The following is a 244,114-nucleotide window of genomic DNA, read 5'->3' on the forward strand; positions in this document are numbered from 1 at the left end:
ATTTATAGTTTTTCTTTGTACTAAATGATGTAAAGGGGTTGCTTGCTGGAAGAGCAAGAAAACTGGTCCCACTGACAATCAATACTGTGTTGTTGGCTCTTAGTAACTTAAAGGGAGGAAGGAAATCAGAGGTTACTGCATATTGCAACTTATAATCCATATAAGAAATCACATCAGTATTTATTGGCAGAAAAGACTGGGTGGAGAGGATAGGGAGATACTAACTGCATTTATGTGAAAAACAGAGACGGCAACATAGTCTGTGAAATGGTAGGCAAAATACTTGCTCTTAAAAGGAAATATTTTCTTAAATATTGTAACAGCACCTTGAAAATCCATTCAGGAATTGGCTCATTGTTTCTCCTGACAATGCCGAGTGGTAGGACAGGTCACTGAGATGAAAAATTTACAGTCTAAATAATGGAGTCAGGTAAGGGACACATTGGTTCATCAGCATTTCTGTTAGTTATGGAAATATCTAAAATGGAAAATGTTATCCATAAATAAGTGCTTTCTGCTACAATTTTCTGCTGTCTTTGATACGCCTCATAACAATTATATGTAGCTATGTAGCACTGGCACTTTGGAGATCACCCAAAGGGCTGCAGAGTACCATTCTTACCAGTGTAAGAGGCACTACCCTTTATAAATATAAAATAATGTAGCTTATGGTACATCCCTTTCTTTTATGACTGTGTATAGGTGTATAACTGTTGTGATTATGAAACTAGGTCTAAGCTCACAGAATTTCCTTTTATTCCTATTTAATACTGTCTAGTAGAATGAGAATAAAATTAAAATGTTTCAATTTTTTTGTGTGTTTTACATTGTGATCTAGTTGGCAAAAACGGCCATCTGACTGAATTAGTGAAAGAATAGAAAAGAACAGGATCCAACATCTGGCAAGACATAACTTGGACTTTCTTCTTGATTGTGTCTGTTTCAAATGCCAGGTGTCTATCACCTGGGGTGTAGTCTTACTTTGGCAAAGTAAATCTATTACTAACTCTCTGAAGAATGCCGTCTCTGAATGATGCCGCTGCTAATGGAAGACTGATTTACTGCCACAACTGTAAAGAATCTTTTTTAACATTGTGTTACACTTCCCATCAATTTAGATCAACCAGACCTACCATATGTGAGAAGTTATCCGCATTTTTCTCCAATAAAACTGAAATGATGAAAGCTTTGCTTTCCCTGAGGTATGATCCACTATTGGTAGCCCCACTGTTTTTTCTTTAGCCCTCATCTTCTTTGTCAGGGCTGGAGCATATTATTCCTGCAAAGCTTGCCAGAATTCTATGGCTTATTTGTTGTTTGAGACTCACCATATGTGTCTTTGACCCCTGCCTAGTAGGCACCTTGGCTGCTTGCCAGTTTGGCACTTACGATTATCAGCAGTATGAATAGCTCCCTTGCTTCTGATTCTGTCCTTCTTGCTGTCATCAAATCACTCTTTAAACAACTTTCTTATTTTTTTTTAGATGCTTGTAAATGATCAATCTATTTTTACCATGCCTTTCTTGGCCAAGGTTTTGTGTCATAGTGCAGGAAATCCAACAGCTTGATGTTTCCACTCCTAATGATCTGACTGCCAACTACCTGTATAATTGCATGGGAACAATAAGCAGTACAGAAACATCTCTCATGGTAATATTTGAAGTTTCTCTGCATATTACACAAATTTGCCTGTTCTCCCCATCTGGTAGGCTTGGTGGCATGACTTTTATGAGAGATTACTTATTTTAGTGAAAAGCATTCCTTTTGATAAACGTTTTAAAACCTTTGACCAGAACACAGTGTAAGCCAATGACAATGATAGATTCAGAGGAGTATCAGAATGATAAATAGTTTTAAGAGACAGATGGAAAGCCAAAAGCTAGTCATGTGCAATCTCTATTCACTATCCTGATATAGCACTAAACATATCTGAGTCCTTCCATGTGTTCTAGTAAACTGAAGCTGTTCCAAAATGCCATTGTTGAACAAAAAATACACAGAATCAAAATAAGGAACAGCACAGGGCATACAACGGTCCAGACCACGAGAGGCCCATGTGCTGTTACAGATCGATCTGCCAGAAGTCTCTACTATTCTTTATATGATTTTGCAAACATTTAAATCAGTTAATATACTGGTACTATCACTGAAAGCAGACAAGGTTAAACAGCATATGGTACCACACCTACCTTCATGTTAACTGACAACGTGCGGTGGAGTAAGATTTTTAGCCCCTGCAAGCCAAGAACAGTACCAGCATGATTATGCCTGCCTAAGACACACTCTTCTTAGAGCTACTTTCACACTGCTGTCCCACATGACTCCTGTTTAGGAATAACGGTTTGGTTTAGCGCTAAAGCTTTTAACACACAGTGCTTTTTTGATAGATAACTTATCACGTCCTTCTCCCAAGAAACATGGGAGTTTCAGATGAATGCGTTTTATTTATATGCCTCTTGATTTTGAAGCAACTGCTTACATGGAATTAGAAGCACCAGTCGAAAAATTCAGGGCTAAATTGGCAAGGGTGAAAAACAAATTCTGATTTCAGGGAAAATGAAAGGTACAAGAGAAAAAACAATGAGAAACTGTTACATGAGAACCCTGTTTATTTGGGAGTACTTTATAATGGATCACTGATATATTTTCCTTCTCTGCCCAACAACACTGGGATTTCAGATAAAGATGCTCCTTTTCAGCATGTTTGGTGGCACACTAAGTCTTAAGGCAGATTTGTGTCGGAAAACGTTCACAGTGGACTTAGCTTGGAAGAGCACATTAAAGCTTTAAGCTCTACAAAAATGGCATTCAATTCTGGCGTTATGTTTTTATGGTTATGTTTATAACAACAGTGACAAAGAAACAATGCTATTAGGAGGGATTTAATGTGGAGAAGATAGCAGTTTGACAGCTAAGCTACCTGCAGAGGGTTATAATGAACCTAATTCCAGAGGCATTTGTAAAAAAGGTGATTAAAGGCAATATGAAGTTTGACTTCAGCATTGGAGTCATAGATAAACTGTCTCTCATTGGGAGACAAAAGAGAAAGGCTTGATTTTATGGCCAGTCTTTGTATATTTTATTGCTAGCTTTAGAGGTAACAAGACCAAAGCAAGTATCCAGAGTCAGCATTTAATGGAAGCTTCACAGAATTTTGAACTGTGAAAATGTAAGAATTCTGAATTAACAAGTATTTTACTGGAAGAATGCAGAAAAGATACTAATTGCCTCAGACCACAGTCAGTAGAGAAACCCCCTGGCACTTTTCTGTGGCCAGATTTGAAATTGCAGAGATGCCCGCCAGTGATATTTTAAAATAAATTTTAAAATCATATTTTAAATACTGTATTTGTTATCCTTGAAAACCAAAAATTTCCCAGCCAATCAATCTGCGTTCAGTTTTGGTTTGCAATGGCACTCAGAAACAGGGAGAGTTTGGGATGCACAGAACAGCAAGCTTGAAATGCAAAACAGCAAAAGAAAAAGCCGGTGCTTTGAGAGCATCGTGTTTATCCGTGAACGACTGAAACAGAGACATGGCCGTAAACCTGACAATCTTGTGCAGAAAATGACTGAAGGAAAGGTTGGTGAATTTAACAAAAAATCCCCGATACCCCAGAAAAGGAATGATCCAGAAACAGTTTCCAATGCATACGGTATTTTGCTTGAGAGTAGTTTGGAAAGTTGGCTGACGTGCTGAATGCTGAAGGAGATGACAAAATATAACCTGCTGCTTCTGAGAGAGCTGTTAAAACCTGGAAAGTATTCCATTTGCTATGTTCTAAGTTTCTGCTACCCAAATGAAAAGCACAAATGCAAGCGCGTGCATAATGCCTCTTGTCAAAGACCTGCTGCCACCTGAATGGCCGAGTGAGCGGGACCCGTTTTGTCCCGCATCGTTTGCGCAGCCCCAGGATCCCAACCAGGGCGAGCGGGCTCGGTGTCGAAGCAGCCCTGTCTCTTCTCCTTGCTCCGCTCTTTCCCTTCGAGCCTTCCGCCAAAAGCACTTAAAGCCCGGGCTGGGCCCCGTTTTCCCCGGGCGTGCGGAGTGTCAGGAGGGATGTGGGGCAGGACGGCTGGCTGTCCCCACGCTCGTGCCGCCCCCCGCCCCGAGCTCTGGGCCCCCCCGGGTCCCCGAGTCTCCTCAGAGGTTTCTCCCCCACCCCCGCCCCGCAGTGGCAGGCTGCTGTGGCGCTGGCCAAGCCCGCAGCAAACGCGGACAGCCACCGCCGGGGCTCTTCTGCCGGGCGCCCTCAGCGCCCGGGAAGGTGAGGAGGGGGAGGTGAGGAGAGGCGGCAGCCCTGCGGCCGTCTCCGGGCGGTTGGCGGCTCGGCGGGCTGAGGCGGCGGCTGCCGCAGCAGCCGCGGGAGGGGGCGCGGCGGGGATGCCGGCGCGGCGGGCTCCCGCGCTCCGCCAATCACAGGCGCTGCTCGGGGCCGGGCTGCAGCCAGTGGCTGCGGCGGGGGCTGCGGCGGGCACGGGGCCGGCGGGGCCCCCGCTGGCCCGGAGGCTGCGCCGACCTTGCGGCTGGCTGCCGGGCGGCCGGCGAGCGCCCCGCTGCCGCGTCATGGGCACGGTGCCGTCGGCGCTGAAGCACTGCCTCAGCTACCAGCACCTCCTCAAGGAGCAGCTGTGGATCGGGGAGCCGGCCGCGTCGCCGCCTGCGGCTCCGCACCCCGGGCAGGTACCGCCGGGCGGGGGTGAAGGGATGGGGTGGTGCCGGCCCCGCGAGGCGCGGCCGCCGCCAGGGGGAGGCCGGGGCCCGCCGGGCGCGAGGGGCCGCTGCGCCTCGCCCCCTGACGCACGTACCCTGCGTCCCTGCTGCCCCCTGCCTGCCGCCGGCGCCCGGCCCTCGCCCCCCTCCCTGCCCGCCCCGCCCGCCGGCCCTCCCGCCGGCCACCGCCGAGGGTAAGGGCGTGCACAGAGGAGTGGGGGCCTCTCCCTCATCCCCACACGCCGCTGGGCGTTTCCTGGTCAGTATTTCAGGAGACGGCTGGTTTTAAACCATCTGACTGGTAGTGCACACACAGGTGGGCTTCTCTAGCGGCGCTGGGGGCAGGGATGAGGCAGTGTTAAAGAAATCCCCTCATCTGTGTCCCCCTCACCTGTTAAAATCCGCTGTGTGAAAAGTCATAAAATGGCAAGGTGAGACATATTTTGGCGAGGCCACAGTATTGCCCTTGTTCCTTGGAGTTTGTATTTCTCAAACTGGAGTGTGGTGGGCCTATCTGCTGTCGGGTGGAAAGTCATTACAGCCGAAGGGTGCGGAGGCAGAGCCGCCAACTCCTCTTGAGCAGCTGTACCCTCCTTTTGGCCTGGGGTGCTCTGAGTACCGTTGGAGTTGTCATGGAGGGATGAGTGAAGGTAGTTGCTCATCCTCCTGTCTGTCAGCTACAGAGAGGTGTGGAGAGTGGCTGGAGATAGTGGGGAGTGGGAGAGGAAGGTAGATGAGGAGGTACGTGGGCAGGCGGTCAAGTGAAGACCATAGGCCGTGACTGTCCTAATCATGGCTTTGGAAGGAAAGAAATGAAGGAAAGGGAAAGCTACCAGTGGCTTTTAGGGAGAGGCTGCATAAATCTGGGACACTGGAGGAAGATCTCAATATGAAGCACTCCAAGAAGGAAATAATTCTGAGCACGATATCCATCGCCTTTAATATAACAAGGCACTTACTGTTGGGGCATATTGTGTCTGAACTGTCATTCATTCCAAGTCTAACTCCAGTAATCAGTTGGTGCTTCAAACATTAAAAAACATGAACCAAGCCTAGAACAAAACTGGTTTAAAAATCATGTCTTAAAAAAATGTACTTCTTGTTCATTGCATCTTTCTCCTGTTTTCTACACCTTTCAGATATACTGGGGGTACATCTTCCATTTTTCTCCACCATCTGGAAGTGAAATTTAATTATTAGGTAGCAATGTAACTTCAGAGATGGGGAGATCATGAAAAATACAATGTTCTGAGTACCATGAGCGCTAGTAGCATTGTAATTTTGCTTCCGATGACCTGAGCTTGGTATCTCAAAAGCTACGTATATGGAATACCCAAAGCAATACTGTTGTGAGCAGAGAGCTTTTTATAGGTAAGCTCCATACAACTTCCAGCTATCACAATTCCCTGAGAATAGTGTCCATCCAGCATTGAATTTTGGGGAAAAAAATCAAATATAATTCCTTCACTTGTTTTTGTAAAAGTGGAAAAATGTTTTCGTACTGTAAAAAGAAATAAAATAGAATGAAAGGACTTTTATGTATTAGGCATGAAGCAAAGCACGATAATCCCCTTCATGTGCCCTTGCTACATTTTGGTGTGTCATTTTCTTTCAAAAGATGGGAATGTTTTTTAAAAATGCCTTCAAAATACCTTGATATGCCACTTGATTGCATAAGTCTCTGCCTCCTATCAGACAAAGTATCTGAAAGGTTCAAGGGCTTTTGCAACAGAGAAGGTTTGAAGTCAAAGATAAGCAATAATATCTTCCCAGAAAATCATAGATTGTAATGGATGCCTGTAACTTTGGTTCATTTTTGCAGTGCTCTTCTTTCATTTTCATCACCATTTTTCTTCTTCCAAGGATACAGAAAGACGTCTTCCTCAGTAAAGAGCAAACAAGAGAATTTGCTGCTTGTCCTCACTGTGCACATTGATGTGATTTTAAGCTGCATAGTTTACTGAGCCCATCGACACTAATTAAGTCCTGAGTTGGTCACTGTTAATGTTTTAACATTTGCTTCTGCATTACCTAGCTGTGATTTTTATTAGATGATTTTAATAATTTTCTTTACATGAATCTGTTCAAATTTCCATTTTTCTCATGTGGATGCTTAAACAACCCATAATGGTTTTCGTTATGCTTGAGTGCATTCGGTACCAATCCTGTTCAAGAAAAAATGTGTTCCTCTTTATGTGATCTAGAAACCATACTAGCTCAAGTTATGGTTGTAAAAAGTGTTTTTTTCGTTTTGATCAGTGTATGCAGGACAGTTATAGGGGCACCACGGTAACCACATTTATGTGGGTACACCAAGAAATAAAATAGGGGAAGGGGTTTAAGGTGCAAGAACAGTTTCCCAGAAATAATTTAGTGCTTTCATGGCTGATGAAAATGAGTTGATTTTCTTGCTGAAATCTTTTCAGGGGTTTTTCAGAATTTTTCTTTAAACACAAAGTAGAATGTAGGTGTTATTAGAGTGTTGCTACCAGGGCTCTTGTAAAACTAAAATAATCCAATTTTGTCTAAAAAATCCCAAATACATAAAAATTTGGTTATATACTGTGCTGACTAATTTGTAAAGGTCCAGGTTTAACCACTTGGAGCTGTTATCAGAGGCCAAATAATAGGTCCTAGAGTGAGTAGTGGGATGTCTTAGTCTTTGTTTTCCCTGAATTTTCCTGTATCATTTAGCCAACAATTTTGGAGTATTTTTACAACTGTATTTGACTTTAAAACATAGGGTTGCTTGAGGAGCAAAGTTATTGAAAAGCAGAAGTGAAAAGCAAAAGATAATTGGGCTAATGGCTAGATAGACAGTAAATAGAATTTTCTACTATCTTTTAGTAGAATTTGCTAATATCTATATCACTCTTATTTAGACTGCTCTGTATTACGTAAAAAAGCTATTGAACACCTGACTAGTCAACGGGACACCTAATTCCTGTTGCAGTATCTTCATCTTACTCCATTTTCTTAATTTCTTAATCTTGTTTGCTTCAGAAATACTGTTTTATGTTTCATACAAGGGGATCCTAGTTCTGCTTCATTCCCTTAGCATTACCCCAATGTATACTGTTTTTATTAATAGGACTGATTAATTTAATATTAAAGGTCTGATTAATTTTACTAAATAGGAGCTATAGCTACATGAGAATTTGTTAAGGACATGGATTTGTATCAGAACTGTAAAATGTGCTAGGATCTACCTAGAAAGGAGGTGGCAGTAGAAGTTGCAGTATTAGGGAGATTTCCGCAGTGATCGAGGTTGCTACTGGTGGTGACTCATAGCACTTGACTGGAATTTGTAATGTACTTTGTATTCTGTTTTGTAAAATGCTCAGACTGGGCAGCAGGGAGGAAGGGTGGCTCTTCATCCGTTGTTGGTGGTTGTGCTGCTGATGGTTGTCATCTAGCTTATCAGGAACCTTCTGTCTGGAAGGAGAGATGGTCTGAGAGCAACTGACACTGGTCTCATCCTACAGATTTAATGTTGTGTTCATGTAGGTTAAAATGGAATTTTAATGCATTAGGAATATGCTAAGGATACAGCAGGGAAGAGCTGTATGGCTCAAGAAGTGGTGTAGAAGACTGGGATGAAATTCAAGGATACAGAATGATTAGGTACTCTGAGACTAATAACCCAAACTAGAAACTGTGACTTTATCAGGTAGAAGCAATTGAGAAGAACCTTGGAATACTCAGAAATCACAGAAGGACTATGAGCTGCCAATACAGTACAGCTGATTAAAAAATCTGATTAAGTTCTTGGATATATCAGATCAAGTATTTCCAGTCAAACAGGGAAATGTTGTGCCATTGCAAAAGGCTGTATCTGAGGCTTGTTCAATTTTGGTTAGTCATGTTCAAGAAATTGAATTCCAGCTGGTACAAGTTAGGTCTTGCACCACTGGAATGGTCAGGAAAATGGAGATGAAATGTAAAATGACTTTGGTTTGTTTGATATCTAGTGTTACGACCTGGAGGATGGGCAGGCAAGGAGGGAAGAAGAGGAAAGAGCTGCTTAAAATAAAGGAATATGTTGCCACACAGAAACAAACGCTTACAATCTGTCTATATAGTAAATACAGAGTAGAAATTTAAAAGCTAAGTGTCAAGTGGTGACATTCTTTAATAGCTTTCTAATCAAAATAATGAGGGTGAATAACCTATATAATTTAGTTTTAGAAAAAGGATTATATGATGTGGTTTCCGTAATAGTGAAAATGATTGGATTCTTAAGAGATTTTTAAGTATATATAATAAGGAATAGAGGACTAGATATTTAAATGATGTAAAATAGAGACAATTCCAAATCCAGTTTTTAATTACATTGCATGGCTTACAATACTTCGGAAAAAATGGAATCAGTTAAGGTCAGAGTGTCAACTTCAGTGTGACTATTCATCTTCTGCCACTTTAAATCAGTCCATCCTACTGTACTCTACAAGAGGGTAGTGGCTAAACATAGCTAGGTAATAAGCATCTTTCTTTTAGACCCTTGTGTTTTAATGTACCACTAGCTAGGTGTATTAAGAGGTATAGTATGTTAGGAGTATGTTAGGACTTCCATGGTTTGGTGAGGGCTGCCTACATCTACCACAAGCAAAGCAAAAATGAGTCAAATGAAACTGTAGTCACTTGCTCTGCTGGATGTGTCTGTGACTCTAGGAGGCGTAAATCTATCTAAATAATGCTAATGTGTGCTATGTTATCTTATAGGATTTAGGCTGCCATGTCAGAATTTTTAACTGTTGTTCAGTATATTATCGTTGGAAAGCACAGTGTACATTATTGTCAGTTTTATAACTGGAGAGGAACACAAATTCTACATGCTAAATACGTATAATAACGAACAAAAGCCTGGGTCCTCTAATTTCGGCAGCTAACTTCTGTTTCAGTGCCTAGGTTGCAATGACTTATGTGCTACATGCCTAAATATCCAGACCTAAACCACACAGCCTAAGATTCCCTCATCTCCTCACTGCATGACACCCTTGGATCAAGAGATCCACACAAGTGTCTTACTTCTGCAGTTTTAATTTGCTAGTTTAGATTTTGCAATATACTATCATGTTTTAAACATATGCTAGAAACCTCTCAAATTTATTTTTAAAGTAACTCAAGAATAACAATGAAAACCACAGTCCATATGATGATTATGTATATTTGTCTTAACCACTTCTTGTATTTCATGGTTGAGTCTTGATTTAAATTGCAGCATAAAAAAAGAGGCATATGGTATTATGCTACCTGGGTGTAGAAGGCATGTCTGTTTTATTTTTATCTTTTAGCTACACCTCAGAGCAACTGATTTGAGACATACTATATTTAGTGTTCTTTTTATCTCCACGTAATTATATATTCCAGGAACAAATTCACATTTGCAGGCTCTCCTTAAATAACTATTTACGTTATTCTCATTTTTTGTTTAATTTGTTTAGTTTAAGATGTACTATCAGAATTTGCGGTCAACAATATTGCAAATCTATTAATTTATTATGAAAATTACGATAAGCAAGAAATACATCATAATTTACATTGTTTTTTTACCTGCTGAAAATTGCATATAAAGTTGCATATAAAAGAAGCTAGAGGTCCTCAACTTTATATTGCAGAATTCTTGTTTCTTGACTTTTTAAAAGGGTGACGTTACTTAAAGATAGTTAATGAAATCAGTATAGAGAAAGTATATTAATTGCATGGGACAAAGATCTTCTATCCTTTTTTTTTCTCTCTCCTTTACTCACCATTCTTACCTCATTCTGTGTTTTCATCCTGAACTTCCAAGCTATTTAGATTTTATGTTGTCTTTCATGTAATTTAAGACTAAATAACTGATCACTAAGAGACTTTGAAATTCCTGATTTCCAGCCCTTCATATTCCTCTACATGTAGAGACCTTGTCAATACAGAACTCAGTAGATGGATCTTTTTCTTGACGAGTACATCACAAGAATGGGACTTTTTTTGTTTTGTTGCAAATTCCCAAGCAACATTTATTTTCTTAATGTTTATAAGATGTAAAGCATACAAAGTTATTAAAAAACTAAAATAAATAGAAGAATAAAGTAGAAAGGATTGCTATAACTATAATTTAGAATTAAATTATAAACTATTAAGTTCGTATCAGCATGCTTTATCTTTTCTTGATGACTTTGGAGATGATAAATGACATTTGATACATGCTGACACTGAAGGTAGTAAATAAAACACAGAGATGCACTCCCACTGAATTTAGCCAGAGTAGAGAGAGTTCGATGCTGAGCTCTTTCCATAATTTTCTTTGAAGTCAAGAGGTGTTTCCCCTTTAGAAGATCCAGTCAGTAGACTTATGCCAATTTTTTCAGCCAGGTATTCTTTATGCTGCAGAATAAGAGCTCAAGAACATTGGTGGATAAAATGTTGAAGAGAGAAAGTCTGAAAAGGCTAAGTAGTTTGTTTGCTAAAGGTGCCAAACAGGATGTTAGAAGTTAAGAGGCTGATAATAAAGTGTAAGTTTGACCTAAATGGAGTCACTGACTTTTAGTTCTTTTGTGCCATTGGATTGTAAATAGCGGAAAGATAACAGGAGCTTTTTAGTTGATACAGATTTATGCTATATTGAGATTATTATGTGGGTTTAGAACTTTATAATACAGCTGGAAATATTGTAAAGGATTTTACAGATCTTGCTCTGCAAATTTGGGAATTAAAAAAATGCACAGGAAATTTCTCCTCAGACCCAACATCTGTTTTTTTGGTGAGATCCCATTTTTGACTTGTCCCACCTCCACCTCCTTCAAAGACTACATATGGGCACAGTGATGTTCGTTTCCTCTCTTGCCAGCTCAAGAAAAAAGATTAATTTCAGACACCCCATGTGTCAAATCATAATTTTAAAATTCATACATCTTGAGATCATTCTTCTTAATTCATTTTCTCATTGCCTTGGCTAAGAGTAAAGATAAGTGACTTGCCTAAGATCAGCTAGATCCAAATTTAATTCCTACTGAAATAAATGTGAATATTATCTTTGTCTCAGGTTTCAATAAGGATTTTATTTACAATTTGTGTATCTTCTAGCTTCTAGTTTGGGTGAGGAAATCTTGCAAGTGCCTTATAAGACTACTGTAAGACTTACCAGTTGGTCAGAAATAGAAGTTTTCATAAAGCAAAACATGTACTGCTCCTAATTAATCAAATTTTGTATCTTTGAACTGTCTGACAATGTGACTAATAAACAGTAGTAACAGTTGTCTCTATAATGGCTTGGATCACTAGTTTGGTTTTTTTTTACTTAGATTTGGCTTAAAGGTGAAATGCTGGGTACCTAGAATGAAGTTACACTTATTTTCTCTCAGTTTTAATGATAGGACCTTTTTTTGGTGTTTCAGAGGAAAAAGGTAGCTCCAATTCTTGCAGCATCTGGGTTGGAAGATTCACTTGTTTATGAAAGTTTGAGTTTGAGTTTCAGTTTCTATGTGAATATAACGCAATGAGAAACTGGTGCAGTGTAGGTACAGTCCAGAGGTAAAGCTGAAATGAGTTCTTGTCACCCGCTGCCCTTTCACAACATAAATATCTGAGGTGTTTAACCAAGGTGATGATTCTCTGAAATTTTAGGAATTGAAGGTTATTGAGATCCTTTGATGTGTCAAACGTGGAAGGAGTTATGTTTAAAGAAACTGGGGGACTTCAGGAAAGTAGTTATTTAGTACTTCAGTCTGTGTTGAATTCTCTTCTATTGTTTAGCTCTCTCATTCATTTAACAAAGGTGAAATATTTTCTTTAGCATTCTTCTTTTCCCCCAAAAGTATATTTAAGAAGATAGATGAAGTATGAGGGAGAAATATGTATTAAAGATGGTGTGTGGTATTGTGAACTTGCTGGGGAATGTGTACCACCTTACAATGTGTGCCAATGCACATCATAATACATATGTGGACCTTGACATACAGTGTAATGAAGTACTATGCACTCAGTAAGACTCATCAATTAACTGAACCTCAGAAAATATTGGAACAGAAAAATACTAATTTTAAGAATGGGAGTAAAAAGCTATCAGGCACAAATTTATGGGAAAAGGTTCTCTCTGGCTATCTAATCCATCCATCTTCTGTCACACAGAAAAACTCATCAGGATATTGAAACTTTGAGAAGAGTTGCTTTATTGGCTGATCTGGAATTTCTGAGATAAGAGCATGTAATATGAGACCTGTAGCTCCATGATCAAAATCAGGCTTTCGTACTGTGCTAAATACCAGTAAAGCTAATTCAGCATTTTTGCTTTTCAGCAAAAGGGAAATATTTTATTACTGCTGTATTAATGCACACTTGCATGGCCCTTTTGGGGCAGAAATGTAAAAATGGTGCACACACTTTACGTAGTGCAGTGGAGATAAAAGTTTTTTCTATTTTGTAATGTGTTGCTATGACATAAATTGTAATGAATGATAGAGTTTATTAAATATGAGAATATGAATCAGATATAGACTTTATTTTTCTGACTATCTGGTCTTTTAGTCAATCTCTCACTCCAAAGGAATCAGAAAACTGATAAATGCATGATTTTCATTTCAGGAAAATTCTTTCAGGGATATTTTTAAGGGTTGCATTTCAATCTTAAGGTATTAGAGTTGGAAGTAATCAGCTAATGACTTTTCAGACTTTTACTGGGTTAGACATAATAATTGATGGCGAAGATTTGGATCATAGTTTGGGACAAAATTCTAATGTTGCAAAAGATGCAAAAGATGCTGCAGGTGATAAGAAGGAAATTATACTTACTGTCAGAATGTTGCTGTAGCTGATATTATTTCTAGATAATTCCCTTGTGAAATGGAGATTTATTTTATGGTTGAATGAAAGTTCAATTGTTATATTACATTTGAAAGTGTTATTTGGGTTAAATATACTTCTGAGAGTGATTCTCTTATGACAAAAACCCCAGATTTATTACATGCAAAAACTGCTAAAAGGTGCATTGGTAAAAAACTGCTGGGTAGACATTTCTTCTTTGTTTGGCTGTTTTTTTGTCCACAGATGTTAGCTGTTTTGTATGGGAATAAAGGTGTTAGTTTATGAGTTTCTTGGAAAAAAAAGTTTAAAGGCTTTGAATGCATGAGATGTGTGGACTGAAGCGCCAGAGGACATTGGTGGAATGTTAGGTGAAACCCATAGGGAAATAATTCAACAGCAGCATCTGGAAAGGAACTGTATGTGGCTTTAGGGTTTACTTTTAATGCAAGTAGTTAAGATGAGATTAAATATAGGTGTTAGTATGTGAGAAATGGGGGAGCAAGGTAAGTGATGAAGGTATATCACGTGGAACACTGGGATTAGAAAAAAGATTTAACAGAATCCACAGCTGATCACAGCTGAATTTTTAAAAGCCTGGAAACATAATTTGATTGGAACTATATGTTGGCTTCATATAAAGCAAAACAGCTTACATGAAAAATTTACTGGGGAAAGAGAAGAGAAAGGATAGGCAAGTTCCTTGGCCCTGCTGTGTCTCACTTGTGCCTGAATGGTGTGAAGAAGACAGAAAGTTAAGCTACTAAGCCAGCTGGCTGTTGGCTATACAGAAAGGAATCAACTGGTGATTGAGAACTGTCTCTTGTCTCCCTGCCATATTTTGTTATTTAGGACTTGATTCAATTGCCTAAGTATAGTTGTCTGGTGCTATGTGAGATGCCCTAGGGTAGCTGAGATGGCTTATAGGGTTGCCAGATATCAAACACTATTTATGTGAGACCTGTGCCCTCTGGTGTGGTATCTGGAAGTCAAGTGGGATGCATCTCAAATGCACTAGGTGCCTGTAATTAACCATCTGACTTGTGCCCTTACTACTCAGCTGAGTTGTTTGATACGCTTTTTCGCCATTGCTAACCGTGCTGAGAAATGGCTTGATTCAGTTGGCAACGCTTCATTGCTGATGCCATTTAAGATGCCCTGTAATATCCTACTTTTCCTCCAGCTGCTAAAAAAGGCACAGGTCCTGTGTCCTACATGCTGTGTTTAGGGAACGTTAAGACATTATATGTGAATATATAAATTGGCTGTACTGGGATACCTAGCACACCTGTAAACATAAGTTCAGGTGTCTTAAAGTCCAATTGAATCTTGCCATTAAGAGCATTTCAGAATGTTTTGAGCTTAGTGAGTGGTATGGCTGGATTGCCATTTAGTCCCTAAGTATTATTATCTATCATCAGAGTTTAGAACAATCCTTTGGTCAAGACTATGTGTCACAGTAAAATGAAAGTACAGCTAATGGTAATACTATTAGATTTTATTTACTTATTTCGTGCTTAGTTAACATTGACCCACTGGTCTTATTACCAGTTTTACAACAACGCACATTTTTTTCTCATCTGCTGTACAACTTACTATCCAGAATACGGAGGCTGAAAAAAATCTTCCTAAATTCGTAAAGTCTAGAAGTGGAAGCAATAAAAAATTAGGAAATCTCATGATTCATTTTCGATGACAACCCTTAATCTTCTCAAATAGTCTGAAGTGATATGATCCTATTTTGTTTTTGTCTTTGTCATAGTTTCTCCAATACCAGTCCATTTTCTTCTGTTTGTTCCACTCCACTGTTTTCAGGTTTGCATGATAAGAACTTGTTAAAAATCTTATTTTGTTACTATTTAATGTAATAAATTGGAAATTTAACCAGTTCAGCAGAAGCTGTGACATTTCATTATGAGTACTTTTTAATAAGCTCATAAAAACTGATAATTTTTTTTTAATACTTATTTTAAAAATAAGGCATTATATCTGATATTAGTCTTTTTTCTATATTTCATGTAAGGGAAATTTTCAGTAGCTTTAATTATTATCAGTTAAATGGGCAGAAAATTATATTCTTTAAATATGCTCACGTTTGACTGATTCCATTGTGAAAATGGAATGTTTTTATAACATCAAGAATGGTGTAGTGTTCAAGATACCATAATTTCCTTCCTACTATTGGGAAATTATTATGGTAACACTTTGCAGATGTTATTTTTCTAAAGAGCTTTATAAATTTTAAATTCTCCTGAAGGATGAGTTGCCAACAGTGGCTAAATAAATAACCGTGAAACTACTGTCATTTTTATCAGTGTCTTTTGGGAAGAGAGCTATGGAAAACATAGTGGTGGGCCAGCTGTACTTGAATTAAAGATTTCCTTGATCTTTTAGGCACTGCCTTTGGACACAGAAGGTGATTTTGATGACAATAATAATTGAGAATAGTTGATTTACTTCCAACTTCTTACTTGAGTTCTTAAAGATGTATGTATATCTCACTTTTATTGACAATGAGGTATTTAAAGAGACTTACCTGATAGGGTGGATGGGCTGGCTTGTCAATGTATGCGTTTTTTCCCCCCATTGATATCCCAAAGCATTATAAAGGGCAAATTACTTTCACATGTTGGTCTTGTAAGGATGATCATGCCTCTGCTTTTTCAATGTGTGTGGAAAAACACCACTCTTTCTGCCTCCTAGAATTCTGTCTTCAGTCTTGCCTGTAAAACACCATACACACTATAATACTATTACCATAAATAATAGTAAAGGAAAGTGTGGGAGGTTTTGCCTCCAATGTCATCAGTATGCTGTTGATCTCAGTACTCTGTATCCTTTTCATCCAGCCCAGATGGCAGAGTATAATTGCTTTTCCAGGCTTTGACCAAGATAGGGATATGGATGAAAGTGAGTTGGCTGCAAATCAACTTGGTTAATGGAGAAATGCTGCTTGTTAGCCAAGGGAAGCATTTAGGGAAATAGAAAAAGGTAATGTATACACCATGTCCTGAAAATACATTTTTAATTTTTGCTGAAGTGACTGCCTGTGTTGGCTTCTTACTAACAACAGAGGCCTGTAGTACCATTTATTATTAATGATTCCATTGTAACACAAGTCTAACTGTGGCTGTCTATGCCTCTGCTACCACCTGACTCTGGTAATACATTCCCTTCATCATTATTTTGCAAGTTATCCGAAATTATTTGTGACTACAGCACATCTGTCTGCTTTTAGGTTGCATAAACTATTAGCTGTAATTGACACTTGTATTCAAACCTCTGTGATACCACGTGCTCTACATTTGTTGAAAACAGCAACAAATGTTTTTTAGAAAATGGCAAGTCAAGTTGTCAGTGATAATTCAGAAAGTTCAGACTCATCCAGGAAACTGTTATTTGACAGATTTGGTCTATTTTTTTTGTTCTGTCAAGTTGTGAATGTTTTTGTGTAAAATACAGACATAAATATTAAAGAAGGAATTTCTTTGTTTTTAAAGATTGTGAACAGTCTTTGGGCTTGATTTTATCCATCTGAGTATTTGTCCTGTAATGCTACTACTTTTTTTCAGAGCACCCAATGTCATGGCAGAGAACGGGACACGGTTTGCAGTTGCTCTTAGAACTAGCTGCTCCTTCTGTTAGACATTCAGTCCCCAATTCCTGAGATTTCCGTTCTGAAGGGCTGTCAGAACAGCAGTTTTGGTAGCCTGCATCTGCCTGTGGAATTTTCTGATCCACTGGAACTCACATTTGGCAAATTTTAAGCCATGGCCACCAGAAATGTTTGCGTGACTCCCTACTGATGTGTAATAAGTTGTTGTCCTTGGCAGTATATGTTAGAATGTAGCATGGGCTGTCATGATTTTGATGATCACAATTCTGAATGAGTAACTTTATGCAATTCAAGTGTTCATGTTTCTTACCTTTGCTTACTAAAGGGAAAGGCTTCTAGGGGTCTGTAACTATCTTCATATCATAATGATTTTTATACATCTTTTCCAGTACACTTTCACTGGCTTTGTTTAAATTGAGATATCAAAATATTTGATGAACAATAAGATTCAAACCCAATAAAATATGTACATTAATAATAAATCTAGAATGTTGACATTTATATGCCTATATTTCCCCTAAATATTTATTTCTAATATTTGAAATAATACCAGTAATTGTTTTTTAAGTAATAATGATATTATGTATGTTTCTTCATGAATGTTTATATTTTGAAAAGGTGGTCTTAATAGATTTTGCTCTTTACCATTATGTAAGGTGGTGTTGTGGTTTAAGCCCAGCTGGCAACTAAGCACCACACAGCCGCTCACTCACTCCCCCCAGGTGGGATGGGGGAGAGAATCAGAAGAGTAAAAGTGAGAAAACTCGTGGGCTGAGATAAAGACAGTTTAATAGGTAGAGCAAAAAACACCGCGTGGAGAAGCAAAGCAAAAGAAGGAATTCATTCACCACTTCCCATCGGCAGGCAGGTGTTCAGCTATCTGCAGGGAAGCAGGGCTCCATCAAGCGTAGCGATTGCTCGGGAAGACAAATGCCATTACTCCAAATGTCCCCACCTTCCTTCTTCCTCCCCCAGCTTTATATACTGAGCATGATGTCATATGGTATGGAATATCCCTTTGGTCAGTTGGGGTCAGCTGTCCCGGCTGTGTCCCCTCCCAACTTCCCGTGCACCCCCAGCCCACTCACTGGTGGGGTGGTGTGAGGAGCAGAAAAGGCCTTGGTGCTGTGTGAGCCCTGCTCAGCAGTAACTAAAACATTCCTGCTTTATCAACATTGTTTCCAGCACAAATCCAAAACACAGCCCCATACAATCCAAAACACAGCCCCATACTAGCTGCTATGAAGAATGTTAACCCTATCCCAGCCAAAACCAGCACAGGTGGGAAATACAGCTTTTATTAATTTTCTATCCAGCATAGCCATTACTATGCACCTGAGATATAACCACTGGTTAAGTTGTGTTCTGTCATTTCACTGTAACTGTGCTTTGCTCAGTTTTGGGGGTTGAAAGCAATATGTGAAAAGTTACAAAGCAAGGACTTAAACAGAACCGAAGCTAAAGAATATAGGCTAGCAATTCATGGTTTTATATGCTGCTACTGGGAAAAACATGTGCCCAGTGTAGCTCTTCAGCCTTGGAAGAAATACTGTTACATTTTGTGTTCTCTTCAAACAATGGAGAGATCAAGAAGGAAATCTAGTTTATGAAGAAACTGAGAAGGTCATGAAGAAATATAGGATAATATTGTTGCAAGATCAGTATGGTAACCCATGTAATTTGTTTGACTAAGAGTAGTAGTTTTAGAAAGCATTCCAAACCCACGACACAAAAAAAAAAAACCAATGAAGACTGTTTAAGCCTGTTTATTACTTTTGAACTCCTCACTTCCTCATGAAAGGGGAAAATGAGGAGTAGTCTAAGAATGAACGTAAGTTTAGTCTTTGATGTGATATGAAAAGCACAACAAAACAACTTTCATCCTCTCATGTATTTAAAAATGTATTAATAAATTGTTAGAGCTTATTCTTATGCTTTTAAAATAAAAGTGAAAGTAGACACCTCCAAACAGTATTCAAATATATGACTACACTTTCAGTTAAAGAAAATGGAAAGAGCCAGGGTTTCAGTTTATGTGTATTAATAGTTCAAGCTGAGTTCACTTGAATTGGTTATATGAGGCAAATTATACGTTAGAGGCAGCTGCAGGTTTTGTTTGCATCTCTGAGTGGCTAAGCACATCCACTGTAAGCAAAAAAGGTAAACTGCAAATCATAGAAAACAATATTCAGCAGGTGTTTCACACACAGTGTGTGAGAGTTGACCTCTTCTGATCTAGTATAAAGGAAAATAGTCTGAGAAGTGAGGAATTCCTTCTCTTATTCCTTCTCTTAGTCTCCTACAGATAGAGATTATATTGATTTATTAACGCTGTAGCTCTTTTGGAAAATGTGCTATTTTGTGTTAGGCCTGAAAGAAATGTCCTTTCATATAGAAAGGAGTTGCTTATTTGATTTGCTACATCTTGTTACATTTCATGGAATCATAGAATCCTAGAGTCCTTTAGGTTGGAAAAGACCTTTAAGATCATCAAGTCCAACTGTTAACCTAACACTGCTAAGTCCACCACGAAACCATGTCCCTAAGCGCCTCATCCACACGTCTTTTAAATACCTCCAGGGATGGTGACTTCACCACCTCCCTGGGCAGCCTGTTCCAATGTCTGACAACCCTTTCAGTGAAGAAGTTTTTCCTAATACCCAATCTAAACCTCCCCTGGCACAACTTGAGGATGTTTCCTCTTGTCCTACCACTAGTCACTTGGGAGAAGAGACCAGCACCCACCTCTCTACAACCTCCTTTCAGGTAGTTGTAGGGAGCGATAAGGTCTCTCCTCAGCCTCCTCTTCCCCAGACTGAACAACCCCAGTTCCCTCAGCCGCTCCTCATAAGACTTGTGCTCCAGACCCCTCACCAGCTTTGTTGTCCTTCTCTGGACATGCTCCAGCACCTCAATGTCTTTCTTGTAGTGGGGGGCCCAAAACTGAACACAGGATTCGAGGTGTGGCCTTACCAATATCAAATACAAAGGTACAATCACTTTCCTACTCCTGCTGGCCACACTATTTCTGATAGAGGCCAGGATGCCATTGGCCTTCTTGGCCACCTGGGCACACTGCTGGCTCGTCTTCAGCCGGCTGTCAATCAACACCCCCAGGTCCTTTTCTGCAGGGCAGCCTTCCAGCCACTCTTCCCCAAGCCTGTAGCATTGCATGGGGTTGTTGTGACGCAAGTGCAGGACCCGGCACTTGGCCTTGTTGAACCTCATACAGTTGGCCTGGGCCCATTGATCCAGCCTGTCCAGATCCCTCTGCAGAGCCTTCCGACCCTCGAGCAGATCAACACTCCCTCCCAACTTGGTGTCATCTGCAAACTTACTGAGGGTGCACTCAATCCCCTCATCCAGATCATTGATAAAAATATCAAACAAGACCGGCCCCAATACTGAGCCCTGGGGAACACCACTTGTGACTGTCTGCCAACTGGATTTCACTCCATGCACCACAACCCTTTGGGCCCGGCCATCTAGGCAGTTTTTTTACCCAGTGAAGAGTGCACCTGTCCAAGCCATGAGCAGCCAGTTTCTTCAGGAGAATGCTGTGGGAAACGGTGTCAAAGACTTTACTAAAGTCCAGGTAAACAACATCCACAGCCTTTCCCCCATCTACTAAGCGGGCCACCTTGTCATAGAAGGAGATCAGGTTAGTCAAGCAGGACCTGCCTTTCATAAACCCATGCTGACTGGGCCTGATCACCTGGTTGTCCTGTATGTGCCACATGATGGCACTGAAGATGGTCAGCTCCATAACCTTCCCCAGCACCGAGGTCAGACTGACAGACCTGTAGTTCCCCGGATCCTCCTTCTGGCCCTTCTTGTAGATGGGCGTCACATTTGCTAACCTCAAGTCCATTGGGACCTCCCCAGTTAGCTAGGACTGCTGGTGGATGATGGAAAGTGGCTTGGTGAGCTCTTCTGCCAGCTCCCTCAGGACTGTTGGGTGGATCCCATCCAGCCCCATAGACTTATGGGTGTCTAAGTGGTGTAGCAGGTCGCTCACCATTTCCCTTTGGATTATGGGGGCTTCATTCTGCTCCCCATTGCCAACTACCATCACAGGGAGAACAACTGGTCTTACTATTAAAGACTGAGGCAAAGAAGGCATTAAGTACCTCAGCCTTTTCCTCATTCTTTGTCACTATGTTTCCCCCCACATCCAGTGAAGGATGGAGATTCTCCTTGGCCCTCCTTTTGTTGTTAATATATTTATAGAAACTTTTTTCATTGTCTTTTATGGCAGTCGCCAGGTTAAGTTCTAGTTGGGCTTTGGCCCTTCTAATTTTCTCCCTGCATAACCGCACAACATCCTCGTGGTCTTCCCGAGTGGTCTGCCCCTTCTTCCAAAGGTCATAAACTCTCCTTTTTTCCTCAGTTCCATCCAAAGCTCTCCGTTCAGCCAGGCCTGTCTTCTTCCCCGCTGGCTCGTCTTTTGGCACGTGGGGACGGCCTGCTCCTGTGCCTTTAAGATTTTCTTCTTGAAGAGTGTCCAGCCTTCCTGGACTCCTTTGCCCTTCAGGACTGCCTCCCAAGGGACTCTGTCCACCAGGCTCCTAAACAGGCCAAAGTCTGCCCTCCAGAAGTTCAAGGCAGCAGTTCTGCTGACCCCGCTCCTTACTTCTCTGAGAATCAAAAACTCATTGTCCCTAAGACCTGGGAGATACTGTTCTATGAAATTGGTTTGCACATGTAGTACCCCTCTGGTGATTCTCGGTGCAGTTAAGTGATTTAGCACAATTGCATATTATGCCTCAGTTTTCTTTTTTATGAGAGGAGTTGTATTTGTGTATGAGACAGAGCCCTTTTACTGTTAGTTGGATTTTGGTGTATTTTTTCATGTCAGACCCTTGTTTGCTGCTTGAACAAAACATTATCCTTTGGGATTACTCTCATAGCATCTGATAGCTGTAGCCTCCACTGGGTAAGGAGATGGTGCAGCAGGATGAGACAGAGTTAATGTACAAAGCACTAACTTTCAGACATAGCTTATGGCTGCTGCTGCTCTAATCTGGAGCAAGGGATATTACTGGACTCCATCAACAAAGCTTCTACTTACAGTGCTAGCTATTAACAACTACTGCACTTTCTTTTTAGGTACAACTGATAGAAAGGGGCAGAGGGAGGGAGAAATGGGCTGCGTTCTACTCCCAGCATGTATGACTTGGGGTAAAGAATGCTCAAGGAGTATATATCTGAACTGGATGTCAGGGAGCAAGGATCAGATATTGCAAGGGTCATTGTGAATGCTCTATTTACAGAGGAGTTATGGGACAACAAGGAGGCAAGAATTCAGTTGATCTGAATTGCTTCTAATGCATAGCTTGGGCAGAAGAATAGAAATCATGCCAGTTGCTCCAAAGAGATGCTCTGAAATGGGAATTAGAATCCTCTTCATTGGACTGATGCTGCTTAAATATCCATGTACTACACGTTGCCTTTCATATACCTGGAAAATTGTTGATGTGTAAGCTATCAGTTGCTGAGGGTATATTTTGGATTGAAATGATCTGCTACAAGGGATAATGTTACTTCCTCTCTCCTATGTATTTATTGGTATTCCAGTTTTTCAGTGAGGAAGAGCTTAGAGGCAAAGATGAAATGCAGCAGCAGGATAGATTGGGAATCATGTCAGCAAGGAAGGGTGAAAACTTAATTTAGAATGATGAAAAGAGTACATCGCCTACTGAGCTCTTGGAGGAACTCAAAAGAAGTTCCTCCGATTTCTCTTGATAACTCATATGATATATAGTTAATTTGAGGCGGATATCTACTTGGGATTAAGACATCTGAATTAAGACATAAGTAGGTGTCTATAGCAGCTGCAGTTCCAGTGATAGCCAGTGCAGACTGCAGACCTAGGACAGGACTCGGTTGCCTAAACGTAGGTGCCTAGTGCCATTTGAAACACCTAGGGTACATGAGACATCCTTATGGGGTAGGCATATCCTATACATTGTAAAATGCACAAGAGACCTATTTCCTTCTGGAGTGGCATTCAGTCCCGAAGCAGTTATACAGACACGGTGACTGAGATCATCAGCCACTAGGTGTGAACCTTGGGATGACCTGAATTATTCTTTATCTCCATCAGCCATATTAAATAAAGCTCCTTCAGCTGCAATGGGAATTTAGACATCTTGCATGCCTTCAGACACCTGCATGGGGGGAACCATTTAGAAGCTCAGTTCAGTTGCCTAACAGATGCGGCTCATGCCATTTAAGATGCCCTGCAGTGTATAGACATCTTGATAGATTTGAAATGAGACCTACAGTAAATGGGCAAAGTGGGACCCATGCCCTTCCTGAGCAGCCCTTGGAGGCCAGAACACTTAAGTCATCCAGAATGATTTCAGATACATATGTTTAGACAGCAGGAATGAGCTGAGGTTTCTTAACCTTGAGCCAAACACCACTCTTAAACCTCATCTTCTGTAGCTTTGGAAGACCTATTCTAAAGGATTTCCAAAAGTTATAGTAATAGATAGATGGTATTTCGCTTTTCCAAATTTATAACTGTATGGTCCATGAGTAGTGTAGTTAAGAGTGTAACATGAATTTTCTCGTTTTGTGTAAGAATATTATTCTTAACACGGCAACATTTTTTTACAATCTCTGGAGCATTCCCTATGAATGTAATTTGTTACCTTCTGAACTGTCAGTTCATCAGAATTCTGCTCACCGGATAGAATTATTTTTACGAAATACTAATTTCTAATTTTTAAATAAAAGTCATAGTTTTTTCTGTTTATTTGTTAGTTAATATTTGCACTTTGTGACCTTTGTTTTTACCATTAAAGTCCCCTTTGTAAACAGGATTAGATCAAACAACTGGCCACTCCAGCAGCATAAGCATTTACAGTTTAGTTGAATACCCCTGTGTTTAAAATCATATTTATGCTGTTTTCATATGAATGACTTGTATTTTATTGTAAACAGCCCTTCAGCAATTTAGTAAGTGTAGTAGCAGATTATATTAGAATTTAATAATTAATGGAAATGACAGTAGAAATGTTAGAGCTATTACTTTGCAATAGAAATCCGTACAGTGAATTCTCAGTCAGTTCAGATAATCTCCTGATACATGTAAATCCCTACTCTTTCATGAGCTCACACAAGCCCTCTAATAAAAGTTGTAGGGACATTCAAATTAAATTTGAAGAGGTGGACTAAAGTAATACCTGTAGGTTTAATCCCCAGTATAAGATGGCTGTAGACATAATGGATCAGATCCAGCAAAGGGCCATGAAGAAGATTAATGTATTGGAGCATCTGTCATATGAAGAGAGGCTGAGAGAGCTGAGAGTGTTTAGCCTGGAGAAAGGAAGGTTCAGGGCGATCTTATCAATTTGTACAAATACCTAGTGGGGTGAATAAAGACGACAAAGTCACTGACAGGACAAGAGGCAATGGGCACAAAATGAAGTACAATAAATTCCATTTAAAGATCAGAAAAGTCTTTTTTAATGTGAGGGTGGTCAGCACTGGAACAGGTTGCCCAGGAGTCTCCAACCTTGGACATACTCAAGACCCAGCTGAATGTGGTTCTGGGCAACCTGCTTTAGTTGACCCTGCTCTGAGCAGAGGTGGATGAACTAGATTATCTCCAGAGGTCCCTTCTGACCTCACGATTATTTGATTTATTCCAGATAAGTTAATTCTGCATTTAACTAATTTAATTCTGTTATGATTTACTTGCATTTTATATTTTGCTCTCCTATGGACGATCTCCAGTTGATTGAATTCTTTTCTGGAGTAGGAAGCCCAGAACTATACTGTTTTTATCTATGACATCCCTGTTTATATCCCAGCATTAGATCTGCCATTTCATTTTCTTTTTTTTTTTTCTTGAGAGCATGGTATTATTGACTCACATTCAGTTGTTATTCCAGTCCTTTTCTATAGAACTGTTTAGTCAGGTACTCTCTGCCTTCTATTTTAAAAAATCTCTTTTTGGGGGTCAAAATTATTAAAATGGAGAAACAAGCATGATAGAAATTGTAAAGGACAGCTTGCAAAAATTCTTTGAATTAGTCAGTGTCAGATACAATAAGGATAGTCCTAAGTGTTGAGTTATGTATTGCTTTTATTGAAATGCATCATATTTATTTCTCTAGTATGTCAAAGGAATTTTGAATTCCAGTCCTGTTGTCTAAAGCACTTGCAACTGTTTTGTGTGTGGTATTTCTATGTTATCATTCAGGTCATGAATATGCAACGATATCATAAGAAAAATTTACCTAATGAAAGCTTCTCAAGGGCTGATGAGTTTTTTTGCTAGTCATGGCCCATTCCTGACTACTTTTCTCCCAGAGGTCATGTCAGCAGCATACAGCAGAAGTTGTAGGACGAATACTCAGTTTATCTTTACTGAGGGATATTCACCAGGTATGTCCCACTGTTTTCTGAATATCTGTGTATATATTATTTATATCTCACAGGTGAATCTTCTCCATTTTCCTCCTAGTTAACATGGGAATGAATATGTTTTATATCTGCCTTCCAGTAGTGTGAACTATATAAACAAGTCTCTGCAATACCACTTCAATCATTATTTGCTTACATACTAAGATTTTAATTTCTTCCTGTTTATTTCCTCTATGTCTGGTAAAGTTTAGAGACATCTATGTGTTCAGAAGATTGACCACTGTTTTCTTTGTTCTCCTTCCAGCAATTGTGTTATTTATCTCAGAGCCTTCACTCAGTTTTTGGGCATTTGTCCATGTCACTGCCCATACACATAAGGAGCTACGATGCCACCTCCCTGCTGATCCTTGTTTAAAACTGCTCTCCTGAATAATTCTTCCTTGTACAAGGTGGACCTACCTTTGTTCAGTTGTCCTCTGTGCCAGCACTCCACCTTGTGGAAAAGGGAAGCAGAGCTTCATCTTTGCTTAGTTAGAAAGATTGAAAAGACCTGAACCTCCAGATTCTTCTCCCTTACTTTTGGGTCCTTTCAGTTACTTTTGAGCAGCTCTGGGTAATATTTGCCAGTGCCATTAGTGCCCATATGAATGATCTGCATGGAATAAAAACCAGAAGACTGAAGGAACCTCAGCACCTTTACTAGAAGTAGTGAAGCAGTGACAGAGCTTAAAAAAGTGTGTTTATTTAATTAGATTACCTTTATGGTTATGCTAAGAAGATTATACTGCTCTAATTAAGGGTTACTAGGTTTTTCTATAATAAACTTGAATTTTCAGCTATTTATAGCTCAGGGAAAATGTTTCCATACAGAAATTTGGCATTCGGTGTCTGACGCTGAATGGTATGGTTTTCCTTTTTCTAATTTTTTTTAAAAAGACTCTTTGGCTGCATTCGGTTTTGAGGGAGGCAATTTTTTGTGGTTTTATATGCTTTTTGTTCTCCCTTGGCAAGGCTTGATACATGGAAGAAACAAATTTTCCAGGCTCTTAGTCTTTTATGTCAACTATTTCCTTTTTGATATTTCAAACATTGTACTTCGGTAGTCATTACTTTTTAGCAGAGCCACTATATAAATCAATAAGCAGTCACCTCTAAGTATCTATGATAACCATTTTTTATACTTCAGTACATAAAAATACTTCGTATAATACAATTTAGTAAATTTTTTTTTCTGAAACAAAATGATTTACCTGATATGTTTAGTGTTTAATTTAAGTACTTGTTTATTTCTGTAAGGTTCACTTTTTTTGGATTCTCTTAAAATATAAAAACTATTTTTCATTTTTATCTTTATTTCTATTTATATTTTGTATTTATTATCTGTAGACCATTTAATGCCATACTTGAAGGTGTCGAAATTCTCTAAGTTTGCCTTATTGTTGGTTCTGAAAATCCTTCCTTTTACCCAAGGGGATGGTGTACATTTGGAATCCTCCAGTTAGAGTTCAGGGAACTCGATCCCTCAGTTCAGGAAGCCCGAGTTCTGGTTAAGGTCTAATGCCATTCAGATAGTAAACAGAGAAGTGTTTAAACTCTGCGTAAGTTCTTAAAGACTTCAGTCTTTTCGGTGGATTTGAAGCTTGCCTAGTGAATGCAGATGGCATTGAGCCTGGCACAGAATGTGACTGATGGCTCAGGTGACTTCTTCAGCTGTGTTTCAACTGATGTCCAAATATTCCGCAAGTGTGACATGGTGATCAGAAGACTTCCCAAGAAAGCAGGGAGTCTCTTTTTTCTTCTTGACAACATTGTCAAATACGTATCTCCACCGTCTTGGAAGAATGTCCTGACAGCTAGTTACTGAGTATTCATTCACAGGACAGGTGAGATGAAAGTGAAGAGGTACTCCTTTACTCCTCTGATTCAACTTGGGCCACAGAATGGAAAAATGCTAGAGTCATCTTAGCAGAAGATGGTACATGTACTCTTATAGTCTCTAATTTGTTTCTGAGTTTTATCCAGTGATTATGCACTGTAAAATGCATAAATAGTACACCGGGGCCTGAACCTAAGTATTCTGCCTTTCTTTGACTTGCTTGTTATCTGAGCTTCAGCAATGCAGCACGAGAGAAATTATTAGCTATATTGGGGAGAAGGATGATCAGAACAGAATTTGTGAGATAAGTAAGAAACTGGCTGAGGAGGAAATAAGAGATAATGTTGAAAGCAGATTTATTAGACCAAAGAGACATTGCTGGTGGAGTTCCTCAGGTTTTCTTTTAAAATGTGTTTCTTCTGTAGCACTAACCAAAATTTTTTGGCATAATATATGTTTGTGTTAAAATAAGGTAATCGTGTTAGTCCAAATGTTTTCGCCAGAAGCTATCAAGGTGGTAAGATCTGCTGGTGACAGAAAAACAGGAGACATTATCAGTACCACACTGTATGCCACACAGGAGGAACTGAGTGACCTTGAAGACAGGAGCAATCAATGTACTATAGATGAAACTAGATGAAATTCAATGCAAAGTGAGACTCTTCTGGACTCAGAGACAAGATGTTTACTTTAAACTGTTAGTTCATCAGCTCAAAGAGTGTAAGGATTTGCCTGTAGTACTGCCTTGAGTTTCCACTATGTGGCCCTTGTGAGAGTCATCCCGTACATGGTTCTCAGTGTCGTGTTCAAGAATAGTGAATTCAAGTTGGGACTGACTAGTGGACAGGAAGGCTATAGAGAAAAACAGGGGGTGAGAGACCTGGACTATGGCTCAAAGAGACTGTATACCTGTACTATCACAGATGGAGAATAAAAATCAATACTTGAATGTCTTTCTGCAATGTCCCTTCCAAACTTCTGTTTCCTACGAAATCCAAGGACTGCAGACATCCCCTGAACGACTCTGTGAATGGCTACTGCACGTGCTGTAGCTGTGTGAACTGTTCAGTAAAGACAGGTACAGCTCTTTGATTTCAGCAAAAGTTTTACCACAGTAGGAACTGAACAGGATTTACAGGATTTGGCCTAGAAATTGAACATTTTTGCCACCGAAGTTTTATGGACGTTTTTCATGCTCTACATTAAGCTTTGGTTCATGTAATCTATTTTAGCTCTTTTTTTTTTTTTCCAGTCACAACTTTACTCATAGCGCAGCTGCAGCATTTGTCTTGTAATGAGAAGGATCTGATAATCATGAAATAACCCAGATTTATGCCCGTAGTGCTGAAGCGGTGCCATATTTGTGAAAATAACTTAAAAAAAGAGAAACAATATGCAGCAGATGTGGAGGTTTTACCTTCACATTTAAGTAGGTTTATACTGTCAGCGAGTGTGGGCTTAGCACAGCCTGACAGAGTTTTAACTTACCAGATGTTTCACGTGATCAAATAGATACTATACAGCTGTTTCCCATTCATTTTACTGGGCTCAGATAAATGCACAGTAAATGCTCTGAAATATGTTTATCGTATTTTGGCTAGTGTTGCGGCTGTTGCTGCAGAGAACTTACTTTTATTCATGGGCACTGAGAATGCAGGGAGAAACCAAAGGTGCTAAAGGAATGCTCATTTTCCATTACCGTGAGGAGAAATTAGTGGCCGTTTGGTTGAATGATACTAGCTAGGGAGGGATGAAAAATGGGTTTTTCATCTGTTTGTGGATGATGTGAGATTAGTGGCTGTATTTACACACTGCAGAAGTGTCTTCTGGTCTCTGGGCGAGCTGTGACTCCCGCGGGTGGGAGCTGTCCCCCTGGGCTGGCAGTGTCATCCTTCCCATGGAGTTTAACTCTCAGGGGAGGTGGTGGGTGCAGCAGGAGCAGCCGTCCCGCAGGCAGCTCGCACTAATCCCAGCACAGGCTTTCAACACTGGAATGGAGACACTGGGCCGGATTTTGTATTCAGTGCAATACAGAAAACAGGGCGTCTCCAGAGCTCCTGGTGGGGCTGCCTGCATCCCTCCTGTCTGCTCATACAGGTGCTGGCAGTGTGCCCCAAGCTGGCCATTTGATTTGTCTTTTAAAGACACACAGCTTTTTGGGGGTCAGTCTGAGCAGCTACTCTGAACTGTTCCAGGACTTAAAGGCCCAGGTTATGTTAACTGCCACAACTGTCAACTTGATTCAATAATGGAGCAGCTAAATAATAAAAAAGGAAGTTTCATTTCCCTTCACCTGCTTTTCTGCTCGTTTCTCCTTCCTCCCCCTCCAACTCCCCATGCTCTCCTTAGTCCTTTGACCTTACTGCTGCCTTCCTTCCCTTCTTTCACGGTCAGCCTCCTGCCTTTCCAGATCTTCCCTTACACCTGGAAAATTCTTCTTCTTGTCTACCAGGGGCCTTCCTTGTTCTCCTTTAAATCCTTCTTTAAAACCTTCATCTTCAGGCAGAGGAATCACTTTCATCTTTCATTAATAATCTCTTCAGAATTTCTTGACTGCTCTGTTCTTTTCAGATTTATAGCCTGGTCTTGCAAACATTTACAGAGAAGTAACTGTTCAGTTAAATTGAGAACATTCAGTTAGAAGTTTGGAGGACTGGATCGTTCATTGGGAAGCTTTTTGAAATGGGAATATTTCTCACTCTGTAAAACACAATGTTCATTTATGGTTTTATGTACATTTTTATAATAAACATTTGTGGCCTCAGAGGAGCAGTGGAACATGCGTGCAGATAACTTCTGCTTTTAACTTTTATTCCCTAACTCAAGGTGTGGAACATGTTTTCAAAATTTTTAAAGGCCGTGAGCAAAGTTACTGTTGACAATATGACTTTATACCCAGAATCATATGAGAGGACAAGTACAAGGTGTACCTTTGATCTTAGTGACCTTCATTGTTTTGTGTTTCAGTACTGATTTTTATTTCAGGAATCTCAAGCATCTGGACTGCCTGAGTACATAAAGATTGTAGAAGTTGGGCCAAGAGATGGATTACAAAATGAAAAGGTAATTTTTCCCTTTTTTAGGGGTGTGTTTTGACATGGATATCAGCATTATTTTCATTCTGTAAAATACATATATCCTGCTAATTGTGTTTCTTCCATTTTGTACTATAAATATATTTATTGATTTTTGTGTCAATAACTGTCTTGTATATTAGAATAAAGGTATATTACTGTTCAGCCAGATGTTAAATCATATAATTTCTTGCTGTACCTGGTTAACTAGCCATTTTTCTCTCTGGTATTTGTCTTGTCAATCAATCACATGCTGTCATGATGTAACTGGTAAATGCCGTGGAACACTGACTGTCTTCATAATATGTGTTCGTGCTACATGTGCTGCTATAGTAGGAATAGAACAATAGGTTTTGTCACACTTCCTGCTGAACAGGCATGGAAAGAAAAAGAAATTACTCTTCCGATAATATTTGCCTGAAGAGTTGGTAGGGAAGCATGGAAGAAGATTGTAAGAGACTGAGTAAAATAGGGTACATGTATCAAAACAGTAATTTCTTTCCACAAACAGGAGGGTAAGCTTACATACATCGTTGTTACTCATATCAAAGGTGTTCATAGTATAAACAGAATAGGAGAATTAGTCTGCCTCAGCTGTGGAGCTTTTTTTTCTTTTTTCTCCGGTTGGACTATTCTGTGTTGCTATTTCCTTTGTCACTTCTTTGCTAGGTTGGTGTTTGATTACTAACAATTAGTGAAGCTAGATATATAACAAATTACATGGAAGTGCTTCCTCATTCTTTTGTGGTGGACAAAAAATGGAGTAGGATCATGTATACTGCCTAGTGCTTTCCTTATGCAGTAGCTTTCTACTGTCATAAAACAGTATAGTTATGGTATAATGTATGAGTATAATTCATTATTTTAAAAAAAAAGTATTGATTATGTGCTAAGAACATTTCACTTACAAAAGTTTCTTACCGCATGAAGTACTTTATTATAGCTTATTTCCATGTCCGTAGGTGATAGTCCCAACTGATATCAAAATTGAGTTAATCAACCGGCTTTCCAGAACAGGCCTGCCTGCAATAGAAGTGACCAGTTTCGTTTCATCCAAATGGGTGCCTCAGGTATGTAAAATCATCACCATTCAGAACTATTTCAATTTAAATGCCATTCCATGCAGTGGAGTTTTCCAGTAGTATAGCCTGTATAACTATACGAGAAAATGGAACAGAAATAATATGTTCTTTATTTGTAAAATCGGATGCTGTCGTCAGACACCATTTACGCGATTTTCAAGTTTCATGCCTTTATTCAGGTCAGCTGAAGCTGGGCTAATTATTAAAAAGTAGTCAGAATTGAAGAAAAGCCAGCAAGCTGTGCAGAAAGCTGGTTAAATCCCTAACTCTGTAGAGTTAGGGAGCAGGTTGGTCCAGATGTGAAGGGGAACTGGAAGCCACGGACGATAACAAGGGGAGCAGAGGTTGTAGCCTTGTTGACCAAAGGGCAGTCCAACAGTCCATGAGAGTAGAGCAAGTCTGGTGAGGGTAACCAGGGCAGCCAAGAGTACACAAACTCAGGTGAGTCCGCAGTGATGCAGCAGGTCCAGAGTCAAGCTGGGAAGCTGAGTCTGGGAGACATGGTTGGGATCCAGTCAGTAAGGTACATGGCCAAGCACGGGCTTGGCTGCTGCTGTGCAGCTGCACTGTTTCTCAGGCAGGGAGGAAGCATGAGAGTGTGTCAGCTTAAAAGTTTCTTCTGAGTGAAAAGGGAGGGTAGGCCATGTTAAGACTTCTTAACAGAGCTGTTTGGGGGAGCCTCTGCTGATCTGCTTTTCATCTTTTATTGATGAGCTCCAAGGCTGATGGAGGCTTCTCAAGTTGCTGTCTTCTTATCAATGAGCTGGCCTTGAGAGCAGGCAGCTAAACTCTAAGAATGGGAGCACTCCAGGCCCTGATCAACAGAAATGCTAGGAGTGCCATTTGCCATGGTTACTACATGGGGTGTGAGAAATCTTAAATATTGTCATCACTCTCCAAACATAAATAATTTAGCAGGTGATTCCCTATTTCCCCCTTGCAGCACGAGGGTAGGAATTTGTATGAGTGTGTATGTGCAAGGGACAGCAGTAAATAGGGAGTGAGAGAACTGAGTCACAGGATGCTGAGTGGGGATGAGACATGTGGGGACGATGTATCAACCCTCTGGGTAAAGGGCAGCTGCGATATAGGATGTTGAGTGTAGACATAGTGGTAAAGATGTGAGAATATGAAGCTGTCGGGATGCAGAGTACTGAGTTTGAGTATCCAGATAAGAGCAGTGAGGCTGATCTCTGGGGAACAGTCATGGTGGAGGGGACTTGCTGTGGAAGCAATGTCAGTTCAGAGACCTAGAATCAGAGAAGGAAAACCTAGGTGCACAGGACTTGCGCAAACTGGGGAAACTTCTCTGTAGAGCTCCCTAGCACCAAACCAAGGGAGTAGACTCCCCAGGCCTAGGGGTTGTGTAGGCTGTCATGAAAACTTGACTCTTTGCTGAAGCCAAACAGCACTTGATACATTTCCCTGCAGTCCTCCTTTTCCAAACACTAGCATTATAAACATAAACACACATACAAACACGCATACACTTACATGATAAGGATTCTAGTTAAGGAGAGATGTTACAAATTCTATCCTGATTTTGAATTTGCTCACAAAGGGGCAGTGACTTTCTGCAGTTAATAATATAGAGAAAATTCTTTACAATCAATGTTAACGTTGTACTGTGGAATGGAGACAAAGAAAGTACTTGTGCATTTTATTTTGCTCTTTATTTATGTAAATATTCAGTTGTAACTAAAGAATTGGGATGGTGACACATTATTAATATAATTTAATGTTATTCCTACCTGTTTTCTACTCTTCTGAGAACTAATAGTCAACGATGTAAAAAAGAAAGGTAGTGTACTTTTTTTTCTTTTCCCCTAAGCGAAATGTCATTTTCCACATTTGGAACTGCGGAAGATCTAAATTTGGGACTTTTTGTGTATGTAGTAGTAGTTAGGCACATTAGTTATTTTGCAGATCTAGCACTCTATCAACAGCCATGTGGAGTTTTGATGAATCGTAATAATTTGCTCATTATTTTTCCAAAATTAATTTTTACACTTGGTACAATTCAGCAGAAATCCCAGCCTTTCTGAAGTCAGCAGCAAAACTACATTGGCACTAGGAGTGCCAGGTTTTCATTTGAGATTTAACACTGCAAATTCAGGCTTAGTCCTGAAGTGTACTATGTAGCTCCTGTTTGTGCAAAATTAAGCATTCCCTGCAAGTAAGGAAATAAGTCAATACTTGTCTATATTATTCAAACTCATTTTCAAGAAATTACCCACTTATTTGCACAGAAGCATTTGAGTACTTATATGTTTAGTAAGGACCACATAAGTTATTTACAAAGTAAGACATGAAAGTAATTGATTTGGGAAAATACTTCAATTTTTAACATTGTTTGTTGCACATCGTTTATCAAAACGTATATAAAGTCTGTCCTTTTTAAACTGAGAATGCATCCTGGGTCTGGACTGTGTTCCAGGCTTTCCTCTGAGAAAAACATGGTATGATCATACTTTTTCTTATTCATGAGTTAGCAGAGCAAACTGTCTGTACAGCACTCTCTAAGGGACTCCTTTGATTTATTTCAGTGTTCCTGGAATCACCAGGGTAGGGCCTAAAGGAAGAATAATAGGAAAGGGGAAGAGAACAGTGACAATGCAGAATTTCTTTGGTGTCAATGCAGGGGCAATAAGTTTTCAGATTGTGTCTGTTAAAAGTGGCTAGGCTAAGTTTTTCCAAGTGCCATCAAACTTTGGCAGTTACAGCAACAGAGAATAATGTAGGTTTTTAAACATTAGAAGGAGAAGTCTAAAGCAAAGGTGGATTTCTTCCTTTCTTTATTTAATTATTTCCTTTTCCTGTGAGCCATTAGGAGTACCAAATTTAGCACAGGTTTGTCAGTTTTGGAAAAAATGAACAATCCCTTCTTATCTTAAATTAATGTCTGAATACTTTATTTTAATGGCTTAATTTGTGTTTAAATTTTTTTTATTTAAGAGATAAGATTGTGTTGCTTTGATAGGGAGTGCAGTCTTGACTTTGTCTTTTCTCCTTTCTTTTTTCTTTTCATAGGTCATGGGAATAGAATTCATGGTTATGTTTAGATCACTCATTCACTTACTTCTTTTTTTAGTATTTTAAAGTTTTTATGGTTTCCCATCCACTGTTTCTTTTGGCAGAGACTTTTTTACTGAAAAAAGCTAAAAGAAAAAGTTCCACAGTAGCGAGGTGCCATATAAAACAGGATCCCACACCTATAACCTAAATGGCCAAAAATTATAAATACCTACCATTAGAAAGCTTATTTTTAAAGAAATTTGGAAGAGAAATATTTTATTACAATTTAAAATCTTATAACATGCAGTATGTGTTAAAATGGGATTTTACTTACAGGAAAAATAGTAATGGGACAAATGTAATACATATAATATTATTTGGACCTAGCAGCTTTATACAGGTTGAAAAAGTGTCATTTTGGTTTTCTAGTATATTTTAAGTCAGGCTATAATTTTGAAGTGTGGAATTAGTTCCAGCATTTGCCATTTAATTAATCATTTGGTTTCAAACATTATACCTTACCCTGAGAAATGTAGATACTATTTATGTTAAAATAAGGAATGAAAAATTGTTCTTAAAAAATGAAGGCATTACCAAATGTTTTTTTGTGAGGTTATCAGACATACCATATATCCACTTCCTTATAGATACATGATGGGCTTACATTGGAGGAGCCATACATGCATTTTTCTGATATTTTTAATCCATTCATTTTCATAGTACGAAACCAGTGACAGGAAGATTCCAGGTTGCCAGTAGTATTGTCACTTAATAATCTGGTATAATTTAATATCACATGTTTAGAGTTCTGGTACTGCAAAACTTTCAATAAAGTATCCATTGAAAGTAAGGAGTAACGAAAGCTTTGTAGTTCATATATCTTTTCATACGGTACTCCTCAAATGACTTTTCATCTGTGTGGAACGAATCAGAAATCCAATTGAATATTGTTTGCTTGGAAGATTTGCTGTTATGAGAGCTGTTTTAAAAAGCATTTAAAATACACTATTCATTTTTTAAAACTCAAAATCTGTAACACCTGAAATATGAGGGATATGTTTTACTAACTGTATTGTTTTCAGGCATGCACACCGTTAAAAATGAACTCATTTTTCCTCCACTTCTTTCAAGAAAATGTGCTTGTATAAATAATCTACAGTTTATTGCATGAATAAGTCTTTGATTCATCTTCTTGATTAGTACATGGAGTATATTTAATTTTGAGTGAGAAAAGTGTAAGAATATCTTAAAAAGGCAGAGTTCCTTTTGTGAGAGGACACTAAGGAAAACAAACGCTTGAATAAAATAATGGTCTTTGACCTTTGCTATAATAAAGAAGTATTTTCTTCTTTTGAAAGAAAATTCTAAGTATATTAAAATGTTATGCTATGCAGAGAACTTGGTTTTGCTACATTTTTAAGGCTAGACTTGTGATTAGTCTTTTCAAATACGCTGATTACAGTGTTGAGTAATTCAGGTTCACTTATAGTTAAGATTGTGAAGTCACATTTATCAGAGTGCTGAAGTTTTCAAGATTTGAATGGTTTTAAAATGTCAGTTATTCTGTTAATTCCACCTATTGACTCCATTGAGGTAAGTTTAAAGTTGCAGTAACAGTTGATGATCAGCTTGATCGCAAGTCTATCAATTTATGATACAAGTTATGTTTTTACAGATACATACAAAAAGAAACACCGTAGAAATCTTAGCCCTAATTCTATATCCATATAGAACTGGAAAACTTGCAATTCAAATACTTGAAAGTTAAGAAATCCAAAAAAAGAGTGCTTGTACAACATCAATTTAACCCCGTTGTTGTTACATTTTTTGTATGCCTACCTTTTGTGTACCTAATGAAGGCAAAACCACAGTCTAAGCCAATTTCTGCTTAGCTATATAAAATCAGAAGATAACTGCTGATCAAGACAAATTATTTATGTATTTTAGATGGCAGATCACAAAGAAGTAATGAGGGGCATTGAGCGGCATCCTGGAGTCCAATATCCTGTTCTCACACCTAATCTTCAAGGTTTTCATTCTGCTGTAAGTGCCTTCGTAGGAGATGTCCACAATTACCTCTTTCATGTTTTGGACACTCTCAGTTCAGTACCATAAACTAGCTATTTAATGTCATATAACCTGTCCTGTTAGAACTAAGCTGTAGTTTTTTGAATTAAAAACTCTCAATTTTGGTTGTGAAAAATGGGCAAATTCACAGAGTGATGGTAAGCTCTATATATGTATATTTTAATGGAAGTATTGATCAAACAGTCTTTTGCAAGTTCCTATAAATGATGCTTAAAGAGAAAGACAGTTCTTTCTCCTTCTTTGACTTTTTGGCCCTAGAAAAGTTTCTAAAGAATGTCTTCTTACTGGAAAGTAGTGAAGAAGTATGAGGAAAGGGTCACTTAAATGAAAGTGCTTTATAGGAATGTATTGGATTTCTTAAATTCTGCATTCCATTTTGGTAGGGTTTGAAAGTTTAAATTGTTTCAGTTCATACAAAGTAGATATTCAAAATTATAGACTTGAAGTGTTTAGAATTGCGAAAATGGAGCAGTTCAGTCTTCTTAAAACATACACATTGATAGTCAAATCTTTACACGTTTTTTGTTTTCTGAAAATTTTTCATGCTTCTATGCTTTTGTTTTGATATAGGACAAGCTGTATTTGGAAAGCATACTGCTTGATGGACATTTGTGGTGTAGTCTGTCATTCAGTTTCTATTTTTTTTTCCTTCCCTCTGTTTGAAAGGATATTTGTTTCTGTAAGTGTTGCTGAAGCTTAGACATTATCCTGCAGAAGCAGAGAGAAAAGGGAAAAGCTCCATTCTTTTTCCTAGAACAAGAGTATTATTCTCACTGAAGAGCGAGAATTAATTAATTAGCTATTCTCCTAAGCTTAAATGTTTTCTTCTCCTACCATTTAGCTTTCAGCATTCTAGTTTGCCACATGTTAGGTGATTTACTGAGTACTGAGGTACTGAGTACAAGCTCAGGCTAATTGCCCCTCCAGTGAAGTCACCACATTTACGCATTTTCTAGACTGGTATTTGCTCTGAGACTTTTTCTCAGGAGACTCTCACGTACACATTTTCCATATTATCCGTATCAACTATGACACCAAGACCAATGGAGCCCTTGATCCTAGAGTTGGCTCTAACAAGGAAATCCCGGTTGGTTATTGTTGCTGCTTTAGGCACGTGCGGGCACAGAGCTTTCCTAAGCATGAGAATGACTTCCTTGCATTCATGAGGAACAGGCTTTGTACAGAGGACGGATATTTCAGAGTTGTTATATGATCTTTTCCTTTTCTGAAAAATTAATATAAGTATCAATCATTGTTATTTTCATAGTTGGTTCATATGATTTCCTACATCTTAATACCTTTTTCATTTATCACTTTAAAAATATGTTTACCTAATTGCTAAGAAGGGGAAGGAAATACGCCATAGTGAGCGAACTCAAAATTTGATTCAATCTGTTTTTATGCAATAAATTTAATAAAATTGGAATGTAACATATTTTAGATGTGGATGATACAATGTACTTTAAAATTCTAGAATGTCGTACAGAATTAAATGCTTAATCTAATCTTTACTATAGTGTTATGTTTCTGTTTTATTGAAATGTATTTTTCAGATTGCAGCAGGGGCTACAGAAGTCTCAGTATTTGGTGCAGCATCTGAATCTTTTAGCAAAATGAATATTAATTGTTCAATTGAAGAAAGCATAGAAAAATTTGAAGAAGTTGCTAAATCTGCAAGGAATATGAATATTCCAGTGCGTGGGTAAATATAAAAATTCTTAAGTAATACAGAGTTATTGGAGTTACTGTTAGAGGGTGCTTTTTACCAATACTACCAATTTTTTACATTTTAGGTGAACTGAAATAATAGTCTTTATTTTGATTTTTTTTAAAAGGTTGAATATATTTAGTAATGTTGATGTATGTTTAGTAACTGCTAATGGTAACTAGTGTTCTTTGGAAATTGAAAAAAAAATTAGCTGTGTGTATAAACATACCCATTTTATTATAAAAAATTTATTTTTATTGTCACAGATGACAGAATAAAATTTATTTTGTGCTGCTGAGAACTCATAACACTGTTGCCTGCACCTTAAAAAATACCCTGCATACTTTTATTTTATTATAGTATTGATAATATATCACTTCATACACTATAGAATCAAGGTATAAAAGTGATAAAACAAATTTACTCCTAAGAAAAAAAATATTCTGAAAACTCCAGGCATTGAAGTGTTTGGAGTCTCTAGTGCATGAAACACTAGAATTGTCCAATATTTATCTTCCTCTAGAGTACCTTCTTTTAAACTTGAAATAAACCTGAATGGTACTCACCCTTGAACAGTCTTTCTTTTTCATTTCCATTTTCTTTTGCATTATGCAGAACTACTTACCTAAGATTATTTGTGAAGGTCCTTGTGAATGCAAAAAAGGCTTACACAGGTTCAAGGACAAACTCAACAGTGAGATTCATTGAGGATTACTAGTCATACAAACTACATCATGCTCAGAAAATACCTGGACTTGAAAATAGGTAGAGGTAGATACCTCAGAGACTAATTGCTTGAAAACCTGTCTGGTAATAAATGCTGGGATCTCTCTTTCCTCCAGAAATATTGAGGAGGTAATGCTACTCACTTTTTGCACAGTAGTGTGGTAGTTTGAGCATTTGCCTTGAGAAAGGGAGATCTGATTTCTAGTTATACCTCAGGCTCAGAGAGGATCACAGAATAACAGAATGGTTTATGTTGAGAGGGACCTCTGGAGGTCATCTTGTCCAACCCAAGGATTTTAACACACACACACACACACACACACACCCCCCAACCAAGGATAGCTAGACTGGTTATAAGTTGCAGATGGAAAATCACTGAATAGAGAAGTAAGAACTTTCACTGTATTAAGAAACAATAACTTGTACCAGAGTTTAAATACACTCTGCCAGGTGGAGTCAGGGTTTGCCTTCCTGAGCAACTTGTCTTATAAGAGGTCTGTTAGTTTAAAAGGTCTCTACCACCACTGTTTGCCGCATTTTTCTGGAACTAATGTCTGAGCTGAGAACATAAATAGCAATCTGAGTTTTCCACAAGGATTAACCTCAGGGACGCTTGAATTTTAGATTCCAGGTAAGTGTGGGTGAGGGAATAGGCAGTCATTTTAGAAAACACAGCGTGTGTATGGCAACAAACCTTAGGCACTGGTAAACAGTTTTACACTAAACTTCTGTTCTCTGGTTTTCTCAGATGTCTAGGCATGTCACACAATATTTTCTGTTTCATATTCCTGTATTTCACTAACAAAATTCAACCGAATGGCACAACAGAGGCAACCAACCATCAAGGGAATCCTCAAAGCTTATGCATTGTATATATTTTTGGATAGCTATGGATGTCAACAAATGGACTTTGCAACTGGTCCAGAAGATGTAAACTGGAGGTGATGAAGAAGCCCCTGTGGTGTACTCTAGATAGATGCTGGAGCTTAAAATGTTAACTTATCTTATGTACACTAGTTTTCACATGCACAAGAAAGTGGCAACCTGCTGCTTTTTTTTCCACAGATTGTATGTCTAAGGCATTTGTAATACGCCAGTAGCAGTTATTCTGGCACTGATACAGCGATGTGATGAAAATGACTGTTGCCATGATAGGATTCTACAACATTCCCATCCATTTATTGTCTACTATATATCTGATGAACTGTGTGTGGCAGGTTTTTTTCTGCACACAGCACAAAAAAATGAGAAAGCAGCAGGATGGGAAAGCATGTACGGAGAGGAAGAAGTAAGAGGCAGAAAATGGTCAAACAGAAGCAGAGCACCAAAGGAAAAAAAAAAGAATATTATAATAATTAAGAATAAAAAGAAGGAAAACAAAGCAAGGAGATACAAAGAGGGGTATCAAGAACCAGGTAATTAGGCAAACAGAAAAAACAGCAGTACAGAGGTGAAGAGAAATGAGATAATTGAACTCAGAGAAAATACAATCAGGTTATGTTTTACAATGCTTACTCTGTGCATGCAGTACAAAGATCTGTAATTTCTCTTCAGTATGCAAACCTAGGCAAACTTCACACAGTAGATGAGTCTGTCGTGCCAGGTGCGGTATGTTACATAACGCTTCAACAGTGGACTGCTTAATATCAGATATGCTACAAAGTGAACAGATTCAAAGTCGTGAATGAAAATGATGTAAAGTTCACTCCAGCTATAGCTTTCTTCTTACGCTTACGGGTCTAAGGAAAGTGAATCATTCAGAAGTAGGAAGCCATTGACAGAATCATTCGATTTGTGGGATTATAACTGTGTAAAGAATCCAATTAGAGAGGCTAAGTATATTGAAGAGAAACTACATTTATGTTTATGTTACAGCTATCTTCATCACAGGATATTAGCTTGGGAACTAATTTATCCAGTGAAAATTAGAGGTTGAGGCATCAGGAGTTAAGATGCTGGACTAATGTTACACTTAAACAAATAGAAAATTTTAGGAGATGTAATAATTCTGACTATCTAAAACATGCATTGAACATGGATTTCAGGATATGAATATACTGAAAAGAAAGTTTTGAGTATGCTAATAAATTAGGAGATAAAAGAGAACTGGTTAACACAATCCATTTGGACTCCGAGTGCACTTTTAAAAAATCCCTCCCAGGGAGATTTTGAGGAGGCAAAATAGTAATTAATGAGAAATAAAATGTTGCTATGGATCACAGTCTAGACAAACATGTTTTCAAGAGAATAATTACCAAGTATTGTGATACATTGAGTCTTGTTCCTGCATGTTCATATTCATTCAGATGCACTCCGCATGGGTTGCAGAGTTACAGGAATCCGTAGGAAGCATTGAGGCAGAATGATTGCTCAGAAATAATTAAAAAGAGGGATTGTTTAGTGTACATCTACCTCAGTACTTTCTTTTAAGCTCCGGTGTACTGTCTTTTGTTGAGTAGAATTCTGAAGACCAGAAAAATAATAGCAGGAGCATGAACATAGAAATGCAGAATTCAGAAGGACTTTCTTTTAATGGTAGATCTCTTAGAAGTTGAACAAAGCTCTAGAAGGCGGACTTAAAACTTTTAATTAGTTAAAAAAGGGAAAAATACCCATAAAGAAGAAGCATCAGTTTTGAATGCCAAATCCAGGAAGTAAAGAAATCTTTTTACAACATTTCACCTGCTTGTGAGGGGGGTGATTATGGAAGCAAACCATCATTTCCAACTTAATTCTAGAAGACTAAACCGTAATTTTCTCTGGTACTAAGACCCAACAAAAGCCTGCACCACTACAGGGAATTCATTAGGCCTTGAGTGGAAGTAATTCATTAGTTCCCAAATATTGCAGTACATTTAGAAGACTTGTGGAATTTTACATTGTATTTAACGATATAAAACACAGGGCTTCTCTTCCTCAGTGAAAAAAGGTATGGAAAAGACAATCAGAATGTAAAACTTACACAGAGATTTCATAGAAATATTCAGTGCAATCAAGGTGACTTTTTCCTGGAGATAAAACACTCAAAAAAGAATTAGTTATCAAAGCCTGTGATTTATGATCTTGATTTATGATCCCATATTTATCTGCTACTAAAGAAGCTGCTTTTAGTGATAGATAAAATAAATGGCATTTTTGCACGCCAATTCCATACAAAATTCTCTAAATGCTGAGACAGTCAAGGCTTTGTGGCAAGTTGTTTTTTATGCCGTGTTCTTTACGTTTTGTATCCTGATCTGTACGTATCACATAGACAAGTCAAGCCAGGGCAGAAACTGACAGTTTCAGAAACTGAAATTTGGGAGTTTCTACTGACTGACCTCAAACCCAGCATTTTGGAAACAAAAGGATGGGATGTTACATAATTCATCAGTTGACCTTCAGTATTTAGAATTGGTGCTCACAGTTTCACTGGTTGTTATTTAATTTCAAGGAGAAGATTAGTTTCAGGTTCTATTTTGTTGTGTGGTTTCTATTTACTGAAAATAATTATGTATTGTTTACAACTATTGTTGCAACATGAGGCAAATCTGAGCATGACCACACAACAAGTCTGAGCTTGTCATCCTAAATCTGGTTGTAGTTGCTAGAGGGAAATAGGCAGCCTTCAGGTTATGATTTATTGTATGTGCTTTTTAAAGTACCTGCCTTAGGGTAAGATGAATCACTCTCCAGATGATCCATCCTTTTGGCTGCAAAGGAGCTTGGGTCCTATCCTATGTTAGTCATCCTATAGATGGCCTATGTAAGGCATAGGCTGTAGATGGTAATCTTTGATATCAGCAGTTAGAACAGATGAATCCCATCCTACCTGTGCATAGGCTAAGGATTAGCACCTTATAATTTATGTAAATTACAATAGATATAAGAAATGTATTAATAGGCTTTGTGCTGCAAGGTAACACAAAATGAAGCTGTGGACTATATGGACAAAGATTTGTACTCTGTGCACTGAGAAACAACGTTTTTTTTGTTTTTAATCACCCTTTTAGAGACTGGCTACTTTTAAAGAACCATGGCCAAAACCTGCAGCTTTGCTCAAGCAAGCTCCCAGGACTACACGTTTTGGCTTCTAATACAAATTTTGTAGGCTAAATATTTTGCTTGAATTACTTAGGTAATAAAAATATTAATATGCATAAATTGTATTTATATTAATTTCAATATAGAGGTTATTTCCTTTCTAAAGCACTATTATTGTTTAAAGTGTTATTTATTTGCAGGAAATGGATAATTTAGTGCCTTGCCCTAAATCCTTATTTGTGCAGATGAAAAATACTTCCAAAAATAATTTTAAGGGATTCAAATTTTATTTCCTATTTTTACTGGCAATTTAGAATTTATGTAGTGAGCATAAATCATTGGCAATCCCTGAATCTTACGAAAAATGCACTCAAACAGTTGAAACTAAACTTTAAGCTTTTGCATGTCTTACTGTTACTGCAGCTGCACTAACATTGACTCGATCATCATCCAGAAAATTTATGTTGTCAGCTGTCACATTTAAAATCTATAGCACAGTACACAGTTTTCTGAATGTTTACTGAATTAGTTCAAATATTTATGAAGAATTGAAATCTTGCGTATGGTCTTAGAAGTTAGACTATTTATTAGCGTCATAAAGGGGTATTTATTTTTATTTTTTTGTACATGCATAAAAACTTTACAGTAACATCTGGGACACATTCTGTGAAGACACTGAGCCAAATCAGTTATAAACTGTGTGGTCAGCTAATTACTACTATGCATATTTTGCATGTGAAATGACACAAAATACTGCTGGTTTTAGAATTGCATCTTTTAATGCATAATTCAGGTACTATTAAAAATATCACATCTTTTTCAGCGATTAAAAATGAAGCCTAACGGCCAGCATTGATGAAAAACTGTGGCAAATGGTAACTGCAGGTAGTCACTTGGATTGTGTTTTAATTTAATTGTATTTTTAATATACATATGAAGAAGTGTTAAGTAAATCCTGATTAAGCTAGATTCTTACATGTTTTAATGTATTTCAAAATTTAAAAAGACACAAAAATAAATTAAAATTAGTAGAATAGAACAGTAAGGAAGTAAGGATTTGTGTTTCCCCCTTTTCCACAAATGGTACTTCACGACAGTGAAATAAAGTCAAGACTATCTGCTTCTGAAACATTCAGTTCTGTATAGGACTGTCTTAGTCCTAATAAAAATTAACTGGGAATGTAAGAGCTGAAAGGTTGTAATATTTTTTCTCTACTAAAAAACACTTCTCCATGACCAGCAATTAAAAGCTGTAGTATGTCCCAGTCCTGAAAAATTTTCATGTGAATAGCCCTTTTGAGGCCATTTGGACTACTTGCATGTGCAAATGTGAATGTGTATGCAAATGTTTAGAGGTTCAGTGTTAGAAAAACAGATGCAAATGTTTTCTGTAAAATAACTCTAGAACCATTTCCTTACAAAGCTGCTGCTTCATAAATTAAAGCATATGTAATCACACATTAATTCTAAACTGGTGTGTGTAATTCCTTTTTTATAGTCCTATGTCTTTTAAGAATGAGCAGTATGGTGAAGTTCACCATACATAAAAGCATATTGAAATGTATCGATATTTGGTTTATGTCTGTGTTTTTAGAACATTCAAATACTGGTTGATATACTTGAAATATAGCAATATTTTTTGCTATGACAAATAGATACCAAACAGACGATTGTATGCAATATTATTATTATTATTACATTTTCTATTATGTTATAATAAAGGAAATAATCACTGTTTTACTTTGATGCTAATACACAAGGTAAGACACAAAATACTGGAAACTTAAAGAGAAAGAATTTATTTTAGTTATCTTTATCTTGTGCTAGTGATATTTGGATTTATTTTGAAAAAAAAACTAACAAGAGGAAGAACACATCAGTTTTATTTTAATATACTTTATAACGAGTAATTCCAGAAACTAATGATGAAGTCTGGTTTGTTTATAGAGGAACATCCTGATTATCTGAAACTGCTGATTATCAAGACAATCTGATCTTTATATTCAGTTCAATAATGCTCTTTTTATCTTTTATTACAATTCATCTTAAACACCTTAATTCAAGATGTTTGGATGGCCTTACAATACTGTATTTTATATACCTAATTAGAAGTACCATGAGATAAACTCCCAACAATTCAGTTTTCCACAAATCAATACAGTTTAAAGCTGCGTATGTTTTACGAATACAGACAGAAACTTTGAACTCATATATTCTGGTATTCTGGAATACTTAGGGCTGGAGTACACGTGTTTTTTCACATTGCTTTAAACCTAATAGGGTGATTTATACCATTATCACCTCTTTAGATAGTAAAATCAATTTAACACCTTCATGTCACTGTAAGTGAACCTATGTTTGAGATTATGGGGACCACAAAATGTAGATGAACATTTAATAGACTTGGAAGCAACACATTTTAGTATGCAAATGGTAAACAAATCTATGGGGTTACACAGTATTAAGCCAGCTGGTCACAGTCCCCTGGAGAAGTTTGAGAAGCCAGAGATTGCTGGGATGTGGGGACTTGGTGCATTTCTCTGAACTGGGGACAGGTTAAGACAAGGTTGTAGGAGCCATAGTACTAACTCTGTCATCCTGGATGACTGCACCATGTAAGAGGAGAGATTTTCCTTAGGAAAAACTTTATACCAACTTTTACCCATTTTTTTGTGCCTGCGGATAGAAAATATTAGTAGTAGGCCAGAAAAGCTGCTTTTTTTTTTTTTTTTTTTTAAAAAAAGAGGGATACCTGTGGGAAGTAAAAATGACCCCTGTTTGTTCTTAAAGGTAGCATAAAATCAGACTTGAAATGTTAGCATGAAATTATAAGGTAACAATACAATGTGTTTGCTAGTATGTTACTGTTTGCTCCATGGATAATTCGATATAGTTATTAAAAGTTAAGTGTAGAAGTGGCCCTTCATTATAGTAACAGTTTTGTTCTGTTTATAGAGAAGAAGTTATTTTCTAGAACATAGTTCACAATTTAACAGTGTTTTCTGGGCATTCTAAAAAGAATAACAAATATTATTACTATAGGATTCACTTTGAATAGCATACATATTACTCGCAACTGGGCACTAAATACATGGAGATGTTGATTCTTTATTTTTTTTAAATTAAACGTAGAAAAAAAATCCTGGCCTTATTTGCACATCTTGGGCTTGGCTTGGAGATTCTGTTTCTGGAAGAATCTCCTTTCCCTCTTATCTGCTTTGTATTTCCCCTCTCCTTATAGTAAAGATAGTCTCATTTTAACAAATGGCTTCCTTTGCAAAGAGACAGAATATATCAACCTTAATATTATGAATTCACCAAATGATAGGCATATACATTTTATCACAAACATCCAATAAAAATAAATACATCTGCAGTGAACATGGTAAATTATATGCGAACTTACACTATAATAATAAACAGGAAGCAGCAGCATCTGAGTCTGCAACTGGCTTCTCAGGAGGCTCTGAGCTTCCAGCTGTGGTAGCAGCTGTGGATCTGGCTCTGGAACTCTTGCTGAAACAAGCTGACAAAGGGCTGTTTACAACATGGAGTTCAGTTTCTGCTTGGATTCATTTTCCTTTTAACACGTTTTGGTTAGGAAAAGTTTGCTCATTTACCCTGTTCGTGGTTTTATATCCTGCACTTCACAGTCATTGAGCTGGTGTGGTGATTATCACCATTCCTAGTGACCTTGATCGTGGGGACCTTATACTGTCTATACCATTTGTGGAACATTGCAATTTGGTTTTGGCTTACTGGAAGAAATTGAAAACTCTCTTCCTCTTCCTTCTCCCTCCCCATCCCCAGAGGCTGTTGAGCATTTTTGTCCAAAATATTACACAGTAAATTTGTTGGGGTTTATTTTTTAATTATTTTTATATGCATAGAAAACAATTTAGGAGAAGACCAAATGATACTCACCTGCAGTGAAATCTGTAGAACAGACAAGAGACTGAGTAAACTCTGTCAGGTGAAACAAGTAGGCAACTTCTTTTTATCACTTTTTATTAAAGGGAGGAATTCTGATTTCACAGAACCTGAGTGAGCAAAACGGCGTACACCCACGTGTTCCTAAAGCGTCTGTATAGATACGTTCACTTATTGCAGGTCCTGCTTTCCACCTCTGGTTGCATGGGCTCTTTTCTTGATGGCATGCTAGAGATGTAGTTAAGCTACTAAAATGTCTGGCCTTGATTCAGCAAAGATTTAAGCACATACTTAGAATTAAACACTTCCATTGCAGAGCCTGCTTTGTGAACTCCCAGAAACTTGCTTCTGCTCTCATACCGTGGAGTGTCTCTGGTGAATATCCTGAGACCAAGACAGTGCTTTTCATTACAAAGTCTTTTTTTCTTTCAGTCCTGCCATCTTTTTAGAAAACAGCTGTATTCTCCAACTTAATTGAATCCCCAAATTAAATCCCAGTTGCCTCTGCAACTCATTGCTCAAACTCTTCCCTCTTTTTCCCTCTGCTGCTTTTCTTCACGTAGGATCTTGCTTTTTCTCCTAAGGAAAAACAGATACAGCATGCTCTTCCTTCTGTCACTCCCTTCTCCCTCCACTGTCAGAGCAGCAGGAGTTTCTTGTCTACTTCCCTTCTGTACCCCTTCCACTTGCCCCAGTGACCCTATGTTCTGTTCTTCCTCTTATTTCTCCCCTCCCTTATTCTCTTTCTTAACCTCTCATTGTCCTCTGGCTCTTTTCCACTGCAATATAAGTAAGCGTTTGCCTCTTAAAAATTGCACCTTTGACCCTACTTGGTTCTTCATATCATATCTCATCGTCTATCTCTTCTTCATTCCTTAGCTCATTGAAGGCGCTGTTTATAATTACTGTCTGGAGACCCTCTTCTGTGATTCCCTCCTAGAACTCCTACACTTTGGCTTCTGTTCCTTGCTTGCAACTGCAACAGCTCTCACCAAACTCCCTGATGACAAGATCTCAGAAACAGTAGTCTATCCTCATTCTTCTTGACTTGTCAGTAGTGTTTGCTGCAGTTGACCAGACTCTTCTTTAAACTTGTGCCTTTTGTTGCTTTCTGTGGCTCTGTCTCTGTCTTGTTAATTTTCTTCTTTCTAAGCAGTTCTTCAGCATGTTCTTCAAAGTTGCCTCCCATTTTGGAGGGGTGTGGGTGGAGGTCTTGGGGTTCTGCTTTGGCTGGATTCTCTTGTGCTCTTAATGCCTTATGGGTTATTTCATAGACAAAAAAAAAAAAAGTAACAGCCAAACGTATCTGTAGATAACAGATTCCCTATTGAAACCTATTTCCTCTCACTTAAGCTTATTAATTTGGAACGAAACAAATGCAATAACAAAGCATCCCACCCTGCGCTGCCTTAAGTCTAGATGTCTTGGCAAATGCTCAGACCAGACACACGATTATCTTCCCTCTTTCACATAGACATGCATATTTTCTCCTTTCATATGCTAGACTCTCTCTACCCCTGCTAGCTGTACTCAGCCCTTGCCTGCATCTGTTCCAGCTTGCATTACTTTTTCTACAGATGACTCAAATTGTGTCTCTTACTTCCAACAAGAATACAGCGAGACGTTGTCAAACGGAATTCATGTTTTATGTCCTCTATTAAAAATGTTTATCCCAATATATGTGTGGAGTGCATTTTACTCTTTTACAGCCTCATTTTAAGCATTTCACTTTCTTTGTCATTGCCATCAACTGAGTCCCATTTCTGTTGCTCCTGTCCTTTCTGCATGGAATCCCAGGGCTTTTTTTGGTATTGACAGTACCAAGAAATTTATTGTTATCACCACATCTCTACTTTTTATGCCAATTCATTAAATGAAAATATTAGATAAAATTCTGCCAAGCTCATCCTTTATGAACTCTACTGAAAGACAGTTCTTTCATTCTCCACGTGACTGTTCTCTCTCTGGTAGGAAGTTCTTTACCTGTCAAATTCTTCCAGTAATCCCTATTTTCTCCAGTTTAATATTGAATATCAGATGCCTGGATAGATTATATCTGTCATATTTTCCTTGTTTAAAATGTCAGTCTAGTCGTAATGGTGTAAGCATGCAGAGAGTTCATAATCTCAAACAGATTTGTACATTGTAGTAGGCAGATTCCTCAGGTCGCCACGTACTTTCATACCCCAGCAGGCCCAGCTGAATTATGTGAGCTCAGGCAAGTTTCTGCTCACTGGTGTGAACCACAGGGAGTATTCCCTTCTTCTCTAGATACCTTTTGGCCTGCTTTTACTTTTGTTTGCCCTACACCATTCCAGATGTTATTCATGCCACATTATCACTACCAAATGCACGTCATCTTGATCTAACATATGTAGCCATTAGGAACATGTTAAGATATATGTAATTAAAGGGAATGTGCACATATGTACCATATGTTTTGCATTTACTTTGTATTTAGTACTGTTCTTGCTCACTTCATAATAAGTGCTGTGGTTGGTGTTGCAAAGTAATTTCAGTAAAAGTGTGTATTCACTAGCTGTAGGCACTGTAGTATTATGTAAAAAGCAATCCTTTGGGTCTGAAATTTTTCATGCTTGGTTTCATTTGAAAAACTGTGTATGCGTTAAAAAAATGAAGGAAATTATCCTGAATTGTTTTTGAGTTATGTGTCACTGAAAAGCAGGGCAGTGTTTAACTGTTAACAGTAGCTATTTTTTTTATCCTTAATGTAGATAAGAAAATTCAGAATTTTGAAACTTGAACAGTGGTGTCTAAACTGGGGGTGATATTTAATGAAGTCTATGGCCAAGTTTCAAAAACCTGGTTTTCATAATGACATACAGATAATTGAAATCATGCCTAGTAGGCATCTGGACTAAAATTACGAGCAGGATGTAATGGACCCAACCACTTTTGTGGAAACAAAATTCATTTCCATTTCTTTGTCAGGGCTAATCAAGTTCTTTTTAGGTTCAAGGTTTGCTTCGTTCTTACTGCTACTTCCAGTGTGCCAACACCGTACCTTCATATAAGGGATGAAACATGTTCTACGCATTAAAATGTTGACTTTTTTTCACGATTTGTTTTTGCCTGTTACTTATCTTAATTTCACATTCTGTCAATCAGTTTCTCCTTCAACTGCAAAGAAACAATACATCCTTTACCCTACAGACCTTGACTACCTACAAACTGGCATCTGTTCAATCCCGTTTGCATTATACAGTGTATAATTTTACATTATATCCCTCAGTGTTGAGGGAAGGGGAATGATGGGGGATCGATGAAGGCTTGTTCTTCTATTAAACAGCTGAGCAACCTCCCACTGGGACTGGGGCTCTGCCTGCCTCTGAATCTGATGTAAATCCCTCTACACCCACACTTACTTTGATTTTGAATGGCTGTTTCTGGTTAGTTTAATCCTATTCCTAATCAATTTAAGATAAACAATTAGAAGTTTAACTGGAATTTCATGGCTCTTAACTGTCATTAAAAAAAATTTAAACCAAATTGTATGCTAACACAGCATTTAGACTGAACAATGGAGCCTTGGTTGTGGCTTTCAATTTTTGTGCTTTGTGGAGCCGATAGCTGCTGAGAGACACAGTCGGACTTCTCAGTTTCTTATTTTCCAAGGCATACCTAAACTAGAGCTTGCAATGGAGCTATAATTCTTCTGGGACATTGGGACAGTAATGCCAGTACAGAGATAGAAGTGAAAGCTACTCCATTCACCACAATTCTAATGACTTACAAGATGGTGTGGTTGTTACAAGTTGCTTGTGTCCATGTGTTGCTTTCTATGATCCAGGTCGCTGGCACAAGGAAGAAAATTATATCTTCCTCTGAATACCTTGTGTGAGCTAGGCAAGGCAAAACTTGAGCTGGCTTTTACAGCTTCAGAAGGAAATACCATGAAAAATTGAAATCTCCTGCAGCAGCATTAGCTTGGCTGCATTGCCAGTCCTTTACAACTTGTGACATACATTGAGCATAGATAAAGCTATAAATCTCTGTTCTATGATTTAAAAAGAAAATTGATAAATCTGCTATTTTCATCTGATGTAATTTTAACTTTTCATTCAAATATTTGTTCTACATTGACTGGCTTAAATATTCAAAATTATATTTAACTTTTTTTTTAATGTAACATGGATGGATACAAATATGCATATATAAAACAGAAGTATCTTTGTGTGTGCTTTTTATTGTAGGTATGTGTCATGTGCATTGGGATGCCCATATGAAGGAAACATCATACCAGCTAAAGTGGCAGAAGTAAGAGTGAACTTCTGGCTTGTCTTTTTAATTAATCAAAAATACGTTTTAAAATGTCTATAAGTAATGTTCTCTACCTAATCCTATAAAGATCTTTAATGGATAAAATTTAAGGAAAACAAACACAAAACATAGCTAATACTAAAACTGGGTTCATGACCTGACTCAACCATATACAGTCAAATCTAAGGAAAATAGTATGTTTTGATTGTTATCAGTCATGAGGAAAAAATATTATATGCCATTTCCTCCAAGAAGGTAAAGAAATGCTTACGGAAATACACTCAAGCACATATGTCAGTGGACGATGTTGTACGAGATGATTTCCAGCACAACCTCTTGCAAAGGGTATCTGCTTTTAAATCCACTTTATGTGGACATAAACATAGTGTGCTGTCAGCTGTTAGAGCCACTGCTACAACATTGTGCTTCTGGAGAGTGTCATGTGATTGACACATGAACCAAAACTCATCCCCAACATGATTTCCTATGACTTAACTTGCTCTGCTGCTATGTTGGAAGAAGCTGCACCTTCCCTCCCCGCCCCCTTTTCCCATTCAGGATAAAGGAGAAGAAAGTCCAGCTTAGTCCAGCCTTTTTTTCCAGCAGAGAAAGAGATGAGTGAAACATGAGTGTTAAATTTTGCAGGAAGGCAAAGAGGGCATGAAAGTTGAAATGGACAGTAGAGAAGAAAGTGGAGAGAATTCAAGAGTCACAAGGCAGAACACGCTGGCCTTCCTCCTACAGAAAGGCTTGTCTTCTCTGTTACCCTTAATCACCTTTTGGTGATCTAGCAAAATCTCCAAACCACTTTTTTTTTTCTTTGTAGCACTAGCAGCTAGTCAACATCTGTCTGATATATTGTGTGTATATTCTCTGTGTGTGGCTTTCAGGTTCTGTTCTCTTGCACCTTCTTCTAGTGTACATTCCAGATGGAACTTGTGATAATACTTTTCCCACAGCAGCCACATATACTCACACTCTGAAAAAAATAGCTAAATTGGAAGATACTCAGTATTTCTAAATTAATTGGGTTTAATATGAAGTGAAAGTTAGAAGTGACACAGCTTTAGTTAGAGCAGTGATGACAGATTCAGCTGTGCTGTTGGTAAATTGCTTACTGCAATGTCATGTTCCCCAACAGGCTTCTTTCCATGTGTTGCTTGTTTTTTAACTACTCTCCTTGCACAGAGTTCCTTTTCAGTTTGCCAGGGGGAGTGCTACTTAATGTTCCAAACCTGCAAACTTTTACTCACACAGATATTTTATTTTGCCTTCATCCTAGTAAGTGTCTTCTTGTGTACCTGTACACCATTGTGTATGTGTTTTAAGAATAAAAGCTGCCTCATTAAAGTTATTGAGGCCCTGATTCAGCAAGCACTGATGTTTATATAGAAGCATCTGATTAGCTGTTCATGGATTTTACATAAACACATACACTCATCCTTTGCTGAATCAAAATTACAAAAACTACTGGCTGTGTTGCTAAACCGTTTCAGAGAGCTGCCTCGCTGGCCATCATCTTTCTTGGGATAGGAGTGTGTGACTGTCGTCACTGTGCATTGCAATCAGCAGCTATGATTGAAAGGTTTAGACTGTTTCTTCTGCAGTCACTGACAGAGACTTTTTTTTTTTAAGCAAAAGATTTTTTAACTGAAGCAAAACCAATTAGGAGAGGTGGCTCATTAACCAGACTACATGCATTTCTGGCTTACTAGGTACATAACTGTTTTACACATAGTCATCTAGTGAGTGCAAACTTCAGATGCCTTCAGACTTCTAGAATCCATCTGGTACATCCATATGATTCTTTATTTAAAAAAAAAAAACATTTCTCATCTATTAAACTGCATAGTCCTTTTCTATCACTCTGTTTTTTCTTGAAATGGAGTCACTATTTAACTATTTATCAACCTGTGAATTTCAACCTTAGGCAAATAAGACTTGAAAGTTGTTGGAAGCACGGTATAACATCCTTGAAGCCAGTTGTGTTATCCATTGTCTTCCAGTCCTATACTTGGCTGTTTTTATCTTTCTGCCTGCTTCTTTCTCTCCTTAGCTTGCTTTTAACCTAGAGCAGTGAATTCATTTAAGTAGTATCCAGCATACAGGCTGATCAGGCTACAGAAAATGTGCCTACTCTTATTTGAATGCTGTTGGATTATTACAAAGTTTCCCTTACAGCACAAGGACTGCAGTGTGTTTTTATGTTGTTATTTGCTTAAAATCATCAGTAACTCCATTATGACCTTTATATTCAGCTTAAGAGTGTAGTTTTAGATATTATTTCCAGCAACAGGATAGTTCACATGCCTAAGGGGTTGCAGTGTTGGGTCACCAACTCCCATTTTGATCAACGCTTGGTGTCAGGTCAGTGCTCCCAAGGGGAGTAGCACAAAACTCACGCATAGTAAAACTGCTCAGTGGTGCAGAACACAGCCCTGTTCAATCAACAAAGCTGCAAGCTGGTAATCACGTTCTGAGTACACTGACAAAACAGTTTGTTCTCTTCTCCCCCACCCTCCTCCCAAAAATCCACATTGAAAACTTACAAAACTATAACTAATGGGCTGCCTCCTACTATGGTAGGGTAGAAAATCCAATATGAAAAACTCCCATTCAGCTTCCAAGCATGCGCATTCTTGTTAAAATTAAATGTAGATCTCTTTTTAAGGGTCAATTTAAGGTTAGATCATGACAAGTCAGTGATGATGCTCAGCTTGTTAGCAGTTTCCCCCTCTCTTCTTTCATCTTTCAGAACTTTATTTTCAGAAGCTGAAAGACCGAAGGACTGAGCCTGGGAAAGTGAATACACCGTGATTTCTAGCAGTTTATATGGTCTCTTTGTCATCACTAAAATGCTCATCTAGAAAAACTTTGAATCATGAATGAAAAAGAACATGAGAAAAAAATGCAGTCTGCTTCTTTTACCCTGATCTTAAAACAAAAACTGAAGTTTGGGGATTAACTAGAGATAATCTACCACTAACTGCAGATGATCTTTTTTTTTTTTCTTACAAAAGTAGTCCAGTTAAAACACCTGCCCTGTGTTGATGATTTAAAAATATGCTGCAAGATAGAATCTTTTTTGCATTCTGGTGAATGTCCCTTTCGTAAAGTGTATATTGAATTTATGTTGATGCGAACCAGGGCTCTTTGACTTTAAAGCACAAAGAGTTTTACTACCTTTGCAGTAGTCATAGCATTTCCAAGCTTTAAGCAGAATGATTCAGACTACTTGAAGTTCTTTTTCAGCTGTTCTTTGAATTAAGTGAACAGCAATATTAATCCAGCACTTCCGAGACTGCTGGTGCAGCACTTTGTCAGCTTCCTCAGACATATTCACAGCAATCCCACTGATGAAGTTCTGGAATTGCTTTAACAGCAGAGTGCAGTGCAACTGAAGATGTCTTGGAAAAAGGTCATATTTTTTCATTTCTAAACAGTTAATTTCCAGATTGGGATTCCATTCCTGTGGAGTGGCCTTTTGGGATTGCTAATACACAGTGGGGAATGCTAAAGGGGACAAACATACTCAGCAACTGAAAATAAGGTGAAACCCTTTCCAAATAAATTCAACAGAACTAAGATGGAAAGATTCTACATTCAATTTCTAAAGCAATATTTTTGGTGCAAACATAATTTTGTGCTTCTGAGCGTCTCTCTCCATACAGACATTACAAAGCCAGACCTCAAATCTCTTACTCATACAAAGAACTCCTCAGAGGTGTAATTCCAGAAACATTTAGGGCTCTACTTACATAAGAACTATTTGTATAGGGTTTTTTTGGTATTAAGAAAAAATTTAAAACTTAAAGACTAGAATGTTAATGAAGTTACAGTTTTGCTTTGTTAGTATTTTAATGTTTGATTTCATGAAAAGCAAGCAAAATTATTATTAACTACAACATGTTAAAACTTCAGTTTTCATTGATGGTTTCAGTGCCAAGAGAAAGCAAAATCAGGCTGCTTCTTAATTATTTATTGTCTTAGTTCAGCCATGTGCTTAGCTCCGTGTAATAAGCAAACAAAAGGGCAGGTCTTTACCCTGCACAACTTGTAAGCTGAAAAGTACATGAAGAAAACCAAACAGCTGGGAAATCCCCAGAGAGAGGAAAACGTTGGGAAAGGGCTTGACAGAAACTTAATTCATAGCGTGAAATCTTGCTTATTTGGATTCTGTGTCAAAAAGTCAAAAAGTCAAAAAGCAAGTTTCTGATGGATGTGGCTTGGTTGGTTATTCCATGTACAGAAGCAGAACTATCAATTTAAAATAAGAGGATCTATGGGATGTTCTTCTTGGGTGACAATTTTCAAGAATGAATAGAGGGTTTCTGATACATAGGTCCACCTCAGTGGGTCAAAACCTGAAACCTGTACAGAAGTGTTTCCTTTTTAATGTATGTTCTTGACCCTGTTTTATATTCTTACATCTTGACCTTTTCATGTTTCTCTGTTTCTAATCAGGTATCTAAGCGGCTGTACAGTATGGGCTGTTATGAAATCTCTCTGGGGGACACAATTGGTGTGGGGACTCCTGGAAGTATGAAAAGAATGTTGGAAGCTGTTATGAAAGAAATTCCTCTGAGTGCTCTTGCTGTTCACTGTCATGACACGTATGGCCAGGCGTTAGCCAATATCCTCACAGCCATACAGGTAACTCAGGTTCTCATATCATAGATAAGATAGTAATAGTCTTAGTTTAATTCAAATGCACAATTTTAAAAAATTCCATCCTTAAAGAAATTACTAGAAAAGGAAAGAGGCACTCACTAAACTTTCAGAAAGTTGGGTTGTCTACAGGTGTTACTGCTGCTGCTTTTGCAAGAAAATTTCAATTCTTATCTACTTATAGCCTTCAATTCCATACAAAATCACTAAAAACCAGTGGTGATTATTATATTCCATTGATTTTGGATGAATGAGGGAGATAAAATACAGCTTTTTTCTGACGTCTCAGATTCCACTTTTCTTAGGAACATCTGTATGTTCATTGTTCACTAAACTAAACTCTCTATTTTGCAGAGGTGTCTCAATATAAAATAGAATAATGCATAATTACATCTTGATTTCAGATGGATAAATCTAAATTATTGATAATTATGTACACAGGCAGAGTGGTATAGATAATTTTATCACTGTTAACATGGCTTCTGTATGCTTTTTTGCTTATCAATTATACCTTCCAAATAAGATCAGCAACAACTTTATATCCTGTTTAATCTTCTTTCAAATCTGTGGCTAATAATAAGAAATAGTTAATTTCCATAAGAGATATTTTCCCTTTGTGTTTATATATTTTTAAGAATAGGACAGAGTACAAGAAACAGACTACAAGTTCTAATGTAGTTTTTGTAAAGATACAATCTTGAAAAATATCTTAATGTGTACAGGCATTCCTAAGGAGACCTATTTTTACTAAATGTTACAGAATCAAAAGCTGTTTACAAATCATAGGCCTTTATTGTTGTATTTTATACTTAATGGCATCTTCTGCTTCCTTGCAATTCAGGCAGCCATTTTGAAGCTCGTCTTTCCTTTGTCCTGACTTGTTATTTTGGCAGAGCTCCTATTATGTTGTTTAGAAATAACAGCAGTGTGTTAACAGTATTAGTGATATAAGCAACAAGAAGGAAGAGGGAAATGGTTCAATATGGGAATCTCTGCAGGTATTTGATTAAATACTGAATGGCAAAATCTGGTAAAAAAGGTTCTAACTTTTACTCACAGTGTTCACTATTGACCCTTACTCGCTTTTACTGTTGCAAATGTGTGTGTATGTACCATGGGATAAATAAATTGCTAATTTCACAGTTAGCTTCAGTTGCAGATGTAATAGCTAAAAGCATGAAAACCCCTGAGCATGGGAGGAGTTCGCCATAAAAATACTTGAAGCATTGTTTTGCAAATCCTTCCTTAAAATAATTGCTGTCAGGGTGCCTACTAAACACTGAACGATGGCTATGCTTTGTTAACTCCAGTACTTGTTGTAAGTGATTCTTGTCTCAGGTCTACCTCCTGCTCCTCTATTTTTATTTACTTCTTACATCAACTGTCTAAGAGTTAAAGGGGGAAAAAAGCTTTTAGGTACTTCATGTGCAATTCAGGCTAATTAACAAGTAAATTCAAGAGAGCAACAGACCTAAAAAAAAGTCCCTATGCAGCCTTCTCAGATTTCTGGGAAGCCAGGGGTGCCTGAGACCCACCAGAAAACTTCCCTGTGTGCTCAAGTTCTGCTACAGTGCATGTCTAAAGGTGCGGTGTTTTTGGCTGAGCTGAACTTGTCATAGATTTTGCCAGAAGTCCTTGATGAAGCAGGCATTACACAGTCTCTCTGACTGGCTTTCTGCAAGCAGCTCCTTGGCTCGCTCTAAAGGTAGGTCCCCAGGCTCTTGGATCCTCAAATGGGGCCGATACGTCACAACATCCTCTCCTGCCTTTGGTCGAAGAAACGAGGCAGCTAGTGGTGCATTACAGCTAAGCAATACCACTTCTAAAACAAGGCAGCTTTTACAGGTCAGCCGGATGGTAAAGTGCCAAAGCCAGTGGACCATAGTGCCCAGCTCACTTCTAGCCCCTGCTGTCAGGCTTGCCTGTGCTTTCCTCTCTGCCAAAGAAACACGAATGGCAAAGTACTGGAGTGAAACCCCTTTCCTTCAGCTCAGCAGTTCGTTTCATAGACCAGACTCTCCACAGATGCAATTCCTTACCCTTCCTCCTTTATGGGTCTCTGCGACCGACACAATATTTCATCGGGAGTGAAAGGTGTTTGAGGGGTTATAGAAATAACAGGCTACGGTTATCGTTTGAAAACAATTTTAAAGAACATTCAGCAGGCAAATTGCACTCTTCCTAAGACAGTGCAAACTACAACCTCAGGCTGAGTACTATTGTATTGTATACTGTATTTCCTAAGAATTAATGAATGACAGCTGGAAAGCCACAAATCACTCTACACTAATTCAGGCATTGCTTCGATGGGAGATCTCCTAGGAGTGGAAAGTGGTGCTGGTGATTCAGTAAGTGATTTTTTATACAGATCGCATTGTTCCATGCAGGATTATACTACCCAGAGTATTTTCTTTTGTTTGGGGCTGATCCAAAGTCATCTAGAACTGACAGGCCGTATCTGTATAAGAAATTAGCAGGGAAGTAGTCTTGTATTTTTAGTATTCAGTTTTATGTGTGTTGTTTTAGCGAAAGGATAGGTAGTGAAAGATGGGAGAGAGATTAGCCAACTTTTAACGGATAAGTAATTTTTTAAGTTGTTGAAGTGAATAATATAGATAGAAAGCATTGCCTAGAGAAAGGAAATTCACTTTCTTTTATGAAGACAATCTGTATAAAAATGTGAGGAACATGAAGCGATGCTTCAGAACAAACCAGTAAACATTTAAAGTAGAAACATGACTGGCTTTTGCTTAAAAGGTTTAATATTAGAATATCAGAGTATACAATTTACCAAAAAGACAAATTCAGAAGGTGGAAGGTGATGTGGCAATCTAGTTAGAGGTTGTGGTGTTTTGAGTGAAATTACATATGTGGGTTAGCTAATGTGACAAACACAAAATGTAGCTAAAAGAAGTAGTAAAACATTTATAGGAAATTGTTACAGACCTCCAAGGAAGGGTAAAAAGATGGGTCAAGAAACTTCTGTGCTGGAGAGGCCCCAATAAGGGAGACCATTGATCTGGCGACATTTGAGTTACCTTGACAATTGACTCCTGTATCATGTACAGAATGGGTAAGAAAGGGAAAGTTTTTTAATGGAAGTGATACAGAGCTCTTTTCTTGCATAGCTTGTGTAGTTGCCAGAAATAGCTTTGTGTTTTCACAGCACATATCTGAACATGAGAAAGAATATGCAAAGAGGCAAAGAGGAGTTTTGGCCAACAGTGATACCTCAATGAATGAAACAATCAAATGGTAATCCCATAGAACTTTATAAAATTCAAATTGCTATCATAATTTATTAATATAAACTGATCCCTGTACCACTGGGATCAAATCCTAAATTAGAGAAAACAAGAATAATACTCTAATGACTTACAGGGAGCGAGGATTTTTACCACCTTGTGTAATAATTTCCACCTTATTGAACACAATGAGATGAATGAGATTGATGATTTGCCAAATGAAATTACTTTTTATTAGTGCTTCCTTTTTCCAGAAAACAGGATTTTTGAAAGAAAATCCACACTACAGTACCAGAAACAGAATTTAGCAAGCCTCTAATTAAATTTTTGAGGTTGAGACTGCAAAATCCAAATTTGTGAATACAGATTTTCATTACAAACATTATAATATATCCCCTTACAGAGAGTTTAAAGTATTTAATAATATTTCATTAATGTATTTAAGATCCTTGAATTTTAAAGATGAAATAAACTTTTTTTTTTTTAAAAAAGCCAAATAGAAATGGCTGGCTGCTGAACTCTTCCCGTCATCACTTAACTAAATAGATTATAGCCCCTTTGGTGCATGCTGGAGAGACTAACCAACTTGCATATTTTTGTGGCTCCAGTTTACTTCTGTAGTAAGGACTAGATTCACCAAAGGCAGTCACTGTTGATATGGCTAAGTTTTAAGTGCCAGAACCAGGAGAGGAATCTGAACATAGATGCTGAAGTTCATGGTTTATTATTTCACAAGGATCATTGTGTTACCGGAGTAGAGTTCACAACAGCCCCCAAGCTGAAATGCTAGAGCCTAAGTTAAGCAACTGAGAAAAGTTTGTGTTTAAAATTCCCCTTTTCCATGATTCTTACAAGCTTACATGTGAAACCTTAGGTGAGATGAATTTTCCACCCAAAACCATCTCCTAGATGTAAGTACCTGGCTTGTCCTTTTTTTTCCAAACACAGGATTTTCTGGTTTTGGCAGTTTAGCTTTCCTGCAGTAACAGGCTGTCAAGACCCCTTTCAGCTAGTGGTTAGAGACCAGCTAAGATGTCATGTCCATGAGTTGCTTGCTGCTAAGGAGCCTCAGTGGGGGATCCCCCTCCTTCACTTGGAAGTGGCTTTAAACCTGAAACTCTTGTGCTTGGCCCCTGCCTGAGCTACCCTGCAGCAGCACTGCAATTGCGCTTGCTCCCAGTCTTGTACCTCCCTGATTCTCATCCTCATCCTCACCTGCTGGCTTGACTTACTGGCTTAACCTCAGACCTGGCTCATCACTAGGGACTTGCTGGATGAGCACTGGACTGTGGCTGATCTTGTTACTGTCTTCAGACCTGATCTTGACTTTGAATTGCTGACTTGACTTTCTGGCTCCGTTTTGGTGAGGTTGCATCCGCTGCCTGCCTAGCTGTGACTCTTGGCTCCTCACTTGCCTTCCTTTATGCAGCAGTCTGCCTGAGACAGTCAAGTATTTAGAGGAGGGACTAGCAACCAATATCTTGAGCTTTAAGGATGGCTGTGAATGGCAGATAGTGGAGTTGGTGCTGAGCTGGCAGATACAGCAGCTGTGAGTTAGCAGGGGTAATGTGCTTTGATCTTGGAGCTCAGGGGGAGGCTTTGTCTTGCAGAGAGGCAAGATATTGCCACTCAGTTAAATTCAGAAAGCATTTACTGGTATCTGGGTGTACATAAAGCCCTAACAGTTCTGCACTGGGAACTTTGCTGGGGAAAAAAAGAGTCCAAAAAGTCAGCCTGAGGAATTGGTGTCTGTGTCTGAGGGGTATCATGAACTTCAACATCTCTTTTAGGTGCCAGGCTACTTTCTTTGCCATTCTCCTCTGAGGTTTTTAGACCTGTATTTCTGGGACTAACTGACCTAAAAGAATATACCCATAATGATGAATTTCCAAATAAATACAGAATCTGTAAGAATATTTCTGTACTAGAAAATTCACTTAGCATTTGTATCCTGCAGTCAGTTCTTTCATGTTTGGTTTGTCCAACTTACTTTAGTAGATGTCTACAAGGATGCAAGGCTCATGTTAGCTTATCCCAGTGAATGACTAGTATGTACAGCTAGAAGCCGTGCAAGTTAGAGTAGCTGAATAGAACAGAATAGTGTTAAAAAAGAATAATGGTAAAATGTCATGAAGGTACGGATAGCAATGGTGGGAGGTCAAATAGGAAGAAGGCAAATACATGTGTATACTAGTTACATATAAATTGTTCTAGGGTTTCTGGTGGTGATTTGTTACCTTTTTACTGAGTTATGCATATACACATGCATACAATCATAGTTCAATCTTTTGATTTAAAACAAAGCAACAGGATAATTTTTTGAAGTACAATTTTACAAAACTTAATGTTGTAAGCACATTTTCCTTTGGTTTAGTTTAAATGAGCTTTGTGTCCTGATTTCTTTTTTATATTTCATTTCCAAACAGATGCAAACTTAAAACCAGCAGTTTCTCCTGGATTTATCTTGAAATTCCCCCTCTTTCATAATTTTAATGCAAAGCCATGGCTGGGCTGTGATGTTTTGGATGGTTGCTTGGATAGGGTAACAAAATTAAGAGAGATTTTAAAACTAGATGAGCTTTGTTAGAGAGAGCAATGAGGACATGAGATAAGTAAAAATTACACAGTAAAACTAAAAATTCTTGGTACCCTGATTCTCTAAATATGAAACAGCAATCAAAAAAATCCACAGCATGCTGAGTAACAAAACAAAGACTTTAAAAGAGAACAAAGAAAGCAGGATTAAATTAAAGGGTCATTAATTCAGGTATGCACATTTATTTATGTGCTGATATAAATGGTCAATTTTGGAGGGTCAAAATTTAGGACTGCTTTTTATCTGCCTACAGTCTAGGTTTAACCAACATCTGAATTTCTTCACTTTCTCCCTGTAAAATAGAGAACAAAGTGTATGCACAAACCTTGAATAAAGATTTAAATTCTTCTGTCCTGTCTCCCAGCTTTATCTACCATTGACTCCTATGCATTATGTTCATCATTGGTGGTTCAACTTCTTCCTAATGACTATTGGCTACAGTCGTGGTGGGATTATAAATTTATTTATACATCTACATCTCTCAACTCCTATCTAACTCATTAGCAACCTAAAATTGGACATTCAAGACGGTGTCAAGAAAGAAGGAAAAAAAAAAAGACACCTAATGATTCTTTATTTGTAAGAAATGGTCTTTTTAATTCCCTGCAAAGCACAATGATTCAGAGCTGTAGTGTAGTAGAATAAATTGACACTTCTGTTATAGGGTAGGGAAGATAGATAAGCAGCCATGAAAAAGTGTGAAGCTTTGCATGTAGTCATTGTGCTAGACTTGAGCTACAAATTTCTCATGGAGCAGTGAATGTGAACTTCTTAGCTGAGGAAAGCAGTCTAGCCATATTTGTCTGTTGCTACACAAATAAAAAAATACTGGTTTGGGGGAGTTATATAGTAATTGAGGAAATGAACGTGTATTATTTACATCTAAACTGATTTTTAACAGAGCAAAAATAGTTATGATAGTTAAAATTCCAACACTGTACTAAAGACAGGTTTTTTTACGCCAGTAGGGAGGTATTGTATGGAATTAATGAGGTACAGGAGGCAGGAACAATAACATTTTGGCTTGTCTTTTCCTGTTTCAACATGTCATTGTGCACATTGATTTTCTTCAATTTTTATTTGTAAAACAGGAATAAGGCTCATCTCTTTTAGTTTGTGAAGTGCTAAACAAAATCTACAGAGGAAGAGCATTGGACAAGCACAAATTAATTTTATGAAGTCTAGATTTAAAATTTATTTTTGAAATTGAAGTTTAGAAACTGAAGAGATTTTAAGTTTGGTATGGAATGGAATTCTGAGATGAAAAAAGCTAAGGTGTATGAGTGGGCAAGTGACCAAAATACATACAAGCCCAATCAAATTATCTGAGTTCGGTGACACTCCATTTCCTTTCCCCTGCACAGCCTGGCACTCTGAAGAATTTATGGAGCACAATGCGAGGGCAGGAAAGACTTGTTGTATGAAACATGCATGTATTTTGGGATCTTGAAAAAAATGTTAATATTTTTGCATTCCTATTTTGAGAAACATGTAGGAATGGAAAGGTTTCAGCAGACCTCACAAGTTTACTTTCTCTGCTGTTCACAAAGATATGCTAGGAAGCTGCAGAATACTTAACAGAGATCTCCAGAAACTACTTTCAAGGTTCAAGATAGGGAAACATTAGAAAACACAGCTTGACTGAGAATAGCTGTACGGGATTCAGGAAGGGCTGGTCATGCTTCAATATTTTGCTGGAATTCCTTGAGGCAGTCACTGCCAAAGAAGACAAAGGATATACAGTGGCCATCATATGCTTTGATTTTTCAGAAAACAATTTACAGTGTTCTGCACTGGAAGTTAATATTAAGGCGTGGAGGCATGTAATAAGTGGAAAGTTGGCTAAATGACAGGAAACAAATGGAGTTATGAAACGGAATTTCTTCAGGCTGGAAAGCACCCATGAGCAGGGTTGTGGAAGTATTGGCCTGGGGAACCCAGGTTTTCCTGCTTAAATGAATAATTTGCAATACCATAATGCTCATGTTAAGGGCAATTGTTCTAACTTGTAGAAATTAAACTTTTCAAATTTTAGATTTCTGTTGTGAGAAACAGGATAGCTAGCACAATTTGTAAGTGTAAATCTGTGTAATATTCTAAAACATGCAAAAGAAGAAGTTTGGGATCAAAAGTAAGAGTATAGGAATACACATAAGTTTAGGTAAAGCAAGAGATTATTTACTACATCATGCTTGTCCTTTTAAATAAGGGTCTTCCTAGAGCTTTCTACTTTTGGATTTCTCTAGGAACTAATTAATCCTGGGCACTTACCAGGTATTTTCTGGGCTTGAAAGTGTAAACAATACTTTTGAATTATTTGTCAGCAAACTAAAAGAGCTGTTAGCAATAACACAAAATTCTTTAGAAAACATCAGTTTGCGTTTTTGTTTCTGTTTCCTTTTATTCCCTTTTCCTCATAGAAACAACATAGCACTTAGGTAAAGCTAACAATTAAAAAAATCAGATGTTTGATCTGAAGGAGTACGTGATATTAGGAAAGAAAAGAGTGAGCAGAATTCTTTAAGACTGAAAGCTAACAAGACAGAGGTGAAAAAGACTGTGTATTTGAAAGCAGATAAGTTAGGGGGAAAATGGCAGGTGAATTGTGAAAAGGTACCAGACTGCAAGGTTTCTGTGAAGCAAAGTTAAAAAGAGGGTGTGTGCTTTAGGAAAGCAGAAAAACACTTGCGTTTTATCAAATAATATTGCTACTATGAGCAGTCAGCTAGTTACTTTTGTAAGTGAAAAAACATACTGCGCAAATGAATAAATCAGACCTACATATGGAAAGAAAATGAAAACATAGGCATTCATACTGAAAATCGGAGAGACGTTTTCCAGTATTTTCTCTGTTCTTTCTTTTTTGTCTTTTTATAGGTACTGGTTTTACATTGTTGCCTGCAATTTCAGCAAAATAAGAAAGCAAGCAAATGAACAGGCAGTACCACTCCTGCTCTTTTCTCAGATCAGTACAAAAGTAGTAGCAACCCTGTTTTTATTGCTTTCTGCTGCTTTTTGCAGGATGTGCATAGTATGCAATTGCTGAGGAGCTGAAAGTTTTTGACCTTTCTCCCTGTGCTTCAGAAAAACTTGATAGCCTGATAGTTCACAAATAAATTCCTCATTGCTATTATTACAACTGTTACACTCTTACTAGGAAAAAAATTTAAACAGGAGACTTTGTGTAAAGATTTTTACTTTTTGAACTTTTTAGGATAGGAAAGGGAATATATTTGTTATTGTATACTGAAATCACAGCCAGAGTTCCTGAGGCAAAGATGTATTTACACGCATGTACCAATAGGTAGCCTGTATGTTTTTGTGGGTTTTGGTTTTTATTTTAGATGAAACTTAGTATATTGTAAATTATTAACAAATAATAGAAACTTACATTATTCTAGCTGCCTCTAATATGATGATTGAATTTCAGAAGCTTTCAACCCTAGTTACTGAACCAACAAACCTCAAGTCTAAGTCTGTTTCAGGATACTAATCAGACAAAGAGATCCTTCATCAGTTATAGATTATTCTCGTCTCCAAATTCCCTCACTAGAGCTGACTCGGAGCAGTAAACACAACTTCCCTTTGGCTTACAATCAAACCTCAACTGTCTTTTAAAACATTTTTAAACCTTGAATTTCTCATGCAAATCTACGCATCTCTTTTTATATCTCTGCAAGTTCATATAGATTTATCACCCTAGGTCTAAATGGAATATGAATGGAGAAATCACTGCAGCAACTAGAGAAATAAAATCTGAAGTGGTTTTAGTTTTCTGTCCTAAAGCCAAAGATAATTTCTGTACTAATAGCATTGAAGCTGTGGATTTATAGAAAGAATTAATTTGGCCCAAATATTCTATGTTCTTTTCTCTTTTTCTGTGCTTGCATCCTCCTTGCATACTTCTACTTTTTTCTTGAATGCCATTTTATTGTATCTTTCCTAATCACGTCTTAAATGCTTTCATTTCTGAGTTTCCCATCCTGTAAGTGGCGTTCAGTTGCACATTTGATTCTTCACTGTCAGTGGTACATTCCAATTTCAGCTTCATTGATCATTTTCTGATTCATTAAATCTAGAAGCAGTAAGGCCATGCTGATTTGGTTGACCAGTACCTAGAAGGTATTCTTGTATTGCTTTCATGACCGTGCATCTTTCTCCTCTTGTGAACGCACTTCTTCCCATGCAAAAATAAACAGATTTAGAAAATTTACTTTAAATGATTCTGCGGCCTTCATTAGATTCTGTTCAGCTGCATCATTCTTTAGTTGTCATATCTGGAACTATTGTTTGTAAAAGGACAAGGAATTAGTATTAATACAATATGAGAAGACAATTCTGTCATTTCTCCTTTTGCCAGTTAGTTAAGAGGCTTGCAAAGTTGTGCTTGCAAACAAGGCTCACACAAAATAGCATAGAATATAATTTAGATAAAAAAACCAGCAGATTATAGGCACATTTGAGGATAATACTCCATACAGATCGTTAGTGTCCACCTCCCCTCCCCTTTGTTCTCCTTTGTAATGCCTTTTTGCCATTCTTTGCCTCAGTCAGTGCTTAAACAGAGTAAATATCCTGCTGGCAGCTCACCGGCGAGGAGGAAGAATGATGTGAACAGATACCGTGCTCCTACATTCACCTAATCCTAATATTTTCCCTGGCACTTATGTTAATTTTTTCCTCTCTCTCACTATTTTCCTAGTCATTGTTTGATAGTTGTAAGTCCACATGGCCAGAGCAATAGTCTTTTTACAGACCTCCTTTTATCATCCCAACTGTGTCTTGTTTAACTTGACTATTTAAATGGCTAAGAGTCAGCATCATCCAGTTCTGAAGTGGACTGGGCAGTAATCCAGCTCTTTCTGTTAGAGACAGACATTCATTTTTTTGGACTAGAAACAAATTACTTCCAAATGCTGGAAATGTAAGAAGGCTTTTCAAAAAAGGTTTTCAGGTGTTTATAGAACAAATTTATATAAAATAGTTTTCAAAATGCTAAGCCCAATTTAAAATAAATATTTAGTACTTTTAGGAGTTGTGAAAATACAGCACTAGAAAACTGAAGTCACTGATCTGTAGCATGCATAAAAAATATGGTGAGGGCACGCTGGTGTCAGATTCCCCATGCATATTTCTATTGTGCCTCAACTGGATTGCATGCATAAAAAAGGTACTATTTGGGGTTTTTTTTTACATGAGACTACATGGCTGGCTGTAGGTTTGATGAGATGAGTGCCTGTAGCAGTCAGAAATTGAACTGATAACTGTTATTTTACAACAGTTTTTGATTCCATTACTGAAAATCAGAGTCTAGATTATCAAGATGACTGGAAAATGAAGTTTTCATTGGTCTGAAAGTTGCTTTTTGTGCCTCAGGCAGCATCACATAGGCACTCTCATTCACAGAAAGACAAGCTAGTTCTCCACAGCAGTTACCTGTCCCTTTTGGTTTTATGGTGTCTTGCTTGTCTCTCACACACCTTCCAACTTTCACAACAAATGAAATGGGATTTCCACAGATAAGTATCCTACACAACTGGCTCATCTCAGAACTGCTCCATCCTTGCAAGCCTGTCCCACTCTCCCTTCTCAGCACCTCTCCCACAGCATGCATTTCTTCATCAATTTCTATCTCATCAGCTGTCAAATCAATTTTAGATACAAGACTGCATGTCTGAATAGACCTTGCACTCCTGCAGTTGCTATATCACTCCTTGATATGAAAAGCTTGCATCCATAAAATCAAATTCTTACCCTCAAAAACAAGGTCAGCACTTCCAGATTGCCAACTATGAATGATCCCTAAATAGTGCTAGTTCCCAGACTGTGCCAGAAATCGTTCAGTGGAACACTACCTGGCACAGGCCAATGCTGCGCTGGGGACTGTGGCAAGAGTTACACAGAGTGGACGATTGAGTTCCAGTCCTGACACCATTTAGTTTACTGGTCATATATATATAGCCACAAAAGAGCACAAGTTCCTGTGTCTTAAGAGCACAAAAGAGAGATTTTTGCTGTCATTCCTAATGGCCGTTCGTGGATGTCTCAGAACTGAGATTTCAGAGGTTCTGGTCAGCTCTGAGTGTGCTCCAGGCTGCTGGCATCCTTGGGGATTTCACTGCAGAGCTGTTAGAGGTCCTCCTTAAACATCTGTACACTGCATCCATCTCTACGGCTAAGGTGCGACTCCTCACATTGCACGTCTTTGATTCAAGGCATGGGGGCATGAGAACTTGAGGAATCTATCACTGTTTACTAGCGTGACACTTCGGGTGTGCATATAAGTTGTTCTGAAAAGCTGAACTGTTTCGGCTAAGTTTTTCCAGAGCAGTGTAGTTCAGGGCAGGTATCTGCCCCACAGGATATCAGCTTGATTATTAAAGGATTGGTAAAGCTCTAAGCAGCTTACCATAGGATCTGAATATGGAAAATGTTGGCCATTCTTTGTAACTGACACGGCTAACGTGCCAATTTACATTAAATTTCTAATTTAAATACACCACAAAAATCAATGTCTATATTTTAAAAATAGCCATCCAAAACATGTCCTAGATTAAGACTAGGTTTATGTTCATTAGACCACCTATTCGTTCCTGTGATTAAGATGTACTTATGATAATGATTCTATGATATATAGTTTTAGATACTTTCTTATATAGAACATAGGAGTATGACAGTACTTGTGTATCTTGCTTTGTGTTTTCAGCTAGTCTCCTCAATTGACTGTGGTACAGTCTTATTTCTTTCTCTTTCTCTTTGTTTTGAGCTTACATGCTGCACACTAAAAAGGTATGTGGTGCAGTGATGGATATAACATACAGTATTTCAACATATTTTTAAAAACAATTGTGAAAGAAAAAATTTAAAAGTTTGGTGAGGATACAATTATTTTGAGTACCTTTAAATACAGGGGTTTATTCAGGATTTAATTCTTCATTCAATTTTCATGGTGTTTTGAAAAGAAATTATTTCTATAACAGTTGCTTAACTTGTTTTTAGAAATTCTCCCTAAAATCGTATTGCACTTTAATCAGGATGTGACTGTATACATCAGCTAGAAAAAGATAAATGGCTTTTAGACATGTGTATTTTTCTACTCAGTGGAAATTACTCCCCCTCCCTTTTCACCTTGAAGTATGTTCTCTTAAAGTTTAACAGCAAGTGTAAAATAAGGACAGACTCACTATAGTGCTTCCCACTTGGAAATTATTGTTTCTTTTCTTTGCCTTTCATTATTTGTGAGTGTGTTTATTCTAGTTTCTGCCTGAAAAAGAGGTTATTGCATGGAACCTGACTCTCAGATACAAGCAAGGGTCAGAGGAGTTTGCCATAGCAGGAACAGTCCTGGGAAATCACAAATCCCAGTGTTTCCAGTAGGGAAGCACAGTGTTTACAGGATGATGCTTCCTTCCTATTTGGGCAGCTCTACAGACAGCTGTGCTGAGGGGGTGGAACTAAACCTCTGACCATTCTTGCATATTTATGGCTCCTTGGAACCAATTTTGTTATCATCCAGCAAACAATGAAGGAGGGAAGAGTTACTTCCTATTGTTGAGATACATCAGGTGGCTTTAAACAAGCTCTCCTAAGGTAAATTAAACTGCAGAAAATCCAGAGATACTGTGATCAAACAGACTGAAGATCCTGAACTCACCCTAAATGAGTGTGTTGGGTGGATCTTTGTAGCTGTATGAGAACAAGTGACCATTTGTGTAAGTGGAATAAGTCAAAATGTCTCTTCAGTTAAGACAGAAACCAAAGCTACCAAAGCTGATGAAGTACTTAAAGTATGACAATCATCTTTTCTTTCTGTGCTGTGCAGAAGCAACACTGAACCAGTCTCCTGAGTCAATTAATTTGTCATTTATCTTTTTTTCTTTTGAAATATTACAGTACAAATTGAAACAGCCAGCCTTTCATAAATAAAAACTTTTTGATCATTTTTAAATATAAATGAGTGACATTTTTATACACTCCATAATTTTTGCCAGCTTGCATATTTTCCTGTTTATTTTTCTCCTTTGTTGCTTAGTGCAAGTGCTATATGGTGACAGATCATCAGAGGCAAATGATGTGATTTGCTTAGTACAGAGTCCTTTCAAATGCATAAAGTAAATAATTATAGAAAGAAAGATTTTTCTCTGTTCTATGTTTGTAACAGTAAGATTTTGCTTGCACGAAGAGTTGCAACAATAGGTAAGAATTTTTAATTTGATGTAGTATCTTTTCCTCTGAAGAATAAACTGAGCAAACAGAATAAAAGTAGACTTAGCAAGGCAATATAATGTGCATCTATAACAAAAGATAAGATGCTAAGTTGAATGCCTTTTTACACAAAAGAAGTGTTCTGGCTTTACTGTTGGCAGATATATTGGATGAGCAGTTTGCAACTGTCTCTTTTAAAAAAGGAACTTTATTCAGAATAAGGGAAAAAAATTTGCAAGACAGATTACATTTTGTGGCTCCCCATCTTAATGCTACCACTTAATTAATCAATGTATTGGAAGGGAAGATTCTTTTGGAGGTATTATAATGTGATAAGGTATTGTAATGTGATTAATACTACAAAATTGATCCAGTTACAATGGAATAGTAGAAGCTGAGAAACTGTCACACTTTTTTTTCAAGTTTCCTGCATTATGATGAAAATCATAGTGAAAACTTTATTTGAAATAGAGATTCACTCTGCCTATGGTGTCCAAAAAAATGCCCTATTTGATTGCATCTCCTTTGGTCACATTACTGAAATTATTAACTGTTTAATCCCATCCTGGAATTCTACTCAGGACATTATATTTTAGCACAAAATGGAAAGTTCTCCTTCCTTGCAATTATATAGATGAATGACTACAATATATATTCCAGAGCTCTTAAAGGGAGGTTGCTCCTTTGTTCTGAATCTTTGCAGTAGATGCTGTATTTTCCAACAAGACCTTAGTGGTCCCATTTGTTAAATACATTTGTCTGAGTCTTGAATCAAATTAAGCATGTGCATAACTGTTTGCAAGTTCAGGGGCTATTTAGTGAGAATAAATTTTTTTTAAAAAAGTACTCGTAAAAATAATATACTATTTTTTTGTTACAAAAGATGTAAAAGAGAATAATCAAATTGAAAGAAAACAGAAATATCTAATACTTTATTATACTGTAATGTCTACTGCAATATCCCCATAACTTTTGCCTCGCTAATTGGGAAACTAGTCTTTAGTTCCTGTAGAGAACGAGGTGTGCTAGAACGAATACATTTGTTTTTGTTGTTGGGTTTTGTTTCATGGTTTTTGAAGTGGTATGTTTTTCCCTTGCAATGATTTTCAGAACACAGATACCACTGAAGAAAAAAAGCAGTATAACTACTGTAAATATTTTATAAAATGTCCATCTGAAGCTCCTCAACCTCTGGTAATTAGAGGCCATACTGTGGAGATTGACAGGGTAAATTACCAGTTAATGTTTACACAACAAAACATATGCCCAGTACAATATCCTACACTGATGTTACTGAAACCAGAGTCCGGAAATGTACAGTGGAAACAAGACGTGGTACTTTTCTTGGGCCAACACAAACAGCAATTACAGCACAGTGTGAGAGAAGTCATAAGAAATACTACTGCATATCAGTAGTTCAACAAAGTCAGCACATTTGTGTAATTGCAGGGGAAAAGGGCTGAAAAACATTACAGATCTCAGCAAGAAACGGCCCTTTATACTTTTAAACTGATCCTTGATAAAACAATGCCGGGGTCATGAGAAGGCTACTCTGCCAATTTTGCTTCACTGTGGGATCCATTGACATCTGGCTGAGCTGCGGAAGCTGGAAAACTTCTTTAATATTCTCTTGACAGTAAAATGGACATGTGGAAAACATTCTAATCTGTTAATCTTTGGTGCTCCTGAAGAAAAAGGACATTTGGCTTTATACTTTGTGATGATAAATATGAAGTCTCCAGATCTAGCTGTAAATAAGTTAAAAGCATTTGAATGGAGAATGCAGTTCTTATTTTCCGAATATGGGAGAAGATGCATATGCACCTGTGTAATCCAGATGATGTAATAAATGCCAGGAGGTTTTTTCTAAGGGTAGTTTACCATACGTCTTGGCAATCCGCTTTTCTTTATGCTGAGTATGTTTTGTCAATGAATATTAGGGAGCAGAATCTCTGAGCTTCCTGACATCCTACATACTAAAATAGAATAAAGTGTTGTTTCACTCAGGGGATTATGAAAATAGAATTAAGAGAGATTCAAAATAGTAGTTATGCCTGAATAAAAAATGCAGGCTTTGTTTAACAGCATTAACTATACAAATTATTTTTGGCCTAGACTTTAAATCTATTATGTAGTGATAGTGAATGATGGAGATATACATCTATGCAGCTTGAGACAGGATGCACAGTTCTTCATTTCTGTCATGAGATATATCTCCAGAAATGTGAAGAGGAATCTCTCACATTAGAAAATAACTGCTATGAGCACATACTATGTATTGTAAGTATGAAGCATATATTGTGTATATTAATATAAAATGCAAAAGATACCATGGATTATGGAAAAACTAAACTATAATTCAAAATTCTGCACATCCTTGTAGTACATTTTGAATTAATCTGAACAACTAAAACAATGCATAAAGAGAACACTTTTATACACTTGATGAAAGTTGAAGTGATTTCCCAGTTCTAAGTAGCAAATTATATCAGTATAACACATGTACCCTGTTGGAAGTATGTGACTTCAGAAAACTTCAGGTATCTTCTTTTGCAAAATAGCCTCGGGAATTAACGGAGCTGTTACTTCCCACCGCCCCCCCCCCCCCCCCAAAAAAAAAAAAAAGATGAAAGCCGTAACAACAGTTAAAAAGACAAAACCAGACTTTTGTTCTCTGATACAGTCAGGTCCTTTTCTTTCGCCCCCCTTATTAATAATTTCTGCTATTTCATTGATTGTTATTGAGATCTGCAAGAGGAGTCAAATCTATGAACTCCAACTGCAGGTTAGAACAACTACTACTACTACTACTACTACTACTACTACTACTACTACTACTACTGATACAGTATTGAAGTCCATGCCATTGCTCAAGCAAGCTCCCAGTGAATAATGGTTTCAGTAAAGTAAGAATTAGTCCGATCCACTTTTATACAGTTGAGGATTTTCAGGAGATCTGGGTCTGTATAAAATACCAGACTTTTCTCAGAAGTTGAACTTTGCTGCTAGAGCTTTAAAACTTGGTGTTGCATAAGAAGCTTGAAAGTGAAGAAAAATCTGGTTGAAAAGTGGAGGGGCAAAGACGAAGTTAGGGAGGGGCTAGGTTTCTCAGGGACATGCACAGAACCCACCACCATCCTTTTAGATGTTGCCATGTGTTTGTGAAGCACAGGGCAATTTGGTTCTCAAATGAGAAAAAGACGTAGCCAGGAGTTTTGTGGTTCACTGCCTGGGTGTCCCAGATTACCCAATAGTTAGGACATTTATTTAGAAGGAAGGTGAAGAAAAAAACCTGAGCCCCAGGTAGGATAGTATCACTGCTAGAATATTGGATGTATTTGTGTTTGGATGTGTGTGGGGTTTTTTTCAGCTCCGCTGCTGAATCTGCTCTATTACTAAGTCAGCTAAATATTTCTGGGATGGTTATTGAGAGGGGGAAAAAAAAATTTACTCTAGCCTAGCTTGATTCCTTTTAAATAGGTGAAGTGGGAAGGAAGATGATGTAACAGTTACAACAGTAACCTGAGCAACTTTCTGGAAAGCATAGGTACTGACATCAGAGTAAAAGCCTTGGAAGCATGAGGTAAGAGTAATCATCTACTTTAAATTGTAATTTGCATCAGATCATTTAATGTGTTGTTACTGCCATCATGTTTGGCATAGCAGCCAAAACTTTCAACAGGCATTCTGGTATGTGGCAGAGACAAGAGAAACTTGGATTGAAGGATATTTACCAAATGCTCTCTTGCTTTGTATATCATCACATCCAGGAGAAACAAGTGTAGGTCTAGTTGTCAAGCTGTGAGTGGGAACAATACTAAAAGTCACTATGTCCGAAAAATTTTCACTCTAAATATGGAAGCGTGTTATGCAGTTGACATGGGAAGCACTGGGTGAAGCTGAATTAGTTGTGGAAGAAAATGTACTTGTACTAGAACTAACAGGCATCAATTTTAGTGTCCAACAACTTAAACTGGGATCTCATCTTTAATTTGCCTTAGCGTTCCTTGTAGAAAGCTACACAGAGGAAGACAGACATGAGGCTGACTGTAGCATACATTTTGAGACACCCAAAGAACCCATTGGAATTCCTGTTGTCATGCTGGAGTCCCTCCATCCATGTTGGTCATATAATCATAGAATTGTTTAGGTTGAAAAAGACCTTTAAGATCATCAAGTCCAACTGTTAACCTATCACTGACAAGTCCACCACTAAAACATGTCTCTAAGCGCCTCATCCACACGTCTTTTAAATAACCTCCAGGGATGGTGACTCAACCACCTCCCTGGGCAGCCTGTTCCAATGTCTGACAACCCTTTCAGTGAAGAAGTTTTTCCTAATATCCAATCTAAACCTCCCCTGGCACAACTTGAGGATGTTTCCTCTTGTCCTGTCACTAGTCACTTGGGAGAAGAGACCAGCACCCACCTCTCTACAACCCCCTTTCAGGTAATTGTAGGGAGCGATAAGGTCTCCCCTCAGCCTCCTCTTCTCCAGACTGAACAACCCCAGTTCCCTCAGCCACTCCTCATAAGACTTGTGCTCCAGACCCTTCAGCTTTGTTGCCCTTCTCTGGACACGCTTCAACAACTCAATGTCTTGTAGTGGGAGGCCCAAAACTGAACACAATATTCCAGGTACAGCCTCACCAGTACCGAGTACAAAGGTACAATCACTTCCCTACTCCTGCTGGCCATACTGTTTCTGATACAGGCCAGGATGCCATTGGCCTTCTTGGCCACCTGGGCACACTGCTGGCTTGCATTCAGCTGGCTGTCAACCAGAACCCCCAGGTCCTTTTCCACCAAGAAGCCTTCCAGCCACTCATCCCCAAGCCTGTAGCATTGCATGGGGTTGTTGTGACCCAAGTGCAGGACCCGGCACTTGGCCTTGTTGAACCTCATAGAATTGGCCTGGGCCCATCGATCCAGCCTGTCCAGATCCCTCTGCAGAGCCTTCCTACCCTCAAGCAGATCAACACACCCACCCAACTTGGTGTCGTCTACAAACTTGCTGAGGGAGCCCTCAATCCCCTCATTCAGATCATTGATAAAGATATTAAACAAGACCAGCCATTGAGCTTCCCCAGCTTCCATGCCAATGAGCCAGTGGTGCTTTTCAGGCTGTGAAGACCACACATGTTGTATGGGTGATCAGCCCCAGACAAGGAGCTGATACTTCTGTAGGACTGCACAGCACCATCTGGAGATGAGCCCTGTGGACATGCGGGAGGTCCCCATTTTTGCTGAGTGGCAGATGGGTGTGATTTCAGAGATAATACAGGGAATGAAAGTCAAAACAAAGTGGTTTTTGTGGGTGGGTGATGTTCCTGGATCTAGGGGAGTCAGGTGCTGCTGTGTGAGGGCTCTGGCTCAATTGAAGTCAGATGGGATTTTAAATGCTGTTACCATTTCGTTCTTTTAGATACCCTGATGCTGACATACTCTAATACTACTGGGGAATGAAAGTAGTTCTGCTCTGCTTTTCCAGTTTTCTTATAAATGCCATCATTACTACAAATTTATTTTATAAAAATAGATGTTTTCTGCCACCCACCTATTTTGTTTGCTCACATTGGTACAAGCTAGTGTCCTCTGCCACTTGGTGCATCATGCTGAAAGTGTTCTGTTTATACAAAGTGAGGGAAATTACACCTTCAGGAACAGCTTTGGCCACCCAGCTTAAGCCACGGAGTGAATCAACAGAAATTGGTCTTCCAGTAACTAGAAGGGTTGGGAGTTGGCAGAAGATAATCAGGACTGAAAGAATTTGTAGTTTCTTTCTAAGGTATAGTAACCAATAAAAGGGGTACCTAAGATAGATGAACTAGGTTATATGTTCCCTGAATGTAGGAAAAAGTAACCTTTTCAGAGACTGAGGTGCCCGGGTTAGATTTGCCATTTTCAGTGACGGATTCACATGTTCCACATTTGCCACGTGCACTTCAAATACTAGATCAGTGCCTTTCCCTGATTCTCCATAGTAGCACTCTGTCCTTTTTCAATATTGTAACTCACAGTGAAATGCACTCTCTGCACCCTGCATCTCAAACATTGATTTTTACCTGTGGTTCCATCCTTCATTGAACCCATTCTCAGCTCATCACAGGATCACAGAATCACAGAATCGCTAAGGTTGGAAAAGACCTGTAAGATCATCAAGTCCAACCATCAACCAACAAACACCACGATGCCCATTAAACCATGTCCCACAATGCCTCGTCCACACCTTCCTTGAACACCTCCAGGGATGGTGACTCCACCACTTCCCTGGGCAGCCTGTTCCAGTGTGTCACCACTCTCTCAGTAAAGAAATTTTTCCTAATATCCAGCCTGAACCTCCCCTGGTGCAACTTGAGGCCATTTCCTCTTGTTCTGTCACTCGTCACTTGGGAGAAGAGACCAGCACCCACCTCGCTACAAACTCCTTTCAGGTAATTGTAGAGAGAGGTAAGGTCTCCCCTCAGCCTCCTCTTCTCCAGACTAAACAACCCCAGTTCCCTCAGCCGCTCCTCATAAGACTTGTGCTCCAGACCCCTCACCAGCTTCATCGCCCTTCTCTGGACACGCTCCAGAACCTCAATGTCCTTCTTGTAGTGAGGGGCCCAAAACTGAACACAGGATTTGAGGTGCGGCCTCACCAGTGCCGAGTACAGAGGCACGATCACCTCCCTACTCCTGCTGGCCACACTATTTCTGACACAGGCCAGGATGCCGTTGGCCTTCTTGGCCACCTGGGCACACTGCTGGCTCATCTTCAGCTGGCTGTTGACCAACAACCCCAGGTCCTTTTCTGCAGGGCAGCTTTCCAGCCACTCGTCCCCAAGCCTGTAGCATTGCAGGAGGTTGTTGTGACCCAAATGCAGGACCCGGCACTTGGCATTGTTGAACCTCATAGAATTGGCCTGGGCCCATCGATCCAGCCTGTCCAGATCCCTCTGCAGAGCCTTCCTACCCTCAAGCAGATCAACACACCCGCCCAACTTGGTGTTGTCTGCAAACTTGCTGAGGGTGCACTTGATCCCCTCATCCAGATCATCGATAAAGATATTAAACAAGACCCATAATTCAGCCATTATGATAATCCAGCCATTTTATTTTGGTGGGTATGTCTCTACTCACCTTATCCTCTGTGAGCTATCCCTTGCAAAATGAGTGGATTTTGTTTCTTCATCAGACCTTCAGTGTCAGCAATTCCAAACATGCTTTCTCCAGTCCCAGCAAAATTTTCCTCTCCCAGAGCAACCCTCAGTAGCTTCACCATCAAGTAAAGTAACCTTTTTGTCTTCCCTGTCCATTCAAAGCCCTCAGTTTATTTTCGGGTTTATTTTTATGCATTTACACTGGCATGTAGCACGTGAAAAAAATCTGGTTGTCACCTGGCTGCATGTAGGGCACAGACAACCTGACGCAGTTGTTGCATCTCTGGACTAGACAGTTCTCTCCCTGCCTACCCCAAAGCTGCCCTTTGCCTTTCCTCTCTGGTTCCCCCTTTCCCTCCAGAACCCAAGATTATTATCTCCTCTGCTCTACCTATTTAACTGGTCTTCTGACTGTATCCAAACTTAAATCTATAAAATTAATATCCCACATTTTTAGGTCAGATTATTTCATAAGACGTAGCAAGCAGACAAACTGTTAAACCACCAGAGGTTTACTTGAGAGCAGCAACTTCTGCTGAAGAGCATCTGGGACAGTAACTACTTACTTCAAATCAGCAGCAGCTGGACTGGGAAATCTGGCAATGCCCTGGGCTGCTTGGGGAGGGAAGGAAGGGAGACTGGAAAGTCACTCAGTGCTCTGATGATTATCGCATCTTCCTGGATTTCTACAAGACCTTGAAATGTGTCTCCTGCTCCCCCTGCAGACTTGGTGATCCTTAGCAAGGGAGCAGCTCGAATTGTGTACAACCCCAAACTAGCAAACCCTAGTGTCCTGTAAATAAAAGAGTGCACATATTGAAAAAAGGAGAAAAATAGGCTTGCATAGGCAATGCTAATAGTCATTTGTGAACATCTGCTTCCCAATATTAATTTTGTTACGGCATAGGATTTTTACTAGGACTTTCTAAGCTTTTCAAAATCTCAAAACCAGTGTCATGTTTAATGGCATTGATTCTCCCTAAACATCCACGAACGTTCTCTGAAGAACTAGATCCACAACACAGATCTCAGCTGCTGGAGCCCACCGGTGAGAGTTTTTTTGCATAGGGGATGCACTGTCAGTCAGAGACACAGATTTTCCCACTCGGTTTCAGAGAAGTTGCTTCACAGTTCTTTGCTGAGGTTGAGGGAAGGAGCGTGGTCAGCTGCTGCTCTCTTGACCCTCAGGCATTTTAGCTACCAGACTGACCAGTTCCTGACAGTGAGGTGGGACTTCCCTAAGCTTAACTAAGTCCAGGCAGTGTGATCTCTTAAAATCAGTATTCCTCCTGTGCCAAATTTGAGAGTGCAAAGCTACAAGAACATCTCCAAGAAGCTCATGTTAGAATTATTGAATATTAGCTTAACAAAATGTTTTTCTTCCCCAAAACTTCTTCTCGGAAATGGCTAACCCCATTTTTCGCTAAAACTTTCCAAAACAATCCAGCCTGCGGCAGAGATGAGGCATGGAAAATATAAGCTCCAGCAGTTAAAGGCTGACAAAGTAATAAACAACTGAAAGTAGGGCCTTATGATGGAAAGTGTTAGGGAACTTTAACTCTAGATGTCATTGCCAGCTTTGCTTATAATAAATGTGTCAGTAGCAATATGAAAAGATGTGTGCAATAAGTCAAAGGAATGCTGTATTAACCTATTTTATGCAGCACGTCTGCCCACAAATTGCTTGCATCTCAATATGTTTCGGGAGAAAAGGATTTTTTTTTCAGTGAATGTATTAATTTTATAACTAAATGAACTGAGAAATTACAGATTTTAATGTAACAGTGACACCCTGTGGTCAGTAGTGATGGACTTAACTCTGAAAAGTGTTTTCTTTTGTGATGCATTAATCTTTAGCAAGAGCAGGGAGAAAAAGAAGCAGGAAGGAAATGCGGTTAACTTTCAGGGTTTTCCACAGAGAGATGTTGTCCCATTTTATTGCCTTATTTGTAGAAATTTATGCTTGTAATTGCTCAAATACTAAAAGAATATTTATTTACATACTTTTGTTTTATTGAAATAAAGGGGGATGGCAAGTCTCCATTTTAGACGACTTCATAATGTAACTCACAGAAGGGTCTCCATGGGCGCAGCCACCTTACAAAGTGTTGCTGGCATAGTTATTTGTATTTATATGGTTATCCCTATTTCACCAGGAGAAGGTGTTTTTCCTGATGGCATACCAAGTAGTGGTAGGTAGCAGACTGATGCCAGAGAGACACAGTAATGTGACAGTACCACAGACTGTGCCAAGAGTGCCATCTAGGCACTGACAGGGCTGCAGGATTAAATAGTATTAGTCTTATGCTGCCTTTTGTGTGGACAACGTTTGACCTAACAAGTCTAGGTCCTCCCGTTACCTCTTCCTCCCTTCCTTCTTCCTTCCTTGAACAAATGCTGAACTAATACACTGATTCTTTGTCAGATCTACGTGCACCTATCTTTAAGGCACTGTGGTACTGAACTTCACAATGCTGTGGCCCCTAAACTTTGTGGGACAACAAATCTTTTCCTGTTTAATGCATACCTGGGATCCTTGATATTATGGTTTCAAAATCTCATAGTTTAGAAAAAATCCTAATTTACGAGACACATGGTTTATAGCTTCTGATTTATACCTCATGCATCCCTGGGGTCACTGGCACTGACCTTGCCATTTTTAAGAGAGGGACAAAGTTAAACTTCTGTCAGATGGCGCTACGTTCAAAGATCAGTAAGGACGGAGACTGACTATCCCAACAAGAAGTTACGGGGAGGCAGTAAAGCAAACTGAGAAACATGAAGCATTTATTATTCACTGGCAATAACGGTTTCCTGTTAAAACTGGCTATTTGAGAAAGGTGATGAATTTCATTTCTTGCTCTCTCATTGGGGAATTCGGAAGATAGCATGGGACAGGAGCAAAAAGTCTTCTTCCTTCTCTAGAGACTAAGCTAAAGCTAGCCAAAGCTAAAGTTTGGAAGTTTGGAAGGTGTTCAGGAACCATTGTCAGGAATTTAGTGATTATCAAAACTCTAAAAGTGTCAAAAAAGATTGGAGCACTTCAGTTGTCCTGGAAGCCAAGCCATTGTTCAGCCACACACACGTCCATACATAAGCAGCTCAGTGAGTGCTCGTCTAGGACATATCCTACGAAATAGCTGTAGTGCAACTTCTCATGAATCTCAGCACAATTTAGTGCCTGTCAGGAAGTGACAACGAGACTGTGGGCTTTTTAAAGATCTCATATTGACAGTGAATGTTCTGCAAGCTCAGATTGCTGAAAGGCTTGAAACTCATTATCTCTTGTAAAAGCCTGACAAATATTGGACATGTGATGAAGGAAGAGGCCTTGTTTTACACATTATGTCAATTTTTAGCTTTTCTTTTAGAGCCCCTTATGCTTTTAATGACTGCAAAAGCAAAACAGCTTCATAGCTGCTCAAACTTCCAGAGAAGTTATTTATTAGGTGCTATTTCAGACTCTGTGCTTGGACAGGCTGGGCTGTAATATTAACCTCCAAATTAGTTAGTAGCCCTGCTGAAGGTTGTTTTCCAACATCTGTTTTTAGCACTGTTAGAATGGAGCTTGGAGTGTGGATTATTTAAGGACTTTTTGAATGGGGCCACACTGGAGAGGAACTGCAGTGATTCTGCACACGAATCAGAAAAACGTATTATATTCGCCCGTATCACATGCAAGAGCAGACAGATGCAGCTGAGCCTGCTACTGAAATAGCAGTATGTTGCAGTAGACATCTTATCAGAAGCATTGTGACGAGAACTTTAAAGGACAATATCTTAAAGGTAGAGACTCTCGCCCGTTGCATATTAAGAGCACTGATTTGAAGACATGTCAGATTTGGAGGTCAGTCAGAGCTACTGTATTATATACACCGTGTCAAGACCTTGTCTACAACTGGCTGAATGTTAAAATGGCAAATTCATCCCGATGCAGATACAATTATAGGGTCATAAATATGTTAATACACTACCTCTGGGAAGTAATGGTTTAAATGTCCTGTACTAGGATGAAAGCCGCCACACAGAGGATGTTACCAATATAAAGCTGTGACTAGACTTTCTCCTTTTTCTGTTTAGCCAGAATAGTTGATGGTTTAAAAGACAGAGTAATTATCACTGTCCGTCATCTGGAGGTTATTACTCCTACTGCTTACCCAGCAGAAGACATCATTTTTTATGCTCTTGCATGTATGTTAGGCTAAAATGACTGAGCTCACTCCAGTTTCCAGTGGAGGTAGTTTGAATTAACTCAGAGGAAGCTGCCTGAGAATACTAGGATGTGCTTAGACAAAGATGTGTATTTCTTGTTACCTTGATGTTGCTGTGGTATCCCATACCCCTCCATGTATTCACAAACACTTTCAACAAACAATAATAAGCAACATATACCCCATTGTTACGAGACTTGCACTGCAAATGCAGAATTATGGTGGCATCACAAGTGTTTGTACAAGCATATCAGGGAATTAGAATGTATGTGTATATATATCCAATGCCTTTAGAAGACACACCCTTTTAATGCTGGCAGTATATTGTTTCTTGTTTTCTCACACAGTGAGAGCCCTGTGAAGGACTGGAGCAGGCTACTGATAGTAATATAGGTGACACCCCACAGGAGGAGGTTGTCCCCAGCTTTGAACTGGCAAACTTCTCTGGCTGTTTTTAGATGCCACTTTAATTATCACCAATACAATTTAGTTGATATTTTTCCCATTTTTGCACAAGGACAAGTGTTTCATGAGATAATTCACTGGGGTTAGAAAGTGATTGCTTATATGCTCCTAAATGTGTTTCCGAGTCTGTTGATCTTCCTTGGGAGTTTAACAGCCGTGATGTACCTCAGCACATTATTTCCCTATAGCTTTTATCCCTATGTAAAAGTTACTGAAAATAAGTACATCTAGAAGAACGCTCTAGCAGTTACGACATAACCTGACAGCTGTCGGGAAACTCCATGAAGGACACTTCTGCCTTTGCATCCCTGAAACAGTAATTTCTGATGGAAATCTTAAAATCAGCCTGAAAGAGCAGGCATGGTAGTGGGATGCATGCTTGTATTATACCAGCACTTCAACATGTTAGTCTCCCTTTTCTCTTCCCCAGACCTTCACCGTACCCTGAGTCTTACCACTAAGAGTTCTTAGGTGTGTTTCTGCAGGGACACTTGCAAGCCCAACAGCTGCCACTGTGGAGCTTGAAGCAATGACTTCCAGAGTAAACGTATGAATCTTCGCAGCTAGTGCAAAAAGAGATAGAATTTCCAGTTGAAAGCTACCATAAACACATATCCTGTGTGTATTGGACACAGATGTGTTGTATAACACATTTTCTGACCGGTGGGTTACACAAACAAAGTGTGTGACAAGTGACTGAAATGTGAAACATGTACTTCGGTGATTCACTCCATAATTCACAGATTAGTGTACTTTAAAGTACAATATCCCTTCTTAGAGAGTCTCATTGTGTGAGCAATACTAAACAGTACTGTCTTGCCTGTCACAGTTATGTACCTCGGCTCCTTTGAGGTCTTTATTACAGGCTTCGAGCAGCTACCTAGCTCAAGATAATGTTCCCTGCCTGAAAATAGGACCTGGGACAATGCTTCATTGGATTACTCTTCATTATTGCCCTCCAGAAATGTTGGAAGTTCAGAGAGCCTGTAAGGTAAATGATAAAACTATAGAAAGCACTGTTAAAACTAGAAGCAAATACAACAAAATGTTAGGGACATCTATTTCAGAACTAAAAAAAAAAACCACTGATGGGTATATTCGGAAAGGGGACTTAGCAACTGCAACATGCAGGACATCATCTTTTGCCTACCTTGCCAGCTAGTTGCATTTGTGGCTGTGAAGGAGAAGCTCAGGCTCCCAGCCTAGCCTAGAGGGACAGGTCCCTCAGAAGGAGAGCAACAGAAATCAGCTCGTTGTGCAGTCAGGTCTCTAAGCTGATCTTACTGACTTGCAAATGTGAGTAACAGGCATGGTTTAACCTCTGAATCCCTCCGTACCCAAGTGAAAGTTGGAGTATTGAAAACTTACCTCTGCACAGGAACTCCTGTCCTGAATTTGAGCTGTGATTGCACCCTGATTCAGTCCGCCTAACTTCTAAACTTTTGGTGTATGTCTGTCTAAATTAACCCTGAGGGGAGGAGAACCCTCTAGTGTGCTTAAGGTAGAGAGGAGCTGGTGCCTTTGAAGATCTGATGACCTCTCTGCCTAATATCATTGCCTGCCTCTGTTTATTGTTAGAGCCTGAATGCCTCCAAAGGCATCTAATCTTCTTCAAGGGGAAGTCTGAAGAGCTTTCTCTCACAAGGGAGACCCAGTGTCCTGGATCACATACCTAACATATTAAAACAGAAGAAAATGCTTCCCAATTTCAGCTTTATTTTAAAATCTAATCACAGAAAGAAGAGGGTGCAAGAGCTCACTAAACACGTCAGTCGAAATCACAGGCTTGGTTCCTTTCCCTCGCTGAGCAATCTCCCAGGGAAGGCTTTATCCTATAGGAAATTTAGTATTACCTGTTGGGCAGAGTTGGTATCTGGTTTACTATTTATCACGAATATGCTGAGAGAGGATCAGGAGAGACAAGGAGCTTGGATGCAGTAGGAAGAAAATATTATGAATATATGACAGCTGGCTGTTTTTTCAAGTCTTAATTTAAATGAGAAAGCTTTACACTGTGCATCAAGTACTCCCTTAAAAAATATTCAAATATCAGAACCCGTATCTGTGGAGAACTTCCATGATATTCAAGCTATTAAGTTATTCCAAGCATCTTAAAAACTAGCCTTTTGAATGCTGCTCCAGAACTGTGCTAGGGTGAGAAATTTGCTATTTTGGGGGTTGTGTTTTCTTCTAGACTGGTGAATACGATAAACAATGGGTCAGACTCACGAGGATAAAGTTCTTTAAGCTTTTATTTCCAGTTGACTTAAACTCATGAACTCTTTAACAGATCTCCCAAAATTTAATTCTTCCTTACATTGTGGTGTTGGATGAAAATAACTTGTCGTCTTCCCCTAAAACAAGATCAAAAAATTATTTACATGGTGGTTTCATGATCTCTAATAAAGAGGAAAGAAAAGAAAATGAGAAGAGAGCAAATGCTAGGAGGGAAGTTCTTTGTGGAAGAATAGCCATTAATACAAAACACATTTTAGAGGGTAGATGTCCCAAAATCTTTTGGATGACACGTAAATCAGATGCTAATATTAAGACTTCCAACTTGCAAAGACTTACACATATGCTTAAAATTACACATTTGAATAAACACATTGATTGTATTTGGTTGCATGTAAGCCTTTGCAGGAATAGATGCAGGCTACTTAAAACCATGTAGAGAGATAAAGAGAGAAAAGACATAAAACTCTGTTTGGCTCTAAAACAGCAATCATCTTATCTGCCAAAATCACATGTAATGGACTGTTAGTTCTCTGTTCCACATCCTGTGTTTGAAGAGTCTTACCTTATAAAGATGTCAGGACTAACACCGTTATAAGCAATTTCCTCCAAGAAACACATCCATTTGTGGAGAAATGTGTATTTTATCCATGGTAACTAATATGCATAGCCTGCTATTTATGAATAATTATAAATAGTACTCTGTGCTGATGTTGCATTTTTGTGTTGTTATCTTCCAGATGGGAGTTGCTGTAGTGGATTCATCGGTTGCAGGACTGGGTGGTTGTCCCTATGCAAAAGGTGCTACTGGAAATGTAGCCACAGAGGATGTGATATACATGCTTAATGGTCTGGGGATCAATACAGTAAGATATTTTTACTTTCTACTTAAGACTTTAAGGAAAACAAAAATATTTTTCTAGAAAACACATGATACATTCCTGACAATTACTTGCACTTTACAATAAAATATTGGGAGCAAACAGTAGTTTTTGCAAACTCAGTGCTTTAACATGGCTAGACACATAACGTGAATTATGTTGTCTTTACTAGCAATTTAGAGTAGAACTGGTTTGCGTATTTGACAGGAATTTTAATAACCTCCCCTCTCCCTACCTGGAGCTATGAGGAGCTCAGTAGCAACTGCTTTGAGTCATTGCTCTGCCTCAGTAACCACAAAAAAATCACTACTGTAGACATTGCCCCAGAAGGCTGATCAGCTCTATAGAGGAAAGACTGAGCGGACCTCAGCTTTTTTCACAGAGCTTTGGATTTGGTTCATAGTCCTTATTAATTTGATGACAATTTTTCTGGCTTCAAAATAGAAAAAAATTGTGGTGATTGGACCCCCAGCACAGGACATTGCTATTTCTCAGGTATCCACTTAACATATTTCAAAATTGTACCGAATCTGTTGCTGGCTAGCAGGCTTCACAGTCGTTTGTATTTCCAGCCCTGTTCTTGGAGGAGAGGGCAAAGCAGCTTATCTGCACTGAACTGCACTTTAATGAACCTTACCAGTGAGCATCCACACTTCAAGAGCACACATTTAGTATCCCTGGCTTGGGTGGCATGTTAATTATTCTGTATTCCTGAGAACCAGGTAATGCTGCCTTCTCCAGCGAATGTGCTCTTTGGTCTTCCTGTTGGTCATCACTGTTCTGGAAATGTGGCTTAATGAGTTTGTACTAATTCAAGCAATACCATGACTTTACCTTTAAGTTAGACACAGACTTTGAGAGTCAAGCTCAAAGAAGGACATATAAAGAGCTGCCAAAACTGCAACATGTGTGGTTTGTATTTAAACTACTGCAGAAAGAAATTGATGTCTGAAAATACATGTCTGAAATACATGATCTTGAAATACGTCATGTCTGAAAAATGCTTGATGTCTGAAATACAATGATCTGAGTTATCTGGGAGCTTATTACTTATCTGTTGGTTGCAGTTCAGTGTGGCACACATGCCCATGGAGTTTCTTCACATAAAAGGATCATGGAACTTGCTTCTGAACTGTACATCCCCTGAGCACTGTTACATCATATTCAGTACCTTACAGAGTTCACTGTAATGTTTATCTGCTTTCATGTGCTTCTTAAGGAGTTCATGTCAGATACCTGTTTAGAAAAGGTTTAAACACAAGTGCCCATTGTACATGTGAACTCTGTTTTGAACTGTTCATATGTGCTTTGGGGTAACTTTTTCAAGAAGAAGGTGCTCATTCTTTGGAAACAACACAGTTCTTTGGAATAAGGAGGAGAAATCATGCATTTCACTTTACATTGCTGTGCACCTTAGACTTAGGCTTTCAGTATAGTCTGTCCTTGGGCAAAATACCCATTGACTTTTCCAACTGACTTGTAGCAAAAGGAATCAATTAAATAAAAATAGCCTGATTAAATGAAATATATCTTGTTCCAGGCTTCTTGTTAAGATTTTTTAATCTGTTAATGATCTGGTGTCCAAGCAGGAATCTAGCTTGTCCTAAAGGTTGATACCAAATCCCATGGAGATAGGAATCTCACCGTCAAACATTTAGTTCTCCTTTTTTTTTTTTTTTAATTTTAGATTATGCAATACCATAACACAAGGCTTTGCTTCTTGACCCTTTTCTGACCCATTAAGAAAAGAGTGGTTTACTGCATGAGAGACACAGAGCCTCAAAATTATTACCTTAATATATGAGCTTTGGTCTTTGCAGTGTTCGTTGGTTTTGGTACCATGGCCAATTCTGTAAAATCATTATTGCAAAAATCTATTAATATGTCCCTTTTTGTGTAATGGCACACAATGAAATTATAATTATTAATGCTGTCCATTTGCAAGGAGCGCTTTCTCATGTTCCCCTCAGCTATGCACTAAAGCTTTCATTTTGTTGACTCAAGTCACTTAAAGTGTCAACCAAAGGATGGACAGTTTTTAAGCATATGTTATTGAGTTCAGATTGACTAGCTACATCAAAATAATAATTAATGCTTGTTCTATACTGTTCTTCAGAACACGTAACCAAGAAGTGACGCGTGAAATGAATCTCTAGCAGGCTAAATGTGAAATAATTTTCTAGCAGAGCCCATCTACAAAGAGATTTATTGGTTGTACCATGGTAATGGATAGATAATTGTGTCATAGATCATTAATGCTTATGAAACTTTGTAGGGGGCATGTACTTTCTATAAAAACAGTTTCTATATGGTTCCTATGTAATTACAGTAATAGTACTTGTGCTTATGATGCCTTCAAAGTGCTTGGCAAACAATAAGCCTTTCTGAGAAGCAACTAAGTACTGTTAGCCTCACATTACTGACACCAAAACCAAGGTTCAGCGAGATAATAGACTTAGTATTTATGAACACTGAATGAGAACTGATTAATTGAAGTCAATGGGAGTTAAAGGACTTTGCCTTCTGACAGAAACTTTTCTGACTTAAGGCACTTATCCAAGTTCATAGAAACTATTGGACATACTTGTCTTTGTGTTTCATGGTTTCATTCCTTGGTGTCAAGGAATAATTCTGGATATATGGAGTGGTTACCAAGTACACTTAAGTACATTTCTGAGTATCTATCTGAAGACATACTATTATGACTCAACAACCTTACAAACACCTGTCACTACTCTTTTCCCATCCCCATCTGTGAGACATGCTCATGAATGCTGGGTTTTGTGCCCTCATGGTAATCCTCTTTGGTTCACAACACTTACCTAATAAAGACAATGTAAAAGGCAGAGATGCTTGTATTCCATTTAATGAATGTGAACTGTGAACGTATGTTTATTATTAACACATATCACATTGTGCAGTGTTACAGTGCTGAATATGTGAATTTTGTATAGTTCGGGGTTTTTGTTTTGCCATCTTCCATAATCTAACTGCCAAGTATGTCTATGCTGGTATGTTTCTCATTTCTTCCTAGTAAAAAAGCACAGATGCTCTAAGAATTTTTAAGATTTCATTATGTGCAATAGCACTCTACAAACTAAGCCTAAGTACCGACCAATAAAGGATAAACAGAATGAGCTGAAATCACCCTTGTTATAACTGTATTAAATGAGACAGCTATAAAACGATGTCTTTGAACAATATGTTTTAGATGGTGCTATATACTAGAGCTGATTGGAAACTGAAGCATTTTTTTTTCAAATTAAAAATGTTTTTTGATTACATTTCCGTGAAATAATTTCTATTCTCATTAACATTTTTAGCCAATTCCAAGAATTAAAAAGGCAAAGTTTACTGTAGAACATGGAGATAAGTGGTAGATCCGATTAAAGGATTAAGCACCTAAATCAGGTCTTGGTCTGAACTTTAGTGCATAAATATATAAGTATTACGAAAGTGTATTTCTGGTGCAATACATCTTGTACTCTAGTGTTGAGTGACACACTTCTCCCAGTTTTCTGTGACTGCTCAGTGTATTGGTAGTTCAAAGTCCTGTTTCGCATCCCTTCTACAGGAACTTCACTGGCTTCTAAATTCCGATCTTTGGAGCAAGTACTTTCATCACTTATACGATCTAACTCTAAAACTTTTACTATACATGAGTAGTCCAGGAGACTAATAATGCCATATTTTTTCCTCTTTGATCAGTGATCTGATTCCATTTTAGCAATCAAGCAGCACTGATATGTATCTTATGTTAGTTAAAAAGCAGTTGATTTCTCAAGGAACGTTGTTTTAGCATGGGCAGATCAAGCAGCTGCAATTTTTTACTCAGTTGTGCTAGCCATGTAAATTGTAATCTTACATTTAGAGGAACTTCTTCAAGAAGGAGATTATATTTATTCAAAAGAATGCAGGATCCCATTTCTCTCTGAACTCAATTCCCAATACAAGTGTGGTTCCTCCACTTTCCTGAGCTGCAAATGGGATGCTTATATGCATGAAGTTTCTTAGCTTCAGGTGATAAATAAGTACAACACATATGTAGACACTATATTTTTCTTCCAACTTCTTCAAGTTGTTATACCAGTTCTTTATCCCAGATTCTTTTGAGTTTGAAAGATATTACTAGAGTATTCGGTCCACTGCTGTTAGCATAAGAAATTACCCTCAAAGTGGTAGAACCTTCCACACAGCTGGAAGCTGTGACTGTTGTGTACATCACTGTAATGCTACTGATCTCCATTACCGACCTATGACATGAATCAGGCCCTTTGTTTGTGAAAATTAGACCCCGGAGTGAAAGAACTTGGAGTTTGAGCATTTTCAACATATGCATTTGTTACTCTTAACACTTTTCACCTTTTTTTTAGGGAGTAAATCTTTATACAGTGATGGAAGCTGGAAACTTCATCTGCACAGCTTTGAACAAGAAAACAAACTCAAAGGTTGCACAAGCTTCCTTCAATACTGGAACTATCAATTAAATGGATTTTTTTTTTGCAGCTTAACCACATTTGTCATCTACCTTGACCAAGGACATTTATATCAAGAAAACAAATACAAGAAAACCATTTCAGCAAAGAACCAAAATAGAACCCATATATAACTTTTTGTTATGGGAAGAGTTACTGTACTGTACTGTCTTGTCAAGAATTGTCTGACTTGTAAGTAAGAAATAAATGACTCTAGTACAGAACCCTGTGCTTGGTACTTATACAGATGAGAAAAACGTATAAACACCAGGACATTTTACCACGTTTTAAATTGAATTTTAGTTCTTTTCAGGAAAACTGAATAGAAGCAATGAATACATAGTTAATTTTTAATCAAGATGACTTTTAGGACAGTACAAATATTTCCAGCAGTTTATGAGATCCCACACTGTGTGTGGCCATTCTATTATGTGTTTTATTTATCTGAGTCTTTACTTTTCATTTGTCAAGTCAGTTGTGTTATGAACATGGAGCCAAATCTGAATTCACCGTAAGAATTTTTTAGCAATAGCACTTCTTTATTTTTGTTTTGTTTAACATCTGTTAAGGATATGGATGACTTTATCTTGTTCCAAGACTTTGTGGTGAATGGCAGTCTGCCAGATCCTCCAAATCTAATGCAAATTTCCTTATTTGTTACATATGTTAAATTTGTTGTAGTTGCTTTTTTCATCAACTGTATTAAAACCTAATTGTATGAAGCAATTAAAAATTGGCAAGGTTTTCAACCATCATTCAGGGTAACAGTAGTGTAGAAGGGTCTAAATTTTTGTCCAAAGTCTCATAGAACAATTTGATTTTTTTATTCTATAGTCTATGAATTTATATTCGCACTTATAATTCACAAATTTTTGAGGATAATAATATTCTGCTGGACTAGCTTACACGAAGGGAACCACTTACAATTTTTCTTTGTGCTGTACTGATAGTGATACTGTACTTTTCAATGTCTTAGTTCAGCAAGATGCCAGTGAACCGCATTGTCATTTTTAGATCAATAATGGACAAATTCAAAGAAGACCCTTATCCTGTCTATAAACTTTCAAATGCCCATGAAAACATTGTCATTTTTTTCAGTCTGAAGCATCAGTACTGTTATTGGTTGTTTGTGTAGGATCCTTCTGTAATTCTCTGTGTACTTAACCTTGATTTTTTCTTAAAATAGCCTGTTACCATGAAAGTCCAAAACCCGGGACTATGGTCTTTTTCCATATTCTCCATTTTCCTCCAAAGTATGAAAGGTTGGAAAAAGGTAAGATGAAAGAAAGTGAAAGATAACATGTAAAGAAGGAAAAGGCTGAATCATTTTTGTCTGGAACTCAACTCTGCCAAGTTACAGCTGAGTCTCAGCTTGCCTTCGAAATTCCAGAGTGAACCTTTTCTGAGATCTTTTAGCCAGTACTGTAGTTGGCACAGCTTAAGAAAGTCAAACTTTGCATGCCAGGTAACTCCAAGCTAGAAATTTGATATAAAACCTCTATCTTCTTTATGCTGTAATGATAGTCAAAACCAGTATAAACTATATTGTTTCACTCTTCTTATGGTAAGAGTCAAAGAATAAGCAAAGAAATGTGTTTAGGTGAGGCAGGAAATATCTTGCCTATTAATCCGAAATACTAAATTGCACTCCTTCCTGCGGTGTCTAGTGAGAAGACTTTCAAGTACTCTTAAAGACATGAACACCCTGATTTGCTTGGCCTGCTCTGGATGGGTGGTTGGATCACCACAGAAAATGTGCTGTCCTCATTTCCCCATGTTTTAGCTGGGGCTTTGTTATTTAGCAGCCACTCTGGCTCATATATCAAAACATGAACTTTAATAAAACCAGGTCTTGAACCATTCACAGATTTAAAAATTCTGTAATGGATTAGATCCAATGAAGAAGTGAGGAATCTGCAGCAGTACTTAGGTTGTACTTGGTCTAATAATTAGTAGTTAAGCCTAAATGAGGTGCCAGAATTGAATCAGAGAATCACAGAATCACTTAAGGTTGGAAAAGACCTGTAAGATCATCAAGTCCAACCATCAACCCAACACCACCATGCCCACTAAACCATGTCCCGCAATGCCACATCCACACGCTCCTTGAACACCTCCAGGGAGGGTGACTCCACCACTTCCCTGGGCAGTTTATTCCATTGTCTCACCACTCTCTCAGTAAAGAAACTTTTCCTAATATCCAGTCTAAACCTCCCCTGGCGCAACTTGAGGCCATTTCCTCTTGTCCTGTCACTTGTCACTTGGGAGAAGAGACCAACACCTACCTCTCTGCAACCCCCTTTCAGGTAATTGTGGAGAGCGGACATCCTAAAGGCTCCCTAATTGAGATACCATTTACCCCTGAAGGTGACTAACCCCATTATAATACTTTCCTGTTTAACAATAAAATTTCTCTTTAGTTTGCTTCTGTGCAGGCCCAGAATTAGCTCATTTTGGGCTGAAGTGTGCGGTTCTCACGTAGGGCCTGATGAGTGTTCTTCCATCCAGGATCCTGTGAGCATGTTTAACTGACATGAGCGAGATTGAGGTTCTCTCAGAATGAAAGTGAAGTCACCCCTTGAAAAAGAAGTAGCTGTGATGCAAACCACCTTTTAAATACTAGCCTGAATGTTGGGCTAAAAAATTGATCTGAGATTAGCTTGCTATTCAGCCTGAGGAGATTCAAATGCACATTTTTTGGTATCCTAATCAATGGATCTAACCACCAGGCTGTATGCAGAACTGAAAAATAACACACTTTCTCGTAAATCCATATGAAGTTGTGCCACTGGGTAGGACGGAATTCAAAAATCTCGAGACCGGAAAGATCACAAGAAAAAAACGTCTCTTCAACAGATAAGGGCTTTTTCCTTCAAGATGGTGGTGAGCGCTTCAACTATAGGCCGAGTTAGGAACTGAACTGATACTGTCCACTTTTTTGGTAAGTATACTAACTACAACATCTTGGATAAAAGTGAGTGGTTTCACTGCTACCACAACCTTTGCGTTAAATAAAGTACCTATGTAGAACATAGACTATAGAATAAAAGAGCTAGCTCTGCTCGGTTCTTTGAGAGTTCTAGATGTCTATGTTCCTAACTACCATGAAGGATTGCTAACTTTGGCACTAGGAGACCCTTACGCTCTGGAGGAGTTTTCAGCTGCGCCTCTGTGCGCATTGCATCCTAGGCTTCTTAGCATCTGGGCTGCCCAGTTTGCAGTTCTGAGGCTCTTAACAGTCCCTATGCACTGAAACAGGGTACCTATTAAATCACGGGGATGAACAACCTAAAATGCCTCAGTTCTTTATTGGGTCTGTTTTAGAAACTACTTGTGGAGAGCCTTAAATGCAGGTCTGTTATTCTGTAATGATGTGAGTATTGGAAAAGATGAGCCGTCACATCTGGAGCCCGTGCTTTACCCGCACATTCAGCTTCAACCACATAGTGAGTTACAGTAATCCAGGGTGGAGGTCACAGACAAATGGATTGTTTGTCAGGATCGTTACAAGGCAGGAAGAAACATAGAGCCAGATTAAAAAAACCCCAACACTTACGTGCCAGAAGTGCCACCTGGGATGAATTTAGGCTTGTGGGTCCAGGTGAGCAATCCCCACAAAATCCTTCTTTACTTGTAGTGTGACTAAGAATCCCGAGACAACTCATGTTCTCACTACTAAAATTTGTTAGGCACGTAAAGTGCTGCTGCTCTGCTTTCCTGGGCTGGCATCACTTTGACTGTGCGGAGCATTTTAACGCCTCATCTTTGGCTTCACAAAATAAGCATACGTTGCCCTTAAGACCACGGTCTCATCCAGTAGCTGTGCCATGAGCATGCATCACTCACATAGGCAGCTTTGAGTTCAGCATAATAAAGCAGTTGAGACTACATCCCTTCAAAAACATGGCCAGAACTGTAAGTGATGTGATGGCGCTACTGCTCTCCAGTGCTTCTGACCTTCTAAATCTTTATGCATATATTCGGAGTGACCCACAGCTGGTGGTGCCTGCTCTTTTAGTCCCTGTCAGTGTCCCCCACTGAGTACATTGCTGTCACTTCACCCTGAAGTAACCCTCTGGCTGCGGAAGACTTGCATCAAGGTGTTTGTCTTTCCTGAGCAGATGTTCCTATCTCTATGTGATTTTAAGAATTATATATATTTGTTGAAAGGTATCAAGAAAAAGAAACAGAGTGCTGAATATCGTGATCACACTGTTGGAATGTGGGGTCTCCCTGTCTGTTTTGCTGATGGTCCTCTGTAAATGCTGAAAAGGGGATAGCGTAAACTCTGAGAGCGTGTGGGAAAGAAGTAGTTATTGCCTGCCCTCTCTGGGTCTTATCAGAGACAAATTAGATGTACCAAGATACTTACTTCTATGCTTTGGAGACCTTCTTCTGTATCAAAGTCACCGCAGAGATCTCCCAGAACATGGAGATCATCTAACTTGTGCCAGGGCCATGAAGTATGTAAACTGGAGTCCCCAGGGCAGTCCTGGTCTGAACTTGTGAAGGTTCAACAGCTGACGAATGTCGTGTTGCTGGAATTTTCTTTAATACTTTCATAGCAGGTTTTCTCATGTTGTTGGCAATAGAAAGTCAAATACCAGCTTCTTTGGCTGCTCAAGATACTACATTATTCTGAAGGCATGGCTGGCGTGCTTTTTTGGAGGAGAAGTTGATCAGTTCCATTAGTTATGGGCATAATTGTTCTTCAGTGCTTTTCACAAGACAGCAATGACATGGATCCTGTACATGGATAGTGCTAACACCTTCCAGCTACAGCTTGCTTTATAGTTTAACCTTTTATGTTTTAGGACAACTTGGCTCTGGACCAGAGCTTTAATGTTTCATTTTCATGTATAACCAGAGTTTATGGAAATAACAAGTGAATATTCTGGTCTTATGAATAAGTCCAGAGAGGCTTTGGCTAATTTTCCTTTCTTAATAGCATCATTTCAGTTCATAAAACTTTTATTATTGTAATAAGGAGTTACAAAATGAAGACTGCAAGTCTGTGAGGTAAAATTCCCATGTTTGGGATCAGTGCTGTTGCAATGAAATAATACTTTCCAAAGAGTTAGTGTGAGTGTATAAGATCTGCCTATTTTTCACAGAGTTATTTTTAAGGGGTAGAAATATTGTCTAGTTACTGTGATACCTGAAAATGAGGATTATCTGCCATGATTTCTCAGACTGCCTTACGTTCTCTTTATTGATTGCAAAATCTCTAGAGAATTGACTAAACGGAAGAATCAGTCTGGAGAACTGAATGAAAGACACTTGCTTTCCAGTTCTTGACTTGCTGATCAATGCTTTTCTTTTGTTATATTTTTAAGATTATTTTTCTTTACGGTCCTGCTGTAATGCAGTGTAAATTTTCATTGCTGCAATAACACTGCAGGCAGAAGGACTACAGCCAAAGTCAACTTAGTCCTTTGAAACTGATGTCAAAGAGATGATCTGTTTGTTAAGGAATTGTCATGTACCCTCTTGGTTAAATGCATTTGTGATTTTGCAATATTTGGTGTTAAAGCTGAAATAAAATCTATCTCAGTGTTTATTGAAACTGATATGCTCATGTGTTATGCCGGATTCAGCAGCTCTGACTAACCAGCTCACACATACGGCACTAGTAAATACAAGCTGTCACTTTGACATGTACGCCTGTGTTGACTTTGTTACCTTGTAATCCATTTGGAGTGCATTTTCTTAGGATTACCATTTTATCAGTTTTCCTGTGTGCTTTTGTAGCTGACAAATCTCTTCTAAGTTACTAGGGAAACATTTCTTCCCTCCATTAACTAAACATTAAAAGCTAGAGCCAGGAATGGAGGTAGGAGTCGAAAAGTTCAGTGAGGCATTATCTAACTTCAGATGTTCCACTGCAGCGTAGAAATCTGTGCCCTCTATGTGATGTCTAAGACCCTCTACATGATTCATGGGAGACTGAATGACTTCAGCATGTGGTGTGAAACATCAGCATGTCGATCAGGGAACTTTCTTGGAAAAATCAACAGTAAAATTCCCTACCCCATGCTACCGTGAAGTGCCTCAACCTGAGGTACAGACAGTTATCTTCACCAGGTTGAATCCAAGTATTTTCCTTGGTGGAAAGACACCCACAGTAATTTTTTTTGAAAGAACTGAATGTGGTGTTCACTCTTTTAAGGCACCATCTTGGGGATGGTGTTGGTGCTGCTTCCATCCATCCTCTGTGTTCTTAGCTTGATCTGACATCTAGCTCGGAGTGCCTCACACGGCTGATTCCATGCCTGGCACTCCAGGCAGCCCATTCTCTCACTTCACAAACAGGTGAGACGGCTGAGAAAAATCTTCCTTTTGAAGAACTCAAGAGTCACTGTGGCAGGGCAGGAGAAGTGGAGACTTGGACTTTACAGCTTTGTAGCTTCAATACTGCATAAGGAACAGCTAGTCCTGTGTATTTGTCTCAAAAACTCTTTACACATTTAATTTGAAACCATCTTTAGATAAACTGCATAAACAATCTTGAAAGAAAAAACTGGAACCCAGTATGCCCCCTTTCAGATGAGAGTGTTCTAAGGCTAAAATTTATGTTTTCTCCCTCTAGCCAAATCAATCTTCATTTCTTCATTCTACGATTTCCTAGCTCCAATGGAAGGGGGATGAACACCATGTCCTTACCCAAAATGACCTATGTATGTCCTGGGAATCCGAAGTCATCAGTAAGACTTAATTTTCCTCCATTGGGAATTAGGTGCAGATGTCTCACTCGAGGGGAAAAGATTTTAATGATGAGTCTGTTACAAATATACTACTTCTTCTTCCATCACGAAACTGTTCATGAGGCAGTTAGAGTCTAATCATGATCACCTGAATACAGATAATCCCAGCAGAAATTCCTTTATTTAATAATTAATGCCTATTTACAATTGCCAAAATATGGTGTCACTAGGAAATATAAATCAAAAGAATACATTTTACATGTATAATGGAGGAAATGTCCTTTTCCATTAAGCATTAGTCAGCCCTAATGAAGAGAGCCTGTAAAATCACAGAAGCAACACAACAGCCACTAAATATCTTGCTGTCTTTCAGAGTAACTCACATACTTACCGTCTGCTTCAAATACATTTTACATACTTGTGTGTATGTGAGTGTGTGTGTGTCTAAGCACATAGATGAGGAGAGTTCCTAGCCTCTAATTATGAGATAATAAGAAAGCAAAAAGTTTCTAGGACAGAAAGTTACAAGAGATGTTTTTATGATTGAGGTTTAGTTAAACCACAATATAAATGGATTTCTTCAATTTCTGTGACACAGAAGGTTCAGCACTGCATCATTGTTTTTTGAAGTCAGACTGAAAACCAACACAGGGTTCACTTCATAAGTATATTTCCTATATAAAGAAATGTTTTTATCCAGCACTGATGAGAACATATTCAGAGCAGTATTTTCAGTTTGAACTTTTTCCTCTTTATGGTTTTAAGATGAAGAACATTATTATACTACTTTCAAAATACCTACATGATGGGAGGTAAACTGAATGCTGCAAATTGCTGGACTGATAAAAGAGCTTGTTTTGATTAACAAACTAACCAACTTTCCACTTTTCTGTTGCATTTTTCTCCAAAGGCTGATTTAGTAATGAGATAGTATTTGATTGCAAAACAAGAATGAATTTTTGGTTTTATGCAGACCCTAAAGAAAGAGGAAATGCATGTTGTAATAATTGTTAAAAAGCTCTAATCTCTCCCAGACAGAACTGCACACCTAAGATTTTGCTCGCACACTGAATCATTTCACAAGCACCAAAGCCAGAAGCAAAAGCCACGTTAAAGAGCAGAGATTCCTGCTCTTCTGATCACACCATAAATTTCTAGCCCTAGATCTGAATCAGTCATGATCAAAACTGGAACTGAATTCGGTGGAACCAGTATTTCATTCCCGATGCTGTTTGTTGTGTGAGTTAAGTTTAGTGGGAATTCACACAAAATTCAAATTAATCAAATTCAAAATAAAATCAATTCATCAGATACTATCATAACAAGACTATATATAAGCTACTTATGGTAACAGTTGTATAAGAAATGCCAGTCCATTATCCTGTGCTGACCAGAACCAGTTTGTTACAAAGTTATAACAAAGACAACCAGTTGCTAGTAAATAGAAGCAAAACAACTCCGCTACAGGGAGAAATCCAGAACTCATAGCCAGAAAGTGGGATCCAGAGTGGTGTGTTAGGGACCATGACTCCCAGTACAGTGCACGGGGAGAATTAGGCACTTCGGGTATTGCCTAGAGACAATGAATAGGAAACACAGATGATGAGATGGGTCGTAACTTCTCTCTCGAGAAGTAGGCACTGCACTTCAGCCCCAAGCAAGTGGCTCTTTCCACAGGGCATTCAGACCACAAAATGCTTTCTAAAATTACTGTATTTGAGTTGGAAAGGCTCACTCATTTCTTCTTAAAGGAGGAGAAAGGATAACCAGTTCCAGCAACAACATACTGGAGTCAAAGCATTAGCTCAGATAGTCAGAGTTTAATTCCTTTTCATACTGAAAATGGTTGTAATCCTGATCTCCTCTGATCCCTCCAAGTGCTCTGCCATCAAACTACAGGCAGCTTAGCTGTGAGTGCTGCCTTACAGATATGGCATTAGGTACTTGGGAACCTAGTGTACAAAACTACCACATATGTACTTTTTAACAGCTCTCTCAAACATTTCTGAGTGGATTTTTTCCTTTCCGCTGGATGACTTCAGATCAGAAGGGTGGGTTTCAAAGATTGCCACTGCTAGGCAGATTTGTGCTGATACAGCATTTATACCATTGTCATATGCATCTAAAGACGTAGGAAATGTGCAGCTCAGGACAGATCTGTGAATCTACGCAAACAAGAGAGAGTACAGTTCTATTTTTTTTTAGCTTGTGAAAGGTTTAATATGTGTTAATAAATATAAAAATCTTTTGTATGCTCAACTACAAAATTCCATAATTTATAGTAGGTTTTCTAATATATATTTTATTATCGCATATGTACAACAGGCTGGCTTTCAAGAATAGCCTTAAAACCCATAAGCAACAGAGTAGTTCATCTGTGACTTTTATAATGGACCATAAATGTTTCAGAAGAATGGTCTGGCGAGGGACTTCTTGACTCATGTTTTGTTCTGCAGGCTCTGAAAACAAAGAATGTGCGTGTATTTAACAATAAACGATACAGCTTTTGGTTTGAACTTTGGCTTAATTGAAATCAGTGGCAAAATTCCCCTCTTTTTATGATGAACACAGTGGTATAAAATAATTCCCTTCACCGTTATTAATGTACTGTTCTTTCTTCCATCCCCTGTATTCTTTAAATCTGAGTTTTATTTATATGCTGATATTCCTGTAACTGCAAACCTAAAGAGAAAGCCTCTGTTCCCATATATCCTTGACTTGCCTTTTGCATTTTTCTGCATGATTCCTCTTTGATCTGCCTCTGAATTTAATAATGAAATTTGACTCAATATCCCTCCCACTATATATAGCTCCTGCTACATCATGTTCTGTTACCTATCATCTGACAGTGTAATTCTTGAAATCTGGCCATTTAATTTGGTCCAAGAAAATGTATCATTTAAAAAAAGGCCATGTTCATTTGACTAAGTGAATGCACATTTCTGTTTTCTTACCAAGCATTGGTGTACAGACAGTTTCTCATGCGGTGTGGGGGGGATGTTTACGGAATCCTATCAGCAAAATCGCGTTTGGTAAGAACACTAACTACAATAGCAGCATTCACGGTTCAGTTTCTAAGCATGTTATAATGCTGAATATGCTCATTTCCTTTCTGCATTACCTCTGCCTGCTACAGGGCTAGGAAGGTAGCCTCGCAGAATTTTTGAATTCAGATTTCACCTTCCCCTGCCATGGGACAGGAAATGAAACCTCCTGAAGCCGGGGATCTCTGCATGAATGGTGGGCATTGTAGATAGGCATCGTATTTCACTCTTTCTTGCTGACACCCGCGATGTCAGTTCTTTCCATCACTGGGGCATGCTGGACTGGTTTTAAAGACAATCGCAGTGACAACCTCTTAACTAAGTCAAAACATTTTATTTTCTGCTTTTCCAATTTCCTAGAACCAATGATTAATATCCCTGTCAAATTACCTGATCTTTAGGAGAGTCAACAGGACTATTCCTAGGATGAGAACTATGCAGGAGGAATAGGCAATAATGTAGACTGTTTCACCTATAAGTAAAAAACAGAAAGCAGACCTGAAATATTTATGTCAGTAATAGGAATCAGATTTGAGATCTGAATTGGAATGCATACATATGCAAGCTAAATTAGCAATCAATCCTGACATCAGTAATTAAAAGAAGGAAAAAGACCTAGATGTGTAGGTACTTAGATGTGTAGGCCAATGGTAGGAATAACTTTTCCTTCACCAGTTGGTGCAAAATCATTTTCAGACTCCTTTTAGTAAATACCAGCTCCAATAACACTGCATATGTGTAGCACTCACTACCTTTTATTCTATTCCACTCCAGGGGAACTGCAACAGCTTGTTACTCTGATTTGTGTTTTGGAGTATTTTCCCCGTTGATTTTAAGGTGTTAATTTTATTCTGTGTATCAGAGGAGACCTGGCTCTTACTTGCTAGACCTCTTTTCCTTTTTCGCATATTACCATAATTGCAGTGTGCAGAAATACTTGATCTAGAATCAAATTAATGTAAAATGGGATCTAACACTGCTTCTGGGCCCCATTCCCATGGAGTTTCCTCTTTCTCCTAGGCTTCTCACCAAGAAGTCACTTAGGCGGCTTATGTGCTAAAAAGTCCAACTCGAAAAACGGGGAGTTGTTTCAATTTTTGTTTTCCAAATGAGGAGAAACTTATTTTTCTTGACAGAATGAATCCATCAGTTTTGATCAAATATTCTGAAGGAAAAGTTTCAGCTGAGAAGGTAACGTAAGCCCTGAACCTGGGATGGAGAGGTTAGATGACTTGACAAAAGGACTCACAACCAGAGCCGCAAGCATAAAACATGAGACCTTTCTGTTACTTTCCTGTTGCACTGATTCTGACATGTTTATACAATTAAATAAGTTTTGTTTATACAGGAACTCAAATGCAGAGTGGCAAAATATGGCCTTAGCTTTTCCCAAAGTGCTCCACCTTACGTAGCCAGTGAAATATTCACTGAAGAAGAGATGGAGTCCCAGTCCCATCACCAGGCCACTTACCTGGGCCGTGAGAAGCCCAAATTCTTGTCTCTGAATCAGTTATCAGTTATTATTTATTGTGTGTGTTTGTACATATGGACACACAGACCCTAAATGAGACATTTCTGTATACACTACATATATGCAACAAACGTAGTGTATAGTGTAATACAAACACAAGCGGTATGGATACTGGAGCAGCTCCAGTAAGAGAGGGTGAATATATCTTCCTCAAGGCAAGCAGTGGGCAAGAGCTGAGCAGGGAATTGGACCCGCCTGATTTTTATTATTATCACTTGCTCTCAGAAAGCTATCCAAAAGTCAAGTTTTCCAATAAAAGAAAAATGAAAGCAATGATTGAACCATCACCAGTTGCACAGATTTAACATACCCCTTAATGCAGCAAGCTACTGAAAAATATTTAGTGTAGTGAATTTTTGAAGGAATAAGGGTGAGGTCTTAGTCTCAGTGCGGGACTGATAATATCGTACATTAAAAAATAGATCAGCAGTTGGCCCTCCTCTCAAGTTGCAACATTTCTTTAAGATGATAAGTTTTAGGAAAATAACAATTTTTAGGCTTTTTTTGCAGTTTCTGAATCTTAATTGTAAACTCAGTCATTTTCTTGAAACTTGCCACAACTTCGGGAGCAACTGTAGGGGCAAAATTTTTCTGTTTTTTTGAAGTGGAAAGTGAGGTTCACACATATTTAAGGCAAATGCATGTTTTGTTAAGTACCTCGCTTACCACAAGACTAGGAAAATTATTAGGAGTGACAGTCATGGATGGTTAAGAACAGGCTAATATCATTTCACCAAAATATTATAATATTTTTCTTCAAAAAGTTGGAAAAGAAATTTCATTTTGATGAAACACTCTGAAATGATCAAATGAAACCAAAATGTTCTATTTTTTGTCAAAATCTTATAAAATGCTATGGTTTTGGTGAAGTAATTGCTGACAAAAGAGATGTTGATTATAACATTTTCAGTTCTATGGGGAACACAAGAAAGATATTAATGATGAGGTCGTGCTAAAAGCCATACGTTTTCTGCTGCCTTCTGAGAAATGAGGGAATTTGTAATGCTAGGAGAGTTTACAATTTTGTGGCTGAAGAGCTATTTCTTCATTTTGTATGTTCTTTCTGGTTTAACTACTTGAATGTCCTTATTCATCTTCCCTTAAAAATGTTGTTGGGGTCTGTGTTTCTCGATAGGCGCTCTGCTCTTCTTTAAAAATCCAAAGAAATTTTTTATATAAATTTTCACTATTAATCTATGCAAAATCAGTTCTTGAAATGTGAACTAGTGCTAGGGAAGTTAAGAAATACAGATATGAAATTTTGACTTTGTTCATCCTAAATCTTGTCCATGAAAACTACCAGAATCCACGTTTAAATTCCTGTATGACATAACAGACTATATTATCCCATTTTGATCTGTGTATACATGATATTGATTGTTTGAACATGAACTAAATAACAACAAGTTAAGGCTTAAAAACCAATGTCCTAAACAAACAATAAAAACACTGACAGTAATTAGGCACATTTGTAGTTATGGATCAATAAACACCTTAGGTCTCATGCTGTGTGCCCATTCACAGTTCACTGTAGAGCAGGCAGATCCATCACAAGCATTAAAAACATGATTAAAAGTTAGAATAATTTCCTATTCTTAGCAGAACGGTAAAAAATGTAGTGTACATAACATGCTTATGTCATTACTCTTCTAAGAAACACCTGTCCCTGTTCCAGCACTTCTCTTCAACTGACTGAAGTACAGAAGAGCAAACCTGGTTTGGGTTCTCTGACTAGATGGAGAAAGGGATACAAATATCTGCATGTACCATGGAGAAAGAAAGGCACACGCAGCGTCTAAAGACTTATAATAGGAGGTGGCTAAAATATGAGATGTTTCCAGCTCGATCCTGCAGAGTGAATCGACACAAGTGGAGACCATTCATTTCCATTGCAAGAGGAAGGGCTGCGAGACGCTGGGAGGGCTGCTGTGTCCCGTGGGGGTGACCTGTAGTCATGAGAAGCTTATGGACCTTTGCACCTGGGGGCAGGTCTATAGCAGGGCCACTGTGGCTGCGTGATGCATGTCTTGCCCTTCCTAGGATGGACCGCAAACCGCAGGGACACAACAATTGAGGCTGCAGGTGGAGATATATATAGACACATGGACATTTCCAGTGATGAAGTTCAGTAGAGGATAGCTGTGGGCTCAGCAGCTGGAGCAATTAGTGGGATTACACTCTTGTGTAAATCTACCTGCTTATGTATACCTAGTGAAATGGCTGTGAATATTCATTGGACAGATTAATTCCGGCTGGTGCTTAGAGGTTTCTTGGCTACCCGCAGCTTGTCACAGGCTTTTTTCTACATTTATAAAACAATCAGATTGACAATGTTTCATACCTCACAAATTAAAGTCACTGGAGCTGAACTAATCTCAGTTCCCACAGCAGCTGGTATAATTATAGATAAACCCTGCCAATTACTTGTTTATCTAGATTTTCAGCACGACAAAACTCCTCAGTAGGAAATATATGATAACGCTACAATTTAAGACTAAATGAGATTAATTTCAACAGTTTTGGGTCAAGCCCAATTTTATTGTATCTCACAGAACAGGATAAGAGTTCTGTGTTTCTAGCTTTCTCTTCCAGCCAAAAAATACTCTAGCTCCAAAGCTCTATGCTGATGAAAGTAAATGCTTATCTTCACACATGAATCATTTTTCAAATTGAAGTGTGGGAAGCAATCTTTTAAATTATGTGGATCTGTAAAATCATAAAAGATAATTTGCGTAAGATAAAGTAAAAACCAGGCTGAAAGTGCATAACTAGGTAGGCCATAACAACATTTTTTAACTTTTGAGAATTTTTGTTTGATTTATCACTTTTTGATGTTGTTTCAAAAATGACATAAAATTCTGGCCCCATCTAAGCTTACACAAAAGTCTCATTAACTTTTATATGTTTAGGACTCTGCCCACATCACATCTTGTTAACAGGGTTGTATCAGCCCACAGGCGACTGGGTTGGCCTGTACCCTCCTGGGTATGTGAATGAGTGTAAATCCAACCAAGATTTTTAAACAATCATCTTGTTATCACACCAAAAGCTGGAATAATATTGTTCCAACTGAACAGGGTTATGTTTATTTGCAAATATATATCAATATAAGTATATATGTTCAGATTTATTATTTATTATGAAAGACTCCTTTTATTAAAACCAATCTTATCCAATGACATGATTTGCAATACCACTGAATAGAATGGAGAAATCTTACTTTTTTTTTGAACAGTAAGTGTTTTTTTAATTATAAAATTAAGAAACAGTTGAAGAAATACTGAGTTTCTTCTGAGCATGTTCATCTGTAGACAGTCATTAGTTTGAATTGGTGAAAGACATCCTTGTATCTTTCAATGACAAGCTAAGTAAAGGATTCTCCTGAGATTTTGATATAGGGACAAGACATCAAAAAATTTTATCTCCTGCTTTCTAAGCAGAAAATAGCCAAAAAGCAAGTATCTTCAAATATCTTTACACACACAAAAGGCCATATTTGACAACTTAACCGTTTTGCCTCTGCACCCTGGGATTCTTCTTGGGATTCGATTTCAGTAAAAATAAATATTTTGTAAAGATGATAACTCCCTTTGCAGCCTGAGTAATGCACATTTACTAGCATATGAATCTAGGATACTGGGTTAGATTTTTGGCAGTGGGATTTATGAAACCATTTGCAATATGGTTTTTATCATCAGGTAGATATCCTGAATCAGATCCTTCTCCTTGACCTGGCTTCCTATGAGACATTTATAGCTTAGAGAGTTCCCAGCTAGTGTACATGACAGCTCCAATAGAAGGAATAGTTTATTGTATGGTTTAGGCTGGTCAGCATTCTTTTTATTTTTCTAAGGCTATCCAAAATTCTGCTAAGAATTCAAGGACAGGTTTTTGGAAAATATTCAGACTTCAGTGGGAACAGAATTAACTGGGTGCAGGCTGCATTTTGCAAACATTTATCTGAATCTCTGAGGGAAAGGTCTGCAGCTAGCACTAGTCACAGGGGTGAGATATCTCACATTTTACTTTTTCTCACTTAGAGCAGGATTTCTTGCATTATAACTTGCATTATTTAACCACTAGAGTCTCGTTCCAGCTAGAGATTCAGGCTCCCCCTGTAGCTGACAAAGAGAAGTCAACACTTCCAGGACACAGCAAAGACAGTCTGAAAAGGTGGGATTAATCTTCCTCTGAGGGTCCCTGACTTTCTTCTCTGGCTACACAGAGCACTTAGCTGACATGCATGATTCTTAGGCAAGTAATTTTAATGCTAAAATTACAGCTGAATGCTTGATTATTCACATACAGGTCTCAGGAATCCCATTCCCATGAATCTATTTTTATACTTCCCAGGTTGTCCACTTCAGCAATAGTTGAAGGATGGAGATGATAGAAACCCCTTCATTTTGTACTGCATGCAGAGCTTGAATTATTTTTTCACTGTTAAAGGTGTTCGGTATGAACAGTTCTGGGAACTAATTCATAGTAATGTCTGCCCCACGCAAGGTAGAACAGGTCATTCTCACTAGAGTCAATATTTGTGCATTAAGCCCTTTAGTGTTTTCACTCTGTAACTGGGTCCTTCCAAAGGAAATATAAAATTAATATTATTTGTATATTAAAATTTGTATATTAATTCAATATCCTTTAACTTTATGTCACTTAATTGCTTACTGTAAATGCATGGAAATAAAACCAGATGCAGCTCTTCAGCCCAATGGATATCATGATCTGCAATTGCGTGCCCTTCTGTTGCATGAGAAGGTAAAGTCTGATGGAGTGCAACACAAGCCCCTTCTCAGACCACTTACTGTGGCTTCCTAATTTCATTGTTGTAACTACTATGGCACAAAAAGTCAAGAGAGATGGGAGAGAAGTAGGTGTGACATCAAAGCTAATAATTTGTATTACACATTATGACTACTGTTCTCTAATGACTGTACGGAGAGTCAGGCTCTGGCGGGCTTAATAGCTTAATTTTCCCCAATTATAATATAGTGATTGTGAGACATCTATTTCAAAACCACTTACCAGAGAAATTGGTTCAGTCTCATTATCTTTATTTTGTGGTTATATAAGCTAAGCCAAACGGGTAGAGAGATTTTTCCACATTATGTTGAATGGGGGAGCAACAGGTAGAGTTCACTTGCCTGAACCCACCCAAGGGACCCAACCTTTAGTCTTCCCTGTCATACACGGGGGAATCACAGAATCACAGAATGATAGGGGTTGGAAGGGACCTCTGGAGATCATCTAGTCCAACCCCTGCCACCACAGCAGGTTGACCTAGAGCAGATTGCACAGGAATGCATCCAGGTGAGTTTTGAATATCTCCAGAGAAGGAGGATCCACAACCTCTCTGGGCAGCTTGTTCCAGTGCTCTGCCACCCTCAAAGGAAAGAAGTTCCTTCCCATGTTTAGATGGAACTTCCTATGATCAAGTTTGTGCCCATTACCTCTTGTCCTGTCACTGGGCACCACTGAAAAAAGACCCCATCCTCCTGGCACCCACCCCTTAAGTATTTATAAGCATTGATAAGATCCCCCCTCAGTCTTCTCTTCTCCAGACTAAAAAGACCCAAGTCCCTCAGCCTTTCCTCATAAGAAAGATGTTCCAGTCCCATAATCATCTTCGTAGCCCTTTGCTGTACCCTCTCCAGCAGCTCCCTGTCCTTCTTGAACCGGGGAGCCCAGAACTGGACACAGTACTCCAGATGCGGCCTCACCAGGGCAGAGTAGAGGGGGAGGACAACCTCCCTCGACCTGCTTGCCACACTCTCCTTGATGCACCCCAGGATGCCATTGGCCTTCTTGGCCACAAGGGCACATTGGTGGCTCATGGTCACCCTGTTGGCCACCAGGACTCCCAGGTCCCTTTCCACAGAGCTGCTCTCCAGCAGGTCAGCCCCTAACCTGTACTGATGCATGGGGTTATTCCTCCCCAGATGCAGTACCCTACACTTGCCTTTGTTGAATTTCATGAGGTTCCTCTCTGCCCAACTCTCCAGCCTGCCCAGGTCACACTGAATGGCAGCGCAGCCTTCCGGTGTGTCCGCCACTCCTCCCAGTTTTGTGTCATCAGCAAACTTGCTGAGGGTACACTCTATCCCTTCATTTTTCAAGAGAAATTTCAAGAGTACTTCTATTAAAATCATGGAGTGGTTTGCCCAAACTCACCATTAATTGAAGAATGGAGTTGTGCTCTGGAAATCTTTTCTCCTGGCATTTCTGTATTTACCCAGTGAAAACCTTTCTTCTTAATGGAAATTTGACCTGAATATTGGAAAGAAAATATCCATTCAAAATATTATTTTAAAATAATAAGTGAATATTGCTGTTTGGTGTTTTCATAGAATCATAGAATGATTTATATTGGAAAAGACCTTTAAGATCATCAAGTCCAACCATTAACCTAACACTGCCAAGTCCACCACTAAACCATGTCCCTAAGTGTCTCATCCACACATCTTTTAAATACCTCCAGGGATGGTGACTCAACCACCTCCCTGGGCAGCCTATTCCAGCTTTGATAAGAGTCACAGAATTTATAAAGGCAGCTATTAAAAAATATTGTTTACTGATACTCGATGAACAAAGTGAATGAATGAGAGTCCTTCCTTTGACATGTCAGTTAAACTTCCCCTGTAGTTTGTCTTATGGGGGAGAAGTATGCTTTAAAAATATTCTCTGCCTCAAAACAGCTTAAATTCTCTTTTCACATAAACTGTTTTAGGAATAGGCCCACCAAAAGAATTGGGCCCACCAAACCAATATAGAGTGATGAAAAATGGGTAGTAGTTTGAAGTCACTTCCAAAAGGCAGAGGTTATTCTCCAAATGAATTGCTAGACATCAATCCAGTCTTTCACAAAGGCCTGTCTCCTTAGTGGGCATAATTTCATCGATGTATCTGAAAAGATGTATCTTCTGTTGAAATGAAAAATAGAAGGTTTAGCTAAGTAGAATAGTTTACAGAGCAAGAGGCTAAACCATATAAGACTACGCATGGTCATTCACATGAACTTTAAGCTGAGAAATTTGTATTCCCTAAATGAATGAAAACAAAGGCTTATGTCTGCAGCCTGGAACATTGTCTAAATAACAATGGACTAAATCTCCTTGTAATGTATTTTTTCTGTGAGATGCAAAAGTACAACTCAGAGTTAAAATATTTTGGAAACTTAACTTTTTACTTTCTGTCACTGGCATTTTTGCTCATTCCTGTTGTGACACTGATGCTACATTGGCACTGATCCACTCTGTGTTTCTGGCTCATATAGCAGCCAGTTACTCACAGTTTTTGCCTTTTACTGAGTCTGCAGCAAGCTTTAATCCTGTAAGGACAGCGCCAAGAGCAAACACTTGTAGCACAGCAGTGCCATGCAAGAGCAGGAAGATGGGATGGTGTAAACACCACTTGCGGATCTGTTCACATCAGTTCTAGAGGCAAAGATCCTTTTTGCTAGCCCTGGGCATTTGCCTATTGAGAAAGACTTCAATGTTAAAAATCATCATCACTGTAAGAGTGAAAGTTATCCAAAGTTCACACCCAGGCCAGATGAATGAGTTTGCAGAAGGGGTTGGATGAGGTCTGCAACAGAGCACTCGCTCCATGTCTCTGAACTGCCATGCAGTTAACGGCATTTAACACTGTGGCTTACAATCAAACCCGTAATCATCTCTCTCTTCAGTTTAGCTGCATTACAACTAGACATCTAGAAAAAACAAAAGCAAGATTCATCAGATGCTGCAAATGTTCTGTAGCATAGGTGCCAATCCTTTACTCAGCCAAAGGCCCTGGATCCCCAAACTGGTTTCGTTTACCTAGCAGGAATTTGTTGCACCACAGGAGCAAGCAAGCTTCTGTTTTTCAATCCCAATTAGGTTAGGGGAGTTTCCATCACACAAAGAAACCATTTTATCCTGAGACTGCTTCAGGGAATGGCAAAAGCTCATGAGCAATTATTTGATTATTATGACATGAGGGTTATCTTTTTGCTTTGTAGGTAAAGAATAGCTAACATAATGTTGTGATTACTCATTTGGATCGTTAAATGCAGCCATAAAGCAAGCAAACAAATAAATAACATTCATCAGCAAAATCACTGCCAATAGTCTCAAATCTAAGTGTGTTATGATATCACTTTTCCAGGGGAGTTGTTATACAATTTTTAATCTTTTCTCAGAGTCTGAATTTTAGTAGTGATCAACTAAGATTAAGGGCAGTGTTTCAGCAACTTAATTTTAATTTCTGGGTAGACTTTGAGTGACAAGAAAAAAAATTACACGCTTATCAGTGGTAAAATTTTGGCCGCTAAAACTGAAAAATTAGCTAATTCATTCCATGAAATGCATGCATGCAATTAATACATGTGTTTAAAAGACAGTCCATCAGATGGAACTATGAAATAGTCATTGCTTTTCATTGAAATCTTTAGATATAGTTACCTCTCCCAAGGTAGGCTGAGAATATACATAATTACATATAGAAGACGACTGGCATAGGGTATGATGCACTAGCAAATAGTATATCCTAGGAGGATTTATATAGCAAAATAGCCGGTGTCATAGATCAGAGATTTGAGGAGAAGAGGATACTTTGGTATTTAATCTGGTCCATGGATGCCTGGATGTAGCTGGAGCATTGGAGAGGCAGCAGATGAACCTTCAGGTTCAGTTTTAGGCTGCAGGAGTCCAGGAAACACCCTGTGATGTGGAACCATCCTGTGATGTGACCCACAGCACAATAAGTGGGGACAAACAGGGGATTTGCTTTGAAGGCATACTCCTGACTCAGACTAAAACATTAATATTTGCTCCCATATGGCCATTCACTGCACTAACAATTCTCTCTTAAACAGAGACTTGGCAAGGTCTTTTATATTTAACAAAAATAAGTAGCTGATTTACCACATGAAAGGCTTTACTGGTTCTGAGAAAGTACATATATTTCATCTGAGTTAACCTCAGTGTTAACCCCTGAAGCCTCCATTCACAGCAGCTTTTTCTTTGAGAGGTCCTATTTAAATCATTGAAGTTATTTTTTGTGGAATGAAGTCTGTGGCTAAATGTGTGTGAGCTATACTAATATTTAGACTCCAAGAAGAAAAGAAAGAAAAAACAACATAATATGTCATATTATTTGTAAAAACTGTGTACTGAAGTACAATGTTAAGCCAATAACAGGAAGACTTTAGACTTTTCTAATCTGTGTAATAGTATAGATCCCAGAAGTTATTCTTTTATTGTTATTCAAGCAAATTCACGTAATGAGACATGTAGTCAATTTTATTGATTTAACACTAATATAAAATATTTCCCAAAACCAAAGGAAAAAACTGTACATGCAATTTGTATTTTGATTTGGATTAAAAAAACCACAGATATAACTCTTGTTGAAATCAGTGGTAGCAAAGATATAGTGAAGATTTGGTTTAAGTCAGCATTTTAATACTCTTTAAAACTAAGTTTTATGTGTTACTCACGTAACTCACTGAAGCAGGATTTGCTGTGAAGCATGTGATGGAAGAGCTTGCACAAAGACTGCTCTGCAGGAGGTAAATTCTGGCAGGTGCACTCCATGCGCAGCATCGTGCCCCAGTTACTAATGTAGGCTGCTTCGCAATCAGCATTTGCAGAACAGGGCATGTCACCCTTGATTAAAGTTTCAAGACAAGCTTCATCATCGTAGCATTTTTTTGTCACGTGTCTCCAACACTTTGACCGAAAAGTTGTGTATTTTTTCCTGGTGGAAAAAAAAGAAGTATACAAAGACAGTTTAAAAACTCTGTGATTTCACAAAAAGACATTTAAGGATCATCATGAAAAGAGAGTGTATTCCCAAGGTACCACTTAAGCCTTAAAAGTCACAATATTCTGTGATAGCTGGCCTAAATTCTGCTCTGTTTTGCACCAAATTGGTTTGAGGAAAAACTCGGTTTTACTGAAAAAGTTTTTGAGAAAAAGCAACTGCACTTCTAATCAGCACATATGGAGATTTTCCCAGGGTCCAGCAAAAATCACTGTGAATACCAACAGTTTCAGATCCTCAGAGAAGAAATGCGGGTAGAAGAATTAGAGCAGTCATCACAACGAAACTACACCAGGTGCTGTTCTAGTGGATCAGTTTGATGGGCAGTGTGAAGGAAGAATGACTGTTCAACTTATTTTACGTAAAACAATCTACATCCAATGCCAACCCTTCCTCCCCCTGAATGCTAACAAAATACAAAATGTCCAAGGCTCAGGAAAAATTAGAAGCAATTCAGTTGACCTTAAAGATTAATTGGTAGCGGAGATAAGTTATAAGAGGAATTAACTTGTTTCCCAGCCTAATAATCTAAAATTATTTCAGTTTATTTGCTCTTAGGATAGAATAAAATTGGCCTTTAATGCATTATGCATGACAATAGAAAATATCTATTAAAAGTTAGCTAAGAAATCTATAGCTATTAATTAGAAACCAATTTACCACTTACATTAAACATTAGGAGACGATAAAGGTAAACTGTTGTATATTGTACATTAATATATGAAAACATTTTTTCCTTAATCATAAAATTAGATTATTAATTTACTGTTGATATTGTGTAGCTGTTACAAGAAAGTCACAAGGAAAAGCGTGGACTGTTACAATACCGGCTGGGACATTACTGTCAAGCAAAGGTTTCAAAGCAGATGCCACCTCTGTGCTAATGGAATTATTTTTATTCACCTCCTGGTTTATAGATATGGCTAGCCATAATTCACAGACTAATTTTGCTAATTACGTCCGCTTATTGTCAGTGCCAGGAAGTGTTAATGTTCCCAAAATAACGGGTAATTCAGCAAGTCTCCATTATGATATTACATGTGTACACATGTACATGCACATGCACATGCACAGGCATACATTTGTAGCCCAGTTCTTGACATAAAAAGGGGCAATTCCCCCTGACATCAATCTGAATAGCCTGCACAAAACTGAAAGCGTCTCTTGGCCTCCTGGTTTGTTGACTGACGGTTAATTTGAGCACAGGTCTAATCTACAAGGGAACTGGTGACTATGCTGAAAACCGAAGTGGGCCAATTGACTATCCACAAATGGTGGCAATTAAGTAGAACTACAAATATGGGCTAATCATGTTGCGTGTTTTCTAAAAATAAAATAAAATCTGAAAACTGCATTATTCTTCATGAGTTTGGTGGTCTGTGTATGTTTCAAGGCAGCGTTTTTCAAGTATCAGTATGCTTGAGGCAAAAAGAATAAGATGAAAGTTTTCTGAACGGGCCAAGCTGGTTGTATGGCTGTTGGGTACAAAGGGTCAGACTGTGCAGTGGAAGAGGTAATTACTTTAACCAAACAAACTTCGTCCGGTCTGCTGCACAATATGTGCAAACTGCTACAGGGCAAAGGTGCAGACTGGCAGGCGTTATCTGAAGAACATGGTAATGAAAATACTCAGCGGCATAGTTTGTCTAGCAGAAATAGTGTTAAGAGTCATGAAAGAAGCAGCAAGAAAGCCCACACTAAATTCTAGACCTTTCTGAAAGTGAACCTTTTCTGTTTACTTGTGGAATTACCACAGCTGATACAGACATTTGCGAAGATGTCAAACACAAGTGATAAATATACAATAGATACAGTGCAGAATTTTTTTTTGCAATAGATGAGATATATGGCATATATATAAAATTATTTGATCAAATCCTTATTCACAGGTACATTACTAGGCAAAAATCATTCTTCTACTTACCTGCACAGTTCATTCTTTTCACACATGTGGATTACATTCAGACATGATGGGGATGGAACTGCAGTAACTGCACAGGGTTTGCCATGGAGAAGTTCTTTGGCTCTGTGGCAGGATTCATCAGGCTGGATACAATCACAAAATGTCATCATTTGGGCAACTTCAAAAGGCATGTTTCGATAGAAGAACCTTATGGCTGCTTGACATTCTTCCATGTTGCACTTCCTATTTATTGAGCAAACCTTAAGGTACAGGGACAACTGTTTGTTACATACTTCATCTTCAACACACTCTTTGTTCACATCCAAACAGGTCCTGTTTGCTGTGTATGCTAAAAAGAATAATAGTTTTTAAAATGAAATCACAAGTAACCTTTCTCAAGTGATGATTGGTAGTCATCCTGCCTGCAACATCACCATTAAAAACAAGTTTGACTCCCCAAAACTCTGATCCAGCTCTTTGAGCATTGCCTCTTTTAAGCCCATTGTGTGATCTTCATACTTCTACTGCTTGGCCCTCATAAGCAACCCTCCTGCAAGCTTCTGCCCCTGCCAGATAAAGAAGGGAGAAGAAAGTGAAAGCTGGCAAGATGGAAGTTTCTTCATGGTATGTAACAGTTTCTGGAAGCTAGTGGCTAGTGGATACCTGAAACTGCTGAAATCTCCAGCATGCAGTCTTATGCTAGGATACGTGATAAGTAACGGAGAAGAGAATATAAATGGCATTTCTGAGCTTTTAAAGCTAGTTTAGGTATTTCTAGCCTATGCTATAAACCTTACAAAAAGATCTAGACAGTTCTGACCATAAGATGTTTATGGGATAAGATTTGACTCTGTAAATTTAACAGGATCAGGATTGTTACCTGACATTTTTGGATTCTTATCTACCCAGTAGCTTAACTGAAAATATGTTGGATCTATTGACTCCATGCTCTTCAGTAATTTGAATGAAAAGTATTCCTTTTAATCTCAAGATAGATTGTACACTATTTGAAAACAGAGCTAAAACCAGTTATAAGGATTCATAAGTAAATTCAGACTTACCTTGTTTGGAGAGCGCGGATAAACTCCATTGTAATTTTGTTTCTGTACTAATATTGTCTAGAAAAAAAAGTTACGGATACTGGCGTAAGTAATAAGTCATGTTTTAGCTTAGTTTTTAACTTTAAAGTATTGGCTGCGCTGCTGGCATAGTGCCAGTAGTAAAAATAAACACAAATAAAACAAATTAGCTTGATCAAATAGGACCTGCTCTAAAATCACTGTTACATATATTCATAAGTTTTGGGGTGAAAGCACAGTTTATCAAGGGCTTCTGATAACATTCTCTACATAATTATAGATCCTGGGACCTCAAGAAGAGTTTATAGAGCTGCTCAGCACAGTATAAAGTCAGATTTCTTGTGAGTAAATAAAGGCCATAGGCTTTAATGTGTTCATCAGTGCACCCAGTTTTCAAGCTCAACTAACTGCTTGTCATGATCTAAAGTCATTTGTCAAGATCTAAAGACATAAAGTCATTAGAAAATTATTGTTATCGGTCTTATATTGTTTCTAGTTATAGTGTAATACTAAAAGGGACTGATTTGGATCAGGTTGTATCAAATTAACACATTGAAGGACAATAGTATTTGCACTCAGGCTATCATTTTGCTATCAGATTATTCATTCACATCTAAATAAGCCTCTTAAAACTATCCTGTTTCCAATGTTAAACTGCAAATGATTAAGAAAACCTTTTTCACAGACTTGTGCACACTACTGTTATGTATGAAAGCATTCAGACTGCTGGAATACCACTAACCTGTGTCAATGTCGGGATTTTTCTCATCATCAATATCATCATCATCATTGTCGTCATCATCATCATCATTTTCACTAGCTGCTGAAGCTTGCCTTTCTTGAGAGTTGTGTAAACAAGGGTTGTTAAATATTCCCTTCCATATTTTAATGCATCTCATCTGGAGTGGTTCTGAGCACTTGCACTCTCCCAGCACTGTTTTTCTCAGTTCTTTCCATGCTGACAAACACTCCTGGTTGACCATTGGGAGCCTGCACTTTGCTGTGTCTGCCTGGCATGCTCGCTGGAAGCTCTTATACACTAGAAAACAGTGAGGGTCCTCTCGACAGCGTTGCTTTGCAATACCACAGTCGTTCTCTAATTCTTCTGGGTGTCTTTGGTCTTTGGGGTTTCTGTGTTGCCTAAAACTCAGTCCAGTATCTGACCTTGAGGAAGTTTCCAAATATGCTGTACAAATAGGTACAAACAGAGATATAAATCAAGTAGAAGATGGAGCATCACCACTGGTCAGCTCAAAACTAACTCAGGAAAAGGATAATTGTCTTAATGCAATAAAATGAATGAAACAGCCCTAGTTTCATTTTGATCTGTATCTAAATGCATAATAATTTCAGGGTCTTGCAGACTAATGAATCTTGATCATGCTTGCCGTGTCCTGGTAGCTGTATAATACAGCTTACTTTAACAATTCAGCTGCTAACAGTAATATGAGAAACCCTCACTAAAATTACTGCATAAAGGGATTAATCTCATACAATTTTAACCACCTACAGATTGGACATATCATGGATTATCATATTAATTCAATGCATAAATTATAAAGAGAGAATGGCAATTCCAGAAGATGGTTCATTCATTACCTAAAATAGTCATTTCAGATAGACAGGGAGAATTACTCTGGAAAGTATCTACCAACACCTTAAGATATCATCTGTAGGTAAAACCGATACTGGTGTAACTCCATCCAAACTTTTTGCTATATCGGTGAGAAATGTAATCTCAATTAGCAAAAAACCATAAAATTACTTTATTTTACTACAAGCAAAAGCAACTGTTCCAATGACATCAACATCAGATTTTAGATACTCACTCTTCTTGTTTGGGGCAAGGAGTAATGGATCAGGATGCTATTATTTCCTCTGCCATAAAGCCATATATTCTACTACTATATGATGTATGCTGATTGATGCCAGGAGGGATTGATGGAACAGAGCTGGGAATCAACCTTGGGGCTCACTTTCCAGGCTCTCATTCACTGGCTAATTTTACCTCTCTTATGTCAGCTTTGCTAAACGTAACTCCAGGAGACATTGGATCAGAAACTGCAAGCCTTTCATGCACCAAGTAATTCTCAATTACATAAATAGATTTTCTGAAGGGAAAAGAGTTCTCAGGATAATAAAAAAATAAATTTAAAGGAGCTGGGCCCGTTGATTACAATGGAATTTTTAAAAGGATGCACTTTATATATTAAGTACAGCTTTATGAAGACAGTAACTGTGTTTCCCACATCCAGTAACACCTCCTAGATGTAATGAAGACAATGTGACACAACTGCACAGCTGTGCATCCCCATTCACCCACCGTCCCATTCACAAGGTGGCTGGATGTGGCTCTCTATACATACCACAGATCCAGCGGCGCTCAGGCCTCCTTGGGCAACAAGTAGCCCTCAACACACATAGTATTTTCACTCTCGCTTTCCATTGGATTGAGCAAGAGCTTTAAAAACCATTTTAATTTCTCACATGTCTTGTATTGGTTTTGTTTATTTTAAAGCCGATATGGCATTGCTTTCATATGCATGTTGGCGTGGGAATATCATAGAAAAGACAAAAATAATTTTTTTTGGGAATTATCAGATTTGAGAAATATGCAAAGAAACTTGAATCCAGTTGAAATGAGGGTTACAAAATCATATATTTCTTTTTGTTCTTCATAATTAAATCTTTATGTTTAGTTACCTTTATCAATGCTGCACTGTTTCCCAAGCAAAGTTGTGATGCTACAGAGATCATCTGTAGTGCAGACACAGTTTTTAAATTCCGGGTATTCGTCAGCCAGGACTTGGATGATTCTATTACATCCAATAGCATCTTCAGTCTTGCATCTATTACCTAGAACTTACCATTAAAATTATAATGTTGTTAATGCTTATGAACGCTTAAGGGATATGGTTACATAAAACAATTCAATTGAAGCACAAAAATAATATGTTTTGCCAAGAGAAGATGGTTTGAACTTAGTTTTGTTTGAAAACCTGTCATAATTTACATATTTTAAATAATATTCAGAGTGACATAATAAAGTTGTGGGTATGATATTGCTTTCTTTTATTCAATCTGACCCATTGCCAGAACATCTGTTTCTGTTCTCATTTCCAAAGTACATAAGAACTTAAACTCGTACCTTTTATTCTGGGTAGGTGAGGTACAGAGACCAAACTAAAAATGTGCACAGGAGTCGAGGGTCACATCCTGAACTGAGGCACTGAAACACTCAACTTGGTCCTGTGTAGAAATGAGGTATCTGGTACAGGGACGAGAATTCACAGTACAGGCTAAGGCACTGTCACGTAATGGAGTAAGAGAGGGGATGTAGGAGGGCAGGCGCAGTCCTGTGATAATGATGATGCTAATCCCATGCTGAGGGATGCCATTTCTGGTTCAGATCCCTCACTCACGTGAGGATGGCACAAGCCTACAAATGCCTGGCTGTTTGGATGTGCCCTTGGATGGCTACCCTATAGAACAACTTCACTGCCTAAGTTTGGCAATGACAACAAATTTAAAGTAGTCCAAGAATATTCTGATTTTTAATTTTTTTATAAAAGAAATAAAAGAGAAGTTAACATAAAAAAATGCTGAAACCTTAGTTTGCCAATCCAGTTTCAAGCCCATTGCTTGTGTGTGCGCTTGGACTCAATGACAAAGACACACAGGCTATCAGATCATATTTTCCTTTAATGTGTAACAAAAATAAAAAGCAGGTACTAGCTTGTGGTACAAAGATAAATAAATCAACCCTCTACTTCATGGATAAATGGTTTTAAAAGTATTTAATTACTTATTATTGCTTAAGAAAGTTACAAGTTGCTTAAGAAAGTTACATAAGAAGCAGTTTAATAGTTTTATTTTGTGAAAGCCACAGTCTACCTTGTCAAAACGGGTATGCAGGTCCCCAAACCAGCACATTTCCTCTCTGCCTCGTAGATATTAAGTATCTCACAGTAAGTAAGATAATGAGTATGTGGCTCACAAGATGCAGGCTGGTCACAGGGCAGCATGAGGATCGGTTTTAATCTACTGAGCAAATATGCTATTGTCTCTGCCCTGTCAACAGTGATGTCTGGCTTCCTGCCTTGCTGCTTCCCCGGTGACTGGTGTGGAGCAGCAGAGACCGTGCGCTCTAGTAAAACTGCAAAGCTAGCAGCCATGTGTCACCGCTGCCACGGACAAGCTTTAATGTGATTAGAGCTTTAATGTCATTTATATGTTGTTGACACAAATAGCAGCAGAAGGTAGCCTAGGTGAAGGCCTGCAAGAGGAAACAGTGTGTTTTGCCTGTGCCTGAAGGAATGAATATCAGTTATTCCAGAGTGCACATCCCCATTTTGCCACCCCAAATTCCTTTTTCAAACAGTGTCTGCATTGCCCTTTCTCCAGTTGTTGTTGCGGACTACAGAGGCTTTGGAGATGTATCAAAATGTGCACTGCTACAGGGGGATGTCACAGTCCAGCAAGAGCTACAGTTCCCAGCCTCTGCTCCCACTTCACTTCTTGTATCAGCAAAGGAGGAGGTGATGGTGCCCAGGCTTGCCTGTATCTCTGCAACCCCAACTCCAACTTGCCTTCTGCATTTTTAGAAGCAGAGCATGACCCTGTCCCTTAGCTCTCACACTTCTTTCTTTTCCCAGTAGATCTACTGAAGGTCATAGACATAGGACACTCCCTCACCATAAAGATAGGATGGAAAGTATGTGGTGACATGGGAACTATGGAGGCCCATCAAGGTGGATGGGTGGATATTCTAGTCTATATTTTATCAAGTGACTAAGCGATAATAAAAGAATTTCAGAACACAATTTCAGGAGGACAAGTTGCAGGGGTAGAAAAAGAGCAACAAATATCAGGAGGGGCTTGTGTAAAAATTAGCTAATTTACAAAATTTATGACTGCCTTCTTCAAGGTCCTGAGGATGCTTCAAGGATGGAGGTGAGTAGAGGTAGGACAATAAGAAACACAAATCCCAGTATATTTTGTGCAGCACCCCAGACTCACTTAGCTGGTCTGTCTTCATGGCACTAACAACTTGTGGGTAGGAGTCAGGTACAGGGGCTGTGTTCAGAGTGGCCCTGTGTGCAGTGAACACATTGCGCTGAATCACAGCAGCTGACAACCAGGGGGTGAGAGGTAGGTTGTGGGGCTATGAACATACAGAGGCCATAGACAGAATCAGGAAGCACATCAGATTTATGGGGTTCCCTTACCTGGCCTCTTGAAAGCTGTGTAGAAATAACCGATTATCAGTATTGGTCTGTTTGTACACTGTGTTGATTCAGCTGTGATGAACAGCAGAAAATATTTTATTGCTGGTTTTCAATTATTGTTGCTTTACCATTGATTAGTTCTAGGTAATATATTTTAGCTTATACATATGCTTCCAAGGCATTTACAAAAAATGCTCTCTGACCTAATGCTTGGCAGCCATTATTCATAATTTCTTTTATTTATATGTACATAATTTATGTACGTGGGACCACAGATAGAAGCATGACAGAGTAGAAGCTGACACTTCCATGGTGATAATCTCTGTTCTTGCACAGTCAGCTCTCCAGACAGTTCAGTGGGAATTGCACCTGAAGACTGCAGACGAAAGTACTAGGTGAGACCACATCTGGAGTGCTGTGTCCAGAGCTGGGCTCCTGAGGACAAGAGGAACATGGGCATACGGGAGTGGCTCCTGCAAAGTGCCACAGATGGGTTTAATGGACTGGAGCATATGTCCTGTGAGGAGAGGCTGAGAGAGCTGGGATTGCTCAGCCTGGAGGAGAGAATGCTCAGGGGCATACCAATACACATATCCGTGTGTACAAATACCTGATGTGAGAGGAGTGAATAAGGCAGGGACAGACTCCTCAGTGGTATCCAGTGACAGGACAAGAGGTACAAACCAAAGTACAAGAAATTCCATTTAAAGGTCAGAAAAAACATTTTTAATATGAGAGTGGTCTAACAGGAGAAGAGGTTGCTCAGAGGGGTTTTGGTGCCTCCATCATTGGATATATCCAAAATCCAACTGGACACAGTCCTGGAAGACAGCCTGCAGTTGACCCTAGCTGAGCAGGGGGTTTGGACTAGATCTCCAGAGGTCCCTTCCAACCTCAGTGTTTCTCTTATTCTAAGAAAAATAAACTCTTCCAAATCTAATTCCAAATATGATTCCTTAATACTTAACTGATCTGAGCTTTTTTTTTTTTCTTTTGAACTCAGGTGTTTCCAGTTCTGAAAAATTTTAAAAAAGTATATTCATAATTAAATCACAGCTCAGAAATTTCTATTTTTTTCAGTGAAATAACAGAAGAAAAAAACCAGGAAACCCCAAACTTTAAAATCTTCATTCTGCAGTGCTGAAACATTTCTGACATTTTCAAAGTAAAAACTTCTGATTCTGTCAGAATTAAATATGTCCATCTTTTCCATCCTGACCTGGAAGCTGACTCAGACATTTTCACCCCCTTTTTTTTTTTTTTTCCCCACTGTATCTTGGCACAGAAAACTATAAACTGAGTCTCTGAAAATGCTGCTGTAATACTAGGGGGAGCAGTGATGGACAGTTTGACAGAGAAAGGATTGACTTAGGCAGTCGTCTGGAGAGTGTCCCCAGACCTGCTCTGAAGAACAAAAGATGGAGGTCTTGATAATGCACACATTTAACTTGGAGGTTACAACCATAGGGACTGAGTTACTGAATTCATACCACACAGTAAGAGTGGAATTATCATTTGTAGTTAGGTTTCTCATAAAGAAACTAGGAAAAGGAATATTTGCCCTATTGCCTATTGGCTCTAACTAACACATTCATGCTCAGCACTGAAGGGCCTTTTCCATTCCTACAGCTCATCCATGAAGTTTTTAGTCTTGCACATGTAGAGTACTCTTGACAGAGAGCATAATGTTATTCTTACTAATAATGCTGTTGGTAGATTTTCTGTTGCTGTTTCTGTGGGCTCTCTGAGAGGTACCATCAGCTGTCTGACTGTGGGTTTACACCCTCTGGGGACATGACACCTAATAAGCAAATTTAGAATAGTTTGTCCTAGACCGAACACGGTATCTGAGTGCCCTGCAATGCTAGAGAGTCCTTGCCAAAGACTATTATCCTAAGAAAATATACAGATGCAAAACCAAACAAGCAATCACAAGAAGAGTTTATTTTCAGAAGGTTTCTCTGACCCAGTTACAAATACCATTAATATCAGTGAATAAGGACATAGGACAATAAGTGAGGGAAATGGCATATTATGGGACAATGCAGTAAAACCACAGGGGAGACCACAGATGCCATCATGCTGTCCCACTTCATTTGGTTGCAGGGTATGATGAAGAATAGGCTACAGTGCAAATCCTGATCTTTATGTCAAGTAGTCTTCGTGCTAATGACTTTGTGAATGATGTGAGAGAAGCAAATTCAACAACTTCTGATCTGGGGAAGAGGTTTGGTTCTAGAGATCTCATCTTTACGTCACTGTCTTGAGCCTGAAAGTACTGCATATTCTAATACTTTTTTTCAAACAGCAGCCATATCTTTTGAAACTGTGCCACTTCACATAAAATATTTAAAAACTCAATAGAACATGAGCTGAAACCCAGTTCCTTTGGGGACTGTTGTAACCATTAGGTTATCATGTATTTTTCATTTACTCCTTTCTTAAAAGTATTCAGCCATTCTATGCAAAGCAGATACGTATCTGGAACAGGACATACTAAGAAGGACCCCTCAGAGAATTTTCTGCTCAAATCATTTTAAATACTGCCTTGTGACTTGGGACACTTGGGTTCAAATCTCTGCAACAAATCAGACAGACACAGGCATTCAGGTAGCTTACACTGCAGGTGAATGTTCTAGCAATGGGCTATTCACCATGAGGTCAGGCAGCATCTTCTGCTGCCTGGCTTCCCACACAGACCAAATGTGAGACTGGGTCCTGACATCAAGACAGACAGAGGGATGTTCACTTTATCAACTCTGCTGCAGCTGAGGCTGAGAACAAATTATGGCATCAGGACATGGCTGGTTTTCTTTAAATAATGTCAATATAAGGAGAAGGGAGGCTTCCATGGAGATATAGATACCTCTGATTCCCAGTGATGGAGAACTTGCCCTATGGAATTAAGTTGCTAGAAATGGCAGTTATGTACCTAAACACCCTTTGCTGCATTTATGAATAGGACCAAGGCATGGGCTAGGCTAATGGCAAGTGACTGTATCTATACTGCTGCACTTTTGCATGGTACTTGGTCTGGACCGAGCCAGCTGGACTGTGAAGATAACGTGGGCCTGGAGTCACTCACAAAAGGCAGTTCTGCGCAGCCAGTGTGGGGGTAAGACAGTTTAGTTGTATGGATATGTGCTACCCCAGGACAGTTGAACTCGGGGCCAGAAAATAGTCCCTGGCCCATTTTATTTGCTAGTACTGATGTAGCCTTGGCAGATCAAGGCCCTTGACATTTATCAGTCAACAAAGGTGTCATTACTAGCTTAGTCTAATAACACTACCACACCGTACTGTCACTCTTCTTCTCCCTTCCATATTCACAGCACCTGGCAAGTGAATTGTCAACTATTAACAGCAAGGTCTTGAAGGGATTTAAAGAAAGAGAGACATGGTGACTGATACCCCAGATTTGTTCAAGAAGATAATAGGCCTTTGGGGAAAGGAACATTTTCATCTGAACAACAACAGAGATTAGGATGAGTTTCAGGTCAAACTTGTAATACCTGGTCTTCCCCCACTTAAAATATACTTTACTTGGAAATGATGCACCAAGCGTTGGAAGTGCAATAAACAGAGACAGAGACTGATTTTCTGCTTTCATTTATGTGAGAATCTGTTTAACAGTTCAAGGAGGCTTAGTCACATCATAACCTGCACTTTATCATACCATCACTCCCTGCAAGTGAATCACTCTGACGTGTAGGTACTATTCACTGAATAAATACAATGTGCCTCCCTACAGCACAACTTTCTTTGAGGCATGCTTTATTTGATTTGTTTCTTATTCTAATACAATATTTGAAAATTACTCTAAGTAACTACTACATTGTTTTGGGTACCATGTGAGATCATAGAATCATAGAATGGTTTGGGTTGGAAGGGACCATAAAGACCATCTAGTTCCAACCCCACCGCCATGGGCAGGGACACCTTCCACTACACCAGGTTGCTCAAAGCCCCATCCAGCCTGGCCTTCAACACTTCCAGGGAGGGGGCCATTGTCAAGGATTTCAGAAGTTGACTGTCTTCTGTTGCAATTTTCTCTTTGAAATCTCACTGACATCATTCAGTTACCAGAGCAATATTATGATAAATTATGAATATGCAACCATTCAGCAATTCAAAATAAAGCTGTGTACACCATAAAGAATTACCTGAAATATTGAAAGCATTACCTGAAATATTGCAGACATCTTCAACAACATTCCAGATACTCTCACATCCATTTGCAGCATTTATACATTGCTCCCTTAAGTGCAGACAGTCAGTAGTCTGGGCAGTAGATATATTTGTGAGGTACATGAACAACGCTGTAAAAACAGAATATAATGACTATTTAATACAATAGCTATTGTACTGACCTTTTTCATTTACACTTATATTATAACAAGATAACTTACTGTTTTTTATTTATAGATTCAAATTTTCTGTCAAGTTACTTTTTAACAGAATAAAACTTTTCCTCAGTTTCACAACTGGAAAATTAAATTAAAATTTTAAATTTTCAAAGCTGCAGTGTGACATATTTTTCTTATTTTTACCCCAGTATTATAACATCAACCATAGCTATATATGACATCAACCCATGGATACATAGAAATGACTGAAGTTCTGACATCCATAATAAATTATACAAAGGAAGACAGTATAAAATTCAGAGGAAACAGCATTTTTTTTGGACTACAACTTCATCAAGCTAGAGAATACACAGGAATTCCGATGACTAATAAATGAGATTTTATTTCATAAGACAGTACTATTCACCCTCTTTGTTTTTACTTCATGGATGCATCATTTCTTGAAAGCAACCCCCACATTTATGTCTTTATCTGCTTCCCTGAGTGCACTGAAGCTGAAGACCATGTTAATTGCATAAAAAAGTTCTGAAGCTGAAGACTGATATGGAGGTTTCAAGGTAAATAATTTTAAATCAGCACCACCTCTGGCTTATCAGTAGAAAATTAAATTGCCTAAAAGACAAATCAGTTGGGGTTTAGCTCTTTCATTCTCATGGTAACACAACCTCTAATTTGTAACCATGTGTCTTAATTTTCTATAAAATTAAGTTTCAGACACTGATTTCAGGTCTTATCAAAACAGCTGCTGAACACCTGATGGGAGTGTTTTCCTTAGGTATTGAAGGACACAGCATCTCCCAGATCAAGTATCTTTTTTTTCTTTATTTTCAGGCAAGTTCATATGGAATTTGAGGAATTTCCAGCACTGTTTAATTCCTTAAACATCATCTCCAACAGGCATGAAATATTCCCTCAGGACTTGTCCAGACCCTATCCATAGAAATGAAATGTTTCCAATGATATATTTGAGAAATAAGAAATGAAATATCAAGTATCACTCTTAATAATCTTAAAGAGCCACTACTGTTTAGAGCTGATGCCATCCCTTCTGGAAATTATGCTTACCTGTGATACAACAGTGCTGCTGTAGGGAACACTTTCTGGTTGCATGTTGATAAAGATGAAGCAACATTTAACACTTTACAACTGACAGGGGCAATAGCATCTATTGGCCTCAGAGACACAGAAGAGGCCACATGTGCTTACTATGAGAGCGTGAATGGGGCTGGTGCTAATCCTTTTTCAGTTGTGCATATGCCTGCCAGTTCTCAGCTCTATGAAGGGTTGGTTGTGATTTCAGTGATTTCCAGCCTGAAACACTCTTTTAGGCTGTGTCTGTCAGTCAGCCTGGAAGATAGAAACGGCTCCTGCCACTTGACATTGAGGAATGTGCAGCTGGCCAATCCACAGGGACAATTTTGGCTCATTATGACAACATTTTAGTCCTGGGACTGTCTCCAAAAGTTCTTTCTAATTATGAGATGACTCACTATTTATTCAGATGACAGAGAAAAAAAGTTGCCAAATGCCTTACAGGTGAAAATGGCTGTATATAGAAGATAATGCAACATTACAAACCCAGGAACTTTTTAAGAAAAGGTAATTTGCTGGATGACCATTCACCTATTTTGTGGCTACTAACACATCGAAAGATTTACGCATCCAATTAGGATCCATAGCACAAAGACTCTGTGCTGTCCCCCTCCTGTTAAGACAGCTTTTCGGAACCAGTGCCTGAAAATGAATAGTCAAAGTAGGACTGATTGAGCAGCCAATTAGCAGTTCCTGCTCTTTTGTAAGGATTATTTCAGAGTGTGTTTATTTTGAACCCACCTGGAAACTGTGCCCACAAAAAGGAGGAGATGCTTTTGCAAAATAACTATGATTGAAGCTAATTCAGTCCAAGCAATGGCTTCTCTAGATCTAATGACATGTTATGGATGGGTCTTTTGTTTCCTCAGTAGTACACAGGTAGCATACTGTGGCAAGCCTACCTGAAACAAACAGGCCTATATGATTTTAGAATCCAGTGCACGGTAGCTTATACAATTGCTTGAATTGGCAGCTATTAACTTTAGTCATTCACTTTAGTTATTTACTCCAGTGTTTGGAGTACTAAGTGACTGTTTTCTAGTTAGAAGAGTTCAGGGCATCTAAGAGTTAGTTACTTTTAGAGGGATCCATTTTGATATGAAGACACATAAATTTAGATTTCTACAGGTGTCTGTATTTTTCTACAGGTGTCTATTGATTCATTGGGTTGATGTAAAATTCCCTGTTCTGAAGAACTCAGTGTCTAAAGTGAAAGGGGGGAAAAAAGGACGTTTTAGCGCCTTCATTTTGCAAATTGGGAGCTGAAGCACAGAGGAATCACAATGTCTCTCTTAAGATTACAGAACTATTATCTGGCAGATAATAATGAGTAATGGGAAACCAAGCCGTGGTTTCTATCCGAATGCAAGAGCAGCAAGATAGCTGGCGCCAAAGGAGAAAAGCAAACTATGGTTGAATATAGTTTGAATATAGTTGAAATGTGATAAAGAACAACTTTATTCTAATAAAAACTGGGGCAGAACTACGTACAGAATGTTTTTAACATTGGAATATGAGTTTAGAGTGGTGGGATGTTAAAGAGAAAAGCAGAAGGTGTACAATATGTAGAAAGGGGGAAAGGAGAATAAAATAAACTCAAAAATACTTGTCTCGTATTCTCTTCTACCAATTCTTTCTGTACCAGCTTTGTTGATTTTCCCTTTTTCTCCACTCAAACCCAAAGGGTAATGTCAATAGCCCTCCCTGTAGCACTGCCAGCACTAAATGCTTTCCACTTAGCAAACAAGTGCCTGTTCATTTAGACAGGGCATCCCATTTGTGGGTCCCCTCGCCGGCTGAACTTACTACCGGTGCCGGCCCTGCTACCCTGCCTTACCTCCCGCTTCAGAGACGCTATCCGGAGCCGGGGTGAAGACGTCTGCGCCAAGCCGCAGGGCCTGGACGTCGCAGGCTGGTGCGAACCCCCGACAGGTACCTGCTCGCCCCCGCCTGGAGGCTCCCCAGGAGAAGGAGCAAGGGATGGAGCTGTAAGGGGAACCCGCGGAGAGGAGAGGCCCGGCGGCGCGGGGCGAAGCGAGGGGCCCGGCGAGGCTGAGGGCTGCCTCCCTCCCCACCTCCCGCGGCACTTACCGAGGCAGAGGAGCGCGGCCATGGCCGGCCGCTGGCGGCTGCAGCTCCGCGCCCAGCGGGTCGCGCCTGGCGGCAGGTGCCGGTGTGGCACCGCCCCTTCAGCACCGGCCGCGGGGACAGCGCCCCGCCCGCCCGGCCCCGGCCCCGGCCCCGGCCCCGGCCCCGGCCCGGCCCCCGGCAGCGCTTGCCGCACGGGGCGGACCGTGGGTGGGTGTCGTGCCGACAAGGCCACGGCAAGGGGCGGGAGCGGGCAGGTCTGCCACCCTTCCGATGTAAATATTGCATCTTTCTCTGCCCACCTCCTTCGGTCGGGAGCAGTGGACGAAACTTCCCACCACGTCCCCTGCGAGCTTCCTTTGCTGCCATTGTTATACCCTTGGCTTACATTTCTCTTTTTGCCATAATCGTTAAGCTGGACTGCGCCAAGGAGATATGGTTCTTGGGCATTTTTCACGGGATCCGGCAGTCCCTCTGCATTCAGTCCCACTTGATTTCTGGAGAAACTAACAGAGCAAGTCTTTGGCTGCTGCCTATAATCTCTCTGAAAATGCCTGTTGCTGTGTCTGATCTTCTTCTGTAAGCACTGGTCAACGCATTTTAGAAGTGAATTTGTTTGTTTTCATCTCAGATGTGAAATAGGATCGTGATCTATTAAGGAGAGAGAGGAGCTACGGAGCATGTGACAGTAGACCAGAGGAACAAGTAACTAGTCTATAGTCTAGACCCATACTGGACTACGGGTCTAACTTCAGGAGTTTCACTAAAATACATCGAAAAACAGTTTACCATACAAAAGTCAGCAGCTGACTTGGCTACTTATTAAAAAATAAATCAACTATAAATCTTCCACACATGCACCTGCTGGCTTTACTGCATGCCCTTTTTTGCACTGGAAGCGGGAGTAAACAACAGATCCCTATTGATTTCTCCATGCTACTTGTGAGTCTTATTTTCACAAGTTGCTTATCCCATACAGAACATTTTAAATTGGATTTGGTCTTTGAATGCTTAAAACAAAAAGACATCATAAAAATTCCAGTACAGCTAGGAGAGACAGAGTAGTACTTTCCCTATTGGCAAAGTAGAACTTGAGCGAAGATTTTGCTTATTTTTTTGTTTAGCTCAGGAAAATTCAATCTCACATATAAGTAAGTTCTTAATTTTTTTAACTCAGATTTTAACTTAGTTAATTTATTACATTCCTTATTTAAACTCTTAATGCCAACATTGCTAAATACTTGTCTTTTTTTTGGAAAGTGTATGCAATAAAATAAAACACTATTTCATCCAATAAATCCAACATCCAGGAAAAAAACTTACTGTCAGGTAAAAGGAATAACCTTAGAAATGAACATGATTTTAGCTCTGAGACAAATTTTAGATTGGAAGGCTAAACTTGCCTTGGCCTTAATCCGTTGTAACATGCAGCAGTAGGTTGCAATGCATCTTCCAGTGAGGGCTGAGTTAAGCTAATGTTTAGAGTACTCTCCTTCCTATATCTGTTCCTATATATCCTATTATCTTGCAGTCATTGTGACTGCAGGGCACAGGCTTATCACTACAGTGACAACAGGGAAGGAGAAGGAGGGCAGGATATCAGACCTCCAAGACTGTAAAATATGTTAAGACACAAAGTACCAGAGTGATGGTGGCACAACAATTTATGTACGCAGGAACAAACATGTTGTGATTTGAACTCAATTTGTCTAATGATGCTATGACCAAGCAGAAACAATGGCAGGAGAATTCCATTTCTATGCTCCTGAGTTGCTAGTGGAAATATTAGCATACCAAAGCAGCTAGAGGTAACAAAACCCAATTAAGGCTCAGCTTTCAGATAATTTTCAATATTTATAGACTGGATAAGAAATGCTTATTCTTCACCTGACCTTTTTTGATGGATAAGATGCACAGAAGTTTTTTTAACATGCTTTAATTTCTGTCACATGCAAAAGACATTAAATTCCATATTGCTCTTAAAATCCTACCCTGTCTTCTCACAGCCATTTCTATCTCCATTAATATCCACTGCTCACTGTTGGGTTTATCTTTACTGAAAACTCCCAGTGATTATTTTCATACAAAAATAAATCCAGCTGGATAATATTTTGAATATACCCAAATACTTGGATCTTTCTGGAGTAAAAGGTCCTAGAACTGGCAAAAAACGCTTCACTACTTTACACAGGTAGACAACAGATTTTTAAATGCCTATGTAGTTTTTCTGATGAAATGGTGCCTGAAAACATATATGAGATAAAGAAGAAAATGTCTAGGTATTTCTCAAATTTTGTAAAACTAAAGAAATAAATACATATGAATATTTGCATTAAAAATATTTTTAAAAACCAGAAACCTTTGAATGACAAGTATTTTCATCAAAATAACCAAATCTTTAGCTTGATAACCATATTCTCTGGCAAGAATAAGTTAACACTTTCTACCTATCCTTAGACTTACAAATCTTAGATAAGCTCTGATGGTATCACTTGTGTCTCAAAGATATGCTATTTACTCAACAAAAATCTGGCCAGAGAAAAACCCAGAATAATTTGTAAATGAATGTCTCATCTTTTATTTATATTCTCCACACAAAAAGTACTGTTAAGTTAAAGTTATGGCTAAAAGAAATTCCTAAGAATGTTGGAATATTTTTATTTTGGGGATTTAAGTGATAATAAAAAGAGAGAACAAAGGAACAAAAGATAATTTTTTCTCTTACAAAAGAGAAAATTAAGGCCAGAACCTCCATTTCTAACATGTCATGGGAGACCTGCAGGAGTCAAAAACTGCCAATGACCTTTAGTGGTGATCTCACCTCAGATTAACTAACACAATTTATCCCACTGGCATTAAGGTAGCAGCAAGAAGAAGACAATTTCAGCTGACAGGTGGTGTTCAACCCCCCTTTAGAAAGATGCTACTTATGGTTTTTCCATGAGCATCACTACCACCACCACCACCCCCTGTTCATCTCACAGGGATCTGGGCAACTCGCCTGACACGGCGTGAGAATTTTGCTGGTTTTCCACAGTCATCCAAGTCATTCAAACTTTTATGTTTGAAAAGGATGCATACTCCCCTTTTATAGTGACAAAGTTTTTTTAGAAAGCTACTTACTTTCTACTTTCTTGCTCTCTCTTCAAGGAAAAGATAAAAATACATTTTCTGAAATGAAAGTGTAGGTTTGCAAAATTTTGGCATAATTGACATTTTTCAGCAATGGTTTGAGGCACAATTAAATGATTACTGATAATTATTTTGCAGCTAGATTACTATACTAGTTTTTAATTTTTTGACTTTTTATTTACTTATGTTACAACAAAAGAAAAAATTAGAAGACTTTTCAAATTCCATTCTCCCATTTCTGCAATGTTTTAATTCAGCAGCTGTTTGTCCAATCATTTCAAATGATATAGAAAAATTGTATTTTGTTCCACACAGTTTAAAAATACTATGTTTTCCATGTCTGAAGAGCAAAAATAGCCTTCTAATGGCAAAGGAATTGCAACAGCTATGAAATCAAATCCTGCTGTGCTTTCCATAACTATTTGGGTTTTCAAAGTAAAATAATTTCTTGAAATAACAATGACATAATAGCTATAGTCAAAAATTAAGCTTACACATAGGAATGTAGGAATTCTTATGATTTTATTTGATGTTTAAACATTCTTTCCATTTAGGTATTTCTCCTTATTCTTTTTTAATAGAAAAAGAATGTTCTCCTTTTTCTTTTTTAATAGAAAAAGAAAAATTTAATATACAAACAAATGTAAAACTTTTTTTCTCACTTTACACCAGTATAAACTAGGAGTAATTGCAACAATGTCAAGTAAAACAGCTGTTAGGGAAGGCTAAAGCATAAAGTGACTAAGCACTTCATAAAACTATAGCTGTCATGACAGACGGTACATCGCATGACATTCGGTCAAAGTAAAACCTAGAAAAATATTTACATAAGTTAATCAAATAACACCTTGTCTATGAGTAATTGGCTTTTCAGAAACATTTGAATGTGTGAGAATGTCTGCTTTCTATGTCAAATGCTTTTTATTGAAAAACAAGTCCTCCCTCCCATCTTAGCCTTCCTTTTGAAAAATCTTAGCTGAAATGCAAGAATAGTGCCACAGGGAGATTGTAGCTGAGGTTCTTAGAGATTAGCTTTTTTCTAACCAATAGGCCATGTTCCCCTAGTAGACTAAGTCTCCAGTGATGCACCATCTGTGTTCTTTAAGAAGAAAAATTACAATGTGCGGTAGGAAGCCCCAGGCCAGGGAGCTCATCCCATAAATCGAGAATGGGTAAGTGAGTAATTGATCTACTAGTCCAGTGAGATAACATCTCTATAATTTTGAGAGAGAAACATTTTGATTGTTGAAAAGTCAAAATTTTCTTGGCCTATAAATCTGTTAATTGTTTGTACCATTAGTATTAAATGGCAGCTGAGAGAGAAATCATGAAAGAAAGCAAGCAAGATAACCAATGTTTTCTACTTTAAAGATCCTCAGAGATCTTCTAGAGCAACACCTGCAGACATTATGGACTGAAATGAGCTACCAAAGTTAAAATGTCCTGTCCTTTAGGGGTGCTGACACTTGTTATTCCTATTGGCCTGAGTAGGAATTTTGAGCTTATAGCACCTTTGAGCATCACGTGAGTTTTATGTAAGTAGTTACTTTTTAGGCACTCGAGTCTGAAGAAAAAAAATAATTGGCTATTTAGTGTAATCTTATGAAAACATGTGTGACTCGCAGCACTTTGGGTTCGTGTCCTAGAAGCATGTCTGTGCTTGGAAAAGTAGCCTGGAATCTCCCCAAATCAATCTGAAGTGAATGTTCCGTAATGAACATAGAATTTACTACAAGTGAATTAGCAGAAAAAAAAGTGCAAAGTAATTCCAGAGTATCACTAGTGCATAAGTAAGCATTCCTTGTAAATAAGTCACTCATTTATAGAAACAAGATATAAATAAATGATGTTTGAGACTTCTTTCAAATACTTGAGTTCTTCATATAATACATTTTAGAACATTCCACAGCATCTAAAATATATAAAAATAAATACCTACAGTATTTACAAAGTATGATACAATCCAATCTTTAAAAAGACTTGTATAGACCTGTTCTTTAGCTCATACTGAGGTAAGTAGGTTTCTATAAGACTGAAGAGAAATAGGGGAGGCAGTTGTTTTGAAGGAATCCCTTTGTCCAGTTGTTGTAGTCTGTAACACAGCTAAACGCATGTGCCATTCTCCAGTGGTCTTACACATATTGAGCCAAAGTCATCCTTGCTGCAACTCCATCGAGGTAAGTTTAGTTATGCTAGGGACAAATTTGTCCCACTCTACATTCCCTGTGTCGCCAGTGGTTTCCGCAGAAATCCTCACAGCTTCATCTAAACTTGAAGTCATGTTCATCCCTGGTATGTGGAGATGTAGTTCCACTGATTTCAATGGGCTGAGTGTAGCTGGGATACCTGTAAGATAAAATAAAGATTTTAAGATGATGTGACTGTTTGTATCAGATAGCTGATGGGCTCACCCTGTGATTGTCGCTCTCTGAACACTATGCAGGTGATGTTCTATTAAAATGGTCTGCCAGAAAATGTTCCAAATTGCACTTGCAAATTTTAAGCAAAGACTTCCTGACTGAAGTCTAAGGGGATTTCTGATGTATAAACCTTGAATTTCTTACTTTTAAACATTTTTAATGTGTTCTACTACTGATTTAATATGCATTATTTGGTAAATTGCCCTGTCGTTCCTTAACCAGATGCCACAGTGACCAGTAGAGCACTACAGCTTCCTGTGTACAAGTTAATCATAGGATGGTTTGGGTTGGAAGACACCTTTAAAGATAATCCAGTCCAACGCCGCTGCCATGAGCACAGGACAGGCAGGGAGAAGAGAATGATGACAAATAATCGATACAGAGTGAAACATCTACAGCCACACTGTCATCTGTGTTTCATGGCTGTAACCTTGTTTGTGCCTTACATACAGGAATGGCAAAACTACTGGAGAAGAGCAAGCTGAATTCAGGAAAAAAAACCCCATTCCTTCTATAGTAAGTGAAAAAAACCAATCTTCTTCAGAGGTAATTTGTTTAATTCTCATTAGATATATATTTTAGGAACAGATTAGTTGTCCTTGGAGATACCAATTTCTCTGTTATCAATGTATAGCTTATATAGTCCTAGCCTATAGTGTCACATAACTGCTGGACAGCCAACGTTCACATCTCTAGGACAGGAGGGATGAATCCTGTACTTGCAGTCCCTTGCAAAGTCCTGCTGGGATATAACACATAATGTAACGAGAAATATAAAATAATAAATTATAGGCCATTTTCCATCTATTCACAAAGCTAGAGAATTGCACAATCTACCTAATTTACCCAGAATTAGGTAAGCTTGAACAATTTCTGCTTTTCATTTCAGACTATGTTCCAGCCCAAGGACAACCTGTATTGGAGAAAAATCGAGTGGCTTCTCGGTTGTTCCTGAATACACACAATAACCCATCCAACAGGAAAAAGAACAGAAAACATGAGAAAAGAAATTAATGTGAATTTCTTATTTGATCAGCCCAACTCACATCAGAATGTATGGTAAGAAGATAATTTGAAATAGTCAAGGACATTCAGGTATTTAAATCTGTACACACAATTTTGCTTATAACATTTGTTATAAAATAGACCACAACTTCAGAGAATTAGCTCTGAGTAGAATATAGCTGTTTATAAACACATTGCAACTCCAGGAAAATGATTTTCATACTTTCAGGTACCTGTTCTTTATTTACTTATGAGTCTAAAGGAAGTAGAGATCCAAAGAAAATATTTATATAAAATATTATTACCTTACCTCCTCCCCAATTGCAACAGAACTTTTGAAATAAATTATATGAAATTTTGTTTCATCAATATGTAACCAAAGTTGTAGCTTATTCTGTAAAATATTTCTTGTAAGTTACTTCTCTTATAGTCAGTTCTTAGTTGTAAAAAACTTTCTCTCATTACATTGTTCTCAGATTCAAATATTGTTGTATGCACAGTTAAATTTTACTTCCACAGCATCAGAAGACATAGGGACAAGTATACTACCAGTGGGTAATAGGTGCAGTACCATTTGCTGGAAGTGTGTTTATGTTGGTCAATACAACATGTTCTGAAAGCTTCGAAACATTATCAAAATTGCTGATCTGGGTGGTCAAGGATTTCCGACTCTCTGTACTGGCACGACCTCTGGTGAGCCGTTCATCATGGTGACTGTGAATGCCAAAGATGCAACAGGAAAATGCTGCTTTAAATTCTTCTCTAAATTTCCCTGTCAACCACAAAAAATACTCATGAAAAAAATGTACTATAAACCGTGGTTCAACAAACTTTATTGATTAGAAAAAAGCAGCTATCTAAAGCAAAATTAACCCAAAACACCCAGATGTTCTATTGCAGAACTAGGAAATCACAATTTCAACATCTTGGAGGAAGACAGAAAAAATATAACCTTTGTAAGAAGATATGTGAGGTATGGTATGAAACCTAAATTATTCTTGGCTAGACAGAATGGATAAACTAGAATGATTTATGAAATCATGTCATGGATAGTCTGTTGATTAATAACTTATCTAAGAAAAACAAGTAATTGAGCAATCGTAGGCTTAAATGACTGAATAGTTACTTAACATGTGAAATGAAAGGGCATGGCTGATTTGTATTTCATCTTGAATACATTTTAGAAGAAGATTCAAAGTGTTCAACAGCCCATTAGTCTGCATTTGGGTCTCAGAGCAAACTGTTCAAATCATCCTCACACCACACACCACAAAAAAACTACAGTGGGGAAATGTGTAGTGAGGATCAACAGACTTTTGCCTCCCTGTATTTAGCTGTAATACCACCAGGTTAGGTCCTGATTCTGCTGTCCATAGCCAAATAAGACAAATACAAACTAAGAAAAATCTATACCGGTAAGTAAAGAGCATCCTGGACAGTTCTTTGGCCTTGAACCTAGTTGGCACAGTCTGATCATGCAAGTACTATTAAAGACTCACAGCCTCCAAAACCCAATACCTGCATATAAAATGCCAACTGGGGACAGCCCCTGGCCTGTGCTACCTCCCAGACAGTATCTGGGGAGTGTTTAGGGGAATGGTAATTGTTTCAAACCAAAGTCATGCCAGGGACTTCTTTACCAAATTAATGGCATGCACAGTCAAATTGAAGCACTTGGACTCAGGCCCTGGCACTGTTTAGTTCCGTGATAGGTAGATAGCCTGAAGGTAATGGGATACTTCAGGCAACTTATTCCAAGAAGAGGATCTAGTTCCCACCGGAGGAGCTGGGCTGATGTTACACAGTCATTAATCTTATTTGCTATGGCTCATTACATTCAAACTATACATTAAAGTTGAATTCTAGGTAACTGTAACTTACCACTGAGGAAGTTATAAATAATAGGATTGGCTGCACTGTTTGCATATACAAGCCAGTGTGAGAATGTGAACCAGGCGTATACAGTTTCTCTGTCATCGGCATGATTAAACATCCCAAAAACCCTACAGAAAAAGAAAAGCAAACCTGAAAGATGGCAAAATTAGAAATCATATAAAAGGATTCGGCAACTTCTAGCCTAATTTTATCTCTGATGACCTATTTGCAGTATCACAGAAAAGCTGATTCAACAGTGCTCGGTTTCTTGAGAGAATAAAGTCCTCTCCCCATCCCTCAGCCTCCTGTCTTGCTGGTTTAGTACAACAGAGACCATCAGTACTTTACTTTGCAATGGTACAGATGCGTGACTTTTCTGCTAAGTAACCAAAGTCAGCTGGTGTCAGGTACGTCAAGAAAGATGGGAAAAGTTGCTTTTGACCTATTCATGTCATTGAGGTTCCCAGCTCTAGGTCCACTCTCCAATAAACAGGGTCTCTGGAATTGGAAAGGCACTGAACTGGTCCCAAAACCAAGGCCACAGTAGCAGCTTCTGTCCTCCAGAGAAACCTGCTTTGCCCAGATTCCTTACACCTAACTTTTGCCATTTAAGTGAGAATCTAACTATGGGCCTATTCTGCTATTGCAGTTGAGGCAGCCTGCAGTTCCTCTGCGGTTCAGATCATAGGCGGCCTGAACTGCCTTCTGGAAATACTTCTGTCTCTCCACATTGCCTACCAAGGGACCTGAGGATGAAAAGTACTTAAATTAGGCCTCAAGAAAGTGCCAGAATTGAGTGGGATGTATTTAAGCCTTCATATCCAACTTGAAACTATTCCTTAAAAACTAAAATGTTCCTCAAGCACTAAAAAAAGGCTGGTTATTTTTTAGGATAGTCAAATCTTCTGCTATATGTCATTATTTACCAGTATTCCAGAGGTCTCATGAGGTATAAATATATCAAAGCCTTAGCCTGTCAGGCAGTGTACAAAAACCAGAGCATAAACAATTATGTCTCAAATGAACAGGAGAGGAAAGGGTAAATAGGTAAAACAAAGCTTCATAGGCAAACTAAAGGGTTAGTCTAAGGTCTCAGAATTGTACATGATGGGGCTGGGGTTTGAACCCAGCATTTCACAGTCCCTAGAGCCAAGCCACAACATGACACTCTCCTGCTAACCTTCAGCTGCTGCTTTAGGTAAATGCACTTCCATGGGTGCATTTACAGCAAACAAGCTGTAATCCCATGTAAATGAGAGGGTTTAATGAGGAGATAGGCTAGATCATTTTCATGAGGAAGAGCTTGCTAATAAGGATTCCACAATCTGGCCTTTAGTTTAAATACTAAGGATAGGTTAGCTACATTTTTTTCTTGCAAGCGTATGATTTTAATTTTCTTTATCATGAAATAAGTAGGCTTCTCCTTCAAAAATATTTGCCAGAATAAGAGGAATTTAGTAAAAGAGGATTGGTTTTGGACAGAAAGCTTTCCCAAGTGTTTATATTTTGGGATAAACTTTACCTTTTCAAGACATTGAGGATGCTAATTGGTAGATAGCAAAGTGCAAAAACCAGGAGGACGACCATTAGCATACGTGCTGTTTTCCTTCTTGCACGAATCTGTTTTATTTCAGCAGCCACAGCGCTAATCTTTGACTTTGTTGATTGTCCCAGCCCTCGGGGCTGTGCTGAGGACTGCAGAGGCTTCCATTTTTTCTGAACAACAGAAGAAGTTCCTGGGATCTAAAAAAGACAAAATAAGGAGCACTTTGAAAAACTAGCACTGTGGGTAACTGTAACTAGAAAAATAGATAGGTTGACATCTACAATGTAAGCTTGCAGGGAGAAGTATTCTTTTTTATTAAATTAATTGAGGTAGCTGGAAGAAACGGACCAGATTTCAGACATGCCTGCAAGTCTGCTTAAAAATTCGTGGTTTATCCAAATATATCAGCTGATATGTTAAAATTGTCTTTACTTCCCAAATACCTTGCCTTGCTTGTCTCTTCACAATATCACACTTACCAACCCTACTACTGCAATTACGTTGCTATAAAATGCTACATTAAATGTTTTCTTGAATGGCAGAGTAGTTTATCCATTATGCTGCTAATTTAAGATACTAAACAGCTTTTCAGCACTGGAAAACAAGGATTTAAAGCCTATGTAGTTTTAAGTGCCATAAAACTTCCAAATATGCAATCTAGATGACAATGAAGCAGCTAAAGAAATCACAGCTGAAGTATGCATCTCTCTCCAAAGCTCTTCAGAACTGAATGTATATACAGTGATGAATAGAGGGGAATCGCAGAAGAGTGCCCAGACATAGGAAGAATTAGGCTAGCCAAAGACACCTTGCAACGGGTAGATGTAGCACCATGCTGTTAAAAAAAAAAAAATCTCAGGTTTTGTTTTCTGTGCCCTCACATAAGCCAAGACAAATAAAGCAATTTAGCTTCAGTTCTTCAAAATTATTTCCTGTCTGCAGCCACATGTGAAAGATTACAGATGGCAAGGACTTTCTCAGAGAACTCTATTACAATGACATTTATAATTTTTTCAGTGTTATACATTATGAAAACCTTTTGTGTAGAAATATAGTTTTATTCATGTGTAGTACAATTATCTGTGGGGTGACTAGTCTCATGAGTGTAAAATAATTCATGTTTAAAAGTGTCTACAAAATTCAAATTGTCTATTGTAACATTTTAAAAATTAGGGCTTATCCACACAAACTGACCAGAAAAGAATGGAATTTTGGATATTTATTTCACAAAAAAAGTAAGCTAAAAAGGGAATACCTGTTCTAAAATAAAAGCATGCACATTCAGATTTGTTCTAGAATAGCTATTATGTTGTTGGGTTTTGGGGTTTTTTGGGTTTGTTTGTTGTTTTTTTTTTTTTTTTTTTTTTGTGAACAGCTTCCTTGCACAGACAAACCCTTAATTTAGCATTTATGTGCACCATCAAAACTGATTTACAACTATTGGAAAGTTTTGGCAAAGTTATGTTGTAATGAACAGGAAATCAATGAAGCAGAATGGGGGATATGTTACAACATTTGTTTTTTACTAATGTCTCTATGGACATAAAGCAAAAAAAAACCCCTTGCACTTACTTCTACTGTGGGTTCCCACTCATTCAGCTGAAATCAGCAGTATCAGCTTCATACCTGGACATGTCTGTCCTATTGCAAGGGATTTACCCTACTTAGCTGTGGGGTGTAGTACTGCAACGTGTTTTTGCCATGCACTACTAAGATAATAGGCTGTCTAAGATTCTGATTCTGGCTTATCAGGGGTGCTTTGATATTCTGTTCTTCTAACTTTGAAGCAGAAGCTTTTCCTTCCTTTTCAGTCATACTGAGTTACCATATTGTAGCAAGAACTAGAGATGGAAGCAGAGAAATTCAGCCAAATCTCTCCCTCCTGATTATGCTGAAGATTCACTTGAAGAAATCAGTGACCAGCTTTCATGGTAGCTAGATGCAATTTAGATGAAGAGGAACATTATCTTGGCTCAAAATTGTGAATGCCTCTTTCTATAGAAATGTTAGACATGACTGTGTACATGGTTTGTACCTGTGCGTGCAGGTAAAAGGGTCTTTTCTGGTCTTTAAGCAGTCTTTAACAGCAAGAGGTGATCAAAGATAGGACTGTATACAATGTATAATCTCACTGCACTATATATTAAATTGCTAAATATTCAGGAGTTTGTATTGAGAACCTTTCTAAAGAGCCCTGTTTTCCTCAGTCTTTACCTGGCATACACCTAGGCTTTGCTACTGTTACACCAACAGAAAATAATACAGCAAGAATTTTATCAGGAAATTAAAAAAAAAGAAGAGCTATATACCCACAGATGCATCGCTGAACCAGTACCATCTAAGGAGCATAAAACTTCAGAAGTGTGTGTGTGTGTATCCAGAAACATTTACAAATATGCATTTATGTAAACACACATACATATATTACAAATGATAGGACAAGAGGAAATGGCCTCAAGTTGTGCCAGGGGAGGTTTAGAATGGATATTAGGAAAAATTTCTTCACCAAAAGGGTTGTCAAGCATTGGAACAGGCTGCCCAGGGAAGTGGTTGAGTCACCATCCCTGGAGGTATTTAAAAGATGTGTAGATGAGGCGCTTAGGGACATGGTTTAATGGTGGACTTGGCAGGGTTAAGTTTATGGTTGGACTCAATGATCTTAAGGGTCTTTTCCAACCTAAATGACTCTATGATTTCATATGTACAAATATACACATGCCACCATAATGCATATATTTGCTTTTCAGTAACGAATAAGTTATAGAGACAATTGTGGAGAATTTGTGTAATTCCAATGATTCACTAAAAGCCTACTAGCTGTGTCCAAACAGGTACTGAAAGCTGCAGTTATTTTCTTATGCACCTTTCCTCTATCCCCTCAAATTATTATCAAGGGGTTTATAACCAGAGGAAATGTCTCCAAATGTAATAATGACTTGCAAAGATTGGAAGGGCATATTTCAGCTGCCAAAATGAAAATGGGTAGGGTTCCTAGTTATTAATATGAGTAGGCTTTACTGTCAATGAATTTGGACATCAGTAAATAGAAGAATACAGTATGAAACTTGGTAATAAAAATTATGTATCAACACTTTCATCATAAGTCCATTCAGTCCTGTTTATTTGTTCAGAAGTTACTTTTAATCTACTTAAAATCCACAAGAGAATATAGCCTTCTAAGTCACTACTTCCTTGCTTATAATCAAAATAAATTACTCAAAATCCCTGGTATTTGTGGCATGATTGTTCTTGTCTTTACAAGGATGAATCACTAATTCAAAGATTGTAAAGCTTACATTCAAAGACCTGCTTGAAAGACACAATCAGTAATTTTAAGAGCTATTGCACAAAGTATGGTAAGGATAGCTTGTAAAACTATCTTACCTTTAGTCATCTGAAAATTTGCATGCACAACATGGTCCATTTTAAAAAAGAACCTTTAGAAAAAGTGTAAGGCATAGAAAACATCTACTGTTTGCTGTGTTTTTTCTACCACGTACATCTGGAAGGCTCATTGTACCTTGCAATAGGATCACTATATTTAAATGAAGTTCTGGTAAACAGCATGATTTCTTAATTGAAACTATTATCAAATAATACATTTAGAGCACTGCATTCATTTGCTCTACATGACTGATTATGACACACCTGTTGCACTTAGCAAAATGCCTGATGTCTGCAGCCAAGTCACAGTTGATAATAGATGTGCAGTGGTTTTAATTTCACTTAGTGCAGCCTCTTATACATAGTGCTATCATCTATGCTAGGAAAAGAGACATCTGTAATTTTGCATCATTGATAGCACTAAGCCTGTAGCAGTATTTGTCTTTTTGCCACTGAAAAAAAAAGGATCATCCTAACCTTGTCAGCATGCAAGATGTATAGGGAGAAGAAATATTCTGAAGAAGAAATAGGCCAGCTAATTGTTTAGCCTGGAGAAGAGGAGGCTGAGGGGAGACCTTATCGCTCTCTACAACTACCTGAAAGGGGGTTGCAGAGAGGTGGGTGTTGGTCTCTTCTCCCAAGTGACAAATGACAGGACTAGAGGAAATGGCCTCAAGTTGTGTCAGGGGAGGTTCAGGCTAGATATTAGGAAAAAGTTCTTTACTGAGAGAGTAGTGAAACATTGGAACAGGCTGCCCAGGGAGGTGGTAGAGTCACCCTCCCTGGAGGTATTCAAGGAGCGTGTGGATGTGGCATTGTGGGATGTAGCTTGATGGACATGGTGCTGTGTGGTGTTGGGTGGGTTGTGGCTTGTTGTTGTTGTTGTGTGGCATGGGTTTTGTGGTTTTTCTTTTTGTGGTGGTTTTTTTTGTTGTTTTTTTTGTTTGTTTGTTTTTTTTTTTTTCCCCAGGTTGGACTCGATGATCTTACAGGTCTTTTCCAACCGTACTGATTCTGTGATTCTGTGTGATTCTGTAATACAATAGGGGGGGAAAAAACCCAACAAAAAACCAGCTTGGTTTCCAGTCATTCAGCTTCTGCTCTGAATCTGAACCAGCATTTTCAAGCTACGTGCAGGTTAAGAACAATTGCTTTGCATTAACTTAATTAATGGACAGTTTGAGAGAATAGGTAGACTGTAAAGAAAGTACAGAAGAGAAGGTTAAGAAGGAATATGGTGATAAGGTCATTGGGTGCTACAGGACAGATAACTATTTACCAATGCAGAGCATCTTAGAGCTATGTTAGACTGAATTTAATTTCAAAACTAACTGAACAAAGCCTGTGTTCTGGTGAAGAGTCCCCTTCAAATTGTAAAGGTTAAATTTTATCTTCAAACTATCTTGCTATTTAATCTTATAAATGTAAGAAATTAAAAGCAAAAATAAAAATTTAAAGATAAACAGCAAGATAATCAGCAACTCTGGTTTAACCTAATCTGATTAGAAGTAAGAATAATTGCTGTTATGACGTACGGATGATAACAAAATGCCTTAAAGCAGATTTGTTTTTTCCTATATTTTAGTTATTTGCAAGAGATATGTTTTGTCAGTATAAGATTCGATTTTTACTTTTAATATATGTGTATTTACAAATCTAAAGTCTACTTGTGATTTCTCTGAAGGATCAAATTGAACTGCATGAAGAATGCTCCTGATGTGGCAGATATTATGCCCTCGTCAGGATAGCCTCAAATTTGGATGGTATCAGACATAATGGTGAGAGAAATGATTCATGCCTATATCTTGATGGAAATTTCAGCCATTGTTAGCGCCATTTGATAGGACAGGAGAGAGGATATCTTGCATCATGTCTTCAATGGGATGAGTTTATTGTCCTTTACAGAATGACAGGGCAGGGGCTGGCGGAGGACTACAGCTATAGATAAATCCCAACAAAACAGAAGACAGCAGAGAGAACCATAGACTGATGCATGATAGGTTACAGTACACACCCAGAAAATGATTCTCAAGCTGACACCCCTTTGAATTGTGGGAGAGGGAAAAATGTTCCTGAAAAAATTCACATAATTTTTGCCACTTCAGTTCAAATGTTCTTTGTATGCTTGTTTGCTTGGGGTTTTTTGTTTAGTATTTCTGTTTTCTTCCCTGCATTTTTAATTTGAAGCTTGAAAAAACAGATGTTCACATTAGAGATCATGCCAATTATTTGTCAACAATTCACATCAAATGTTACTGACAACAGCCAGCTTCACATCAGGAAATTCCAGTCTCACAGTTCTGGTAGTTTGACTTTCTAGTTTAACTTTTGTTCATACTGGACTTGCTATGAACCCGAGACTTTGTGGAATGAAAAATAAAAAAAAAAATTGTACAAACTATTTAACAAAATGAGAAGGTCAGTCCTAACTTTTGACTACTACAGGAGATTTTAGCAGTATAAATAAGGTCACCTAAGGTATTTTGGTAAGCATTTCAGATACAATGGGAGAGATCTTTCTTCTGCCAATAATCAATCTTACTGTTGCCTTTTTCTCTCTTTCTCTCCCTCTCTGTTGCCTTTTGCTCTCTTTCTCTCCCTCTAAGTCCTTCACAGACACGAGCAAGAAGGGGTTTACACTCAACCTGACTGCCTTCATTTTCTAATGCACCTCAGTGCCTATCCAAGGATGTAAGCCAGCAGTGTCACATCACTGAACCTGGAAACGGTGCTGGATATAAAAATCCAAGTCCTAAGTGACAACATGGAGCATACAGAGAAGAAGGTTGTACATAGGAATCTGCATATAGTCACAACAGCAAGCAAATAGAGCTAGTGTTAAGTGACTTACCTGGCGACACCACAGCTTTCGAAATATTTGCAAATAGGCCAACACCATAAGACACAGTGGTGCCATGTATGTCACCAGAAAAAAGCATGTGTGATACATTTTGGGGTAAACCTCAGCTGGAAAAAGAATTCAAATAGGAAAAGTGCATTTAAATATACATACAGTTCAAAATCACTTCAAGCCAAATTATTCATATAGATATGCATGTGTTTTTCAAACATAATAGGTTATAATAGAAGGTGTATCCAATAATATTATGGTCAGGATTGATTTTTTAATCACTTCTATATACATTCTGTTTCTATTATAAACATACTTTTATCTCAAACATCTCTTATATCACATTATTGCTTTCATATCGTGTTATTACTTTAGGTATGAAGTCTTAAGAAGTTTTGCTTTTTATTAAATCAGTGAAAGATAGAAAATTTCATTACCTAACAATAGCTATCTAATTATCCAACCTACCTCATCGCTGACGTTATTTCACAGGTTGTGTAACTGTCTTTAGGTTTAATTCTGCAAAGGCTACTATGTATCCCTGAGTAAACTGCACAGTCCCTCACCTATAAACAGAGAATGTAGACTACAGCACAGAGGATGCTGATGGGAGGAGAGAAGACATTTCTTAAATGACTTTTTGGTGGCAGAATAAATATGGTTAAGACTCGGTGATTTATTATTACGATTACATTTAAAAAAATAGAATTAATTCAGTCAAGTGCTCTAAACTTAGAAAATTTCCAAGATTATTTTTGACTCAGCTTTAACAATAATGAGTTTGCTACCATTGTGTTCTAGTTTCCTGTGTATCTCTTTTCAAAAGACAACTTACGAATGTTATTTGCTTGGCGACAAGCATCTTACAAGTGTTGTGAATATACTGTGTTTTAAGAATGTTGTATCATAAGCTTCATCATTAGATTATATCAGAACGTGCAGCGGGTGCCTGGAAAACTTGCTTTCACTTTTATAACATTAAATGTAGTTTGGTATTACCAAACATTGGTATTAATTATAACAAAGAAGAAAAAAAGATTTGCATGAGATCAAAACATTGGTGAGTCAAACTTATTTTCTGCCTCTTAAAATGATTGAGATTGTGGACCCTATCAAACAAGAGGTCCATTTGCATGCCAGGAGAATCCCTGAGAGTTTGATAAGACAAGGAGATACAAAGACTTGGCCCATAACTCTCATAGCAGGGAGGAGTACACCATCATTTTAACTCCAGGATCATCCTCAAACCCAGACTCGAGTAATATCCCACTCAGTGTTGGGCCTGAAAGTCCCAGCTGGTTCACCAGTCAGAAAAACTTCAGTATCAGGGAAATAGAAACTTGCTATAGCAAAATCCAGCCCATGTTCATTGCTAGCAAGGGTAATAGAGACACTGCCATTGACATTTGACAGCTTTGGTGGATCAGGGTTCAAAAAATTCAGATAAGCAGCATTTGCCTCCTTACTTGCTCTAAGATCCTGTAGCAAATCAACATACCAACTCTTAACTTGCAGCTGCAGCTACTAGCTCTTGTCAATGTCCCTGGGGAAGACAGACCATTTGGGGCAGGTTTTTTATAATTTTATAACCTGGGTTTGCATATTGACTGATGATCTCAAACTTATTTTTGCATTCCCGAAAACGCAGACTCACAGCAGTCCTGTCAGCCAGGGAAATACCGACATGCTTGCTTCACAGGTGGAGAGATTAAGGAGAAACTGGAGTAACGTGACTTACTGGGATCACGGGAGGTCAGAGCTGAAAGTACATTCTTTCTGCTCAGAAGGAGGTGCCACCTGCCTCATCAATGCTCTGCAGGCAGCCAGGCCCCTTTCAGGTAGAAGGACAGTACATATTTAAAAGGCCATCTGGAGTTTATGGCTTCCAATTTAGCATTCCAAGTAAAGTGAAACATTAAATGAGCCTAGCTATCTACAAAGAGCTGACGGACCAGGTTGGAGGAAGATCCTAACACTTGCCTTTGAAGTTTAGCCACCTGGAAAGTGCCAGCTGCTAAACATCAAAGGAAACCTGTCCCTCCTCCACCCAGGGCAAAGCCCTTTGTAGAACTTTTCCCTAAGAAGCATGACTCTGTTTAGCTTCTCAAGCCAAAGAAAAGCTTTAAAGCTGTTTGACAATTACACCAGCAAGAAGGAGGAAGGGCTGGTTTGGGATACCGTTCATTTATCAAGTGAGTGAGTTCCAGGCTCCTTGAATGAGAACATCAATCAGTCTATGGTCCTGGTGATATATCAGCTGCCTGACTGGGACTGCTGAACCTCTTACTGCCAAGCAGAAGAGGAGAAAAGCATCTTTGCCTTCCATGGTCACTTAATGGGCTTCAGGACAGGGGGAGATCGTTCTTAGCTGGAGTAACCGTCTCTTTAAGAAGAAATTAATGATTCTCACATCACTGGCCACGATTTAACTGAAAAGAGAGAAGGGACAAAGAGCAAACAGGTGGTCACAGGGATTGGACTGGGGTGAGATCAGCATTCCTACTCAGCACCAGTCATACAGTATGATTGCTCCACCTGATAAAGGATCAGTATGCTAAAACAAGCCTTCTTCTGTCTGCTGCAGGGGTTATTAAACAAATTTTAAACTTTTCTAAAGCTTCCTTCTTGGCACTGTGTTCCAGCCCTAGACTGTTGTTCAGTGAAGCAAGGAGGTAGAAGATTGAAACTACAGTTTCTGGATTTTTGCCAGAATTTTACTATATTTGCGTAAATACATATATACATACATGTATACATATATGTAAATATACAAACTCCCAGATTCAAAAGGTTTTGATATGTCTAGCAAATGAAATATTCCCTTAAGCCATAGGTGCATAATGGAATTGGTACTCTTGACAGCTTCCCTAAGAATAGGGAAAAACAAGACTATCAAGTTTATTGAGCATCAGTAGAGAGTTCCCAGGTTCCCTAGTCTCAGAAGACAACTATCAGGTTTTGGAGTTACCAATATGAAGAAGCAATGCAGCTAAAAGAGTATACTTTTAGAATAAAGCTTAATAAATAGGGATGTTAGGAAGTGAGTGCCCACAGTAGAGAAAATCAGACCACACAACACAGTCCTTTCCAAACTATGTTCCTATGTCAGAGTACTTACAGTTAGCTAATACTAAAATTACATTTTCAAACCTGATATATTATGCTTATCAGTTCACAATAACACCAAGCATAATTTTAGTATTAGCAATATTCTGACTTCTTTCTGCATTGAAGTGTCCCACAAGTTTTTCCTTATAATTCTGAAGACTTCAATAAATGGGTTGTATAAACCTTCATGTAATAATGCCATTCCCAGCTATTTGCTTTCCAGAATTAAGACAATATGTTTTTGTACTATTTTATGAGTAGTCTAAGAGGAAATAGAACACAAAGTCTTCCTTTTGTTTCCATTCAACCATGTAGTTTTGAGAAAGGATTATCTCCGTATTCTTTTTATCATTTGCAAAGGGGTTGGTTAATGCACTTTGGCTAACACTGTTTTCGTGAACAGCTCTAACAGAATGTATTTAGCTGACTTGGACACATGGTGAACTCATTTTAACATACATTTCTTTTATTTTGGCACTTTATCATCAAATTCAGCACATAGCAATTACAGACTATTATAGAACTGTGGGGCCAACACTGGCTCCTTAAGTGAGCCTGCATAGGTCACATCTTGGATCCTTCTGCATTCCCAAATAAAATATTGTTATTAGACAGTACTCAAAATGAAAAACCCTCAGCCTAGAATTGGCAATGAATTTTATATTAAGGAATGCCAGAAGCAATTAAAAAGAAATTGAGCCCTGTTTTAGGCTGAACTATTGCTCCATTTGCAGTCACTGGCAGCTCTCCAACAGCATGCTTGAAATCTTATTAGTCAGGGTGGCCACTATTTGTTCACTGTTAAGGAGCCCAAGTGTCACAGTGCTGATCAGACCTTCCTTCCAGACACTGATCAGACTTACATGGATTTCAGCAGCTGGACCTAAGTCTGGGAAGGGTACAGTGCTGACTCCTGCTTTGGCATCTCTGACATTTTCCTGGACGTGGCTTCCCGTTAGTCCTCCACAGCACCTCATGTTTCAGTGGCCCTGAGTTCCCAGAATTAGAATAAACTTCCAAAACACTTTGGAAAGTGTCATTAAGCACCCCATTTTTGCAGTCCCAACCTTGACAATTCACAGTTTCACATCCTTGGGACATGCGGTGTACACGATGCTCTGCAAAGATTTCATCAGATGTACCCTAATTTTAGATGGCATAAATTATATGTAGTTCTAAACAAAGCAGTAAACACCCAAATATAATCCCTTTCCTCTAAATTGACACTCCTATGGGATTTGCTCAGGGTCTCTTGGGTGTGTGCAGTATCTACATCTCCACTTTCTCTTTGCAAATATAGCATATTCGTAGGAACATGAATTTCTTTCTCCTTCAACCTCCTCCTAGTTAGCTTTCTTTGACCCTTGATATTGCCATAGCCAAAAAAGGCAAAACAAAATCCAACAAAAGTGCAACTATTTTCTTTATTCCTTCTGGTCTCAAAGCTCACCAGTCTTTTCAAACTGCTGCTCTGTTATCCATGTTCTTTTGTTCTGCTGTTTGGGGGCCTTTGTGATTTCAAACCCTGGTTTTCAGCAGAAAAACTGCATCTTCTATGCTTTGGCCCAACTCAGTGTCCTTAGACTTTTTCAATTGAATGAAAATTATTTGTAGCTAATGACACTCTATCCTCCACAGTCTGAAAGGGATGTTAAGGGGGGTGTGTGTGTATATATATATATATCTATCTCATGTCTTATCCTCATTGATAATATATGGTTAACTCTACATTTACTAAGTAATTCCATGATTTGAGCAACCTACTTGTAACTTAACACACAGAAAGGTTCTTCTCTCAAGTTACTATCATAAGCTATTATTAGAAAGTGGAGAGGATTATTTTTTATGGATAGCTGAAATGCACCAGCAGAATAACTAGCAATGATGGTACATCATCATTAGAAGAACAATTCATTAAAAAGGCAGCAGGATAAAAATAGGATTGTTATCTTTCAGTGGAATTAAAAGCTTCCCATTTCAGAAAACTTTAATGTATTTTACATATAAAATTATTTTCATTTGATGCTCAATATAAATTAAAAAAACCCCAGCAAAATAATTTTGGAGTATTTGCACTTCACTTCTGAAGCCACATACAAAAAGAACTTAATTCTATGCACAAGTACTTGCCTTTGTTATACTCCTTTCTACCTCTCCAAACATCCAAGTGAAGGCTCACAGCATTACCTGAAGATCAATAGATTTCAGTTTGGACAAATATACTCCATAGGAGTAGAGTCTTGCAAACACACGGGAGGTTTTTTCTTTTGTATAACGGGTGCTTCAGCTCAGGCATATCCTTGGGCTGCAACTACTCCAGCACAGCACTGAATGAGAGGCACTCTTTAAAATAGTTCCAAGGCTACTAGGAGCTCTGTAGTTCGAAAGCAACACTTTCCTGTTGGGAATCAAAGTGGCCAGTGCAGATCTGGAAATTTTGACATCGAGTTCCCTGACGAAATGCTCTCCTGACTCCCTAATTAATTAACTACAGCATTTTCATTTCCTAGGTTGATTAAAAGAATTTTTGCTGCAGATCTAACCTTGAAGTGATGGAGGCATGGATAATTAGTTCTGCAGCCAAAATGAGTGGGCACAAATTGTACTTGGAGTGAACGCAGTGAAAAAAAGTAGTCACATAAATACTGCAGCATCCAGCAGCAGACTGGGATACAAAATTGTTCACAGATGAAGAAAGAACACCAGAAGTAAAGAGCAGATGCGTCCTCTCCAGTGAAATGGCAACTACAATACTCGTAGCTTAACAGAGGCTTCCTCTAACTTACAAACTTTCAGCACATCTTTGTCTGCAATGAATGCCAGCTAGCTAATGGCCACGTCTGCCCCCTTGCCTTGTTCCAGAGGACTAACTGGGATGAAGGAGATAAAGAACAGGGAATGTGATAGCCAATGTCTTCTCATTAATCCCCTGGTGGACTTGCAGAGGCCATTAGCAGGGGAGAAATTTCCAGAACAGCACATGGAAGAGCCCTCAGCAGTTCAGGCTGCTTAAGCTAATTTATCACAATAATTAAGTACAGGTGATCCAGTTGTATTTTATCTTAATTGTTCACAGGACTGGAATCTTCTTCTACAGAGACAGCTCTGGGAGAGAATCTGATTGTGTTTTAATCTGACTTGGCTATTAACAGGCACCTTTTGGTTATGTGTTTTGGCAAACTTGGCTTTATTTTCCTGTGTGTGAATAATAGTATTACTGATGGTCATTATATTCAGTATCAGAGTCACAGCATGTAACTCATATGCTCTATTAGCATTGGAGTTATGCCAAGGCCCACCAGAGTTGAGTCGTAACCATTTGGATGGGTGGCTAACACCACTTGCTGTGAACAGAGACAAAATAGAAGTAGTTACTCCCTGGCAACCCTTACAGCTTCTTACAGCTGAATTCAAATACAGAACAAGTTAGATTCAAAGAATCTGGAAAGACAGAATTACACTTCCTGGATGGAATAACTGACTACATTTATGAAGTTATTTAAATGATTTTGTCCATGACAAATTTCAAATTGTAGACTAACTCACTACCCTGTATCGAGGACATCTCTGTAAATTCTGTAATGACATGCAATTTGCACTGAAGTCCCAGGAGATATCTACAAAGACTAGTCAAATATCAGCAATTAGAAAAGCAATATATCACGTAAACAGAAATTCTGTTCTTGTGTAGTTATTTCTTAAGGCTAAATACTGAAGTCTTTGTAAATCTGCAATGTCCATTGATCACAGAATTATATAAGCATAAGCATTTAAGGGTGGGAACAGTTCTACCCTCTGGGAAACATTAACACGGTCAAGACACAAGCCAGCCTCATTCATTTAAACTTGGTTTCAAATGTACTTTAAGTCTTAGCAATACAAAAGAAAATAGGATTTCACAGTATTTGAAAAATGGTAGTTCTAGGAAAGCTTATATAATTAAGAACATTTTGTGATATGTTTCTACAACTTGACTGCATATTAATATGTCCTGATATTTCTATTACTTAACAGCAGTACAAATTCAGTCTTTATGGTCAATGACACACTCACCTCCCCAGTGCTCATCACACACTGTGAACAAGGTGGTTTTATTGGCTAATCCTGGGAACACACTGCTGCACTCCATAACAATAGCCTGAGGAATCATTATGATGCAGGATACAATCCAGATAATTATAATGCTGTTCCTTGCTCGCTTGGCTGTGCTTTTAAACATCAAAGGGTGACAAATTGCATACCATCGATCCAAAGCAATGCAGCTGAGTGTTAGTACAGACACAGAGACTGAAACTGTCTAAAGAAAAAGAAGTATTATGTAAATGCAAATGTAATTTTTTCAGAGCTTTAAAAATTATTTATTGTATTTTTTTCCTAGAGTTTTAAAAATCATTTCTATTTTCAACATAGTTAGCTCTTTATCTGCAGTTATTAAATAGAAATTACTCCCAGAAAAAGACTCCTTTTAAAACCACTTCTTACAGAATTACAACAGATCTCCTCATCTGCTGTAGTCCCACTAGAATCAACAGGGCAATTCACAGATTAGGGTGCTACCCAAACTGAGTAGGTATAGCAGGGTCAGATTCTGAAAGAGCAAATTTATGCAACTTAGAATTTTCAAAACTTAATCTGAAAAACTACTTTTAAAACATTAGACAACTAATTAGATCTTTTTTTCTTTGTAGAACAATGTTATATTTGGATATCAGTACCATTAATTTGCCTTTTCAGTTTCACAGGAACAATGGCAATTCAGGGTCTCATGGAAAAAAAAACAACAACAATCAGCTTAAGGCAGACTAAGTTATTTTACCTTCTATTCAGTATAGGAAATAACCTATCACTTTGGTTTTACTCTTTCACTCTGTACACTAGGTGATCATTTCACCTTCTCTTCAGATTTTCTTCCACTAGAATGGAGGCTTTAGAAAAAATTTTGTGATTTTATCAAGTAGAGGACATACCTGCTGGAGAACTGTTACCCTTGACAATGTGGCTTTTCAGCCATACAGGCATCTACTGAAAATATAAATTGTGCTGGAGGCACAGAGATGATCACCTGCATACATTCAGAGTTCTGCTTAATTGTTTTGATTTATAATGACTGAAAGACCAAGCACTTGTCATTCTAGTATGCCCAGTCAGTTCATTTAACCAGCTATTCTTAGAAAAGGTATTTGTCAATCATTTTGATGCAAATTATCTCATAACTAATTAAGTCCACTGCTAAATAAGTGGTGGCAATTATTGCTTAAGGCAGACAATCTGATCAGCTCCCAGTGAACTTGGATACTTTGACTATATTTCTAAAGAATGCAAAGTCACTAAACACATATGTAAGCCCAGACTTCCTTCAAAAGTTCAGATTCTCTGTCCTGGACACTTGTGTAGCTGTTTAGGTCCACACTCACAGAGTATAAATGACTAATTTTATTGACAGACATTTTTATTGCTTTATATCCCTTCTGAATTACTAAAAAAGACCACAAAAAGTGAAGAGCATCAGACAAATGTTCCAGAAAGTGTATTGCCCAAGTCTAATAATCAGATGGACCAAGAACAGTATTTATTAAGCATAAACATATTCACAAGTGGAACAGTCCTTTAATCCTCAGCATGTACCCTGAGATATCTACTTCAGTAGCAGGGATGGACTTCCATCAGTTTATCACTATTAGGAAGATGCTATTGTTCCTTCTCTTCTTTGTAACATGGGTAATATGCACACAAACACAGTAAAATAATACCTGTAAGTAGGGAATCACTTTGCAGAGGGGCTGCCCGAAGAACCATGTTTCTGTGATGTCCACTACTAAAGTTGCTGGAAGACAAGTAATTGTGACCAGAATGTCAGCCAGAGAAAGATTCACTATGAAATAGTTGGTAACTGTCCGCATGTGATGATTCTTCCACACTGCAATGCAAACTGAATTTTGAAAGACAAGTTAGTGAGATGGAAATGACTTAGGGAATGCTTCAACAGGAAAACACTTGGTTTTGCAGAATTAAGGAAATGTTTGTGTCCTTTGTTTAACACAGAATATTTGAATATGTAGTTCAGTGTAAAAACCATGTGTTTTCTTTTGGAGTGGAAACAAGAGGGTACATGTAGAGAGACTCTTAGTACACAAAGAATAGTTTTCCACAGATCACAGCACAGGAAATAATCTGATATTTAAAGCAGCTTATTTTCCTGCTAGTTTATCTTCACTAACTATTCACACAACTTTCTTCAGGTCTATTTTAACCCATTGGCTCTAGTCTATGGCAATACACATCGACATTTGAAAAAGTTTATCTTTTTCTTATGATAGCGTGACACTTAAATTAAGTTGCTACCACATGGAATCTTGTAAACTGTACCAAGACAACAATCATTTTATAAAATAATTTGCTAGGCACTATATATCTATTGCACCTGCAGAGACTTTGTAACAGTTGTCTGGGTAACTGTGATTTGAGGTAAGTAAATAAAGGTAATTTTTGCAGTATTAAGCGCTACCCATTTAAAATGTGGTATATTTTTTATGATGATTACTGGGATCAAAAGCAACATGTAACAGACACTTTACAAGATGTAACTTTAAAGCTTGTTTTATATCTTTTCTTTTCCCTCTTTTTCATTTTGAAAGGCTTTTAGAAATGAGGTAAATCGGTCCTTTAACATGGTTGCACTAAATTCATACGCTAATACATTAAAAATGCCAAAATTGAGTCTAAGAAACCAGCCTAAAAATAAGGTTTTTTAATAACTTGGGAAGTAAAATACTGAGAGAATGTAGCAATCAATAGCTTTTGAATGTTTTAGATTCAGTCACCAAAAGCTCTTTAAAAACTGATGCACAAAATTTTCCAGAAACACCACAATACTTCTTGTAAGAAAACAGTACAACTCATTGTACATCAAAGGTTGTTCTCCTGTAAACAGTAATTCATCCATCATGCAAATCTGGATGAAGATTCAAAGTCTCCTTAATCTGTCAGGATATAGCACTATGCTTAATTTAGATATATTAAACAGATCACAGAATGCTAAAGAATAGAGTTAGAAGGTTGTCTAAAAGGTTGTCCAAATCTAAAATGGAATCAGATAGATTTAAGCCATTCTCTTATTAAACTAGCTAAAACAGCTGGAAAAAAATACACAGACTTTAAGGCACATAAGCTCTTGAGATCAGATACTTCTTTAGATCCTAAGAAGGACGGTGTGCCTGAAAGCTTGTGTCCATCTTGCAGCTGCATCTGTTGATCTAATACAATACATTACTTCATTCCACAAATCTTGTCTTGCTTAAGTCTCTAGACCAGCACAACTACAGCAAGACTACCACTAAGCCATTGTTGCCAAGTTCACATTTTAAAATCTGTTATATTTGAAGATATCATGCCTCTCTTAAATGTGTTGCCGTGTTTAACTATCTTCCCTATTAAAAAAAAATCTTCTAATGTCTAATCTACCTTTCTTTTGCTGCTATTTATATCACTTTTTTACCTGTACACAAGCAGCAATGAAGAAAAGTTTTTCCCTGCAGCAATGCTTCCCATATGTACAGATCATTATTACACCTTTCCTCAGTTTTCTTTTCAGACTGTACAACTCCAGTACTCTTTATCTTTTGCTGCTGGTCATTTTTAGAGCTTCTGCAACCATCCTTCTTGCTGTTCTCTGGACACTCTTCAGACTGGATCGCACCTTTGTTGTCAGAGTGCAGTGACCAAAATCAGTGGAATTCTCATTCAAGACCTTACTAGAGCTTTAGCAGAAGCCAAGATTGGAGCACTTCTTTGTGACAGCTACGTTTAGACATTTAGGGGTAATTTAGGACAAAGACAGAGGTAAAAGCTAGGTGGCCTCCAGTTTCTCTAAGAGAAGGTGATTTTATCAACTACCTTTTCAGGACATAGGCTTCCAAATTTAATCTAAAACCTCTGTTATGCCACAATAGATGTTCTTCATATCTTTTAACATGTTGCAGATGTGGTTCCAAAGTCTATAGCTTGTATAAATTTAATCTTTGATATACATGCACCATCACTTGGTGCATGGGATTACTACAGTTACGACTTACATTCTGACAGTGCAGAGGCAGCACCTAACAGGGAAGATAATACATTGCTGCCCCTCTGGAATGTTGTTCACAGTTGGAAATGCAATGCTGGAGAAAACATTGCAAACATCACTTCACTTTTTTTAATTTTAACACTTTGGGGTTTACTTATAGCTTGTTCTTTGTTTTGAATGCCATTCATATTGAAAGTATGGTCCTGTCTTGTACTTAGGCAAAAGCTAGTATTAAGTGGCAATGTTTTTCTGTACTTTTTAGTTCTTTTATCAATAGGCAAAAGTTAAATAAAACATTGGTTTAAAAGTTCAGCAGTTGGCTACTTTGTTCTCATGCTATGGTTTCAACAGTCCTACACTCTACCTGATTCAAAGTACGTCGTTTTCAGCAAAAGATGTCAGTGCCTAAAAGTGCCAGATTTAAGCAGATACATATGCTCTTTGACAAGGCCTATTCGCATTCCTGTGCTGCCTTGTTTGGGGAAAGCACCTGAACATAAACATTATTTCTGGTAAAACAAATCCATTAAGTTAATAAATGTGAGGTCAATTTCACTGGCAGCAAACTGTACCAGAAATCAATTCATAGCGTTTTGCATGTTGTGTTCAAAGCTTTCTATCAGTATGAGCAAATGAAGCCTCATGACACCCCAGAGAGCTAAGAAAATAGTATAATTTTCATCATTGATGCAAGGAAAGTGAAGTGCAGAACCAAAGTTGCTAAAGGCCATACAGTAAATCAGACACAGAATAAGAAACCTGGACTCCTAATTCCCAGCTCTGTACTAAGCCTTCCAGATCACACTGGCTTAACACGGGTGGAATTTAGATGACCTCCAGTACCTGCTGTTCCTCAGAAGTATAAAAGACTATGCCCCTTGCTACTGGTGTAGCAGTATGCAGGAAAGCCAATGTACAGAAAGTAGCTCTGATTTCCTTTGAATTCTAGTCTACGGGGGCAAGAGGCACCTGAAAGGTGGAAAAAATAATAATTTATAAGCATAGAAATGCAGACTAATTTGTTACTTTAGATTTCTCTGTTTATGCTTGCGTGTTTCCCCTTTTGATCTCATCTGTTTTTTGCAGCATAGACCATTTTCCATTCTTTGTATGGCACATAGCACAAGAGCATCTTAATTAGCATGTTTACGTACTACCATAATAATTAAGTATCCCAGAAACTTATTCCATGAATGTACACAAAAGATGAATTTGTGTAAGAAAGACTGTTAAGCTTCTGCAGAGAAAGTATTTAAACACAAGCCAGCTTTTCCCCCCTCTGTTGCCCTCTGCTGGGTGCAGTATTGTTTTCAACCTGCACAAGCGTTGCCAATGTTTTCTTTCAGTGCAAGGCTAAACTGAGCTGTGAGGATTTGCTACGAGTTATTTGAATAGGACAGAATAGTATAAATGACAGAAAGTTAGTTCAATATATTCCTTCCAGACTCGGTATCTTTCTGAGTCTACTACAGGTTATTCAGTAGTCTTGGACACAGCTTTCTTGATATACCAGTGATCTAGCAGATCATCGAGAAAGATGCTCTAGCCTGTCTTCAAAAACTATTATTTTACAGGTGTGCAAAATAATTTGACTATGGCACTAAATATATTATAACTAATTAAGTATCAGAACAAAAGAATTTTGTACATTCTCCACTCTCACTCCTTTAAATATGCATTTTCATCTCAGGTGGTTCTATAGAGAAGTGGAGGCACTCAGCTCCCATATAAACCCTAAAGAAACCTACTAGAGAGAGGAAGCTCCGTGGAGTGGGAAATGCCATCTGCTTACCCAGAGTGAAACAGCAGAGAGCTGTGGCTTTCCACTGAGCTTGGAGAAGAGAAGCAATGATAAGAAAGGTAGTAAAGATTCTCAGCTGGGAGTGTCTTTTACCAAAAAGTACTCCAAAATCATAAAACAGGAGACGAGGCCAGCACCAGCCTTCCTAAAAAACTTGGGAGACACCACAGAGTTAACAGGATGCCTGTTTAATTAGGGCACAATATAGTGGCCCAAACTGATCTCTTCAGACCTCCACTGAAGATCTGTGAAACAGTAAAAATAGCTCTGAATAAAACCTCAATTTAACATTATATGCAAATCTTTAATGCAACCTTTGATGTTCCCAGTTATAAATGGGAGTGAGAAGGAAAGTGGGAAAAACAGTATTAACACAGGCATTGAAGAAAAGAGGATCAGAATTTAAAAAAAAGAAAAAGTGGAAGAGAAATGCGAGAGAAATGTAACTCAGAAACGTGCTCCTACTGTGCATGGTTTTCTCGACTGCCAGAACTCTACTGGAACCTATTACCTGCCCATGGTATTTTATTATTTTCTGTATTTTTGCTTTTATTTTATAAAAACACTCAAAGTTACAGTTAATAACTGCAAATGAAAACATGCAGGCTAGCTTTCACAAAAAGCAGCTATTTTTCTAATGGTTATTAAGTAATCAGACTCTCATAATTCCTTTGTCTCACCACTGACTCTTTTTCTTCCGCCAGAATCAAGAGTTTTAAGCCAAACCATTGCTATTCCTAACGTCTGCCACACAGTGTCAGTGAAGACTCGGAAACTAGCTTGAGTTGCCAGGCTGACAATGTTTGGAAAAACTTGTGGAGGCTTCCCCCAAGCGAGGACAGTTCTGCTATAACGAAGCTTCTTTCCGAACCCATCTACCAAACACTCACGATCTCCCGCCCCCCAAAAAGTCTCACAGGCAAGTCCCAGGAAGGACTAAGCGTAACAAATTCAAATCAAAGTTAAAAATTTAAGACAGATGCTATTAGAAGTCCATCAAGAAAGCTTTCTATACCTCATTACATTCCTGAAGAAAAAAACGACTCTCAAATACGACAGTACGGTGAGATTGGTATTTTTCACATACAGACTTAATTCCTGTTGGTTTAGTGTCCTGGGGCATTTTAATTAGAGGCTGTAATGCCATCTATTCAACTAGCATAGCTCATTGTATCTCAAGCTGAATATGAAAACAATACAAAGGCTCCAGCTGGAATAAAATGCAGCTGCTTGCCTCCTGGAAGTTTTACGCTGTCTTGAGCATACTAAATGCTGTGCTGCAGTTCTTCCGCTGGTGGACTGCTGGTTCAGTTGTCAATTTGTTTTTTACATGTCAACCCGACATCATTTCCCTAACACTCTAGAAGTCTTGTCAACCTCTTATTCAATGTGTCTTCTTCCAGTGTGACTTCTTGGCCAAAATAGAAACATGATTTCCATAATTGGCAATACCTGACATTTCCTTATATAAATGAATGACATTACCTCTTACCTCATTTTTGGTGAATAATGAATCCCAGATGGATGTAAAACAATCATCATTTTCCTTCCCATTATACTAAACTTCAAGGATTTTATTTTACTTCATTAATTCAGTATCACAATTGTTTGACTAAAATACCATACTATGGCCATCCAGCAGTCATTTGGAAGTAATACTGTGATTATAAACACTGGTCATCAACATCCCCAAATGTATGAGGCAGAAAGCTTCTAAAGAGCTTTACTCCTTCACAGTATTTTACAATCAAACAGTGATAAAAAAATGTGTTAATAGAATTGAGTTACACATTTTTTTCTTCTCTACCTCCTACCCCCACAAAAAATTGTTTCCATCGGGCAATGAATTGGTTCTTCATATGGCATTCTCTCCCTTGGTCTTTTTTTGGCGATGCCATCACCTACTGCGAATCAAGGTCTGGGTGGTGGGTTGTCAAGCAACACAATCATGTTGAAAGGAAGGCTGAGTAGATAGGCTACCAAATGGTATTCTGGAGAGCTAGAGCCCCTGTGGAAACACTGAATCAATGCATAGTGTTGGAAGGAAAAACACTGCCATTGAAACTACTTTCATTATGAACAATTCCTCTTGAGGATTCTTCTGCCATAACTTAAGAGTCTAAAAATCAGGTGCCTAAGACTAAGCTTATTTTATTTGTTTTAGGAAGGCTTTCCATAAGTCTTTCAATAACTTTATTGATGATCTTGATTAAGGGGTGAGAAGTACTTTAACTAAATTGCAGAGTATATTTAATTAGGGGGTTTTGAAACCAGCAGCGAGAACAAAAGATATAAAACAAAGCAATCTCTTCGGTGAATAGGAAGATGATATCTACTTCCTAGGCTGCCCATCTCTTACACACTATTAAGCTCTAAAGTCACACATTACTTCATTCTTTACATAACTAATCTCATCTGACAAAGGAGTCCAACATAAGACCAGGGTTATGTTGAAAAAGTAATAGAAAGATGACACAAAGACAAGACACTTTTTTCAGTATTTTCTTTATAATAAATATTGTATAAAAATTCCTACAGCTGGTAATAACACCCAGCAGATAAGAACTGTCCTTGAATATGTGAACCAACAGCTGAAAAGATGGACAATATTCTGGGCTGTACACACAAAGGAATTACATAGCCTGCCGGTGAGGTGATAGCTCCTCATCAACAAGACACACTAGATGTGTCAACAAATTTAAACAAAATCATGGAAGCATGACAAAAGGAGTAGGTGGTTAGGTCATGCTCCGTATGTATCACACAAACAAGTATATATATGCAGGTTTCATCACTTTTTTCTAGTAAAACCCTAGGAAAAATACTGAAACTGAAAGAAATATAGCCGTTTAACGTTGAACATATGAAATCTTGAAGTATTTTGTTGAGTATCAGCTTCACTGAAATGTACTAATGGGGAACTGTCTCCCTCAAAAGACAGTGAAAGCCTACATAAATAAAACATATATGGCAACTTGCAGCAATATATCTCTAGCTACCAAGTGCTCCATTGTACTCAGGCTTTTAAAGGGACTTAATGAGTTCAGGGTTGTGGGTTACTCATGTTCTCCAACCCACTTCTACATTTTTTGTACTGCCTCATTATTATGGCACTAGAGAAGAATGTAAGAACTCAATTCTGCTTGCTGGAAGCTTATCTCTACAGATCACAGTTGGGAGTAATAGCACAACCATCTAATTGGTACAGGATTCTTTTTCTAACTCAGTCACATTACATAATCTTAGAAAATTAACAATCTTACAGAAATGGGAGTTATTACCAGATCAGCTATGCTATAAAAACAGACTGCCAGAAATGCCAGGTTTGGTCAGCTCTGCAGGAAGTGAAAGGTACCATCACACAGTTGCCTGAGCTAACTGCACTGATTAACACAGACAGATTGGTTTTAAGTTGTCCCACCACACACACACACAAATTACTACAAGTATTAATTGGCAACCCTGGTCATCTCTGCAGAGCTGGCTATACTGAATGACCAGTTATTTCATAATCACATTTGATATACTTATTTTTCTATCCATAGTAACAACAAAAAGCCTACAAAATCCTTACACACACACACCCCACACACACACACACTCTCTCACTCTGTCTTTTCATATTAGATATGGAAGGACCATAAATATAGCTGTCATGCTGCACATGACACTACAATAAGATGTCACACTTCACTATGACTTAATTTAAACCTGCATGACTCATTAAAATCAAGGTATGCTCCACAGCTAAATGCTGTGCAACTTTGAAACCATATGCTTCAAAACGCATCTGTCAGTCAGTGTAAAATGCAGTTGCACTAGGAAAAACCTTTCCATGTCCATGCCTGTTTCTAACGTAGATGTAAGAATGACTTTTCTTTAGACTACACAAAGAAAATACAATTCACTATGCTAGTGAAATGCTACAGCAAATATCACAGCATCACAGAATCACTAAGGTTGGAAAAGACCCGTAAGATCATCAAGTCCAACCATCAGCCCAACACCACCATGCCCACTAAACCATGTCCCACAATGCCACGTCCACACATTCCTTGAACACTTCCAGGGATGGTGACTCCACCACCTCCCTGGGCAGCTTATTCCAGTGTTTCACCACTCTCTCAGTAAAGAAATTTTTCCTAATATCCAGCCTGAACCTCCCCTGGCGCAACTTGAGGCCATTTCCTCTTGTCCTGCATAGTATACAATTTCTGAATCTGTATCAATCTATATCATGAATCCACATTGCCAATATAATATTCCCCAAACTGGGCTAAAATCCTTGCAGTCTTACTGCACTGAGAACCAGGAGACAGAGCACAGTTCTATCAGGGCTGAGTGCACCCTCAGGCTCTGCCCCCTGCCCAGGGATTAGCTCTGCCAGTGCTGGAGGCCAGCTCTGGTGTGGGGCAGCATGTAAGCTGGGATCAGAATCACAGAATCACTAAGGTTGGAAAAGACCTGTAAGATCATCAAGTCCAACCATTAAAAAAAAAAAAACAAAAAAAACCCAAACAAACAAAAAAACCACACAGACCACCCACACACAAAAAACCACCCACACCACACAGCACCATGCCCATCAAGCCACATCCCAAAATGCCATGTCCACACGCTCCTTGAATACCTCCAGGGAGTGTGACTCCACCACCTCCCTGAGCAGTCTATTCCACTGTGTTACCACTCTCTCAGTAAAGAACTTTTTCCTAATATCCAGCCCAAACCTCCCCTGGCGCAACTTGAGGCCATTTCCTCTAGTCCTGTCTCTCATCACTTGGGAGAAGAGACCAACACCCACCTCTCTGCAACCCCCTTTCAGGTAGTTGTAGAGAGCGATGAGGTCTCCCCTCAGCCTCCTCTTCTCCAGACTGAACAACCCCAGCTCCCTCAGCCGCTCCTCATAAGACTTGTGCTCCAGACCCCTCACCAGCTTCGTCGCCCTTCTCTGGACACACTCCAGCACCTCAATGTCCTTCTTGTAGTGAGGGGCCCGAAACTGAACACAGGATTCGAGGTGCGGCCTCACCAGCGCCGAGTACAGGGGCACCATCACCTCCCTACTCCTGCTGGCCACACTATTTCTGACACAGGCCAGGATGCCGTTGGCCTTCTTGGCCACCTGGGCACACTGCTGGCTCATATTCAGCCGGCTGTCAATCAACACCCCCAGGTCCTTTTCTGCAGGGCAGCTTTCCAGCCACTCGTCCCCAAGCCTGTAGCATTGCCTGGGCTTGTTGTGGACAAAGTGTAGAACACGGCACTTGGCCTTGTTGAACCTCATACAGTTGGCCTCAGCCCATCGATCCAGCCTGTCCAGATCCCTCTGCAGAGCCTTCCTACCCTCAAGCAGATCAACACTCCCACCCAACTTGGTGTCATCTGCAAACTTGCTGAGGGAGCACTCTATCCCCTCATCCAGATCATCAATAAATATATTAAACAAGACCGGCCCCAAAACTGAGCCCTGGGGGACTCCGCTTGTGACAGGCTGCCAAATCAGCTTCATCTTTTAATGCTTTTCTACTTTTTGTGTATCTCACAAAGGTGTGCGTGACCTTCTTGCCAGTAATCCCCACATTATGCAAACACTAACATACTTCAGCTGATACTCAAACTCTTACATAAATTGACCTCATACATTCCATATCTTAGATGAAATGTATAAATATTGTATAAATATTGTATCATTTCCTCTGTAGTATCTTTTTAAAAATTATAAAGTGACTCTAGTTATTATTCATCCAACAGATAAAGGGGACTCTCATGCTGATATTACAAAAGTAAAGCCCTTTCAGTGCCAGATTCCCCAAGTAATCTGGACAAAATTAAATGTAATAACTTAAAATGCAATTAAATGAAATATGGCTCATCTATGGCAATCAAATAGGATTCAGGAAGATCATGGCACCATTTAAGAGAACACATTATTCATCCAATTCTACCAACACATATGTGTATGCATGGACCTCAGTATTTACCAGATACCTTTAAAATTATAAGAGAGCAGCATTTGAGACAGTTGCCTAGTGATGGACATTGACTAGGATTCTGGTGTTATAACTATACACAAACCTTTTCTTTTCCAGCCCTAAAAAAAAAAAAAAAAAAAAAATCAAACTACAATGAGTAAAATTAAATGAATGCTGTTGAGCTCTATGAGTCAGACTACCAACTCTTTGAGGTAAGGACCACAGCTGGGTTCTGTACAGATCTCAGCATAACTAGCAGTTACTGTAAAATAGATAATAAATAATAGAGCTATCCAGAGAAGCGTAATTGTCTGTCAATTAAATTTTGTTTCATTGTGAGTTGGAAAGAAAAACAAGTATCACCAAATTGTATGAGTAAAGAAATAAGTCTCATTGATGTCCTGCATGGTCTCTTAGCCTTGGAAGCCCCCAGTGCTGAGGACTTTCAAGCTCAGTGCTGGCAGGTTGTGTGTGCTCAGGATCTCAGCTCCTGCCAGCTCTGGGGAGGGCTGCCATGAGGCTCAGCAGCCCAGCTGGTGGGACACCAGAAGGCTGCTTGTTCTGCGTTTAGTCTTTGATCAAACCAAGTGATCTCTGCTGTACATTTTTATTTTGATGAATGCATGTTCCCTGAAGGAAACCATTTCATTAGACAAGTTCTGACCCATGTGAATGAATAACTTAAACAAGAACTAGTCCCATTCTTTACCTGTATAAATGGAGTTAAATGTATGCGAGTTGTACATTATTTATTAATCCCTTGTGGTCTTATTCCAGTTATTAACTGCTGCAACTGGTTAGTGTTAAAAGGTCATGTCAGTAACCAGACACCTCTGTACATCCTAAAAATGTCTTTCCTTCTTTAATTATCTAGTTTTCTATTTTTAAGCAATGTTTTTAATTCAGCGTTTTTAAATAAAGAAACAGGTATTTACTCTACAGACAACAAACATTCTCTGTTAGAAATCCTATGTTTTGCACTAGCTGTGCAAAGAAGCTGCAAGAGTTTCATTGCTGTGCTGTGGGAAAGAAATCTTTTGGTCTTGTTTGCAAAACAGAAAGTCCTTATCCTCAACACCTCTTCTGCTTCTAGTGATAAAAAGTGACTGAGTGAAAAAGAAAATACGACAAAGCATGCAGACATTATCACCTGGATTTCAGATTCTCTGAATGTCATGTAAATATATCCTAAAAACATCTTCTGTTTCTTCTCAGTGGCTTGCACTGAAATCTCTGGTGACCAGCCAACGTGGGCACACATGAGAATCCTTGACATGAAGCACTCGAATGCAATAATGAAACTTGCATTCAAATGCAGAGACTTGCTAACAGTTTTCATTTTAGCTGGTTTGTGCAGCAGCTCGGACAGTGCATGTCAATTCTCCTAATTAAATTGAAAGCCAAATAGCAATGCAGACCTTGTTATATGCTACTATAAGTAGAATTCCTGCAGTGCAGCTCACCCAAGAGCCCAGCAGATGTCAATCAAAGTTCAAGCTTCTGCTTCTCCCCTTGATTGTTAATTAACTGTCAGAAAGCTTCAATCTAGTTTATTACTAATATCTGAGGGATGTGCTGTTCCTTCCACTTGCACAGATGTTATTGCTGGGACACAATGAGTCTCATCATCCCATGTGAATGCATAAATCAAAATGAGAGGCAGAAATACAATTTTTCAGTACCACATAGGGAAGGGAAGGGTCTTCCCCGGTTATTTAAGTGTTATCATCTGAATAGGATATGGACAAAATAGAATGAAAGCATTGACTTCTCATGCCACACTAGCCCAGCAGCACTGGTCACACATAAGCAGAGGAATACAATGCCTCATTAAGGATGATACCATAAAGCACTATTAGCCACTGAAACTCTCTCTAGAACCACTTCTGCTCTGCTTTGAGAAGGTCCATGACTAAATCCCAGATTAACCTTAGATATGGATTTTTCAAGCAGGAAAAATTAGCTTCTCAGAGACTTCAAAATGTGTACTGTTCTATACCAGATTTTCAGTGGTAGTCAAAGTTTCACAAAAATGTCTTTGGAAAGAGCATTAGACCACATCCATTTCTCTCCTCAAAATCACGTGAGCCTGCAATCAGTGCAGTATGAGCTTTCTTGCATAAAGATGAGACAGCGTTCAGCTAACGAGCACCTGCACCTGCAGATCCCACAAACAACCTGCCAGTAAACAGAAGCAGCAGTTTGGGTGGGTGAGGTTCGTGTAATGCACAAAGGTAATTTAAAGAGCAAATGGCTCAGGCAGCAAAAGTCCAGTAAAAGTAAAGGTGGTGGACAGCCAAATGCCAGCTTCCATCCCAAGAAAAAAGATAATGTACACAAATGCCAAGGAGGAGCGGCTCTGCATCAGCACCGATGTCACCTCTATTTGCAAGTGCACAGAGATGAAAGCTTTTCTCCTCCTGGCTGCAGGGGAAAAAAGTGTAAACAGGGTGAGAGCTCCTACAGCTGAAGATTTGACCTTGAATCTTTAAAGGCAAGAGGACAGCCCCTTTACAGAACGGGTGGAGGCAAATAGATAAAGGCAGGTAGTTCTCCTAAAACTATCTTTGCTCAAGATCAGAACGAAGGACACTTTTCTTCCTGGTTTAAAGTACAGCCTCTTCACAAGGGCTATTATCTTTACACTGTCTCTCAAGCTGGCTGCCGAGCAATGGACGAAGCAAACATGCTCAGGCTTCTGAATAGCTCTAATGTAACCTCTTTGGCTGAAAACTCACTGGTTTCGCCAACGTGCACACTACTGGATGTTTACAGGCAGTTCGCGCACCATTCCAGAAAAAAAAAAAAGCATCGTCAATCCGTTGAAAGAAAGAAAAGCCTTGCAAAATTTTCCCTTTGGCTGCAATCTTATTTGCATCTTGCCTCGGGAAGCCTAGAGAGGTCGCAGATGACAGCCCTGACATGCATAAATGCTTCTGAAAAACATGAATGAAAGACCCGTATAGCAGGGCTGGGCGCGCTGGTGCGCCACTCCGTTCATGAAAATGTCACCGATGTGAATAACAAATGCAAATGGCCGTGACTCCAGCTAAGCGTGTTCTCGCGGCGTAACCGCCTCCCCGGCGGTCACACCGCACTCGTGCTCATTCATAAACGCAGAACCGATGAAGACCAACCGCCTTCTCTGCTCACCCGGCTATCAGCAAACTAAAAGGGCACGGCTGCGGGAGGGAGCAGCGGTCGGTGAGGCCCCGGCCGTGTGCATGTGCACACGCGTGTCCGCCCCCCCCGCCCCCCGCCGCCAGGGGCCGGGAGGGGGCGGCGCGCTCCCCCGCGCCGGCACAAGCGCCCTTTCCGACAGCCCGGCGACAGCCGCTGGCGTGAGGCCGGCCCGCCCCCACTCACGCTCCGCTGGCTGCGGCAGCCAGCTCGGAGGAGCGGCAGCGGAGGGGCCGGTCCGCTCGGGAGGGGAGAGAGGGGGAGCAGCGGGCGGGCTCTCGACGGCCAGACCGCGCTCGCCGCTCCCCCGCACCGCCCCCGCCTCTTCCCGTAAACGCTCCCGCTTCGCGCCGCCGCCCCAGCCCACCCGTGCCGTCGCTCCCCTGCCCTCGGCTCTCCGCCACACTCCCCCTCACCGCGCGAGGGTTGCCCGCCGCCAGCAAGCAAGCGCGCCCGCCCGCCCGCCCGCCACGGTGCCCCGGCTCCCCTCCCTCCGGCTCCCACCGCAGGCGGCCGCCGAGCAGCCCCCCGCCCGCTGCCTCCTTCACGGATGAATGGGAGCGGGGAGGAGGCGGGCTCCGAAGCACCGCCTCGCCTCGCTTCCCTCAATGAGAGCCCGGGAGCGCGCCGCCCCGCCCCCCCATCCCCGCTCTGCACGGCTCGCGAGTGCGGCCGTTCCGCCACTGAGGCGCGAGCCGCGCGCCGTCCGCCCGCCGGCGGCTGAGGGGAGCAACCGCCGCTTCCCCTCACGGGGCGCGCGGCGTCCCGTGTCCGTTACCCCGTGCCCCGCGCCTCGTACCGCGCCCCGCGCCCCCCGCCCCGTACCCGCACCCCCTGTCTCTGTCCTTCAGAAAACACCGCGCGTTTGCTATTCCCAGCGCGGCGCCGGGCTCCGCCGAGCGGGCCGGGGCTGTAAGGGGGAGCAGCAGCCTCCCGGGCGGGCTGAGAGGCGGAGCCGCCGGCCGGGGCGGGCAGGGCGGGGGGTGGTTTCAGCACCTCGGCCCGGCGGACAGGGACGGGAGCCGGCCGGCAGCCCCCGGCTTTCCGCCACCGGGTCCCTCCGGCGAGCTCCGCCGGCCCCTCTCCGCCTGCCCAGCCTCAGCAGCCAGCGGCTGCCACCGCAGCCCCTCGCAAGCGCAGGGGGAAGCGGTTTTCACGCCGTCCCGCAGCAAAGGCCCCTTCCGCGCAGCCTTAACTTTCCCCCGCGGCTGGGGACACCCACGTTTCCAGCGGGGGAAGCGAAAGCCACCCCCAGTTTCCAGCCACCACCCGTGCAAACCCCACCTCGGTAAGGGGGAACGGGAACTTTGGGGGAGCGCGACTCACCCAGGACGTTCCCGACGAGCGCCACGATGAAGACGACGATGTAGCCGGCGATCAGCGCCCATTCGTACTCCTTGGGATGCAAATACTCCTTCCAGAGGTATCGCAGGAATTCCTCATCGTCGTAGTCGGAGGAAGGGGTTAAAAAAGCCTCCCGTGTTTCGTTTAGCTCCGATCCGGTCGTCCAGTTCCTGCACGGAAGGGAACCATCCTCGGGTTGAATCCCGGACATCCCTGGTGGTTGATCCGGGGGGCTGGGAAAAAAAACCCCAAACAACAGACCCTCTCAGAGCATCCGTGCTTTCTCCCGCCCGTCCATCGAGGCTTGTGTTTGCCAGTGCGAAAAGCGGGGTGTGGGGAGAAAAATGACGCGGGAACTTACGGGAGCCAATGCGGGAACAGGCTGGGGATCCGCGTCGGTCCCAACCCGCCCTGACCAGCCTTTTCCCCCGCGGACGCGGAGGCTGCGCCCCCCTGCCCGGCCGGGGAAAAGGCTGGTCAGGGTGGATCGCATGTCTCGGGTGCCGGACTGCACCTGCCCCCGCTGGAAAAGTCACGTCCGTTTCGGACGACGCTGATTTTCGTTCCCCAAACCACGCACATGAACCCCCACCCCACACACTCCCGCATCTCTGCAGACACACACCCCCCCATCCCCAGCCTTGTATGTCTCGCCCCCCGACCATCCTCCCGGCTCGCCCGCCCCTTTTCCGACTCCGATTCCCCTGGGTTTCCCACCCTCTCTCGCACCAGGCACTTCTCTTTAGACCTTTCTGTGTTAAATACCATACACTTTCAAGATATTTGTAGATTAAAGACAGTGGAAGGCTGCTGTGGAAGGAAGCACAGGGTGAAAGGAGCCATTAAAAACGAGTGGCTAATGAGGCTGCCTCCTTTCAGTGCCCCTTTTAAAGTTGGGCTGGATGTGGGGCTAAGACAGAGGAATTAACCCCGATGGGAAAATCCTTAAGAGCACTGATCAGACAAGTGCGGGGTTTCATCGGATTTGAAGATCACTGACAGCTCGCTGTAGGCTTGAGTCTCACATGCAGACTCACTGCGCTGAGGTTGTTTCAAACGTCCAGCTTGGGATCTCAAGACAGCACCTGCCCCTTAGCTATTTTGAATTGAGTTGAGCTGGCAGAGAGCAATTCAAAAGAGTCCAGAAGTGCTAGTTAAACAGTGTGATAGGATTCCAGGCTACTGGTCATTGCTTCTTGAATTATTTTCATACTTTGCCCAGTGTACAGTTCCCAAAAGAGAAGGGATGGTCTGGACTTGTCCCTCCCTGACTGAAAAAAACCCTCTTATTCAGATAATCTGTTCAATTCCTACCTGAATAATTTAATGAGTCTGATGTAAGCACCACTTCCATTGTGAAACGACACGTCTCGCTCAGTTAAGCATTTCAGTGCAGAGTCTGCACCTCCATAAGGGTGGAGGAACTGTTACGGTGGGACTCTAGTTCCAACACATAAGCATAAGAGAGGCAGGTATTCATAAACACTGACGTGCTTAGCTGTAGAGAGTACTTTAGCTTCCTGAATTGTTCTTTATAGGTATGCAGCCTTCTCTATTGCCTTCAAAGTCCAATACAGCATACCTACATCTGGTGTTGCCTTTGGGCACTTATTTATATAGACCTGCTCTCTTTGCTTTAGTTCCCTGTAAAATAAAGAAAAAATCCCTTTCGTATTCTACAGGGAAGTTGAGTGGACTTTTTAGGCTGTATATGTTAAAGAGTGAGATTTACTTGGATATACAGGTAGGATCAACACCTGTCTTACATAAATTAGAGAGGTAGATTTTGCAAGCATCATAAATAAAGGGTAGACACTCTGCAACTAATGAAAACAGCTAAGGTTATGTTAGTTGAAGTATGAGTTTTGAGACGTGATTTAAACTCCCCTGAGAATGTGGGAATGCAGGTCTACTTGAGACACAAAAAGAGACATATTTAAGGAGCTTGTCATGGTCTTCACTAGAGGTGAAAAGACTTAGAGCATGACTATTTGGTGATCAGTAACAGACAACTACACTCATGCTTCAGCTTGTTTCCTATGTTAAAATGTTGGTCTATAATTCCAGTATTTGCTTCCAAGTTGCCATCAAGTCTGAAACAAGTAATGCCTTTTTTAACAGAGTGCTTTTTTTCTTCCTCCCTCACCACTAGTAAGGAATTTAATTTAAAAAGTATAAATATTAAGCAACAACATGGTTTTATGAAAAATACATCTTAGGGCTCATTATTTTTTCAACAAGATTACAAGTTTGATTGATAAAGACACAAATAATAGATTATGCAGATTGATAAACTGCATAAATTTGGTATTCCTAGAGTACTGTAAGACATTTGCATTGATTGATACAGCACATTCTGATTAGGAAGACAGGATAGTAAAAAATCAATATGACACACTTTATAAAGATTAAAAATAGGCTAACGAACAGATGTCAGAATGAAATGGTAAGCAAAGAATCATCACTGAGCCTGTGCATTTCTACTGTCAGTTCTTGGTTCTGTTACACTCATCGTTCAATGACCTTGAAGAAGTTGGAAGGTGATCCAAAGATCAAGGGTAATCAGCTAAACACACACTCTCATCATGAATCTATAGCGAGAAAGTGTCATGTGATCCTTGATGGTATAGATAAGTATACCTGTGAAAACAGATTGAGGTATACACAAGTATGAGTGAAACTTGGCTAAGAAAAAATATTCACCATGTACAAAACACTGCTACTGAGGAAATATTTTTTCAAATTGAGTCATTTTAGTTGTACGTTTTAAAATCAAGATCGAAAGCCTTTCTAAAAGATAAGTGCTAGCTGAAATGGGAATTAATTCAGAAAAGTCACATGACCTGTAGTATGCAAGAGGTCAGACTAGATGATTACAGTAGTCCCCTCTGGCTTTCTAATTTGTGAAAGTGGATTAGCAAAGTAGATTCACCTGATAAATTTTAGTGCTGACTTATCTTTTTCTTTTAATTATACTATTTGCATCAAGATTAGTGCAACAATTTAAATCTGTTCCTTTCATATGCAAGTGAACAGCAAATGCTCAAAAGTATGTAATTCTTATTTTGTTACCTGTTTTTTTCAGTTTAAAACCTCTTTAACATGTGGTTTTACAAACTTCTACAAACAAAGAATATACCAGCTACCCAGCACTTAAAAAAAGCATAAATTCAAGGTCATATTTATTAACCTTCTTATCTCAGGAGAGTACTCTCTGGTATTTTATTTAGCTAAAAGGTTTGCATACATTGATATCTCTTCTAATCCATAGCTTTCCATCACTAATCTAAAAATACTGAAATGAAATTATCAGCCCTAGAAGATATGCCTTGTGGCTTTCAATGCCACTTATTATATGGTATTAGACTATGTGAGTATAAATCAAACACAATTTTATGCTTTATTGCATCTGATAGCGCACAGGAACTGACATTCCTAGACAACAAACCAACCCTAGTTCAGCATCCAAGTTTATTGCTTTGTCAAACAAGTTTTCCCCCTCCATAATAATAATTCTATTGCAGACTTACATTTTTATTAATCACACAAATAGGCAGCATTTTTTCATATCTTAGAGACTAGCCCTTTCATTTTAAAATCTATTTGATTTACAGGATTAGTTCCATACTAGTCTAATAGCATATTAAATTAGAAGCCTTTTATCAAAGCAGATTGAATTTTAAAGTTTTTGCAAACTTGAGTTAAGAGGCAGCTGAGCTGGAGGGTTTCTGTTCAGCCTTTGCTGAACATTTTAACGGGTGCTTTCATTCTTGGGAAGCAAACCACATGTGCACGGCTGCTGAAGAGAAATCAATTGCTGTATTGGCAGTAGAGACAAACTGTGTGAATATGTCCTTCCTTCCCATCTTCCTTTCACTGTTCTCATTTAACAGCTTTTCTCTATCCCCTTCCTCTCTCTTAAGGAATAATCCACATGACAGTTTAATAGAAAACCACCAGCCTTACTGTTTATTTACCTGAGCAATCCTGCTCAGTCACGTTCCAAATTTTGTCTGTGAAGCCCCTCTGGTATCTTTCCTCCTATAATGGTATTTCAAGGTGGAAGTGCTGCTTCCCTGGCAGCAGCACTAAGTAGTTCCTGAGAAGCAGATGGGCTATCATCAGCTAAATAGTGAAGAAGGGAAGACGGTAAACGAGCAAGTAGACAGAAGCTAAGAGCCAGAGAGAAGGACTGATAGAAAAAAACACATATGGAAATATCTGCAGCCATAAAATTCAGTGGGGTAATAACTGAATAGTAACTACCAGGCAGTAAGGTGTAAAGAACCACAAAAGAAAAATGAATAGTGTATTGTTTGTGAAAAGAAGGAATTAATCAGTAAATCTTCTAAATGAACATAACTATGCTCCATCACACAATGCATTTGCAGCACATTTCCTTTCGGCCCCCTCTTGTCTTCGCATTAATTCATTAATGAACTGTAGGTTCAAGAGGCAAACCTAGTTTTAACATGATAGATATTATTCAAACCTGATGCTGAATTTTTGGAACGACTGGTGATACAAGAAGCATCCAACAATTAACCTTATTTAGCCAACCTCAGGCATTTTTCTCTTTGTGTGTAGAAAGCAGGATCCTGTTCAGCAGGAGCCTGTTTTAAACAATCGAAGAGCTTGCTAAGGTACTGTTACCCAAATACAGCAAGAATATCAGCTACGGTCTGTTGATTTATTAGCTCACTAGCACCATTAAAATGAGGGAAAGCTACAAGAACTTGCTCTGTTTCTAGCAGTGATCAGATAAGAAAGATCAGCAGTTGGTTAGATCATGCCATCTTCATTATTAATATCCACCAATGCAGAACATATTTGAAGTGAAGAAGTCTGATACTAGCCTCATTCACACTACTATAAATCAGAAGTAACTTCATTCATGTCAGTACAGTTATGCTGCTGTAATACATATTAAAATAATACACTGTATAGTTGTGCAAATTCAGATGAACTGAAAGCAGTACGAGAATCTGAGTCTTGGTGAAAATTCTGTTGTGCAACCTGCAAGAGAATTGCCTAGCATCATTCCTGTATGTTACAGGTATAATTTCCAAGGTGGTACCATTCATATATATAAAAAAAAAGTACACTGCTCCTCCATGCTTTTCTTGGGCCGTTTGCTTATTAACAGCCAAGTACTAAGAGGAGTTCAGAAAAAAACTGGCTTTGATTAGGAAAATGAATGTGTTCCATTTGCAGTTTTCACTCCTCCACCAAGTCTACAAATATTTAAAAGCAAACACATTTAATGATCAGGGCACAGACCCAACCTCGATAGAACAAACCACAATACACCTTTCCCGAAGAGGTTCTTGAACTGTATACGGAAGCTGAAAGAGGGATGTCTGTTTACTCTTTTTTTTATAAGACAAGGCACGCCCAATGATAATTTCAGTCAGCAAGTTTAAATAAGTAGAAAAGAAAAAGCTCTTCTTAACTTCATGTTTATGTGAATACTGGAACTCATTGTTGGAGAAGCCAAGGTAAATTTATTACAAGTCCATCAAAGCTGTTAAATGAAGCAGTTTGGATGCAACATTGCACTCAAGAGCTCTGAACCCAGAGAAAATATAACTCCAAATATAAACTGTTTCTTAAAATTAATTTCCCTAGCATCTGCTCCTGACCCATTTGGAAACAGCACAGGATCTTTGGTGTGATCTGAGACAAGATGGATGCTTTCATGTTTGAAGAACAAGAAGGAAGAGGTACAAAGCTTTTTTTTTTATAAAGAATTTGGTTATTTTAAAGGAAATAAAGGCCTTTCAAGTGAATTTAGCACAACATCCAGCACTCTAGAAAACATTGCGTTATTTATAGTAAAGGTTTTCATGGTGAATAGAGCTCTGGATCTAGCCTTTACGACACGCAGCAAGGAACAATCTTTATTCTGCAGAATGTACAGTTTAAGTAGACAAGATAGATTAAGAGTGGGAAGCAAAACAATGACAAAGATAGGTTTAAGTGATGTATCATTTTTGGTATATGAAAGCTAAGTGACACCGACCTGTGTTACAGGCTATGACCTGTATTTTCTGTATTCAGGTTCACTGACCTACTGACATAAGATCAGAAAAGAAGTACTATACTGTCCTATTGCTTTCATCAGACTGTTTCTTACTTTGTTCTCTAATCCCTCAGAAAACCAGGTCATACTGCATGAGGTCAAAGATCCCTCTAATCAGTGTTGCATCTCTGACAGTGGCCAGGAATACATGTGTAAGGGAGAACATAAGGGTAAGGCAAATTTGCAATGATACTTTCCATCATTAGAACTTCTTACCTTCGAGGAATCTGCAAGTTAGCAGCTTCCTGAGGCAAACTATTATGTTTGGTTAACAAATAGGTCTTTACGGTTTTTCCCCAACAATTTTGCTTAATTGTTTTCTGAACCCATCTGAACCTGTGGCTTCCACTGTAACCAGAAGCAATGATTCCCTCGGTTTGTTACAGAGTTCCTCCTTCGCTACGTTTAAAGCTATTGCTGGGTAATTTTATTTGGTTTGTTGTTCGTATATTGTAAAAATTAGAATATTTCCCTTTCCACTCTTTCCATACCACTTGTAATGTTCTTTTCCTCAGTCAAGTCCTTCTTGAAAGGATGTCCATTTCAGCAATCATTTTGGTTTTGTTAGTCAACTTAGCAACATCAGAAAACTTTGTTACCTTTTATATTCATCCTTTTTCTAAATCATCCACGAATACGGTGACCAACACAAGTCCAGTGTAGGTCTCTGGATCTAGTAATAGATTTCTACTGGCAACTTTTTTCATTTTCATAAATAATTGTTTATTTCTACTGTTTTTCTTGTGCCCTTGAGCCTGTTATTAACCACAGGAGGACCTGTAAGATGATAATTTAGCTTCATAACGAGTATTTCAAAGACCCTGAAAGTAGAAAACATTTTGGAAACACACGTATACTTCATAAAACTTACGGAAATGTAACAGATACGTGATGTGTGCCTTCCCTCTTCAAAAACCATGATGATTCTTTTCTATTGTGTGTATTCACGTGTCTACTACCTCTATTACATCAAATTGCAAAGTATACAAAATGAACTTACCAGTCCAGTGTTTCAAAACCCTCTGTAGACCTTATAAAAGTCTGGACACATACTTGGCACCTTTCATGTCTCCTTTGTTGTTTTCATCTAGAGGTTACAGGGCTGCCTTCTGTAAGAAGCTGCTAGAAGCTTCCTCCATGTCCGATAAAGCCAATGCCAGCTGGCTCCAAGATGGACCCACCGCTGGCCAAGGCTGAGCCCATCAGTGATGGTGGTAGCGCCTCTGGGATAACATGTTTAAGAAGGGGAAAAATAACTGCACAACAGCAACTGCAGCCAGAGAGAGGAGTGAGAATACATGAGAGAAACAACTCTGCAGACACCAAGGTCAGTGAAGAAGGAGGTGCTCCAGACACTGGAGCAGAGATTCCCCTGCAGCCCGTGGTGAAGACCATGGTGAGGCAGGCTGTCCCCCTGCAGCCCATGGAGGTCCATGGTGGAGCAGATATCCACCTGCAGCCCATGGAGGACCCCAGGCCAGAGCAGGTGGATGCCTGAAGGAGGCTGTAAACCTGTGGGAAGCCCATGCTGGAGCAGGCTCCTGGCAAGACCTGTGGACCCGTGGAGGAGCCCACGCTGGAGGAGGTTTGCTGGCAGGACTCGTGACCCCGTGGGGGACCCACGCTGGAGCAGGTTTGCTGGCAGGACTTGTGACCCCGTGGGGGACCCACGCTGGAGCAGTCTGTTCCTGAAGGACTGCACCCCATGGAAGGGACCCATGCTGGAGTAGTTCATGATGAACTGCAGCCCATGGGAAGGACTCACACTGGAGAAGTTTATAGAGGACTGTCTCCCATGGGAGGGACCCCACGCTGGAGCAGAGGAAGAGTGTGAAGAGTCCTCCCCACTGAGGAGGAAGGAGCAGCAGAGACAACGTGTGATGAACTGACCGCAGTCCCCATTTCCCATCCCCCTGTGCTGCTCGGGGGGAGGAGGTTGAGAAAATTGGGAGTGAAGTTAAGCCCAGGAAGAAAGGAAGGGTGGGGGGAAGTTGTTTCTAAGATTTGTTTTTATTTCTCATTACCCTTGTCTCATGCGATCAGCAATGAATTAGATTAATTTCGCCAAGTTGAGTCTGTTTTGCCCATGATGGTAATTCGTAAGTGATCTCTCCCTGTCCTTATCTCAACCCACGAGCCTTTCATTATATTTTCTTTTCCCTGTCCAGCTGAGAAGGGGGAGTGACAGGCTTTGGTGGGCACCTGGCATCCAGCCAGTGTCAACCCTCCACAGCTGTGATTATCACCTGGTCTTGGAAAACTTTTGGGACTGTTTTCTCTAAATGGCAAATACTGGTATACTCATTCCTGTATGATTTGCACTTAGGAACTACTTGAAAGGAGACAAGCTAGGGATGACCTGGTTTACATCCCCAGTTTTAATCCTTTTCGTGCCTTTCTCCAGAATATTGTGGTTATGTGCTGGCTGCTAAACTGATCTGCAGCTTTTGCAAGCCCCTAAGCTCTTCCAGGGAACTGTCTGAAAGAGAGTTAGAGCCTGTGACAGTGTCCCATATAATGTAGGCATAACTTCTACATCCTACTGAGTATCTTCCTTCCTTTCGAAAGCCAGCCTGCCAACATCCTCATTTGAAACAACCATTCCAGGTTATCTATCTTCTATTTCAGGTTTCAAGACTTTGCATAGAAGTATTCATACATATGATCTTGTTTTGGTGGGTTTTTTTGGTCATCTGTTTATATAAGACCCTATTAATTCTGTCTTTTTTTTGCTGTCACTTGTTTGAGTTTTGTTTCGTTTGCCTTATATACTATTCTTCATTTGAGTACAGCGTTCTGTAACTTCACTACCAGATGAATCATCTCTAATGATGTACTTTTCAGCACATTGGCTTTCAGATCATTAGGTTAAAAACTTCCCCATAATTATTTTTATTTTAAGATTCATCAATAGATTAAATTTTCCTTGGATAGAGTACCTCCCTCATGCCAGTTCCATTTTTTCTTCAAGTTTCCCCTGTTCCTCATTAACTGACTCTGCTCTTCTTTATGCCACTTCTCAGACATGTATTGACACTGCATTATCTCTAGCCCTGTGTATGGTATTGAGAACATTTCTCAGTACATCTTTTCTCAGAGATTTTATATCATGTGTTGCTACTATTCTATAATATGACCTCTTGAGATTTCCATTTCTACGTTAAGTCATCAGAAAACAAGACAGAAGTATTTTGTTATGAGAATAGTTCAGTTCACAAAGCATCAGAATCATTTGTATCCATGTCTTTGTCCACTCTTTGCTATTTTGTTTCTTAAGGTGTGATTTCATATTCTGTTTATGCACTTACATCTTCATGTGGCATTTGATACCTTTACTGCTGCCTAGACAGTTTATTCCATACCTACTTATATTTTTTCTAGCTTAATAAAATATTCCAGTTAGGTAGCAAGGAAGATCTCACTTTCCTCCTGTTTTTAATGAACTGCTGCATGAATGTTTTTCTCAATCATTCAATGAAATGCTAACAAGAGCTTCTAAGTGGCTATACGCTACTTTGCACTGCAACATGAAGAACTTTGCAGTAATTTCCCAACTTGTTCTAAGGCTTCTTGTGATAGAAAAACATACTTTCTGCATCAGAAATTGAAGATACAATGGCATACAATTTCTGAATAAAACGAAGAATTTCTTAAATATTTTGATCTGACCCCTCTTGGACAGGATTCTAATCTTTCAGTCATGGGGTGAAAGCACACTGTTGTGCCAGCATAGACTGCGCTGATTAGTTTTTATTCTGCAGTTTGCTGCTGCATCTATAAAATGTATATTTTCTAAGGAGATTGTTAGTGAGAAGTCTGAGACTGAACACCAAATCAGTGAAGAGCTTGATTGTTCAGGCTCTACGATGATGCTGGGCCAAAAATAAATAAATTATAGAAGTTGTCTCTGCTACAGAATCACTAAAGCTAGACCCTTTAGTGGTCTTCTCCAGCTCCCCAATTATTGAATATTGCGTTCTGTGTTCATCTCTTGCTGTCATTTGCATATTTTAATAAGTCTTACCTTGCCTGGCTGTGCATTAAAGACTATTGTTAGTACTATTCATTATCCAATGTCCTATTAGACACTGACTGGCTCAGATATTTATTCTGTTAAACACCCTAAACCAATAATTCAACTTGAAAAAAGAAGAGAAGATAATAAAATAAAATAACCAAAAAAGACCAAAAAGGAAAGAAAATGTTAAAAAGCCTAGATACAGATCAACCTTGTACTGCAAAAATTAGCCTAGCCTGACTATCAAATGATTGTTTTAGTGAATTAAACCCATATTTTTGTACCTCAGTCAAGTCACCTTGCATTTTATGAGTGAAATCTAGCTTCAGTTCTCATGCCTGACAACACCGGTTCTTATGATTAAGGACAGATTTTTCTCTTCCCTTTGCTACTTGACAGCTTTTGAGCCTCAGATAATTATATTTCGGTCTACTATTAAAATCTTTTTGTATCAACGATTTAAAATAAAGATGTGTGTGTACTTTGCAGGAAGAACCTATTTTCTATAGAAGGGAGGAGGAAGAAGTCATTTAAGGACCATCTCTGCTACTGGTAAAGGCAATTGTGGAAGGATCAGACCTGTGACCAGGTATATGCAAACTTACCCACCTATTGTACAGCACCCCATTGGGTTTGGCAGGACTGTTAATGGGCTCAGACATGTGCTTATCCAGACATGACTGTTGGCTGGGACCAACGGGCTGGAAACTCTTAGGCACAGGAACCTTCCTTGCTTTTTCCTGTGTTTATAAGCAAGATCTAAGCTGTCAGAGTCATATGTGTAAACAAATTATTACAATCTCTCACATTACTGTAACATTGTGGGGCACCAGCACTGAAAAGGACAAACACTTATTTTTCTGTGAAGTTGATAGTGTGATGCAGTGCTTAACATTTACTGAACGATGAGCATGAACCTGGAGACCGCAGCAGACCTGCAACCTTAGGGCTCTTCCAGTAACACTTTGGGGGGAATGTCTGAGTCTGTGCAATTCTTCCAGTGATTTGTGAAGATAAATAATCCTTTTTTTTTCAGGATCTCAGGCTATAAAACAGACTTTTACTCCATGACACTGTTAATTCTCTCTTCTAAAGAAAACCCTTTCAAAGGTCCCTAACAATATACAGTTTCATCAAAATGACCTCTAGATAGCTTTCTTGTATTAAGAAATGGAACAATACACTACTGTCAAAAAACAGATTGAGTTTGACTGTCCTTTCAATTATTCTCACATTCAGGACTTGTAAGCATTTCATTTAGGTTGAAAAAATGATCAAGTAAACATTACTTATTTGTGATATTCAGCTCTTCTGTGAACAATTTAACACACTCACAGACAACCTTTCTTGTAATCTGTGCAGTTAGCATAGCATTTACAGATTTTTCCTGTTACATAAAAGTACAGTGACACGTACAGGGCCCTGAAGAACTCATTACAGGCATACCTGTTTCCAGAGTTTTGGCATGTTTAGCTATTTCTGTCTAGATTTTTCAAAAAGGTGGTAAACTTAGCCATAAGAAAACCCATAAATGTTAGGGAATCAAAGAAAAGCCATGGAGCAAATACAATAGCTACATCTATATTTTTATAAAACAAGTCTATGAAAGTCATGTTTGTTTCAAACAATCAACATTTTAGATAAACTACCCAAAGAGTTGTTCAAATGCACTTCAGTGTTAGTAACGATAATGTTTAATTTACTGAGTATTTTACTTTGAAAAATATAATTATATTGGCTGCATATTTTTATTTATAGAATAGCTTGCGAACAAGGCAGCCTTGTCTCAGTTTAAGTTCAGCTGGACCATGATTAGCCAAGATCTTCAACTACAGATCTGCAGATCTCATGGTAAAGCATGAGCAGAACTTGGCAAAGTATTATTTGAAAAAGCGTTATTCACGTTTTTAATTCCAAGTTTTCCTGCCTCTTTAAATACTTACACCTCCTTAGATGTTCCCCACTGTTTCTTCAGCGGCTTTTTCTTCTGAATTTCATAACTCTAGGTGTAAAAGCCATTTCTTGTGAAGCACAGCTGAGCTCTTAGCATTGTCACTGCAAGCAGGATTATATTTAATGAACTTCATGAGGATTCTGTATGTTTATATATGTAAGTTGCTTGCAACCACTTATAGAAAACTGTCATCACTTAACACCAGCTTCTAGTTCCTCATCTGCAAATTGAGTTCACAGAGCTTCCTTACTATGAATGTCTGTAAAAACATAAATTTAAGGTGTTATAAACGAAGGAGGTGAAGGATGCAAGTTGAGAACCTAAATTTGTATGAGTTGCATAAATCTTGGCACTGGTGCACTGACTGAAGTCCAGACTAAGTCCACTAAGTCCAAACTAAGTATCAGAACTTGAAAAATCTGTTTCTTCCTTTAGCTGGTTTGTCTCCTTTCTGTAAATTTGCTTAATCATTCACTACAAATTATTCTGGCTTCAGAATATCTATTCACATCTACAAATACCTTAATAGAGTTGGTTTATAACCTGTGTAAAGATATATGCATTTTGTTATAGGACTTATAAATTGCTTCTTCATTTTTCATTGTGCTTGCCAGAGAATAAGAGTGAGCTGGACCATGAGATGGAGAGTCTCCACTGAATAGAGAGCTGTTATAAGTGCACCCCAAATTGTTAGTTACGTTGTTGTTAAAGTTCATTGAAGGTCTCTAATCAATATGTATGTGCAGGGAGAAAGGACAGTTTGGGGAATTATGCAAGAATATAGTATCATTAAATAGATCGGTGGTGTTGTCTCATCAGTAATACTGTTGGAAATGCTAGTCAGCCTATCATTCAAAGAGCACACTGCAGGTTTTGAAGATCTTGGTAAAAGAGTGGTGAGAATGATAAAGACAATGAGAACTTTTTTGAAAAGAAGTTGAAAAATGGGGAAGTTTTATCACAGGAAACAAATCAGCAAGGATATCAGTAAAAGCGTGCCAAAAAATGAACAGCAAGAGGAGAGCAAACTACATATTTCTGTTCTCTCTAACTCATGGCACAAGAAGGAATCACTGAATGAAATTAGTAGTAGGAAATAGAGAATAGATCCAACAGCTTTTCTTCCAATAAGGTAAAAATAGACTGTAGAACTCATTAAGGTAAAAAATTTAGCTACCTTTTAGAAAGTCTCATCATTCATACAGATAACAAGAATATCCAGGCTTGCACTGTTGATTATAACAAAAGGTTTGGCTCAGCTTTCCCATGTTAGAAACTAGGTGAGATTTCTGAAGTTTCCTATGGAAAATTAAACTACCTGGTATCCTACTGTTCATACGTTAACACACTATGAAATCTGTTCAATAAGTGTAATAAGCTGCACCTTAAAACTAGCTAAATTTCTTTTCTCTGCAAATCCAGCTTACTGTAAGTAAACAAATTGTCCCCAGATAAACTATACATCTACTGTTGTCACAAAATGACAGCAAAGATGGATGATTACAGTTGAACTGAATGTTTTCCAAGTTACATTATCAGTTCCAAATTAAAAAAAAGTTTAAAAGAAAACAATTTAAGAAAAGTATATTCCTTCTTGAATATAACACTGTAACCTTCTCTGTGGATAATTAAGAAAACAGGTGTTGTGGTTTAAGCCCAGCCGGACTAATCACCACACAGCTGCTCACTCACTCCCCTTCCTCAGCTGGACAGGAGAGAGAAAAATATGAAGAAAAGGCTCGTAGGTCGAGATAAGGACATAGGGAGATCACTCACCAATTACCATCATGGGCAAAACAGACTTGACTTGGGGAAATTAGTTTAATTTATTACCAATCAAAATCAGAGTAGGATAATGAGAAGTAAAACCAAATCTTAAAAAAACAACACCTTCCCCCCACCCCTCCCTTCTTCCCGGGCTCAACTTCACTCCCGATTTTCTACCTCTCCCCCCGAGCGGCACAGGGGGACGGGGAATGGGGGTTGCGGTCAGTTCATCACACGTTGTTTCTGCCGCTCCTTCCTCCTCACACTCTTCCCCTGCTCCAGCGTCGGGTCCCTCCCACAGGAGACAGTTCTCCACGAACTTCTCCAATGTGGGTTCTTCCCACGGGCTGCAGTTCTTCACAAACTGCTCCAGCATGGGTCCGTTCCACGGGGTGCAGTCCTTCAGGAACAGACTGCTCCAGCGTGGGTCCCCTGCGGGATCGCAAGTCCTGCCAGCAAACCTGCTCCAGCGTGGGCTCCTCTCTCCACGGCTCCACAGGTCCTGCCAGGAGCCTGCTCCAGCATGGGCTTCCCACAGGATCACAGCCTCCTTCAGGCATCCACCTGCTCCAGCGTGGGGTCCTCCACGGGCTGCAGGTGGATATCTGCTCCACCGTGGACCTCCATGGGCTGCAGGGGGACAACCTGCTTCACCATGGTCTTCACCACGGGCTGCAGGGGAATCTCTGCTCCGGCGCCTGGAGCCTCTCCTCCCCCTCCTTCTTCACTGACCTTGGTGTCTGCAGAGTTGTTTCTCTCACATATTCTCACTCCTTTCTTCTCCGGCTGCCGCTTCCCGGTTTTTCCTCCCTTCTTAAATATGTTATCACAGAGGCGCTACCACTGTTGCTGATTAGCTCAGCCTTAGCCAGTGGCAGATCCGTCTTGGAGTCGTCTGGCATTGGCTCTATCAGACATAGGAGAAGCTTCTAGCAGGTTCTCGCAGAAGCCACCCCTGTAGCCCCCCCTGCTACCAAAGCACTGCCACGCAAACCCAATACAACAGGTTTCATCTTCTGTTGAAGCACCAGTGCAAAAGCTGCATAAATGGACACCTCAGAACACAGAAATTGCAACTCAGATATGCAGATTAAGCCCCCAAAAATTGTGCCTGTGTGGTGTATGCAGGCAAGATAACCACACAGACTTCTAGTAACATATACATTCTTAAAGTCTGTACTTGGGTCTTACTCAACTGTCCTTCTACAGAGAATATGAGAGGCTAGCATAAGTAACCTGGAAACTGCCCGGAATTACTCTTCAGTAATTCAAGACATTTACACAGAAACATACTTCCTATTCCCAGATCCATTAACAGAGCTTAATATTGTAGGTTGAGAGCATACTGGATAGCAAGCAATGCTCCAGAGAAGAGGACTGACACTGCCTCCTGTGCATCAATCTGTCTCCTAGGAAACCAGTATTTAATTCATTACCCAAAAACTATCCCCTCATTTTACTAGACACAGGTTAGTCAGATCATATTTTTCCACTCTGTGAGGAGGAATACAGTTAAGAGGGAATACACTTTACCTAGCAGCCAAACGCCTCCTTTTGCTATTAATGTCATTGCAAGGAGTATCACAGTGTAGTGTTGATAATACCCTGGATTGTGTTGTACTGTATCGCTGTGATACTGTACTGTATTATCTTGTGACTTTCGATACTTTTTTTTTCAGCCTGAAGTGCAAGATATGCATTTCCTACATAAATGCTATGTTAATCATATATTTTCTTCAAATATTGCCATTCTCCATGCCCAAAGAAACACAGCTTCTTTGCTGTTCTATAAGCTGTAGCATTTTATGTTATTATATACTAAATTATTACTCTAAGACTCTCCTAGTGACCATTTTTTGAACCTAGATTTTAGATTTGCTCTGTGAATATCGTTTTGCTGGACATTAGTTCATATGCAGTTTATTTTTTAAAAAATAATGACATTATTCCCATTGAAGCAACAATACTGAACTTGAATGCTGAGCAAGTTTCACTTTGTACCAGAATTTATATTGGTTTTGGAAACTTACAATTATCTCTATTGAATTATGTGTGTATTTTTATTGTAAGACAAAAATATATTAAATAACAGTAATAAATAAAACAAATAATCAGATCAAACCAGTTATTAAAGGTTAACAGAATAGTCAAAACTGCAGTACTCATATAAAATAATTTAATTTTCAGAGTAAATTGCTGTCTGAACAGGCTTCTGGAAAGTATATCACACATATAGGGATGTACCGCAGAGCAATGGGTAGCACCCTGTCAGTTGTTCTGCTAAATAATCTTTGACCAGTTTCAGAAAAGTTCTGCTGTTTAGAGTGGAAGTTGACTTCAGATGAGCAAAACATTTACCATCTGCTTGTCTATGTGCTTCTCCTGACAGTGCCTATGCGTGTGTTTAAAAGTTAAGTGAAGCAATGAATACATCTGTAATTTTAACTAAACAGGGCCAGGGCCTCTTCTCTGGTCCTGAGTTAACATGTTACGGGCTAGCTACATCAACACTACTTTGCACTTGGCTTTGGGTCTCCTTGACTACATCTCTACTGGTACTGGCTATATCTATGCAGTAAACTAATCAAAACCTAAGCAATACCTGAGTATGGTCTGGAGGTTAAAATAGGGCAGGAACTATTTCCAGCAGAGTTTTCAGGACACCGCCCATATTCCAAGAAAAAAGTTTATCTGTGCTGACATGAGCCATGCCATGACACTACCAATAAAAACAAAGAGAAAAATGTTATTGGATACTTTTGCCTTTTCTGTGTCCTTTGCCACTAGGTGAGCACATTAAGCAGTAAGTTCACATTTTCCTTAGTTTTTCTTCTTCTGCTGCTGTATTTTAAGAAACTCTCATTTCATCCATGGGCCTCACTAGTTTCAGCTCCAGCTAACCTCTGGCTTTCCTAACTGCACCCCTACATGCTTAGGAAATATCTCTATATTCCCCAAGTAGCCCATCCCCATTTCCACCTTCTCTGCATTTCCTTCTGATTTGGCTCAACACGATGGCAAATCTGCTTTCAGGACTGGATGAGATAAAAATTATCAGTCACCTAATGTGAAAGGCTTAACCACCTTGAACACTGCTGGTACGAATATGTTCATAATTTTTTGAAGAGTTTTTAAGCTAGGTCAGGAATCATCAATTCTTCACAGCTAGCATAAAACTTTAATAAATAACCCATTATATGTTCTCTTTGAATCATCAAAACTACATTCATGTCCTTATTTTTCATGTGGGTGCAGCTGGTACTCCTAGGTAACCCAGTACCACCCAGATCTTGGGTTGATGATGGTTGAACCATGGCCTGCATCTTGCTGATGGAGCTGAAAAGTAAGCAGGGAGCTGTTGGTTACCTCTCCTGTGCATTCCAGCTGCAAGTCCTGCAACCCATACCACAGCGTTCAATATTTATTTCCTGTTGGAACACACTTTGTTTACTTAGTTAGGATGGATTTTCCTAGGAAGAGGAGAAGTGCCTTTGATGTTTTCTGTGACAAGTGCTATATGCATTATGTTTGGACTGAGTTTTTAGTTAAATGAAATCAGGCAGTGCAGGTAATAAATCATAGCAGTTATAAATCATTAAAAGCCTGTGAAAGTTAGAACAAACTGCCTTGTTCTTATTCCAAAACGCAGAGTTTGAAAGAAAAGCACAGTAACCTAGAAAACATAAAGAAATGGAGTTAAAAAAACTGGTCATCTTTGAAGAGTTTATTGTGGGAACGAACAAGAAAGAAAAATGTGGGAGGACAAACAGGAAAATAGAGATATGCAGACCTTTCTAATGACCCGAAGAACATAATTCACGCTGCTGGAAATCAAACCCTTGTCTCCTGATTCCAAACTTTGTAGTTTACACACCAGACCTTTGCACCTCAGAACTACAGGGCTGTGACCAGCATGGCAACGTGGCCCATTAAAAAAAGAGGCATCCACAAGCCCAAGCATTTTAATGTATTCTTTACATCTAAAATTATATTATTCCCTTGAAGCAGTGGATTACAGCAGAGCTATGACTGTGTGCCTTGTTATTTCAGCTGTTAAGCAAAGCGTCTGTTCCCTGTACTGGATACCTATTGAGGGTTACACACAAGGGAGGCTGCTGGAAGGGCTCAAACAGATGCTGCTCTTAATCAGCACCTATTAAGGCTTCTCCCATGCTAAGTTTGACTCCCTGGAATATGGGGGAGTCACTTAGCTATGTCTAGGTCAGGTGCTCTCAGGGTTGGTGTTCAAATGTAACATGTCATAAGTGCTGGTACAGAAACCCACTGTGTTTCAAGGCAGGCAGCCAACTACCATTGCCAAAAGCTTACAGCCCCTTATGGGACCTTCCATCTGAGTAAATAAGTGGTATTTATCATGAAAATGGAGCTATGTCTATACTAATAAATTAGTATTCCAGACACAATTCTCTAGCAATTGCATCGATACTACTTAACTCTTTTACTCTTCAAATCAGGGCACCCATGTCCAAGCTGTATTTTGACTCACTCGTATAAACCTAGGCATAGTCTGAATGTGTACAACTCCTGTCACTTAGTGATCCCTGGAAGTTTGATACCATTCTCAATGAATTTGTGTTTGAAGAAAGGCATGTGGCACAGCATCACATGAATATTTCCTTGGATACATGAGCATGAGTAGACAGATCGACTACTGTAACTCAAGGATTTCTGTTATGGAGTAGTCCAGCAATGTTCTTAGAGCAAGAGATAGCTTAGGGCCATTCTACATTATTCTACTTGCTCACAGCTTCAATGCTTATTCAAAGTCAGAAACTAGAATTGCAGAAATGTGCCAGTGGGTTCTAGTTAAGTACAAGGAATTGCCTTTTCTCCCAGCAGTGCACATAAAATCCTTCTTAAAAAATCAGGAAACCTTCTAAATGTCTTGACTTAAAGCCACTTGGTTTTGAATCCTATCCAAGCACTCCAGAAATTTTTCTTAGGTGACACAAGAGACAGCATGAAGTTTCTAGGGAGCCACTTGAAAAAATTAGTTTGGCAGTAGTTTCAACTATAAGGAAGGAGTACTATAATCTATGCTACAACCCACACATTTCTTGCGTTTAAATTGCTCCCAGGAAACGAAGGACTGTTATTGAATTAGTTGAAGGATTCTAGTTTACCTCTTACAAAGATGTGAGCTAAATAATCCAGCCATGGGAGGTCTCACCTTATCAAGCATTGGCATAGATGGAGACAGTGCTGATTCCAGAAATGTACTTACTTCTGGGCTATAAAACTTTAGGTGATAAAATTGCTAGGGAATATCTTAAGGAAAAAAAAAACAAAGAAAAAAAAAAGAAAAAAGAGAAAGCATAAGCAAAGAAAAAATAGCTCAATTTTAGTTATTTAAACCATTAAAAAATATCTTTTTTCCCCCTGATTCTTCATTTCTAGAAAGACACCAGAGTTCTGTTAACAGCCACATCTTCAACATAAAACAGATGGCACTAGAAGGGTATGCATACTACATTTAGCACATTGAGATTTTCTCCCTGCCACTTCACCTTCCCTAAACCAACAGCCTACAGAGCCTGAAAAAAGAGCATGCTTGCATGGTGCAAATGACAGGCTTACATTATGTGGAATGAATATGAAAATAAACCCTCTATTTTTCTTTTTATTTTGTGAATGATAAGAGACAAAAGAGGTTTAAAAAAAAACGGGAGAGGAACCCAAAGTTATTATATTTTAGGCTGACAGCAAAAATTCACAACCCACAGTGTTTCTGTGTTAGGCAATAACATCTCTCCCTGGATTATATCTACTTAAATAGAGTACAGACAAAGATTTAAGAAAGTACCATCAACTCATGAGAAGCTTACAAAGTGTTTCTATCTGAGAAGAACATGCTGATGGCAGGCACATTTCAGACACAACACTACCCCATTTCATTTGAAAATAAAAGCTATTCTATACAATAGGACACAGGCTCAAAACATCAAACTATTGGTTAAAAATTAAAGAAAGATCTCACCTAAAGTCTCCGTGACAAAAACTGTTCAAACTGTCATCAGTCCCAATGCATGAGTCCAGGCATTGAAACTTTGAGTGTCCACAATACAAAGTTGTGAAAATTGTTCTTGACGTGGTTTTCAACCATACTAAAAAATTCCTCTGCCAAATGGTTCCTTGGAATAGTTCAGGAGGTAGCATAGGCAAGGGAATATTCCCAACAGTGTCTATGAATAATGAAACCTCCTGACTTGGAGACAGTTTAGTACTACAGATGTGGCCAAACCGTGCCAGTTCTCCTGAGGACTGGAAAATGAACCTGGACATTGTTACTTTGCTAACACAGATGTAATCTGGCAACGTTTACAGCATATCACCTATGTAGACTTATTTTTAAGATTCTGTCTGGAAACTGGCCTTATCTTCCATTTGTATTGACATACAGAAAAATTAGCTTTCAGATACCCTGTGAATGTGTAAGCAGCATCTGAGAACAGTAGTTAAGGTAGCTGATAGTTAAGATGCTCGTGTTGGAGGAAAAAAGATCTCCTGATCTGAGGGGATCTAACTTCATCATTAAGCTAATGTCATTTAAGTATGATAAAAACCAACCGTTGTAATTCTTCCACCTGCAGCAGAACTGTATTTCAAAAAGAAGAATCAAGCAGTAGCATATCTGCTAGTATGTGCTAAATAATTTGCTTTCTCCACTGACTGACAATCACATATTTTTACAGAACTGATTTCCTAGACAGCCTAGTGAGGGTTCTGTGATTTCCATTATTCATTACTTTTTTGACCTGTTAGTCAGTAGACAGGAACTCCCATGACTGTCTCCATTTTGAGAAGAAATGAATGATAAAAATGATATCCTTCTTTATCCTACACACAAAGCTTGTTTTCCCTGAGCACAAGAGGAACAGGATCTTGCTTTTAGTTTCCTCCAGTCATCTTCTCAGTTTTGCACCCACAGAGGTCCCTTCTTAGAATGAGGTTCATGACTGCTTTTCATCCTGTCTTTTTCTCCTCATGAGTATACATTTTTCCAATCAGTCTGCACGTCTCTTCAGCTACAACCAGTCAAAGAGAAACCTCTCACAAAGTGTGGATTACCTCTGCCCTGGCTCTGATATTTGGCTAAGTTCTTTAGGAGATGTCTTCTTCATTTTTATAGCTGTCAATCTGTGAAAGAGTTTTATTTGTTGCATGTATTTAAGATAGAAGAAGGCTGAACTAGACATTGTTTTGTTTAAACTGAGTTTGTTATTTTCTGTTGATCAAAGACCCATTCACAGCAACTAATAACACTTTCTAGTTCAAGAAATTTCTATGTGCCTCTCATTATTTCCTATGATTAGTCATGATGGAAGAAAGACATTGCAAGTTTGATGATAGTCAAATTCGATCAATTTTTCACTGTCTGATCATTAGAAATTCTTCTGAGGAGTGATATTTTTCTGGTGGATCAGCAATTAGCACTTTTAAAGGACCTGATGATGAGCGTGTGGATGTGGCATTGTGGGATGTGGCTTGATGGGCATGGTGCTGTGTGGTGTTGGGTGGGTTGGTTTTTGGTGTGGTGTGGTTTGTTTTTTGTGGTGGTTTTTTTTTTTTTTTTTTTTTTTTTTTTTAAGGTTGGACTTGATGATCTTACAGGTCTTTTCCAACCTTAGTGATTCTGTGATTCTGTGATTCTGTGATTCTGTGACCCAACTCTAGACAGCTTGAATTATATCCTCAGTAACTCAACAAGAGTTGAACCCACAAGTCACATTAACTAAAAAAATCATCTGCTAAATTGGACTTCTCCCTGGGAGCCTAAGCAATGAGGGGTATGTTTAATTGTGTCATTCACATAGTAGACGTATTAGCTATGAACCAGCTTCACAAGCTGTCAGCAGACAAACCCTGGGAAACTTATCTGACCCTGAAGGCCATGTAGGCATCTGCCAGTGGGAGAGTAAGAATAAGAACAATGTCTGGAGCATGCATGGGGGCTAGGAAGAGCTCACTATCACGAAACTCTCCTGATTTGTGTCTAACTTAAAAGTTAGTAATACTAGCATTCCCAGTAATCAGAAATTGAATGCAATACAAAAACCGGATCATTGCCTACATGGTCCCAACATTGTAAGGATTAGCAAGAGATCCTCCAGGCAAGTAAGTCAGCAAGTCCTCTGGCTCCACACCGAATGCAGGATACTCACAGAATGGCGTTGGTTGTGTGGCAGAATTATTTAACCTATATGCCTCTAAGATAGAACGCAGATGCTAGATCCTATTTAATAGATGGTCTCCTCTTGGCATATGCTTTATTATCTATGGCATAATGGTCACATGTATCCAAAATAATTTAGATGCCAAACTGAGACAGCCAAGTCAGTATTGTCATCCTCCTAGAGTCAGAGTGGAGAGAGAGAGCAAGGCAGAAAAGACTCCAGAGAACTAAAATCTTAGACAGGCATGTCTGGAAGCCTTCCCTGGCCACAGAAAGAATGTGAAGAACCTGTGTTTTGAACTTAAGTGTCTTTGTTAACTGCTTAAAGATAGGCAGTAAGAAGGTTTTACCCTAGCACGAGGCTTGAATGGCTGCCTAGTAAATGTAAAGGGTTGTGTGCCTGGTATATTGAACTTTGTGAACTGTAGTCACTAGATCCCAGCCTGGACTAGACACATAACTCAGATACTTCTTAAAAATAAAGGTGGAACTTTCTAGTGTTACCAAGCCAATTCTTTGTTAAGGGAAGTTCACAAACATTTTAGATTTTCTATTAAAGTACAGAAGAGAATGTACCCCTGAATCCACTTTAGAAATTTCTGTTTTTCTGTCCTGTGCATGAGAGCTGTATTCTCTTCGGTTTAGTCCACAGATACCAATGTAAGATTTTCCTTTTTCTTCTGTTAACTCTTTATACCTATGTTTAAAAGATTTACCTGTTATGTAAGTCTGGTTTTGCATCTTGTGAGATTTGGATCTTTGAGTTAAAGAGCTGCAAGCTGCACCTTAAATGTAGTTGAACACAAATTTCATCTTTGAAATTAGGTCTGATTTTCCTTTTATATTTTTAAACTAAGATTCTGAACCACTACAGGCAAATATTTTTCTCCTAACTTTTTCATTCTACTACTACTCACATTTTGAGATTGGCCAGTTACAGCTGACAATATAGCATTAGACATACTTGTTTATTGCAAGCATATTCTGTTTTTTAAATGTAGATGAAGTCTACTACTTCAGACAATTTTAATTAATATACAAGACAAAATACTGTACAAGATAAATTTATGTCTTATCATTAATAAACCAACTTAATAGAGTGTGATTATTTTATATGTATTAATTTTTTAAAATGTAAAATAATATATACAGCATACTCCTAGCTGGTAACTTTTTTCTCAACTTCATGTTGCTAATACATGGAGGCTAAAATATTGTTTTGATAGATTATAAGATGTTGCAGTTCTTACTTCCTGATTAGTTTACTGCTATTTTTAATATTGAGATGAGAATTTGCAATCTGTTCTTCTCAATATTTTGTCTAGGTTTTATTCAGCAAATATTTCCAACAACAAATTTAATTGCTAGAAAAGAAATGGCAGCTGAGCAAAAATAAGTGCAGAATTACTCAGAACAAATACATAAGAGAACAGAAGTGGGTATCCACATATCTGAAAGGTTTTCATCATTCTTTTTGTTGGCTATAGTCAACTTGTACTACTCCTGAATCATGAAATCATTTTTACCATAAGCAGGTGGAGAAAATGGTCTGTAATATGAATGCTTGGCACAAATTTAAACATATCCATGGCTGATAATGCATTTGAAAGGATCCATGATCTGCTGGTTCCCTGAAGGCAAAACACTACCTACAATGAAAAACTCTTTCCTAAAAAAAAATTAAGTGCAAAGAAGAAAAAATAAAATAGGTGCAAAATGAACAGTTGGGAAAATATTAGGAATATGTCCAATACGCCTGCAAACCTTCGATGATTTTTATTCTTTAGATTCCTGCCTTTATGCTTAGCCATGCAAATTTTCATATCAAGAAACAGCTGCTGTTCAGATGAAGTACTGGAGGAAAAATAATCTGCTCTGTGCCAACTGTAATGTTTGTTTCAGAGTGTACTTCCCAAAAGTGTGTAATTAGCACAGTGAGTTACAGGTGACACTGAGAGGTAGCTGGCAAGGATTTATGCCCATAATGTAAAAAAAAAAAATTTCAACAATATATATATATTTGCCTCCTTTGATGTTTCCAGAAGCATGGTCTATAATATAAAGTTAGTAAATACCTGACCTTTTCTGAGAACTAACCAATGTTTTCTGACATGTATTATGCTATTTGAATCTTTTAAATAGGCAAAGTGGCTAAATGTAGGTTTAATGACACCAAAAGAGAGAGGTTATAATTCTCTTTCCATTTTCCTGGCCTTTTTCATATTTAAAATGTATTTTTATGCAAATGCTTCTATTTTATTCATCTGTAGCTTGGCAAGTCTTGTCCATGTTAGTAATACGTCAGCCCTCCTTAGGGTCAAATCTGTTTCTGTGGTTTGAAATAGCTCTCTGGTGTGTGGAACTTGGACCTTGTGCTTTTCTTTTATGGTATAATATCTTAAAAAGCACAGATGTGGAACCTGACTCACAAAATGAAAGCAAGAATCAAATTCTGTTTTCTTTTACACCCAGACATCCCAGGAAAGACAACAGAATTAATTACATGAGTGAAAGCAAATTTTATAAGTAGCAAATTGTTTTAGGATGGCATTCTAACCTCACTGGATTACAGCTGATCCCTCCTCAGATACATACAGCTAACACTGATGGACCATCTAACTCAGTCAACAGAGGCTCATATATTTTGTGAAGTTCCGGAGTTGATCCCTGCAGCTAGCATACTACTGGATTGCCTGTAATAAAGTGGGAAGACAAGAATGGCAATAAATGATACTATACAAGTTACAGCCCATTACCACAGCAAGATGCACACACCCCAGTCTCTAGGAAGGAGGTTCTGCTCTAGCTGTACATGACTAGACATATGTGCAACATACTACAGGCTTTCTTGTACAACTTGAACATAGCTGCCAACAAGCATCGTTATGTGTCCACTCTCACATGAGCACAGTTGTATGTATGGCTACCATTAGTAAGCATTCTTGCTTTGGACAGTGATTTCAACGGTAGTTGCTTACATCACATATCATTACATTACATGCATGTGGCTTAATGCCACACCTAGGGTACACAGTACAGTGTAAGCAAAACAACAATGCTGAGGCAAACTAAAGGTCCATCAGACATGGTATTCTTCCTCAGTTGCTGGCAGAAGATGCTCAGGAAGAACATAAGAATACAACAAGCATATAATGATACTTCCCACAAATAACCACCCAGCTTCCAGCGATCCTTGAGATAGAGTATTTGTAAACAACAGCACGTTGGGTTTTGTTCCATAGTTTTGTCATTTAACCCTATCTATATTTTTAATATGCACGGCCTGCTCTCAAATTTCCAAAATTTGACTACTTATTTTGTGAAATTATACTGGCTTTTGTTTGTTTTAGGTTTGTCATGAGTACAGTTAATGAACAAAACACCGGTTTTAATTCAGCATTTACCACTTGGCCACGATAATAACCTGAAAGAGAAAATTTATGCCTCGTGGCTCACTGAGTAATGGCATCATGACATGACTGTGTTTGTATTTCTGTGACTTATTATAAAAATAAATTAAGCTGATTTCAGCTGTTACCATCTTTAGTATAAAAAAGGGAATATATTTCTAACCAGAAGAGTTCTTCCAGACCAGCAAAATGGATTACATTTAGTGGCATTCCTTAGTCACCAAAAGGTTCAAATGAACCTGAATTACAAAACTAGAAAGAATGAGTATTCTAGCTAAAAGACCATCTTGATTTAATGAGACAGATGTCCAAACCATACAAACTTAACAGTGTAAAAAGAGAGCAATCCCTTTGACTGGGAGATCCTGCTCCACCTCTGTGAGGGGAATGGTAGAATGATAACCTTCCATATAACCACAAAAATTTTGAAGCTACTATAAGAACGGTTGTGTGTAAATGCCCTTTTAATGTCCTGTTTAAGTCTATCACATGTCCACATGTGTGTACAGAGCTGTAGGTGGGAACAGAGAAGCTGTGTCTATGAAAGTTCCTGTCAGTATTTCTTTATAGAAAGGCTGTCAGTATTTCCTTATAGAAGAAATACAATATGGTTGCTAAAGATATTACAATCTATCTGTCAGTAATAGCTATTACTAGAGGATGACATTGGGTAAATATTGAGAATATGTGGAAAAGTATTATCTGTATATCTTCAACTAATTTCTTTAATATTGTCTCATATCTTCTTAATGGAATAAATTACTGACGTTAATATCATAAAAACAGGAATGAGAAACAGCAAAGAAATAGTCTGTTCATTAAACAACGATCTGCAATATATGCAACTAGGACGTCTGTAAATAATACTTTTTCCTAAAGAAATTGAAAAGCTGCCATTTCTGGTATTGAGTATACTAGCCTTTAGTTTTAAAAAGACTCTCTTATTTTAGAAAATAAAGGAATGGAAGGTCAGCATAACTGGCATATGCAGGAGATAAAAATGGAAATTTGACTTGCAAATAATTTCACAGAACAACTCTTAACTTTGTTTAAACTAGACTACTATGTAGCAGGCTTTTTCCCTACACTAACAAGAAAGCATAGCTAGAGAGGAAGAGCAGTTAGGGATCCATTGAACCTTGACTATTCAGTGCTGGCACAATATTAAACACAAATCATTACAGTTTAGCACATCCTTAAACTATCATTGTTGCTAGGGACCTGCTTTGCATTATTCTGGGAAACACATAATATGGTCAGCTATCATTAGATAAAAAGAAGTTGATATAGTAACCACTCCAAAGTCCCTTTCAGACATCTAAGGGTTGCCAAACTAGGCTGAAATGAATGGTCTGAGGGATTATAGGAGTTCCTGGGGAGTATCTCATCTAGCTGTATCTCTTCTTTCACCTCTTCTGTGACCTAGTTTAAGAGTGTTCAGAAAAAAGCTTAATAGCTCTAGGAACCTCACATAGACTGTAAAATATTGAAAAACTAACCAGCAGGCATAAACAAAAAACTCTGAACATTTTAGAAGCTGGTTTATGACTTCAAACAAATACCAAATAATGGGCTCTAAACCATTGTCCTGGGGGACACTAATCAGAGCCAACACACTTCTAAGCTTTGAAATATTGTTTAGCCGTGCCCATTTAAAAGATTCTTTTTTACTTCTCTGTTTCTAAGACTGCTTCTATCTTCATCGTGGTTACACTCTCTACTTTCTCTACTAGGCATTTTTTCATTTGTGATCATTTTATGCTTATTGATTTATTGCTTCATACTTCTTAATTAGCCACGCTGGCCTTACTTGCCCCCTTTCTTTTTAAACCCTTGTTGAGATCAATTTCAATTAAAGATGGGCTCGTGACACAGAATTCTGATCAGGATTTTGATTAGGCAAAGTTTAGACTGTTTGTGTTCAGGCTGCTGGCTTAGACACTTGCTTAACTCTAATCATATCCACCGAAGCCTGTCTTTCCCTTAAACCTCGTTCTAAAAACTTGACATTAGACGAATGGGCATTATACTATGGTCATGCAGCATAAATCCCAGATTAAGGGATTTACTAAAAATCATAACTATCAGAGTACTAATTTCACTTGCTACTTCATTCAGGGTTGAGAGATTACAGAATTCAATGCTCTTGTGTTTATTCCTTAAATTCAGTATTTCTATTTCTGTAGCCTTATTCCCAGCAACAGTCCAATACTTTAAAAACCAGTGTTGCTGAAAACCAAGACATAATATTCCTTTGTTTGGGCATCATACATGGATTTTCTTCCTTATTCTTGGTGTAAGACCAGTTCTTCTTTCCTGTTTCATTTGTTTTTTATGGCTTTTGAATGAACATTTTGTAGTTCATTGCAGTTTGTAAGATGTAGCTCATCTTTCTTCATTACACTGTATTTTCTCCTTAGTTCTTTTAGTCTGTTATTTATTTCCAATACTTTATATGAAATGGCTTTTCATTTGTGGAGACATGGAGCCTCAATGAGTTTTCCACTTGATGTGAGCTGCAAACATCACAAAATTTTATATTCAGCTTAAAAGAAATTCCATATGCCATGTTACAGCTAAGCCTCTGAGCATCCTGACCCCAGCTGACTTCAGTGAGTCTTCTAACAACAAAATGATAACTTTTTTGCCTAATTGTGTCATTTTACAGATAAAGTTTAAAGCAAAGTAAATTACCAGCTTAAAAGGCACACGTAACTGTATCTCCAACTCCTCTGAGGATGTGAAGAGCATCAAAATGAAAAAAATGAGCACTGCTCAGTGGACAATCACCTTCAGCTAGAGAATTACTGTTCTGATCCTCATTTATCTGTTTCCGTTGCCTTTATGGAGGTCCAAAATTTTAAATTTAGAAGGCCTGAATCATCCTGCTGGAGAATCTGGCAAAGATATGCTGAACATGGTCCTAAACCCTTTATTTGCACTGTGTTGTTCTAAGAGCTACAACACATTAAATGTGTTTTGCATACTTTTAAATGGATTTAAAAGGATAAAGCATCAAACATTGTATGAAAAACACTGGGAAAATAGTTTTGCATTGCACCTGACAAAAATGTAGTCTTTTGGAAAGACTTATTTATTGATTTAGTCGATCATCCTTGATTTTCCTAGATAATAGTTCATTGATAATATCAAGAATGCAGACTTGCATTCCTTTTACAAAAAAAATGTAAAAGAATAATTAGGTAAACCAATTTAACAGTTACTGATTATCATTTATGGCCAATAGATACATACAACTGGCACATTTGCCTCCAGTGGTGAACTTGCTTCTTCTTTAAGCATTTTATACACCCTGAACAATAACTGTACTGTCCCAAATGTTCACATTTCACATCCAGGTGCAATCTGTTTTTCAAACTGTGGACTACATAATCACTTACTGAACTAATCCCAGCTCTAGAAACTCTGGAGGAGTAACGGGGATGTGCAGAAAATAATTAAAATCAAAACTTATGAAAACATTCATATTTATTCTCACATGTTTATTCCTCAGATAACTTATGTGTCTGAGCAAGTGTTTGTTGTAGCAGCATGTTCTCAGGTACAATGTTTAGCCATGCATCTGCCAGGCTATCATCTCGCCTTCGAGCCCCGTTTTCAGATTCCAGCAGCACAGGAAATTACTCATCCCACAATCTGTTTTACAGCTGGTTGAACCCTCATTGCCACTGTTGTCAGCTGTCATCAGAGCTGGATAAATACTTCAAATTTATGTCTGCTAAAAAAACCCCTTTTCCAACATAAATAACCCAAATATACAAAACAAGTACAATGGAACCTCTTACATATCTATGTGAGATTTGATTTAAAAATTACCAAAATTTATTATATTCTTTGAAAGTTTGGCATATATAGTTACAGATTGCCTTTAGAAAACAACATGTTTGTGATCTGTGGCTGGTTCATATGCACAGCAGAGCTGATGGTCACATAGGTGAATTGTAAAATCTTCCATTTGAACACAGCTGAAAAATCTACAAATATTCATGCCTTTTTGATTGTATATTTATTCTTAATATTATAGCCATTCTTTAACATAGCTAGCACTATTGATTTTTGAACCTATTAAATTTATAGGCTTACCATCAGTTCTTGGAACAGAAAGGTTTTCTAAAAATATAGTTTGATAGATTATGTCTATTTTTTTGTTGATTTCAATGTCTACTAGTTAAAATACTACATCAGACTGACTCATGTGATGTGACTGTAAGCCATGTTTATTCTAACAGTTTTCAATCAATTGGTGAACTTCCAAAACTTTTCAGGGAGATGGAAATTGTCCAGCACAGACAATTCTAGCCTGTAATTGTTCCTCCTGCAGACTATTTAGGAGTAAACTGTGGGTCCCTACAAATCTGTGGAAGTCAGTGTTGTAAGTCATGTCAAGCTGGAATGGATTCAGGTGCTTTGGTGACAAGGGTCAAAATTCAAAATAATCTCAACAAAATAAAGAAACAATCAAAAGTAAACAGGATGCGATTCAGTGGACTTAGAAAGGAATAATAAACAGCACACTGACTAGGCCTCAGTTCATCAAAAAAAGGCCTAGAATATATGAAGAAAAAAAACAAAGAAAAGAATGTGTCCTCTTTACTGTTAGAAAAGGCATAATTTTAGCCTAGTTTTACAAACACAAGTAACATGCAAAATAATTCACCTGTTCCACTCATTATTGGCAAGATGCCAGCTGGAGAAGTGCACCCAGTCCTTGAGCATCACTGTTTAAGAAACCATGGATCAATTTGGGAAGAGTCAAAGAAGAACCACAAAATAACTAAAAGGTCTAGAAAAAGTGGCCTCTGAAGGAAGATTGCATATGTTGTTTTGGCTGAAGAAAAGCAGATTAGAGGAGACTCTCTAACAGCATTCAAGTACACAAAAAGCTATTGCAATGAAAAGAAGAGAAACAACTTTTTTTCCTACTCTTTCTTACTCAGTATAGAACAAGAAACAATGGCTTTAAGCTATAGCAAGGAAGATTTAGATATTAGGGAAAATGTTCTTACAGTAAGGCTAGAGAAGCACTGGAATAGATATTTTGATAGGGTATGAAATCTCCATCTCTGAATGCTTATAAAACCAGATTAGGTTAATAACCTTATTTGAGCATGGTGAGGGATAACTGATCATGGGTGGTATTGGACTAGACAACCTCTCAAGATCCCTTACAGCCCTATTTTATGTTCTTTTCTGTACACAAAATTTTATCAGTTAGAAGTATGTAACTAAAACCTGAACAATAAGGCATCCCATCTGATAACAAAATTTGTTCAATGGGGACACTTGCATAGCATTTGCTTGTGCTCTCACTTATGTACTGCAATTCTAAATGCACAGCAATTCAGGTCACACTTGGAATCACAGTCCATGTAAATGCCATTCTGGAAGACTTTGTTTAATTTGGCTGAACAAAAATCAGTTCCCTCTCATCCAGTGACATAATCAAAAATATGAGGGAATAACAAAGAAAATAAGTTCAATGTGGTATTTTCACTAATTTTTGGCTGTCCAACAATAAGATGTGCATTTCCATTGCATGACATTAAATTCAAAAATCCAATGTAACATAACTGACAAAACTTCAGAGAAAGTACACAACTTTCTTCCATGTACCTTTCTCTTTCCTTCATCTTGTGACAAGGTTATCTTCTTTTTAAGAACAGCGTTAGATCTGATATTTCAACAAAGTCATATTCGTATTTACATTTTCTAAGTACTGTACTTATTCAAGACTTGCCTAGAATAATAAAGACCCTATTACTCTTTGGCATGCTAACCATATTTTCTCTTGGTAGGTAAGCAGACAGTTTGGCAGACTAATGTGAAAATACACTAAGAAAATGTATATTGTGGAGCAGCAAACATGCATCCTTGTGATAGAGTGGAAGAGTGAATTTATATCCTTTTGATAGACACCCTGAACATTGGCAACATTGCCTAATACTCTAGACAGCGTGTTTGTGGATGATGTATTTGGGAAGCCTTTGGGTTCCTTGTTAGCTTTCAGAATGTCTTCTACCTCCCACCACCCACTCCTCAAGCTCATCAAGGAAGGACTATGATAGAGATGGTGGTAGTTGGAAAAGGGTATCAAAAAGTCAAATACACTTAGAAAGGAATAATCCCATGGACCAGTACATGCTTGCAGCTGACCAGATGGAAAGCAGCTTGTCAGAAAAATGCCATGGTTCCTGGCAGACAGCAAAGTGACCATGAGGCAGTTGACCATGAGGCTTTCTTGTGGCAAAGAAAGCCAATGACATCCTGAGCTACATTAGGAAGACCGTTGCCATTAGGTCTAGGGCGGTCATCCTTCCCCTCTGCTCAGCTCTGGTGAGACACATCTGGAGTGCTGTGTCTAGTCCTAGGTTCCCCAGTACAAGAGAGACATGAGTATACTGCGTACTGCTGTGGGTCCAGTGAGAGCCACAGAGATGACTAAGGGACTGGAGCATCTGTTATCCAAAAGGCTGAGAGAGCTGGGATGTTAAGCCCGGAGAAATTTATAGACATACATCCATCTGTAGGTCAGCGGTAATAATGAAGACGGAGCCAGACACTTCTCAGTGGTATCAAGGGAAAGAAGAAGAGGCAATGGGCATAAATTCGAATAGAAGAAATTCCACTTAAACACAGAAAACCCCCTTTTCTACTGTGAGAGTCATCGAACACTGGAACAGGTTGCCCAGAGAGGTTTTGGAGTCTCCATCCTTGGAGACATTCAAAACCTGATTGGACGTGGTCCTGGGTGACCTGTTCTAGCTGACCCTGCTTTGAGCAGAGGGTGGGACTAGATGAACTCCAGAGGTCCCTTCCAACCTCAGCAATAGTTTTATTCTGTGCTTCTGTGAGTTGCACTCCCTCCCCCAAGGGTAATGGCTGCATCTTATGTCTTCATTGTCCAGAATTGTCCTTGTAGTTATGCCAATGTGGCAGGCTGCCAGTACGAATTTTCTTCTGTTTCTTTGGGTACACAATTTAAAATGTGATGATTCTTCAGTAAAAAAACAGAAATCAAGAGTTGTTTCCATGTGGAGCTTAAAATCTGTTAAAGATCTACTTCAGTTCTCATGACTGCAAGGCATCAGTGGTTGATCTTCTTGCCCCGTATTCACGGGTGACTTCCATCCAAGACATTCTGACTTCTAAGTGTTATGTCTGAGTATGGACTGCTACTGAACTGGAAGAATGTGACCCTTCATACTTCCCTTTGTGCAGTATTTTCTTTTATTTTAGCTCTTGTCCTTGAGCAGGAGGTAAAATAAACAAGAAGTAGCTGAGCTGACATAATTTAATTCTGGCCCAGTGGAATCACTTTTGCAGCCTGTCCTTGCCAAAAGCAACTTACAGGAGGCTCTGTTATTGGTGATATTTGTTCTAAATCCTGCAGGCAGGGAGTTGGTTTCATTGTCTTAGTGATTTGCTAAGCTTCTATCCACGCGGTACCTAAATTTCAGTAAATTCATTGGGAACAGGTTTTTTGGCAGACCGGGAAAGGGTACTTAGTTGTAGAAGCTTACAGGCAATATCAGATTGTATAGTTTAGATTTTGCTCATGTCTTCAACTAGTGTTATCAGACCTTTAAAATGTTTCTCATCTCAAACTTTAGTTTAACTACAAGATATTTGTCTTCCTTCTTTAATAATTGTACTTTTTCATACACCAGTTTAAAAAGCTCAAGAGTATGATATTTTTAAAATTTATGTTCTTAGGAACATAAATTCTTATTCTGTTCATCTAATTCTTCTTATGTTCATCTGTTTGAATAGTTTTCTTCCATTGCTGTGGGCTAATACTCTGGGTGTTTTTCTTTCATCATAGAATTCATAGCTATTTTTAAGTTACTGTTATGGGCTAATAATTTATAGAATAGCTGTTGCATACTAATGAATAGGTGATACACAGTTTTTCTATGAAAAAATAATTATTGCTTTTGTACAAGTTGTAGGAGAGTTGTGTTAATTTGTGGAAATTCCATCAGCAACATAAAGTGCTTTTCCCATTTTGTATCTACATTAGAGAATGGTGTCTGTTCAAATTTAAATGCTGAGTAATCAAAGAACACATTTGTCATTTAAAATATTGGATTATTCTGATTGTTTAGATTACTGGGTAGATTACTGAATTCAGAGACTGAAACTCAGACTGCAGTTTAATACATGTGGATGTGCGTAGATACAAATGACAGCATAATTTTGCATAGTAGAAAACAACTACCACATCCTTCCATGTTATCAAACTTAGCAATTGCATAACTCTGAACACTACTCTGATTTAATATAAAAATAAATGAAAAATATATAGTACTTTTCAAACATATTGTATTAGTTTTACAATAAGGAAAAATCAATATTAAAAATTACAAATCTTAGGAAAACTTTAAAAAGTACTTATATTTTAAAATTTTTAAATAATGTCTGATTCAGAAAAGTTGAGTAATACAGACTTGGGGTATATTTAACCAAAGAAACCTTGAAAGAGTGAGTTTCTAAGGGCTCAGGATCCGCTTACTATTTGCAGGTAGAGTTTGCAACATCAGCAAGAATGATCTGATAGTTAATAGTGGCTTAAAGGAGGCTGCAGAACTCAGAAATATTCACTGCTACATTCTGCTAGTTTACTTCCAGCCCATGTCTGGCTCCTGTTTGAACAGGAAAAATACATTCCATTACAGCTACCAAACCTTGGAAACTGTTGGTTAAATCTGACTTTTTAGATACTAATTTTACAAAAGTGTGTATCCAGGGTAATTCCAAAGTTCTACATGAGTTAATAAGATTGCAGTCTATATGAGACTGGACTTCGTGTCTGTAGTGGTGAAATGGCATTACATTTTTCGTGCTTGGTGATTAAATAAACTATTGTGCAGCATGTGTAGGTGACACACCATAAACAGATTTGTTTCATATATATTTATACACACACACATACAGATATAGGTATAGTCAAAGACATAGGCATAGATAGATATAGCTAGGGGGAGATTTCCTGGTGATAGAAATTTATAATTAAAATAGAGAAGGAACACATGCAAAGAAAGAAACAATTTGCTTCCTTGAAAAAGTATTCTTTAGGGGACAATTCTTATTTTATGAAGGTTTACCAATTCTTATTTCACAAAGATTTATTAATCCAATGTGCTAACAGATAGGAGAGGAAAGCAGTCATTTCATCTGTGAGTTTTACAGATCAGACTTAGGTAACAAAAAGAGAATATAATCCCATCGTTTAAAAGGTAACTTCGAAATTTTTACTCAAAAATTGACCCATTACTAATGAATGAAAATTGACATAGAAAATTTGTATGCTTTTGCTGAAAAAAATTGATCAATATAAATAGAAATCTATGCTAAATTATGAATATTTATGAATTAAAATTACTGAAATCATCCTGCCTTAACAGAATGGGATTTGGAAAATTAAAGAAATGGGCATTTTCATCACTGCTTTTGGTCTAATATCAAAATAAATACAAGGAAGAAGCAGCACCTCTGATAGCATATATGAACAAGGAAGCAAGGAGCCAGCAGATGGATGTAACGTTGCAGAGGCTCTGATAAAAATACACTGACCTCACTCTGACATTCAATCAAAACCTGAATCTTTTGTTATTTGTTATTTGTATGAACTTTTCTTCAAAACGTGGTAATTAAAAAATAAACAACAAAGTAACAGATTGAATTTTATGTGGGGTTGTTAATATCTCTGGTCAACTGATTTGTTTTCTTACCTATTAGCATATTAACTGACAGATTACAGTTTAGAAAGGTTTTTGTAGGTACACATCATATTTAGAAATTATTTAAAATAGCATTTAAGTGAGTTCTCCAGTGCTACTGAGTTCAACCAGAAAAAACAAAACTCGAAATCCATATCTATTTAGAAAATGGAAAAATACATTATAAGAAGTTATGAACTGAGGTTTTGGATCTATTATTTGTCCAAGACTCTGTTGTCAACTTAAGCTTTTACAAGTTAAGCCCACCACATGAAACCTAAAATTCAACACCCTGATACAAGTGTTCTTTTCAGACAAGTTGTCTATATTCATTCTTAAAAAGAGCTGCACAGATGCTGGTGATGGTGCCTGCTATCAGTGTAAAGGGCACAGTTTCCATTTCTTAGATGATCTGAAGCAGTAGGCTACATCATCATGCTCCTCTGCTCATCTCACCTGCTCATCTGCTCTCTGGTATGAGTTACTTTGCTGCAGTGGCCCAGCTTTACTGGGGGAGAGCAAAATCTTTCGCTAAGACAATATCCTGGCAAAAAGAAACTCTGAGTTAAAAAATTCCATGCTAAAGAGGGCAAGATCTCCCCATTCATTGGTGAGTAAAAATAATTCCTCAGTCCCAATTTAAGACAAAATGTCAGGAAATTTATTATTGGAGGAGCCAGATCCTGCAGACGTATGTTAAGGCGTGTTCTTTAATTGCCTGCAATATTGGATCCCTCACTGCATATAAGCTGTCATTCACTGTTTTTCTGGATGGATCCTCATGGAAAGATGGTACTGAGTGTCTAAGATTGAAAAAATTTACAGCATGCCCCAAACCAAACAAACCAGACACTGAAAATTTCATAGCCAAAGTGACAGAGGCTCCTGGTAAGTTCAGGCACTATCAGGTTTGGGTACTCTGAGGATTGTTTTGGACTCTAATTTTGACTGTAGACACATGTATTTAAATGCTGCTTCTGAAAAAGGTGTGTAGTTTAACCGTGTAACGGTTATCCCTTGTGAGAATGAATGACTAGTATGAAAAAAGAAGTATTCATTTATAACAAACAATTTTATTTGCTTGATATTAGAACTGCTGTTGCCAAGTATAGCAGGGAGATACAATTGATTTTTTCACTAAGATTTCTTAACAGCAACAGATGTGGACAAGTACAACTTCTGTAGCTCAACCAGCAGTTCACTTTAACCTGTGGTTTAATCCAAGAAATATCATCAGAGGTGTGAATTATTTCAAGACCCCAGGACTGACTGTGAGCAAATACTTCAGAATCATCAGTAGGTTAAATATGAACACATAATCACAACACATCATCTGCTTCAAAAGGTGTCAAATAGAAAATGCATTTTTAATTAGGCAATGAAGGGCAACTTTCATGCTGTCCAACTGCAGTTTAGGAAAGTACATTAGGAGGTTAGTCACATTCATTTCCCACCTAGTGAAGAGGGAGGTTCCTTCTGAGCTTGAGTCAGAGTATATGTAAATGGGGAAGCCTGAGATTACTTTCAAGTTGTGTCTCTGTTGATCAGAACTGAAGCGTGCACCAGCGTGCTCTAATCCTGCCTCCCTCGGAAGAGAAATCAGGCCATGGAGACTGACAGACATGGAAGTATCTGCTGATGAAGACTTTAGCTAGGGCTATGTGATGATGCACATTTCAAGATCAGTCTACACAGGCCCTTCCAGCACCCAGATTAGGTCCCTGGTACTGCTTAGTTCTGTTTTTGATACTTCTAATACTGGACATAGTCTCTCACTTCCCTTTAATTTCCTTTCTCTTCTCACAATTTTCCTCTTTCTCACCTTCTTTGTGGTGCATTGTTTGCCCCTTGATATGCAGACCTGCAGCCCTCCACTCAGGGTATGGCATGGCAAATGTGGGATGGCATACAAATGGAGAGCATGGAGGAAGAATAAACAGCATTTTTTCCCAAAGGTGACTGACACTGGTCTGGGTAGTGTTTACAATATCTCTTACAAGGTTAATCTTACAAGGCTCCTTCTCCAGAAAGAGAGAGGATTTCCTCTAGGGGAGTTAAGAGTAAGTCTGAATAGCCTTCTGGAGGCACTTCTTCATTCACTGAGGACAGAATGTCTCTAGAAAGATTAACCCAACTTCAGTGAAGTGAGCCTTTTTTCTAATTATCTTCTGTTTAAATATGGTAAGCTCTTCAAGTCAGGGGCTTCCTTTCATGTTGGTAAGCACCAAAAATACTTGGCAGTAGTAGTTAAATACATATTTAGCTTTTATAATTAATATCATACCTCGTGGCAGTTAAACTCTGACTCAATGTCTGGACTCTTTCCTTTTGAAGCCTGCAAGGAATAGACATGTGGTCTGGCTAACCCATGGAAGAAACTCCAAGGATGTGTGGAAGGAGAGAGCATCTGCTCCTTTAAGGGTGTATGGTCGAAGACCTTTTCAATGCAAAAAGGGGATAATAAGAAAAGAAGGAAGCCATAAACAAGAACATACAGAGACACAAACCTGACAGACAAACGTGATGGAGACAAAAACAAGAAACAAAACTGGTCAGTCACAGTAGTCAGTGGGCTATCAAGAAGCTGCAAGCAAACCCGGACTTTGCAAGCCTGAGAGTGGAGGATGGTGGAGGAAGATCGATGGAGCTATGCACACTTTGAGGGAATGGGCAGGGGAAGGGGGACCAGGGATAAACAAAGCAGGCAACTGACAGAAAGGGGTATAAAAGGGGATGGTTGCGTGTAGAATGGGGCTAGTCAACACATTTGTCTGATAGAGCCCTGCACGTGATCACCACAGTCTGTCCTGTCTTCTGATTACATCTTTTCTTAACCAGCTCTCTGCATGATCTCACTCTCTGTCCCATGTGGGTGAGTGCTGCAAGGACTGAGTGTCAGCTACTGTGGGGCTGGAGTGAGGGAGGTGAGAGAGGGGCTCAGCACCTGGAGCAGGACTGCGGTTCACAGCCCATGTGCCTGGTGCCAGCTGGGGGAGTGGAGGGCGCAAGTGTCTGTATTGTCCCCAAACTGAGTGTGCATGGGGTGTGCATCTGTCATGTAACAGCAAACTCCAGGCTTGACTCACCAGCACATAGGAGGCCCTCGGTTGGAGCAAGGGTATCAGGTGGGTAGAGGGTCCATGGGGACCGGTGGGTATAGGGTGCCTATGCAATGAGCATGTGAGTGCATATGTCTTTTTGCAGCAAGCACTGAGCTAGACCAGCTGGCAGATCGGGGACCTGCGGGGTGGGTAAGAGAGTCTGCGTCCTGGCAGAGGTGTCAAATGGACAGAGGGGCCATGCTGGTACTTGGGGTCTGCGACTGCGCGTCTGTTTGTGAGCGTGGAGAGTGACGTGTGTGTGTGCCCGCACTAGTGACCGTCAGTCTCCGCCAGCCCGAGGGAAGGAGGGGACAGGGCTGTCTGTGCTTATCTCTGATGTGAGTCCTCTATGTAGGTGCTGTTGAAGGCAGCGCCTTCTCTGCGCAGCTGATGATGTGTCCTATGCATCTGGGACATGTGCTCATCTTCCCTACCAGATGGACCTGCAAAAGGGAAAGGGGCAGCCATGTCCCTCAGCCTGGGCAGAGACCCCACGTCTCCGGGGCACCAGGCTGGGCTCCAGTGGTAGGGCAGGAGGAAGTTCTGGGCAAGGACTGCTGGAGGTGGTGGCCACTACTAACAACCCTTAACAATAACCACAGTTGATTCTGTAAGACAAATTTTTGATCATTAAATCTTCTGTTACTCTATGAGAAATAATCACCCTCCCTTTTGGAAGTAGTTTGAGAAATAAGTATCATTATTAAGGTACTCTATAAATTACGTGTATTCAAAATTACTTTTGGAATAAAGTCCTTAACCTTTCCAAGAAACATTAGTCCACATAATTTTTATATTGAGAAATAATTGCACAGTTTCATATATGTAAGTAAAAAGAAAAAGTAATTATTTCTGGAATAGATCTAATTACAAAAATGTTTTATGGAAAATAGAAATTTCAGCCTTTAATTAAGATCATGTTGGACTCAAATTCCAAAATGCCTGTTTAATCAAAAATAAATATCCCCTCAATGCAGTATATACTGAGGAGTGTGGAATTATTGCTGGAGGTGACTTAGAAATTAAATCTATATTCACATTTTAAGGAAAGGTGCAGCATTGAAGAAACTTTCAGGGTGGAGTATGGTGGTTATGCAAGGGTTCCATCCCACAGAAGTTCCCTAGGCAACCTTAGATGTTGGCAACACCAGGAGAGCTTGGTGTGCTGACTCTGAGAGAAACTGTACGGAGGGTGGAGCGGAGTGGAGACACAGCAGCCAGGCTCTGTGATAAGATGTGAACTGGAAGGTACTATGGAACAATGAGATGGAGACTCACCCCGATAATTAGGATACATACCTAGTCAAAGACAATGCTACTGTACAAAGATACAATAAGCTATTTAGTGTGTATAATGGTGTGTAGTGGAGTACCTGGGAATGAGCCCACAGTCTGTCACCTTTTTGACAAAACACTATCCTTGGGTGAACTTTGCTCATTATAATCTCATTATAATACCAAAACACACCTCCATCCCAAAAGTTACCCACCTCCAAGGTGTGACCATGCCTCACTGAGCTTGCGCTCTGAATTTTTCTTGGTCTATACCTTTACAAGCAAAGCGAGAAACTGTTACACTAATTGCAAGAAAGATATGTATGACTAGAGTCACTCAAGCTCCACCTGTATAGTAAGAAGTAGTATAAAAAGGCAACCAAATTCCTTAAGGGTGTCCCTGCTAGTTCATGCAACGTGGCTAGACTGAAAGTGTACGGAATTACGAGTGCATCCGTAATCGTGGGAGTTCAACACATATATATTGAACACGATTGGACTTGTAACGTAGAGAATTGGGCATCACTCAGAATCTAAGCCTAGCCACCCCCAGCCCCTCTGATATCTGAGGACAAGCTGGAATGCACGGGATTTTATTTTCTGCCAAATTGCTTTGCCTTTTAACATGACATTATAATTTCTTATAATAAGAAATTATTACCAAAACAGGACAGGAAAAGGAAAGTTCCTATGTTTTATAAAATTCATTCACTGTTGTTTCTGGTTTTATTAATATTTTGCTGCAAGAAATTATTACACAGATTAAATGATCACATAGAAACATACTTTCTTCTCTTTCTTGTTCGCTTCTATTTTAATTTCAGAGAACTGTTTTACAGTTGTTCAAACACAACACACCAGAAAATAAATAAATAAGTAATCCAGGTGTCAGGATGGCTACCTTTCTTAGTGTACTGGGCCACCTAATGCTATAGTACTTAAAAAATGGAAGAGAAAGTCCCACATTCATCCTACCAAACCTTGAGCATCTCATTTAGGAACACATTCTAGATTTTCTTTATAGTTATCTAATCCTCAATTAAAATCCAAGTGAGAGGAAATGTACAGAATACAGCAATCACCTCCAACCTGTATTCTTTTGTGAATGCAGCCTACTGGTGTAGGATGAACTGGAGGACCAAGCCTTCAAGAGTTGATCTTGAAATAGATATATTAATTTTGTCTACTTTTTTGTTACTTGTTTCTTTATAAAATTCTATAATTTATCAGTTATTACAGATGCACAGGTGCAGAGTACACTTTTTTGATATGCAAGGTCTGTTACACGAAAAGTAATGCAGGGATGTACGTTTGTAAAGATGTTCTCTGATGGTTGGTGTTCATCAGCAGAGGTCTTTAGCACTTCAGGATGGGGTGCAAAGCACCAGGGTCCTGGAAGTATATGAGACTGATTAATTGAGAATAGTAGTCAGTAATATTAACACTTTCAGGAAAGATTACTGAATTTTGGATGCCTACCTGCAGAGTGAGAAAACAGGTAAGTATTCAAACTTTAGTTTAAAACTTCTGGAGCTGCCAGTTATTAGCACTCTAGAAAACCAGGCTGGAGGCTTATGAAACTGGGGTGCTGAGTCTGAGCAGGACTACTGAATGTATCAATCTGTATTGGTAAGACCGGCCTTCAAGTATCCCAGGCCCTTAAGACCAGTGGGGAAATCTGGAGCAAGGAAGACTTACCCTTGGAGGAGGAGGGCCAGGTTAGGGAATATTTAAACAAACTGGACATACACAAGTCTATGGGGCCTGATGTGATGCACCCATGAGTGCTTGGAAGCTGGCCAGTGTTATTCTAAGACTACTCTCAATTGCCTTTGAAAGGTCAATCAGGAGAAGATCCTGAGGACTGGAAGGGAGCAAATGTCACTCCTGTCTTCAAGAAGGTCAAGAAGGAAGATCTGGGCAACTACAGGCTGGACAGCCTCACCTTGATTCCTTGGGAAGGCAACAGAGCAGGCATTTTCAAACATATGGACAAGAAGATGGTTAAGTCTAGTCAGCACGGATTTACAAAGGAGAGATCAGGCCTAACAAACCTGATAGCCTTCTACAACGAAATGAGTAGCTCAGTAGCTGAGGGAAGAGAAGTGGATGTTGTTTATCTTGTTTTTAAGAGGATTTTCGACACTGCCTCCCATAATATCCTCCTCAACAAACTGGTGAGGTGAACTGTTGGGCTCAAAGGGTTGTGATCAGCTGCATGATGTTCAGCTGGAGGCAAATCACCAGTGGTGTACCCCAGGGGTAAATGCCAGGGCCAGTACTGTTCCACGCTTTCATTAATGACCTGGATGATGGGACAGAGTGCTGCCTCATCAAGTTGGCAAATGACAGAAAACTGGGAGGAGCAGCTGATACACTGGAGAGTCGTGCTGCCATGCAGAAGAACCTGGTCAGGCTGGAGAAATGGGCTGATGGGAATCTCATGAAGTTCAACAAGGGGAAATGCTGAGTCCTGCTCTTGGGAAGTGTACTGAACATAACTGGCAGGGGTTTGGTGTGCGGGGAGGGACTTCAGGGGCTGACCTGTGCAGGAGGAGGTGAAGAACTGCCCTGTGCTGCTCAGCTGGTTCCAGCCAGCTCAGCAATAGAAAAAGTAGATCCACCGTGCGCCAAAACTAGAACCAATCAGATGAGTTTATGGTGCCTCTGCAAAAACATATTTAAGAAAGGGCAGTGACCACTAGGAGACACAAGAGAAATGCCAGAGCTGGAGGGATGCCAGTGCAGGGGAGATGCCAAAGGAAAAGAGAAGACACAGAAGCAGAGGCAGGAGAGATATGCGAGCTGGAGAAACATCAGGGCTAAAGTCCAACTGTCTGGAAAGCACCTTTGTAGAGAAGGCCCTGGGGGTCCTGGGGGACAACAAATTGACCACAAGCTGACAGTGTGCCCCTATGGCAAAGACCAGTGGCATTCCAGGCTGCACTGGGAAAAGCATTGCCAGCAGGTTGAGGGAGGGCATCCTTCCCCTTTACTCAGCTCTGATGAGGCCACATCTGAAGTATTGCGTCCAGCCCTGGGCTCTCCAGTACAAGAGAGACATGAACATACTGGAACAGGTCCAGTTCAGGACCATGAAGATGGTTAAGGGACAGGAACATCTGACATACAAAGAGAGGCTGAGAGAGCTGGGATTGTTTAGCTTGGAGAAAAGAAGGCTGGGGGAGAAGGGGAATCTCATCAATGTGATGGGATATATAAAAACCTGATGAAAGGGTGTAGAGAAGAGGGAGCCAGGCTCTTTTCAGTGGTATTCAGTGAAAGGACAAGAAATAATGAGCAAAAAATGAAATATAGGAAATTCCACTTAAACATTGAAAAAAACTTTTTTTCTATGAGGGTGATGAAACACTGGAACAGGTTGTCCAGAGAGGTAACTCAAAACCTGACTGGACAGAGTCCTAATGACTTGCTCTAGCTGACCCTCCTTTGAGCTGGACTAGATGATCTCCAGAGGTTTCTTCCCAGCTCAGTGATTCTGTAATTCTGTGACTCTACAGTTGAAGTTATTAAAAAGATTGTTTCAGACATTCTGAAAGCATTTACAAATCTGAGCTGAATGTGCTATACATGGTTCTTGTTTCTAGATATAGAAAACAAAATTATCAGAGAATGAGGTAGTAAGGTCTTCTTTAATGCAGCAGGTCAGTGTTTGGAACACTCTACCATGAGGTGGAAGACCTCTGTTCAGTTTCCTCCTCTGCTTAAGTCTGTTTGAACCTACCGTAACCTACCTCCCAAGGAATTCCTGTGGAAGTGTCCTTAAGTTTTTTTCTGGGATGCATCACTGTTACTCTCTTTTGCTGGAAGTCATTCATTTTCAGTATTTCAGTGCTGAAACACTAAGCATTATTGAAATGACTTTGTCAGGCAGTCATTAGGATAGTCATAAGAAAGGAGTTCCACAAATGAGTTTAATTTCCCCTTCTGAAGAGGGTTTTTTTCCACAAACAAGTGGCCATAAAGTATGATTGGGATAACCCACTTGATACTTGTCCTGGTAGAATATTCTGCTGGGAGCTCAGAATGAAAGTTTAGTTCACCCTCACTGAGAAGGAGTAAAATCCAGATGCCATATTGGTCATGTTCTGTGACCACTAGGTGGTTGTTCAAGGGGAGACTGCTTATATTATCACCTTCACTGTGGATTTAACTTTCCTTTTGTTTGTTTTCCCAGAAAATGCCTGCAGGGGACTGGGCCACTGAAAGCAGGCCAGGGACTGGACCACTTCCTCCCTGGCAAGGAGGGAGGTATTATTTTGGCAAGAAAGGATGAAAACAAGTTTGATGACCATATTTTAAACTTATTTTTATACACTTGAGTGCTGAGTCGAAGAGTCAGCTGTGAAGGTAACTATAACCTGAGGCTCTTACTCTATAAATTGGGTTGAATTCACAGAGAATAGAAAAGTAAAAAAACCAAACCAAACCAAACCACAGACCTGTGATTTTCACTCAAGGTTTGTTGAGTGGTGTGGTCAGCTTAAATGTTATTTTCCTTTTATGAACAACGTTACAACATATGGCTGCCATAGCACTTAAAATTTTGTTGGCCTTGTGTGGAAACACTGATGGTAATTCCACTTCCATTGACTAGAAATTAATCAGCACAGAAATTGCTGTTCTTTCTTCCTTCACCACACTGATTTAGAGATATACTAACAACAGAACATTATGTACTATTTGCCATTCCTTTTCTCTTTCCTTCTGATGGCATTTGCTCATAAACACAGAGAAACTGATTTTCTATTAGCTCCTGCTAAATACATCAGCTATGAAATACACTAAGATAGCCATGAAAATGTTAAAGTGAATATGAAGACAGAAAATGTATGACAGCAGAATATGTTTTTAATTGCCTATGGGTCTTCAGCAATAAAGAAAAGAAATCATGGCTGGAGTTGCTGATATTTGGCAAGTAGGTCACACAGGTGGAATGATAAAAGCACTGGTTATAACCATAGACAAAATTAGATTATTTGGTGGAGGAGATTGCATTTGATATCACAAACACCACTGCTACATTCAGAACGATATTGGAAATCTAGTCTTAATTTTTCTGTTACTTTTACCATGCAAAAAAAATGCATCAGCATTTAATCACATTCCTCACAGATAACTGAACCTTTCCCTGGACGCCCAGCCTCTAGATAGCTTTCTTTGGAGAAGCGGCATGTAATCTCCTGCACTGATTGCTTTCTTGGGTGTGTGCATCAATTCCAGAAGGACCAAAGAAATTGGTTTTCACAAATCCAGTTTTGATGGAAAGGGGCACTTTTATCATCACCTACAGCTGTTCAAGGCACAAAAAATATGCATAATTTGGAGGTTGTTGGAGATACTGGCACCTAGTCTGTTACACAGGGCCCAACATCCTTCATTGAGATGATGAAACACATTCATCTTTCACCCATTCGTAAGGGTACAGACTGGACATAGCCCCAGAGGGCATATAAGAAGTGAAAACAAAGACAGGCATCAAAGTAGGGTCATAAAAGCATAACTCAGACATTTAGGGACAAAAGCAAGAAGGTCAAACTTTATCTGCAGACAAAGCTAGCTAGATACCTGAAGGATAAAAAGAAAAGACTCCACAGGTGTGCTAGGAGAGCGATTCAGGAAAAATATGGCACCTTTTTGGATGGGGAAGATCTAGTAATGGATGATACAGAAAAGGCTAAAGAACTCAATAACTTTTTTGTCTCAGTCTTCACAGTCAAAATTGGCTTCCAGCCCTTCTCATGTACAGTCTGAGATCATAGAATCATAGAATAGTTGGGGTTCAAAAAGACCTTTAAAGGTCATCTAGTCCAACCCCCCTGCAATCAGCAGGGACATCTTCAACTAGATCAGGATGCTCAGAGCCCCATCCAACCTGACCTTGGATGTTTCCAGGGATGGGGCATCTACCACCTCTCTGGGCAACCTGTTCCAGTGTTTCACCACCCTTATCATAAAAAAATTCTTCCTTATATCTAGTTTAAATCTACCTTCTTTTAGTTTAAAGCCATTACCCCTTCGCCTATCGAACAGGCCCTGCTAAAATGTTTGTCCCCATCTTTCTTATAAGCCCCCCTTTAAGTAATGAAAGACTGCAAAAAGGTCTCCTCACAGCCTTCTCTTCTCCAAGCTGAACAAACCCAACTCTCTCAGCCTTTCCTCATAGCAGAGGTGTTCCATCCCTCTGACCATTTTTGCGGCCCTCCTCTGGACCCACTCCGACAGGTCCATGTCTTTCCTGTGCTGAGGACTCCAGAGATGGACACAGTACTCCAGGTGGGGTCTCACCAGAGCAGAGTAGAGGGGGAGAATAACCTCTCTCAACCTGCTGGCCACACTTCTTCTCATGCAGCCCAGGGTAAGGTTGGCTTTCTGGTCTGCGAACGCATATTGCCATCTCGTGTCCAGCTTTTCATCCACCAGTACCCCCAGGTCCTTCTCTGCAGGGCTGCTCTCAATCCCTTCATCCCCCAGCCTGTATTGATACCAGGGGTTGCCCCGACCCAGGTGCAGGACCTTGCATCTGGCCTTGTTGAGCCTCATGAGGTTCACATGGGCCCATTTCTTGAATTTGTCCAGGTCCCTCTGGATGGCATCCTGTCCCTCAGGCATGTCAACTGCACCACTCATCTTGGTGTCATCTGCAAACTTGCTGAGATAGAGAGGGGCAATTAGCAGTGGGGGAGCAACAGATTAGGGGCTACTTAGAGAAGATGGTCATAGTGAGATCCATGGGGCTGTATGAGATTCATTCAAGGGTGTTGAAATAACATGCTGTTGTGAGGAGGGTGACTATCATCTGCAGAAAGTAGATGACAACTGGAGGAATTCCCTGACAGCTTGAAAAAGTCTAATGTTATGTTTAACTTCATGAGAAGTAGGAAGCATCTTGGGAACAATAGGCTGATCAGCCTCACCTCAGTCCCTGGAAAGGTCTTGGAGCACGTCTTCTTGAAATCCATTTCCAGTTACTTGAAAGACAAGATGGTAATAAGGAACAGGCAGCCTGAATTTACCAGCTTGCAAACCCTGCTTAATCAACATGATTGTGAGGTTAGCAGATGATGATAGATTAAGGGGCTTGGGTAGAGGGCTGAACTTCCAGAGAGCTTTAATCTGTAGGGCTTTAATCCAGAGGGAAGTTGAGAAGCATGAGGACTGGGCCAAGGGTAACCTCACAAAGTTCAGCAAAAAGAAGTGCAAAGTTCTGCTCCTGGGGCAGAATAACCCCATAAGAATAACAACAGGTTGGGAAATAGCTGGAAATGTAGCAGCCTGCTGAAAAAGACCTGGAAGTTACACTGGATGTGGGGTTGTAAGTGTTACAGTCATACTACATATATACTAAGATGATTAAAATGAGTCTTTCATCTCTCTTCATGAACTATAGAAGAGAACGGATCATGGTTTTGATGATCTCAATGTGAAAGACACTTATTTGAAATCTTGAATTTTTTCATTTCCTGTGAACTTTTCATGTCATTGGACTGGTCAGTAATATTTGTATTAACTTTAAAAAGTTAAGTTCTTACCAAAATAGTAACTTAGCATTTAATATCCACATTAAAAAAGGGGAAATCATTTTAATTTACGTATTGAAACATACCTCTAAACTAGCAAACTAAACAGTTTTGAGATTCAAAGACCAGCACATGCATGCTATTTATTAAAAGCCTCAGACCTCTGAAAAGGAGGTCTGGACTAGACTAAACCCCAAACTGTGCTCAGGAAGTGCTTGGGGCAATATTGGCCGGTTTAGGTTGCCGGCTATGGTCATAACAATTAAATAGTTTAGACAGTTGAGATGCCATGCCTGTTCCTTTTACCATGCTACTTAATTTACTAATATAGAGATAGCAAAAGGGGCTGAGAAGGCCCAGTAAAGAAAACAAATCCCAGTAGGCAACAAGGCAAAAGGAAGCTTTAAAAAAAAAAAGGGAAAAAGAAAGTCTGTAGCCCAGTGCTACATCTGAAGTGTAAAAGACTTTACATTTATGTGTAGAAACTAAATTTTTATTTATTTATGTTTTATGAACAGCAAAAGTGATCTGGCAGGATGAAACAGTTTCAGGTCATGACATCATGTGACCCTGACAAATTACACCTTAAAGAAAGGAGCCAGAAAGCTCTGTGAATATCATATAACTTAATGAATGATACATTAGGAATTAATCTTTCAAAATGGCAAAAAAATCTGGAAGATGTCTGCTCACATATTTCTAATATTTAGATATGGTAAAAATGGTGAAACAGAGCATCACTTCTAAGCAACATAATAGCTAATTCAGGACCAGCAACAAAGACTTAACACATATGTGACCAGCATAGAGTGACAGACTATATACTCACACTTCAGACCCTTGCAAGAGGTTCAAAGGACAGTCTTAAAAGAGGGCAGATTCAGAAAAAAAAAGGGAGCCTTGAGATGTAAAGCTTGAAAAGTGTGCTCTATCCAGCTAGTCAGAGAGAAGCTATGGAGGTCACTTGTCCATAACAAGTAATGGGTACTTAGCCGGTGTGGGAAATAGAGACGTTTTTCAGTCCTACAGACAAGAGCATGAGATAGCACAGCTGCTAGAAGTTGACGCCAGTCTACTTCCCTGAGGACGAAAATTAAACATTGGAACAGTTCATCAGAAGAGGTGGGGGAACGTTACACTCTCACAGAGATATTGAATTTAATTTTAAAAGCCAGCCATTGATCTATCTCCTGGGAGCAATCCTGTAGTCAGTGTTCAGAGTGAGCCTGCGCAGATCACCATCTAGTCCCATGGCAACACTTGAGTTTCTCTGTGCTGAGCTGCCCCAGTAAAATGACATGACATGTCAGACTGGGTCGGAGTCTGCAGTGTGTGTCCTGTCATGCCCTATGCCCAGATCTTGGCCAGGAGCCCAATACGGGCCAGTCTCTCTGGCGCTACCAGAGCAAGACAAGTCCCATCTTGGAGCTACATGCATTGCTAGTGCTAACCCTGCAGGGAGGCTGGTTCTAGCCTGTGTCAAACATTCTTGGGTTTGGGGCATTATAGGCTTGTTTTGAATTTCCTTCTATCACTGTCATTTGCATTAGTCTTTTGACAAAAGGTCTTCACAGCTTGCAAAGCTCCCACTTATCTCCCACTACATACATGTGTAAAAGATAACTGCTCAGGTTGTATGTCAAAAACAAGCAACCCCTCCTCCCCCACACCAACCGAATGCTTTTGCAGAGTTTTCCATGACTGACTATCGGCAAGGAACTGAAAATACCCCTACTGTGGCTATGAAAAGGAGAGTTAAAGTTAACACTTTAATGATTGTTAGGAAGACCTGACAACAATAAAAGGGGATAATTAGCAATAATTTAAAGAGCAGACTGTTGTTACAAAATGTAATTCCCAAATTCAGTTCTCTCTCCTCTCTTCTGAACTAATAAATGTTTTCTGGTTGTCCAGGCCTAAGTCTTCCACCAGCCCCCAACACATTGTGGCTGTGCTAGGACATTATTAACACCATTATCAATCTGTTAGTCAAGGTTCCTAGTGAATGGGTTTTGGCAAACCCAGAGATTTTGCTTGTCATAGTAAATAACGTGAATTGACTGACATTGCATAAACTGATGACCAGGTGACACACACAGTTCAGTTCTCATCTCCACAAAACTGGGAGGTGGACACATCTGAACTACACTGGGATTGATCTACAGCATGTGCTAACTCCTGAGCTGGGCCTGGGATGCTGCTATTATGCCCAGCCATGCCAGGGCCAATGCTAGGAAAGTAATGGTGAGGAAAATAGGGCCTGGGTGCTTGGGTCTGTGTACTAGCCCATTTAAAGAACTAAATACATATATAGGGGTAGGCAGGGTATCTCAGCAGCACAACAGTAACAGCAACAACATGGCTCTACTAAAATCCAGTGTGGTTTTAGACTTGCCTTCTCTGGTTGAAAGCAGAGGGCCCAAACTTGAAATGTTATTCTGGACAGCAAGCTTACTAGGAGGGAAATATGTGGTGTGAACATAGTTTTAGTGCTACCCAGCTGTCTCTTTTGCCTTAGTCTTCCATTCTGTGAGTGCTTGTATACTAATATAACATCATAAAATATGCGAGAAATAGCTTAAGAGCCTAATTGGTAAAAGAGTATGCCAATACACCAATTTTCGATAGTAGATAAAGCCCAGAAAAAAAAAAAAACCCAAGAAGGACGCTGAGCAGGGATTTTGTAAGAATAGAGTCCATGCTGCCATATCAAAACCAAGAAGTGAAATATGATTTCAGTTCAGTTGCTTTATAAATAAAATAATTGCTGGGATGCTGGAGATCTGAGATGTCCAAGTAATTGCATGCCTAAATGAGCAGAGAAAAGGTAAAGGATTCAGCCAAAATGACATGTAAGCAGACTCCAGACAAGGAGGTGTGCGAGTCTTGCCACCAGCTGGTGAGTTCTGAAGGAGAAGTGATGCCTTTCTCAGATCACGCATGTGAGGTGATAAACTGCAGTTGTCTGGAAAATACGAGCAAAACATGCCTGCCCAGAAATACAAGCATCAGAATCCCTTGGGGTGTTTGGATGCATGGCTGGTAACAAAGTCAGACGAGCATCTTACCCAGTCTGCCCCAGAAGTTATCAAAAGAAGAAATGACTACATAATTTCTGCTTATTATTTGACAATCTGATGAAATGAAAGATCTCAAATTCAAATATATTCAAGGCTATTTTTCATTTGTACAAACCCCCTCCCCAAAACAAATAGCTTTCTTAAATGCAGAGGAGATGCAATGAGGGGATTTGACATCTCTAACTAGCTTAAACTCACTAGAGAAAGAGTGGACCTCATTGTTTGACTCCAGACCACTGCTGAAGTGCAGAAATTTCTTGTAAAGTTTGCAATGCAGCAAAAGGAATTCAAATGTACATCAATGTAAACACATTTTCTCAAAATCCCCCAACTGCCCAGCTTTTAAATTCCCTTTTAATCCTTCTAAACTCATTACAAGAAGCTAATTTCCCATGGATCAGAAATCACAAAAAAAACCCAGAACATATTAACATGTCTCTGCAGTTATTTCTGTCTACCTTCCCCAAAGACTAATCAGCCTATGAATACTGCACATGTTCATCCCAGACAAAGATACACTTCATCAACTATGATAAAGATGAAATTCAGTTTGAGATGAAGTTGTCTATACAGGGATTCAGTCTGAGATGAAGATATCTAAATTAATAGGTATCTATAGACACATCAAGAGTCTCATTTCTCATTGCAGTCAATGGAGGTATTGTTGTCATTGGCACAGGGAAAGCAATTCAGCTCATCCTTCAGCAGAGACCTACAATAAAATTCAGCTGCTTGGACATTGATGTTAAGCATCATTTCAGGTGGTGCATAGTATAATAACTGGCTTCCAGTTGTCTTTCCAGAAGGATGCAAGTCTCCCATATAATCTATGTCCCTCCGGAGGTATCTTGTAGATCCCAGTGTGTCTGAACTGGCAGTAGGGGACTTGCATAAAGGCAGCTGAATCCTGCCCATAATGCTTGGCCAACTAACTCACTCCATTGGCTATAATAGAAACTTCAACACATACAGCACACCTAGATACCTAAATGGGAGTCTTGAACTGAATCCTGCTTCCAAAAGCTGTTCTGGAAACTCTGTAGGTGGTAAGAAGCTGTGGTGGGTTGATGCTGGCTGGATGCCAGGTGCCCACCAAAGCTACTTTATCACTTCCCTTCCTCAGCTGGACAGGGGAGAGAAAAATGAAAGGCTCGCAGGTTGAGGTAAGGACAGGGAGATTACACAGCAATTACCATCATGGGCAAAACAGACTCGACTTGGGGAAATTAGTTTAATTTATTGCCAATCAAATCAGAGTAGGATAATGTGAAATAAAATGAAACCATAAAAACACCTTCCCCCACTCTTCCCTTCTTCCTGGGCTCAACTTCACTCCCAAATTCTTTACCTCCTCCCGGCCAGCAGCGCAAGGGGGATGGGGAATAGGGGTTGTGGTTAGTTCATCCCATGTTGTCTCTGCCGCTCCTTCCTTCTCAGGAGGAGGATTCCTCACACTCTTCCCCTGCTCCAGTGTGGGGTGCCTCCCATGAGAGACAGTCCTCCATGAACTTCCCCAATGTGGGTCCTTCCCATGGGCTGCAGTTCTTCATGAGAAGCACTGAGAGAGTGGTGAAATATTGGAACAGGCTGCCCAGGGAGATGGTGGAGTCACCACCACTGGAGGTGTTCAAGGAACATGTGGATGTGGTATTGCGGGATGTGGTTTAGTGGGCACAGTGGTGTTGGGTTGATGGTTGGACTTGATGATCTTACAGGTCTTTTCCAGCCTTAATGATTCTGTGATTCTATGAACTTCTCCAGCGTGGGGTCCCTCCCATGGGAGACAGTTCTCCATGAACTTCTCCAATGCAAGTCCTTCCCATGGGCTGCAGTTCTTCATGAACTGCTCCAGCATGGATCCCTCCCGTGGCGTGCAGTCCTTCAAGAACAGACTGCTCCAGCATGTGTCCCTGACGGGGTCACAAGTCCTGCCAGCAAACCTCCTCCAGCGTGGGCTCCTCTCTCCACGGGTCCACAGGTCCTGCCAGGAGCCTGCTCCAGCATGGGCTTTCCATGGGGTCACAGCCTCATTTGGGCTCATCCACCTGCTCTGGCGTGGGGTCCTCCATGGGCTGCAGGTGGATATCTGCATGGACCTCCATGGGCTGCAGGGGGGAGCCTGCCTCACCATGGTCTTCATCATGGGCTGCAGGGGAATCTCTGCTCTGGTGCCTGGAGCACCTCCTCCCCCTTCTTCTTCACTGACCTTGGTGTCTGCAGAGTTGTTTCTCTCATGTATTCTCACTCCTCTCTCCGGCTGCAGTTGCACAGTTTTCTTTTCCCCCTTCTTAAATATGTTATCCCAGAGGCGCTACCACCGTCACTGATGGACTTGGCCTTGGCCAGTGGTGGGTCCATCTTGGAGCCGGCTGGCATTGGCTCTATCGGACATTGGGGGAAGCTTCTAGCAGCTTCTCACAGAAGCGGCCACTGTAGCCCCTCTGCTACCAAAGCCTTGCCATGCAAACCCAATACAGAAGCACATGCTGTACACCAGACTATTCGCTATTAGCTGACATGAGTAGATGAAGTATATAGTTACATGATTTCAGCAGAAAAATTAAGACTAAATGAGATGCAATTGTATAAATAAATATGCCTTAGTTGGGATATATCCCATGTTTTATTTTAGGTGTTAGAGAGCTTCAGTATCTTAAAGAATGAATCGAGTTGATGGAGTAGAACAAAGTAAAATAACTCAGATTGGAGAGATCTCAGGATTCTATAGTCTCATCTCCTGCAGGGTCAGCTATGAGGTCTCCCCAGGTTGCTCAAGGCCTTATTCCAGTCAGGTCTTGAAAACCTCCAGGGATGGAGACTGCTCGACTTCTTTGGGCAATCTGTTCCAAATGAAATAGAACTCCAAATAGAACTCACATACTTTGTGTGCACCTTTGAGAATGTTACTTAGAGCTTAATTTTCAGAAACTTGGATGCATTGCAATGCAGTCCTGAAGAAACTGAGTAAGAGGAAGGAAAGAATTTAATCAGATATCCACAGACAATGGCAAATTGCAAGGAGTTTTGCAATAAGCGTCATTATAAGATCAATCTATATACTACGTTCCTGCTTCAGGACAAGAGATGAGAACAACCTCACAACAGATCAAGTTATGTACAGCGAGCAGTACATGAGGCATGACTCCACCTTTGCCCCGCAGTTAAGACTGCACCGTGTCCCATTCAGCTGCTCTCAAGAAATTAGATGGCAGATACAGAAAAGTAATGTGGGGTTAGAAGAGTGAGAAAAAGATGAAACTAAAAACAAAGCAAAAGCTCTTACCAACAATATTTAAAACAAACTGAGTCTTGGACTCTCTCTAGAACGAACTAAAGCAATCCATTTAGCAAAGAAGGAACTATTCTGTAATTGGGGAACATGTGTAGGCTTACAGTGATGTCCTCTGCGATAGGAATGTTTATTCTGGCATTACTATATAATATAGCTGCTTCTATTCTTATTCAAGGAAAAGAACCTGAAATCTTAGAGAGAAAAGCTACTCAGAAGACCAGAACTCCAGATTTACATCTTTTATTTGTCTACTAGTACTTTCATGAAGAATATTTATTCATTTGCAGGTGTACTAGATCTTTTCTGTTCACAGTAGGTTTTATTACGTATGTTTGAGATGTGTTTTCAACGAGGACAGTGATACTTAACTACTACTAAAAGGTTTTCTGATACAGGAAAAGGTAGTTCCTATCTCACCATACACATGTAACATGTAAATTTGCTCATTTATACAGTAAGAAAGAGAAGTTTATGGAAAAAAGCCCCTAGTATGAAGAAATTATAGTCAGATATATCAGAGAAAATGGTATATCCAGGTAATGAAATGTGGAGACAGGTTCATGACCAAATAACCAGGAACTTTAAAAGTAATTCAATCAGTTTGAGAAACAAATTGGTTTTGGCACTTTACACTATCATGTAATGGAAAATTTAATTAAAAATTAAGAAACTTGTCCAACCTTTGTATTTCCTGGACCTAATTTAGCTAGGCCTGTTATAAAACCTTTCTTTTATGAGGACAAATTACATTCTGTCTGTGAACTATGGAAACTTTTCATTCCCATTTCAGCTGTAGAGACAGAAGCATGGTCACCATCACCTCTGCTTCACTAATGGCTGTGTGCCAAAGGAACATGGAAAACATAAAAAACTCTAGGCCACATTCTTTTCTCCTCTGCTACAACACCTTAAAAAATAAAGGAATTCTTTATTTGAAAAGATGGGGAAACTTTTGCACAGGACGTGGAAAATGTCAACGTTAATGAGAAATGCATTTCTTCTTAGACCCTTAAAATCATTCACAAGATTTTCAATTCATTAAATCTGATGTTACCACTTGCAAAGTAAGCTACATTTGTTCAGGTAAGTGTGGTATCAGCAGCTATTAGTTCTTAAAGTAATAATTAACATTCATACTAGAATTCCCACCAAGAAGAATATTGTTGCTGTTTACCATTTGGGATCAGTGTATTTTAAGTTAATTTTCAGGTAACAGTGATACAGTACTTTGCTGCAGGCAATATTGACTCAGCACACTGAGTTTCTTTAAAACTGTCAATTTTCAGAGCACAGAAAACATACAACTAATTGAGATACAAGCAAGCACTGATTTTGGAGATTAGTTCTTGACTTCATAGATTGTTAGCTGAAGCAAATGAGGAAGAGTAAGGAGAGAAAAGGGAGATAAGAGCTAGGAAAATTAATAATATAAGAAATGGCATCTTTTAAAGTTAAGTTGACTGTTATGTAAAACCAGCAGCTGGTAAATACAATCAGCCCACAACACAGAATGAGTGTGGAATGGGAAACTGCTTCTCCAAAAGGTGCAACATCTGTTTTCTTCTCATCTGACCACAACTACCAGCTGGAGCAGAGAGGTGCTGCAGCTTGCTTCCTATCCCTTTAACTCTTCTGGCATTATAAAGGTTTGTGTACTCCTACAACTCCAGCAATGAGTACCTTCTTATCACTGCTGCGCTTGCTTTTGTCTCCTTCAGGCTGCTTTTTAGCTCACTCAGACCAGGCCTTAGGAGCCAACAGAGATGACTGGGAGGAAGGGGGATTAGATGGAAGAACCTGACTCATATGAGAGATTAAAAAATTAAAAAATAAAAAATTGCTCGCCATATCTTCCAACAAAATAATAAGGGCTATCAAATAAAACTAGAGGATGGCTGGCCCCCCCAAAAAAGAAGATAGTTCTTATCAGTGAAGGTGTAAGCTGTGAAAGTGATGAAAAGATGTAAATGCTAGATTTCATATAGCTCAAAAAAAGTTATTAGATACATCCAAGGAAGAAAGATTCAGTGAAGGTTTATTAACTACATATACACCTCTTGATAAAGAAACTCTTGAGCTGCAGAGTGCTGAAAGTTCAAAGAGCATCCTGGTGTCCTTGTGCCCTGGGCATCTCCCAATGGCCATTGGGGATGACATGATGCAGAGCCACATGGGCTGGTGCAGTCTCCCTTCCTGTTCTTCCTGTCTGTATTCCCCTTATGTTAAAAATTGCTAACAGGCTTCAGGCTCCCTCGTTAATGCTCAGATAGCTGATCCCTAATAAGTAGCAGAAGATGAAGAGCAAATATACCTTCTGCTTCTAATTTTCCACTATAGCTGCTTCAGAGGAGACAGAATATGGACCACCATTTCTCCAGTAAGAAAAAGGAAATGAACACTCTGAGTAGATATGTTCTTCTGAAAGCAGCTCACTTCAATTCTTGCATGAATACTGATGAACACTGAAATGAGTTTCAGTTGCCTTTTCCTGGGGAAAATATTCTGGGATCTTGTATGGGAATAAAACAAAGAGATCATGGAAATCATGACTGCATGCAACTAAGTGAAAAACATTGAATTTTGGAAAAGATTAGTTGCTTAAACATCTGCATAGCACCCTCAAAACCTCTTTGAATGAAATCTGCTTCTTCAAATATTTTGCTGAATATTTTCAGTAAAGATTTCAGAGTCATATGTTAAACCTTAGCACACACTATATCAAACAATGATTGAAATGGAACTTCTAAACTTATTTAAGTCTAACAAATGCAAAAAATCCCAGATGGAAAAATATATATTTATGCAAATGTTCCAAAATAAGATGATTTTGCATAGAAGTAACAGATATAACTACAGTTTTAAAATTACTGTAGTCCACTGAAGAAATCTTTATACTTGGTAATTCTGTTCCAGTAAATGGGATCATTTTGAGCATATAGATAGTTATATGTGAGATCCTACTGCATGAATTTAAAGGTCATGGCATCATCAGAAAAGTGATTTCCCAGCAATGTGTCCTGTGCCCTTGACTTTATTATGATTTGTCCATTCTTATTATCTCTGTTTATCAGTTTGGTATCCTTGCTGGCTACACCATGCATTTTTAGAGCAAACATTACAAGTCAAAGGATTATTCTTAGGAAATGGATATCTGAAAGTTTGAAAGAATTCCTGCCTAAGAAAAAGAAGTCACTAAATATCAATTAAAAGTTATCTGGCTTTTGCTATTTAAATGTGTCTGCACATATTTAACTGTAGGATGAATCTGGCTAGAATATTTCATTTGGCCTCGACTAATTTTCCATAACTGTCTCCTTTGTAGAAAAGTATGAGAGCTGTATTGATATAGATAGGTCTAACCTCCTGAACAAACAAGTAAAATGGCAATTTTGTGGAAGAAAAAAAGTGTCTATTTACTCAAAATATAAAAGCATCTTAGTCTCTTGTGTACCTGTGTTTTTAAGGATACTGATTTTAAAAGTGCATAATGTAACTTGTAAAAATGTCAACCTCTGTAGCATGTAAGTCAAAAACCAACAAAAACTTATGATACTTGCACCAGTCTTGGAGAAAAAAGCAAATGAGGGAAGACAACAAAGTTATACAGTCACATTTTTAATAACAAGCCATTTTTATTCTCCAGATACTGGTGGGCTGAAAATTTTAATACAAAGCCCCTACTTACTGTTTTTGCGAAGAAATAAAATATTTGACATGTAAACCAAGAGAGCTAGTTAAGTCACTCCTACTACTTTTCTAATTGCATATTTTGTAATAAATAGTGTACCAAAGCAGTACTTCCAACTTTTGTTATAAATTGCTCTGAAGGGGTCTTACTGTGCAAATTCTGATATAAACTTTCATGGTTACATTGAGAAGACATTTAATTATGTGTTTATATGTTTGTGATTGAAACCAAAACTTAACTGTGGATTTTAGCTGGGTGCTTTCATTCTGCAAAGATGTAGGGTTCTTGTTAAGAAATAGTGATAATAAGATGCCTTTGTATATATTTTATAATGAAGAGTTAACCTGCAGACAACAAATAGATTGTGTAAGTCGCATGCAGAGAGTTTAGAAGCGAGATTTGATCTAAATCCTACAGGATCTTTAAACCTTCATACTCCACATATATGCAGTGATTAGAGTCCTTTGAAATGTTTCTAAATGCACTCACTTTGGCTACTGCAAAGACAATGCTGTGGCCTGAGGAGTCCATGTGCCTTTTATTTAAGCAGTGTATTGGCACTATCAGCCATGTCCTACATATATTGCATTCAAAGCAACCACAGTCTTTAGAATATAAACTTCTACATTTACAATCATTGTTCTCTAGATGCATGCTGTTTAATCTTATTTTATCTTCTGAAGTCTATGTAGAAGAATGATATTAAAGGTCCATTATCCAATGTACTTTTGCTTCCCCAGTGGTATTTATGCTTGTACTGTTATCTCAGCTGTGTCACTGCAAAATTTGGAAGAGCTTCAAGGAAATCAGTACAATTACTCCAGATTAATGTTATCATTTATATCCAAATGTTGCTTTTAGTCATGTAAGACATTTAGCTTTCTTGAATGTTCTCATTTCTATGTAGTGATGAAAAGAAGCCATTATAAAAATAAAGTAATGCTGTGAAGCCTTGGAATGGTCCTGAGGCAGAGAAGAGATCAGAAATAGAGCGATAATTTTTGCGACCCTGACATTTTTGTGACCCTGACATTTTTGTTAGTCATAAGTAACTCCGTCAAATTCAGTGAAGTAATTGGTAGCAGAGTAAAGCTATTGAGTGAGAGTACTCAGGTGTAGTGGAAGTACTCTGCGGTTGCATGATCTAACACACCAAAGTTCAGCGAAGTTTCTTCAGAGCTTCCAAAACATTGTGGCTCTAGGGTGACAGAATGCTTAGAGTATAACTGTGAGCATAAGAAAAGGAAAAGCAAGGAGACCATACCAGTTCTTAAAATTAGACAGGTCCTTAAATCCCATTTTAATTTGGGAATTACATTTTGACTGCATGTGTGTATACAGAAGGAATGAAATGAAGAATGATAATAAATTAGGTAGGCTTAGCTGAGCTGCTATATAAAATGCACTAGGCAGCAGGTAGTAACATTCCTATTTCTGCCTATGTCTGAGTTTTATGTCAGTAGTCATGTATTACATTTTATTAAGACATCTGAAAACTGCAGACACGCTCCCAGGCTTACAGAAAAACATTCTGTAATTTGGATTAGCTCACCAATATATGAAATGAATTCGAGATGCTCTGTGGTCTTTTTTAAAGCTCAGAAAAAAGGTGCAAAATGAAGGCTTTGCTAAGAAGAAAAAAAGGATGAAAGATGTACAATCAGTTAGTTGTATAAGGAGCAGCCAGTATTTGTAGGTAGAAACTGCATATGAAGAAGCGAGCAGGAAGATTACTATAGAAGCAGGACAACAACAACCATGACTTCATGATACACTGACTAGATTGATAAACTGTCTTGCAAAGTATGAAAACAGGATATTGATGGTCAGAAGAGATGTATGTTCCCACATAACTACTACAACAGGCAAGTAAAAACCTACTATTCCTTTGTACAATAGCAATTCAGCATCCATCTGGTACAACGGTCAGAATAGAAAAAAAGTGGGTTGAGCTCTGTGTGTGTGAGTGTGTCTGTTGGGATTCTCACACTACAGAGCTAAAGTAAACTTAATAAAAATGGAAAATAGAATCTCTTTGTAGGATAGAATTTGCTCTAGGTTTCTCTTCATCCCAACCTTCAGCATGACAGATTCTTATTAACTGGGAAGGAATGGATTGCTTGCTGGGTAAAGTGGGAGAAAGTATTTCAGAGGCTGACTCCATCTCTATACCTTACTTTCCATGTGACCTTGAATGAACCATTCAAGGCCAAACTTACTTCTTATGCTTTACTCACAGTTTCCATTAAAATGGGTCTTTCCCCTTCAATAATGTAGTTAGAATTAATTTCCCCCTTTTCAGGGATGAATTCATTTGGTCTAAATAATGTTTTATTTTCTGTTAGCTCCATTCATCTTAACTGAGTTATTTACAGCGCACGCTTAGCTGCTGCTACGCTGGGCAAAATCGGGCTCTCTGCATTGCAGAATTTCATCCACAAAAATGATGGTAGAAATGGCAATCCGACTCGGGGAGATACAGCAGGGCTAATTCATCAGAGCCTTTAAAATGCAGTTTATAAATGAGAAAAACCTCCGTGGAATCTGGTTTTAGGTAGATGCAGTAACAGTCTTTTGGCCTCCTAGGTGGAGCTAAAGCACTTGTCTGCTGTACCTTGGCTTGTGGGATGGAGGAAAGCAAGTAACGTGACAAACATCATTACCTTCTCTTGTATTTCATGATTAGTATTCCCTGCAATTTCATACATTCCTAAGAACACATTTTACAGAATAATAATGAAAAAGTCTGGTCTCTGTTCTGCAAGGATAACCTTTTGTGAGTGTAAATCAGTCTAAAATTTACAGAGCCTTTTTTTGGTTTTCTGCAGCCAGGCAATGCTGCTCACTAGATAGATGCTTCAGCAAGCACTGCCAGGTATCCAGTTCAGCTTCCTGGAAGATTAATGTTCACTCTTCTTCCCCCTAGACCTCATAAAGGACAGATAAAGGACTTCTGGCCCCAGGATAGAGACTGAACATACGGTCTGCGTGAGACCTCTGCAGTGTTAATAAAGGAAGAGATGCCACAATGTTGAAAGCAAGGAGTTTGAAAAGGAAACCAACAAAACAAGAGACCATCCTGAGCTGAGTGTAGACACAAAAGCAAAGCAAACCTTGCAGCTTTATTTACTTGCAAACAAACACAACATAACAAAACCTAGCAAAAACCCAACAAGAACAAACGCAACAGTGCCATTCACATATATATTCTGTTTCTGGGAAGGTCATACAATGTTAGGAAAAGGGTATTCCTCTTTCAGAGCTCTGGTGAAACTTCAATTAAGCCGTAAGCACATATATAAGTCTGCATCTGTCAATGCAATTCAGTACTAATCAGTATATTAATTCCTTTAATTTTCACAACCTTGTTTGTGGTGAACATCAGTATTCAGTGCACTCCACATGCTCACGATTTGGGGTGAATAGACCAAACAAAGAAATGAAGGAGACCTGTCAAAAAAACCCCCAGAGTCAAAGTGGAAAGGGAAGAGCCAAAAGCTCTTCTTACTGTACAGAAAGACAAAAGACTTACAACAGAGGTGAACAGAGTCTAAGAACATTAAAAAAAATAATAACACCATACCTAAGGAGAAATTTTCATAGTCTAAGAAGAGAAAGAGGATCAAGAGGTGGCTGGTGGCCAGTGCACCAGCTGCAGGATAGTGTCAACTAGAATCTGGGAAAAAGATGCTGACTATCTGGAAGATAAATTAGTGAGTGAAACTGCTATAGCAAGTTGGCAAAGCAGAATCACTACAAAAGAGAAGGTCAGATCCTTTCCTCTGGGTTACTGGGCTTCTGTCTGCACTATTGGACTCATGGAACAAGCAGATCTGAACTGCAGCCAAATAGGTGCTGCTTGATCTTTATGTCTGGCATCTGGCCTGTCTGCATTGCTTGTGATTTTAAGGGCATTAATTTATTGCAATATCTTATGATGGTTTTTTAATTATTTAATTTGCTGTTTAGAGATGATTTTTAATTATTTAATTCATGTTTGTTCCCTTATGTTGCTGCATATAATAATCTATGACACTGATCCTACAATTACTTCCTTATTGGTGTGCCTCTTTTCCACTGTGGATCAGCATAAAGGGTCTATGCATATAGTGTGGACTTGCCTCGCTTCTTTGAATTAAGCAATAATTATCTATAAAAAAATATGCACCGGAATATATTTTAATTCAAGTCTATAGGGATTCTTAAATCTCTGATAGGAATAACCTGCAATACACTTGAACTAATCTATGGAGATCAGTTTAATGCAGCAGAACAGAGTGGAAATTTTTTAATGTGAATGTGCAAATGTGATATATTCACTTGGTAATGAGTAGACCATATAGGACAAGTTGTCTATAAATTAATATATAGACAAATCTGTGTAGCCAGAAGTTCTACCTCCTTGTGCGATTGCAAAAGCAATCGTTTTTTTTTAGTTTTCTTTAAAGTCAAGGGTCTTTGCTTACCCAACCCTTCTTCCCCCCTGGGGTTTTTCCCTCTTATCTATGACAGAAACCATATGCCTTAGAGGAATTAAGATTTTTAAATTACTACTTCATAAAGAAAATCAGGTATTTATGTTGTGATGCCAATCATATGTTATGGAAACTGAAGTACTTGGAAATCATGCTCCATCTTTAAAAATGGACATACATGATGACGTTGTTACTACACACAGGCTTATGCCAAGTTCTCACAAGCCAAAATCTTCTGAACAGTTTTAAAATTCTAAAATTCTGAACTGCCGTCTATTTTTCAGGTCTATCATACTCTGAATTTGGAAACTGATGAAAACCAGGCTATTTTAATGTTATTTGAGCCCTGTCATTAGAATCTGGTCCATGCCTTCATATAGGTATTAAAATGAGATTTTTAGCCCAGGGCTGTATCCGTCCTTGAATTTCCTTATGTGAAGTTGGAGCGACAGTGTGACACTTTTTGTTTTGATGTGGTACAGCTTGTTCTATAGGCGCACATGTCCTGACCCTGCTCATTCACAGCAATGTACTCTACACAGTATGTTTCATAAGTTAATATATATGTTTTAAATCCAGACCAGGTCACTATCTGGAACCTGAGGCCACAAACCATAGAATTTCCCTGTAAGAGTCATACCTCAGCTGCAGACCTTCTAGTTGAGTGATATTATGCCACAAAACAGGATCACATGAAATTCAGGCTCCCTCTCGCTATTTCAATGTATTTCCTCCTCCAGGCATGCCTAAGTATTGCAAACACACAATCCTGATTAACAGCCAAATTCCATAACAGCTCTCTAGGTTATACACTGTGGAGTGCTCTGAAAAGTTGCTCATCAAAGATGCAAATATCCCATGCCCTATAAAACATGTTAGTGTTTTGTAACTGTGTAGTCTATGTTTTGGCATGGGACACAGTATAAAGCAGACTAAAATAAGAAGCATTACATAAGCCTTTAAAGAATATCTACATAGGCCATATCTTGTCATCCTCCTCTGGCAAAATCACTGCTGAAGTCTTGGCCAGATTCTCAAACACAAGAAATGAGTTCATAGCATCTGGTAGACCTCACAGAATCACTAAGGTTGGAAAAGACCTGTAAGATCATCAAGTCCAACCATTACCATGACACAGCAGAGAAAAAGTCTGTACCCTAATGTTTACGTCACATGTCCTTCAAAAAATCTAGGCTTATGTAGGCCCAGACTTTTTTTTATTATTTAAATTTAATTTAAATATGTTTTCAGAAAAACATATGCCCAAAGGATTAGGATCACATTAGTGCATTGCATTCACTGGAATTCAAACAATTTACATAAAGAGAGAATTTATCCCTGTGCTTTGACAGAGCTGCCATGGAACCAGTTTGCACTCAGAAGAGGGAGTGTCAAGGCAGGTTGAAGGCTTAGCAAAGAAACCAAGCCCATAGTCTAATCTATAGCTGAGCACAGCTGAAAATGAATGTTAATTAGGCTGAAATTACTTTATGACAAGATTTGCATGTCAATTGACGGTAGAAGGAAACAAACACAGAACTGATGTCTGGGATCACTGGACTATGCAGCTATAATGTCCCATGGATACAGAACCGACTGACTTTGGGATTTACTGCAGCCTCTATAAACTTGGATGCCACAGCAATTCCTAATGGAGGAAAAAGTATGAAGAAGGTATTCAGAGGCTTTTCTTCAGGACTGTTACTTGAACTGAAGCTGTAACAAGTTGACATTTAAATAAAACACCTGCTTTCATAGGAAAAGGGATTCCTCCTGTGCTATTGACTAACTGTTAGGCACCACTCACTTTAGCAAGACCTGGAAAGAAGAAAGAAAGTGTGATCCATGGGGAAGCCAGACAGGTATGAGAAGCAGAGAAAATAGACAGCATGCAGGGACTGAGACCACTGGGTATGCTGGTGTTGCAGATTAAAATGCTGCACAATTTTACAAGCTAGAAATCACTTTGGAACACTGTGTCTGTGGAGGACAGAGATCAGAAAATTAAGTTTTAAAAAAGTAAATAATAGCTTTACAGTCTTAAGAATGATGCTCAGAACACTGTAACAGTGCTAAAAATGTTTGGTGAGAGAGACTGCAGAGAGATAATTGGGTGGCTGTTTTGCCTTATCTTTTAAAACTAAAACCAAGAATGAGGAGAGACAGTAGATAGGCTGCAGAGTTGGGCATTCTGATATATACATGAAAAATCAAGGATAAACACTTGATAATAAGGGGCTTGGTCCAGCTTCTAGGAAAGGCTGTGGAAGGCAAGTGAGCCTTGCCTCCGAAAGTCAAAGGGAATTGGCAGCGAAAGATCAAAACAATGGTCAAAACTATGATGTTGATAAATTCATAAGGTCAAAAGTGAAAAAAATCCAGGACTATGAGGCAACAAAACTATATTGTATCTAATAAAAAAAATGGTTTAGGTCAACCTGAAAATATTTTCTGAATTTTTTTTGGCTCCCCCAATTTTTATTTTTTATTTTTAATTAAAGAGGAATTTTCTAACTGTGACAGGCACAGAGTAGAGTTATTCTCTGGCAGAAGTGCTCATGACTATGCTTTTTGGAATAGGACAATTCCGCCAGTTCACAAGGAAGACAGGCAACTTCATTACAAACTGCTGAAGGAGAAATGAAGAAATCTTAACCTTTGCTGAATACAAGGAAGTGAATATAATGCCTACCTCAGTACACCAAGGCACACTGTGAAAGACATTAATTAATACACTGCATTGTATTTTCATCTCTGATGAGCAGTTCCAGGCAACCCAACAAAGACGGGGTACTCCAAACAGTAATATTTCAAACTCTTCTGTTGGCCAGAACCTAAGATATACCTTCTTCTACCAGCAATGCGGTGGGTACACTGTGGGTGGAAGAGTACCTCTTTAAGAGGATCCAGACAGTAATACTAGCAGATTTAAGAGCTGAGAAGATTTAACAGATGCATATTTCATGCCTAAAGACAACATTATGCCCTAAAGGAAACAGACAGCCATCTTGTATTTTGTCATGAGCACCCATATAGGGAAAAGTGCAAGGTGTGTGAAGAATACTTTGGTCATCCATAGAAGCAAACTTTTCAGACTTGAAAAATTACAGCCTATTTTTTAAAAAATGTTGGGACAAACCTCTATAACTGTAAGATCAAGAACTACATGGTCACAATTACCAGCCTCTGAGAGCCAGAGAGCCAGCAAGAACTGTGATAAAGTATTGACGACAGATTTTACAAGGTGTAGCGTGTTGAAGCTTAGCATATGAACTAATGGGTCACAGTACATGTTAGTATATCCAAATGGATTTAGTACCAAACAGGAATCACAAAACGATTTATGACCCCCCTGGGCTCCCTAGCAGCGTCAGTAGTCCAAGCCATGCTATAGATGAGCATACTGAAAGTTATATGAAGCTCATCAACTTCCTTCAGATTCTCACGGTACGACTAATTCTAGTTAGGTTTGACCCCAGTAAATAAGAAAACAACACAGACTGCAATCAAATAAAGGAAGGGAAGGATGTAGAAAGACTGGATCCTGGAGAGACATACACAGATATGCAGGAAGGAAGAGGCTGGAATTGCCACTGTGACACCAATTTGTGTACTCAGGGCTGATGGAAACCTACTTGCAGGTACACCACCTTACTTAATTTAGTTTTACAAGCACTGATTCTTCTGATGTTATTATTCCCTGTGTAGCACACAAAACAAGAACCACACTGCCCACATACAGACAAAGGAAAATTACAAGGAAGTCAAAATAGGATACAAAGATCTGAGACCTGACCCTTATATGGGAAAAGAACTGGATGTGCACAAAAGCTCATCTTCTTCATTGTGATGGAAGACAATGGTTTCAGAGGTACAGATATGAGATAATCCAATGGCTACATAATAAGTAAGGTGGGGATTCAGCTCAAATGTTAACATTTTCATAAGTGCCTAAGTGAATATAATACATAAAAAAATCCCAGATTAGCCCTGTTTGCTATATCAATACTATGCATGTAGGGCAGCAGGGATGTACCAATTATGTCTCAGAACTCTTATAGGTGCATTTGCTCCACACTGCGCCCCAGCTAGTAAATATTTTTTCAGTAAGGCTGGTGCATATTGCCTTCATGCACTTCCAGTCCTGGAGCTGGCTCAGTCATTAATAGCTTGAACACTCCAGTGCACTGTACAAGCAGACATCTAACTTGCTTTCAGGACAAAATTGCATTTTCACAATGGTTGCATTTTTTCTTAAGAATTACTGGAACAGACTTTCTCATACCTGTGTCACGTAGGAAACTGCAAAAAATAGTGTTTGAATGAACTAGTAAATGTACCTATTTTTTCACAAGAAAATGATATTCTGTTATCATGAAAGATGATACGTCATTCTTCCACGTTGACCCATTATTAAGAAAGAATCTTATTCCTATGTATTGCCCAATGTAGCCATTAGATTTTGGAACGTATTTAATGGAAAATATAATAGTAGACTACAGTGATCACAATGATTACAATCTGTGTAAATGATTTGCAAACTACATCCAATCTCTATGCCACAAAACACCAACCTAACACAAGACTAATTGAGCAAAACCTTCAGGAGTCAACAACAACATCAAAAGTCCTTCATTGCTAGGCAATTTGTAGGACAGGGCATTGTTATACCATAGAAATAGTACATTATATATACATTCCAACAACAGACCCAAATGGCATATGTCATAACCAAACGCCAATTGTCAAGTAAGATACCATAAGACAGATAACAAGAAGTAGTCATATGCTAGATGGATTGAACACCTTGATACTTTTTAAAGAGAGAACATTTTTTATTCTGTCCTACAACTTTCCTCTGGTATAGCAAAGGAATTAAAATAATTTTTGATTAATTTCACTGATGTGTATTGACCGAAAGGGCCTTTCTCATTACTGCATTGGTGGTGAGAGAAAATGGGTAAGTAATTTAAGTAAGAGCTACTCGCCGTATTGGGATATGTGTCTTTTCTGCATCAGTGAGCATCTGACTTTGCAAAATGCAGATCTTCAGACTCTTAAGTCTGTGGAAACTGCCACATGAATTCAAATTACAAGTTTGAAGAGAATTCACATATCTTTTCTTGTCAATGAAGTTGGTGTAAGGAAGGCATGAAATGACCTTCAAACACATCAGGTGACTGTTAGATACTTCTGCATTGTTGTGATTCTGAAAACTGATTTCCAGACTAGCGTAAAAGAGGACTTGTTTTTTCAAAGCATCTTCTACTTTCTTCCCCAAGTTTCTGCCCACTCTACACATACAAGCATGTGTATACTTATATATACATATATATATAAACATTTGCTTTGACTTTGGAAAACAGAGATTCACAACAAAAACACCTACAGGGCACCTCAATTAATTTATTTTCATCTGCCTGAGAAAGCCATATATTATAATCTACAACACTGTTTAAAACCGTCATATGGCAGGAACTTTTCCTTAGAAAAATTATGGCAACAGTCAAATAATAATCAAATAATTAAATAATTAAAATGAAGTCATTAGTAATTCATATCTGAAAAGTTTTAGTTGTTTTTTTCTCCCCTTTTCTGTATGATTAATTGTGACTTTTAATAACTGTTTTTAGAATAAGAGAATAATAGTTTAGGAACTGTTAATGCTGTTGCTATGAGCAAAGATTTTGCTCCTGAGGGTATTGATCTGGGACTCTAAACATTGGCTTGAGATCCAGGATTATGAAGTTTACAGTAAGTATAGATGCTACGATCTCTAGATGCTTGTTAAGTTGTACTTGTTTATTTTTCCTAAAATGTTCTTCAGGAGGAGGAAGAGGGAACTATTTCTGGTGTGTCTGAAAGTACTGCCTGTGCAAAGACATGGGCTTAAGGGTACTGAACGACAGAAGTCCAGATAAAGGGCAGTTTTTGAGCAACCTATTCCAGTGAAAGATGTCCCTGCCTGTGGCAGGGAGGTTGAACTAGATGATCTTTAAAAGGCCCCTTCCAACTCAACCCATTCTATGGTTCCATGATTCAATGACTTGTGAGAAAAGATTTTTCCAATGCCGCAGGAGTTCATTTCCCAAATTTGCCTTGGCCTATGAATCCATGTTAAGCTTGAATTTGCACTCAGTTCCTTCAATTGTTGTATTTTAGGATGACAAGGACATCCTTTTTCATAGTAGTCTTTACAGTTTACCATTTTGCTTATTATATGCGATGCAAAAATGTGCACTCACTCTTCATTAAGTACCCTAAGCTGAGAATTAGCTTCTGTCTCAAAGTATACCTCCTAGGACTAGCAACTCCTTTATTCTAGCTACAAAAATCTAAACAATCTAATACAAACAGCTATTAAAAGCATCTCTTGCTTTTACCTAGAACTTTCCTAAAGTTGATGGCATGCTATTTGAATGCATCTGTTGGCATATTATATTATAGAAAGGACCTTGTTTGAGGTGGTAATTAAATTAAACTCTAGCTATTTTCTATTGAAAGGGCATTTTGATTCATCTTCTAGCTATCTTTCTGGAAGAAAGGAAGTATTCAAGAATGGGTGAAGAAGGAGCTTATCTGAGACAAGTACAGTATAACAAAACAAGTAAAGGAGTTTAGGACTTCAGTCTGCTGTAAAAGACTGCAGTTATCCCTTTTGACTGTGGGCAGTCAAACAGAGTTAGACCGTAGACAAAAAGAGACACACAGAGATAAAGAATATGTCTAAACATGCAGATAAGCCAGGATTCAACCATTTTCCATTAATAACTCCTGACCTCCCACAGATTTTTGCAGACAAATTCATAGGTAGGTACAGAGATTGACTCAAATCCAGAGGTCTCTGGAAAGTGAGAAGCTGAGAACACTTGGAACCCCATCACATATCTAATATTCCCCTTTGTAAATAGATGGATCAAGCACAGGCAAGGTCAGCAGCTTTTCTGCCAGCAGCTACGGAAAATCAGCTCTTCACAGGCAGAATGCTGGTTCTCTAGCACAAGAAGAGCAGAGTCAGTGTTTGCATTCAAAGACTTAAAATGGATAAAGAGGGAGAATATATATGAAGCTGAAAACACATGCTCACATATGAGTGGCAGGACTATTATTGCATGGTGCACATCTCTTCCCACCCCTCCCTTGTTGACCCTCACAACTTCTATATCCAGACGAAGTGAATTTTCTTACAGGAAAATAATATATTGGGACATTTTTTTCGTGTTAGCTTGCTCATTGTTTAAATTATCTGACAAATGGATTAACAAACAAGTTGTATAATGGTAAGTAGTCTTCATTATCCTACAGTATTCACCATTTGAGATATTTACTTTAAAAGTCACATTAGATTCCGTTATTGGTAAGAAAATAAATGTTATGGCTGCTCTCTTTGTGTTATCCTCATGGCACACCTTGGCTTGAGTTTTATGGGCTTATGGCAATAAATAAAAATGAAGAACTGTTCAGGGTCTACCTGCATTGTTTCAGAAGTCTTTCTCTTGTATGCTCGCTATCTTTCCTTTCTATTGACAGAGGTGGAATGAGATATCATACCAGACAGGGCAAACCTGTCTCAGATTTTGTTTACTACTTAGAGTACAACCTGTGTGAATAATACCATTTGGGAAGTATTTAATTCTAATTAAGGATGATATTTACACATTCCTTTCTGAGGTAGAACTCAGGACGAACCCACTCAAGAAAAGAGTATCTGTTAAGTTCAAGAAGACCTTTAGTAGGAACTAAAACTTTTAATATTCATGAAGGAATATGTGTTTTCCTGTGAAGTCAGAAAATGTCCTTCTTTATCAGAACAGACCTACAGGCAGGGGGAGATACACATATGGCAATGAATTCCACTTCCTTCATCTGCAGTAGTAAACATGCCTGAGAAGTATTGCAAAGAGGTGACTTAGGTCAGATTTCATATCTCATGACTTAATTGATGGTCTGTTCTTCATTCTACCCTAATCTTATATCTATTTCTATGGAGATACAGGTTTTGAATACATTCATCCCTGAATGACTTCCACCCCTTTGTTATTAGGCAGGTGTGCAGCATGCAAGACAACCACGCCAGAGAAATTCTGCATGTTCACTTTGCTCCACTGAATATGAGCCTTTCTTAATATTTTGTAAGCTGCACTTTCAGGTGAGTCAACAGGGAGTATCCTTAAATGGATAACCATGCCCATAAACAAGGGCCTTGACTTACAGACTTCATAGTCCATATGGGGTGTGCCATCTCTGAGGACAGTCTAAGAAAGTTCAGAGTAGATGAATAAAAAAATGTAATTCTGGTGAAAATCCTTTTTAATGATTTTGTTGTTCTGCAGGAAAACCTTCCCTGCAGCTGTGTCAGTGTCATTACTATGGACTTGTTCTTGATTTTTCCCCTCCTTAGAGCTAAATATTTTGCACTAAGGAGAGCTCCAGGTCTCTCTTTCTGACACGAATATAGAAATCTCCTAGGTCATTTCAGGGTAGGTTCAGAGAAGAAATTTTAGAGAAGAATTGATCAATTCCCCTTTGATTTAGTTCGCATTCCCTTAACAGTTTATCTTGTAGATTAGTTAGACTTTACTGACATTTGTAGTTGAGATCTGAACCAGGTGTTTCTAAGAGCAGTACTGTGATTCAATATAAATCAGTGCAGCACTTTATAAAAAAGATCAAAGCTGGAAATTTAACAGCATGAACTGAATCTTCATTCAGAAACATGAAGATGCCATTACAGAGCCCGCAAAATTTCCAAAACAGAAGCGATAAAATGAAGACTCCCAGCACCCAATGACTTGTATTTTTTCTAGTGTTGAGATATTCACAACTGAGAAGAAAGCAAGAGGGAAACCAGGTTAGCTGTAATTCAAAGAGGAACATATGAACTAAAAGCTAGATCAGGGGAGCTCTGTCCTCTGCTCCCTCCCCAGACATGCATACTGGAAGGTGATCAAACTGAAGCAGAAGCAGGTACGGCTGCGAGTGGAAGGAACGCTGACGGAATCCTCGTTTAGCCATTTGTAGCCAATTACCTGGGACAAAACAGAGTTCTAAGGCCTAAAATCTGCCCATTGGCCTGATGGAATCCTTCGAGGTATTGGTCAGACTCACCAGTTGATAGCTCTAAGCCTTCTCAGCTTTAGTCCTATAAAACTGTCTCACTACTACACGTTTGACAGCTATGCCTAGAAAATACTTAGTAGGATTTTAGTGACGGATATTAAATGATTACATGTCCAGCTACACACAAAATAACAACATTAACAGCAGTAAAAGAATATTTATGAATTATCGCTGTGAGTAATGACTTCAGTGCAGGTGATCCTGACTTACAGAATGGTATGGCAAATTTTCTGTAAGGGGCAAACACACATGAGACTTCTGTCCAATCTCATATCACTGAAATGCAAGAATATCACTGTGAAGGCCACTGGGTTTGTTCAGATGTAAAACTAGGGAGAGAAGCACCAATTTCCTCCAGATACAGTAATCATTATTGATTTGCAATATCCCTGAACACTTAATGCGAGAAAACTTTGTACACTAGCTACACATTTAAGTGTAATAAAATACTTTGTCTTCACTACCTGTCTTCTTTCCTGCATGCTGTTTGTAAAGGGTTATGAAGAGTTAACTACACAATCAGGAGGCAAAGAGATGCAGGGAAATGTACCCAGCTGTTGAACAAAGCATCGAGACATGAACAGGACCTTGAGGCAGTTTCCCTGCCTAAAACAACAGGAAGCATCATCTACTGGATATTAATTTTTAACAGCAGACCTTTGAAGTGACTTCAAAGATATCAGGTGATTAAAACAGATAGAGGAAGCAAAGAGAGAGGCTGACCCTGTGCCACAGGAGAGGCTGGAACACAGGGAGGGATGGGCTGGGGGTTGCAGACGGGAGCCTGGCCAGCCAACACGCTCTCCAGCTAACACCATGGGCTAACACCACAGCTTCCCTCAACAACTGTGTTCAGGCAATCAGTACATGCTGGTTTGTTTCATAGAGGAAAATGCTCTTAACTGCTGGTGGTCTCCACCTCGTGAAAGCAGCATCCCCTGACTTGCCCTGCTCTGAGGCCATGGGGTGAAGGAAGGCTCCTGAGGCTCTCAGGAGTAGCAGCAGAGTGAACCAGGCTTAGGAGATGTTGCTTATCTACAGGAACTGCATCTGGGGCTAACTGCGAGTTTTCCATTAGAGTACATTGATAAAACGCTAGCTGAGAGCAAAAATATTCTTTGGGATAAGTCCCAAATCCTTCACATCCCCTAAAACTTATTCTGAGACATCTTTCCACAGAATATTCTTAACACGGAGTGGAAAGCGAGCAATCATTTCCTTCTACTTCAGAAAACAAAAATTTAATGCAGCTGCAGTATTGCAGTTGGCAATTACAGAAACTTTAGAGATACAATTAAAGGAATTTTCTGAAAGTTTTATCCATTATCTCACAAACTCATGAGAAATCTTGTTATTAGCATAGTTGGCATTAGCAAGCTACACTTTTGAAAAAAGCAATGCTTAGAAATTTTAACTGCCCAGATTGGTACTCTGTTGTGGCTGGAATATCAATAAGGTGCAAAAAGCCTTTCAGAGCATCTAAAACTAAATCTAAATTAATTTCATTTAACTGATGTGTCAACTAACTTATTTAATTAAAGGACCATCTACTATTTGGAGAGGAAAAGAAAGGACTGTATCATGCAGTTCCAGCCCAATGCTATTAATTTCCAACCCAGAACAATAGTGTAAACTTTAAGTACTCATTTTTTATTTGAACTCCCTCATTTTGCTCCATTTTGTACTTGACTGCATAAAAGGGGTTTTTTTTGGGGGGGGGGGGGATGGTGTCTGCAATCATTTTGTGAAACATCTTTGATGTTCTGTGGAGCAACAGGAGTTTACAGATCACAGGCTGAATAACGCTAAACTAAATCAGGAAACGTTAAATCTGTCAAAATAAGACCCCAGAGCAAACTTTGTACCCACAGAGATGGCTTACATAGACATATCCTGCAGAAGATAAAACGAAGTTATAAAATGCACAGTGCAGCTTGCAGGTTAAACCCAAAGGTTACTATAAATAAATAATGTGCATCCCTTGAGGATACTCTCTCAGGGAAGACAGATTGCCACGTGAGAAGAATAGCGACAGCTCCACATGCAGCAGCAGGTAGAGCTTCAGGCTTCATGTAGGAAGGGGAGAATGGAGATTTCCCTTTCTCCCCCCTGCATAATGCTTTTCTGCCTCCTGTGTCATATGCTGGGGACATGCCCAAAGCTGGGGGTTGCAGGCAAGAGCGGGAATGGGACGCACCGCCCTGGGCTGCTGCACAAAAATGCAACTCTTTGAGCTTCAGTAGAGCCGCAAGGATGCTGGAGGGCCATGCAGCAGCTGGCTGTTTGCAAGTGCAAAAAAATCACAGTGCAATAGCAGAGAGATGGCCTCTAGCAGGGTAGCAGGAGACAGGACTAAGTGCTGGTAGGCAGGTGGAAAGGCATCTCCTCTAGCCTTCCTGACAAACTAGTTTCACAGGATAATTCAGGCTGGAAGGGACCTCAGGAGGTCCACAGTCCAACCTCCTGCCCAAAGCAGGGCCACCTGTGGGGTCAGGCCAGGTTGCTAAGGGCTTTATCCAGTTGGGTCTTGAAAACCCCCCAAGGATGTAGATGGCACAACCTCTCTGGGCAACCTGCTCTGCAGCTGGGCTGTCCTCATGGAGAAAAAGTTTCTCCTTAGGTGTAGTCTGAACCTCTCTTTTTTCAGCTTGTATACTTTGTCCCTTGCCCTCCTTAGTTTACACATGTACTAACTAGCAGTAACACTGATCTCCTTTGGAAGGTAAAATGAGAAAGGTTTGGTAGTAACACTCACTCTAAATCTTCCTTCATTAATCTGCATGGTTAATAACTGCTATGTGTCTTTAATCTGTTCCACAGAAAAACCATACCAGGGCTGAGAAGGAAACATGTTTTCCATATCTGACTGTTTTTTGAGATTTAGAGAATAGATTCCAGTTCAAAACCAAAGGAGGCAAGTGAAATTTTTCTAGTAAAATAACTTTCAAAATGATATTTAAAAAGTCATTCCAGTCAATCATGTTTGGCTGTCATTTATGTTTACACTTTTGTACATGCACTCTTATTTGAAAACCAGCATTCATTTTGAACTGGATGGCCTGGATTTTCCACTTCCAGAATGACTGAATGCAGTGATCAAGCTGCTTTGGAAAATTTTTCTAAATCTTTTCAAGTTGAAAAATTCACAGAAATAGCTCACCTTGGAGGGGCAAAAAGGAAATGAGAAATGACTTGAAAAAGCTTTCATTTCAGAGTATTGGTATCTCCTTCCAAAAAGTTTCCAGCTAAAAATTCCTGAGCAGCTACTGTCTGTGCAGTTTATATTCAGTCCAGTTACGATTTTTTTTTTCTTTAAGGAGTAAATGATTAGATTTTTTTTTTAAATTACAAAAATACAAGTTAAGAAGATTCACTCATGCAATGTTGTATTGGTAAAGATATAGTTGCATGGGAGTAGGTTAATGGCATGACAAACAATGAAAACAGCCACATAGTAAAACTGGTAAATAAAAGCCAAAACCAGTTTGGCTTTGAGTATTTCTGGTGCCATATAGCTACTCAGTTCAAAGTACTTTGAAAAGTGTTATAATCAGAGAGGTGCTCAGCACTTCATAAAAACCTCTCCCGAAGGGTTTCTTACTGGTTGCCTTAAAATGCATCCCCGAACTTCTGTCGCTTCAGTGAACCCTGGGTACAATACGCAGATCTACAACCAAAAGAAACTTGTCATTACAAAGAAGGAAAAAGAAAGCAAAGTTTCTGATTCTGAAATCAGCTCCAGACTGATGGTCGCGCCTATAGGTGCTAGCCCAGCTCTTGGCAAGGGCGTGCAGCACATCGTTGTGAGTCAAGCTTAGCCGCTGGCTTACAGCAGGTATTTCAATCGCTTGTTCAGTTAGTGCAGCCACTCCCTCAGCAGGGCTCAACAAAAAGCTCCTTAAAACATTTAAGGTTTGGGAGCTACTGGCAGAGGCTTGGTGACTGATTTTACATCTTCTGAGCAAACGTCAGTGAGAAGACAAGCTGTGGCTTTCAGGGGCTGGAGGTGCCATGGTCCCCAAAAGAATTACCAGCCCTAGCCCCCATGCCATGTCTCCCAGCATGACATCTGCACCTAGGCGCAGCTCAGCCCTCCTCGCTGCTCAGGTCTCAGTCTCTTCACCAGTTGTTAACATGGGTACCTTGAATTTGGCCCACCTGAGAGCCTCTATCTGTGGCCAGCGAAAGAACATGTGGCTGATGAAGGAGCATGGTGAAACCCTTCCTGACTCTTCCGATGGTGCGTATACCTTCCACCATCCCTCTTGGTGGTTTGTCCAGGAGCCGCTGTCTGTCATCCTGCTTACTTCCACAGGAAGCACCAGCAGCCTGCCTCCTCCCTACAGCACGGCGTTTGCTTTGCTCTCGGTGCCACGAGGAGAAGCAGCCACATGGGTCCCTGGCATTTGTCAGACCGTTTTCCCACCTTGGCAGAAAGTTGTGAGGAAAAAAAAATCAAATAGCAAAGTGGAATTAATCCTACAAATGTTAAGCAATGTTGCTTAAAAAAGAAACAAGCAAGCCCTTTTATTGCCATGGTAGATTTCTTAAAGCAAAATCAAACATGCTAATTTAAGAGCACCATTGAAACTAATACAATGATTGCGGAACAAGTCACGTACAAACCTTCTTAGTTAAAATTTCAAAAAGCCAAAGGTATTTATTCAGAGCTGTACTGCTGCAAGTGCTGTAAATTACAATGACTAATGTTAAAAGAGATTTACACGGCACAGTTGTTCCCATCTTTTTCATGAGCCTATAAAGTTAGACCCAACCTATTCAAATAAAGGTAGTTGTAAGTTATAGAAGTATTTCAGCCAAATGATGAAGCAGGAGAAACTTATTCAGCACTCTGTCCTGAAGGTTATAATGCATATAACTGAGAAAATTAAAAACTGGATACATTAAGGGGCAATTTAGGATCTCTTACTGGATAGACAGAACGGAAATGAGACTGCAGCAGCCAACTGTACAATGGGCACAGCGGAGGTATTGCGACTTGTCCCTGGCAGGTACAGAGAGATAAATGGAAGATTTTATTTTTTTCTTTTTGCAGTGGGGTTACTATGTGCTGGGAAGAGCGAAAATGGACCAGAAACCAGATCAGCAAAAGTACCACCCGCACAACACCCATTTTATTCGCATTAATCCAAATTTTTCAGTCTCAAAAGTCAGCCTGGTTTCTGTCTGGCTGGGAAGTCACTAGAGCCTGGTCAGCTATCAGTATTACAGTTTTCTGGTCACTTAAGTTCTGCTTTTAGTCACCCCCTAAGGGGCCTGGATCTTGCTGGCAGAGAGAGAATCATCATCTTGCTCACATCTATGCCTTTAAAGATTCTTAATTAAGTTTTCCTTCATTTATTGCGCTCGAGATACCTGGTCCACGTGTGCTTGATCTGTGTGTGCCCCTAGTTGATGCAGAAGGTTCACACAAAGCTGAGGGAGAACCAGTAGCTCCTTAAAATTACCCCTGTAGGAGTACCACTGTTGAGGCTGAGCCACCAGGTAGCAAAATAGATAAGGACAACGAAGAGGTGCCTGTTGATTGAGGCATTTTTTCAGGGGAAGAAGGAATCCGGCCTTTTGGTCGTTGCATCCAGCTCTGCTTCTTTGTTTTAGCTTAGGGGACAAATCCAAGATACAAAAATGCAGTTGCACCACTTGTTTAGAAATCAAGTCTTAGCTGGCTACATAAGAAACCTGTGGAAGAACTGCTGAATCTTAATCTCCCAAGTGCTAGTCCAGTCCTTCATTTAAAAATATTGCCCATCCTGAAAATCAGGACTTGGAACTGCCCTCTTTTGGGTGTAAATCAGCATGGAAATGCCTTGGTGTTATTTAGAAGTAGTAGCTGTAGGCTCTAGCATTAGCTGCAAGTAATGAATACATTATTATCTGTGGTTTACAGCAAGCAGAATCCATTCATTCACACTACTTTTATTTTATGATTCCTCTGTAGTTTTTCATCTATACAGGGAATATGTATCATGCACATGAAAAAAACAACCCCAAAAGATGTTTGAAAAAGTCTGTCATCAGGTTCCTCTTCTCTATACCCTTTCTTCTGATGATCATCCTTTTATGCTTGCATCATCATCATACTGAAAGAAAATTAATTCTATGATGTTTCCTAAGTATCATGTAATATAATTGATTAGTAGCTAAAGTAAACCTCAAAGAACACTCCGTTCTTAATTTTGGAGGTCAGTAAGAAACCATCTGCAAAACCAGAGCTGTTTATTAATATGCTCTTTATTCTGAGGCATTTTAGTACCTAGTCAGGTCAAACACATAAATATTAAATACTTTTTAAATCTAGTATTATAAATACTATTTATATACAAATATCACGGGATATCATCGGTTATCATATGAAGACTACTGTCAAAACTATACGTGGGTACCAAACCTCAGAAACTGTGGATGGCTTAAATGCCAGTTTTGCCATCTCTTCTATGGTTATGTCTACACTTTTGCCAACACAAAAGAACGGAGATAATTTGAGCAGGCTTTGAACTATGGCACTTCAGATGCTTTAGCAATCTCATTACAGCTGCAAAATTGGCTGTTGCTTGAACATTTCTCTGGAGTATCATTATGCAGTGATGTTGTTGCTATGCTGTACCCATAAATGCATGGGTAGCAGTGTGGGAAAGAAAGGAATTTCTTTCAGGAAATGAGGAAAAAAATGAAGACGAGGTCTTTTATCATCATTGCGTGTGTGAAATTTTCATCAGACAAGGAACACCGTGGACCAGACCTGCTTGAGACTTCTCAGAAGTGCTTACAGGAATAGAGCTATTAACTCACTGTACTGATGAGGTCAGATTCCTGTTTCTTATAGCTTTATGTCACTTTGTGTTTTCCAATGGAGAAGTGACAAATCACACCACTGGTACCTTTGCCAGCTTCCTCAGCACTTCTCCCTGCCACAACAGTCTGCTCCCACCCAAAAAGGGACATAAAAGCTATCAGTGGGGGGAGACTTTTTCGCTTTTCCCCTTCCTGTGATATTCAGGAAGATGTTTCAGTTTCTCAAACTGCCCACCTTCCACTAACAGAAATCTCACTGAGGCCTGGTGTGGTCACTCATCAACATCTAGAGAAAAGATTTTGGGACTGGATTTTCTAACTATTTAACCTGACAGTGCACGAGCCAGAACAGCATGCAGGTCTTCTACCTCTAGATTTGAGCTCCACACTTAAAATAAATAAACAGAAACAATTATAGGGAGGATAGGGGATACCTACAGAGCGTTTGGACAGGAGTTCATCGAGTTGCTGGGAAGCACTAAAAATGCCAGGTGAGGTTCCCCGCTGCTGAGCACTGAGCACGTGGAGCACCGTGCTGGCACGGCCTCTGCCTCGCCTCGGTGGTGCTCGGTGCAGGCAAACTCATGTCTCTGCTCACGTAAATAACAGAGGGTTGTAGCTA

General features: G+C 39.1%; 3 protein-coding genes across 5 annotated transcripts; 1 reads left to right on the top strand and 2 right to left on the bottom strand.

Moving 5' to 3' along the window:
• The first annotated feature begins 4,567 nt into the window (after positions 1-4,567).
• HMGCLL1 (3-hydroxy-3-methylglutaryl-CoA lyase like 1) lies at positions 4,568-89,454 on the top strand. Of its 3 annotated transcripts, XM_059834589.1 has the most exons (9): positions 4,568-4,684; positions 30,349-30,426; positions 31,400-31,507; positions 36,482-36,577; positions 38,176-38,324; positions 51,224-51,287; positions 55,755-55,943; positions 84,798-84,923; positions 89,312-89,454. In XM_059834589.1, the coding sequence occupies exons 1-9, from the start codon at positions 4,568-4,570 to the stop codon at positions 89,423-89,425; spliced, it is 1,041 nt and encodes a 346-aa protein (XP_059690572.1). In that variant the 3' UTR covers positions 89,426-89,454. The 3 variants fall into 3 exon arrangements, with proteins under 3 accessions (XP_059690572.1, XP_059690577.1, XP_059690578.1); XM_059834594.1 differs by lacking the exon at positions 36,482-36,577; XM_059834595.1 differs by lacking the exons at positions 36,482-36,577; positions 38,176-38,324; positions 51,224-51,287.
• A 9,034-nt stretch (positions 89,455-98,488) lies between these two features.
• GFRAL (GDNF family receptor alpha like) lies at positions 98,489-126,628 on the bottom strand. Its single transcript, XM_059831755.1, has 10 exons — positions 126,562-126,628; positions 122,897-123,031; positions 116,188-116,346; positions 114,227-114,670; positions 113,467-113,523; positions 112,427-112,754; positions 110,177-110,436; positions 106,870-106,965; positions 99,552-99,633; positions 98,489-98,576 (listed from the first exon to the last, which is right to left on the bottom strand). The coding sequence occupies exons 1-10, from the start codon at positions 126,626-126,628 to the stop codon at positions 98,489-98,491; spliced, it is 1,716 nt and encodes a 571-aa protein (XP_059687738.1).
• Positions 126,629-131,543: 4,915 nt separating this feature from the next.
• On the bottom strand, positions 131,544-166,153 carry HCRTR2 (hypocretin receptor 2). Its single transcript, XM_059835728.1, has 8 exons — positions 165,925-166,153; positions 151,331-151,509; positions 149,634-149,877; positions 142,473-142,588; positions 136,214-136,434; positions 134,698-134,819; positions 133,388-133,588; positions 131,544-131,737 (listed from the first exon to the last, which is right to left on the bottom strand). Exons 1-8 carry the CDS (start codon positions 166,151-166,153, stop codon positions 131,544-131,546), a joined length of 1,506 nt encoding a protein of 501 aa, XP_059691711.1.
• Between the last annotated feature and the right edge of the window lie 77,961 nt (positions 166,154-244,114).

Source organism: Gavia stellata, chromosome 2 (genome assembly GCF_030936135.1).
Source record: "Gavia stellata isolate bGavSte3 chromosome 2, bGavSte3.hap2, whole genome shotgun sequence".
Lineage (NCBI taxonomy): Eukaryota > Metazoa > Chordata > Aves > Gaviiformes > Gaviidae > Gavia > Gavia stellata.

Bases quoted from the DNA above. Each gene is read 5' to 3' on its own strand.
- HMGCLL1 (XM_059834589.1), top strand. From the start codon at position 4,568: ATGGGCACGGTGCCGTCGGCGCTGAAGCACTGCCTCAGCTACCAGCAC. The intron at 36,578-38,175 runs GTAAGTGCCTTC...TGTATTTTTCAG, and splicing joins TTCAAGGTTTTCATTCTGCT to ATTGCAGCAGGGGCTACAGA. The intron at 38,325-51,223 runs GTAAATATAAAA...TTTTTATTGTAG, and splicing joins ATGAATATTCCAGTGCGTGG to GTATGTGTCATGTGCATTGG.
- GFRAL (XM_059831755.1), bottom strand. From the start codon at position 126,628: ATGGCAGCAAAGGAAGCTCGCAGGGGACGTGGTGGGAAGTTTCGTCCA. The intron at 116,347-122,896 runs GTAATGCTTTCA...TTTAATGGTAAG, and splicing joins AGATGTCTGCAATATTTCAG to TTCTAGGTAATAGATGCAAG. The intron at 106,966-110,176 runs GTGAGTAACACA...TCCAATATTCAG, and splicing joins ATCCTGCTTCAGTGAGTTAC to GTCAAATTTCCATTAAGAAG.
- HCRTR2 (XM_059835728.1), bottom strand. From the start codon at position 166,153: ATGTCCGGGATTCAACCCGAGGATGGTTCCCTTCCGTGCAGGAACTGG. The intron at 142,589-149,633 runs GTGAGTGTGTCA...TTCTTTTTCCAG, and splicing joins GTGTGATGAGCACTGGGGAG to CTGAGGTTTACCCCAAAATG. The intron at 134,820-136,213 runs GTAAAGTTTATC...CTTTTTCTGTAG, and splicing joins ATCCTCAATGTCTTGAAAAG to GGTTTTTGGGATGTTTAATC.